The sequence below is a fragment of the Schistocerca americana genome, chromosome 1, assembly GCF_021461395.2.
Source record: "Schistocerca americana isolate TAMUIC-IGC-003095 chromosome 1, iqSchAmer2.1, whole genome shotgun sequence".
In the NCBI taxonomy this organism is placed as follows: domain Eukaryota; kingdom Metazoa; phylum Arthropoda; class Insecta; order Orthoptera; family Acrididae; genus Schistocerca; species Schistocerca americana.
Window position 1 is genome coordinate 765306208 of NC_060119.1, and position 288358 is coordinate 765594565.

The window sequence follows — 288358 nt, forward strand, 5'->3', positions numbered from 1 at the left end:
CTCATGAAAACCACACATTGCATGTTGTACCACCAAACAGCGAGAGCTTCAGAGGCAGTGGTCCAGACTTCTGTACACACCGGTACCTCTAACACCCAGTAGCAACAAGTTCATCAAGGCACTGTTGGTCCACATTGTTCCACTCCTCAATGGCGATTCGGCGTAGATCCCTCAGGTGGTTGGTGGGTCATGTCACCCATAGACAGCCTTTTTCTATCTATCCAAGGCATGTTTGATAGGGTTCATGTCTGGAGAACATGCTGGCCATTCTAGTGGAGTGATGTCATAATGAATTATTGTCCATGAAGACGAATGCCTTACAAATATTCTGCCGGTATGGTTGCATCATCAAGTGGAGTGTGGCATTCACGTATTGTACAGTCTTTACGGCACCTTTCATGACCACCAGCAGTGTATGTTTGCCCCACAAAACACAACCCAAAAAAAATCAGGGAACCTCCGCCTTGCTGCACTCGCTGGACAGTGTGTCTAAACCTGACCAGGTTGCCTCCAAACACGTCTCTGACAATTGTCTGGTTGAAGGCATATGAGACACTCACTGGTGAAGAGAATGTGATGCCAATCCTGAGCGGTCCCTTTGGCATGTTGTTGGACCCATCTGTACCATGCCGCACGATGTTGTGGTTGCAAAGATGGACCTCACCTTTGACGTCAGGAGTGAAGTTGCGCATCATGCAGCCTATTGCGCACAGTGTGAGTCGTAACACGATGTCCCGTGGCTGCACGAAAAGCATTATTCAACAAGGTGGCGTTGCTGTCAGGGTTCCTCCGAGCCATAATCCGTAGGTAGCAGTCATCCACTGCAATGGTAGCCATTGGGCGGCCTGAGTGAGGCACGTCAGTGACAGTTCCTGTCTCTCTGTATCTCCTCCATGTCCGAACAACATCACTTTGCTTCACTCTGAGACGCCTGGACACTTCCCTTGTTGAGAGCCCTTCTTGGCACAAAGCAACAATGCGGACATCATCAAACCACGGTAATGACCATCTAGGCATGATTGAACTATAGACAACATGAGCCATGTCTCTCCTTCCTGGTGGAATGTCTGGATCTGGTCAGCTGTGGGACCTCCTCCATCTAATAGGCACTGCTCATGCATGGTTGTACACACCTTTCAGTGGGTTTAGTGACATCTCTGAACAGTCAAAGGGACTATGTATGTGATGCAATATCCACAGTCATTGTCTGTCTTCAGAAGTTCTGTGAACTGGGGTGATGCCTATACTGTGACTGTGTACACTAGAGGGAGGGCAGTGATGAAAGCACGATGACCTCGGTCTACCCAAGGCCTCCACACACATGTGCATGGTCGCCTCGTGTTTACAACAATACACATCATGTGGCAGGGTGGGTATGGACAAGATACCGCTTGGTGCAAACATGATGATGAGGAAGTGTTGGATGGCTGGACAATAGGATAGGTATGCATGCACTTCAAGTGCATGCGTACAGATGGATGTACTGTCATTCGGTAATCACTGCTCCCATAAACAGGCAGCTGGAATTTGCAGAAGACTGAACATCTGACTGAAATCGAATAGTGTATATAGAGTGTAACAGATTGAGTGCATACACGTTTATTCTGAATACAGTGTGATGAATCCAAATTCCCTATTACACAAAAGCTTAAATTATCTGCAATAAGATATCAATTCTATCATTACCGATGAAGAAACATGGTTTGCATTACATTTAGTGAATTTGATTAAAGAGTCCACCAACGCCGGCATATTTGTAGACAGTTATAGTGCTTTGACCTATGACGATGCAAGTGTGTTTACTGAGGCTGTCACAGTGAAAGAGATGCTTGAAGAGGATTATAAGGACGTTGTGGAAGACAGTAGCTAGAGTAAAATGGCAACGGATTTGGCATATAAAAAAAGGCAGTTATGTTTTGGTATGGAAAGATAGGGAATAAGAGTTTCGAAACAGTCCAATATAATTTCAGGAAGGTTAAACATACAAAATCACTATATAGATAAGAAAACTCAAGTCACTGAAGGTGGGACATGAAGTGACAAATTATTACACATTTCCAAATATGCATTGGAACCATTCTACAAGGAATGTGATAAATCACTACCTCTTCATGACTTGGACCTGAAACAATGGGCTTTGAGGGTGAGAGATGAAATTAATTTTGCATGCCACCTATTCATGGCATCTATGAAATGGATTCGCCACTTTAAAGTAAGGCATTTCCAAAAAGATTAATTAATTGTTACTAAAAACAGTTAGCAAATAAAGAAAAATTACAGAACAAGCATAAAATCAAACACTGCATCATTAGGAGAGGACAATATTTACTACAACTAGGACCAATCTGGATTTAATTTGGAGACACACACAGGTTGTACCCTATTCTTTAAAGAAACACTAAAAGTTGAACATCTCGCTCAATTGTTGAATTTCTTAACTCATAGCTATACGATACAGCCAATCCTAACTGCAAGTGATGCTTTACAGTCTCCTTTGCTCATAGTCCTGCAGGAGACAGGTGGCCAGTTTAGACACCTTCTTCAACAAACCATGCACAAAGCCAATAATACTGTTGCATAATGATCTGTTCTGTGTTTGGATTCCTTGACAGGACAAATGGAAAAGAAATTTAACAACATAGGCAAAGGTAATAAGGACGTAAAAATTATGTCAATTCCTGCTTGAATAACTGGGTAATCCAGCCACTTGATGTTTACACATTCAGACCATGAAAGAATTTTCTAAAACAGTTCTCTGATGTAATCCTACTATATAGCTGTGATGTAAATCTGCCCCTGAGAAATAATATCCTGAAAATTCAATCTTTGATTCATAATCAGTTTTCATTCCATCGATTTATGAACTTGCTTAGGTGTGCGTGGTCAAAGAGTGGATATATGACAGAAAAACGTGATAAATGTGAACCTTCTTTTAATTACTGCTTTAAAAATTGTGATACATGCTGTAAATTGTGTGATAATATTGCAATTATCAGATGTGCATGCTGCACAATGTGTGTGTGTATGCAGCACTTCTTTGCAATGGATAATACAATATCCCCTCATTATTGCACTATCAAATATAATGCAACACAACTTAAATACTATAAAATAACAAAGTAGATGTCAAACAAATATCCAAAATCAAAGAAACAAAACAAACAACACGCAAATAATATGAAAAAAACAAAATGGGTATAGCCTCTCGCCACCTCCACGTAGGTTATTCCCAGACTCGATAGAGAGCGAGACCTTATTTCAATTAAATCCCGTCTTTCATGGTTGCCCTTTAAATTGCAAACAGCACTATCACCAACTTATATCTCACAACTGCAACTCTAGGATGTAACTTTATCATATATGGTTGAATTTGTTGTTAAATATACTATTAGATTTACTACATACTAACTTTTTACCATCTCAAACATTATGAGGTGAGGGGAAAATTCTGAAATATATCAAAGTGTGTAAAGATGCAATTACACAGTTTTACAGTACAGTAGCAACCACGTTTGTTATACCTCCTACTGTTTCGATGATGTGTGCTCTTAAAGATAACTGTGTTTTCTTTGGGAGTGTTTTCACCACTTCAACGGCCATACAGGCACGTATAAAACAATGTGTGTCTCATATTTTGACCGAGACTACAAATTATTCTAAGTATCAGAATCAGCAAGTGGTATTTGGGTAATGTTACTTGTTAGTATCTATAAAGAAGTAATTTCTGAAAAACCAGAAACTATAAAGGTTACGTATATAACGTGGAGGTGTACCCATGGGAAACATATTGCCACACTACATATTCTGTCCCTCGGACGAAGAAGGAAGTGGTAACAAAGGAAATTAGGAAGACGATTGAATGGGATATAATAGAACTTTCCTATTCCCCATATAGTGGTCCACTATTGGCAATAGCAAAGGCAGACGGTAGTGTGAAACTGGTTCTGGATGTTAGAGATATAAATATGATAATCATACTAAGTATTTAAAACTATTCCACAAGAACCACTACTGCAGCTCCTGTCCTTAGGAAATTAATGAGTGATTATTTGTAAATAAAATTGACTTCTTCTTCTAATATTTTGGCTGAATACCGTCCAGCCATCTTAAGAGTGAGCCCGAGGTGACTGATGCTCCAGCACTTGCTCCGTCCTTTTAAGGCCGTGGACTGCACCACTGCGCATGCGGCCACAGATACACAAGGTGACAGAGACTTTAATCGGTGGCAAAGACGTATGGCATATGCAGGGAAGTAGACCTATGGCTGTGCAGTCGAACCACACGGTGATATCGATGTATCACTGCGAGCTGCACCGTCGCGAGGACTTTGTGATATTATTACAGAAATTGTCGAATTCCAAGATTTGTCCAAGCTGAAGCCACTATCTCTATTAATTAAATTCATCGCCAAGCACATTTCAATTTCTTCCTCATTCCTGAGTCCCAGAAGGATGAAGACAAAGCTAAAATTTTGACATTATCGTACACCATAGAGTGCCCAGTATCAATACAGTGCTCGGCCACTGCAGATTTAATAGGTTGTAAGAGCTGGGTGTACCTGTAGTGCTCTGTGCATCTCTCCTGGATAGTACGTGTTGTCCGTCTGATGTATGGATGGCTACACTCACAGGGGATCTTGTAAACCCCAGGCTTCTGAAGCACCAAAACATCTTTAACGGAACCCAGGAGTGCAGCTGTCTGGTGAAGGGCGAAAAATCACTTTCACTTCATGCTTACTGAGGATCCGTCCTATTTTTGATGATAGGCTCCCCACATATGGCAGAAAACTTTCCTTGTCTTCTTCTGATTTTCTTACACCTGTAGTTGGTTTCATTTGTAGTGCCTTATGTATCTGCTGTTGTGAGTCCCTGTTGGCTTCAAAAACTCTTCTCAGATGTAAAAGCTCGTTCTCCAGACTGCTCTCGTCAGCAATGACATGTGCTATGTGTACTGGAGTTCTGAGTACACTCATCGTTTGTGAAGGATGGTGGCAGCTATTTGAGCATAAATATAAATCCGTATGAGTCAGTTTTCGATAAACCGGGTGTCCCAAGGTGCCATCATCTTTACGCCATACCAGCACATGCAAAAATGTAAGGCATCCATCTTTTACAATTTCCATCATGAACTGAACTTGTCTTTGGATGGAGTTCAGATCTAGAAATCCTTTTAACTTGTCTTCACCATGGCGCCACACAACAAACGTGTTATCAACATACCTCCAAAACACTGTGGGCTTCAAGCTTGCAGATTCCAGTGCCTTCTCCTCCAAGTCCTCCATAAAAAAGTTGGCCATCAAAGGCGACAAAGGACTACCCATGGCGACACTGTCAGTCTGTTCATAAAATTCGTTTTTGAATAAAAAAAAAAATATGTCGAGGTCAAAACATGTTCAAACAAAGCTGAACTCTCTTTATCGAAACTTTTTCCAATGAGAAACAAAGATTCTGAAAGAGGAACCTTTGTGAACAACGACACTACATCGAAACTAACATATCAGAATTTCTCACTTTGAGTGATTTCAGTTTGCCAATGAAGTCCACAGAGTTATGCATATGATGAGCACATTTTCCCACCAGAGGCCTTAATAACGATGCTAAGTGTTCGGCACAATCATAGGTTGGACAGCCAATATTACTATCGGACGCAGGGGAACAACATTCTTGTGAATCTTTGGAAGTCCATAAAGCCTTGGAGGTACTGCACCACTTGGTTTCAATCTCCACACAACTTCTGGTGGAAGGAGTGAGGCATTCAGAAGCACAGCAGACTTCCTAACCACCTGGTTGGTGGGGTCTTTACTGATCTTCCGATATGTGCTGTCTCTCAGTAAACTGTTCATTTTACGATGATGATCTTCATGAGACATTAAAACAGTGGCATTACACTTATCAGCTGGAATAACCACCATCCCGGTATCCTGGCGAAGTTTACGCAGTGCAACTCTCTTGGCCACAGATATCTTACTCCTTTGTGGGCAAGCCTTCGTAACTGCTCGACAAGTTTCGCATCTCATTTCTTCTGCTGATTACATAGAAAGAGGCTAAACAGCTTCTTCAATGGCACTGACAAAAGCTGGTATTGGCAAAACCTTCAGCGTGGGTGCAAAGTTCAGCCCTTTAGCTAAAACCATCATCGTAGCGTTGTCCAAATCTTTATCCGTCATATTAATGATGGAGCGTCGAATAACAGTTTCTTGCTGCGAAGACATCTCAAGCCGGCTAAACTTTGCCATCTGTCTCGATGTGGTTTCGAGTGTTTACCAATAATCCAGATGGTCATAACCCATTGAGTTGAGAGGTGCATGTATGAGCTGATGTAGGCAAAATATGTATCTGTGAAAGAACTATGTACACATCTGTATTATTAATTCATCAAACAGTAATGTACAGATGAAGAATGTACACACAAAGTGTAAATGTTAATTGACTATTAAAGTGTGTCAAGTGACACGAGAAACTGTATGTTCAATAAACAATGAATCAACAATGCTACGTCAGTGACATTAAGCAAGTGTTAAAGTGATACTGAAACTACCTGCCAAATACAATGCATTTAGTACTACATCACAACAAATGTGTCAAGACTTGTGGGAAGGATTGTTACACAGAAAGCACAGCGGTGCTCCGTAAACTGTACTATTAATAAATATGTAAACTTTTTAAACTGAAATAAACATTTCTGCAGCAAATAGGACAATGTAAATACTTGCAGCCACTATAAGGTGTTAATATGTTTAATTTACCTAAAGACACTGCAAACAGTGAAATTTAGATTACGTGCATTCAGATCAGCGAGCTAAGGTGATTATGTAAGCAACTTCCATGAACCGGATAAACTGGCAATCTTTCAACAAAGACTTCACATACAACATGATAAACGTCACAGACATACACTCCTGGAAATTGAAATAAGAACACTGTGAATTCATTGTCCCAGGAAGGGGAAACTTTATTGACACATTCCTGGGGTCAGATACATCACATGATCACACTGACAGAACCACAGGCAACCGAGCATGCACAATGTCGGCACTAGTACAATGTATATCCACCTTTCGCAGCAATGCAGGCTGCTATTCTCCCATGGAGACGATCGTAGAGATGCTGGATGTAGTCCTGTGGAACGGCTTGCCATGCCATTTCCACCTGGCGCCTCAGTTGGACCGGCGTTCGTGCTGGACGTGCAGACCGCGTGAGACGACGCTTCATCCAGTCCCAAACATGCTCAATGGGGGACAGATCCGGAGATCTTGCTGGCCAGGGTAGTTGACTTACACCTTCTAGAGCACGTTGGGTGGCACGGGATACATGCGGACGTGCATTGTCCTGTTGGAACAGCAAGTTCCCTTGCCGGTCTAGGAATGGTAGAACGATGGGTTCGATGACGGTTTGGATGTACCGTGCACTATTCAGTGTCCCCTCGACGATCACCAGTGGTGTACGGCCAGTGTAGGAGATCACTCCCCACACCATGATGCCGGGTGTTGGCCCTGTGTGCCTCGGTCGTATGCAGTCCTGATTGTGGCGCTCACCTGCACGGCACCAAACACGCATACGACCATCATTGGCACCAAGGCAGAAGCGACTCTCATCGCTGAAGACGACACGTCTCCATTCGTCCCTCCATTCACGCCTGTCGCGACACCACTGGAGGCGGGCTGCACGATGTTGGGGTGTGAGCGGAAGACGGCCTAACGGTGTGCGGGACCGTAGCCCAGCTTCATGGAGACGGTTGCGAATGGTCCTCGCCGATACCCCAGGAGCAACAGTGTCCCTAATTTGCTGGGAAGTGGCGGTGTGGTCCCCTACGGCACTGCGTAGGATCCTACGGTCTTGGCGTGCATCCGTGCGTCGCTGCGGTCCGGTCGCAGGTCGACGGGCACATGCACCTTCCGCCGACCACTGGCGACAACATCGATGTACTGTGGAGACCTCACGCCCCACGTGTTGAGCAATTCGGCGGTACGTCCACCCGGCCTCCCGCATGCCCACTATACGCCCTCGCTCAAAGTCCGTCAACTGCACATACGGTTCACGTCCACGCTGTCGCGGCATGCTACCAGTGTTAAAGACTGCGATGGAGCTCCGTATGCCTCGGCAAACTGGCTGACACTGACGGCGGCGGTGCACAAATGCTGCGCAGCTAGCGCCATTCGACGGCCAACACCGCGGTTCCTGGTGTGTCCGCTGCGCCGTGCGTGTGATCATTGCTTGTACAGCCCTCTCGCAGTGTCCGGAGCAAGTATGGTGGGTCTGACACACCGGTGTCAATGTGTTCTTTTTTCCATTTCCAGGAGTGTATGTGCTAGGTATCTTATGTGTGACTGTATTAATTTGTGAGAGCTTTCCAGCAGACATTAAGTTATGAATGAATTCTGATGCCACTTCGGAAAATTTTCATGTTCGCGATCACGTTCAAATTGCTGCCCAGGTCTCCATGACCACACACAGATCATCTACGCTTCCTACTGTCAGCCACGTCACACACCGATGACTGCATTCCAGTTATCAAAGCCACTCACGCCGCCTGTTGTCAACTTCAATATTTCAATCGTTAACAGTATATAAATGTGTATATGACAAACTTACAAAATAACTGATGTGCATAACCTTTGAACATTAATGTTTTAAGAAACAAACCATGTAACTCAAACTATGAATAACAATTGACAGTGCCAGTGAGTACTGGACATTTTTCTTGCTAGGAAGTGAATTATTAGAAAACTTGCACAGTACCTCATATACATTAACTTGTGTCTTGTATCAGTGTGCACCAAACATTTTTGTATACAAAGCGATCCATGAACTTGGAAGCTTGAACTTTAAATGTGCATCCATGTACAATAAAACTATTTTTATATTAATAGACAATGAACTAATGATTAATGTCATTAATAATTCACACTTGAAAGACTTATTTCTTGTACTAAAGAGCACTGAACTTTTAAGAAATGAAAAAGAATAATATCATTCGATTTGCATATCCATGTAGAAATGTGCCATGAGGCACCCAATAACTTGAACATTTATTGCACTATTAATGAAATGATTTTATATTTGACATAAACTTGTAAAGCGATAATTTATTTATTTTCTTTCTTGTGTGACTGAATGTTAACTGTCATACTGCAAAATTCATACACAGCTAGTCCGAAGGCTTCCACCCGGGTTTTCAGCTGGGGTTTCCCTTGAGATGCACCAAATGGGGAAGTGAGATAATTATCCCTGGCAAATTGTTATTTAAATCTGGATTAACAGCGTTGGTCACAGGACTTACGTGACAAATGTGCTGACATGATATTCACTCAATAATTCTAAATTATTTATTAGTATAGGATTAGTGTGACTATGACAATAGTAATTTACTGTACCTGCAAAATAGTGTGTAACACAAATGTCTTGTGGAAAGTTTCAAGCAGGTCTTGCAAACAACCATACTTTAAACTTTCCAGGGGCATTATGACATCTCATGGAAATCCCTATAAAAATTAAACTAAACCTATACTAGATGTGTAATGTTAAGTGTAAAGAAAGTACAAAAATGAGTATTTCTGTCGATAAAAACCGTAGCTAATACAACAGATAATAAACATTTTTTGTGTTAAATTATCAATAAAATATGTATTTTAGTATGAAAGAATAAATATACAATGTAAACACATCCTCTGTAACCAGGGAACTAGCTCAGATGTTGTGATGCACTAACAAGGGAACCTCCCCATCGCACCTCCCTCACATTTAGTTATAAGTTGGCACAGTGGATAGGCCTTGAAAAACTGAACACAGATCAATCGAGAAAACAGGAAGAAGTTGTGTGGAACTATGAAAAAATAAGCAAAATATACAAACTGAGTAGTCCATGTGCAAGATAGGCAACATCAAGGACAGCGTAAACCAAGGAGCACCGTGGTCCCGTGGTTAGCGTGAGCAGCTGCGGAACGAGGGGTCCTTGGTTCAAGTCTTCCCCGAGTGAAAAGTTTAATTTTTCATTTTCAGTTTATGTGACAAACTCTTATGTTTTCATCACTTTTTGGGAGTGATTATCACATCCACAAGAAAACCTAAATCGGGCAAGGTGGAAGAATCTTTTTACCCATTCGCCAAGTGTACAAGTTAGGTGGGACAACAACATATTCCTGTCATGTGACGCACATGCCGTCGTATAGAATGTATCAGACGTGCTTTCCTGTGGAGGAATCGATTGACATATGACCTTGCAATCAAATGTTTTCGATTCCCATTGGAGAGGCACGTCCTTTCGTCTACTAATCACATGGTCGCACGCTTTTGCGGTGCGGTCGCAAAGCACAGACACTAAACTTATTACAGTGAACAGAGACGTCAATGAACGAGCGGACAGATCATAACTTTGCAAAAATAATAAATAAAGTAAAATTTTCACTCGAGGGAAGACTTGAACCAAGGACCTCTCGTTCCGCAGCTGCTCACGCTAACCACGGGACCACGGCACTCCTTGGTTTACGCTGTCCTTGATGTTGCCTATCTTGCACATGGACTACTCAGTTTGTATATTTTGCTTATTTTTTCATAGTTCCACACAACTTCTTCCCGTTTTCTCGATTGATCTGTGTTCAGTTTATCAAGGCCTATCCACTATGCCAACTTATAACTAAATCTGAAGGGAGTGCGATGGGGAGGTTCCCTTGTAAGTATTTTATATACGTATAAGGGATGTTCAAAAACAAATGAGATGATGTCTGGAATATGCAAACTGGTGACAGGAGGGTAATATCATGACGTGTGTAATAATGTGTGGTTCCGACCAGAGTGTGGAAGTTCGCAACCCATCGCTAAAGGGCACATGTGCACGTCATGTGACTATACACAGTTAGCAGCAGCATGCACCAATCGTCCAATGCTGCCAGGCTGACATCGAGGTGTTATTCGTTTTCTGACAGTGGAATGAGGAGGAGGAATGGAAATTCATCGACAAATGTCACAAGTGAACGTTGAACACTTCGTGTCCCTTGCAAGGGTCAGGGCATGGCACAAGCGCTTCACAGAAGGACGGGTGTCATTATCTGATGATACACGGTCTGGAGCACCACACTGGATTACTGATGACATCGTCCAGCTGGTGGATGCACTCATTACACAGCACCGCCAAGTGACAGTGAAAGCCATAGCCGCCGTGGTCAGATTGAGTGTCAGAAGTGTTCATATGAAGGAATGACTGTACATGCGCAAAGTGTGTGTCCAGTACGTGCCCCAGTCTTCAACCACATCAGGCAGCATGTCGAATGACCCACTGTCTTGTTCATCTGCAGCGCTATGCTTGGGAAGAGAATGTGTTCCTAGCACAAGTGGTGGCTGGAGATGAGTCATGGTGTCATTACTTCAAATCACAATCAAAACGACAAAGTCTCCAGTGGAAGCATCCAGAGTCACCACTACCACAAAAAAAGCCAAGACCATCCACATGAGTGCAGGAAAGGTTATGCTGATGTTGTTCTTTGACCACGATGGCCCCCTTCTGATTCGCTTCCTGCAGTATGGGACAACAGTGAATGCCCAGCGTTACTCGAAAACCTTGACCACCCTTTGCCAAGAGCAAGCCACGTGTGGCGGAGGGTACCCTGAGTACCTCTATCAGTTCTCCCTTCTATTCCAGTCTCGTATTGTTCGTGGAAAGGAGGATTGTCGGTATGCTTCCGTGTGGTCTCTAATCTCTCTGATTTTATCCTCATGGTCTCTTCGCGAGATATAAGCAGGAGCGAGCAATATACTGCTCGACTCTTTGGTCACGGCATGTTCTCGAAACTTTAACAAAAGCCTATATCGAGCTACTGAGCGTCTCTCCTGCAGAGTCTTCCACTGGAGTTTATCTATCATTACTAAATGATCCTGTAACGAAGCGTGCTGCTCTCCGTTGGATCTTCTCTATCTCTTCTATCAACCCTATCTGGTACGGATCCCACACTGTTGAGCAGTATTCAAGCAGTGGGTGAACAAGCGTACTGTAACCCACTTCCTTTGTTTTCGGATTGCATTTCCTTAGGATTCTTCCAATGAATCTCAGTCTGGCATCTGCTTTACCGACGATCAACTTTATATGATCATTCCATTTTAAATCACTCCTAATGCGTACTCCTAGATAATTTAGGGAATTAACTTGCTGCCAGTTGCTGACCTGCTATTTTGTAGCTAAATGATAAATGAACTATCTTTCTATGTATTCGCAGCACATTACACTTGTCTACATTGAGATTCAACTGCCATTCCCTGCACCATGCGTCAATTCGCTGCAGATCCTCCTGCATTTCAGTACAATTTTCCATTGTTACATCCTCTCGATACACCACAGCATCATCTGCAAAAAGCCTCAGTGAACTTCCGATGTCATCCACAAGGTCATTTATGTATATTGTGAATAGCAACGGTCCTATGACACTCCCCTGCGGCACACCTGAAATCACTCTTACTTCGGAAGACTTCTCTCCATTGAGAATGACATGCTGCGTTCTGTTATCTAGGAACTCTTCAATCCAATCACACAATTGGTCTGATAGTCCATATGCTCTTACTTTGTTCATTAAACGACTGTGGGGAACTGTATCTAACGCCTTGCAGAAGTCAAGAAACACAGCATCTACCTGTGAACCCGTATCTATGGCACTCTGAGTCTCATGGATGAATAGCGCGAGCTGGGTTTCACATGACCGTCTTTTTCGCAACCCATGTTGATTCCTACAGAGTAGATTTCTAGTCTCCAGAAAAGTCATTATACTCGAACATAATACGTGTTCCAAAATTCTACAACTGATCGACGTTAGAGATATAAGTCTATAGTTCTGCACATCTGTTCGACGTCCCTTCTTGAAAACGGGGATGACCTGTGCCCTTTTCCAATCCTTTGGAAGGCTACGCTCTTCTAGAAACCTACGGTAAACCGCTGCAAGTAGAGGGGCAAGTTCCTTCGCGTACTCTGTGTAAAATCGAACTGGTATCCCATCAGGTCCAGCGGCCTTTCCTCTTTTGAGCGATTTTAATTGTTTCTCTATCCCTCTGTCGTCCATTTCGATATCTACCATTTTGTCATCTGTGCGACAATCTAGAGAAGGAACTACAGTGCAGTCTTTCTCTGTGAAACAGCTTTGGAGAAAGACATTTAGTATTTCGGCCTTTGGTCTGTCATCCTCTGTTTCAGTACCATTTTGGTCACTGAAGGTCTGGACATTTTGTTTTGATCCACCTACCACTTTGACATAAGACCACAATTTCTTAGGATTTTCTGCCAAGTCAGTACATAGAACTTTACTTTCGAATTCATTGAACGCCTCTCGCATAGCCCTCCTTACACTACATTTCGCTTCGTGTAATTTTTGTTTGTCTGCAAGGCTTTGGCTATGTTTATGTTTGCTGTGAAGTTCCCTTCGCTTCCGCAGCAGTTTCCTAACTCGGTTGTTGTACCACGGTGGCTCTTTTCCATCTCTTACGATCTTGCTTGGCACATACTCATCTAACGCATATTGTACGATGGTTTTGAACTTTGTCCACTGATCCTCAACACTATCTGTACTTGAGACAAAACTTTTGTGTTGAGCCGTCAGGTACTCTAATCTGCTTTTTGTCACTTTTGCTAAACAGAAAAATCTTCCTACCTTTTTTAATATTTCTATTTACGGCTGAAATCATCAATGCAGTAACCGCTTTATGATCGCTGATTCCCTGTTCTGCGTTAACTGTTTCAAATAGTTCGGGTCTGTTTGTCACCATTCAAATCAGAATGACCAGGCAACCTCACACATTGGGGTCATTCTGCTCCATGACACTGCAAAGCCTCATACAGCCATCACAGTCGCAGCACTCTGGCAGAAATTCAAACGGGAGGTTCTTGGCCACCCTCCATGCACTCCAGACCTATGATTATACCATTTTTTGTCCCCATAAAAAAACACTGAGGGGCAAACGATTCCTCTTGGATGACGACGTCCAGCTGCATGGGTGGAATTGGTTATCGCAGCCCCGGGAATTTTATGAGACAGCCATTCACCAGCTCGTGTCACAGTGGGACAAGTGTCTCAATAGCCAGGGTCAGTACTTTAACACACAGGTAGTGGTTTCTGTAATTAAGCCTCTGGCTTGTTTCTTTTTGAACACCCCTTATATTTTCTGTGACAATATACAGTAAAAGAAAAATTTCTCCTTTTCTTAATCAAAACCTCTCCCTCCCGGTGGAAATATTTAAGTGAAAATAATAATTTAAAGTGAGTTTTGTAGATTGCCCATCTGGCTTTCTTTTGTCGTAATGGAGCACAGACAGCTTTTGCATGCAATTTAATTAAAATATTTATATTGGGCTTCACCCTTAAGTTACCATAATAAATATTTTGAATGCTGATAATAATGTTCAAACTTTGAAAGTATTAAAGTTCATTTTATTAGAATTTTTACAGAATTGCACTGATAAAATTACCTGCAGTAAGCAACAAGCCTTAGATTTGCTTCACGATATATTTGAGCATGCCGTTAAATTTATTTCTGTCAAACATCACAATCGCTGTGTACACAGTCACAGGTGGTGTAGTATGCCACAGAGTTGATACCTACCAGACTCTCTGCAGTGAACGGACCTAGAAAGAATGGAAGCAGGACAGTCACAAACTGATGTGGCCTGATGGCTTAATGTGAATCGTCCTGTTGTTTCTCAGACGTGGTGACAGTTTACAGAGAGTGAAACTGTATCCCAACGACCAGGGCAGGGCTGACCACATATGACATCAGAAAGTGAAGACCGTTATTTGGTTATAAGGGCACACTGGTACCGCCTTAGTACTGTGCAGCAACTGGCATCAGACCTTGTAGCATCCACTGGACATGTTGTATCGAGGCAAATGGTGTGCAGAAAGCTTCGACAGAGTGGCCTCTATTGTCAGAGACCTGCTGTATGTCTACCTCTGACATTTTTTCACAGAAGGGAACTTCTTGAGTGGAGTCATCAATATGTCACCTGGGCAGTCCAACAGTGGGCCAATGTTGTTTTCACAAATAAGTCCCCACTTAGTCTGTAGAGTGACTCTTGATGGATTTGCATCTGGAGAGAAAGTGGAACACGATTTTGGGACCCAAACATCGTGGAAAGGGACTGAATTGAGGAGGATCCCTAATGGTGTGGCGAGGTGTTATGTTTACCAATTGAAACCCGTATTCATGAAATTATATGAGTGAACTGTCAAGGTTTAACTGCTGTCAGGTACCATGACGAATACTTGGGACCTAATTTGCAGTTGTGAGCTGCTATGGGCCCAGACTTCATACTGATGGACAATAATGCTCAACCTTATAGAGCATGGGTGGTTGATGTTTTCTTGGAAACTAAAGATATTGCACGTGTGGCATGGCCTGCTCGCTCGCCCAATTTGAATCCCACAGAGCATGTCTGGATGCACTAGGGAGATAGCTTGCATCACATCAGCATCCACCAACACTCTCCTAGACCGCAAGCACCTCTGCAGGAAGAATGGGCATTATTAACTCAACATGAGACTCATGACATTTACAGCATGCACCAACACTGTCAGGCCAGAAGGGGGTCACACCCCATACTGAGCACATTAACCAGTTGTTGGGATGTGTTTGTGCAAATCAGTTCAGTTGGAAAACACTAAGAACATTTTTGTCTATCGGTAAGCATGTTGCATTCATTTACGTTCTGAATTCTTTGCATTGTTTCTACTTTACTACCACCTGATTATACCGTTTTGTGGCAAAATAAAAGAAACCTGGCAAAATTTCCGTTTGTTGCTTTAATTTTGGATACCAGTGTATGCAAGTCGCATTTACGAGTGTGCAGAATATACGTGACACCTTTTTCCAAACAATCCTGACCACATCATACATTAAAATCAAAACATTTTAATACCAAACAAGACACAGAGACAATACACTATCCCTTCAAAGGCAGTGGCATCTGTGAAAGCAGCCATGTAGTTTACCACCTTATTTACAACCACTGTGTGGCATTCTATGTGCACATGACCATTAAAAAGCTCACCATCTGCATGAAAGGCCACTGCCAAACGATGGTCAAGAGTCATCTGGACCACCAAGTTACAGAACATGCCACACGGCATTTGCTGGTTCAGTGCCCATGCCACCTGAATCCTTGCCATCAACAACAGGTTTTCAGGAATGTGCAGGTGAGAACTCCCCCTGCAACACACCCTTCATTCCTGTAGCTCCCTGGCCTCACCCTTCGCTAGTCTCCATCCTCCCACTGCTACTATCAGTTTCCCTCCTCCCACTATCCCCCCTCCATAGTCATTCACATTCTCTGCTTCTCTTCTCCCACCACCTACACTACAGGTCTCCCAGCCCACAATCTTGGTCTTGTGCCCTGACCTTCCATGCTCCCACAGGCAGCACCTTCTGCATCTTCCCCTTACCTTTTATCTATCCCCACTACTTGTCTGGCTAACATCAGAACTTGGTGCTGTGGTGCTACAGCAGTGGCGACGATTGGTAATGTGTTGTCCATGTTTATTGGTCTGATGAAGGACTTTGTCTAATTGCTCATAAAATCTAGCAGTCTACTTTTAAGTACCTGTCTCCTGTTCCATTCCTTCTCTTTGTGGTAAGAAGCAATCTATCCTAATTCAAATTGTTATTCCACAACAGATTTGTCATTGTTTAATGCTAAAAAATGTGTTCTTATGTAACTTCTAAAACAAAGATCCTAATAAAGCTTTGAATATTGGGGCCAGATTTGCTAGTCATCTTAACCCCACCATTAGCTGGGGGTGCTAAGGTTGAGTTCACACCCTGGTGATGGACGAGTACCACCATCTCAAATTCCCTAATGGGATTTGTGGTTGACAAAAAGAATGAATTAAGGATGAAATGTGAAATTCACAGTATCAACACTAAAAGCAAAAACAATTTTTACACAAATTGTTTGACCCAGTTTAGGACTATAGTGAAGTTTCATATTCCGGAACATACAAAATTAACAAGTTGTCAGCACAAACTGTGCAGGAAATTACCTAGATATTCAGCACTAAGGTATAAGAGGGGTATATTAGCCACTCCAATGATTTATTACAATATTTGGATTTAAAATCCAGTTAACACTGACATTCATATGAACAGGCTTTAATTATCTCAGTATATTTACACTTGCTAATACTTAGAATGAAGTAGTAGATACAAAGGGCTTCTAGGTAGTGTAAAGAGAAGAGCTTTTCTTTCATCACTTTATATACGTAAAATGATTGTCCAATAATTATCAATATGGTCTGCAGTGGCTGCCTCAGATAACTTCTAATTCGTTCCACAGCCCTGCTTCAAGATGTTATCTATGGGACAGGATGTGTGAACGAATGGATGATGCATTCAATACATGAAGACCTATTTCTCTGAAGGTCTGTTACACGTACTGAATAACCACTGAAGCAAGAGCGGTCTGTCAATAAAACTAGTGACTGGACAAGCAACTGGTTTTAACAACTGAATAGTCAGCTGATTGTTTTTTGTAAGGTCAACTGAAACAACCCAATGAAACTAGTATCTAAGGTCACAACAGCTTTTTGAATGTTTTCACTCACTCTCCGGTTTTCAGTGATTTCACTTAATATGAGACAACCAACTGCCCAAAGTCTCTTATGGTTATGTCAGTTACATGTTTTTATTCTTCTGGGTAGGGGCATTTTCACTTACATACTTGCTCTACCTTCTCATTTCAATGAGAGAGAGAGAGAGAGAGAGAGAGAGAGAGAGAGAGAGAGAGAGAGAGAGAGAGAGAGAGAGGGGGGGGGGGGGGGGGGGGGGGGGGGGGGGAATGTTTCTAAACATGGACCATCTATAAAACAAAATTGTTCACACAGAAAATGGCCAAGTCCCACATCGGGCATTCTCTGCACGTACAGTCATGTCACAAATTGTGGCAACAATATTGCCCTACTAAATCCCAAGTAGGGTTATAGCAGCAACATATCATCATAACAGCAAGATGTACTATACCCAACAATGGAAATTAATACCAATTAAAAATTATACGTCTAAGTGTAGGATGTCAAGAGCAATCACAAATTACATAGCGATTTGTTCAGCAGCTCTAGATGTGGTGCAAAAGAAGTGTTATCTTTGCTGTGCAACTAGCTCGTAGTGAACATGTCTGGTCATACTTAAGGCAATCACTTTTCTCAAAACATATTTATTAGCTTAATGACCAAACAGATGTCATGAGAGGCTCCAATGTTTGATCACAGACCTTGTGGTAGGTGGTTTATGGTCTCGATTCCACCAAACATGGTATGTAATAACAGCTTTAAATAAAAAAGGGCAAAATGCCTGGTTGTCAATCAATGAATGGAGTTTGGTTCCGCCATCTGGCTAATATTTCTTATACACCACCATCGTGATAGGTGCTAATGTCCTTTCTGTGGTAAGTTATCTTGTTTTGATGACCACAGTAAAGGTGTACAAGGGGCGTTTGAGAAGTCCGTGCAAAATTTGAGAGATGGCACCACCAGCGTGTATCGTGGTTATGTTTAGTTAGTAGCCTCTTTGGAAAGAACGCACACAAAGTTTCAGCCATATTGGTCTATTTCTATGGTTTGGCATGCATGTGAATCAAGGAAGTCGAGCGATTGTCAAAAAATGGATGAAAAAGTATTTAGTGTGGTGATTAAACATTACTTTATGAAAGGCAAAATGCCTTAGGAGACTAAAGAGAAGCTTGATAAAAATTAAGGAGACTCTGCTCCTTCGATTAGAACAGTTTATAAGTGGTTTCAAAATTTTCAGAGTGTTCATATGAGCACAAGTGATACTGAACATTCTGGACGCCCTGTGGAGGTTTCAACTGCAGAAATCATTGATAAAATCCATGATATGGTGATGGATGACAGAACAGTTAAGGTGCATGAGACTGCTAGTGCTGTGGGCATCTCGACTGAGTGGGTACATAACATTTTGCACAAACATTTGGACATGAGAAAACTATCCGCAAGATGGGTTCTGAGATTGCTCATGCTTGACCAAAAACGGAATCGTGTGAAGTGTTGCAAGGATGGTTTGCAGCTGTTCAGGAAGAATCTGCAGGACTTTAAATATCGTTTCGTCACTGTGGATGAAACCTGGATACATTACTATACTAGTGAGACCAAACAGCAATCTAAACAATGGGTTACCACGGGAGAATCTGCACCAAAGAAGGTGAAGGCTGTTCCTTCGGCCGGAAAGGTTATGGCAACTGTCTTTTGGGATTTGCAAGGGATAATCCTCATCAACTATCTGGAAAAGGGTAAAACTATTACAGTTGCATGTTATTCATCGTTACTGGATCGTCTGAAAACCGAGCTGAAAAAAAAAAAAAAAAAAAAAAACGCTGGCGATTGGACCGCAAAATGTCCTTTTCCTTCACGACAATGCACTAGCACACACCTTAACAGTTGTGGTCGCAAAATTATTGGATATAGGATTCCAACTCGTTTCACATCTTCCCTATTCTCCAGACTTGGCTCTCTTTGACTACTATTTGTTCCCCAATTTGAAAAAATGGCTGGTAGGACAAAGATTTTATTCAAATGATGAGGTGGTTGCAGAAACTAATAGCTATTTTGCAGACTTGGACAATTCCAATTATTTGGAAGGGATCAACAAATTAGAACAGTGTTGGACGAAGTCTAAAAGGAGGCTATGTCAAAAAATAAAAAAAGGTTAACCCCAAACACATAAGTAGTTTTTATTTTTGCAGGGACTTTTCAAATGCCCCTCATATATTATTTGTAGTCTTTAAGAGAACTACTGTAGTACAAGCTACCAAAAACTGTATCACAGTCTTACAAAATTTTAAGCTCAATTCATGTGAGTCATTTTAAGGGCATTCACTGTATAGGTGTGAGAGAATAATATTATGTTGTTGAGTAAGTCATTATAAATAAATCTGACTTCTAGAAATTTTTTTTTATCTTTGATGAAGCTTGTATTTCAAATGTAGGAGAGAGTAATTAATCGAATAAATATTCAGTTCTTTGACACGAATGAATCTGGTAATGATATATCTTTCAAATTAACGCACTCCAATGCAAGCATCATGATCAACAGCAATTCTTTTTCCCTTTCATTCCAGACTCTCAATTTTAACAACAATCAAGTCCAAGTTAAGATGGTGAAGATAAAGTTTCATCTGTACCCATAAAACTATTCACAGAAGCAGCAGACAGAAAAGGAAAGCAGACGCGGCAGGAAAAATCATTAAGATGAAACTGAGTAAGAGAGAATAAGTGTTTAACAAAGAGCTCAAAGTTTGATCTCTATGGAAGATTACCAAAGTGTTGAGAAAAACAAGTTAACTATTCAGCATAGAGAGTCTGAATAAGACACTGAAATTCTATCAGGCAATATTTATGGAAATCTGGTTGGACATTTATAATAATTCAAAAGCAGGTACAAAATTATATGACCTTCCAACTGGCAGGACAAGCATAGAATATGGTTTTCCAATGGAAATTATGGTTCATTTCCCCCTAATTTTCAATGAAAATAGAACTCAATAATTTCTGTGGTCTGCAGTTATGAAACTACAGACACAAGGTGGCAGAATGTACTACACTTTTGAGTTACTGCAGATGAAATAATTTAAGAAAATGACTATGTTCGAATTGGACACTGATTTTAACTTATACAAATAATACAACATTAATGAAAATAATTTTGAATGCGTGGGAGAAGTGCCTATAATGAAAGAGTACGCTATATGAGACAGCTAGAGCCTGACTGAAGTAAATGCTCAGCTGTGTTGGGAAGTATCAGACTTTAGTTCTCACAGTGCAGAGCAGTGACATTAAAATAATTATGGGGGCTTGATATTGATGAGAATCTATGACAGAGTGTTGAACTTCAAGTTTTTTGAGAGAGTGTGCTTGTAGACTAATATCTTAAAGTAGCTGTTGTAACATATTCATATGATTACATTCTTCACAAAGTACTTTTTCAATTGTTACAATGAACTGCGCTTCAAACCAAGCAGCTTAACCATGAGGCTAGGTTTCTAGCACAAGGTGACTTCTTGCTAATGTGACACCATGGGTCCCCTAATAAGACAACACATCGCATATTAGGACACACTATCTCATATTAGGATAACTACAGCTTGCCACCACAGTAGCTGAATTCTGGCTCATATTTATACTAAGTGGTTTGACAATTTTGTGACACTGTCTGGTAATGATCCTGTTGTGCTAATAATCCATGGGCATTATATTACATTTGGGAGATGGACAAACAAGAGAAAACTGTGTCCATACCATCTATTTATTACCCCATTCCATGTTTAAAACACTGCTTCTTTTGTAGCACCAGATGCATTCTGTATCGTGGTACCCACACAAGATACAGCAACTGAAACCTCATGAACCGCAGCAACATTCTGGATTTGCTCTTCGATTTCTGGCATTCAGGGATAGATCGAAGTTTCTATGGAGCGATGAGGCACATTTTACACCACAGGGTGCTGAGAATACAAAGAACTGCCAAACTGGGGTACTGTTTAACTGTGTCTTGTGTACAAAGAACCACTGGAGTCACCGTATGTGACTATATGGTGTGGATTCACAAGCACCTTTATTCTTGGTCCATTCTTCTTTGAAGAGAATACACCCTGGGGGCCTGTCAGGTGTACAGTAACGACTGCACATTATTGGCACCACCTTGTACAGAATGTGATTTCTGCTTCCTAAGAGCGAAGCTGTGTGGAGACCACTATTTTCATGCAAGATGAAGCAACATTTCATGTCGCTTGCCCAGTGAAAGATCTGCTTAATGCATCATACCATGAACATATTATCTCCAGAGATTTTCCAGGTGCATGTCCTGAAAGTCATACTGATTTGAATCCATGTGAATTTTGGCTCTGGGGAGATCTAAAAGAACATGTTTACCAAGGACATGGTTGGTCTCTGCATGATCTGAAAGCCCATATACAGGAACATGTTGCTCATATTCCACCTGATATGCAGCAAGCCAACTGTTGATCTTATCATTTCGTGGACGCTGCATCTCCTTGACGTCCCCAGAACTCATACTGAACAATCTGTATACGTGCTGGTTACCTATAAAATCAACATTACGCCCATCACACTTGTTTGACCATTTCTGTCCACGTCTCGTTCCTAATCCATTACATATGGAAACATTTCTATATGCCTTTCTTGCATCTGCAGTTCCAGATTTGCACCCAGTGGCCAAAATTGGAACTAACTTTTTTTCCATTGTGAACTGGTTTCACATTAACATATCTACCATGTTTCACTGCCATACAATAATTACAGCCCACACTGGATCTCAATGAGTAGCTGAATTTTAATTATAACCAACTGGTATCAAACATAATTTCTATACAGATACCACCTCAAACACTTCAAAGAGAAGAAAGCTGTAATGGAATGAGAGGAGACGGAAGTGAATGTTTTGTTCTTAAAAGAGTAAAACATGGGAGACACACTCTTCCAATCAGATACAAATTAGAGAACAATGCTTCCGATGTGCAATCTGAAGACACTGAACGCATATTCTGCAGTGGTCTTCTATGAAGGCTAACATAGAGAAATAGGCACAGTGCGGGAATGCTATCCTTGGGCTCAAAAAGAATGCTAACTTAAAGAGTTTTTGTAGACTGACTCCACTTCTTTTGCACAATAACAGGCAGAAAATATTAAAGAAGCAATACGGAAGAGATGATTATTATAGCGTTTACCTGTTTTTACATTGGTCAGTATTGTTTTCTATACTTTCTTGTAAAAGCACACCATGTTGTTATTGTGGTCTTCAGTCCAGAGACTGGTTTGATGCAGCTCTCCATGCTACTCTATCCTGTGCAAGCTTCTTCATCTCCCAGTACTTACTGCAACCTACATACTGAATCCGCTTAGTGTATTCATCTCTTTGTGCCCCTCTACGATTTTACCCTCCAATGCTAAATTTGTGATCCCTTGATGCCTCAGAACATGTCCTACCAACCCGTCCCTTCTTCTTGTCAATTGTGCCACAAACTCCTCTTCTCCCCAATTCTATTCAATACCTCCTCATTAGTTATGTGATCTACCCATCTTATCTTCAGCATTCTTCTGTAGCACCACATTTCAAAAGCTTCAATTCTCTTCTTGTCCAAACTATTTATTGTCCATGTTTCACTTTCATACATGGTTACACTCCATACAAATACTTTCAGAAACGACTTCCTGACACTTAAATCTACATTCGATATTAACAAATTTATCTTCTTCAGAAACGCTTTCCTTGCCATTGCCAGTCTACATTTTATATCTTCTCTACTTCGACCATCATCAGTTATTTTGCACCCCAAACAGCAAAACTCATTTACTACTTTAAGTGTCTCATTTCCTAATCTGATTCCTCAGCATCACCAGACTTAATTAGACTACATTCCATTATCCTCGTTTTGCTTTTGTTGATGTTCACCTTATATCCTCCTTTCACGACACTATCCATTCCATTCAACTGCTCTTCCAAGTTCTTTGCTGTCTCTGACAGAATTACAATGTCATCGGCGAACCTCAAAGTTTTTATTTCTTCTCCATGGATTTTAATTCCTAATCTGAATTTTTCCATTTGTTTCCTTTACTGCTTGCTCAGTATACAGATTGAATAACATCAGGGAGAGGCTACAACCCTGTCTCACTCCCTTGCCAACCACTGCTTCCCTTTCATGCCCCTCGACTCTTATAACTGCCACCTGGTTTCTGTACAAACTGTATATAGCCTTTCGCTCCCTGTATTTTACCCCTGCCACCTTCAGAATTTGAAAGAGAGTACTCAAGTCAACATTGTCAAAAGCTTCCTTAGTCTACAAATGCTAGAAACATAGTTTCGCCTTTCCTTACTCTATTTTCTAAGATAAGTTGTAGGTCAGTATTGCCTCACGTGTTCTAACATTTCTACGGAATCCAAACTGATCTTCCCTGAGGTCAGCTTCTACCAGTTTTTCCATTCGTCTCTAAAGAATTTGTGATAGTATTTTGCAGCCATGGTTTATTAATCTGATAGTTTGGTAATTTTCACATGTGTCAGCACCTGCTTTCTTTGAGATTTGAATTATTATGTTCTTCTTCAAGTCTGAGGGTATTTCGCCTGTCCCATACATCTTGCTCACTAGATGGTAGAGTTTTGTCAGAACTGGCTCTCCCACGGCCGTCAGTAATTCTAATGGAATGTTGTCTACTCCCGGGGCCTAGTTTTGACTCAGGTCTTTCAGTGCTCTGTCACACTCTTCACACAGTATCATATCTCCCATTTCATCTTCATGTACCTCCTCTTCTATTTCGATAATATTGTCCTCCAGAGCATCGCCCTTGTATAGACCCTCTATATACTCCTTCCACCTTTCTACTTTCCCTTCTTTCCTTAGAACTGGGTTCCATCTGAGCTCTTGATATTCATGCAAGTGCTTCTTTTTTCTCCAAAGGTCTCTCTAATTTTCCTGTAGGCAGTATCTATTTCACCCCTAGTGATACATGCTTCTACATCCTTACATTTGTCTTCTAGCCAACCTTGCTTAGCCATTTATCACTTCCTGTTGACCTTAAAAATGAGACGTTTGTATTCCTTTTTGCCTGCTTCATTTACTGCATTTTCTCCTTTCATCAATTAAATTCAATATTTCTTCTGTTACCCAAGGATTTCTATTAGCCCTCATCTTTTTACCTACTCAATGCTCTGCTGCTTTCACTATTTCATTTCTCACAGCTACCCATTCTTCTTCTACTGTATTTCTTTCCCCCATTCTTGTCAATCGTTCCCTAATGCTCTCTACAACCTCTGGTTCTTTCAATTTATCCAGATCCCATCTCCTTAAATTCCCACCTTTTTACAGTTTCTTGAGTTTCAATCTACAGTTCATAACCAATAGAGTAGAGTCCACATCTGCCCCTGGAAATGTCTTACAATTTAAAACCTGGTTCGTAAATCTCTGTCTTGCCATCATATAATCTATCTGAAACCATCCAGTATCTCCAGGCTTGTTCCATGTATACAACCTATACACCCTTCTTTCAGGATTCTTGAACCAAGTGTTCACTATGATTAAGTTATGCTCTGTGCAAAATTCTACCAGGCGGCTTCCTCTTTCATTCCTTAACCCCATTCCATATTCACCTACTATGTTTCCTTCTCTTCCTTTTCCTACTATCGAATTCCAGTCACCAATGACTATTAAATTTTCATCTCCCTTCACTACCTGACTAGTTTGTTTTATCTCATCATACATTTCGTCAATCTCTTCGCCATCTTTGGAGCTAATTGGCATATAAACTTGTACTACTGTGGTAGGCATGGGTTTCATATCTATCTTGGGCACAATAATGTGTTCACTATGCAGTTTGTAGTAGCTTACCCGCATTCCTACATTTTTATTCATTATTAAACCCACTCCTGCATTACCCCTATTTGATTTTGTATTTATAACCCTATATTCACCTGACCAGAAGTCTTGTTCCTCCTGCTGCCGAACTTCACTAATTCCCACTATATCTAACTTTAACCTATCCATTTCCCTTTTTAGATTTTCTAACCTACCTGCCCGATTAAGGGATCTGACATTCCACTCCAACCCGTAGAATGCCAGTTTTGTTTCTCCTGATAACAACATCCTCCTGAGTAGTCCCCGCCCGGAGATCCGAATGGGTGACTGTTTTACCTCTGGAATATTTTACCCAAGAGGATGCCATCATCATTTAACCATACAATAAAGCTGCATGCCCTTGGGAAAAATTACGGCTGTAGTTTCCCCTTGCTTTCAGCCATTCGCAGCACCAGCACAGCAAGGGCATTTTGGTTGGTGTTACAAAGCCAGATCAGTCAATCATCCAGACTGTTGCCCCTGCAACTACGGAATAGGCCGCTGCCCCTCTTCAGGAACCACACGTTTGTCTGGCCTCTCAACAGATACCCCTCGGTTGTGGTTGCACCTCCAGTCAGAATGAGCACCTCCAGTCAGAATGAGCACCTCCAGTCAGAATGAGCACCTCCAGTCAGAATGAGCACCTCCAGTCAGAATGAGCACCTCCAGTCAGAATGAGCACCTCCAGTCAGAATGTAACATCACATGGGATGCAAGCAGCAACTGGAAGGGGAAGGGATAGTAGTGTATGGGTGGGGAGAGAGACCAACACTGTCTGGTGGAGAGTGCAGGGACTTAACTGACAAGATGTGCAGCATCAGGATATGGGGAACAAAGGAGACAAGCAGGAAAGGTGGGCAGAGATGCATTGGCAGAGGGCTAGAAATAAACAGGGTGGGAGATGAGAATGGAGAGGAGATGAAGGACAGAAGGGATGGAAATTAATTGGAGGGTGTGGGGACAGTATGTTACCGTAGGTTGAGGCCAGAATAATTGCAGGGGCAGAGAATGTGTTGTGCAGTTCAGAAAAGCTGATGGTGCAGGGAAGGAATGGCTTGCAGCCATTGAAATCAAGTGTGTTATGTACAGCTGCATGGTGTGACACAGGGTGGTCTACTTTGCTCTTGGCCACAGCTTAGCCATTTATCTGGTGGACAGTTGTGTGGTAATCATACCAATATAAAAGGCTGTGCCATGATTGCAGCAGAGCCTGGCCCCTGATGGGGTAAGATAAATCTGTGACAGGACTGGAACAGGATGTGCCGGGCGGCTGGATTGGGCAGGTTTTGAACCTGAGCCTTCCACAGAGAGATGATCCTTATGGCAAGAGGTTGCGACTGGGGTTTGCATAGGGATGGACTAGGATGTTGTGTGGGCAATGGAATACCGCTTTAGGACGGGGTAGTATCTGAGGTTGAACATCCCTCATTTCGGGGCATGATGATAGGTGATCAAATTTGCAATATTAGACCATTCAGTATGATTTGTGGCTCTGATTTCAAAAAGGTAGCACAAGCACTAACATCTGTAGGAGCTGAAATGGGTTGTGACAATGTGGAGACTATACTAACTCATCTGATTATATTTAGGACTAGAGTAATTGCAATTAAGCCCACCCAGGTAGCCATGCGGTCTTACTCACTGCTTCCTGAGCAGGAAGGCGTGCCGGACCCTGGCATGAATCCGCCTGGCGGATTAGTGTAGAGGTCTGGTGTGCCAGCCAACCTATGGATGGTTTTTAAGGTGGTTTTCCATCTACCTCAGCAAATGCGGGCTGGTTCACCTTATTCCGCCTCAGTTACACTCTGTCGGCGATTGCTGCGCAAACACTGTAATTACTCTACCACACCAACATCTGGGGTTACACTCATCTGGTATGAGGCAGTGTCCACTGGGGGCCAAACCACACAATAACCCTGGGTTTGCTGTGGGGCAGCGGTGGGGTGGGGGTGGACTGCTGTGGGGTTCTGAACCACTGAGGGCTACAGTGGGATGAAGCCTTTCTGTCATTTCTGGGTCCCCGGTTTAATACACAATTGCAATTATGTACATTATTACAGAAAGTGTTGGTTCCACGGGTTACTGCTGCTATTGCCAAACTGATATGTGGATGGAGGATACATGGCTACAGTGACTGTATCTACTATTAGTAAAATGTAACATGTGGAGAACAGAGTGCTTCCCGATGGTGGGAGGGAAACAGAAGTTAATGTTTTATAGGAGCTTGTTTTGTCATTTTGAGTTCTTAATTAAATAAGCACCTTTAGTAACAGATCAAGTTTCTAATATTACAGCAGCTCTGAAAGACATCACAAGACTTCCTTGCACTAGTCACAGTCTTAGCATTTTGCTCAAATATGCAAAGGAACGTCAAAGTTTTTAACATCGTAATCAAAACTAACTCGTGTAGAAGAGAAAATACACTCATATAAAGAACTAGTGGCATATTGTAAAATAGTTGGTTTTTCAAAGAAACTCGAGAAATCATGGAAACTAAAGATCAAAGTCTGCGGGAACAGTTTGCTAGAGATGCTAGTTTCAGTAGGTGATACTTTAATCGAGGTTAAGGAATTGCTACCAGGAAAAGGTAAAGCAGACTTCAGAATATGGATGAGCATACTCTACTTACTTGTTATGTTTCTCAAGCCATTCAAAGAAGCTAGTGATTTAGAACACGACAACTATACAACTCTCCATGCAGTACTTATTTGATGGTGGAAACTTCTGGATGAATACTTGACCCCTAATGAATTAGACAGTGATGCCATCGCAATACTTAAAATAAGATGCAGAAGTTACATTTTTTTGGTGCTGCAAAGTTGGCACTTAAACTATAGTCTGTAGGCTTTACAACTTTTAAGAACTGAAAACAATAAGGACATAGTTTAAGAATTGTGTTAAAAGTTTCCACACGGACTCACTGGAATTGCTAATTCACAACAAGCCTTCCGAAGGGGTTTCTTGGGTCTCCGCGTGAAATACTCTCACTCATTCAACGTGTTCTTCAGTTACTCTTGGTTATTCCATACTCTCCCCTTTGCACAAAGATATACAAACAAAACTGTTCGAGTTGCTCTTTTACTTGATGTACAATTTATAGTTGTAAGTTGAGTATAATAAATGTACAAAGCAATAAAACCTGTGTATTCATTCTGAAACAACCTGTAATTACCACAACTATAAATCTTAAGATGTATGACATGTTAGCAACATCACATGAACAGGGGGAAGAGGAAGGGAAAGAAAACCATTTCCTAAGTGTAGTATGACATGCTAGCAATAGTTTGAGGAGTCAACTGTTTTGAAGCCATAGGCATAAGGTAACGATAAGACTGTTGTTATCCCTGGTGAGAGCACACATGTGAATGAGCTTAATAGTTACCTATTTTAAAATGGGAATATTGAGAAAACAATGAGTTTTTAACCAAGACAGGAAAGTTTTGGAGGTATCACATTTGTGGTTATTATACTTAGGCATTATGGAAATACTTAATGAGAAGCTATTTAACAGAAATATATTCTATAAGATCTTTTGGGAAATGATAAATTATGTCACAGGTCGATAATCCAAGGGAGTTTGAGATTAGATGAAGCAATTCCCTCGTATTCGACAATTCGTTAATGGATTTAAGAGGAGCAATATGTACACATTAGGAACATATAAACACAATATTTGGCTAGGAAGCATTCAAGATTAGTGTAATATATATTTATCTTAAATTATGAAAGTAACGAGTAAACTGCAGAGATAACTGCAGAAAAAAACGTTGAAAAATTTACCACACAGTACCATGAGAAGGAGATCATAGGTACCTTAATGGAACGGTTATAAGTTTGCAAAAATACAAAAGAAAGTATAGATGAAAGTGTGTTTATAGAGGGGCTTGGAAATGCCAGTTTATAGGCATCAAGGAGGTTTTTTTTTTTTCCTCAAATAAATTAATATGGGAAAGGGTAACAGCTTTGATTATTATTGGTTTTTAGGATGCAGTATATCTCATACAATTTGTGTGTTGGGGAGGAAAGGGTAGCTGAACCCATGAAAGGGATGGCCTATGCTTAGGTGAGATGAATCCATGGAAGGGAGGACCCCCATATTTACTCGAATCTAAGCCGCACTTTTTTTTCCGGTTTTTGTAATCCAAAAAACCGCCTGCGGCTTAGAATCGAGTGCAAAGTAAGTGGAAGTTCTGAAAAATGTTGGTAGGTGCCGCCACAACTAACTTCTGGTGTCGAATATATGTAGCGCTATACAGGACTGGGATGTTTGCCAATATGGCCAGCTCTACGTTCTGAATTTTTTCCTACCTGTAACAAGAGATGGTTGCTAAAAGGAACTTTTCTTAATTGTGAATCAAATGCAGTATTCTCTTCACCATAAGAATAATATGAATGTAAACATTTTGCCATGTATTCCTTTGTGTTTCGTGCTATCTCATTTAAATCCTGTCTGCCTAATAAACTATGAAACTACAGTGAGACAACAGCAAACGCAGAAGAATATACATATCATGTCATGTTTATATTCGTATTATTCTTATGCTGAACAGTGATACAGTCTGAAATGAAGCACGGCAACTGACTAGATTTTTAAATCTACGATGACTAATTTCTGTGCAGAATGTAATGTATTAAAGAGGCGTCTGCAAAGATTTTCAAACAGAGAAAATTTTTCACTAAACTTTCGTTCAGAACATTTATCATACACAGTCTATTATTTGGATCTTCTTGATCATTATCAAAGAAAGCAGCAGTGTAAGTAACAACAAATAGCAGTCTCTTGTCATTGTTTCGCTAATGAGACGATTCCTCTCTTTTTTTGTTTTTAATTGTAAGCGGCGGTAGCGTGCACAAAAGCAAGCCATGCCGCGAACGGCGACAGGTCGTAAACACTCATTATCAGAATGCGACAAACAATGCACGACACAGCACAATAATGCATTTTGAGCTTAGAGTGACGGAAACACCTATAACAAAGAGAACGGCACTCATCAGATCAAAGAAAAATAAGCAATCAATTCAAACCAGACGAAGCACGTGAAAAAGGAAGCGTACCCGTATAAATACGGACAGAGCGCCTGACGCATAGCAATGACTACCTGGTAAAGCTTAAATGCTAAGCTTACCACACAAACCACACTACTGTAGCTGTATCGTCATTCATTCGACCTAAATTGTGTCTCATATTACAATCGACCAACTTTGTTTCAGTATGGAGGTGCGGTCTACAATGTCTTTCTCCCCTTGAATTTCGAATCAAATTTCAGGTGCGGCTTAGATTCGGGAAAATTTTTTTTCCATGATTTCGAGAGTCATTTTTCATGTGCGGCTTAGATTCGAGTAAATACGGCACCCTGTATTAGTTGAGTAGGAATTGAAGGACAATAGAATCAGAAGAATGACAGGTGACTGAGAAGTATCTTCCCCATAGAAAGAGGCATAGCAATTCTTGTGGATATAAGAAATTTTTTGGAAATTTGTGGTGAGGTCCTATGGGACCAAACAGCTGGGGTCATCTGTCCCTTGGCTACACCATACGGCATGGATATAAGAATTTGACGTAATTGCAGTGCTCACTCTTAATGAATTCTCCGGACTGACATAGTATTAAGAGATTTACCTGGTTAGCACTGTTTTATGACAGATTCTTGACATACTACATGTCTGGAACGTGCAGTTAGCAATATTGGGTTATGAATACCTTGCATCATGTAGCGCCTTGGGTGTGATAAAATGAAGTATATGGGTGCAAAAACTTATGAAATGCAACTGATTACATCATTTACAAGAAATTGTACACATACGTGGTGAATGTAAAGTGGAAAAGTACAATGAACTGCTTAATTTCCCTTCCTATCTGTACCCTTTAACAGATTAAGATAGAACGAAAGTAAAGTAAGCTAAGTGGAGGCTCCCCACAAACTTTGTGTATTAAGTATGGTATGAAATGGAACCAACTCAAGGAAATGCGAGTTTAAAACTAATGTAGGCTACATAGAAAGATACCTACATAATTAAGGTGTATAAGCTACAGGAATAAGATAATAAAAGTATGTATTGTTAAAGGAATTGCACTTTTTTGAAAGAGCAGTGGATGTTTACTACACAACATCTAAGCTAAAGGAAATCATATTTATGAAGAAATTAACTCAAAGGAAGAGACTATGGTATACACAGTAAAAAAAATTTTAATGAAAAATTCTTAAACAAGTGTTCTGTAGAGAAGGCACCCAGAAACAACAGTGGCGAAAGAATATTCTGTTAGTAAGAGTGAAAGCCACGCTCTTGTCCAAGTTTATGGATGCGAATGGAAGTTATATGCATGTCATTACAGAGAATTATATGGATAAGCATTAGTGTTACGTTAATTTGTATTCAATGAACTGAAAGTTGTTTTAATAAGTTGTTGTTGTTGTGGTCTTCAGTCCTGAGACTGGTTTGATGCAGCTCTCCATGCTACCCTATCCTGTGCAAGCTTCTTCATCTCCCAGTACTTACTGCAACCTACATCCTTCTGAATCTGCTTAGTGTATTGATCTCTTTGTGCCCCTCTATGATTTTTACCCTCCACGCTGCCCTCCAATGCTAAATTTGTGATCCCTTGATGCCTCAGAACATGTCCTACCAACCGATCCCTTCTTTTTGTCGGTTGTGCCACAAACTCCTCTTCTCCCAAATTCTATTCAATACCTCCTCATTAGTTATGTGATCTACCTATCTAATCTTCAGCATTCTTCTGTAGCACCACATTTCGAAAGCCTCTATTCTCTTCTTGTCCAAACTATTGTGTAACCACTCAGTGAAATTTCAATGTAATTACCTAGACATGGATGACTTTGTGCCAGAAGCATGTCCTACAAGGACATTCATGATCTATCATTACATGGACAAATATGAACAATTGTGGCCCTGTGACATGTTTGGGAACATGAATGGCTGCAAATGGTCTCCTCGTAGTGAATGTAACCATTTCCAGTCAATGATCAGTTCAGTGGACCCACTCTATTCCATGTAAACATGGACCCCACCGTTGTGGAGCCACCACCATCTTTTACAGTGCCTTCTTTACAACTAAGGCCCATGACTTTGTGGGGTCTGCCCCTAACACTACCACTAGCTCTTCTCAACCTAAATTCGGACTCATCTGACTAGGATATGGTTTTCCAGCCACCTAGAGTCCAACTGATTCGGTCACGAGCCGAAGCAAGTTGTTGCAAGAAATGTCGTGCTGTTAGAAAGGCACTTGCGTCTGTTGTCTGCTGCCGTAGTCCATTAACACCAAATTTCACTGCAGTGTCCTAAAGGATATGTCCATCATACATCCCACAGTGATTTCTGTGGTTATTTCACACTGTGTGAATCAATTGGACTGCTATGGCTAGGTATAGCTGCATCACAAAAAATGTGATGGACTACTTTCCAGACAACCAGCACAGCACAAATGCTCAGCTATATCCTGGACAAAGTCCTCTACTTTGTCATATGTTATTGAGAAGGTGGTTCTGTCTAAAAACACAGCTACCAAGTATTTAAGTGGTCCCTAATAGTAACTCACTTCCTGCCCGAGACTGTCACTGGAACTTTTAAGATCTGTAGTGTCACATACGACAGCTTACAACAGAACGCGTACATCTTACTGGACCCATTTTTGAACTTCTTGACATCACCTGGTTGGAAAGCAGTTTTATTCCCATCCTTTAAGCTGACACCTGCCGAACGAAAAATTTTCCATTCTCATTCAGCATAACCTATCTCAGTAAGCTGTGCCGATGAAATCTGACAGAATGACTGCATACACATGAAAAAAATAACAACAATCCATAAAACACTTCAGGGGCATATGAATGCAAGCAGAACCCATCCTGATTTTTTAAAATCAAATTGCAAAATGTTTTTCCATAATACTTTAGTAACTTCCCACTACACTAATCAAAATGATAAATTCATAACAATTACACACAATCCATAATAGTTGGCATTTCTGTGAATGGTCTGCTTTATGAGTTAATCACAAATACAAGATGGTCAGCTTGAAAAGCCTTTCAAGTTGTTGCATGGAAGATTGTGTTGAGTAAAAAAATTGTTAAAAAATCAATAATCTGTACTGTTTGTGAGTCATTTAACATTGAAGTAAGCCAATTATGTTGTGCACAAAAAATTCAAGTAGTTGCATGCACTAAAGCACCGACATCTGTGGATCTATCAATTACCACTTGTTCCAATGCTCCTTACCAATTAAAATGTGCCTTCTTTAAGATAGGTAAGAAAAACCAACAAGAAACAAGTTTGACGACAGTGTCTGTGGCAAGTCGTTTGAATTTGTGCATCCAACAATCTAACCGCACCATTTCAGAGTTATTTAGCATTTAAAATTGCCAATGTATCCATCGTTTCTTAAAAAAAAATATTTCTCAGAACAACCTCCCCTGCAACACCCTTGCCAGCTATTCAGTGTGTGTCTGTATATTTTGAATATACATTGTTAGTTTTAATCAATTCTCTAATACTAAGCACATTTCCGTGTAAGCTGCACGACAGTACAAACTCTGTTGCACAGTGAAAGATCAAGCCCAGTTAATTATTCTTTCCCTCTTCTACATTACATTTATCACATCAATCTGTATGTCACCCTTCCCTATGGCATGTCTTCAATACAGGAGACATATCACAAGCCTACACCAAACTTAAGTCGTCTAACAATATTATGAAAAAGAAAGTTGCTACTCACCATATAGCAGAGATGCCGAGTTGCAGATAGGCACAACAAAAAGACTTTCACAAATAAATAAAGCTTTCAGCAATTAAGGTCTTCGTCAACAATATCCCCCCTCCCCCACACAGACAGACAGACAGAGAGAGAAGTCTCTTCATTAGTTTGCTTTTCTGACACTGGCCTCTCAAAAAATATCATTTCTTGTTAAGTCATCTAACAGATTCTTGCGAAATTTTCAACTCAAACACATGAGATGCAACAAGAAACAAAGAAATGCTTTATCTTTCAATAGAAAATGAAACAGGCAAGACTCTGCAAAATGTAATTTCATTTACATATACACAAGTACTTCACATGGCACCATATGGTGCGGTGTGTACTTAATGTGTGTATCATTTTTTCTCCTTCTTACTGCAGGCAGTGCATAGTGTAAAAGAGATAGATAGAGAGAGAGAGAGAGAGAGAGAGAGAGAGAGAGAGAGAGAGAGAGATAGAGAGAAGAGAGAGAGGTAAAATCTAGACCCATTTTTATGCCCTCATTGTTTGCATAACTTATTGAAATGGCTGTGTATATAAGGACAACAAACCGAGTGGTTCAACAACTGGAAATGCTACATACTCTCTTCTCTGTGAAGCACTGGATGGATTAAACAGGCTCATCTTTTTTTATTTAACTAAGGCATTTTATTTTGTTGATCACAAAATATTGCTCCAGAAGTTTGACTATGAGGAGTAGCTCAGAACTGGTTCACCTCTTACTTTAAAAACAGACAGCACAAGGTCATTCTCCACAGTTCTGAGAATTGCTATAATGTGGGGTCTGAGTGGCGCACAGTAAAGTATGGGGTGCCCCAGGGAGAAATGATGGGGCCACTCCTGTTTCTTATTTGCATAAGATATACCTCCTAGTATTACAGTGGATTCTAAAATATTTCTGTTTGTTGGTGACACTAGCTTGTGTACAATGTTGGCACTGTTTCAAATACTGCCGTTCAAGACATAAGTTCACGGCTTGTAGAAAACAAACTAATGCTAAAACACAAAGAGACCTCAATTTTTAGTGTCTAACAAGCAATTCAACAAAATCTAAAGTTTTAATTACAGAGAATGGGCATAAGCTTAGTGAGACTAAACAGTTCGAATTTCTAGGTGTTCAGGTAGACAGTAAAATGTAGGCTAGTGGACAGTCCATGGTCGGTTGGTTTAAAGGCGGGAGAAGGGACCAAACTACGAGGTAATCGGTCCCCTGTTCCTAATAAAACAATGCCACAAGTGTGAGAATAAAATGGACGAAACATATAACAAAAAACGGAAAGAAAGGAAAAGTCACAAGAACGAAGGAGAGGCAAAGAACACTAAAAGGATCAAAAGAGGACAAGAAAACAACAGAGAAACACTAGAAACAGAAGAGAGTAAAACATGAAAGCAGATTACAGTGGCCCGCCAACCATGAGAATAAAAATGGAAAGCCAGCCATTCTGCAACACATTAAAACCTCCACCCTAAAAGCACTAGGGTGGAGAACACAGAGGGACAAAGGACACGCTCTAAAACCTACATAGAAGTATAAAACCCACTCTCACAGATAAAATGTAAAACTAAAGCTGCTGTGGAGGCATTGTTGCCCAACACCGAAGGCAGGGTGCTGTGAAAGTTAAAAGTCTGCCGCAGATCGGCTAAAAGTGGGCAAGTCCAGCAAGAGGTAGACAACTGCCATTTGAGAGCCACAGCGACACTGAGGTGGGTCCTCACGATGGAGTAGGTAACCATGTGTTAGCCATGTACGGCCAATACAGAGCTGGCAGAAGACAACTGATTCCCTGCGAGAGGACTGCATGGAAGACTTCCACGCATTCACAGTCTCCTTAATGACATGCAGTTTGTTGTGCATGTTGTTATGCCATTCCGTCTCCCAAAGCCGGAAAACCCTGTGGTGTAAGACAGAATGCAGGTCAGCTTCAGAGTTGCCTATCTCCAGAAGCGGTTTCTGCATTGCCTGTTTGGCCAACCAGTCAGCAAGTTCATAGCCGGGGATTCCTACGTGTCCTGGGGTCCACACAAACACCACGGTATGGCGAGACTGTTCCAGGGCATAGATGGACACCTGAATGGATGCTACCAGAGGGTGGCGAGGGTACTACTGGTTGACAGCTTGTAGGCTGCCCAATGGGTCAGCACACAGGAGAAATGACTCGCCAGGGCATGAGTGAATGTACTCAGAGCATGAGATATGCCGCCAGCTCTGCAGTGAAAACACTGCAGCCAACTGGCAAGGACTGCTGCTCAGTATGTCCTCCATGAACATATGCGAAGCCTACGTGACCATCTGCCATTGAGCCGTCGGTGTAAACCACTTCATAGGCCCGGAACACGTCAAGAATCGAGAGGAAGTGACAACGGAGAGTGGCGGGGTTAACGGAGTCCTTAGGGCCAAGCAAAAGGTCCAGACGAAGCTGCGGCCAAGGCATATACCATGGAAGCGTATGTGAACGGACCGCAAGTAGAGGTGGTAAAGGGAAGGACTCCAGTTCTGAGAGAAGGGACCGCATGCAAACCGGAATCGTTAGCACCGATCTAGGCCGCTGATGCAGGAGATGGACTGCCGCAGGTGGGAAAAGGAGATGGTAATTCAGATGCTCAGGGGAACTATAAATGTGTACTGCATAACTGGAGAGCAGTTGCGCACGTCTGCTCTGCAGTGGAGGGAAACCAGCCTCCACCAGTAAGCTGGTCACCGGACTCATCATAGAAGCTCCTGTTGCTAATTGAACACCACAGTGGTGCACAGCATCAAGTAAATGCAATGCTGAAGGCGCTGCTGAACCATAAACCACACTCCCACAGTCAATTCGGGATTGGACAAGGGCTCTGTAGAGCTGCAGCAGCGTAGAGTGATCTGCACCTCAATTGGTGGTGTTCAGGCAACAGAGGGCATTGAGGTGCTGCCAGCACTTCTGCTTAAGCTGCTGATGAGGGAGCCAAGCCAATCGAGCGTCGAAAACCAGTCCTAGGAATTGATATGTCTAGACTACAGTGAGTGGATCATTATTAAGGTAAAGTGCGGGTTCCGAATGAACGGTACAACACCGACAGAAGTGCACAACACATGACTTTGCGGCTGATACTGAAACCGTGGGCTAGAAACCATGACTGCACCTTGTGGATGGCTCCCTGGAGGCGCTGCTCAGCAACAAGTCCTGGAGCAGCAGTACGAAATTCTTAAGTCGTCTGCTTACATAGAAGGTAAGACAGATGGTCAGACAGCTGCTGCTAGACCGTTAATGCCCACTAAAAATAGAGACACACTCAATAAATAGCCCTGCGGGACTACATTCTCCTGGATATGGATGGAACTATCAGAGTCACCAACTTGGACATGAAAGTACGGAGCGACAGGAAGTTTTGGATAAAAATCTGGAGTGGTTCTCCGAGACCTCACTCGTACAGTGTGGCAAGGATATAATGTCGCCAAATCGTGTCATATGCTTTACATAAGCCAAAAACAGACAGCAATCGGGTGTTGCCGACTGGAAAAGACTGTTCGGATGGCAGACTCAATGGACACAAGATTACCAGGGGTAGAGGGACACTGGCGGAAGCCGCCCTGACATTGCGCCAGCAAGCCACGTGACTCCAGGACCCAACTCAACGGCCCACATACAATACGTTCCAGCAGCTTACAAAGCATGTTCGTGAGGCTGATGGGCCGATAGCTATCCACACGAAGCGGGTTTTTACCAGGATTGAGCACCGGAATGATGGTGCTTCCGCCACTGCGATGGAAAGACGCCATCGCACCAGAGCCGGTTGAAGGTGACAAGATGTTGCTTGTAGTCAGATGAGAGATGTTTAATCATCTGGCTGTGGATGCGATCAGGCCCAGGAGGTGTGTCGGGGCAATGTGCAAGGGCACTGAGGGGCTCCCACCCTGTAAATGGGGCATTATAGGATTCACTACAGCGTGTAGTGAATGTGAGGACGTTCCCTTCCAGATGCCATTTGAGTGTGCGAAAGGCTGGGAGATAATTCTCTGACACAGAGGTTCGAGCAAAGTGCTGGGCAATCTTGTTTGCACTGGTATGTAACTCGCCATTTATGGTAACACCGACGACAGCTGTTGGGGGCTGGTACCCGAAAAGACGTTTGATATTTGCCCAGACTTGGGAAGGTGCCGTGTGGCACCCAATGGTGGAGACGTACCTCTCCCAACACTCCTTCCGTTGTTTGATAAGGTAGCGAACACGGGCACAGAGCCGTTTGAAGCCTATGAAGTGCTCCAGGGAAGGGTGCTGCTGCAGAGCTTGCCGACACTCCTCAATTGCTTCAGCGACCACCAAGAGACTGCCTTAAGCCTCGGGCACCCTAAAGAGCGAGGGATCGCATTTTCTGCCACAGAAACAATTGTGCTAGTCACCTGCTCAACTATCACATCAATGTTACTGTGTGGGAGTGATTCAGCGGTGACAGCAGAGGTGAAAGTTCCCCAGTCCGCCCTGTTCAAAGCCCATCTGGGCAGGCGTCCATGTGCCCGATGGTGGGGCAGTGACAAGATGATGGGGAAGTGGTCACTACCATACAGGTTGTCATGTGCTCTCCAGTGGAAAGATGTGAGAACTCCTGGGCTGCAAATCTATGGCCAAGTAACTACCATGAGCCACACTAAAATGTATGGAGGCCCAAGTATTTAAAAGGCAGAGGTCGAATTGTAAAGTTTCGACATCTCTGCCTCACCCAGTAAGCATGGTACCACCCCACAAGGAGTTATGGGCATTAAAATCTTCCAGAAGTAGGAAAGGTTTAGGGAGTTGGTCTATCAGAGCAGCTAAAACATTCAGGAGTACTGCACCATCTAGAGGAAGATACATATTGCAGACAGTCATTTCCTGCGTCGTCCCTATTCTGACAGCCACAGCTTCAAGAAGGGTTTGAAGGGACATGTTCACTACAGACCAAGTTTAGGACATTAACACAAACTCCACCTGACACTCAATTATAGTCTCTACAGTTCCTGTAAAATCCCTCATAGGAGCGGAGGGCAGGGGTCCGCATTGCTGGAAACCAGGTTTCCTAGAGGGCAAAGCAGATAGCAGGTGTAAAGCTTAACAGTTGCCGTAGCTCAGCCAGACGGTGGAAAAAACTGCCGCAATTCCACTGGAGGATGACATTGTGAGACTGGGAAGGCATGGAACGTTCAATGAGGCAGTTTACGTCTCAGAGTCACCAGCTGCCACCGATTTATTGCCTGAGCAGTCTATATCCACTGTGTCCGAGGGTCTGGCGAGATCTAGGTCCTCAGCGGACGCCAAAATCTCCACTCCATCCTCAGCCGCCGAGCTTGTAGGTAGCGGTGGTGTGGGTGCCACTACAATTTCCTTGTTCTTAGGTGTTCTTTTTGTATTTCTCTCGCTCCTCCTTGGGTTTCCCTGGCTGGGAGGACTTCACTTCCTCAGTCTCCAAGACTGAGGATGAGCGTGAAGCCCTACAACCAGCTGCTTTTGGGCTCTTCAGCCACTGGCGAGTGTCTTCTTTCCCACTACAGGAAACCTGGGAAGGGAGCAACCCAAGGACCCATTCCTAGCAAGAGAAACCGAAGACGACTTACGCTTCTCCGGCTTAGAAAGGGGCGGAGGGGTTGTTGCTCCCGAAGTAGGTAGTGCAGGAGCAACAGGAAGGGAAATGTCCCCCACCATCAAGGGGACAGGTGTAGTCTTCCGGCTCAGAGGTGACCTGCATTGGCAGAGTTGATGGAGCCAAAACTGTTGTAGCAGCAGCATAAGACCATGTCACATGCACAGGATGCAGGTGTTCAAATTTTCTCTTAGCCTTAGTGTAGGTCAGTCTGTTCAGGGTCTTTTACTCCATAATTTTCCTTTCTTTCTGGAGAATTCTGCACTCAGGCTAGCAGAGTGAACAGTGCTCTCCACAGTTGACACAGATGGGAGGCAGGGCACATTGAGTATTGGGATGTGATGGGCGTCCGCAATCTTGGCATGTGATGCTGGAAGTACAGCGGGAAGACATATGGCTGAACTTCCAGCACTTAAAGCACCGCATTGGGGGAGGGATATAGGGCTTTACATCACAACGGTAGACCATCACCTTGACCTTCTCGGGCAATGTATCACCCTCAAAGGCCAAGATGAAGGCACCGGTGGCAACCTGATCATCCCTCGGACCCCAATGAATGCACCAGATGAAAAACTGCCACACCGCTCCTAATTGGCACACAGCTTGTCATCAGACTGAAAAAGAAGGTCTCCGTGGAATATAATACCCTGGACCGTATTTGAACTCTTGAGGGGCGTGATGGTAACAGAAACATCCCATAACTTGTCACAGGTTAGTAATGCCCGTGACTGGGCAGAGGATGCTGTTTTGCTCAAGACTGACCCAGATCTCATTTTGGACAAGCCCTCTTCTTCCCCGAACTTTTCCTCTAAATGATAAGGCTTCATCATCATGAGAGATTCCCAATAAGCTCTTTAACATACAAGGTACCGGGGCGAATAAGATCTGCTGCCATCATTAGCCTGACATTTCTCCCATGGTGTGGCCAGGGAAGGGAACAATTTGGGTGCTTCTGTGCATTGGATTGAGCTTGTGATCGCTTAGAAACTGCTGGTGTTTCACCACCAGCAAGAGATGATGGACTACACTTCATTGCGTGTCATCTGCCATGATGCCACCCACTCCGACCAGGGGCCCTCCCCATGGGCACCACCCAGCCGCAACAAAGGCCACCTGGCAGGATGACATTTGCCGGGGGTCCTGATGCCAGAGTCGGACGGACATCTACCCCTAGGCATACGTGGGGAGTTAACGGCGCAGGCATCAGTAGAGTGATCCCTGTGTGGTCAGGGGGCTACAGCCAACAGAGTACATGGCGGCCCCACCGCAACGGACTGGCTATTACTGTGCTGGATATCAGGTGCAAAGAAGTCCATGGTCATCGTCAACGAAGGAATAGACACTGCATAGTGTATGGTGGAAAATGCACCCAGGAAGGTGTCCTCGCCCAAGAGATGGAGAATGGGCAGGACAGCAATGCGACAACGAGATCTTGGGCTAAAGATCTCAATGCACAATGCACCTCGTAAGGCACCCTTCCCCAACTGGCTCGCTCTTCGGGAAAATTTTGAATAATGGAGGTCAAACCCTACAGGGGACCTTCACATAAAGGCTGAAATGTGTGAAACTCTGACAGTCCATGTTAAAGATCTTGCTCAAAGACTTAATGCTTCCATTTTTGCTATTACAACAGTATCTGAAATAATTGTTTGACAAAAAAGTAATCTACTTTGCGTATTTTCATTTACTTACGACATTTGGTATTTTTTGGGTAACTCTTCCCTTTCTCAATGGAAATTTTTGGTCCAGAAACAGGCTGTTCAGGCAATAAATGGTGGTAGTTCATTAAGCTCTTGCCAACCCCTATTCATTGGTTTGGTGTTCTGACACTGGCCTCTCACAAAATGTCATTTCTTGTTAACATTATCAGCTTATTTCCAAGAGATAGCACCTTTCACTTAGTCAATACTAGGCATAAATTAAATCAGCACTTGGATGCAGAAAGATGTGCATAATCTGCTGCATCCACCTTACAATAAGCTACCACAAGAATTCAAAATATTAGTAGTAACCCATGTGCTTTCAGGAAGGATCACCTTAGTCTGTTGAGGAATCCTTGAAAAATTAAGCCGAGTCCTGTGTTATATAGTCGATGCATTTATATATCCTTATAGTTTGTCCCCTTTTTTGGACTGTTGTAATTTCATGTACTGACAAATTCCTTGACCTTTGGGATTTGTTCCTACAGAAAGCACGCACACGCACACACACACAAATCAGAAGGGGCATATCTTGACACTGCTGGTGACACTGTCATATTTGCTTTGGCCAGCAGTATACAATTCAGCCATCACATTCAGTAACTGTTCTTTTGCCATGGGTAAATCCTATTCAATAAACTGATATGAGTACTGAACTACATATCTGCAGAATGAGAACTTTGTCTAAGGGGACTAGAGGGATTCCACAAGACCCTAATACTGCAAGGACTATAACAATTTTTCCTGTCATTACTCACTGGTGGACCTGACAACTATTTACACCACATTAGAACTAACACACATTGTTACTTCACAATGCAAGCATGGAAAATAACAGGTAAGTCTTCATATGAACAGGTTGCTGCTAACATCATTACATTTATTGATGATAATTAGAAATGAGTGAGTACTCAGGAAAACATAATGGAACACAGTAAGTTGACAGGAGGGGACCCTGGGGAGAAGAATTCAGTTATCTACAAAAAAGAAGTATTGCAAATATGCATGATTATGCCTTATATTCCATGACACTACTAAGAAAATGAATACTAACTCTGAAAACTTACTTTATATGACTGCATTTGATAGCTAAGGAAGCAGCTTGGCCAAAAATTATCTACATAAAGAACCTAAGCTAAAAACATCGTTAATGACACACATTACAACAAATTAGGTAAGGAGAGGGTTAAAATGTGGGAAAAGATCACAATTCATACAACCAGTGGAAATTTAATGGAGATATTCACACACATCACACTATGAATACAGAGTGTGTTGATTAATGACTGATGCTACTGTTGCTCGATTTTCAGTTTCATGGCACTCCACTGTTGGATATAAATGAGACTTTGCTACACTCATCAGGACTGAGATCTCCCTTTTGGTTGACAAACTGTTACATTAAAACATACATTTTGCTGTGAAGCTCTTTATTAACATCACATGGAGACAAAACTCTCTTCCAAGAGAATAATATTTAAACAATTTGTATTATTTCTTTCCTATTCACTGAGTAATGATTTAGACAAGCTTTAAGACTGTCACACAAGTAACATGGAAAATAAAAGCAATAGACAATAATTTCTGTTTTTCCAATTGTTTGCCACTCACTCTCCTTAGAAGGCATCACCAGACAGGTTTGTTAACATCCAAATACAAAACTAGCCTCTGCCACTAACTCAAAGCATTTTGCCTGCCTTTTTGTCTATATAATGTAGAAATAGGAGTAAAAGTAAAATTTTGATGAAAGAGTGCCGACTTTTTAGCAGCTATTTCTAGCTGCAGACAACTGACAATATACTTATTTCACATCAATGACATCAGTGCACCAAATAGGCTTTAACTTTTAGCTTTAAAATCTTTAACTTGGTTCACCTGCTTATGTAGATTTTCTACAACATCAAAACTAACTTGCAATGGAGAAAACTGACTGCACCCCAAGGCACTTACTCCACTACAAGAACATAAAATGCTTCATTCAAAAATGGGCCAGTCTTGACAAATTCTACCCTACTAAGCCGATGGCTGGACCATATGACAAATCGTTTATTATTACCTCTGAAAAATTCAACTGCTGTAAATCTGAGTGCAAAGAAAATTCAGAATAATGCAAATTAGAGGTAGCTCTAGTTTGTATCTTGGTCACAGTCACGGCTTATGTGACCTGTTTTCCCACACTTATAACAAGCCTTACTGCCACCAGTAGGACAGTCACGGGCAATATGCCCAGTTTTACTGCAGTTGTAACAAGAGGGGCCAGATGAAGCAGAATCTGGGCACTCACGTGCAATATGCCCAGTTTTATTGCAGTTGTAGCAAGATGGTTCACTGGGACTCTGCTGGCAATCACGGGCAATGTGACCAACACCATTGCACCGGTAGCAGCGGTCCTGCTCCTCCTTGCACTCACGAGCAAAATGGCCAAACCGGTTGCATTTGTAGCATTTCTGTTGATTGCTGGATCCACGGCGCTCATATCCTCCACCACCGGATCCACCTTCTGGGCAATCACGAGCAAAATGTCCTGCCCGATTGCAGCGGTAGCACACGCTTGAACTCATACCTCACGATCTCCTAAAACAGCAACCATGAAAGTAAATTTACCTATACAGTAAAATCACAGTACTAAACAGTATTAATAAGCAAAGCATTTAGTAATTCTTTGCTGTCAGCACACACTCTCCCCACAATTATTTTTCAGAAATATGACCCAAAAGGTAAAATAATAATAATAATTTATTATTATTATTATTATTGTTTCAGTTCTAAATAAAAGGGGAAGTCAAAGTTAAATCAACATCCAAAAAAACTGCGACCATGGAACTCCAGAATTGCTATACCTCTACGTATGCAGCTTTCAGTGTGACATCCTACCCTGACTGCACTTTCTTGTACAATTCTATATTTTGGTTGTTCACGAAACATTTCACCTAAAAAATCACCATATCTTCATTCTGGGAATTCCTGCATGCAATGTTTAGTGCATCTGGGATGGATGAAGATGATATTTGGTGTTATACTGGAAAATATTGGGGAGGTGGACAGAAAAATTTGATAGCCAGCAGCAGCAGCAAGTGTGACTGTGACCCATACAGAATGCGCAGGGGCATTGTCTTTAAGGAAACACATTTGGGGCAGTTACCCATGACAGCTTTCACTTTGCAATCTATTAGCACCATGCCACAGCAGGCCTAAAAACCACACTTCATTACCTTGGCTGATGATGGTTGGGTCTTTATCTTTTTTGTGTCTTGGTGATACACCCAAATCTCATACATAAGAGATCAGGTGGTTGAAGACGTCATTTGGACTTGCCTGACAGCTGTGACATTTCCACTGCTGCCTTTGTTTGGTAGGGCCTACACTTCTCTAATGATTACCATTCTCCAGAGATGGAGTCTGCCACTTTGTTCTTCACCATTTAGACTATTATGACCATGCCATAAGCATATGCCATATTATGATGTGTTCTTGTTGCTGTACACTTTCACCAACTCAACATAAGATTGTTGAAGCATTTTCCCCTTCAAATGCAGGAAACTAATAACACCATAATACTTAACTTTATTAATAGGCTATACCCTTTTGATTTAGCTCATGTAGTGTTTTGTTGTGGTACTTTAGCACAGAGATTTCAGTGCATACCAAGACTGCAAAAATGTACCTGGGAAAGAAAATTTATTATGTGATTTTTTTTTTTACAAGATGATAATTAAAACTTATCATTACCTCTTGCATTTAATGACTGCTGGTTTTATGTACCTGACGACCTTCTGCAATTATGGTATCAGCCTTAGTAGTAACTGCAGTTAACAGAATACAAATTTCATGCCTACCATTACATCTAAAAATACCTGAAATTTCTATTTACATTTTTCACACAAGGACTGGCATTAATCAATCATTTTATTACAATTTTTGTATGTCTGCTACATGTAAATTCATTTCAATATTTCAGTACCCAAGGCTCAGATGAATGGAATTCCACTCTTTAAGTACTACTGACCTGTCACAGTTCTTCAATACCTGCACAATTTCTAGCACTAGATGCAAATTCTTCCTTAAAACGCAAAATTATCTAATAAATGCTATTTCAAAACTCTACCCAGATGATTTACTGTATCAGAAATAGTTTTATTTTCTGCGTATGAATATCAAAAACGAGAATGTTCCAGTTTTGACTACCGTTACTGTAAATCATCAAGTGAAGCACAATTTCTCAAGACTGTGTGTAAGAATGAGTTTGCAACTTAAAAAGTGCATGAATGCAACAATGTGTCAGTGGGCTTTGCTTTGGTGTCACACCGATTCTGAGTGAATGGTTGTACAACAGACACACCACAGAATGCGACATAGTACTCAGCAGGGGGACCTAGCCTGTTAGAACAAAGAACCATGTGTCTGCTAGCGAAAGTTCAAAAGTTGATAAAAAAACGGGCACTTAAACATAGCAGTGTTAGGTGGCAGGTGTTCTGAACTGTGGTTGTATCACGTACTGGTAGAGGTCTGGCCTGAACTACATCGTTGGACACTGACAATATTAACAAGCAATTACATGGTATTCGTTACCAAATGCTCTGTGCTGTTCACTGTTCTCTTTTTTTTGTTTTCAAATTAGTTAAGAAACTAATCTTGGTCCATCACACAGTTCGATTCGTCAAATTCCACCTCTGTAGAAACTTGAAACACGGGCAGCTGCCCTTTAAGAGGGCTTGTTTCCCCACAGCAGTCCCCTTCTCTCTTCCAGAAAAAATTCTATTATGTTTATGCTCGGAGCCAGTTGTCACTTTACGTTATAGTATCTGCACCATAATGCAACCGTAAAACAAAGTCAGTGCATGTACAACCTCTGACAAAGTTCGGTGAATAGTCCTGTAACATTAATGTAGATGAACTATGAACTAGTTACATTACTGTCCTTCGAAATAGTCACCTCCCATAACTATGCACCGCTAAGCTATGTATACATGTCATGGGAACTTTGCAAGAAGTCTTCCTCTGTGATATGTTCAAAAGCAGCATCATGTTTCGTTGGATGTCAGGAATCCTGTCAAATCTCTTTCCTTTCAAAACGAGTTTGAGTCAAGGGAATAGAAAGAAGCCTGGAGGATCGATATCTGGAGAGTACGATGGATGCTCAAGTTGCACATAAAGAGACAACGCCTTGGTACAAGAATTTCCAGCCAATGCAATGCTCGAGTTGAACATTCAAAAGAAGGACACACTGTTTCTAATTGTTGTATGAAACTTACCTGTGCTGTACCGTGGTGGTGAGGAAAGGGATGACTACCAATAAGTAGAACACCTAAAGCATTAAAAACCATGACCTTAAAATTTCTCTTTACTCTATTAATCCAGGGTATATTTTGATAGAGGACAGATGATACTGTACGAAGCACAAGAAGACAGCAAGCACGGATGACTGTTATTACAAGCGAGACCTTCAGAAGTGGTTGTCCAGATTTCTGTACACACCGATACCTCTAATACCCAGTAGCAGGTCCACTTGCATTGATGCATGGATGCAAGCCTGTATTTGTCGTGGCATAATATCCACAAATTCATCAAGGCACTGTTGGTCCAGATTGTCCCTCTCCTCAGCAGCAATTTGGCGTAGACCCCTCAGAGTGGTTGGTGGGTCACATCGTCCATAAACAGCCTTTTCCATCTATCCCAGGCACGTTTGATAGGGTTCATGTCTGGAGAACATGCTGGCCACTAGTTGAGCGATGTTATCCTGAAGGAAGTCATTGACAAGATGTGCACGATGAGGGCGTGATTTGTCCATGAAGACAAATGCCTCGCCAATACGCTGCCGATATGGTTGCACTATTGGTCGGAGGATGGCATTCATGTATCATACAGCCGTTATGGTGCCTTCCATGAGCACCAGCAGCATACGTCGGCCCCACATAATGCCACGCCAAAACAGCAGGGAACCTCCAACTTGCTGCACTCGCTGGATAGTAGGTCCGAGGGGTTCAGCCTGACCGGATTGCCTCCAAACACGTCTCCGACGATTTTCTGGTTGAAGGCATATGCGACATTCATCGGTGAAGAGAACATGATGCCAATCCAGAGTGGTCCATTCGGCATGTTGTTGGGTCCATCTGTACCACACTGCATGGTGTCGTCGTTGCAAAGATGGGACCTCGCCATGGAGGTCAGGAGTCAAGTTGCGCATCATGCAGCCTATTGCGCACAGTTTGAGTCTTAACACGAAGTCGTGTGGCTGCATGAAAAGCATTATTTAACATGGTGGCGTTGCTGTCAGGTTTCCTCCGAGCCATAATCTGCAGGTAGCGGTCATCCATTGCAGTAGTAGCCCATGGGCAGCCTGAGCGAGGCATGTCATCGACAGTTCCTGTCTCCCTCTCTGTATCTCCTCCATGTCCGAACAACATCACTTTGCTTCACTCAGACGCCTCGCCACTTCCCATGTTGAGAGCCCATCCTGGCACAAAGTAACAATGCGGACATGATCAAACCGCGGTATTGACCATCTAGACATGGTTGAACTACAGACAACATGAGCCATGTACCTCCTTCCTGGTGTAATGACGAACTGATCGGCTGTTGGACCCCCTCCGTCTTAGGCACTGTTCATGTATGGTTGTTTGCATCGTTGGGCGAGTTTAGTGACATCTCTGAACAGTCAAAGGGACTGTCTGTAGTACAATATCCACACTATCTTCAGGAGTTCTGGGAACCGGGGTGATCAAAACTTTTGATCTGTGTAAATATTTTTTGTGGAGGTCCACAGCAGCAACATGTTTTAATGCTGAAAACGTGATCCAGGCAGGCTGTATGTATTTGATTGGTCAATTTCAACCTTTGGTCATTTTCAAGTACCACTCTACAATGAAGTACCACAAGGTGATATCAATTAGTAGTAGCTGATTTTGTATTTGACATGACAGTGCGGAAGCATTTTTCAATGAATTTGTAACCCAATTAAATCTATCAAAACCATCACTGAAATACTAGTGTTGCAAGATAATAAAGAAGGCAGGCTTTTATCTACCTTGGAAATATTGATTTATCTATGTCCTCCAACAGTGACACTAGAGCCAGGGGGCTCTACCGAGCACACCACTTTCCATTCGGTTTTACCGCAGCTAAAATTTCTTTATGAACTATTAAAACCCTCACTTTTCATTTCAAAACAGAACAGTTGCCTGATCACCTTGAATGAAGTGTTAAGAATATTCAGTTTCTCAAAAATGTTAGCCATTTTCAATATAAAATCTCCATTACTAAGGCAGTCTGCCGAAGAGCAACTTTTCCCCTTTATGAAACAGACTATCTCACTTTCCCATTCAAACATTCTTTTTAGTACTTTGCACCTTAAAGCCATCGAGCATTACTAAAAAAAGAGCAACTGAGTGTGTTCAGCACCCATCCCTCTCACTTAGCACTTAAAGCCTTGAATTTATAGATTCTATCTTAATATTATTAACTTTTCTGTAACATCTGCAGGACTTCATGAAGGGATGCACAAGTTCTTTAGTGATCGGAGCCTTTTGAAGCAGTGAGTCCATAGTGAATCTGGAGCTAAAGCTTTAACTTTCAAATAAATCACCATTAACTCCAGACTGACATTCGCTCCTCAGTTTAGTCCTACAGAACTAGACAAGTAAATAAGTTTAAAAGAATCAATAACCTCCATCTATGCATACTCTGAAGCACTTACTCCGTGATACACAATTTTGATTTTAAAAATGTTATAAGTTTTCAGTATAAGTCCATAGAACAGCAATTCTTCTCCAACTTGTCAATGGAACTCTCAGAAGCAATCAAATGAGCATCTTTGTGATTATCAGTAGCTTTGTCCATATGAAGTGAAAAAATAGTTGTTACGCAATTTACTGATAACTGCTTGAGAATATAATCATAAATGTCAAATTCTTCCATGCATTGTGTCATTAATGACAGGAATACTTTTCATCTGTTGGGTAAATGAGTCACCAAACATTGTTGATGCTATATCCACTGCTGTTGGTAAAAACTGAGTTTCTGCAACTCTGTGTTATTTCTTGCATTGACCAATCCTACCAGAAATCTGTACGAAGTTAAAATGGACTTAAAAGTCACATTCTTCATTTTAGCAAGGTTCTAGGCAGACAATGAAGCACCGTTTCCTAAAACAAATACTTTGGTTTCCCATTCATTCAGGATGTTTGGTTTCAACGTGAGTAAACTGTCACGCTTCATGCTATCAGCAGCTAAAACGGTTAATTACACACTGCAGACATTCACCACCAGTGACTGTTTTTCATGAAGCCTAGCAACAAATAGCACTCATCACACCTTCTCATTTTCGTGTTTGGAATACCTCTTTCTCCTCTTTCAGTTGATGGACTACTGGTGTCTTCATGTATGTCACTAATCAAGAAACACTTACAGGGTGTATACGTGGACAAGGGAAAAAATTCCCGGATTTCCCGGTTAAAAATACACTTTCTCCTGGATGAAAACACACTTTTTCCGTGTTATTAAGTGACAGTATATTTTCCGTCGGAACTGTAAAACTTATCAATTCTTCGAATGGTTATGTTTTTATACATGGGTGTAGAATTTCCCGGCACTTTAAAAAACAAAACTCAGGGAAGAAAACCCCTTTTGGAAAGGTTTTTTTTCCAGCAATATGTGCAATGTATATTTTCATATCACGAAAGTATAAATTCGAATCCCACCAAACACGGCATGTTACTTTCCGAACCATGTAATAGAGATTGCGATACGCTTTTGTAAGCGAGTCATTGCTCATGTCACGTGATCCCGCCAGCCGATGACAGCGGATATTCAGAGCGTAGGAGACGTGATGTAGTCCGCTAATAGCAACATCACTGTTAAGTAGCACGGATACACAAACAGGAAAAGTTAATGTTTTAAATTAATATACATAGTGTTGCTACAAGAAAAGCAAAGCTTTCACGTACAACATTGGTCTCTAAGGTTAATAAGCTGCAACAGAAGCTAAGTTTTCATATATAATGTCGATTTTTCTTGCCCGTGTTACACTTTAAGATACATCACACAAATGCGCCAGTAAAACTTTTAGCCGAGTCCCGTGACTTGTTCTCAAAGTTTTCCACAAATAAATTAGCTACCGCAGAGGAGCGAGAGCTTCCCGTAGCACTAGATCAATTTGCTCATAATAACGACACGATTGTCTGATCTGGGCTCGAAATACTTCTAATGGCTCGTCATCAAACGCTCTGTGATTTAAGGAATTCATCGCACATTCTCACACATATTTTCCCGCGACCTGTTAGAAATAGGTTCGTTTCAGCAGTCGTCAGAGCGCCAGGTAACAGGCGCTACCGCACTTTGGCAGCTACGATGATGCAGGAAGCCCGTATGTTCATATGCGTAAAACATTAAAAGATCTTACGTTATGTCGTAAAAGAAAATAGGGCGAAATATTGTTGTCTAATACTGCGTAAGCTGTTAATACAAATACTACCCATGACTGGTATGGTTTCTCGATCCGATTACGTTTATTTTGTCACTGTCTGCTAGATAAAACAAAATAGGTCTTTCTAACACTGCAGAAATTGTAACACACACCAAATAAACGAGACTGTTTTTGCACAAATGGTCATTTTTATAACACGACAGAATATAATTCACTAAGACCAACATAAAATGCCTATTAGGCCTACTACAAGCAAATAGTTTGATGTTAGAAAATAGTTTCATATTTCATTCATACGCCCCAGTTTCTCGAGCATGAGATCGAAAAGTAGTAGTACAAGATTTTTACTTAAATTTGGAATCGTCATATTCTTCCCTAATTGGTGTGATGTCCCAGTTTCTTCTCCTTCCTCGTTCTAACAAACAATCTTGTCATGAGTAATTCTGGAACTATTCCTGCCTTTGTCAAAATTTAGTCGCTGGTTAACTTCACTAACCCTGCCAGAATCACCGGTTTAGTTATCCCTGATTATTCTCCGGTTAGGTGTCGTTACGTTCGTACAAACCACTTTCCGCAGGCATCCACGTAGTCTCCAATAATGAAGTTGACGAAGGATGTTGTACATCCAAGTAGTGTTTTATGTTTTTTTGAAGTCACAAAACACAAACCAAATGGTTTCAGCGTAAGAAGGGCTCTTGTATCGCTGACTCCAGTAGAATCAAGTTGCCAAGAGTGGAACGACAATGCCTGAAACCACACTGGGAGCAGCTCAGGTGACCTCGGGACGCTAGCAGCCAGATGACGTGGTGGTTAAATGAGCATCCAAGAGTCTTAACCATACAAACGGTAAGAGCTACACTCCGGTAACTGTTAGGAGCAGTACGGTCCTTGCCTGGTTTCCAGAATGAAATTAATATTGCCTCCTTCCAAATCATGGGTACTCTCCATCAAACAAAATCTGACACACAAGAAAGGAGCTGTCCTTTTGCTTCAGGGCACAGACGACAAAGCATGGCATAATGGATCTCACCAGGTCCTGGAGCAATGTCACTGGCTACAGACAAAGCTGATTCCACTTTCCACAGGGAGGTTGTAGACTTCCACATTATGCAAGAAGAAATTGAGCTTCCTCATCTCCGCAGTCCTACAGAACACCTGACAGGAGCTTATCTGAATGATGTGGTGACAATAAAAAAAGTGTTCAGTTAAAACCTCAGCCATGTCTTCTGGCATGTCCACCAAGACCCCCCAACTTGACAAGGCTGTAAGGGGACATGTACTACCCTTGCCTGAAATCCGGCATTAAATAAGACGCAGTTGCGACGTCTGTCAGTCCAGTGTATTCTGTTGAGGAAACTGTAGGGAATGGATTAGTTATGAGACGGAGCAGTGATTACGTTAACAACAAACTCTAAGAGCAAGAAACAGGAAGTTTTGCAGTTATTTAACAAATTAAGAACAGGGAATGCTGAAATCAATCTCATGTGTATGTATCTCTCGAATGAAAAGCATAAGATGGCTTAGTCAAATGTCTTAGACCACTGTAAACTCACGGTCAGTAACAAACAGAAATTGTACTTGCCACTATGTTAAGGAAATACCAATTGAAAAACAACAAAGGAATGTGGCATGATAATGAGTTTCTTCTCAAGAGCATGCTCTTAAAAATTAAGTAGCCCAATGGACAGAAACGTTGTCTGAAGTACAGATTGTTGCAACAGCATTCTGAAACAAGTCCCTGAAATTTAGCAAATGATCTCAAATGCTCATGTAGAATTAACACACATGCTGTGGAAGCAATTAAGGATTATTTTCGGGAAGAACATGAAGAAAACAAAGGTGTGCTGATTCTAGGTAAAGTTAAGCTCCAAGAAAAGTTACACTTCAGGAACACTTCACAGGAAGTTGGTGGTTTCTTCGATTTAGGGGAATATATTCTGGAGGACTGTAATAATAACCTTGCAAATCACTTGCTAGTGTTCACGTTTAAGCTCTGTTGCATAATAAGATTCAACCTGTTGCTGTACATACAAGTCTCAAGGCCACTCCTAGTGACTTCTTACATATACTGAATCAAGTAATTAACCAGTCAAAGCAAGCTGGAATGAAACATACTGCATTCTCTTCTTGCAGTAGTGAACTGAATAAAAATGTCTGGCAATGGCTACAAATTACTGACATAAAAAATAGATACCTGCTTTCTATCAAATGTAGTAGATGAAACCAGAATATGGGCATTTTCAGGTGATATTCATGCCATAAAGTGCATAAAAAACAGTTGATGTAATAACACTGATTTACTTTTTGATGATGACAACTACAATTTTTACTGACAAGATACTTTTGCAGAATTGAAAGTTTGCCCCAAGTTAACTTCCACTCACTCTGATCCAAAGTCATTTCAACAAACAGACGAAAGACCATTCCTGCAGTAACTCAGTAGCCAATGGAATAAAATTCTTCAAGAAAATTAAAGCAAAATGATTCAAAAGTAGCAAATCAATGGGATTGTTCATTAGATGTATGAACAACTTGGCAGATGCACTTATTTTTGCAGTGATGCTTCGTATACAAAAATACAGTCTCACAAACCATTAATGAAATGGAGAAGCATTCTCGCCGATAAAAACTAACAGCTTTGCTTCTGAATGAACTCCCCAACTTCGAAGATTAACTACTGGCAATGCCTTTGGAATATCTCAATAATTATCCAATGGGGTCTCAGCTATTTTCTGTACAGCAACACTGTTTTGGTATCATGGAGTACACGAGTTGCAGTGATGATCTGTCAGTAATAGACTTTCTCATCTTGCACAAGTACAATTCTGTAAAACTTTCATTATCTTCCTGTAGAAACTTAACATAAATGTCAACTTTCATTGACATCATATGTAAGCCAAATGCGGATGTTTGCTCGACATTAGCAACAGAAGAACCGAGACAGAGGTTTGAAACACATGCTGTGTGTTCCGTGTAACTTTACAGAGGCTCAATCCAATCCACACTGTAAATTTCATGAACAGATGAGCACTTGTGCTATTTTTGCAGTAGTAACACATACATCCATGGGTCACAAGCGGAGCAACTGATATCTTGTGGCGGAACCCCTGAACAAAGGGAGTCAGTACACTTTCTTTTCTACTCACTATACCGAGACTGAAGAACTCTGTTTCATGTTAATCTGTCCATTTTCAAGGGCTACAAGCTCAGATACTTTCTATTTCAATAGTTAACTATGAACAAATTCTCGCAAGTTTGTTGTAGCTGCCGTTTTTAATCTTTTGAAGCCAATGGGGCACTGTACTTCATTGATACACACTTCATAAAATACTTCCAAGATGAGGAGTTGTGCCATTCTTTAATACAATGGGCGTCCGATGACAGTGAGAAACCACCATATTGACCACATGGGGGCAAGCTTGGCACACTACATGTACATGCGTACCATAGGCCATGCTACATGGCAACAGATACATTAATGTCTCAGCCTTGCTGTACCAATTCTTATCCCATCTGCCTGCTGCTCATTTCTGTTAGCTTTCTCATTCAATTAGGATGACTGCTTTTCCCCATTTTCTATTACAAAGCAATCTAAATTTGTCTAATAAAAATTACTCACTTTCTACAGAAGGTTTCTTGAGAACCACAAATTTTAGCACTGCTATGGCCAATTAATATTTTGTTCTTTTTACATCAGTTTTAACCCTTTGGTTTCTCCCATCCCTAGTAGGCTACGTTTTGGCACCGGTTTACAACTGCTCCTTTCCCTTAATAACACAAACCCAAAAATACACTGTACAAATACTCACCAGGCATCCACAAAACAGACACATATTTCGCACTTTATAACAGGATGGAGGAAAGCAAACCACCACCTTTAGTATCTTACCTAGAATAGCAATGCAAGATTTCTGCATATACTTGCCTAATTTCAATCTGCCAGTATGAGGCTACTTTGACTATTGAGTTTCTTTAAAATCATTTGAGAAATACTGTAGAACAACAGTGCTAGTACTTTTGGAACTTAACTGACGGGTTAACCAGTTTTCTTTATTTGCTGCTACAGCTGCCTATAATTGCAGTTGGGACTGTGCAGCGAGTCCCTGTGCAAACTACTGGCTCACATTTGCTCTATGCCATTCCAGACAACAAAAATCAACATTTTTGTCTAACAACTATCTCAGAATCTAGTGCAATTCTCAAAACTCTGAGGTGAAAGTAGCACACAACAATTAACATAGTTGGGCCATATAACTTAATTTGCCAAGGAAATCTGGCCATTTTGATAGGAAATAAAACTAACAGGGCAATACAAACTGTCAGTTTGTTTTTTCCACTTCCCAGTTCAACTTATATTTGGTAGTTTTGTCCAAAAGTAGTAGAAATTTTTGTTCATGAACTGCACTACTCCTCTACAAACTTGCTCTTTTAACATGCAATGTTTGCTAAATGAAGTGATTTGTATGTTTTATCACTGCCATCCTCTAGATTAAAATTTCTCAGTGGTCACATTTCTTTAGCATGTGTAAGTGTATTACACTTCTACAATGATTTTAAATAACATGCCAGTGGTTTGCTTCACTTCCATATTAGCTATTTGGTAAAATTGAAGTCTTGTGATTAAACGACAAATTTTGGTTCTCATGGTAAATCAGAAATGCTATTTTCCTATTATGTCAGGCAGTTTGCTATCACCACGCCCACATATTTAGCAAGGTGATTCTTTTAAAGAATTCTACAGTTTCAGAAAAATGAAGTACCCAATAGTTTACAAGCTCTATTTGCAGCTATTTGTACCCCAACTTCAATTATGAGCATGTTTTTTTCTTACTTATTGTAACTGGATGTCCTGCAGTGCCTCACTGGTAACTCCAACTGGAAATAGTGTGTGTTGATGTTTCACCTCCACTCAGTCTGTCATTTGCTTTTTATGACCAAATAAAATAATACACAGCAACTCCCAGTACAGCCTGCTCTCTGAAATAAATGAACAACAGATATGCGTTAAACAATACACAACCAACATAACATCTTCATACAAAACTATGTGATATGTAAAAATTATATTTCAACATAGATCATAAAAACTAATGAACATTATATACATGATGCATAGACCTCTCCAATTGGAGTCAGTTAACTTAGCTGTTTCGCGAGTGCCGAGCCATGTCACATAACTGTCATTAAATGAACTAAACTATTTCACCACGGTTGCTAAGGCCTTTCTCTGGGAAAAATAATAGAGAAACTGGAGTACAGAATTGGTGAGGCTCCACTTATATTTATTACAAGCTCAAGACTAGCCAGGGTATGTTGCCTCCTGCACCATTCAATATGAGCAATGATGGACAAATGGGACACAGATTAATGTGTGCTGGTTTCCTTGTGAGAGACATTGGACAAACAGTGGTGGTTTCTCACCATTAACACTCACACCCCCAAGTTAAAGTACAGCTAAGGTGACAAGCCTTCTCTATTCACTCTCTCTTTGCAGTCATTCATGCAGTCTGACCATGATTTGCTGTGCTGCCTGAGTCATAGTGCTCATACTCCAGATGAGTGTTTCTACTTGCCTGTCAGTTTTGTGAGTACATAGTGCCACTTCACAAACTTACCAACACACTTACTTGGGGATAGTGAAACATAAGATCAGGAAGAGCAGTAAAATATTCAAACTCCAAACAATAATACTTAGAGAGCACCTCAACTTCTTGCCACTAATAAGGTGGGTACACAATTTGTTTGTTACTTATTTTTATGAGCTACAAACAGGAGTAACTTCAGTACTGGATAGGAACTGTGATTGGTGCATACAGATGACAGGTGAATTGGAGACCCTCCATTCAGAGCTCCAGGTGGTGTTGGCTTCAGTCACATAGCTTGAGGCTGCTGGCAGGGGTGGGAAGGCGGGGGGGGGGGGGGGGGGGGGGGGGGAGAGAGAGAGAGAGAGAGAGAGAGAGAGAGAGAGAGAGAGAGAGAGAGAGAGAGAGAGATGGGAGGGAGGGACGTCTAGCACGTCCCACGTGTCCCCCAATCGGTCCACTGCTGTGGCCGCCCCAGGTACTGCCTGCACTGAGGTTGACCCCTCACCCATAGTCATGTGGGAACTCATTCCAAAGTATGGCAGGCAGTGAAAGACTTTCCGAGGGTACGATCGTACGGCCTCCCTGGTTTGTTTGACAAACATGTTTCAGGTGTTATCTGTGGTTGATGAAGTCTCTAAGCCAGATGAAGTCATCCATCTTGTTCCAGAGGAAGGTTCTCGGCATGCAAGGTCTGGGCATTCAGAAGGTAGGTTTGCTGGTAATTGGGAGCTCCAACGTTAGGCATGTAATAGGGCCCCTTAGGAATAAGACTGCCAAGGAGGGGGGGAATCATTCCGGATGTGGAAAGGGTGCTTCCGGATGCCATGAAGAGTACAGAGTGCAGCCAACTGCAGGTGGTGGCCCTTGTCAGTACCATTGATGTGTGTTGCTTTGGATCGGAGGATATTCTCTCTGGTTTCGGGCGGTTAGCAGAAACAGTAAAGACTGCCAGTCTCGCTTGCAAGATTAAGGCAGAGCTTGCAATCTGCCGCTTCGTTGACAGAACCGACTGCAGTCCTTTGGTGCAGAGCCAAGTGGAGGGTCTGAATCAGAGTCTCAGGGGGTTCTGTGACTGTGTACACTGCAGATTTCTTGACTTGCACCATCAGGTGGTGGGTTTCCGGGTTCCACTTAATAGGTCAAGAGTACACTACATACAGGAAACTACTACATGGCTATTGAGGGGGCTGTGTGGAAGGGACTGGGCGAGTTTTTGGGTTAAAGGGTCTCAGGAAACCACAGGAAGGGCATCAATCTAAAAGGGGGCAGGAAAAACACACTACGGTAGTTGTACCAACAATCTGTATTGTAGTTTTAAATTGTCATAGTTGTGGTGGGAAATAGCCAGAGCTCCAAGCCCTAATAGAAAGCACTGAAACTCAAATGGTTATGGGTACAGAAAGCTGGCTAAAACCAGAAATAAGTTCAACCAAATTTTTTTCAAATGACCTAACGATGTCGAGAAAGGATAGATTAAATACAGTGGGTGGTGGCGTATTTATTGCTGTCAGAAGTAGTTTACCTTGTGGTAAAATTTAAGTAGATAGTTTCTGCGAATTAGTACGGGCAAAGGTTATACTTGACAATCTGACTAAACTATTAACTGAATTGTTTTACCAACCACCGACTCACAAGACATAGTACTCATGTTCATTTTTGGAACACAACCTACGACCAGCTTAGAGACAAAAGTGATGACACTTCCTGCAGGACCTGACCATTTTACAGAGCAAAGCTCAAGCATACACAGTGCAAGCTGTTACTTATTTGTTTGACTGATGGGGCTGCTACGTGCTATACCACTACTGCCCTCCCCTGACCTAAGCCCTCACAAGTTCAACTGTTTCTACACTGAAGGAAACACTTCACGGCATTTGCTTCAGAAACACTACAAATTCATCAGGCAATAGACTGTGCCGCTCGAACTGTCAACACAACTGGCACTGCTAAGAATATCCCACGACTTCCAGATCGCTGGCAATGGGTTATACCCAATGCTGGTGACTACTTTGAAGGTCAGTAAAACTGTGAAACACGTATCTATTTTGTACGAGCTGTAAATAAATAGTTGCCACTATTAAAGTTCCAACCCTAGTAATATCCGGCACTCCCCAAGGAAGTGTTATAGGCCTTCTATTGTTACCAATCGATATTAACGACATTGGAGACAATCTGAGTAGTCCTCTTAGATCGTCTGCATATGATGCTGTCATTTACCGTCTTGTAAAATCATCAGGCGACCAAAACGAATTGCAAAATGATTTAGATACAATATCTGTATGGTGCAAAAAGTGGCAATTGACCCTGAATAAAGAAAAGTGTTAAGTTATTCACATGAGCACTAAAAGAAATCCGCCAAATTTTGATTACACAATAAGTCACACAAACCTGAAGGCTGTAAATTCAGTTAAATACTTGGGGATTACAATTACAAATAACTTAAATTGGAACGATAACAATGTAACATTGTGGGTGGAACAAATCAAATACTGCAATTCATTGGCGGAACACTTAGGATGTGCAACAGGTCTACTAAGTAGACTACTACACTACACTTGTACACCGTATGCTGGAATATTGCTGTGCAGTGTGGAATCTGCATCAGGTGGTACTGATGGATAACATCGAAAAAGTTGAAAGAAGGGCAGTTAATTTTTTATTACCGTGAAGTAGGGGAGATAGTGCCACTGACAAACGTGTGTTAGAATGGCAATCATTAAAACAAAGGTGTTTTTCATTGCGACGGGATATTCTCATGGAAATTCAATCACTAGTTTTCTGCTCAGATTGCTAAAACATTCTGTTGGTCCCACCTACATAGGGAGAAATGAAGATCACAATAAAATAATAGAAGTCAGGGCTCGCACAGAAAAATTAAAGTGCTAGTTTTTCCCGTGCACTATTCAAGAGTGGAACGGTACAGAGACTGCTTGAATGTGGTTCACTAAACCCTCTGCCAGGCACTTTACTGTGAACAGCAGAGTAATCAAGTTGATGTGTAGATTTAGATGTGCACCATGATGGCTGCCAATGAAGAGCCTAACAGTCCTCAAACAACTTGAGATGCAAATGCTACAAGTTGTTAACTGCCACTAAACCTCTGGATACTGCTTTTTACCAGCAACTTTTTTTTAAATTCATGTCTGTCACTATGGACAGCAAATATTATAAATTGACAAAATGCCTTATGATCTTACAATTTTTGTATTAAATGAATAAGTTTTGTCAGAGGAAGTAAATAAAGCATGTGGATGCACACATTTGTTTTGCACCATTATACCTGAACTGCATCATGATTTATAGATGTTCTCTTTACATCCTCAAAGTGCGGAGACTTTCCTTTTCACATAACAATGAAATTTGAATGCTGACAACTGAATCTAATATTTTTTCATGCATTCAGATACAAACTGATTTTTCATTGCACTTACATCCATCAAAATCTTTCCATTGTACTTAATTATGAATTGTTTCATCACTGAAGATAACTTTGTGCAGCGTTAAGAGACCCACACACTAGTGACAATTCACAGCCATCTGTCACATGGGCAACAGATTGCTTTGTAGATCAAATGTGTGGGCAAATCACAGTGGTTACTGATCACTGGTCATATGAAATTCCAGGCATTCTGCTGGATCACATGCAATATGTGCTTGCAACATGGCTATAACCTGTATATTTGTTAAGCATGTGTGTGCAGTTCTGTTTTGCTTCACTTTGCCCACATTGAGTAAGAAATTGACGTTCGAATTTATAGTTATCCAGAGCCCATAAACAACAAAGAGAAAAGGGGCTGAAGACCGCACAGTATAGTTTCTTTAATCTCCAAACCAACCAACCTGCTCCAAGAAGGAAGTGGAAGCCAAAAATGGCATTTACATCACGAAATAATATACCCTCTGATTTTGCAGTGGTAAACATTTTGAAACTTCCACTAAAAATGTAGAATTGACAGGAAATTCATAGCAACATTCATAATACAATGGGATCTTTCTTACAATTCAGAGTTATTTATGAATAATTGTATCCATTACTAAATTTTTTAAAGTCCCTAGTCATTTTGTATAATTAGCTCTCCTTGATACAATTTATAACAAGAGACAGTAACCAGTAGCGCTGCCATTGACACCATCTCTCTAGCAACACCAGGTAATTAAATTATAAGACTAAAATAAAAAAAATACTGAAAGCTAATAATCATTAACTTTAAATGCGAACATTTTTAGGTTAGGCTTTACCGTGACTGTTACTGACATTAAATGAAACAACAATTTCACTGTTACCAGTGTTACGGTGACTGGTAACAGTGAAATTGTTGTTTCATTTAAAGCTAATAATCATAAAACATATCGTATTAGCACATTCGATATAGACCTGTGTATACAACTCATCTATTGTCAGTGAAAAATGTAATATATTCTGTAAAGTAATCTACAGTTCCCAAGAAAATAATTTCACAACAAATTTAGTAAATTATAATTCTCATTTATTTTAAATTTACGATTTTGCAGGTATTCATGTAGAGAAGGGAAATTATCTACAACTACTGCTAAACTTAGCAATTCATTTTCCATTGCAGAAATTATCTAGACAGTGACTTTCACAATACTCAATCAAATTGCTCGTGAGTGGTATGTTGAGGTGAGCGACCAATTACTGGTGATATTGCAAGCGACGGATAGCTGAGATCTGCTGCTCATGTGGGGACCTTTACAGTTTCATCTTTCACACCTTTCTGACATGGACTCAACATTTTTCTAGCTCACATACACAAGGATCTATTAATTCTTGTATCCTCATACTTTTATTTCCATACTTTCCACCAAAACTGCGTATTAGCGTGGTATGCCCACGCACATGTGCGCACCCACAAACACAAACACGCATGCGTTTGTGCCAAGGTCCCCCCCCCCCCCCCCTCCTACACCACTGTGCACACGTTTTACATAGCATAAGGGTATCACGAAATACAAATGATGGTCAAAGCACAAAAAACTGATTATTTTATTCACAGTCAGCATAGTCCTTCACTAACTCTTCATACGCTTGAGTACGAGTCTTCATCTGCCTTTCTGCACTGATTCTTTCTTCCTAGTTCGGGCATTCTTTATGGTAACACTATATTTTTTGCCTATTCTGTCCTGCTTATGTAATCAGGAAGAGAAGTCTACCACATTAGCTTTTGTTTCTTCATGCAGATTTTTATCTACCTTTTTGAATTTACGAGCTAGATTCAGCTTTCTCGGAAATTCTAGTAGCTCAACAATTTTGTTGCCTCTGCTTTAAATTTCCTTGGGCTGTTTGGCAAACCTCAATTCCCCTCAGTAACTGCTTTCCCTAATGATCTGCTACTGTAATAAGAACTCTTGTGGAGGTGCTTTGTCTTGCCCAATGGTTTAAGATTTTCTCTGTACTACTATTGTCTTTTCCTATCTTGCTCATCCTTCAGTTTTAACTTCCATCACTTTGAAGTTCTTTTTTTCTTCCAACCTTCGTAATTTAAAACTTTGGTGCTCTTAATAGATATCCATCATAGTTCACTGGTTTCTGTTTAAGTTTATCTCTAAAGACATGTGATGTCTCAGCAGATGACAATCTTGAAATAAAGGTAGGTAACGCAACTAAATAAAATATAATGATCCTTTGACACACACACACACACACACACACACACACACACACACACACACACACACACCATGGATTTTCAATATTGTAAAACAATATACTTTCTCTTCACATTGTTTCTCTAGATCTAACCGATTGGTTTCTCCTTTAACTTCAACAGATTCCTTCAACATGAAATATAAGAGGAACAGTTATAAGATTTTATCGTTGTTTGTCTGCCACAGGACAGCTGTGGTATCAAATCGCTATACAGAAAAAAAGATCTTTGCAGTAGAACCTTGCTTCTCAAAAAACTATGTGCAGAATTATCATTAGTATTTTTCTCAATATAGACATGTTTGCTAAACAACTTCATCTCATCATACAGATGATAATATGAAAATAGAAAATATAGGAAAGTTTTCAGCATACATAACAAATTAGTCCCTGCCCTATACATAGGTGTATTTGTAAACTTAAGTCATCTAGCAGGCCATGGAGCCAAATTGCACACAAATGACACTACATGCTTCCAGTTTAAGTGTCTTCCATATATTGCGTGGCATCGCATTTTCATCTTGCCATGAAGACTTGACTTCCACGATCAATTTTACCTCACTCTCAATCATCCTACAATCGCTGTGGAAGGTCCTGATGCAAGACGAGCCCAATTCACCCACCCAGTGCACCCCACTCCCACCTTGTCACAGGGTTATCCTGCACCATCAGAATCTCTGCCATCTATGAAAGCAGTCAGTCGTACCAGCTCTGCTGCAATTTCTGCTCAGCACTTAATGTGGGTGTGACCATCAACCAGCTGTCCATCAGAATGAATTGCCACCACCAAACTGCAGCAAAGGACATAGAGCTAACTCTGCCCCCCCCCCCCCCTCACCCCCAGTGGTCCAACACACTGCTGGGCACAACATGGTCAATCTCGATGGCTACTCTGCAATCTGTGTCCATCACCAGCTACTCTGTACTACATGCAAAGGGATTATCATTGCAAAACATATTTGGCTCTCATAACTCCCTGGCTGTAAGCTCCACTAACTCACTGTCCCCATACCTTCAACCTAACTGTTTCTCCTTCCTCCAGCCTGTCAGCCCTGCTGATCCATACCTCCATGTCATCATCATGTTATGCGGTTGAGAGCGATGAGGCATGTGCACACCAAGAGGACAAAGGATTTAGGGTCGACAGAAGTGTCTGAACCCACGCGTCGGCTTTGACCCGTTGCGTAAGGATGTTGTGTGTGACGTCATGACAGTGCGGAGTTTGGTTTGTGAGTGTGGCGTGTTTGTAGACGTAGTCGTGTTGTGGTTTGTTGTGCTCTCTGGTGGTATGTTCAGGGTTTTCGTTTGTGTGGTGTAATGGGCTCAGTTTGCTTTTGCTCATTATCCAGAAGTGTTCGAGTGTTGGCTGTGTTTGTAGTGGAATTCGTTTCAGTGAGTTAACGATTTTGTGTGAAGGTTAATTTAGTGTTGTTCACTGTACATCGTGTGGTAATTTTAGTAAAATTAATCGGTTGTTGTTCTTTTTCAGGAATGGATATGACAGATAAAATTAACAGTGCACAGGTCAAGGGAAGTGTGACCCCAATGTGTGGCTGTGTATGTTGATATTGGTATCGGGAGATGTTTTTGAGCTATATAGGCCAAGGGAAGTGAGTGATCCTAATTTATGGGATCGGGAGCTGCTGTTGAGCTACATAGGTCAAGGGAAGTGTCCGATTCCAGACGATATTGTGTTTAGTCGTATTTGGGGAGTTTTGTGATGTCTGTTTTCGTTGTTTTGTATGGGGTGGGTGTTTAAATTTGTTTATATTTAGTTTGCCACCACCCAAAAACACCCCATTTCCCGCACTTGTCCCGTTAGTGTCATTAGGCTTTTTGTGGAAAGTGTGTGTGTGTGTGTGTGTGTGTGTGTGTGTGTGTGTGTGTGTGTGTTTCGTTTTTGAAGTATTTTCGTCCTCATAATGTGTACGTACCGACTTTATATGCGCCATATTGGCATTGTAGTTTATGGTCGTTTCCGCCATATTTGTGACATCATGGGTCAAAGCAGACAGGCGGGATCCGAACCTTCCATATTTCCAGGATTTATTCTCAAAACTAGCACAGCTCCCATTTTTTTTTAGTTTGCCTATCAATGACCCCACGTATCTGCTACTCTAAAGTCCTTACTTCCATATTAGTTACCTGTTATCCCAAATACTTATTTCCATCCCCCTCAACCAGTGTATTTTAGCTTGTCATTTCCAACTGTCACACAACTGGTACAATCTTTTCCAAAGTAACTAATTAGTTAGTTAGTTGCGTGTTCCATTGATCAATCACATGGTACTATAGCTGTTATGGTGTGGAACATGTCAAGTGCATAAGAAATGCACATATGAAACAAGGCAGAGTTAAAGGTTAATATTTCTATTATTTACCCCATTACCTCAAATGGCACAAAATGCATATACTATATTAATAGATTTATTTATTCCTATTCAAGAATTTAGCTACAGTATATAAGGAGATGCGATTTCAATTTATTTTTTAAGCTATTACTGCTGTGTGTCAGACATTTTATTTCATCTGGTAATGTGACGAAAACTTTCATAGCAGCATATTTTACCTCTGTCTGTGCCAAAGATGAGTAAAGAATACTGTTAGGTCTTTCTTTTTTCTGGTATTATAATCATGAACGTCACTGTTTTTAAACTGATACATGTAGTTGAGAACAAATTTCATTAACCCCTAGTTCTGTATCCATCCAGCCCCCCCCCCCCCCAAACATACATGCACGTGCCCACACACAAAACCCACAATGACAGGCCTAAAAACTGGAATCATAAATAAATAGGTCTACTGCAAGCAATTCAAACCGCACAGAAGCCTATACACAGATACTGTAAGCTGTTGCAAGCATAATCCCAGTCCACAAAGCAGTTGGTCAAAAACTTTTGATTTCCATTCAAAATACGAGATCGCTGACCTACACCATTTGTTTAATAAATGTTCAAAACTAAATCGTGACCTCAGTTTGCAGTGTGTAATGCTAGGTCTACACAATATTATTACTGTTACAGCAGCACTGACCATGGAACTACTGCTACACCACAACTATTAAAGCTTACAAAGACATTCCTTAGATTAAGGTTCCAGACAGTTATCTAGGCAAGTTTCAAAGAATGAAGTAGTAGTTTCAAAATAGCACAACAAACGTGAAATGTCCACTGCTTCCCCATCCCCTCTCAACTCTCTTCATTTAAATACTCAGAAACATTATCACAGTGTTCTGCAAGCTTAAACATCCCATTTTAATTTCATAATCATTATGTCGATTCCATTTTAATCATATTTGGGAGAGAATGACCGTACACTGGTTGCAACAAAGTACTGTATTACAATAACACAGTGCTCTATAACTCTCACCACTTGTTCCTTCTATGCTGTCTGGACAAGGGGATTCAATAGTTTAGGACACTGAGTTCATTAATGAGGGGGGCAAGGATCAAATCACAAATTCCCAAAACAACTCAAGGCAGAAGCACAGTTGACTTGCAAACAGCTATTACCAATTGTTTGCTATAGATTTTATTAAACGCATATAGTTATACGTCATTAATGAACACCCCCTCCCCCCCCCCCCCAGAACCCGTAAGAATTTTTTCCTCCACATTACACAAACAGGAGGAAACACTGAAATTTTCACACAAATTGTTAATATTCCAATAGTTTCCCTGGTACAAGTAATTCCTTTGGTCAGGCTACCACTTTAGAAATGCAATATACATTGTTACAGTACTTAGGCTAATATTTCGGCATCATATATGGGACACGAGAAATTAATGCTTTCCCATGCAATTCTTATATCACCGAGTCCTCGTGTGCAATACCATTAGTTTCCAATCAGCATTTCATGTCAGCTAGGATTGAGAACACCCATTCTCATGAACATACGCTTTCTCGTTATGACAATGCCATTGCAAGAAAACTATACTACGTTGAGAAACACACATCGTTTACAGCAATTCTGGCCGGTTCGCATGCTTCCAAACGCGATATCGGTCTGGCCGATAAGTAGAAATAAAATGCACTACCGCTTATCTGCTGAGGTGTGCATACAACTTCGAAAAATTAACTACCTTTTATAACTACCATTCCGATTTGCACGGCTGTGAAGGCTTTAGGTAGCACTACGAGAAAACTTAACTAATCTGTAACATGTGTGAAGATCTCCGTTTCATGCAATAAGTAGCGACTAAATTGACAATTACACATGAGAGATCTGAAAATAAAATGTAACGATGAAATAATTGAACGAATATGAACCAGTTTATAAAGCCCTGTAGGTAAATGTTCTCTGTTTAACAGTACTACAGGATACCACTTACTGCAGTTTCCATTATTGACATTACACAATAAAACCGCCTTTTCGAAGGCGGCAAAATTATATATACGTAACTCAAGCCATTCATAATATATACGAATACAGTTAATTACAAACTAATCTACTGTGATACTACCTAATAATTACCACTTCACCCATACTACAGTACTACACGATCACTCAAATCCACCTTCAAACCGGCTCTGTCCAAGCTGTCCATAAAACTTGTGCCGCCAACAAGCATTTGTATCTCTGGAACTAGTTCGGTTATTAAACTAAATACGAATTTGTGCAGTTGCACGAGAAAGGGTTACAGAGAAATCCTAGAACCATTATACTTTCTTAAATTCCACTTATAGTTTTCAAAATTACACATTACTAAAACACGCGACGTATTAAAAAAAAAAAGTCCAAAATAACATAGGGCTCAGTTATGATTGAGAAACCCTAAAACATATCATTGTTCAAAAATTTAGATATGACTCATTTATTTTTTTAATTCCTCAAATTTACCTCGGTTCTCTCTGATTACATGAAACGCATTTTCAAAGATTTGAAATTTTGAACATTGATACATCTTTGATCTTTGGATTGCAGGGTAAATCGTAGCGGCAAGTTTGAAAAATTCGAAGGAAACATGCCGAAAGCTGGTTTTAAAAAAGCGTCATTCCCACAAAAGAAGTCAGCAGTTTCAGATACGATCAGTGATCTCTCGGACGATGATTTATTGGAATCAAAGCCAGTCAAGATGCCCATAAAACCGATGGAAAATGTTAGGCCTGTGAGAAAAAGAGCAGCGGAGGACACGTATCCCATACAAGCTGACGAAGATACTTTAAATTTAAACTTGGATGATGAAGTTAGTAAAATGTTAGAATCATTCGAATCGGGTATGCAGCGTGCATTAAACGCGAAGAGAAAACGCCTACAAGAATTTGCATCAGGTAAATGATTTTCATGTTTTTTAATCTATACGAGTCGTAGGCTTAATAATTTTGCCGTTAAACAGGATTAAAGACCTACTGTAAGCTAAACACGTCTAAAAGAACATTACCAGCTATAACGATCAGTCTGAGTAATAGCTTACTTTTATGAATAAGAAAGGCTCTCGGTAACATCTACAATTATGGTGGTCTGTGACTCACTGTAAAGTACACAACGGTGACACATTTTATTGCGTCACATATTCCAATCACAGATGCAAATGGAAAAAAATGATTAACTATACCCAACATGCATATTGTTATTAAGCCGAAATTATGTTTCCTGTTCTTTGTGGGGCGTGGGGGTTGATTCGATCCTAAAGCCAGTGCTTACAATTTTATAAGCAGTTTCTTGCCTTTTTCCTGTGAGAGAGACTTTGACTCCAGAATGAATTTTCATTCTGCAGCGAAGTGTACACTGATTTGAAACTTCTCGTTAGATTAAAACTGTGCTAAACCAGGACTCATACCTGGGGCGCATTTGGCTGGAAGATTCATATCAGCACACATATTGCTGCAGAGTGAAAAATTCGTTCTGGAGCTGTGGCTGAGCCGTGTCTCCACAGTATCCTTTTTCCCAGGAGTGCTAGGCCTACAAGGTATGCAGAAGAACTTCTGTGAAGTTTGAATGGTAGGAGATGAGATACTGGCAGACGTAAAACTGTGAGAGTGGATCATGAGTCGTGCTTCAATAGCACTTTCTCATGAAGGGCAAATGTTCCAAGTTCAAGGCCCAGTCTGGGACACAGTTTTAATCTGCCACAAACTTTCAGAGAGATTTGATGTCTCCTATTAGTCCAGTCCATAACCTGATATTGAACTTACATTTGAAAGTTGGTGTATATAATGTAGAGAGCATAACATGTTATCCGTCAGTATGTATTGCATCCCTGGTTACCACATAAGCTCTGTATTCATGGATACATTTGAAACATTGTTACATAAAATAAAAACTGAAAATCTAAGAAACTACTTATATATCTGCTGACTTCAATATAGATATAAGAAGTGATGACAAATCTGCTCCATATTTAAAGCCAGAAATTGACTAAATCTAAATTTTCATCAGTGCACAGGAGTTACACCTACTGCTACAACATGAATTGATGCTATTGTAAGTAGTTACAAGTGCAGTATAAAATAAAACTTTGTTCTAGATCTAGGAGTATTAGACCATGCAGCTTTATTTGTATCACTACCAAAATTATATTCCTGCTGCACAACAAAAGATGTAGGAACTTCAATCAAGGAAGTGTGGGGGTATTTATTAAAAACCTAAGCCTCACCATGTGGCCAGTCGGTAAACACATTTCAACAGATAGGTCAATCCATGTGAAATCAATGAATAAAAAAAGTAAATTTCAACCTGGATGATTTAGAATTTTGTAATTTTTTTGTCATTTTATTCTACTTATCAAAATTAGGTAAAATCCAAAATTGTAGGTGCTTTGGAATTTTGTTTTTGGGTTTGAAATTCTTAAAGTTCCCAATTTTTTGTGACTTTTGCCATATTTGAACACTAACTTCACTTAACAAAGGTTTATTCAGCACTTGCACATACAAGAGCGAACTGCCTCTGGCCAAAACACATACTGTATATATACAGTTACAAAACATTCCAGTACAATGATTCTTGACATTTGTTGATACTTCTAGAATGTACACGAACCGAATATAGAAATTAATATTTTACAGTTCAGGTGAGTTTTGAACTCGCAACCCTCCATGCAACAGTGTAGTATATAACCACTACACTATGGCGACTGTGCTACTCAGCTTCCTCTGCGACATTGCTCTCTCCTTAAGAGAACAGCGTCTTGGTGTTACGTCCTCCTAGTCCAGGAACGAGTCATCAGTCCTGCATACTCCGACTCCCGGTGACTGATGTTTGCCCTGGCGGTGATCTTCTTAGAACTTCCCTCGCCACTACATTCTTCGTCACCTATCTGCTTGTTGCCTGTCGCTGGAGCTTCGAATTTACCCTGGGTTGCAGGATCCTTATAGGTCTTCATTCAAAGGACATTGACCATATCTCTAATCTTTTGTCGTCTTGTGTGGGGGGTCGAAATCTTCAACTTCATAAGTAACACCATACAACTGTCTTACAACCTTGTAAGGTCCAAAGTAGTGCCGGAGGAGCTTCTCAGAGAGACCAACCTTCCGAACAGGAGTGAAGATCCAGACGAGGTCACCAGGCTGGTAAACAACAGGGTTGTGGCTCACACATACCTTTGGCGATCATTTTCTTGAGCCTGCAGCATGCAGAATCAAACTAACTGCTGAGCTCTGGTTAACACCTGGCCAATGTAGGCATCATCCATGTCATCAGGATGTAATGGAAAAACAGTGTCCATCGTCGTCGTCGCCTCACACCCATGTACCAGGAAAAATGGCATAAATCCTGTGGTGTCTTGTTTGGTGGTGTTGTAGCCAAACGTCATGAAAGGTAGCACCTGATCCCAGTTGCTCTGCTCAACATTAACGAACATTGATAGCATGTCGGCCAAGATCTTATTAAGGCTTTCAGTAAGCCCGTTACTTTGTGGATAGTAGGCAGTCATCATGTGATGAGTTATGTTGCACCGACAGTTTATCTCTGTCACAAGATTCGATTGAAAAACTTTCCCTTGATCCGTAATTAACGACCTTGGGGCACTGTGTTTTAATACAATGTCTTCTATTATGAATTTGGCTACCTCGAATGCTTCGGCTGTTTTAATGGCTTTTGTAATGGCATAGTGTGTCAGATAATCAGTGCAAACAATAATCCATCTATTGCCACTAGCAAACGTTGGAAATCATCCGAAGATGCCAATCCCAACATGCTGGAGAGGCATTTCGGCTGATGGAATTTGTATGATTCGGCCAGGTGGTTACTGAGGAACTGCCTTTCTCCTCTGGCATTCTCAACAGTGGGACACATAGTGACAGACACTCCTAAATAAACCTGGCCAGAAAAATCTCTTGTGGACACTGTCGTATGTCTTAATAAATCCTAAACGTCCGGCCTCAGGTGTGTCATGGAATTTCTGTAGAACATCTAAGCTCATGTGTTTAGGAATCACTGGTAGCCACATCTTTCCAAACGGATCAAAGTTTTTCTTGCAAAGCTGTCCATTAACTTCCTTAAATTGTCCTTTCACATCTCCGGACTGATTTAAGGCAAACATAATTTGAGATATCTTGCCGTCCTTCTTCTGCTCAACATAGAGATCCTGGAGTGCAGCAAGACGGTCACTATCTTCATCAAAGTCTTGATGGTCTTGCGCAGGGTTTCTTGAGAGACAGTAGGCATCTTTGTGTTTTTTCCACTTTTGTACACTGTGGTAATGTCATACTCTTGAAGATGTAGTGGCCACCTGGCAAGTCGTCCTGTTAGACACTCAAGACCTGTCAACCAACAAAGTGAATGATGGTCTGTAACAACTGTGAATGGCCTTCCATAGAGATACTCGAGATGGCTGGGTGTTGTGTTGTCCTCATCATTTCATTCTCATTCATGAAAGTGGCAAGATTGGGATGAGCAAAGGTAGGGAATTTCTACGGGCACTGGTAGCCGCACAGTAGAGCCCTCCACAATCAAATCGTCATAATCATCATCATCATAGAGATACTGTCGAAATTTGCACGTGGTCCAGATCACAGCAAGAAGCATTGGCTATAACCTTCTTTTTTCCATCCGAAATCTGCAACAGAACAGCACTGATCCCATACCCACTGGCATCTGTGTGTAGTTCTGTACGTGCTCTCTCATCATACAGACCAAGTACAGGGTCAGTTGTCAGAGCTTGTCACAGCACATCGAAAAAATCTTGTTGAGCACCACCCGAGATAAATTTAGCATCGGCTTTTGACAACTCGTGGAGTGGCCTGGCTTTGATACAAAAGTCTTTGATAAAACAACAGTAATAAGAACATAATCCTAGGAAGCTTCTCACATCTCTAATACTTTTAGGAATAGGAAATTCCGTTATAGAGCTCACCTTTTCTGGGTCTGGCTGCACACCTTCGTTTGACACAATGTGTCCATGTAATTTGATTTCTTTTGCTCCAAAGAGACACTTTCTTGGATTAAGTTTCAGTCTGCCTAGTAGGAGACACTTAAGAACAGGCCTCAGTCTTTTTATATGTTCATCAAATGTCTCTGAGAACACTATAATGTCATCTAAATAACAAAGACACATCAACCACTTCAGGTGAAGATTATTCGTCATCTGTTCAAAAGTTGCTGGTGCATTACACAAACCAAATGGCATTACCTTAAACTCATACAGGCAATCAGAGGTGATGAATGCAGTTTTCTCATGATCAGTCTCATCTACTTCGATTTGCCAGTATCCCGAGTACATGTCCATGGTTGAGAAAAACTTAGCCCCCTTCAGACAATCTAGTGTATCGTCAATTCATGGACGAGGGTAAACGTCCTTTTTAGTTATCTTATTAAGCTTCCTGTAATCAACACAAAAGCACCAAATGCCATCCTTCCTGACGAGAACCACTGGTGATGACCATGGGCTCTGTGAAGGCTGAATGATGTCATTCTTCATCATTTTCTCTACCTCGTCACAAATTATTTGACGTTCTGTTGCTGACACACGGTATGCTCTCTGACTTATTGGTTGATGGTCTCCAGTGCTAATCCAGTGTTTCACTGTCGATTTGTCTAATTTGCTCTTCATTTGTGGATTGAAGCATTCAGAGAACTCTTGAAAATGGCAAGTAACTTCTTCTGTTGTTTCTTAGTGAGATCTGGTGATAGTCAAGCTAGATCTTGTGTTGTAGTGGTAGTGCTAATTTTGTCCATAGACTTGGCATGGGAGGTTTTTATGATGCTCAGCTGTTCTGCAATTAATGGTTCAGCGTTTGCTATGCACATGCGTCTTGGAAGGATCTGTGGTTCTTGGCGACAGTTAGCTATCCACAATTCACCGAATCCATTCTTAAACGAGACGACAGAGGCTGTGGTGACCAAGTTATTCTTCAGTGGTATGCTTCTCTTACATTCCACTACAAGTTCCATGGGTTGATGCATGGCATGACACATGACAGTGACTTTCTAGCGCTGACTGCAGGAGTGATCACTTCATCCAGCACACATAGTCTCCACACATCTGGATGCGCATCTTCCTGTCCACAGTATCTCATCTCTTCTAGCATAATCTTCGAGTGACCACAATCTGTAATTGCCTGAGAAGCTTTCAAAAAGTCACATCCGAGAATGACGTCATGACTACACTCTTGTAAGATGATGAATTCTAAGGGCTGTGTATGGCCACTTATACCCACATGAATGACACATTTTCCTGTAGGTTTTACATATTTCCCATTAGCCACCTTCAGCAGAGATGTTTTGTTGTCGACGAATACGGTTTTCTGCAACTGGCAACAGTACTTCTCCGAAATGACTGAGTATGATGCTCCATTCTCCACAAGAGCTTGGGCTGGTTGGCCATCCATGAGGATATTGACAGTTTCCTATCATTTCCATAGTGATCAATGGCGGAGGATTTTTCTCTTCGGCGGCCTCACCTCCAAGGAAGGTCGCACCTTTTAGTTTTCCAGGTTGTGGCGGCTAGATTATTGGCTGGAGCTTCTAAACGGCGATGGAGACCTTGATTGGCATGTTGTGGAGCGTCCTCTCTAGCGGCTAGCTTGTAGCGATGGTGACCTACGTTGTCTTGCCCCCACATCTTCTTGATCATCTTCGTCGTCCCGGAGTTGGCGTCGGCTAAGATTGGTCTGCTGTCGTCTGGTGTGGGCTTCATCAAATATCCGCCACATTTCTCGACAATAGCACACTACATTCCTCAATTTAAAATTAAATTCTTGTGTACTAACTAAACAGACTTGAGTTTATGATTTTTACAATGCGGTAAACAATACAATACAAGCACCTTAATAATGTAAGTCATATTACGTCTTTTCCTTTTTATATAACTTTTAATTTTGTTTCCTATTTTTTACTTGATTCATAGTAAGTCAGCATTTGTGGTTCACAATTACTGCCAAAGAATAGTTCACCCCTGAATTTTGTTGTATATCAACACAAATAAAAAGGCATTTTTTGGGTTTTTTCGGAAGCTATCATTGTCTTCTGCAGAATCTACTTTTTAGTAAATCAGCATTTGTGGTTTAGTTACTGTAGCAGTTATTCTAACATATTGTGTTACATCTAGTTTTCTCTTGAAGAGAATAGCCCTATATATTACCTACATTTATTGTAAATTAACTCTGTTTTTCAGTTTACTAACAACAATAATTAACCTCAAAATATTTTAGGATACTAGTAATTTTTACCATAGTTTTTTGTTGCCTTAATAGTAATCTCATTTTGTGTATTTGTTTCAATTCTTATAGGGACTTTGGAACTTTTTAGATCAACAGATTAATTTAAAGTAGAATGAAATTTTCACTCTGCAGCGGAGTGTGCGCTGATATGAAACTCCCTGGCAGATTAAAACTGTGTGCCGGACCAAGACTCGAACTTGGGACCTTTGCCTTTTGTGGGCAAGTGCTCTACCAACTGAGCCACCCACGCACGACTCACGTCCCATCCTCACAGCTTTACTTCTACCAGTATCTCGTCTCCTACCTTCCAAACCTTCTCCTGCAGGAGAGCTTCTGTAAAGTTTGGAAGGTAGGAGACGAGATACTGGTAGAAGTAAAGCTGTGAGAAGCTCTCCTGCATTGAGAGCTTCTGTACAGTTTGGAAGGTAGGAGATGAGATACTGGTAGAAGTAAAGCTGTGAGGATGGGGCATGAGTCGTGCTTGGGTAGCTCAGTTGGTAGAGCACTTGCCCATGAAAGGCAAAGGTTGTGAGTTCAAGTCTTGGTATGGCACACAGTTTTAATCTGCCAGGAAGTTTAATTTAAAGTAATTTGTTCATTGCTCTGTAACACATGGCACCAGTTAAAATGCAGACCAACCATGAATGCTGTTCTCAAACACGGAATGAGTTGGTTGACAGGACTCGTGAGAGTTATGTGCCTGTGTTGCTGGTACCAAAGGTGGCTCAAGTGCTGTCCACTCCTGTACATCCTGTCCCCTCAGCAGAAAGTATGGGATCTGTCATTAGTGTCATTAGTCATCCATTTGCCTGCAAGTGGTGTTTCAGTGGCAGAGTTAGGTGTCCTGTTCAAGGTGGATGCAGACCAGGGAGGGAATTTTACCAGTCCTCCTAACCAACAAGTTTGAGGTGCTGTCTTTCACTGAAACTGAAACTGAGCCTGTGGGATTCACTTCACTGTTTTGGTGAAACCTGGGGCGGGATTAGCCAAGCAGTCTAAGGCGCTGCAGTCACGGACTGTGAGGCTGGTCCTGGCGGAGGTTTGAGTCCTCCCTCGGGCATGGGTGTGTGTGTGTTTGTCTGTACGATAATTTAGGTTAAGTAGTGTGTAAGCTTAGAGACTGATGACCTTAGCAGTTAAGTCCCATAAGATTTCACACAATTTTTTTGGTGAAACCTGATTTGTCTGGTGTCAAGAGGAGCCAAACACAAAAGGGTAGGGCCTATTAATCATCAACAGTTCAAACATACAGAAAATGATGACACCCCCAAGGGAAATGGCAGCAAGAGAGTGCAGAGGACACCAGGTGTACTCAGTGCATATTCCTGAGGGTCTCATTCAACATGTTGCAGAGGCTATTCCAACAGCCATTGAGGGAACAGGGTGCAACCAACTGCAGATTGTGGTGCACTTTGGAACAAATGATGCTTGTCATCGGGGCACCAATTTCATACTTGGGTGTTCTGAGTCAAGTGGAAGGACTTCGGAGGTTCTGTGACAAGCTAGGTTGCGACTTCCTGGACTTGGGCCACGAGGTTGAGAACTGTAGGCTTCTCTTATACAGGTCAGGTGTGCATTACATATCAAATGCTGCAACTCAGGGAGCTGAATGTGTGGGGATTCACACAAATGTGATTTTGGATTAGGCGACTCTCCATCCAGTCCAGATTACAATAGCTGTAGGAAATCCAGAAGTATCAGCATATGATTGAAAGAAATGCCTCCCATGGGTGAGAGTATTAAAATCCTAATTGTAAACTGCTGAGGGATTCACAACAAAGTGCCAGAGTTTGAAGGGCTCATGAAAAGCAGCGAAGCTCACATAATACCAGGTACAGAAAGCTGGTCGAAACCTGTAATTGATAACAGTGAGAATACTAGGGAAAATTTATGTATATATTGGAACGGTAGGCAACTGGGAAATGGAGGTGGTGTATTTGTTGCTGTAGAGAAGAAACTCAGATCCACTGAGGCAGGAGTTGAAGCTGCGTGTGAGATTGTTCGGGCAAGACTCAGTATCAGGGGTGGACATATAATGATGACTGGATCCTTCTGTTGTCCATCAGACTCATCTCTTGATGTAACCGAGAACTTCAGAGAAAACCTCAGATCACTTTTATGTAAGATCCCCAATCATATTGTAATTATTGATGGAGGCTTTAATCATCCAATAATCAATTGGGAAAATTACAGTTATTGGTGGGCGTGGTAAGACAACATATGAAACATTATTAAATGCCCTCTCTGAAAACTACCTAGAACAGTTAGTTTGGAAGCTCACTTATGATGGAAATGTAATGGATCTAATGGCAACAAATAGATCTGACCTCTTTGAGGACATCCACATTGAAACTGGTATCAGTGACCATGGCATAGTTGTGGTCACAATGATTGCCAAAGTATAAAGGACAACTAAATCAAGCAGAAAGATATGTATGTTCAGTAATCTAGATAAAAAATCAGTAGTGTCATATCTCAGTGAGGAACTTGAAACTTTCAGCATAGAGCAGTAGCATGTAGAGGAACTATGGCTCAAGTTTAAAAGAATATTTAAGGTAATAATTGATCATGCAGTGGATAGATATGTACCCAGCAGAACAGTTCTTAATGGGAGGGACCCTCCATGGTAAACAGCCACTGTGAAGAAACATTTAAAGAAACAGGGAGTACTGAGTGAATAATAGGTAGAAACAAAGCAAAGGCCTATAGACAGAGAGATGCATTTGGCTGTCAGGAGAGTGATATGTGAAGTTTTTTTGTACCTACCATAACAGAATATTGTCAAATGATCTTGTACAAAACCCAAAGAAATTCTGGTCATTAATAAAGCACCAGTGCTAGTGTCCAGTCTCTTCCAAATGAGACAGGAGCTGAAATTGACAGTAGCAAAGAGAAATCTGAAATGCTTAACTCCATTTTCAAAGCTTCATTTGCAAAGGAAAACCAGGAGAACTACCCCAATTTAATCTTTGTACCACTGAAAAGTTGTGTGAAATACAACTTAGTGTCAGTGGTGTTGAGAAACAGTTGAAATCATTAAAATTGAACAAATCTCCAGGGCCTGAAGGAATCCCTATCACATTCTATAATGAATTTGTGGCTGAATTAGCCCCTCTTCTAACTTTGATCTATTGGAGATCCCTCAAACAAAAAACCATGGCCAGTTATTGGGAACAAGTACAGGTCACACTCGCCTACAATATGGGTAGTAGAAGTGATCCTCAAACCCATTGCCAACTATCCTTGACATCAATTTGTTGTAGATTCTTAGAACATTTTCTGAGCTTAAACATAAGGAGGTATCTTGAATACCTCAAACAGAATGATTTATTCTATGCCAATCAGGATGCTGATCATGTGAAACCCAACACGCACTTTTCTGACATGACTTGCTGAAAGCTTTGGATCGAGGCAGTCAGTTGGATGCAGTATTTCTTGATTTCAGAAAAGCATTTGACTCAGTACCACACCTACACTTACTGTGAAAAGTACAATCACATGGGGTCTCAAGTGAAATTTATAACTGAATTGAGGACATTATGGTAGGGAGGGTACAGCATGTTATCTTGGATGGAAAGTCATCATCAGTTGTAGAAATAACTTCGGATGTGCCCCAGGGAAGAGTGTTGGGATCCTTGTTGTTCATATTGTGTATTAATGACGTTGCAGGCAATATTAATACTAACCTCAGTCCTTTTGCAGAGATGCGGTTACCTGTAATGAAGTACTGTCTGAAAGATACTGCATGATATTGAGTAAGATCTTGATAAGATTTCAAAGTGGTGCAAAGATTGGCAACCTGCTTTAAATGTTCAAAAATGTAAAATTGCACTTGTCACAGAAAAAGAAAAAAACCATAGCAACCTATGACTACAATATCAATGAGTCACTGTTGGAATCGGCCAGGCCATACAAGTAGCTAGGTGTAACACTTTGTAGGTATATGAAATGGAACGATCACATAGGTCCAGTTGTGGGTAAAGCAGCTGGTAGACTTTGTTTTATTGTTAGAATACTGGAGAAGCACAATCTTTCCTAAAGGAGATTGCTTAGAAATCACTCATGTGACTGATTGTAGAATATTGTTCAAGTGTGTGGGACCCATTCCAAGTAGGACTAACATAGGGTTATTGAACGTAACAGAGAATGGCAGCATGAGTGCTCATAGTTTTGTTTGATCTATGGGAGAGTGTCACAAAGATACTGAAGAAATTGAACTGGCAGACTGATGAAGATAGATGTAAACTATCCCAACAAAAACTAGTAACAAAGTAAGTTTAAAGAACCTTCTTCAAATGATGGCTCTAGGAATACACTATAGCCCTCCACACCATCAGTCACAAAGGGACCATGAGTATAAGATTAGAATTATTACAGCACACACACACACACACACACACACACACACACACACACACACACACACACAGAGGCATTCAAACAATCATACCTCCTGCACTACATATGTGAATGGAGTGCAAAGAAATCCTAAAACTGGTACAGTTGGACATATCCTCTGTCATGCACTTCATGGTGGTTTGTAGAGTATGAATACAGATATAGATGTAGATGTAACACAATAGAAAATAAATACTACCAATATATAACAGTGAAACAAAAACAGTCACTTCTACTGACACAATAATGTACTTCAATAAAAATCAGCTGCTGTAACAAATTTAGCAGTGCGCTGGAGGGGGAAAGAGGAGGAAGTTGCTGGAATGCAGTACATGTGATGCATGAGTCAGACACACACAAGCGGCCTCTCTGAAATAGTAGTAGTGGCATTTTACACAGAATGCAATAAGTTTTGCTACAATCTGAGGACACCAGCACTAATCATCACTGTACTACATTCCTAAGTTTGTAAAATGTTATTAAAAAAAAAGTGCTATCGTTTTTTTGCTCTTCGCAATTAATGTTTTAATATAATTTTAAACTAATCAATTTTACATTTTCATGTATCTTGTAGGTTTCATCTTTTTTTATGCCTGTGATTTATCCTTCGTTTGTTTCTTAAGAAGAAAACTAATTTTGGGTAAAAAGTGGTCAAAATTTTATTGTAATACTTTAAAGAGAAACTCACACTGGTTGAATAAGGAGCTTAGAAATGGAACTTCTTGGATGTATGAAACTTGGGTACTGAAGAAGAAATGAACATCTACATTTGATGTAGGCTGAAATTATCTAAAGAAAGAAAAGCTGAACTGGTTTTAACGCAAAGCAAAGAACCTTATGGAAAGGTACAACCAAATTGTAGCATATGCCAAGCCTATGCACTCTCAAAAAACATTAATTTTAGGAAACCTAATCAAAGTGTATAAATTTTACAAAGCAAATTACACACAGGTCTAAATTAGATTCCCAAAATTAATTTAATTAAGACCAAAAAATTGCAATATATTTGGAGGAAATGGGAGACACTCCGCATTTGTGCAACTATCTAAATGTGAAACTAATAATAGCTGGCACAAACTTTGAGCAAGGTCACCATATCAGAATATGAAAGCACACTTCCCTCATACAAACACTGCATGTTCAAAATTATGTGCAACCCACCAAATACTCAGTGGTTCAGAAATGAATGTGAGTAATGCATTGATGCAAGCACCTTTATAAAGACGCCTTGATTTCTGCACTTGAAGAGGAAATGATAGAAAACAAATTTTACAAATAGTGGATTACTGTTGACTGCTGCTTATTTCAGACTGTCATGAGAGCAGCTCATATAAGATTTTTGTACACAGCTAACAAAACTGTTGCAAAACAGTAATATGCTTTTTTTATGTAAAGAAATCCTCATTTATGCAGAGTGAAGCTGTTGTTGCATGTGATTTTGCTGAAAATTATTCTATAGTCCTTCAAGATGAAACGCAAGGGTTACATTGGAACAGTTCCATGGCCACAGCGCATTTTGTTTGTTATGAGACAAAAAATTGAAATAAAGAAAAAAATATTTTCATCAACAAAAGTTTTGTTTTTAAATGAGACAGTTTGACACAAGACATAGTACTGATACCTGTGTTACAAAAAAAAGTGTATAGAGTTTATAAAACTTGATTTTCTTCCTAATTTGAGAAAAAATATTATGACAGTGGTGGTTCAGCAGCTCAATATAAGAATTTAAAAAAAATCTTCCAACATGCGTGAGCATTCTGAAGATTTTGAAGGATTTGAGGCAGAACAGCATTTTTACACTACTTCACATGGAAAGGAAGCATGTAAAGGTGTTGGCGAGCATGCAGCAGAAGAAAGAATATGGGCATAAAGATTTTATGAAGCCATAGCAGCCACAGGGACTGAGAAATACCATGCATTCATTTCTTTGAACAAAGACAAGGTTAAAGCGAAAGTTGTTTCTGCTTTTGAAGACATTGATGTTCATAAAATTCAGGTGTATCCAGAAGCAGATGACAAGCGTTTTGAACAGATTACAGGATTTGTTACTTGTGCTTAGGACGACAAATGATGAATGGGTTGTGTGCTGTCGAGAGATGAACAAGAAGCAGAAGTAAACCTATTATTTATGCATCCTTGTGGAACAGCTTGTTCTTTTTCATATCTAAGAAGACCAGATGAGTTGTCTGTCCGAGAGAACTTCATACTTTGTAAATTACGTCTTTCAACTGCTACTGGAAGAACATACAGACTATTAAACAAAGAGTTGCGAAAAGCCTCGCAGATTATGTTGCAAAAGAATATGTTGTTGTGTCAATAATCTGTCACTTTTGCTTTAGTGGACTAGGTTATGTACTGTAAAAGAATAATACAATAATTATATTATAGTATAATGACTGTAACTAGACCTTTATAATGTTTTTATAATTGAAGATGAGTATAAAATTTCTTACTGAAAGGCCTTTGAACAACTCATTGTTAAACAGTAACAGCTACACGAGTGTTTAATTACTAATATTAGTTACTATATATGTATTTGTAAAAGACAGGTACAGTCAAGTAAATTATTTGTAGTCTTTCTTGAGCACATTGTGTTATGTTGTATGTTCAAATATTTTCACTGTTAACCTGGGAAGGTCAGTACAGACTTTAAATTCTAATAACACAATAAACTGTCATTAAATGAAACATAACAGTGAGTTGACAAACTTATATTGTGTTAGTGAGTTGAAGTTTCCATTATAACTTCTAAATAAGTATGCAGCCCTACTGACTATTCCTGGAAGCTGCACTTACTAGTAAGAGACAATTTATTTTAATATTTTCCCATTGGAACACCATCATGAAATTTGGCATACACATTTACAAATAGTGTATAAGTAATATATACTGTTTTAAAACAAGCAAAATTTGGATTCTGAAATTTTAAGAATTTAAAAAAATATGTTTTGGAAAATTTACATTTTTTTATGAACATAGTAAAGTAGCACATATTTTTAATCTTATAAGAAACTGAATAAATTTGTACAAATCTCAGGTCTGTAAAGCAAGTAGCTTTTGTGATACAGCCATTTTAAGGAATCAGAAGGTGACAAAAATTGCACAACTTTGGAATCTTCAAAAATTATTAACTCAAAAACGAATGGTAAAAAAAAAAAAAAAATTGAATTTGAGATTCTTCATACAAACAACTCCTACTACTGACACAAAAAATATCAAAATCTTAGATGGGAAGAACCAGACCATTGGTAGATTTCACTGATCCAAATGACAATTACAATAACTTTCCATCCAAATTCATAGGTGTGTTCAGCAAATGCTTCTCATTTGTCACACTATGGACTGAGTCTCATGAAAGTAAATCATGGGAAGCAAAAATTATTAGAATGTTTTGCATTAAGAAAAGAAACTGCATATATCATTGAAAGTTAACTTAAACTCTAAATTTCTTAAATATATATACACTTACAAAGAAATATTTGCCTAGGTAGTTAAACTAGCAAAGCATATTGCAAACAACAGATTAATTTCGAACGGTAAAAAGAAATCAAAAGCTGCTTCGTCTGTTATAAGAAGTGAAGTTGACAATGAAATGGAGAGAAAATGCCCCTCCAAAATAATAATAATAATAATAATAAATGGTAGAGCTGTTACAGATCCCAGTGCTATATGTGAATTAGTTGTAATAAGTGACTGCTTACCACCAAGTACAAATTGTAGTATGACAGAGAGAAAATGTTCATATTTCAAGTTTCCTGTGTTTCAGGCTCTGATGTAATCAATATCATAATGTCCCTTAAAAATTTAAACTCAGTGGGTTGGTATGAGTTTCCCACTAGAATAGTAAAAATCGTCTGTCATAACATTGCACATCCATGCTTCATCATAATCAGTCAGTCTTCTGAACAGGAATGTTTTCCAGATCAATTGAAATATGCTGAAGTTCAGCCAACTCATAAAAAAGTCAAACAAGATGAAATGGGAAACTATAGTTCTTTCATTGTTACCAATTTTTTCAAAAATATTTGAAAGAGCAGCATGTTGTTGGATATAAAATTATAATTCATCCCACAACATTATTTTATGCAGCCAGCGTAGTTTAAGAAAAGGCTGCTGCACAACCTGTACAATACATAAATTGGTCTAAAAGTTAGCAGTTGTTTCGATAACAGAATCTGTGTATCAGACAGCTTTTGTGACCTTACCCGAGCCTTTGAGTCTGTTAATACTGCTTCTCTAAATACTGACAAATATATATATATATATAGACACACACACACACACACACACACACACACACACTCACACACACACACACACGCGCGCTCGTGTGTGTGTGCGGAGAGTGAGCGAGAGAGAGAGAGAGAGAGAGAGAGAGAGAGAGAGAGAGAGAATTATGTGCCCCAAAAGGTTCTGTATTACTTTTTCTAAAATGCAGAGGAAGTAATTTAAAAATTTGTAGGTATGTCAATAACACAATGAAGCTTTGAGCACCTAGAAATAAATATGAGATTGTTCAAAAAGTAAGGTGACTTATATATTTATGAGAAAATATTTATTCATTCATCAATATTTATTTTGTCCCCTTCAAAGTAATCCCCCTCAGATACAATACACTTGTGTCAATGCTTCTTCCAATCCTTGAAGCACTTTTTGGTACAGCCTGCAGCTAGCGATGCAGTTTTTATTTCCTCAATTGGTGAAAATTTTCGTCCTTTTATAGGCCTCTTCAGTTTTGGGAACAGGAAAAATTGCAGGGGGCCAAATCTGGTGAATATAGCGACTGAGGCATGATTGTCGTGTTGTTTTTGCACAAGAAACCTTTCACAAGCAACGACGAATGCGCAGGTGCATTGTCATGATGCAAAAGCCATGATTTGTTTTTTCACAATTCCGGACGTTTTTCGTGTTCTGCTTCTCGTAAACAGTGCATAACATCAAGGTAATACTCCTTATTGACCATATGACCTTGAGGCAAAAATTCATGATGCACTACACCCCAGTAATTGAAAAAAAAAAAAAACAGTGAGCAAAACTTTGACATTTGAACGAACTTGATGTACATTTTTTTCAGTCTTGGCTCTCTGGGTGCTTCCATTGGGACGATTGGGCTTTGGTTTTGATGTCTTAACTTTAAAATCATGTTTTGTCAACAGTTATGACACTTTTCAGCAAATCAGAATCATCACTGATGTCATTCAGGAGCTCCTGAGCGATGCTCATGCGACAGTTCTTGAGAAGTTTTGGAACAAACTTCACTGACACACATCATGTCATTAAAGTTTACTGTACACTGTTCAACTCTTTTGTTTCTCAGAACAATTGTCATAATTTGTGGAAGTTAATTGGTCTTACAGATGCGGGACAGCAGCTGCTGACTTAAATAAAGAAAATGAATCACCACAGCCGTATCGTCAAAGACATTTATTTCAAATGACTAGTTTCTGTGGAACACTTACACCATCTTAAAATCCGCTATAAAGCAGAAGAGACTTTCATTCCTTGTTCTATGTATCATAGAACCCACATGGTGACAACATGTTGTAGAGTATATACTCCTGATGTTTGTAATTCACGACAAGAAGTGTTATATGGGTTCTATTATTACAAGTATTACTACGTATAAATAAGGCAACTGCATAGTCTTGCCAGAATAGCTCTACTATTAAATGCTTCAGTGAATTCATACACTACTAGCTTGCACAGTAATGGAGACAAAACCCTCATCGCAAACAGCCTGTGGTGGTGCTGATCACCATTTTTTCATTCTGTATGGTGGCTGCTACCTTTCTTCTACGTAACATGGTCTTAACCCATCTGTATATGGTGGTTTCAGTGTCATGTTCTTCTGCAGTTCAAATCATGGATTTGGTCGTATTACTAGAAGCCCCCTTGGTATCCAGAAAGATGCAGAGCAAAGTCCTGAAAGTGTAGAGCTTTTCCACCTTTCCAACAAGTTAGTGAAGTGCTGTTTCTCATGATTTGCCTGGTTACAGGCACGTTGGCATTCATGTAGAGGAACCTCAGTTAACCTCCTTTTCCTAACTTGTACATTAACCAGTTTCTCTAATGTCTTTAGGAGAAAGGAGAACAGAATGATTGGTCTCGCACCCTTAGCTTTGGTGTGATCAGTTTGCCCTAGCTTTGGAATGAAAACAATTTTCGCTGTGCTCGAAGTATTAGTCATGACTCCTGCTACTACACTGATGTAAAGAGCCTGCATAGGAATCTAACTGATCTGTCTCCTAGAACCAGAAAGATTCCATATGGGTCTGGTGACTTGAACAGTTGAGAAGTTCCTACTGCCCACTGGATTCTTTCTTTCTTTTTTTTTTTCTATTTTTTGGAATCGACACATTCGCTTGCAGATTCTCAGTTTTCTATTTGGTTACCTGTAACCGAGCACCTCCCCCCAGGACTGAATCTTGGTCTGTATTATCTACCAGAGTTCACTGAGGGAAGTGAATCTTGAGCAACACATCCAGAATCTTACGCTCTGTCATTGCATTGTATCCCCACCATCCTCTTTCCTTATAGTGAATCCTGGATTAGCTGGTATTCTAATGATGATTTTTATAAAGTATGGCCAACAATAATAGCTGTATGTTTCACTCCCTCACAGAATATCTCCCAGGATCATAGTTTTATTTGCTTAGTCGCAAGGTTGTATTTTGCAAGAGCCTCTTGATATTTTGCATACTATCCTTTCCATCTTCCAATATTGAACAGTCTTCTTAACTGATTCCTTTGCAGTTCCAGATTCTTGTTTCATCGAGGTACATTCTTAATGGCAGACGTCACATTGTCTGCCATTTCCTCAAGATCTACTGGGTTTCTTATCGAAGTTAAGCATGAGTTTAGGTCTGTCCTGTATGAATTCCAGTTTGTTTTCCTATGATTTCTATAGGCCATGGCCTCTTCAACACCCATCTCAACCTAAAACGTAATCTACAATTACTCAGATAAGGATGACCCCAATGCCTTAAGCATTGTTTGACATAACTGACCATTGAGATGGAACCAAATGTTATGCCAGTTACTTCTTCCCTCCTCCTATTCCTGAAGTAGCGAACCAACCAACATAGTACATTTCGCTGTGAGCAGCTGTGCACCAGCCTTCCTCATAAGGAAGGTAATCTGAGACCGATACAATTTCCCTTGCATGTCCTTCCTTACGTTGTTTCATCTTGATGGTCACCATGTCTGCCATCGGGATGAATAAAATTGCGTTATTGACATAAATGCATCCTTTTTTTTCTATTTCTAGCATGAAGCAACTTACCTCTGGTTCCTGTGAGGACTGATACTTCCCATTTACATAAACAGAGTTCCTGGATCAGGGTCAAGTCCATCTCCTATCTTCTCAGAAGATGAGTTAGTGTGGGAGTTGCCCTTACTGTGTTGCAGGTTTACCTGCATCACCTGCAGCCAACAACTTCCTGCCATGTTCACTTCATTGTAATCAGTTATTGTGACAGTAACCTGCAAGAACTCTAAATGTGTTTCCAATCCATGTTCTGACATTGCCCTAATTGATTCTGCAACAACTCCCATGATAACGGTTTGGCTGTCAGACAGAACCTGCAGGTTGATTACTTTCCAGTCCTCTATTCATACCTTCTAGTTCAGCAACTCTTGAACAAAGTCTTTGGAAGATCATCCTTACGAATTTTAAGTACCAAAAATGATATCTTTGCTGTCCTGAGAAGTTCGACTGCTGTCTTGACCAGCACCTTCGTGTCCTCCTACATAGCTATCGTGGGCATCATCTCCTTAAGCCAATGCACTGTTCTCACCCCCTCACACACAACATTTACAGCATATTTGATCAGATAGACTTATCTGAATTTGGACATGGTCTTGCATCTCCCCACCCCCATCCCCCCACCCCCATTCCCCCACCCCCCACCAACCGTAAATAGTTCATCACTGTGGAATCTGTTTGATCACTAGTGTGTTTACCACCACTCCTGTTATAAGTCTCTATGTGGAAGCTACCAAACTATTTAGTGTGAATAAAAGTAAAGCTTCAACCTCAAAAACTCTTCAAAACAAAAAATGTTATCCCAAAATTTGACACTGCTAAAATAGCCCCAACTCTAAAAAGTGAACTTGACAAAAAACAATTCAGCAGTTGTCAAAGTCTAAAAGAAAAGTTCACCAAAAAAGCACAAGATTTAATTCCACTTTGAAAGAAATGAAAACACCCTTGGTGGAATGCAGATCATGAAACGCAGTTAAGTCTAGGCATGAGGCAGTCAAAAATTGGAATAGTAAGAAAACTGAAAATACATTCATCATCTTTCTAACTGTAAGAAAAGAAACTTTAAAATTAATCTGCAGACCAAAAAAAAAAAAAAAAAAAAAAAACTTCAAAAATGCCCAACTTTTAGAAATAAAAAATGACTTCCAAAAGAACAATACAAGAAACTTTTATAAAACATTCAAAACCAAACTGACTGGTTACCAACCTCAAAGACTTTGCTTCAAAAGTGAAAATGACAGTTTGGCTCTTAACAACCAGGAAAATTGTGAGGTACTTCCTAATTATTTTGAAAAACTGTTAAACTGTTCAGAACCAGCAAATAAATTCCAAACACAGCAAACTAATAACGCCAAACCTAACTCTAAAGAAACTGATGAAATCGAAATGACTAAACAAATTAAGAGACTTAAAAACAATAAAGCATCCGGAGAAGATAGTATAACTGCAGAACTACTAAAATCAGCTGGCCCTAACACTGTAAAAGAGATCACTCAACTAACAGGACATATCTGGCAAACTGAGAAAATACGTGAGGACTGGAAAACTGCCCTAATTCATTCATTGCATAAAAAGGGGGATAGAAGAAATGTTAATATTCTCTCTTCTCCTGGTCACATACAAAATTCTAGCGAAATGTGTACTTGATCAAGCCCAAGAACAGTTAGAACCTAAAATTCGTGAATAACAAGTAGGCTTTAGACCAAACAGATCCTGTCCAGGACAAATTATTAATTTAAAACTAATGCTCAGACATCAAAGGAGTTCTAGTAACAATACTGTATGTACATTTGTGGATTTTATAAAGGCCTACGACTCAGTTGATCATGAACTTCTTTTCCAAATCTTAAAGGAACAAGGGCTAGATAATAAAACTCTAACACTGATGAAGGAAATGTTAAACTACACTAGCTCTAAATTTAAATTCTTGGGAGAAATTTCTGAACCATTTGGCATAAAGACTGGTGTTAGACAGGGAGAAGGACTCTCCCCATTACTGTTGAACAGTTTTGAGAAGGGTAAAGACAGAATGGCAAGAGCAAAAATCGAGGCAAAATATAGATCAATCAATCAAGTTAGGTAGAAGTAGTAATAGAGTAGATTTCCTTGCCTTTGCAGATGATCTGGTAGTTTTAACTAGGGATATTACCACATCTCAAAAACAAATTGAAATTCTTAAAGAAGTTGCAGAAAAAGTAGGACTACAAATATCAATTTGGTGTGGGGGGTGGGGGCAGAATATATGACATGTAACAAACAAGCACCACAGTTTTTGAAAACAAAGTATGGAAGTATAAAAAGGGTTTCTCAAATTATATAGTTGGGGGAAATCATACAAGAAAACAGTCTGTAAAAAGCTGCAAACGAAGTTCACTGTCAAAAAATGGTAACTGCTTTTAGATTAACACAAAATATTTATAATAAAAAAATTGCTTTACAATTCAGTAAACTTAGGCCTTACAGCACTGTAATCAAACTTCAATGTGGAGTAGAAACTTCAATTTTAAATAGAAAGAGGGGTATTGAAGAAATATGAAAGAAAGAACATTTATTAGGACAATATTAGGCCCCAAAATTATTGATCTTAAACTTACAGGCTGAGAAGTAATAATGAAATAGAATAATACACATACACATAGTGACATGAGAAAATGAATTTTATGTTCACATTAAAAGAATGGCACCCACTGGGTTGACAATACAAATAGTACAATTCTATGAAAACGGAAGTAAGACCACAACTGAGCCATTTAAATGGATCACTGCAATTAAGGAGGAACTTAAAGTAGCCAGTATAACTCGGGCAGACATTACAGATAGAGAAACATCATCAGGCAAAAGATGTTTGATTGGAAAGTTGGTCAGAGCGAAATTAGATAACGGAATGAAACACCATGGTCTGATGAAAGAAAGAGACTTCATTCTGAAAGGATGAAACAAATTTGGACACAAAGGAAGGCGAACCATCAAAAGTGACATTGATTGGTTGTAACTCGAGTAGTCCTATTAGGCCCATACTTGAATAATAATTATATGTTAACTTAGATTTAGACATTTTATCTTTAAGTAACATATATATGTGTTCATAAACGCCTGATGAGCAAAACGCACTTGAAACATATTGCAATAAGTTAAACACAAAATAAATATCTGTGACTGGAAACTGAATAATACAAATTAACAGTATAGTCAGTTTTTAAGTGTATTTTGTTCTTTAACTCTACCACTGATTTTTTTTTTTTACACTCAAAGACATCAAATCACTTCTAACTATGGACTGAAATCCTCTCTTAATGTAATTTCCTGAGCCTCCATCTCTTTCCAATGATCTACTACACTGAAGAGCCAAAGAAACTAGTACACCTGCGTAATATCATGTAGGTCCACACGAGCATGCAGAAGTGCTGCAACATGATGTAGCATGGACTTGACTAATGTCTGAAGCATTGCTGGAGGGAACTTACATCATGAATCCTGCAGGGCTGTCCATAAATCCGTAAGAGTACGAGGGGTTGGAGATCTCTTCTGAACAGCATGTTGCAAGACATCCCAGATATACTGAATAATGTTAATGTCTGGGGAATTTCGTGACCAGTGGAAGTGTTTAAACTCGGAAAAGTGTTCCTGGAGCCACTCTGTAGCAATTCTGGACATGAGGCTATTGCATTGTCCTGCTGGAATTGCCCAAGTCTGTTGGAATGCACAATGGCAATTGTACCAGTCTTAATCAAAATGCTTTTGTTGTATTATTAGGAGGGTCAAACGATGTATATAAAAATGAAACTGAAAAGGCCATATGAAGTCTGAAAAGATGCTTAAGCCACCTTACTCACACAAATGTGGTAGAATGCAATATTCCACATAGGTATGACTTACCAAAATGGTCCTGTGAGAACAAAGAAATTGCAGAGGCAAATAAACGTCTGTTAGGAGTGTGTAAGCATTTCACAAATGTGCTGACTATAGTCATTAGCAATATTGGTTGAAGATTTCATACTGTGCATGGCCTACATTTTAACTTTTTGGGGATAGCCAAACAAATAGCCAATATTGTGTCAGAAAGGCAGAAAAATCCCTGTGATAAAAAGCTGATTCTTCGTTAGCATTACCCTCTCAATTCAAGTGCACAGAAAAAAATCAACAGACTCCAAATCAAAACTACAAAGTCATTCTTCATTGGAGCAAACAAAATAAACAGAAAACAATTCAAATAATATAAACCAATCCAATGCCACTCAAGAAGTGAATCTGACATCAAAAACATCAAATAATCCTCTGCAGGAGAAAAATAAGACAGCAAATTCACCATCTAATGATGGGCAACAGAAGAGGAATAAGACAACAGTTCCAATAGAAGAGAAGTGCTCAGCATCAAAAGACACAACAATGATTCAGCTACAGAAAAGGAATGCAGTAACTCTAGCTCACTTAAGTGATTTTTTTTCTGATGGGTGCCTCAAAAAGGACAAAAATTTAAGTACAGGAGGAGTAAATATCTCAGTCAATACATTAATAATTACACATCAAAACATTCAATCAATCAAAAACAAACTCTTAAACTTACAAGTAGCTTTAGAAAGCAGTGATATAAGACCCACTGTTCTCTGTGTAACTGAACATTGGCTAAAAAACAATGAAATAACTTGTATAAACTTGTTGTTGTTGTGGTCTTCAGTCCTGAGACTGGTTTGATGCAACTCTCCATGCTACCCTATACTGTGCAAGCTTCTTCATCTCCCAATGCTTACTGCATCTTACATCCTTCTGAATCTGCTTAGTGTATTCATCTCTTGGTCTCCCTCTACGATTTTTACCCTCCACGCTGCCCTCCAATACTAAAGTGGTCCAACCAACTGATACCTTCTTCTAGTCAAGCTGTGCAACAAATTCCTCTTCTCCCCAATTCTATTCAATACCTCCTCATTAGTTATGTGATCTACCCATCTAATCTTCAGCATTCTTCTGTAGCACCACATTTCAAAAGCTTCCATTCTCTTCTTGTCCAAACTATTTATCGCCCATGTTTCACTTCCATACATGGCTACACTCCATACAAATACTTTCAGAAACGACTTCCTGACACTTAAATCTATACTCGATATTAACAAATTTCTCTTCTTCAGAAACGCTTTCCTTGCCATTGCCAGTCTACATTTTATATCTTCTCTACTTCGACCATCATCAGTTATTTTGCTCCCCAAATAACAAAACTCCTTTACTACTTTAAGTGTCTCATTTCCTAATCTAATTCCCTCAGCATCACCCGACTTAATTCGACTACACTCCATTATCCTCGTTTTGCTTTTGTTGATGTTCATCCTATATCCTCCTTTCAAGACACTGTCCATTCCATTCAGCTGCTCTTCCAAGTCCTTTGCTGTTTCTGAGGTTCGCCGATGACATTGTAATTCTGTCAAAGTTTTTATTTCTTTTCCATGGATTTTAATACCTACTCCAAATTTTTCTTTTGTTTCCTTTACTGCTTGCTCAATATACAGATTGAATAACATCTGGGAGAGGCTACAACCCTGTCTCACTCCCTTCCCAACCACTGCTTCCCTTTCATGTCCATCGACTCTTATAACTGCCATCTGGTTTCTGTACAAACTGTAAATAGCCTTTCACTCCCTGTATTTTACCCCTGCCTCCTTTAGAATTTGAAAGAGAGTATTCCAGTCAACATTGTCAAAATCTTTTTGTAAGTCTACAAATGCTGGAAACGTAGGTTTGCCTTTCATTAATATTTCTTCTAAGATAAGTCGTAACGTCAGCATTGCCTCACTTGTTCAAATATTTCTACGGAATCCAAAGTGATCTTTCCCAAGGTCGGCTTCTATCAGCTCTTCCATTCATCTGTAAAGAATTTGTGTTAGTATTTTGCAGCTGTGACTTATTAAAATGATAGTTCGGTAATTAACACATGTGGCAGCGCCTGCTTTCTTTGGGATTGGAATTATTAATTCTTCTTGAAGTCTGAGGGTATTTCGCCTGTCTCATACATCTTGCTCACCAGATGGTAGAGTTTTGTCAGGATTGGCTCTCCCAAGGCTGTCAGTAGTTCTAATGGAATGTTGTCTACTCCCGGGGCCTTGTTTCGACTTAGGTCTTTCAGTGTTCTGTCAAACACTTCATGCAGTATCATATCTCCCATTTCATCTTCATCTACATCCTCTTCCATTTCCATAATATTGTCCTGAAGGACATCGCCCTTGTATAGACCCTCTATGTACTCCTTCCACCTTTCTGCTTTCCCTTCTTTGCTTAGAACTGGGTTTCCATCTGAGCTCTTGATATTGATACAAGTGGTTCCCTTCTCTCCAAAGGTCTCTTTAATTTTCCTGTAGGTAGTATCTATCTTACCCCTAGTGAGATAAGCCCTCTCCATCCTTACATTTGTTCTCTAGCCATCCCTGCTTAGCCGTTTTGCACTTCCTGTCGATCTCATTTTGAGACCTTTGTATTCCTTTTTGCCTGCTTCATTTACTGCATTTTTATATTTTCTCCTTTCATCAATTAAATTCAATACCTCTTCTGTTACCCAAGGATTTCTACTAGCCTTCATCTTTTTAATTACTTGATCCTCTGCTGCCTTCGCTACTTAAACCCTCAGAGCTACCCATTCTCCTTCTATTGTACTTCTTTCCCCCATTCCAGACAATTGTTCCCTTACGCTCTTCCTGAAACTCTGTACAACCTCTGGTTTAGTCAGTTTATCCAGGTCCCATCTCCTTAAATTCCCACCTTTTTGCAGTTTCTCCAGTTTTAATCTACAGTTCATAACCATTGTAGTGTGGTCAGAGTCCACATCTGCCCCTGGAAATGCCTTACATTTTAAAACCTGGTTCCTAAATCTCTGTCTTACGATTATATAATCTATATGATACCTTCTAGTATCTCCAGGATTCTTCAATGTATACAACCTTCTTTTATGATTCTTGAACCAAGTGTTAGCTATGATTAAGTTATGCTCTGTGCAAAATTCTGCCAGACGGCTTCCTCTTTCATTTCTTAGCCCCAATCCATATTTACCTACTATGTTTCCTTCTCTCCCTTTTCGTACTCTCGAATTCCAGTCACCCATGACTATTAAATTTTCGTCTCCCTTCACTATCTGAATAATTTCTTTTATTTAATCATACATTTCATCAATTTCTTCATCATCTGCAGAGCTAGTTGGCATATAAACTTGTACTACTGTAGTAGGCGTGGGCTTCATGTCTATCTTGGCCACAATAATGCGTTCACTATGCTGTTTGTATTGGCTTACCCGCACTCCTATTTTTTTCATTCATTATAAAACGTACTCCTGCAATACCCCTATTTGATTTTGTATTTATAACCCTGTATTCACTTGACCAAAAGTCTTGTTCCTCCTGCCACCGAACTTCACTAACTCCGACTATATCTAACTTTAACCTATCCATTTTCCTTTTTAAATTTTCTAATCTACCTGCCCGATTAAGGGATCTGACATTCCACGTTCTGATCTGTAGAACGCCAGTTTTCTTTCTCCTGATAATGACATCCTCTTGAGTAGTCTCCGCCCGGAGATCTGAATGGGGGACTATTTTACCTCCGGAATATTTTACCCAAGAGGACGCAATCATCATTTAACCATACAGTAAAGCTGCAAGCCCTCGGGAAAAATTACGGCTGTAGTTTCCCCTTGCTTTCAGCTGTTCGCAGTACCAGCACAGCAAGGCCATTTAGGTTAGTGTTACAAGGCCAGATCAGTCAATCATCCAGACTGTTGCCCCTGCAACTACTGAAAAGGTTGCTGCCCCTCTTCAGGAACTACACGTTTGTCTGGCCTCTCAACAGATACCTCTCCGTTGTGGTTGCACCTATGGTACGGCCATCTGTATCACTTAACACGCAAGCCTCCCCACCAATGGCAAGGTCCATGGTTCATGGGGAAGTGTATAAACTTAGACAATTATAAGTTAGTATCATGCTTTTGCAGAGAGAATTTAAAAAATGGTGGTAGCTGCATATTTGTTAGAGATTGCATCTCCTGCCCTGTAACTGCAATTCCATTGGAAATGTATGTAACTGAAAAACATTTTGAGTGTATTGGTATAAGTACTGATCTGCAAAATGTAACCTATGTAATAATGTCTTTATACAGAGCTCCCAGTGGTGATTTCAGTGTGTTCATAAAAAACCTTGCAAGGCTGCTATCACAATTTTGTAAGAACAAGTTAATTTTATGTGGAGACTTGAATATTGACTCCCAATCAAAATATAAAACCAAACAAGAGAGCTTACTTATAATGTATGGTTTACAAAACACAGTTCCAAACTATACGAGAATAGGTATGAATGCTCAAACTGCCATTGATTACATAATTACAAATATTCAGTCTGGCAGATATAATTGCCTTATAGAAGAGATGAATTTATCAGATCACAACTCACAGATAGTAATAATAAAAGAAGTAGGGAAATAAGATTCACTCAGCTTTATACCTTACAGAGGTATGAGAAGTTCTAACATAACAGACCTAAAGATAAAACTACAAAATGAATAGTGGCCAGAAATGTACTTATCTAATAGTGCTAACGATAAATGTAACAGTTTCCAAATATCTATTTAAAAATCATTGAAGAGTGTTTTCCAACCAAAACTAAGCCAATAAAGAAAAAGTGAGGAAATCTACCGTGGCTAACAAAAGGTCTATATTTTACCAGTATCTGCCAACAACTTACACAGGGTAACAATAGTGATTCTCTGCAAGCCCAAAAACTAGTTGAGAATAAACAAAAGTCACCCAGTAACTCATGTTACCTGTATCCGGCAACTGAACAAGAGATAAGAAAAATAATAGAGAATCTAAAAAATAAAGCATCCACAGACCTAAATGATCTGTCAAATAAAATTTTGAAGCTAACTTCTAGGGAAATTGCTAACCCCTCTGTCACTTAGTAAACTTATGTCTCGAAAAAGGAATCTTCCCAGAAAGAATGAAGATTGCCAGAGTACTACCACTATTCAAAAAAGGTGATCACATGTGCCCAGATAATTACAGACCAGTTAACCTCCTTCCCATTTTGTCAGAGATCCTAGAAAGAATGAAATTTGTTAGGTTAATGGCATTTTTTGATAAAAACTCTATCATAAATGGTAGACAGTTTGGGTTCCAGAAGGAAAAATCTACAGTGTCAGCTGCATTTGAACTTATTAATATAGTATCTGCAGGCCTAGATCAAGGCCAAATCCCAGTTGGCATTTTTTGTGACTTATGTAAAGCTTTTGATCTTGTCAGTCACCACATATTAATAATGAAGCTACACCACTATGGAATTAAAGGAACTGCTCTTGATACAGGGTGTCTACGACCCGGGAATTCCGGGAAAAACCCGGGAATTTTTTAATCTGGTTGAAAACCGGGAAAAACCCGGGAATTTTTTTGAAATCCGGGAAATTTTTCATTGTTTTTGTTCTCAGTTAAATTTTTGTTACTTTGACTGGTAAGAACCAATACTCTAACAAAGGATATAACTGTATCCTGCTACTGCAGAATAATACTGCAGCTATAAAACATGAACGAGAGAAAAAACTAAAATAAAACTTAAATTGCAAAGGAAATGCGCCGTATACAGCAACGAAACACAGTGCTCTTACAAGTGTGTGCTAACAGCAAAACGTGTCAAAGGCTTTAGGAAGACTATTCAATGCTTCGTAACAACAAATTGCCTCCGATGAGCATTACGTCACAACTGTTAACATTAGATTTGTTTTAGCAGGTCTACAGTCTCCGGCTAGCAGCCACTTTAAGGTCTATTCTGGAAGTAGCGCAGAAAACGCGCTGTACGAACACGTAACAATGCCTAACCAGAGAATAATCGCGGGATAACTAAAACTGGTGATTCTGGCAGAGTTAGTGAAGTTAAGCGGCGAATAAGCTTTGACATTGGCAGGAATAGATACGGAATTAGTGATGACAACATTGTTTCTTAGAACGAGGAAGGAGAAGAAACAGGGACATCACACCAATTATGGAAGAATAAGACGATTCCAAATTTCTATAAAAATTTCGCATGACTAATTTTCGATCTCATGCTTGAGAAACTGGAGCGTATGAATGAAGTGTAAAACTATTTCCTAATGTAAAGCTTTTTGCTTGTAGTAGGCCTAATAGGCATTTGATATTGGTACTTTGTGAATTATAATCCGCTGTGTTATAAAAACGACCATTTCTGCCAAAACGGTCTTATTTATTTGGCGTGTGTTACAATTGCTGCAGTATTATAAAGCCCTATTCTGTTTTATCTCACAGACAGTGACAAAATATAGGTAATAAGGTCGAGAAGCCACACCAGCCTTGGGCCTATTTGTAATTACAGCTTTTTTAGTATTAGACAACAACATTTCGATTTTTCATGTAGCAAAACGTTTTACGAACTTTGATGAGGTAACAGATCCTTTCGCAGAAAGGAAAGCATGCCATGTAAAGCTGTAGCAAGATAAGGCAGAAAAAATTTCTAGGAGCTAAGGATTGAAGAAATGTGTACTGTCTTGCTTGTCACTTCTCTTTACTGGCTTTATGTATCCTATACTTAATTTTATGTCACACAGAGCAAATAGGGAATAAAGATTGCAAATTTTCTGAAGAGTTTTTTTTTTCTTAAAAAAAAAAAAAGAAAAAAAAGAGGGGCAGGATGTCAAACCGGCAGACTGGAAGCAGGAGAGGTACCACAGGACATTTTAATTTCCGGTGTCCTGAATATAGTTTGATGGCACCCAGTACAAAATATACACGTTTCAATTCCACAGACCGAAATACAGTGACGTGCGATAGAAGAATGCTGTGTGAAGAGGTGTGGCGCTGCACTTTGGCACACTTAAGGTCAGATAACATGTCTTACAATTCCTCGGACACATACGTTTTATGTATCAATCTTCAGAAAGATGTGCGCTACAAAATGAACGTATTTTTCAAAATTTGATTTTTTAAAATTTTTGACGTCCTATCTCAAACGCTCGAGGGACGCCACTATCTTCTATTGCCCCGGTTCAGAAATATCGTAGATATGGGTCTGATGCGCAGAGCAGTCTAAGTTATAATAGGGAAGCGGGTAGTCTCCATGTGACCCGTGTTTACATTTAGTGATTTTGCTGTTTCCTCTTTGTCTACTGCACTCACGTCAAATGAAAACAAAATTGGTTTCTTTGGCTGGGAGCTGTCATGTGAATTAAAATACATTCACATAATTACGGATGGCTAAATACGTTATTAGTTTCAGATTTTATTTTATTTCCACCTTTCTGACAGTCAAGCATTAATTACCATGCAGAACAATGAAGTTATTTTTATCGGTTTGCTGAAGAAATTTTCTTTTATTAATCTTTTCCACTGAGGCAGTCAATATATTTGAAACAAAGGGTTCAATTTCAGACTATTGGCTGGTTTCAACTGTTCTGAGCATTTCAAGTGTACGTTTTCATCTCCTAGAACATATGGCGTTATGCCATAACAAAGAACCAGACATGAGATAACAAAGTACTGGTACCCAAGGAAATTTACATCCTGAAACAACATTGAAAAGCTTAATATAAGGTCGATGCCTGCTTCACTGGGAATCTGGGACTCATTTAAAAATCAGCTCTTTGATGACGAGCTACTTAGAAGAATTTGTAGCCCAAAAAATCACACTTTTATGTCGTTATTAAAAAATTTACTGGTCCATTTGTGTGATATATCGTAAAATGTAATATAAATAATATAAAAGCCCAACATTATATGTGAAAGCTTAGCTTCTCTTGCAGCGTATTGGCCTTAGAGATCAATATTATATGTGAAAGCTTTGTTTTTCTTGTAGCAACATTATATATATTAATTTAAACCATTAACTTTTCCTGTTCGTGTGTTCGCGCTACTTAACAGTGATGTTGCTATTGGCTGACTACACCACGTGTCCGAAGCTCTGAATATACGCTGCCATCGGCTGGTGAGATCACGTGACATGAACTATGACTAGCTTACAAATACGCATCGCAATTTCGATTTCAATGCTTTGGAAAGTAACATGTGTTGCTTGGTGGAATTCGAATTTATACTTTCGTAATACGAAAATATGCAGCGTACATGTTACTGCACATGAAACCTCTTTCCAAAAGATGTTTCGTTTTCTAAAGCGCCGGGAAATTCTACTCGCATGTATAAAACCATAACCATTCAAAGGATTGAAAAGTTATACAGTTCCGAGAGAAAACATACTGTCAATTAACAGGGAAAAACTATGTTTCCACCCGGGAGAAACTGTATTTTTAACCGGGAAATCCGGCAGAAATCCGGGAATTTTTTTTCCTTGTCCACGTATACACCCTGTGATATCATTAAGTCATTTCTGCAGAGCAGAAAACAAACAGTGGAAGTGTCACACAATCAAGGGAAACAGCTATCAGAACTACAAGATATAAAACATGGGGTGCCACAGGGTAGTATTCTAGGACCCCTCCTTTTCCTTATATGCGTAAATGATTTACTTTTTAACGTAGACAGTGGGTTGATACTCTTTGCAGATGACACAACAAGCATAACTGTGAGACTGAGCTTACAGGAGGCCATAAGTAAAAGTAATCAAACAGTTGAAATGATCACTCACTGGCTTGAAGTGAATAAGTTAATTCTCAATTATGAGAAAACTAATGCAAGCCTATGTAGGAACAACAAAAGAAAAACAAATGAAATAACAAATTTGTAAGAGTAGTTGAAAGTGCTAAATTTCTAAGGATCATCGTGGACAGTTGTTTAGGATGGAAAGATCATATTTCCAATATAAGCAATAAACTTAGCAGTGATGTTTTTGCTCTGAGACAAATTAAGCCACTAGTAACTGAAGATGATGTGCGCATGATGTATTTTTCATATTTCAATGCTATAATGAGCTATGGTATAGAAATCTGTGGCCATTCAACTGAGGCAATTAAAATATTCAGATTACAAAAGAGAGCAATTAGAATAATAGGAAACAAAAGATCAAGAGATAGTTGCAAGCCTCTTTTCAAAAAATATAAGATTCTAACCTTTTACAGCTTTTATATATATATATATATATATATATATGTGTGTGTGTGTGTGTGTGTGTGTGTGTGTGTGTGTGTGTGTGTGTGTGTGTGTATATAGGGAAACATTCCACGTGGGAAAAATATATCTAAAAACAAAGATGATGTGACTTACCAAACGAAAGCACTGGCAGGTCGATAGACACACAAACAAACACAAATGTACACACAAAATTCAAGCTTTCGCAACCCACGGTTGCTTCGTCAGGAAAGAGGGAAGGAGAGGGAAAGATGAAAGGATGTGGGTTTTAAGGGAGAGGGTAAGGAGTCATTCCAATCCCAGGAGCGGAAAGACTTACCTTAGGGGGAAAAAAGGACAGGTATACACTCGTACACACACCCATATCCAACCGCACATACACAGACACAAGCAGACATTTGTAAAGGCAAAGAGTTTCGGCAGAGATTACAGTCGAGGCAGAAGTACAGTGGCAAAGATGTTGTTGAAAGACAGGCGAGGTATGAGCGGCGGCAACTTGAAATTAGCGGAGGTTGAGGCCTGGCGGATAATGAGAAGAAAGGATATACTGAAGGGCAAGTTCCCATCTCCGAAGTTCTGACAGGTTGGTATTAGTGGGAAGTATCCAGATAACCCGGATGGTGTAACACTGTGCCAAGATGTGCTGGCCGTGCACCAAGGCATGTTTAGCCACAGGGTGATCCTCATTACCAACAAACACTGTCTGCCTGTGTCCATTCATGCGAATGGACAGTTTGTTGCTGGTCATTCCCACATAGAACGCTTCACAGTGTAGGCAGGTCAGTTGGTAAATCACGTGGGTGCTTTCACACGTGGCTCTGCCTTTGATCGTATACACCTTCCGGGTTACTGGACTGGAGTAGGTGGTGGTGGTGGGAGGGTGCATGGGACAAGTTTTACACCGGGGGTGGTTACAAGGTTAGGAGCCAGAGGGTAGGGAAGGTGGTTTGGGGATTTCATAGGGATGAACTAAGAGGTTACGAAGGTTAGGTGGATGGCGGAAAGACACTCTTGGTGGAGTGGGGAGGATTTCATGAAGGAAATGAAATGAGATCCATCCAGAAATGTCTGCTTGTGTCTGTGTATGTGCGGTTGGATATGGGTGTGTGTATGAGTGTATACCTGTCCTTTTTTCCCCCTAAGGTAAGTCTTTCCGCTCCCGGGACTGGAATGACTCCTTTCCCTCTCCCTTAAAATCCACATCCTTTCGTCTTTCCCTCTCCTTCCCTCTTTCCTGATGAAGCAACCGTTGGTTGCGAAAGCTTGAATTTTGTGTGTATGTTTGTGTTTGTGTGTCTATCGACCTGCCAGCGCTTTCGTTTGGTAAGTCACTTCACATCACATCCGATTCTAGTATTCACTTATGGGTGAAGGCTAGTGGTCCTGCTTCTTTGGAAGATTGTCGTATTGTGGGTGATTGTACTTTATATAATCATTGAAAGCCGTTCTCAAATCGGTCCTTTTGAGGGCCACAAATACTACACATTGATCTTGCCAAAAGCCGAGAAGCGATTCTTCTTGGTGTTTTAGCTCCCTGGGGCACTCTGGGATGCTCTCTGGGCTGCTCAATAGATGTCGAGCACAGTCTCTGATTGGTTGTCTTGGATTTGGCGCGCGATTTGAATTATGTTTGAGCAAGTAGGTCCATTAAGAAGAACAAATTGAGAAGTTTTACCTACTCCTCTTACTTCATTCTTTTTACCCTTCGCAGAAGATGTTGCTCAAACATAATTCAAATCGCACGCCAAATCCAAGACAACCAATCAGAGACTGTGCTCGACATCTATTGAGCAGCCCAGAGAGCATCCCAGGGTGCCACAGAGAGCATCCCAGAGTGCCCCAGGGAGCTAAAACACCAAGAAGAATCGCTTCTCGGCTTTTGGCAAGATCAATGTGTAGTATTTGTGGCCCTCAAAAGGACCGATTTGAGAACTGCTTTCAATGATTATATAAAGTACAATCACCCACAATACGACAATCTTCCAAAGAAGCAGGACCACTAGCCTTCACCCATAAATGAATACTAGAATCGGAATTTATCTTAAAACGTCTACAACAAGACAAAGACAAACTCCCGTGCGGTAAAAGGTAGGAACCCTCACTAGAAATAATAACCTCAGAAACAGGATGGATAACTGTAGCTTTCGTTGCTTGTAACTATGCTGGAAGACCAGGTTTGGAATCCTTTGAAACTAGGGAAATTCTTGCTTACCGTACTATATATATATTTCACTTTGTATTGACCTTCTCCTTCTTACCGTAATCTACTATACAATTTTATCCCGCCTATTTGTACTCAATAATACGTCACCCACTTCCAAACCATAACCAAAAAAAATTTTTTTTTTCAGCTTTCAACACTACCGCTGCTATAAAATCCACCGTTTCTAGTCCACAAACAGTTTCTTTCACCTATTAAACAACCATTTCGTCTAGTTCTGATAACTTTCGCTTTATTTCCATTTCCGTTTTTCCTACATCACTGATAATTTTTAGCCGCTTCCCACAGGTTTTAACGTCATTATTTCTTCGCCAAACAATTGTTAGCCTCATTTTCATAATCTGCCACCACAAAACCACTCTTTTTAATACATTTACACGCCGTTTTTCGAAATTTTCCCGAATCTCTCCATCCTTTAACGTGTTTTGGCGGCAACACAACCACCTAATTTTTGTGCACTTCGTTGTCTACCAACCCAAGTTCACCACAGGATCAACATAGCCCAGCTTTATCCAACACTTTTTCGCCTTTTTTCACAACAGATCTCCAGTTACTTTCTCCAGTTATTTTCATTTCCATTTCAACCTCATGTTACACTTTCCACCTTCTAATACCACGTCACCCTCACAACACCGCCACAATGACTCCATTAAGTTTTATTTACATTCCCTCCGCAAACATGCCTTCACCCTAGCCAGATTACGCTCGCATATTTTATTTTCTCAGGCTTGTCTGACATTTAGCATTACCCCCAAAGGCCTCACACTTAAAGTTCCCATCTCTGGCTGCAACCCTTCCTTCCATCAGTCCCTATACCAGTTCCAAACTGAACAATCCATTGCCCTCACCCACCTAATCCTTCACCTACACATTAACTCAGCCAATGAACACACCCGTCAACTCCTATCCTTAATAAAAGTCCTCAATCTTTCCTCTCCCACATCCACACCGGCTGTTCAGAGCATCCTCCTACAGGCCAACCGCAAATTAGAACAGCATGCCACCCTTCACCTCAAAAAACTATCCAATCTCCTGGTTTCCCACCTCCGGAAAGGCAACTCACTCACCCTTCACAACCTTTCCAGCAAACCTCAACCTCCTCTCATTGTACACAAACCCAGTCTCTCCCATCTACTCAACCTCCCACTTCCAGCTCCACTCCCTCCAAAACCTCAAAATTCCAATCAACACAATCTGGAACCACAACACCCTAATTCAGTAGTTAACCTTTCCTCCAAACCTCTCTCCCAATCCGAAACCTCTGTCCTCTCCAAAGGCCTCACCTTCAGCCCCACTCCCAGATTCAACCAAACAGCCCTTGTCAAAGATTCACTGTCCTACACTCGTACTCTCTGCTGGAAGTATCACTTTGCCACGAAGAAAAATGATCCTAATCCTACTCCTAATGATCCAACTCCCCAAGACACGATCCAAATTGAACCCTGCCTAGAACAGTTCCGTCCTCCGTCACAGCGGGACCCACCTCCTCTTCCTCAAAATCACCCTCTCCAAACCTTCCAGGAATTTCTGACTTCCAGCCCTGCCTCTCAATCCTTCTTAAAAAACCTTAATCCTACTCCCAACATCACCACTGCTGAAGCCCAGGCTCTCCGTGATCTGAAGGCTGACCGGTCCATCGTCATCCTTCCGACGGACAAGGGTTCCACGACTGTGGTACTTGATCGTCGGGAGTATGTGGCTGAGGGACTGCGTCAGCTTTCAGACAACACCACATATAAAGTTTGCCAAGGTAATCCCATTCCTGATGTCCAGGCGGAGCTTCAAGGAATCCTCAGAACCTTAGGCCCCCTACAAAACCTTTCACCTGACTCCATCAACCTCCTGACCCCACCGACACCCCGCACCCCTACCTTCTACCTTCTTCCTAAAATTCACAAACCCAATCATCTCGGCCGCCCCATTGTAGCTGGTTACCAAGCCCCCACAGAACGTATCTCTGCCTACATAGATCAACACCTTCAACCCATTACATGCAGTCTCCCATCCTTCATCAAAGACACCAACCACATTCTCGAACGCCTGGAATCCTTACCCAATCCGTTACCCCCGGAAACCATCCTTGTAACCATTGATGCCACTTTCTTATACACAAATACCCCGCACGTCCAGGGCCTTGCTGCGATGGAACACTTCCTTTCACGCCGATCACCTGCCACCCTACCTAAAACCTCTTTCCTCATTACCTTAGCCAGCTTCATCCTGACCCACAACTTCTTCACTTTTGAAGGCCAGACATACCAACAATTAAAGGGAACAGCCTGGGTACCAGGATGGCCCCTCTCGTACGCCAACCTATTCATGGGTCGCTTAGAGGATGCCTTCTTGGTTACCCAAGCCTGCCAACCCAAAGTTTGGTACAGATTTATTGATGACATCTTCATGATCTGGACTCACAGTGAAGAAGAACTCCAGATTTTCCTCTCCAACCTCAACTCCTTTGGTTCCATCAGATTCACGTGGTCCTACTCCAAATCCCATGCCGCTTTCCTTGATGTTGACCTCCACCTGTCCAATGGCCAGCTTCACACATCCGTCCACATCAAACCCACCAACAAGCAACAGTACCTCCATTATGACAGCTGCCACCCATTCCACATCAAACGGTCCCTTCCCTACAGCCTAGGTCTTCGTGGCAAACGAATCTGCTCCAGTCTGGAATCCCTGAACCATTACACCAACAACCTGAAAACAGCTTTCACATCCCGCAACTACCCTCCCGACCTAGTACAGAAGCAAATAACCAGAGCCACTTCCTCATCCCCTCAAATCCGGAACCTCCCACAGAAGAACCACAAAAGTGCCCCGCTTGTGACAGGATACTTTCCGGGACTGGATCAGATTCTGAATGTGGCTCTCCAGCAGGGATACGACTTCCTCAAATCCTGCCCTGAAATGAGATCCATCCTTCATGAAATCCTCCCCACTCCACCAAGAGTGTCTTTCCACCGTCCACCTAACCTTTGTAACCTCTTAGTTCATCCCTATGAAATCCCCAAACCACCTTCCCTACTGTCTGGCTCCTACCCTTGTAACCGCCCCCAGTGTAAAACCTGTCCCATGCACCCTCCCACCACCACCTACTCCAGTCCTGTAACCCGGAAGGTGTACACGATCAAAGGCAGAGCCACGTGTGAAAGCACCCACATGATTTACCAACTGACCTGCCTACACTGTGACGCATTCTATGTGGGAATGACCAGCAACAAACTGTCCATTCGCATGAATGGACACAGGCAGACAGTGTTTGTTGGTAATGAGGATCACCCTGTGGCTAAACATGCCTTGGTGCACGGCCAGCACATCTTGCACAGTGTTACACCGTCCGGGTTATCTGGATACTTCCCACTAACACCAACCTATCCGAACTCCGGAGATGGGAACTTGCTCTTCAATATATCCTCTCTTCCCGTTATCCACCAGGCCTCAATCTCCGCTAATTTCAAGTTGCCGCCACTCATACCTCACCTGTCATTCAACAACACCTTTGCCTCTGCACTTCCACCTCGACTGACATCTCTACCCAAACTCTTTGCCTTTACAAATGTCTGCTTGTGTCTGTGTATATGTGGATGGATATGAGTGTGTGTGCGAGTGTATACCTGTCCTTTTTTCCCCCTAAGGTAAGTCTTTCCACTCCTGGGATTGGAATGACTCCTTACCCTCTCCCTTAAAACCCACATCCTTTCGTCTTTCCCTCTCCTTCCCTCTTTCCTGATGAGGCAACAGTTTGTTGCGAAAGCTTGAATTTTGTGTGTATGTTTGTGTTTGTGTGTCTATCGACGTGCCAGCACTTTCGTTTGGTAAGTCACATCATCTTTGTTTTTAGGTGTGTGTGTGTGTGTGTGTGTGTGTGTGTGTGTGTCTATATATATATATATATATATATATATATATATATATATATATATATATATATATATATCTGCTCCTTGCTTGGGATCATAAAGATAAATTCAACAAAAATGAAGATTTGCACCACCACCACCACACCAGAAACACCAAGAAATTAAGAATTCCGCAGCATAACACAACTCAATATGAGAGAAGCAGTGGATACATGGCAGTAAAGTTGTACAACTCTTTATTGCCACACATCACTAATGCCAAATCAAAGGATAAGTTTAAACAGTCCATCAAACAACTGCTATTAGAAACCCCTTTATATTCAATCAGAGAATTTCTTTCATATGAGAATAACTGAAGCAAACGGGCATAGTACACTAAAAGAAAAATGTATACAGGTATATAGAAAAAGTAAAATGTGTTAACTTCTTAACAGCGTTGTTTTATCTAAATATTTTGTTTTTGTACAGTGTTATTGCTGTTAAACTTTTTTATGAATGTAAACAAAACAGGATCTAGAATATGTATGTGCTATGTGACTGTATTATACCGTTTATATAAAATGATGGACATAGATTATGTATGCCTCATAAAATCTGTTCAGTTTACAGTATCTAAAATTTTGTAACTATGATGTTAATTTCCAGAAATGTTGTGGCTAAAATTTATTAGTTATCTTAACAAAACTATAGTTAGAATCAGTAAAAGTAATGTATTTTATTGGAAAACTGACAAAGCAAATATGGACTTGGACTTACTCCATAGATGTACATCATAAGCTGCTAAATAAATAAATGGGTGCAGGTGATCAGACAGGATGTTTACATACATGTCACCTAACTACATACATGGCCTAACTTTGACATATTGATAATCACAATATTACCCCAAGTGGTGAATCCAGCACCAGTATTACTGGCGCAACTGGTCTTTTGGATTCTGGGGTGGCCAGGTTAAAATGCAGTCTGGTTCAATGGAGGAAGTCAAGAGCCGTCTGCAAACTTAAAACCAAAACAAATACATTTTTTGTAACATTAACATACAAACACCTTTGCTATTTCTCTTAAATGCACAAATAAAGCATACTCTTTAAGTAATGTCCATATACAAGTCAATGAGGATAACCGTAAAAAACCTGAACAAATTAAGAAGTTAATGAAGTTGGGGAAACATTAGAAAGCATCATCTCAAAAATTCCCTCAAACCGTGTTAAAATTTTAATGGGTAATTTTAATGTTCAATTAGGTAAAGAGAAGAAATATAAGAAAACAGTGGGTAGATATCCTGCGCATAAATGGACAAACCAAAATGCCCAAAGACTTGGTGCAATGTGCAGAAATTTTAACCTTAACATCATGTCAACACATTTTAAAAAGAACCCTTCTAAACAAAAAAATTTGGCGTGCACTCAATATATTCATAGGGGACTCAAATTGATCATGTAGCAGTTTCATACCTTAATTACAAAGTGATCATTGCACCATAACAGCTGATACAAAACTCTCTGCATCCACTCAGGCTGTGGTGTCAATCACAACTGAGAATGAGGCATAGTTCCATACTCCTGCAATTATCACACCATAACAGCTGATGCAATATTATATGCATTCCACAATGGCAATGGTGCCAATGGCAATAAACAATGAGGCACAGCTCCATGCCAGAAGAAGACACCATTGGAATTGCTTTCTGCCCACCCACTGCCCCTCTCCTCCCAAGTACCCCAATAGCTATTCCAGCAGCAGAACAGTGACAAAACAGTATTTAGCACTATTTAGATTAACACATTTTATCTTTGAGCAGCATATATCTGTATGCATAAATGCTTGGTGAAGAGCAAAATGTTACGGAAGCACAATCCAATACATTAAATGAAACATAAAATAAATTAATGTGATGTTTAGAGAAATATACAAACAATTATTCCACACAATCATGGTTCTTAAACTTATTCAACATAGCCACAATCAATTATGATTTACTGTGCTGATATGGGTCTCGTATTGGTGATGTCAATATCTTTTTCACAAAACTAATGTAAGTGTTGGACAAGGAAGGTACTCCGAAAGGACATTTTGCTATGTTTGGAAATTTAAATATCAACATGATGAAAATGAAGGAAATCAGTAACAGGTTTTTGAATTTCATGCACAGTTAATGTATCTTGGAATGGCAAACTGTTATAACCTTTAATCACCGATGATTGCATGGATATTCAAACACACTCACTTAAAAACAATAGCTGGTTACATGATAACAACTCAGTATCTCTTATTCGACTGCCATGCCGTGACATGCGGTCAGCGCGGTTCGTAGCTAGGTGGCGCTCCCGTGCTCAGCCGAGTTGCGGAGCGCCTCTATCGCTGTTTGCGCGTACTGTCGTGGCGGCACTGTTAAATGTCGTGGCACTGTCACAACACTTTTCCCCCCTTGAAAGAAAAAAAAAAAAAAAAAACCTCACTTCCTTGGAGACAAGGACAGTGCGGAGACATCCATGGCCTCTTGTGAGGCCCCGAGAAGATCCCACGGAGAGACACGAGAGTATGGTCGAAAATGTCCAGGACGGAAGCTCGTGCGTGGAATGTGCCTCCTGGACGAGATGATGGGTGAAAACTCCAGAGGAGCATCCATAGGTGTCGTGGACCTGGGGTGTTGCTCCAGCGAGATGGGTCCCGGAGAAGGCGGCGTCGCGACTGGGGCCGGTTCCGGCGTTCTCGGAAGCGGTAGCGACGTCGGCTGCATCAACACGTACGGTAGATCGGCAGCAGTGTCAGGACTGGCTTCTCGGGCTGGTGGAGGCATGGTCGTAATGGCGAAGAACCATGCTGTCGTCCGTACGTATTTCACAAAGCCGGCAGCCGCGAAGAGCCTTGACCACCCCTGGAATCCATTTAGGGCGAGATTCATACCCTCGTGCCCACACGTCGGCGCTCACCGAGTATTTTCCCGCACTAGGGGACACAGCACAAGGCCTGACAGGGTGAAGCAGGTGCAGTAGAGTGCGCGGTTGGCGGCCATGCAAAGGTTCAGCAGGGCTGCGATCACCCAGAGGCGTGAAGCGATAAGAACCCAGAAATTGCAGCTGAGCGTCATCTGTGGAAAAATCACTAAGAAATTTTTTCATCTGGCTTTTGAAAGTGCGGACAAGGCACTCGACCTCCCCATTTGATTGCGGATGGAAGGGCGGTGCTGTAACATGATGAATCCCTTGTCCAGTACAAAAATCACGGAAGGTCTGCGAGGAGAACTGAGGGCCATTGTCCGTGACGATCGTGGATGGAAGACCTTCTAGCGCAAAGATTTTGGACAAAGCCAGCGTCGTCGCCGCAGTGGTGGGCGACGGACATCGAACAACAAATGGAAACTTTGAGAAGGCGTCAATCAACAGTAGCAAATAAGTACCGAGGATGGGGCCGGCAAAGTCAGCGTGCACCCGTTCCCATGGATGCTCCGGATCAGGCCACGGAGAGGGCATTGTACGAGGTGCAGCCAGAGTTGTTGAGCACACTGACCACATGCAGCAACCATGTGGGCGATGTCCGAATCAATACCAGGCCAATAAATGTCCCTGCGAGCCAGGGACTTAGTCCAAGAAATACCCCAATGGCCTTCATGCAACAGTTTGAGAACATCTTTGCGAAGAGAGGCTGGCACCACGACCCGTGGAGATGCACCATCCATGGCCAGAAGAACAACACCATCACGAACAGACAGACGAAGGCGCAAGGCATAGTAGTTGCGAAGAGGATCCGATGCCCGGCCCTTGGTCCTGTCCGGCCAACGCCGTTGAACAAAACCGATCACCTGACGCAGGACCGGGTCCCGCGCAGTAGCCGACGCGACCTGCGAACCTGTAAGTGGAAAACCCTCGACCGCATGACGTTCTTCCTCATCAATGTGGAAACAGAGTAGTTCATCACGATCGAAAACCGGGTCGGGGCCCATCGGCAATCGCGAAAATGCATCAGCGTTGGCGTGCTGGGCCGTGGGGTGATAGTGAATCTCATAGTGAAAACGAGACAAGTATAAGGCCCAATGTTGCAGGCGGTGAGCTGCCTTATCCAGAAGCGATGCCGATGGGCAGAACAGAGAGACCAGCGGCTTGTGGTTGGTGATGAGGTGAAACTTAGAACCATACAAAAAAACGCTGAACTTTTTTAGAGCATAAATGATAGCGAGCGCCTCCTTTTCGATTTGAGAGTAATGCTGTTGCGCATCGTTGAGGGTCTTGGAAGCATAGGCGGTGACGCGTCAGTCGCCAGAACCAAGTGCTGACCCGGACGGAATGTGGCAAGACAAGGCGCTGACTGCAAATGAGCCTTCAGGCGGACAAAAGCCTGCTCACACTTGTCAGACCAACAGAAAGGGACGTTTTTGCGTAACAGCTGATGCAGAGGATGAGCTACCGCTGTCGCGGATGGAATGAATTTGTGATAATAAGCAATCTTGCCTAGAAACGCCTGAAGTTCTTTGACCGTAGACGGCCGGGGTAGAGCGTTAATGGCCGCAATGTGCTGACGTAGAGGACGTATACCCTCACGGGACAAGTGGAAACCAAGATACACAATGGAGGGTTGGAAGAACTGTGACTTGTCCAGATTGCACCTCAACCCAGCCGAATGCAAAACCCGAAACAGTGAACGCAAATTGCGACGGTGCTCCTCATTGAGGCCCCTGTGACAACAATGTCATCCAGATAGTTTATGCAGCCGGGAACGGAAGCCATGAGCTGTTCCAAAAACCGCTGAAAAATGGCCGGCGTGCTAGCGACGCCAAATGGTAACTGCTGGTACTGATACAACCCACAATAAGTGCTGATGACGAGAAATTCCTTGGAAGAAGCATCCAACGGCAACTGATGGTACGCCTCCGATAAGTCAAGTTTGGAAAAGAGCTGGACCCCAGCGAGCTTGGTAAATAACTCCTCAGGACGGCGAAGAGGATAAGTGTCAATGCGGCTCTGATAGTTGACAGTGGCTTTAAAATCACCACACAATCGCAGACTCCCGTTTGGTTTAGAAACCACCACGATTGGCAATGCCCATTCGCTGGAGGTAACAGGAAGGAGAACCCCTGAAGCTGTTAACCGGTCTATCTCAGCCTTGACAGATGCACGCAATGCCACTGGAATAGGGCGTGCCTGGAAAAACTTAGAGGGAGCTGTAGATTAAGAGTAATGTGGGCTTCAACATCCTTGGCACAACCCAGACCAGCAGAGAACACAGACGAAAATTCAGAACACAATCCATCCAGCTGTTGATACAGAATGTCCTCAGATATGAGGTGCACATCATCATCAATGGAGAACCTGAACAACTGGAAAGCATCATAACCGAACAGGTTTCCAGTGCCCGCATGATCCACCACATAAAACGTGAGGGGCCTAACAACAGACTTGTAGGCAGTGGAAGCATCAAACTAGCCAATGATAGGAATTTTCTGTTTATTATAAGTTCTCAGATTTCGCATAACTGGAGACAAGGGAGGGGAGCCCAACTCCAAATACTTGCGAGAATTAATGAGAGTTACTGCAGAGCCAGTGTCCACTTGCATGCGAATCTCTTTATCCAGAACACGAACGGTAACAAACAGCTTCTTTGTTTGAGAAAGCACACAGTTAACATCCATGTCCGATGCCTCGTCCTCGTCGACAGGAACTTTAGGGGACTGACACACAGAAGCAATGTGGCCTTTTTTCCTACATGAATTACACATGGCCGAACATTTTGGACACGCAGTCCTGTCATGCTGTACGAAACAATGTGGACAAGAAGGAAGAGCGGAACGAACCTGCTTCTGTGGTTGCTGTTTTCGCTGCGAGCGTTGTGGCCCAACGTGACGTTGTTTATGCGAGTGAACCGCCGCCACATCTTCGTTCTCCTGTGAAACAGGCAAATTGTCCATGTCGAAAGTTGACTGTACAGCGCCTACATCACACCACGCATCTATTTGCGCACCAGCAGCGTGAGATACTTCAAAGGATTGAGCGATGCTTAGAACTTCCGACAACGACGGGTTTGGCAGTTGTAGGGCACGTTGCCGAACTTCTTTATCAGGAGCAAGCCGTAGAATAGCATCCCTAACCATTGAATCAGCATAAGACTCATGATGAGTGTCTGTGACAAACTGACATTTCCTACTCAGACCGTGTAGTTTCGCCACCCAAGCCCAGTAAGATTGTTGGGGCTGTTTACGACACCAGTAGAACGCCACACGGGCGGCAACGACGTGGGTGTTTTTTCGGTAATAGTTAGACAATAAGTCACACATTTCTTGGAAGGACAGAGAGGCAGGTTGCCGCAGAGGGGCTAACTGAGATAGCAGCTGATAGATCCGTGGGGAAATCCAAGATAGAAATAACGACTTACACATAGGAGCATCGACAACGCCGAAAGCCAAGAAGTGTTGCCGCAAATGCTTCTCATAATCCTCCCAGTCTTCAGCGGCCTCGTCATAAGGAGGGAATGGAGGCGGAGAAGAGGAAGACAGACAATGAGTAAGCGATGTCGACAACGCCTGAATAGCAGCCGTCAGCTGTGTTTGTTGTTCAATGAGCACTTGCATAAGCTGTTCCATGTCTGCCCCGTCACGAACACACAAATCCACAATGCAGTGAAAATATCCCATCCTCGTCGCGAAAAAGTGTTATAACCTGTAATCACCAATAATTGCGTGGATATTCAAACACACTCGCTTAGAAACAATAGCTGGTTACATGATAACAACTTAGTATCTCGTATTCGACTGCTGTGCCGTGACATGGGGCCGGTGCCGTTCGTAGCTAGGTGGCGCTCCCGCGCTCAGCCGAGTTGCGGATCGCCTCTATCACCGTTTGCGTGTACTGTCGTGGCGGCACTGTTAAATGTCGTGGCACTGTCACAACACAAACACTCAGCTTCAGTTGTTGACCTCATACTACCAGATATCAATTATGAATATTGTCAAACAGCTGTTAAAAATCTTGGAGCATCAGTCGTTTCAGTCAAATTGCAAAACTCATTATATCTACAAAGAAACAAACCAAAGTTTTTAGTTACAGAAGGGTGTATTCTATACTAAAAAGGTGCAAATTTTCAAAGTACAAGCACTCCGTCTTTAGGCCGTGAGTGGCTTACTGGGACCATCCGACCACTGTGTCATCCTCCGAGGAGGATGCAGATAGGAGGGGCGTGGGGTCAGTACACCGTTCTCCCGGTTGTTATGATGGTATTCTTGACCGAAGCCGCTACTATTCGGTCGAGTAGCTCCTCAGTTGGCATCATGAGGCTGAGTGCACCCCGAAAAATGGCAACAGCACATGGCGGCTGGATGGTCAGCCATCCAAGTGCCGGCCACGCCCAACAGTGCTTAACTTCGGGTGATCTCACGGGAACCAGTGTATCCACTGCAGCAAGGCCGCTGCCCTTTCAAAGTACAGCACATCCTTATTTAACTGCTTTTAAAGGAACCTTAAAATAGCCAATTCAGTTTAACAAAGTTTGAATTAACAAGATATTTGTAAAAATATATGCCTGTTGAGTTGAATTTTTCTCTTGTTATGGGTGCTTATGAATGAGGGTGCTATATTTTTATGATCTATAAGAAAAAATAAAAATAATTACACTGTATGTGAACCAATTGTATTTCTGACATTTGTTTAATTGAGAAAGTGTAGGTATGTATTGTCAAATGCGTTTCATCATTTCTTTTTCATACAATACAGTTACATACATATTATGTAGAAATATTATAAGCTGTTGAATAAGTGTGCATCTAAGACAACAAATGATGATCTTAAGAAACACTTTAATGTACTTTACTTTAACACACTAAGTTTTAATCAGAACACATTATAGTTCACAACAGTTCTTATCCATTACATATTTTACTTCTATATATTAACTTGTAAAAACTCATTAATTGTTTTTTGTTGGACTATTGGGTGTCTGAAGATAACAAATCCGTCAGAACAAACATAACCTGAAGTTCCCTTTCTCTGGGTGATTTCACGAGCCTTTTCTTGAAGCATGGATTCAGACAGAAGAATTTGCTGTGAGCACATGTGTTGAAACCATTCAAACAGTGAATCCTCCACTTCTTCATGATTGGCTGGCCTCATGTGCTTGCTATTGCCACTGAATGAACAGCTTGCCAGATGTGCCTCTATTTTCCGTCATGAACTTATTATCGATGAGAGAGTAGACTTCGTGATCTGCAAGTGTTCTCCAACCAGTCTTCCCTCCACTGTTGACCATATGTGGAATTTTGTGCTTTTGTTTTAAAGGCAGAGAATTATGAGCTTGTTTCTGCTCTGGTGACATACTGCGAGTGAAGGAGCAAAAGAAAAAAAAAGAAAAATTACTGTTCATGACATACAGAGACAGAGAGATCTCTGAATTGTTGTGTGTCATGCACTGTGTGTGGTCTATTGATGAACCTCTCTCTTCCCCGGCTCTTCTTGGGTCTTATGCTGTGGAAGTGACAAGTGAGAAGCAAATAATCAGGCCATTGTTCCAAAATTACACTACGATGCATTATTGTGAAAAATTATGTGGAATGCGTAATAGAAAATACTGCAGTATGTAGCACTATATATGCGCATACTTATTGAGTCTAGATAAAGAATAATTTGTAAACTTACTATACACAACACATCAAGCAAGAGCATATAACACCCAAGTGAAATCGTGTAGAGTCTAGCATGATGTAACATCTTGAGCAGCACTGTGTGATGTAATAAATTATGCACCTGAAACAGGTGTATAATATATTGTTTGGCTAGGTTAATTTGGAGGAGGAGACCAAACTGTGAGGTCATCGGTCTCATTGGATTAGGGAAGGATGGGGAAGGAAGTTGGCCGTGCCCTTTCAAAGGAACCATCAAGGCATTTGCCTGAAGCTATTTAGGGAATTCGCAAAAAACCTAAATCAGGATGGCCGGACGTGGGATTGAACTGTCATCCTCCCAAATGCGAGTCCAGTGTGCTAACCACTGTGCCACCTCACTCGGATGATCAGATTGTATTTAGTTTATAGTGCAAATTATCCAAAATGTGGTTTATGTGGTAGATTTGTTTTATATAATTGGCAAGGACTTGCAGTGTAACCACCCCGCTGGGGATAAATGTTGTCAAAAGAACATAATTCAAAGCAAATATGTATATGAAATATTAATTTTGTCAGTAGTGGCTGAAATAAATGTACTTAAAGTTGGGTGAGAGTAACTCAGTTTGTTAAAAATAATAAAAATTGACCAGATCTTCGTTTTGATGCCCTGCTGCAGATGATTCCTCCTGTAACTTTCTTAAGTGAAGGCAAGCCAGAGAATACCATGGTTCTCAAAAGATGTGAAACGTCAGTTATTGTTTCAGGTGTAGCATGTCACACAGTGCTGCTCAAGATATTACATCGTGCTGGACTCTCCACATGATTTCACCTAGGTGTTATATGCTCTTGCTTGATGTGTTGTGTATAGTAAATTTACAAATTACAATTACAGAAGTTGTTGGTAATTACAAGAAATGTTATCAGCTGGTTGCTATAGTTGAAATGCGTGAAATAAGATATAAAAACAATTGCAGATTTCTTGTTTTCTCAGAAAAATAAGTGAAATGATATCAATAAACGATGCTGATTACATTTTTGTTAATTACACTGAAACTACATTATCCTAAATATTCCTGTCATGTTTCCTGTTTCAAATATGAGTACATTATTTTTTAGTGTGAACAGAATTTCGACATATAATACAGCAGCTCAAATAAACACTTTGTTTACATACTTAACCTGGTTTCATTTTATGAATTACAATAAATATGAGGTAATTGCATGTTATGGTAGCCAATAGCATAGTAAGCCAACAGTATGATAAACAGGGTTCTTACAGGTTTCAAACATTATAAATACATTATGTTTGGTATTTCTTTTGTTACTCAGTTGTTTGTACATGAAAAGCTCTATTCGCATTTAAATAAACTGACAATATATATACTTGTGGATGGATTGAAGTAATATTAGTGAGTACTTCGACATGTAGTTGTTGAAAATTACATTACAGGTCTCAATGACATAACCTTTATTCAAGGAATCCAAATTAGCTTTGAAATCTTAATAAAAATGAGCTGCTTCATTTCAGTACCACCTTCCCCTCCCCCCCCCCCCTCCTCCCCTCCCCAAAAAAAGTACGGAAAAAACTTTTGCAGGCAGTCCACAAAACAGCAATCAATGTACAATAACTTGAGCATTCATATGTATGACAGTAAATGCAATACAAATAATACATTTTTCCCTCTCTCTGCTTTAATGATATAACTCATTTTTCAATAGTCTCAGATTGAGGCAAATGAAACTATTATATCTACTGACTTCCATTTTGAGGTAGGCAAGCACAACTTGTGTGTCAATTTTTCGCTTTAAACATAACACATAGTGATAGTTCCATTAGTCTCCCTAAACAAATAGTTAATTTACAGTATATAATTTCTCCATGTTTTCTCTAATTTCAGCGGAATAACCATCAGTCTCTTCTCACTGCTACAAGTACGCACAATCAGCTATCAATATTTACTCGATTTAGATCATTTATATTAAAATTCATATTTTCTTTCTAAGTTTTCTTTTTTCCTATGATAGGGCATTTTAAGTAAAATATCCTCTCTCTCTTTCTCTCTCCACAATTCGTAACACATTATCAGTAGAGTGTGTTTCAACCTGAATGATTCCAGTATGTGTTAAGTAAACATAAGTCTCCTCAGCTTGTATGGTAATGCAGGATGTCTACTATCAATTTCATGTATGCGGTAAGTAATGCAGGTCAGTAGTGCTCATACCAGTTGTGCTAGTACTGACTGCACATGTAAATGATAATTCTGAATTCAACAAAACTTCTGTGTATTGACATATCCATGCTGATGCATACCAAATCTGATAAGAAGGGAAAAAAAATCGTTTCATAAACCTCTAATTTAAGCGTATACTTATACATATAACTAACTAATACCTCTTAAATTTAAATCTTTTAGTAATGTTGTCTATTGCTAGAAGTGGTGGTGTGAACCATATAAATCTTTGGATGTTGCTGCATTGTTACATAATCAATAAGAGCTCAAGTTTCAAACACAAAACCAAAAGTAAGCCTCTTCTTCTCTCCATTCCTCAAAACATAATTCAGATAGTATGGATGGTGAAATAACAGAGCCTACACTTCCTTTCTCAGTGATCCTGCATCATCAAAGTGCAATGATGAGTACAGAGTAGTGCAATTACACAAGTGATAAACTTTGTATCAAAGGATGTGTGAATACTACTGTATTATACATCTGGTTGTGTATCATAGGGTCTTTCTCCCAACGTAAAAAATTTTTCACCATGGCATAATCAGTATCTCTTCTCATCTATACTGTACATAGACAATAATACTGTTCATAAAAGCAAACACATGTTTCTGTTAATAAGTAAATTAATTCATTGAAGTTACTAGCAAATATGGACTATGTAATCATAAGAATAGTGTAAGATGACCATACCTATTTCATTCTTCCATTTTCTTATGGTGAAACGAACCATGAATGTAACATAACTACAATGTGTCATCTATGTTTAAGATATACATTGCAGCTCACAAAATAGAAGCATATCCTTCACTCTAATTGTGCAAAAATTAGGAACCATTGTATAGGCATGCAGTAACACAAAACCTACACTCTCTATCTACATAAATGAAATGTGAAACAATGCATAGTCTTGTACAGTTTAGATTAGGCCAAACATTAACATGTGCACTGTTGTATCATAATCCACTAGGAAGTCAGGTACAGTTTTGACTTGCTAAGAGATTAGTACTGTTGTTAAATTCTAATTTCTCTTCCACATAACAGTATGTATCTCAGATTGTAGCAGAGTAATTCACAACTTCATTATCAGTGTCTTCCCTGTATGTTAATACTATAAACCATAATTCAAAACCTCTGAAACAAAATGTAAAGTGTTTTCAATTCTCATCATCCATGACAGTATGAGAGCTGCATGCAATAGTGATATGAACAAATGAACATAGCATCATTTCCTGAAAGTACTCTAGTGCAGTGCAATAAACAGTATCCATAACCATCAGTCTAACTTTGTGCTGAACATAGCTAAATAAAATTTCCACTTGTGTGCAAATTATGTATGTAGAATTTACTCCATACAAGCTGAACTTTAAGTTGTTACAATTGTGGTTTTGAAACACATTACTTAACAAGGTGAATGCATTAAGGCTGTGTTTGTGGTTGCTGGTCCAATACTGTGCATCATTATGGTAAAAGGTGTTTAGGTCTCAAATGGATGAACCAAATAGTTTGCCAGACACATGGCAGAGTATAGTAAGTCCACAAATAAAAAAAACTTTAGGTAAACAGATGATATATATGTATATAATATAGTGTAAGCGAAATCATCTCATCATGACAAAGCAGAATTATTCCTAGTGCAAATATTATAAGAGCATTACATGTGTGTAGTGAAAAACCAAGTGCATTTTCAAAATCAAAGTTTCATCTTCTATCAAGTGAGTGCCTATCCAAAGATCAAATTGTATAAATCAAATAGTCAAGCATGTATACATATGTGTGTAAGTCGAAAGTAAAGGACAGTCTAAGAAAATATGCGACATCAGAAATGTGTTGTTGTAGAAGCAAATGTCACATGGCTAGGGTCCTTGCATTTGCAACGCACATGACACACAAATGAGTGTGCCTCCCCATGAGGGAATTTACTAATTCTTCATTTCTTCATAAAATGTAACCTCCTTTTCACAACTTTTCTTTTACAAACTGATACTTCATGTGGCTTGTACTGACTACAACTTCTTCCCACTGTCCTTCACTTTTGTATTTTCTGTAACTCCCTTTCAACTGCTTTTCTTTTAGAGATGGATACACCATAAGGCTTAATGAAAAATGGATCATGAGGTTTCAACTTTAGTTTACATTGATAATGCTTCACTCTACCTGGTCTCTCATCAAAAGTATCACTATATTCCCATAAAAATTATCTAGTTCCTCTTTATTCTCTGTACTCAAAGCTTCAGCTTCCCCTGTCTTTTTTGTTACAAGTTCACTGTAAGAATAACTAGTTATTTCCCCATGACAGTATCCTTCATCTTCTTCATAGTATTCTCTATCAGCAAATTCCTCTAACCTCCTAATTTGATTTATGATCACAATATCTGTCTCCCCAGAAATTCCCATCTTAGGATCAGTAAATGACAATACTAACTTTATTGAAATAATCACAAGTATCCTTCAAACCTTCATCAATAATCAGCTCACTTTGCTTACTGACAGCATAACAAGTGAACACTATTTTACTGATATTAACTGGCATAAACAAATCATCATGTACTTCCCTACTCTTCACTAAATCATTATCAAGACCTACAATTGTACTTTTAGCATCATCATTCAACAATCTTTCTTCTTTAATCTCAACATAAATCATCTCATCTAATTCTCCACAAAGCATATATTACTTTTGACATTAAAAACATCATTGATAGCATCATTACCTAAATCATTATCAATAGCATCATCATCATCATCATCATCATCATTACTATCTATCCTATTTTCTTTCCCCTCTAGTTCCCCCTCTGGATCTGGGGGTGAGAATAGGCCTGAGGTATACCTGCCTGTTGTAAGAGGCGACTAAAAGGAGTCACACTCTTTGGCCCTATAAGTTCAGGTCCCATTTTATGGTTTGACCTGCCACTTTCCAAATTCTACAGATGTGTGGGCCATATAGGGAAGGACATCTTACGTAGTGCATGAGTTATCCGTAGTGTCCTTTGATTCGATCTCCTGAACCTCTTGTCATGGCTTTGCATCTCCACCTGCAATTGAACTATTTGGGTGAGGACACTTTCTGGGATATGTCATCTTCTTCCATTGTCTCTTGTCCTCTTTCGGCCCCATCACAGTATTGAATTTCTCTGCACCTAATATCCAGCATGGTAGGCAGTCTGCTGGGTTGGGGCTGTCATGTACCCATTTGGTGGTAGCCTCCTGACAACACAGGGATGCCTGAGCTGTAAACTTCCCATGTATGCCAAGGAGGAGATGTCTGTCTTCCTGGGGCATCAGGACTCCTGGCGAAGGGCCATCATGCCAGGTGACCTTTGCTGTGGCTGGATGGCACCTGTGGGGAGAGCCCCTGATTGGAGTGGGTGGCATCAGGGCGGATGATCCGCAATGAAGTGGACTAAGTCATCTCTTGCTGGTAACTGTACAGCACCAGCAGTCTCTAAGAAGGGCAAGATTGAGTACAATGCTGTAGATATGACCCTAAATTGTTTCCCTCCCTCACTACACCATGGGAGGAATGTAGGGCTGCAGAAAGAAGAGAGCCATATTCGCCTCGGTATTTAGTCTGTAGCAGGATGAATGCGGATTCCTTTCTACCTGTGAAGCCTCAGTTTTTTGTTGAACATTTTGAGGATAAGTTTGGAGAAGTGACAGCACTGTCCAATATGAGAAATGGTGCGGTCTTGATTCAGACAGCATCCCCAGGCCAATCTCGGGTGTTACTAGCTTGTGACCAGCTGGGTGATATTCCTGTTTCCGTCATTCACCATAAAAGCCTCAACAAGGTCCAGGAGATTATTTTCCATCATGACCTCCTCTTGCAGCCTGATGACCAGCTCCACACCAATCTAAAACTGTGGGTCGTTCATTTCATCTGGCGCGTTTACAGGGGACCCAAAGACAACAGGGCTGCTACTGGTGTCTTCATCTTGGCCTTTGAGGATGATTCATTGCCTGAAAAGGTCAAGGTGATGGTTTACCATTGTGACATTAAACCATACGCCCCTCCCCCTATACGGTGCTTTAAGTGCTGGAAAATGGGGCACATGTCTTCCTGCTGCACTTCCAATGCCACATGTTGAGATGTCGAGACTTTGGGTGTCCACTGCATCCAGATACTCCCTGTGCGCCCCTTCCCACTTGTATCAACTGCGGAGAGGAGTACTCTCCCTGCTCGCCAGACTGCACAGTACTCCAAAAGGAGTGGAAAATCATGGAGTACAAGACACTGGACCAGTTGAATTACCAAGAGGCTAAATATAAAGTTGAATGATTACACCCTGTTCGGTTGATATCCACATATGCTGCTGCTGCTGCATTACCGTCGCCATCACAAGTATCAGTCATAACACAACCTGTGTGATGAACAGTGGGCCCTCCGGGCCTCCAGAATACATCTGCCTCCTCCAGCTCCTCTTGTGCGGAAGGTCTCCACTAATGCCACAGCAGACACTCACCGGTGGCTAAAGGAGCCAAAAGCTGCTGCATGAAGAGCTTCATGGTTGCAGAATGAGATTTTCATTCTGCAGCGGAGTGTGTGCTGATATGAAACTTCCTGGCAGATTAAAACTGTGTGCCGGACCGAGACTCGAACTCGGGACCTTTGCCTTTCGCGGGCAAGTGCTCTACCAACTGAGCTACCCAATCACAACTCACGCCCTGTCCTCACAGCTTTATTTCCGCCAGAGCTTCATGGTCTTTCTCCGTGCCTGAAGCTACTTCAGAGAAGTCATCCCATCAAGCCCCTAAAGAGAAGCGAGAGGGCAAGCAAACAAAGAAATCTGCAAAGAAAAAGGACCCTCCAGTGGCCCCAACACCACCGCTCCCTACCAATTATGCACCTGAAGATAAGGTGGAGATCTCAGTGTCCCCTGAGGACCCGGATATCATTGATGCCTCATCCACAATAGGAATGGATACAAATACACAATCGGTGGCAGCAGGTGACCCTGAGGCGTAACCTCCCTCCTCGCACGCTTCATGCCTTCCCACGATAATGTCATCCTCCAGTGGAATTTCTTTCTGGCTGAGCTATGGCAACTGTTAAGCTTTACACCTGCTTTCTGCATTGCCCTCCAGGAAACCTGGTTCCCGTCAATGCGGACCCCTGCCCTTAGTGGCTATAGAGGATATTACAAGAACTGTAGTGACTATAATAAAGTGTCATGTGAATTTTGTGTATGTCCTGAACTCAGTATGCAGTGAACCTGTGCCCCTTGAAACCCCTCTTGAATCTGTGACTGTCAGGATAAGAATGACACAGGAAATAACTGTCTGCAACGTGTATCTTTCTCCAGACAGTGCAGTACCCCTGAAAACAATGGGTGCAGTGGTTGATCAACTCCCTAAACCTTTCCTACTTTTGAGAGATTTTAACGCCCATAACCCCTTGTGGGGTGGCTCTGTGCTTACTGGCCAAGGTAGAGCCTTTAAGTGGCCCTCATTCGCCAGCTTATAAAACAATGGAAACAGGAGTTTTGGGAGAGGTACATGTCGACCATTGGGTGCCATACATCACCTTCCCAAGTCTGGATGAAGATCAGATGTGTTTGTGGGTACCAGACTCCGACAGGTGTTAATGGCATTAACATCAATGACGTGTTATCTACTGAGGCAAACGCTATTGCCGAGCACTTTGCTGAGTACTATGCTCGAGTCACCATGTCAGAGAATTATCCCCCAGCATTTCGCACCCTCAAGCGGTGGATGGAAAGGAAAGCCCTCTCATTCAATGAACGTCACAGTGAAACCTATAATGCTCCGTTTTCAGAGTGGGAGCTCCTCAGCGTTCTTGCACATCGCCCCAACACAGCTCCTGGGCCAGATCGGATCCACAGTCAGATGATCAAACATCTCTAGTCTGACTACAAGCGACATCTCCTTGTCATCTTCAACCGGACCTGGTGCAATGACGTCTTTCCATCGCAATGGCAGGAGAGCACCATCATTCCAGTGCTCAAACCCGACAAAAACCCGCTTGATGTAGATAGCTATCAGCCTCACCAACATTCTTTTCAAGCTGTTAGAACGTAAGTTGGCAATTGTGTTGGCTCCTGTAGTCACATGGCCTACTGGCTCCATGCCAGGGCGGTTTCCGCCAGGGTCACTCTACCATTGATGATCTAGTTTCCCTCGAGTCTGTCATCTGAACTGCCTGGTTGCCATTTTCTTTTTTATTTACGAAAAGCTTAAGACATGATGTGGTGCCATCATATCCTTGCCACATTGTATGAATGGGGTTTCCAGGGCCCGCTCCTGATTTTTATTCAAAATTTCTTATCGCTCCGTACTTTCCATGTCCAAGTTGGTGCCTCCCATAGTTCCCCCCATATCCAGGAGAATGGGGTCCTGCAGGGCTCTGTATTAAGTGTGTCCATAGTTTTAGTGGCCATTAATGGTCTAGCAGCAGCTGTTGGACTGTTGATCTCACCTCTGTGTGCAGAGGACTTTTGAATTTTTGTACTGCTCCTCCAGTACTGGTGTTGCCGAGCGGTACCTACAGGAAGCCATCCACAAGGTTCAGTCATGGGCTTTAGCCCAACGGCTTCCAGTTTTCAGCTGCGAAGTCGTATGTCATGCACTTCTGTTGGCATCATACCATTCATCCAGAACCGGAACTTTACCTTAATGATGATCCATTCACTGTAGTGGAGACATATCGATGCTTAGGACTGCTTTTTGATGCCCAATTAATGTGTCTTCCTCATATTCGTCAGCTGAAGCGGAAGTGCTGGCAGCACCTCAATGCCCTCTGCTGCCTGAGCAACACCAACTGGGGTGCTGATTGCTCTACTGTGCTACAGCTCTACAGAGCCCTTGTTCAATCCTGCCTTGAGTATGGGAGTCTGGTTTATGGTTCGTTGGCGCCCTCAGCATTGCATTTACTCAACCCATTGCACCACTGTGGCGTTAGACTGGCAACAGGAGCTTTTAGGTCAAGTCCGGTAACCAGTGTCCTGGTGGAGGCCGGAGTCCCTCCATTGGAGGCTGGCATGCACAACTGCTCACCAGTTACATTGCACACATTCATAGTTCTCCTGAGCATCCAAATTACCATCTCCTTTTCCCATCCATGGCAGTTCATCTCCCACATTGGAGGCCCAGGTCAGGGCTTACGACTACGGTTCACATCCGATCTCTTCTGTCCAAAGTGGAATCCTTTCTTTACCACCTATACTTGAGGTCCATTCATGTACAACTACATGGTGTACACCAAGGCTGAAGCTTCGCTTGGACTTTTCACATTGTCCTAAGGACTCAGTTAAACCTGCAGCTCTCTGCTGCCACTTCCTCTTGATTCTTGACATGTACCGGGACCATGAAGTGGTTTACACTGACGGCTCGATGGCTGATGGTCACATTGGCTTCACACATGTTCATGGAGGACATATGGCTGCAGTGTTTTCACTACAGAGCTGGCGGCCATTTCTCATGGTCTTGAGCGCATCCACTCATGCCCTGGCAAGTCGTTTCATCTCTGTACTGACTCCTTGAGTAGCCTACAAGCTATTGACCAGTGCTACCCCTGCCATCCTTTGGTAGTGACCATCCAGGAGTCCATCTAAGCCCTGGAACAGTCCAGTCATTCAGTGTTGTTTGTGTGGGCCCCAGGCCATGTCGGAATCCCAGAAAATGAGCTTGCCGATAGGTTACACAGAAACCGCTTCTGGAGATTGGCATCCCTGTAACTGACCTGCGATCATTATTACGCCACAAGGTTTTCAGCTTTGGGCGACAGAATGACATAATCTCAGTACACATAACAAACTGCTTGCCCTTAAGGAGACTACGAATGTGTGGAAAATCTCCATGTGGGCCTCCCACAGGGACTCTGTGGTTCTCTGCTGGCTTCGCATTGGCCATACATGGCTAACACATGGTTACCTCCTCAGTCGTGAGGACCCACGTTGGTGTCATTGTGGCTCACATGTGGCTGTCATCCACATCTTGCTGGACTGCCCACTTTTAGCCGCTGTGCGGCAGACTTTTAACCTACCCAGCACCCTACCTTTGGTAGTTTTATTCATGAGGGTTTTTTTTTATCATGCCCTCTAAGGGTGGGCACTTAGCCTTCTCTCTGAGGTCGCCACCCTCCCTTCATTTTAACCCTGTCGCACTTTCTTTGCATTTATTTGTCTTGGTGGTCATCTTTTCCCTACATGTGTTCATCTCGCCTTGTTTTTTTTGGGTGGACATTGTAATGTGTTGCAGAGTGACTGGCTCTCCCTCTTTTATTATTGTGATCAGCCAGGCCAGACCATATTCTCTGTGGTTTCAATACCTTCTTCTACTTTTCCTTGTGGTGTATGTTTTCCCCATTTTTTGTTTGTTCCATTCATTTTCTGTTTAGGTGTGGTGTTGGGTTTTTGTACCTTGAGCCTTGCTTGCATCTGGGAAAAGGGACTGATGACCCTGTAGTTTAGTCCCTTTATACCTCAAACCAACCAACCCCCCCCCCCTCTAGTACAGGATTCTCAGTCTCAGTACATTTAACCTTAGTACAAATACGTTTATCACTCTTCTCTATATTTTTCATTATTTGTTAACCTCACAAAACCAAACTAATTGCAATCATCATCATCAATATCTTTAATCAAAGCTCTGTAAAAGCTGTAAGATTCACCAAGTAAGTTTGTCAAGACATCATCATCAGCTTTCTGTTTTCTTCCTCTTACATTTCCCTCAATATATATTCCCAAAAATTCCCTGCTGAACTCTACGCTATTTACCTAGTGTGAACTACGTTGATCTCTACGGTGGAACCCCCTCTGACAATTGCCTCTCCATTTCCTAAAATTATTAGCCTGTTTTTGGTATCTGGTTTGTCCCACCCAAACTGACAAACTCCCCATGAGGTCCATTTTTCATTCCATTTCTTCTGTTTTCAAAATTCCTTTCATCAGACCTTCTATCATTACTTTCACATCACCTACTTCTTTGCTCGTGTCCCCTCCGATTGTCCCTATATCTGTCATTCCAGTTATTATTTTTCCTGTTCCATCTCTGTGTCAGTCATTCCAATGATTATCTCTTGTGTTATTATCATCATGATAGCTGCTCCTATTATCTGTTCCCCTCTCTCTGTCTCCATGATGATTATTAGGCCACCATCATTCTGATAAAATCCATGTCCTCATTTCCTATCCCTCTGTCTCTCATTTATTTCATATCCTATATCTAGTTTATCAACATATTTTAAAAACTGTGCAATGGAATCATCTGGTCCATATACTAACTCTCACTGTCCTTTATGTGGTAGTCTCCTCTTCAATGCATCTATTTGTATTGTCTCATCAAATGATTTTTCTAAGTATACAAGTGTTTTAAGTTGCTGTTCTCAAAATTCATTCAGGTGAATTCCACCTTTTCTGAAACATGGTCCATTCAAAAATTTTGATTTGGTCCTGGCTTGTTTGGTTTCAGACCAAAATGTATTCAAAAGACATTTCTCAGATTCTACAAAAGTCATATCTGTACGTGTTTTCAGACTATCCCATGACAGTGCCACCTCTACAAAAATTTCTTTACAGATTTATTCTTCGAGTAATCTGACATACTATTAGTAAAATTATCCTTACACTGGAAAATGAAGTCCACTGGGTGCATTTTGTTTCCTCCTGGAAAATTCTTTATGTTTATATATCATTTGTACTACAATCATTTTATATGCAACATTTTCCTCAATTTCATTTACTTTTGTCATAACATTTGCAATATTACTAAGATATGCACCATCATCATGTTTTACATCTTACCCTTCTTTGATAAACGTTCTTTTTGTTTCTCTCAATTTCAGACTAATACTGTCGCTTTCATTTTTAACCATAAAATTTAAGATTTTTAGGCTTCTGTCATTGCTCTCTATCTCATTGATTTGTTTGTTTTCAACCTTCTCTGTTTTCTGCAGGAGTAATACGTGTTTCAGATTTGCTGTGCTCTGTGTTTATGTGTGTTTTAAAATCATTTAAATCTACTTCTAATCCCTTAGTTGTCTCTGCAGTTTTCTCTGCCTGAACTTTGACATTAGTGCTTGACTTTGACAAGTTTTTATCTAAATGATTTAATTTTTCAAGTTTTTTTTCCTAATGCAGCTGTCTAGCTTCCAACTTTGTTCACCTAATTTCTCACCAATGAGTTTTGTAAGAATATTAAAAAGATTGCCACTATCACCAATTATTTCCCCTTGGCCAGAACATAGAATCTGTGAACAAGTACTGTCTGAATATCCACCTACTTCTTCGTCTTTTCACTATATGTCACAGACATTATTTTCAGCTGCCCCCTCTTTACCTTGTATCAAATTTTCTACCTCTTCCATTTCTCGATTTCCAACCCTGCTATTATCACGTAGCATGAAAATATTTTAAGCTCTCTCTCTCTCAAAGTTTTTCACATGGCCTACCGAGCTGACAATGTCTTAGATAAAACAAAGTAATTGTATATGGTGTAATTTGGTTGTTGCAATGTCCAAGTTGATTGGAGTTGTTGGTACTCACAGTTCTACAGTCTGATTTCCTCATCAACATATTTTTTTGGTTGCAGAATATCTCTGTGTCCAGTCCAAAATTTTGCTTTCCAAAAGAAATTGTCTTTCAGTCTTGAAGTTAAAAATGATACATCTGAAACTCAAACATTGATTTCAGATCTTTGACATGAGTTAAAGCACCATTCCAGCTCATTCAATGATATTACTATGTAATCGCCTTGCTGGGGATAAATGTTGTCAAAAGAAAAAAAATTAAAGTAAATGTGTTTATGAAATGTTAATTTTGTCAGTAGTAGCTGAAATAAAGGTTCTTAAAGTTGAGTGGCTTTAACTCAGTTTGTTGAAAATAATAAACATTGACCAGTGCATAAAATAAGCTATAAAGACAATTGCAAATTTCTTGTTTACACAGAAAAATAAGTGAAATGATGTCAATAAACAATGCTGATAACATTTTTGCTAATTACACTGACATTACATTATCCAAAATACTCCTATCATGATTTGTGTTTCAAATATGACTACATTATTTTTTAGTGTGAACAGAATTTCAACATATAATACAGCAGCCCAAATAAACACTTTGTTTACATTGTTAATCTGGTTTCATTTTATGAATTACAATAAATACGAGGTAATTGGATGTTGTTATGTTAGCCAACAGCATAGTATGCCAACAGTATGATGAATAAAGTTGTTACAGGTTTCAGACATTATAAAGATATTATAGTTGGTATCCCTTTTGTTACTCAATTGTTTGTAAATGAAAAGCCCTAATTGCATTTAAATGAATTGACAATATATGTACCTATCACTGGATTGAAGTAATATTAGTGAGTACTTTGACACGTAGTTGTTGAAAACTACATTACAGGGTTCAATAGGAGAAATCACTTATTTGGGTCCTACCTAATGACATAACCTTTAATCAAGCAATCCAAATTAGCTCTGAAATCTTAATAAAAATAAGCTGTTACATTTCAGAGCAATCAGGTAGCATGGATTAATCAAGTTTCCAGTTTATCTGATTTTGAAATAACAAGGGTCTACTGTAAATGATCTTTTATTATTATTATTATTTTATTATTTTTGTCTACTCAGCAACATGTAATTTGACATGCATGTCATTTTTAACACTATAAATTTTTTACAGTTGCACATTACAAATAATTTATAATACGCAACAATTACTATACTTTTTTCTGGTACAGGTTCTGTCTTACATTATTATTCATGTTAAATCTGAGTTACATGGGTATTTTTGGATAAGCCACTGCTTGAGCTGCTTATTAAGAGTTACATCTAGTGGAGAGTGGTACTACCGGGAAGGGCATCCGCTCACCATCTGTCATTGACAATGTCAAAATCCACATAACAATACCAATTCTGCAGATCTCAGTTCTATGAAAGATAACAAGAGTGACCCAGGTTTCTTATAACTTTTCTCAAGTACAAAAGGATGTACAGTAAACTGCTACAGGATGCGAGCAGAGGCAAAATGATAAGACCACACAGTACTCAAAATAATAAAAGTGAAGCAATTTGGAATGTATCAAGCAAGAAATTGGTAGCCTAGAGCCAACACAGATAAACATACTAATCAGAAATAAATTTGGTTTAATAGATAGCCCTAAGGACTTGACCAACTTCATATACAATTACTTTTGTAATACAGCAATCAAAACTGCAAGAAAATCTTCCAAAAACACACCATACATCTACAAATAACAACGTACCTTACAAAATGCTGCTGCTACCCACCACTGAGAAAGAGATGAGTGGGATTGTACACAAATTTAAGAGTAAAATGTCCACAGATGTAGACAAGTTTCCAATATTTCTACCAAAAGACTGCATCAGCAGCATAAAAGCACCATTAAAAGACATTATAAATGAGTCATTCACATCTAGTTGCTTATCTGATTACCAACAACATGAAAAAGTTCTTCCTGTCCATCAAAAAAGGTGATACAAAATATAAAGATTTACAAACTTGTTTCATTACTGTCTTCTTTTTCAGAAATAATGGAAACTATTATGAAAAACAGACTTATGGATTATTTAAATAAAGGCCAACTTCTGTGCAATGAACAGTTTAGTGTCAGGTCTGGAAATGGAACAAGTTCCTGTAGCAAAATTCACAAAAATACTTTTTGAAGCCCTGGATCAAGGGGAACATGTAATAGAAATTTGCCTACACTCAGTAGAGCATTCAGCACAGCTAATCATCAAATACTTCCACATAAACCTGAAGTGCTGGGAATAAGGAGGTGTGACATAAATGATTTACATCTTACCTAGCAAACGGAAGAAGAGATCTTCAAAATTTCAAGTGACACAAAATGTGAAGTCATGTATGTTTCACATCAAGAATATTGGAACATTGGAGTCCTCCAAGGCAGTGTGTTAGCCCCAGCACTGTTTCTTATTTACATGAATAACTTCAGACTATATGTCAAAGAATGTTAAACAGTGTTGTTTGCTGATGACAGCAACATAATAATTACAGGTACGACATCAGAGCTGACATGGCACTTATGGTGGTGTGCTATTGGTCAACAAAAAGGAGGTAACTCTTAACAGAGTGTATAGCTAGCACAAAATTTTTTGGTATATATGTTGATCAGCAATGAAAACTGGATGAAAGAATCAGACTAATTGGAAAAAATTAGAACTGCATTCTATGCCCTAATATTAACTGCAGTGTGTAACAGCACACGCTTAAGAAGAATGTATTTTGCACACGTACATTCTATCTTCGGTTATGCCATAATGTTCTGGGGTGTTATTGTTCAGAATATGGGAAATATGCTCAAACTGCAAAAATAGGCCCTCAGAATAATCCCAAAGAGTCACAAAAGAGCCCACTGCATCAAGTTGTTAAAAAAAAGGTATTTTGACAGTTCAAAGTGATTACCTCTATCAAACTACAGTTTTTAAATAGAAAAAACTTGAGCAGTATGTAGCAAACACCAGACAAGATACAGTGGTTACTTATACCTACATAGAAAGAATAAAGTTAAGATCAAAATCACTTGTTTGCAAAGGAGTTAAAATATATAATAAACTAACAAAAGATTTTAAATATGTAAATTTAAATCATACCTTGTAGTATATTTACTTAAAATAGTGTTTACTCACAGTTAGAGGAATCAATCCACAGGAGCTAAAGGTACTAGTGTAGGTAAAACCTTCCTGTATATGTCTACAGTGGTGAAAGAGTAAAAGGTGGTGTTAGTATTTTTGTCAGTGACTTTTACCAGTAATCACCCATCATCCTTAGCACTATCTAGAAACTATAACGAACTGGTTCACATTCCACGTGTAATAACAGTTTGCTGTGTCTACTTACCTCTCACTAAAACATCAACAGTAACATAGTCATAAACCTCACTACTCAAGACCTCCCCCTCTCCCCAGTTGCCGGAAACTACAGTCGTGTGTGTGAGTTGCGTTTGCCTGAGTCGTCTATAGAATATATTATGATTTTGTGTACCACTAATGCTCCTGGGAATCACTATGTGAAACTACTAGTGTTTGGGGTGGGGGGGCAAGAATTCAAGGTTATCGGAGCTAAGAATCTCCCTGTGCATTATTCCAACCAAAAAGAGCATGCATGAATAGTGAAATTTTCAAAAACTGGTTCCACATGCATTTTATACTGCAAGTCTGGTGACTTCTAGAAGAAAAAGGATTGCCACGGAAGGTCTGTTTTATTGCTTGATAATACTCCTTCACATCCGAATGAGAAGATTCTTGTATCTGATGGTGGTCTCATTGTAATTAAGTTTTTTCTTCATAATGTGGCTGCAATTATATACCCAATGAACCAAGGTGTAATTGCTTCAGTTAAAAGGCACTAAATGCTGGTCTGCTCTAAATGCTAGTTGATGAGATTGATTTGGTGGTTTTCTGGAAGAAACTGACTATTATAGATGCCATACTCAGGATTACTGATGCCTTGCAGAAGTCAAGCCACATGCTCTAGTTTGATCGTGGAGGAAAATTCTTCCAGAAATAGAGGAAAGTGATTTTCAAGGTTTCACTGATGAAGAAATAGCAGCTGCACACATAATGAATCTGGCAGTGGGTTTAAATAGTTTTGAAGATGTCAAAGAAAATCTGAATGAGAGGCTGAAGATCGGTGCATGTCAACCTGACCTCCAGTGTATGAGTACTGCCAAAATTATGGCTGGTGCTGTACAACAAAACAAAGAAGATGACAGTGAATGTGAAAGTGCAGATGAAGACAGTGACTTTGTCTGTCACTGTACCACATTCAAATGTGTTGATGCTCTTGTAGATTATGTGGGCCAGAGGGGGTTTCAGCACAGTAACGTTATTGTTGCAAGAAAGATTTTAAATGCTGTAAGCAAAAAGAAAAAAAAGCAGACCAACATCACAGTCCATTTTAGGAAATAAACAGGCCTACAGCACCTATGCACAGAATTTGGAAAAATGTTCAAATAAAAAATACGTGTTTGAAAATACCTTTATTATTCATGTTTTTCAATTATTTGTGCATCTTCTCCCTCACATTACCCCAAATAATTGGAAATATAGTGTAAGTGGTGAACATCTTGAGCTCATCAAATCATATAAGTATTTAGGGGTGATACTAAGAAGCTATATGAAATGGGAGGATCATGTAAATTCAGTATTAGGGAAGCAAGTGGAAGACTTAGGTTTGTTGAAATGATGCAATGGAATGCACATGTAAAGGATTTGCCTGCAAGTCTCTGGGATTACCAATTCTAGAGTATTGTGCCATTGTTAGAAGTCCTTAAGATGCTTGTAACAACAGACATTAACTAGATTCAGAGGCACACTGTGAAGATTGCAACAGATTGGTTTAGCCAACATGAAAGTGTAACAGAAATTCCAGGTAACTTTAATAGGAATCCTTGGAAGAAATTCAGTGCAGTTCTCATGAAACCCTATTAAGAAAATTTAGATAATGTGTATTTGAAGAAGTCTGTGTGACCATTATGCTGACACCATTGTATATCATGCATAGTGGTCATGAGGATAAGTTAAAAGAGATTAGGGCACGTACAAACACATACAAACAGTCGTTTTTCCCTCCCTCATTATGGGAGAGTGATAGGAAAAATATCAATAATATAGGTCTGATGTACCCTCTGACATGTATGGTACAGTGGCTTGCAGAGTATGAATACAGATGTAGATATCGTGTGATCACGGATAGCTATCCTTGACTGTGTACACCAGCTTCTCGGAACTATTGTTCATGTCTTGTTGAGCACCATGTCATCTTCCTTCCTATTAAAATTTTTGTGATGTTTATGAATATTTACAGCTGATCTGTACAGATGTAGGTAATAGTTGCTTGTGGTTGTTGAAAAATCTAAAAAAGTGATTTTATTTCCCCTAAATCAGTAAGAGTATGTGTAAGCACCAATTTAATGTCACTATATATACTGCTGCCAGAATGTATCCTTTTATGATCCAGCACCTGATAATGGATTGCATGCATCTTTAAAGACATTAAATGTTTACATATTTTTTGTATAGTGTTAACATAACCCTTACACCTCTCGTAACAGAGATTCAGTAATATCACAAAAGCTCAACTTGAAGAAAGTAAAAATAATACCAAATAAGATATGGATGCAGACAAATAATGGGAACTCCAGATAGGAATGATATGATGTCATTATTAAGAAGAAGACATCCACAGGACATTGTTAATAATGATCAATGAGGGCCACTGCTCAAAAGTCTTGAGTTCCAACTAGTTTCCGGTGTACACCCAAATAGGATATGCTACAGAATGCCAAATGATTAACAGAGAGAGCTGACTCAGTGTTTAATACAATGGACTCACATCTTTTGTAATGACCCCAATGAGTGTTTCTGTTGTATTTAATTCATACATCTATTCCTGTAGTTAACTTCTAAGTGAAAATACAGGAATTATTCTTTCCTGCCAATTGAATTTCTAAAGCTTATGGACAGAGTGTTTTGGAAAGGACAGTTCTTAAAACAGTGAAAGTTTTAGTTGATTTTTTTTTTCTCCGCAATGACCTTATGAACAGGTAAAATAGTACCCTTTCTGACACCCACATTACACATGTATAGGTCAAGAGTATGGGTATTGTGAAGTCAACAGGTTTCTGCCTTTTGATTTTAGTTGGTGTAAAGTGATCAGAAGTGGTTCACATGGTTTCACATATTCAAGTGACACTGATCGTGCCTCACATATTAAGGTCTGTCTTTAATTACATTTCTAGTTATAGTTAGTCCAGCAAACCTTTAACTTGTTGAAAATTGAGGGGCATCCTGTCATGAACCCTCTCTACTGTGCTGGAAAAATTATCTCCATAAGGTCACCATTATGGTGTGGCTAATGGCTGTATAGTGCTTTAGTAGAGCTGGCCATGATGTCTCCTTTGTTGATGCTGCTGAGTCTGCGTTGTCTATGTGGTTTCTCGTTGTCTAGGCGATGATTCCTCTGCTGCTCTGGGTCCAAGAAAAGGTGTGGGTTTTTTAATTATCACTGGACTATCAAAATCATGATGCAGTATTTCATAGTTAATTCTAGAATGGAACATTAATGAACTGAATTTAGATGGCTGTATTCCCAGTTTTCAAAACTGTTTAGTGCCTACAGAAACATGATTAACCCTTTGTTTTCTAAGTTGAAGGACTTATTTTTCTTACTTATACGTCACAGTGAGAAGAAAATTAAAAAAAATTATCCAAAATTTTGGAAATTCAATGATTATAGGTGTTTATTGGGCAATACATATTATTTAGTTCCAGCAATTTAATTTCATTGTTCATTTATTTCCTATTATGTATAAGTAACATTATAATTTCTTATTAATAGGACCAATAAAAGTCATCCAAAACAAAATTACACAGCTTTGGACAGCACAGCGTGAGAAACGGAAGATCGACTTAAATGATTTTCAGGAAAACGTCAAAAAAGTTCGCCAGAAGTGGGAATCAAATCTAGACAATTTTAAAGAAGAAGTAAGGAAATTAAAGACTTCTGTTCATTAATGCCAATATTGTACAGAATTTTGAAAACTATTTCATTTTTTAATTTATGTATACAATTTTTACCATCAGGAAAAGAAATTATTTACATTACTTCACAGACACATGAAGGCAGCTAAAGAAAAATATGATACTATGAAAGAAAATATTGAAATGTTGAAACAGTTGCATGAAGACTTTTTCAAGGTATGTTTAAAATTATTCTGTAAATTATCTCACTGTGGTGACCTTATTGCTCCTTTGCTGATAAAAATCAGAACATTTTTTTTTCTTTTTTCTTGAAAGTGGTCCTCTCATTCCAGTATTGCTACATTGTTCAAATAAACATACATTGTAATTCAAAGCTCTGTTACTTAGTACAAGAGATTAATTGTTTTAGCAAAAAAAGTTAGTATGGTTATAAAATTTATCTGTTTCAACTGCACCTAATGTAGCTCACCTCACTGGGTTCAAGAACAGAGAAACTAGGTATCTGAGCTGACATATTCTTAATACCACCATTCATCTTTGAAATATCGTGAAGAAAATGGAATATTGATTTCACAGTCTGCCTGACAAAGTACCTACAAACCATTTAAGAAAGGGAAAAATACAACGATATATGATTTGAGACAGACCTTGTATTAATGTTTGCTCAGTAACGCTCAAGCTAAAAAGAGAGAAAGGGAACCAAGCACTTTCGGTCAGTCCTTCAAACATAACTTAGAAAACATGAAGACTGTCAGCCACTCAGCTACAAATGAATGGTGGGTGGTGCACTGGCAGATTTAAAGAACACATACCAAGAAAGGCACTTGGTAAAGTGGATTCATTTTTAGAAGCAACTTTCAAATCCCTGTCTGGCCTCCAGATTTATTTGTTTTTTTTTTTTTTTTTTTTTTTTTTTTTTTTTTTTTTTTTCTTCATAGATTTCCTAACTCACAAATGTTAGGATGGTTCCTTTGAATAGCTCATATATGAGCAAATATGAGTTTATGCACTGTCACACAATTTTTTTTATGGGTGTATGTCCATTCAAGAGAAGGCAAAATAAGAATTTTTCTGAGAGGATGTTTGTGCAGCTAGTTTGATATAATCTGACAGTGGATGGAAATGCAGCATGGTTGTTTCAAATGTCTAAGCTATTGAAACTAATACAGCTTTTTAGGCATCTTCTATCACAGCACCAATGTACAACATCAGTGTGCAGCATAAAGTACAGTGTTGCCAATCAACAACTTTTCAAACCCGCCATATCCACCACTATTAAAGCTCCACACTGAGCAGCTGCGCACTCCATTACATGCATCAGTTGCTATTCTTTGTGTGTGGCATGCTGCTAACATTGTAGGCTGCCTTGCATGCACAAGCTTCAAACCACAGCGTTTGGCCACCCATAAAACTCAGCAATTGGCTGCCCAGAATATACAGCGACCCCAGCTGCCGGCTCCATTATCTGTGGAGCCTTATTTAACACTGCTACTGACATCTATAAGCCAGTTCTTATCGTGCTATGTTCTACTCCACAACTTGGAAGTGCTGCTTTGCAGTGTTATTGCTGCTCAATGTTGATGTGGCTGTGCTCTGAACTTAGAATCTGAATGCTGTATTGGAACTTGGACTTCAGTATTCTCTAGGTTAGTATGTCAATGGACTTGTGATTCTGCCAGAATTCTGAATTTCACTTGCACTTCCTGGACATTGGTATAACTGCCATCAGTTTGTATAATTTTTCGTAAAGTGTCCATCTACAACTTGGTGCTTGGTAACAGAATTATTTGTATCAGTATTATGTCAATAAACCATAGAATGCAGATATATTTATTGTATTACTCCTGGTTTAACACAACTGTTATCAGTTGAGTTGCCTATGCCTTTAAGCTCATTTGTATTATTCGTGAAGTTCAGTTTTTGACACCAGTCTGCAATGTTGTTACATAATCCCATCATAGAACAGTATTATCATATACAGTGATGGAAAATGGGTAGGAACATATCTTTCCTGTCACCACAGATAAAATTTCTTTATTTCAATGACCAGTTTTGGAACACGAATTCCATTTTTAAATGCAATTACATAAAACCTATGCAGTTTGCAAATTATAACCCCCACCCAAGCCCACATGACTTAATAGCCTGAAGGGCAGTTCCCATTCAGACTTCCCATGGAGCACAAATCTGTATATACTTTTTGTTTCATTGTCAGGTACTTCTGTGCTTTTCAATTGTTCCACCTTATTAGGTTCTGAGCTATGTCTCATGGGCACATTTGCAACCATACCTTTTCCCAAGTCAATTTTCAGAGCCCAGGGATCCCAAATTTGTCAATTAAATGTTGTTGCACTGGCTTTTTGTCTCACCACATTTTGTTCAGGTTCACTTATTAAAATTGCAATCCCAAAAATATAATACTCTTTTATTTTATTACTAGAATCTTGCGTTGGTTCTTGGTAGAGCAACATTATAATATATGAAAAGCACCAGTTGGCTTTTGTTCTACAATATTACTTTTATTGTTAACCGGTTTTCGGCTTACAAGGCCATCTTCAGATATTTACTGAGTATTATCACCAAAGAAGTTAAATGTTAGCAGACAACATTGGATGAGAAGTAACACATGTAGACGGAAGTAGAAACATACAGTAAATGACATCTTTGCAATGGAATAGTAAAAACTGAATAGTTGGAGTTGACAGGAAAACCTTTAGCACAAAATAGGAATAGCATGCCAACATAACAGTTTCTATTAATAAACAAAACTAATAAAATAAATTAAAATTAGTACTAGACAAGGCTGCATCAGGAGGTATGAAACATGGAGAGTGATACACAACCAATTAAAAGAAGAGACAGTTGGGGACCCATAGCTAAGCCATCTAATTGTTTATAAAGAGTCCCTTGGAACTGGAAATAGTTCTGTGTGAGGCATGTCTGTGTGGCCAGTCTCAAGTCATTCAATTCCACAGGACTGACATTAGGCTTGTGCATCAGCTCTGTCAGAATATAGATACAATAAAATTTATTGCCACAGCCAATGGCTACAATTCAGTCCTTATTGGCCACATCTTGCACAGGAAACAAAAACGGAAAATTATACCCCTCCTCTATACCCCACCTGCTTCCCCATCCACTGTCTGCAAGAAATGGTGTACACTTCCATTTCTAGGTCAGCTATCACAGATTGTAGCCAAAGCACTGAAATCCTGCAAGTATAGGCTTTCCTACTATGTCAGGAACAAGACTGCCCAGTGTATTTTTAATAGAAAAGACAAGATCCAGTTTTTAGCCAACAGCGGGGTATACAAAATCACCTGTTCTGATTGAGAAAAATTTTACATTGATCAGTCAGGCAGAGACATATCAACTAGGCTGGCTGAACATGAATGCAGCTGGAGGTTGCAGAATTCAGACTCTGTATTTGCTGAGCATGTACTGAGTGAGGGTCACAACTACCAGCCAGTGTCCCATGTACTTCACTTAGCAAACAAAGGCCATAAACTCAACCTGCTGGAAGCCCTGGAAATTAACAAACATCTTGCTCACAGTCCAGATCTCATCCTAAATGACCAGACACAACTCAACCCTTCCCCTCTCCTAAACTTCATACAATCATCTTTGTTGTTCATTACTTCCCACTCTCTCTTGCTACATACTCCCATTTTCCTGTACTCATTAAGTTGTTTTATTTGTTGAAGTTGTCTTTGTATTCCACATAGACTGTAGTTTCAATAGTTAAGGCTTTATTTTAACTGGCACTTGTATTACTGTCAATGTTTAACACCCCTTGTAGTTGTCTCATCAAATACTGTTCATATTTTACTTTGCTCTTTTATTTAATGAAAACTGGTACACAGCCACTGCTTTGATTATAATGTTAATGTTGAAATGCAGTACCACCACACTCTCAAACTGTAGGTTCCCTCAAACACCTCCATTTTCCTGCATTTATTAATTCCTGTTTATATTGTTGATATTGCTTAAGTTCCTTATGTATTCTGTATTTACATTGACAACAGTCTCTCCTTTTAATTGGTTGTGTATCACTCTCCATGTTTCATACCTCCTGATGCAGCCTTGTCTAGTACTAATTTTATTTTATTTTATTAGTTTCATTTATTAATAGAAACTGTTATGTAGGCATGCTATTCCTATTTTGTGCTAAAGGTTTTCCTGTCAACTCCATTGTTGTTTATGTACTGTTCAGTTTTTACTATTTCATTGCAAAGATGTTATTTACTGTATGTTTCTACTTCAGTCTACATGTGTTACTTCTCTTCCAATGTTGTCTGCTAACATTTAACTTCTTTGGTGATAATACTTGGTAAATGTCTGAAGATGGCCTTGTAAGCCGAAAACTGGTTAACAATAAAAATAATATTGTAGAACAAACGCAAACTGGTCCTCTTTTATTTCATCAAAAATATCATATCTGGAGCTACTATCAAGGGGATCACTCTGTACTGAGCCTAAGTCACTCACACTGTGATTCCCCTTGTGGCAGTCGTGCCCTCCCCAGGATTATTCCATCAGATTTCGTTTGCTGCGACTGCACACCTGCCTGACAGATTGCCCTCCACGACCCACTTCGTGGCGCCTGTAGTTGACAATCCTCATGCTCTGTTTATATTATACAAGAATTTTATAATGGGGATTAATTGGCAACACTTCACGCAGTAACTCTTGGGTTGATTCCCTTTGAGGTATTCTATTTTATTTAATCTTCCCTTATCCAGACACATGTCCTTCAGTAAGGACCCTCACTTTTTCTATCCCATCACACACCTTTCCCCTTCACAACACAAGGATTATTACTAGAATATTACATCTACTAATCTACTAATATCTTTACACTAACTACTGATAAGGCTACTGAGCTGTGATGATCTTTCTGGATTTAATCACGGCACTTATCCTTAATCCTTCAATTTGGGTCACTTGAAACTTTCACACAGTTACTCTGCTCACTCATTTTCACCAATAACGTAGCATCCGGAACTTGCAAGTACAGTACCTTGTAGTGTCTTCTGATCCCTCCAGCTCATTGACATCCACAGTTGTCAATTCTGAGCAACTATCACCAGCAAAATTCTCTGCCTTAGTGCAACTGCCAGTGCTCCTGTCGACCTTTTGTGTACTCCATGACTTGTACCCAAACCATGTACCAGGTGGTGAAGGACTCAGGTTAACACTCAAACAACATTCACTGGGACCACTCTTTGGGGTAAGCACTGATTTAATACTCTTTCACTTGTAGCACATAGATATATATACATATACTTCTTTTACACTGGAAAAACAAATACTTTTTTGTTTGTTTTTGGTCTTTGTTCTAAGGCACGGTTTCGCACTTACAATTGCTCACGGTGCTGGGAACATCTTATGTTCACGAGCTTGGCCCAAAACAGCGCACTTAACAAATTTTCTTCTTTACCGTTGCCTCTGTATATACCGTAGCGGAGTCCAAAGCTGTGGCAATACCTGGTTGCCATCATCATTGCCGTATTGCACAATGACGCCCTTATCAGTGTAATATACTTCTCGTTGTTCTGCGACCCTTTTTAACATGTATATGCCACTGCTCCAACCCACATGACGTCATCTCAGCGCTGTCTTTTATAATAATTAACCAAAGTTAATGCACTGGATACTAAGGCCTCGCCAGTTCACGTGCGAAACTTCTGCTGCCATGAGCCACTTCGACTTGACTCTGACCATTGTTCTTTTTCCTGCCTGCTGGCTATGCTGTTCCATCCGTGTAACCTTGGGGTGGGGTGGGGGGAACTCCCTTTGTAGTTATTGTAAAATTACTGGTTCATTACGTATAGTCTATTTACGTTTATCTATTCTTCTTCCATCAGTAAAGCTTAATTGTTATTTTTACTCATTTATTTATTATATATTTTTCTTACACACTATTTATATTTTCAAAGGGGGAGTACTGTCCCCCAGGTAAGACTAGCAGTACCGTTTCTTTTTTAAGGCACTAGATGCCTCTCGCTGGCTGTCTCCATTCCCTGCTGCCCTCTCTCGACTTTATTTTATGTTAATACTACAACTTAGCATCACCTTTTTGCCACTAGATGGCTCATGCTGACTGCCTTCAGCTATCGTATTGTAGTGTCACACCTTGCCTCCACACATCAAGGTTAATATCCTGTTGCTGATGTCAGGGTTGGTGGAACTATCAACAAGGTGGTCTCTCTTTGCAGGGTCCAGGCCGGTGGATCCCTGTGTACTCATCTCCACACTCAAAAATCACTCAAAAGCACTCAAAGTGCTTCGCACTTACTTTAAATTTGTTTTAAAACCTTTTTCCTCACCTTTAAAGTTGACATTAGCCTTCAGACTTCAAAAATCATTATCTCTAGTCAATTCCATACCAAGACATTATCCACTTTCACTGCTCTGATAGCATACAACAACTCACAATGGCTCCAATTGTAGTGTGTGCTACTGGGATTTGGATGCCTGCCTCGACCATGCATCAACTGCAAAGGCTTATCACAAGCTTGCCTTTGGTATGCGCTGTTATTGTTGATTATTTCCATCATGTACATGCAGACATTCTACCCGTCTGAAAAACCTTACATAATTTTCTTAAGTATCCTGAGGTGCAAAATTAAGTCTTGCTGGATTTAGAAATAATCATTTTCTCCATACCAGTGGAAATCACCTTAGCGTCCATTCCTGCATCAGTGTATTTAATGCACTTCCACCAATACTCACAAAAATTTTCCAAGTGACGTCATTCTCCATCCCAAAAATCAACTATCAATTCCTGCTGAATTTCTGTGGAACAACATCAATGCAGAAATTAGTTCCTAAATTATTTAAAAACTTTACATGTATGCAAAATTTCATTTGTCCAGCAATAAAAGAAATCTGTTCCTGCACTGACAGGCATAAACTCCTGTATGAACTTCAGGTACACATTCCCTTGTATATCAAAATAAGTGAACTTCCAACAGTTCATAAATACAGCTTATACTGAAGTTACTAGCAAATGCTGTACCACAAGTTGCGACAATGGTTCAATTTTGCAGTAGTTTCAAGCTGTACACTTTGAGATGACTTTCCTATTTTTTGCACAGTGTCAAACATAAGATTTTTCTAATCTATGTGGTTCCTAAAACTAGTACACCATTTTTGCATAATATTAGCACTTACAGTATATAACTCTTTATGCATGGCTGCCCATGGGTGCCTTGTATTACATCTTTCCGTTCAGTGAAAGTGTGATTGGCATCTTCATCTACATCCAACTTTTTCGAGAGTTAGTTTGAATCTCATTGTTAGTTCATCAGTAACAACAGCAAGAACTCTCCATTCTATTCTACAGGGGCAGCTTAGATGGATGTTATTGCCACCTGAAAATACTGGGACAAAGCAGGGACTCTGCATGTGTCCCCCTAAGTAAATGACTACTCCCTTGTTTCATCTGTGAAATAGATTTAATGTCACGGGAGCTGACTAAATTCTGTAGAGCTTTACATATATATTTTGCAACAGACTCATCAAAAACATATAACTTGATCATGTGGTTTATGCAGTAATCCAACAGAATTCCCTCCTCATGGTTAACATTAAGAGCTTGCATCACCACAGATTTATAGATTTATGGAGAACTTGCAATTTATCTCAGAAAATTTCATTTCTCAGCTCACCATAAAGTGTATTCTGGTAAATATGGAGTTCAATTACAGTTCCTTAATCTTAAATGCCTTCCCCATGAACCATGGACCTTGCCGTTGGTGGGAAGGCTTGCGTGCCTCAGCGATAAAGATAGCCACACCGTAGGTGCAACCACAACGGAGGGGTATCTGTTGAGAGGCCAGACAAACTTGTGGTTCCTGAAGAGGGACAGCAGACTTTTCAGTAGCTGCAGGAGCAACAGTCTGGATGATTGACTGATCTGGCGTTGTAACACAAACCAAAACGGCCTTGCTGTGCTGGTACTGTGAACGGCTGAAAGTAAAGGGAAACTACAGCCGTAATTTTTCCCGAGGGTATGCAGCTTTACTGATGGTTAAATGATGATGGCGTCCTCTTGGGTAAAATATTACGGAGGTAAGATAGTCCCACATTCGGATCTCTAGGCGGGGACTACTCAAGAGCACTTTGTTATCAGGAGAAAGAAAAGTGAAGTTCTACGGATCAGAGCGTGGAATGTTAGATCCCTTAATCGGACAGGTAGGTTAGAAAATTTAGGGAAATGGATAGGTTAAAGTTAGATATAGTGGGAATTAGTGAAGTTTGGTGGCAGGAGGAACAAGACTTTTGGTCAGGTGACTACAGGGTTATAAACACAAAATAAAATAGGGGTAATGCAGGAGTAGGTTTAATAATGAATAGGAAAATAGGAATGCGGGTAAGCTACTACAAACAGCAGAGTGAATGCATTATTGTGGCCTAGATAGATACGAAGCCCACACCTACCACAGTAGTACAAGTTTATATGCCAACTAGCTCCACAGATGACGAAGAGAATGATGAAATGTATGATGAGATAAAAGAAATTATTCAGATAGTGAAGGGAGATGAAAATTTAATTGTCATGGATGACTGGAAATCGATAGTAGGAAAAGAAAGAGAAGGAAACATAGTAGGTGAATATGGAATGGGATTAAGGAATGAAAGAGGAAGTCTCCTGGTAGAATTTTGCACAGAGCATAACTTAATCATAGCTAACACTTGGTTCAAGAATCATAAAAGAAGGTTGTATACATGGAGGAAGCCTGGAGATACTGGAAGGTGTCAGATAGATTATATAATGGTAAGCAAGAGATTCAGGAACCAGGTTTTAAACTGTAAGACATTTCCAGGGGCAAATGTGGACTCTAGCCACAATCTATTGATTATTAACTGTAGATTAAAACTGAAGAAACTGCAAAAAGGTGGGAATTTGAGGAGATGGGACCTGGATGGACTGGAAGAACCAGAAGTTGTAGAGAGCTTCAGGGAGAGCATTAGGGAACAATTGACAAGAATGGGGGAAGGAAATACAGTAGGAGAAGAATGGGTAGCTTTGAGAGATGAAATAGTGAAGGTAGCAGAGGATCAAGTAAGAAAAAGATGAGGGCTAGTAGAAATCCTTGGGTAACAGAAGAGATATTGAATTTAATTGATGAAAGGAGAAAATATAAAAATGCAGTAAATGAAGCAGGCAAAGAGGAATACAAACCTCTCAAAAATGAGATTGACAGGAAGTGCAAAATGGCTAAGCAGGAATAGCTAGAGGACAAATGTAATGATGTAGAGGTGCATATCACTAGGGATAAGATAGATACTGCCTACAGGAAAATTAAAGGGACCTTTGGAGAAAAGAGAACCACTTGCATGAATATGAAGAGCTCAGATGGAAACCCAGTTCTAAGCAAAGAAGAGAAAGCCGAAAGGTGGAAGGAGTATATAGAGGGTCTATAAAAGGGTGATGTTATTGAGGACAATATTATGGAAATGGAAGAGAATGTAGATGAAGATGAAATAAGAGATATGATACTGTGTGAAGAGTTTGACAGAGCACTGAAAGACCAAAGTTGAAACAAGGCCCCGGGAGTAGACAACATTCCATTAGAACTACTGACAGCCTTGGGAGAGCCTGGCTTAACAAAACTCTACCATCTGTTGAGCGAGATGTATGAGACAGGCAAAATAGCCTCAGACTTCAAGAAGAATATAATAATTCCAATCCCAAAGAAAGCAGGTGTTGACAGATGTGAAAATTACCGAAGTGTCAGTTTAATAAGCTATGGCTGCAAAATACTAACACAAATTCTTTACAGATGAATGGAAAAACTAGTAGAAGCCGACTTTGAGAAAGATCAGTTTTGATTCCGTAGAAATGTTGGAACACGTGAGGCAATACTGACCCTACGACTTATCTTGGAAAATAGATTAAGAAAAGGCAAGCCTACATTTCTAGCATTTGTAGACTTAGAGAGAGCTTTTGTCAATGTTGACTGGAATACTCTCTTTTAAATTCTGAAGGTGGCAGGGAAAAAATACAGGGAGCGAAAGGCTATTTACAATTTGTACAGAAACCACATGGCAGTTATAAGAGTTGCGGGACATGAAAGGGAAGCAGTGGCTGGGAATGGAGTGAGACAGGGTTGTAGCCTATCCCTGATGTTATTCAATCTGTATATTGAGCAAGCAGTAAAGGGAACTAAAGAAAAATTCGGAGTAGGAATTAAAATCCATGGAGAAGAAATAAAAACTTTGAGGTTTGCTGATGACATTGTAATTCTGTCAGAGACAGCAAAGGACTTGGAAGAGCAGCTGAACGGAATGGACAGTGTCTTGAAAGGAGGATATAAGATGAACATAAACAGAAGCAAAATGAGGGTAATGGAATGTAGTCAAGATTTATCGGGTGATGCTGCGGGAATTAGATTACAAAATGAGAGGCTTAAAGTAGTAAATAAGGTTTGCTGTTTGGGGAGCAAAATAACTGATGGTGGTCGAAGTAGAGAGGATATAAAATGTAGACTGTCAATGGCAAGGAAAGTGTTTCTGAAGAAGGGAAATTTGTTTACATCGAGTATAGATTTAAGTGTCATGAAGTCGTGTCTGAAAGTATTTGTATGGAGTGTAGCCATGTATGGAAATGAAATGAAATGTGGACAACAAATAGTTTAGACAAGAAGATAATAGAAGCTTTGGAAATCTGGTGCTACAGAAGAATGCTGAAGATTAGATGGGTAGATCACATAACTAATGAGGAGGCATTGAATAGAATTGGAGAGAAGAGAAATTTGTGGCACAACTTGACTAGAAGAAAGGATCGGTTGGTAGGGCATATTCTGAAGCATCAAGGGATCACCAATTTAGTATTGAAGGGCAGTGCGGAGGGTAAAAATCGTAGAGGGAGACCAAGAGCTGAATACACTAAACAGATTCAGAAGGATGTAGGTTGCAGTAGGTACTGGGAGATGAAGAAGCTTGCTCAGGATAGAGTAGCATGGAGTGCTGCATCAAACCAGTCCCAGGAATGAACACCATAACAACAACAACAATCTTAAATGAATCCACTTGTCACATGGTAATATACATTGACATTATGCAAGAAACAGTTTATAAGATTTACTGTGCTCCAACTACTTGACAAAACTGTGGAGTCAGAAATCTAGCCTGTTTAGAAATTTTCTATGTTCACATGGTTTCTGAAGCAGAGCGCAGACTAGCACTTGTATCACCATCACTCACTCCTGACTGGCAAGGGGTCCAGCTTTCATTTGGCAGAATGAATGGCAAACAGGACATCTGCTCTTAACTCGATAGTGGCTGCTTTCAACCTGAACAAAATGCGGTGCATCTGACCAGCTAAATCACTTTTAGTCCCTGCTATGGTATAATAACTTTTTAATATTTGGGGATCCGTTAACGAGTTATGCCCAGAGAAAACTATCACCCTACTCTGTGAAATATAGGAACAGGTATTTAGTAAAGACACAGCTTGGACTTCTGCAAGCTCTGAAAGAACTCATAAAACTTCATTTCTGCTGGACTAATAACCTGCCATGAATCATGGCCCTTGTTGTGATGGGGTGGCTAGCATGCCTCAACAGTAAAGATATTAGTACCACCGGTGCACTCACAACAAAGAGGTATCTGTTGAGAGGCCAAACAAACATGTGGTTCTTGAAGAGAGGCAACGGTCTTTTTTGTAGGTGCAGGGACATCTGTCTGGGAGACAGATGGCCTTCTAACAGCAGCTAACATGACCTTGCCATGTTGGTACTGTGAATGGCTTTTCAGCTAGGTGAAACAACAGCTGTAATTTTTTCTGAGGGCAAGCAGCTCTCCTTATGGCTACATCTACATCTACATGGTTACTCTGCAATTCACACTTAAGTGCCTGGCAGAGGGTACATTGAACCATTTTCATACTACTTCTCTACCATTCCACTCTCGAATGGCACGTGGGAAAAGGGAACACCTAAATCTTTCTGTTTGAGCTCTGATTTCTCTTATTTTATTGTGATGATCATTTCTGCCTACTTAGGTGGGTGTCAACAGAATATTTTTGCATTCGGAAGAGAAAGTTGGTGACTGAAATTTAGTAAATAGATCTTGCCGCAAAGAAAACTTCCTTTGTTTCAGTGACTGCCACCCCAACTTGCGTATCATATCAGTGACACACTCACCCCTATTGTGCGATAACACAAAACAAACTGCCCTTCTTTGCACCTTTTCTATGTCCTCCATCAATCCTACCTGGTAAGGATCCCACACCACACAGCAATACTCCAACAGGGGATGGACAAGTCTAATGTAGGCTATCTCTTTAGTGGGTTTGTCGTATCTTCTAAGTGTTCTGCCAACAAAGCGCAGGCTAAATGATGATGGGATCCTCTTGTGCAAAATATTCCAGAAGTAATATAGTTCCCCATCTGAATCTCTAGCTATGGATTCCTCAGGAGGATGCCATCATCGGGAGAAACCAAACTGATATTTCTGCAGTTTGGAATGTGGAATGTTGGATCCCATAGTTGGGCAGCAGAAGAGAGATGGATAGGTTGAAGTTAGGTATAGAGGGATTAGGACTTCTGTTCAGGTGAGTACAAGGTTGTTGTTGTTGTTGTTGTGGTCTTCAGCCCAGAGACTGGTTTGATGCCGGTCTTCATGCTACTCTATCCTGTGCAAGCTTCTTCATCTCCCAGTACCTACTGCAACCTACATCCTTCTGAATCTGTTTAGTGTATTCATCTCTTGGTCTCCCTCTACGATTTTTACCCTCTATGCTGCCCTTCAATACTAAATTGGTGATCCCTTGATGCCTCAGAGTATGCCCTACCAACCGATCCCTTCTTCCAGTCAAGTTGTGCCACAAATTTCTCTTCTCTCCAATTCTATTCAGTATCTCCTCATTAGTTATGTGATCTAATCTTCAGCATTCTTCTGTAGCACCGCATTTCCAAAGCTTCTATTATCTTCTTGTCTAAACTATTTGTCGTCCACGTTTCATTTCCATACATGGTTACACTCCATACAAATGCTTTCAGACACGACTTCATGACACTTAAATCTATACTCGATGTAAACAAATTTCTCTTCTTCAGAAATGCTTTCCTTGTCATTGACGGTCTACATTTTATATACTCTCTACTTCGACCATCATCAGTTATTTTGCTCCCCAAATAGCAAAACTCATTTACTACTTTAAGCCTCTCATTTCGTAATCTAATTCCCGCAGCATCACCCCATTTAATTTGACTACATTCCAATATCCTCCTTTTGCTTTTGTTGATGTTCATCTTATATCCTCCTTTCAAGACACTGTCCATTCCGTTCAACTGCTCTTCCAGGTCCTTTGCTGTCTCTAACAGAATTACAATGTTATCGGTGAACCTGAAAAGTTTTTATTTCTTCTCCATGGATTTTAATTCCTACTCTGATTTTTCTTTTGTTTCCTTTACTGCTTGCTCAATATACAGATTGAATAACATCAAGGATAGGCTACAACCCTGTCTCACTCCCTTCCCAACCACTACTTCCCTTTCATGCCCCTCGACTCCTATAACTGCCATGTGGTTTCTGTACAAATTGTAAATAGCCTTTCTCTCCCTGTATTTTACCCCTGCCACCTTCAGAATTTCAAAGAGGGTATTCCAGTCAACATTGTGAAATGCTAGAAACGTAGGTTTGCCTTCCCTTAATCCATTTTCTAAGATAAGTCGTAGGGTCAGTATTGCCTCACTTGTTCTAACATTTCTATGAAATCCATACTGATGTACCCCGAGGTCAGCTTCTACCAGTTTTTCCATTTGTCTCTAAAGAATTCGTGTTAGTATTTTGCAGCCGTAGCTTATTAAACTGACAGTTCAGTAATTTTCACATCTGTCAACACCTGCTTTCATTGGCAATGGAATTATTATATTCTTCTTGAAGTCTGAGGGTATTTCGCCTGTCTCGTACATCTTCCTCACTAGATGGTAGAGTTTTGTTAGTCCTGGCTCCTCCATGGTTGTCAGTCATTCTAAAGGAATGTTGTCTACTCTCGGGGCCTTGTTTCGACCTCGGTCTTTCAGTGCTCTGTCAAACTCTTCACACAGTATCATATATCTTATTTCATCCTCATATAGATTCTCTTCCATTTCCATAATATTGTCCTCAAGAACATCACCCTTGTATTGACCCTCTATATACTCCTTCCACCTTTCTGCTTTCCCTTCTTTGCTTAGAACTGGGTTTCCATCTGAGCTCTTGATATTGATGCAAGTGGTTCTCTTTTCTCCAAAGGTCTCTTAATTTTCCTGTAGTCAGTATCTATCTTACCCCTAGTGATATATGCCTCTACATCCTTACATTTGTCCTCTACCCATGCCTGCTTAGCAATTTTGCACTTCCTGTTGATCTCATTTTTGAGATGTTTGTATTCCTTTTTGCCTGCTTCATTTACTGCATTTTTGTATTTTCTCCTTTCATCAATTAAATTCAATATCTCTTCTGTTACCCAAGGATTTTTATTAGCCCTTATCTTTTTACCTACTTGATCCTCTGCTGCTTTCACTACTTCATCCCTCAAAGCTACCCATTCTTCTTCTACTGTATTTGTTTCCCCCATTCTTGTCAATTGTTCCCTAATGCTCTCCCTGAAGCTCTCTACAACCTCTGGTTCTTTCAGCTTATCCAGGTCCAATCTCTTCAAATTCGCACCTTTTTTACAGTTTCTTCAGTTTTAATCTACAGTTCATAATCAATAGATTGTGGTCAGAGTCCACATCTGCCCCTGGAAATGTCTTACAATTTAAAACCTGGTTCCTAAATCTCTGTCTTACCATTATATAATCTATCTGATGCCTTCCAGTATCTCCAGGCTTCTTCCATGTATACAACCTTTGTCTTTCACGGGCAAGTGCTCTATTATCTGAGCTACCCAACCACGACTCACAACCCTTCCTCACAGGTCTAATTCTGCCAGTACCTCGTCTCCCACATTCCAAACTCCACAGAATCTCTCCTGCAGACCTTGCAGTAACAGCACTCCTGGAAGAAAGGATATTGTAGAAACATGGCTTACCCATGCAAAGTGACAATTTTGTTCTGAAACAATGAATTGGTCGAGGAGATCCAGAAGTATGGCCTGCCTATTCACCACGCCCACATTATAGGAGCCAGTGTCCCAAGAATGTGACCAAATTTGAGGGTAGTCAGTTGTGTTTTCAAAAAATAACAGGAATATTTGTTTCTTGGAAAAAAATTATTTATTTGTTTACATAAATGGTGTACTGTTAAAAATAGTTGAATACATGACATGGCAGCAGATTGAGGAGTCTGGTCAGAATTAGCTGGTTTTGTTTCTGATATACCAAGTGTTCCTTAACAGGGGCCTAGTATAAGCCACCGTCCTTTGTGCTTTAATGGCCATTTGATCCATGTGTTAAGTGTTGTGTCATTTGGAATGTTATCTTAGCTTAACCAACTGGATAGTAAAGACGGAACGAAACTGTATAAAAATCCCTCATCCACAGTGTAAGGTATGTGCCATTAGTGTGGATAACTGTTGGAACAAAATAGTCATTAGCTGACAACCTCTGTACCATCAGTTGTACTGTATTTATGTGAGAATTACTTGAACAAATGGCACTTCTATTTCCCCACATTATCATGGAATGTAAATGGAGACCAATATTTGTAACGATGTGCTTCTATCAGCCACTCAGCCCCCCCCCCCCTCCCCGCCTTTTCCCACAGCTCTCAAATGAAGGAAAAAGTTTACTGAAGTCAGGTGTTTTTCTTTCAAGAAAAGGATTTAAAAGTTGGTATTACAAAGGTTTTTAAGATGGCGGGAACTGGACCTCCCGCCGCCACACACCGATGGGTTGCTTGCGGAGTATAAATGTAGATGTAGATGTAGAATAGAACCTTCTTTTATGATTCTTGAACCAAGTGTTAGCTTTGGTTAAGTTATGCTCTGTGCAAAATTCTGCCAGGCGGCTTCCTCTTTCATTCCTTAATCCCACTTTTCCTTCTCTTCCTTTTCCTACATTAGAATTCCAGTCACCCATGACAATTAAATTTTCGTCTCCCTTCACTACCTGAATAATTTCTTTTATCTAATCATACATTTCATCAATTTCTTCATTATCTGCAGAGGTAGTTGGCATATAAACTTGTACTACTGTGGTAGGTGTGGGCTTTGTATCTATCTAGGCCACAATAATGCGTTCACTATGCTGTTTGTAGTAGCTTACCCGCATTCCTATTTTCCTATTCATTGTTAGACCTACTCCTACATTACCCCTATTTGATTTTGTATTTATAACCCTGTATTCACCTGACCAGAAGTCTTGTTCCTCCTGCCACCAAACTTCACTAATCACCACTATATCTAACTTTAACCTATCCATTTCCCTTTTTAAATTTTCTAACCTACCTGCCCAATTAAGGGATCTGACATTCCACGCTCTGATCTGTAGAACACCAGTTTTCTTTCTCCTGATAACAAGGTTAAAAATACAAAATCAAGTACTAGTAATGCAGGAGCAGGTCTAATAATGAATACATTTGCTGATTCCGAAATGTCTGTAGCCCCTATGGATAAGCCATATTAAATCTTCTTCCACACTGTGAGGTCTTCATAACTTGCATCTGTATGTGATGTTGTCTAATTGCCAGAGTGAAATACTATCAATATTCGTCCACAGTTCCTGCTTGTCTGGTAGCCTTCCTGCATTAATGTTGTTCTGAAATTTGACCCAAAAGTATTTATATGTCTTTATTCCTTGTTTTATTCTTGTGGCTGGTGTTCTTACCTTATTATTGGCATAACTTGAAGTTAAGAAATTATGTTATCACAAAAATCACACTAAGTTCCTCATTACATTTCATTACATTCATACCAAATGGTAATCTCGACAGTGCATCAAATAGATAATTATCTTTGATCCCCAAATTAATATCATGAATTGTTATAAACTCCAAATGATAACTAGGAGCTTCTTCTCTAATGCAGTGTAGTTTAATTTGTGCTTGTTACGGCTCCTACTTGTGAAAGGGGCAGTCTTATATTCACCAATTGCTGGATTTCATTCTCCTTGGAATAATTGTGCCATGGGTCTTTATTCTGATGCTTCTGTTGCTAATGTAAATCGTTCAAAGATGACAGGGTGATTCAGTATAGCCACTTTGACTACTGCTTCTTTAATACTCTGAAAAGCTTCTGCTGTCCCTTCATCTCATACCATTTACCAATTTTTTTTAATAATAATAACTCTGGAGGATTGTTAATTACCCCTCCTTGGTTGCCAAAGGAAGTTCTTTATAAGGGGGATTTGTTTATAGGTTGTAACTAAATCAACTACTTCACTCAAGATATGTCACCTTGAAGCTGTTCATAAGCACTTTTACCTTATTGAATGTTTATGGCCACCTTCTCATGTTTTCTTGATGCAGTAGACCTGCTATGCAACTGTGCTATGGGACTTTGTTTCCATCTACAGATGGTCAAGGGCTGTAAGAAAGTTCACATTTACACCAATTCACTACAAAATGACATAAATGCCTTTTTAGATAACCCTTCTGTATTTGGTTGTTCCCATATTTGATATAACAACATTTGGTGACAAACCCCTTATTACTCATGAGGAGAGGTCTCCAGCAGTGTGATCATTGTTTTGAAAATATCTACATGGTGATTTAGGTTAAGACACCAGGTATCACACATTGCAGCCATTCACCCGGGTGGGCCCTCGTTTGCGAGTAATTGACAAAAAACAATTCGGAATTTGGTGGGATACTCAGTAGTGCTAAAAAAGTTGCATTGTATAGTTTGGGTATGTGGTATAATGGATGGGATATCAGCTTGACAAGCAGGAGGTTGTGGCTTTGAATTTTGTCAGGTGCACAATTTTTTTTTTGCACGATAATCCTTATAAAAACATTTAAAACGTAACATAAATATCTATTGCACTATGGACAAAATAATGTAGATGAAAATGTAAGAAAGACAGGTTTATAAGTAAAATAAAATTCAGGTAAAATGAGAAAAAGATATAATGAATGCAATAATGTGGATGAAGAAACAGGATAATAAAACAAAAGAAATCAAATCGAAATAAATATGTAAAATTAATTAAAACACATGAACAAAGATTTCAACTGGAGGAAGAATGATTGAAGAAAAGAATGAACAAATGAAGCAGTTGATATTATAATTATGTGATAAAAGAATGAAATTAAACAGATACATGTAAATCAATTAATTGAATGAGAATGATGATGAAGGTAATGTCAATAAAGATTTAAATATTAAAACAAAAATCCTTACTGCACCTGACAAGATATGACCACACAATCTCCTGCATGCAAAGCTGTTTTCCTATCCAGCACACCACACAACGTGACTACATAATGCAACTTTTTAACGCTACTGAGTGCATAAAGTATGCTGATTTTTTCCCCCATCATTTAGGGTGAATGGCTGCAGTGTTTGATACATGGTATCTTAACCTTATAGTAGGTCACACTCCTGTAACATTACCTTTTTTTAAATAGAGATAACTGATACCATGTATACTATCGATTCTTGAATAAGTGAACATTATATCAACTGTCTAACTGAATGAACTTCATACGATTTTGTATACATGTGTTATGTTTTCAGCTAAAATATGTAAAAATAAATTAATTTGTTAGTACTCTGTACACAGAGTTAAAATTACTCTTCTTTTAAAAATATTTGAAATTACAAAATTTCTGGCATACTTAAAATTAATGTTATTTCACAATCTAACACTAATTATCAAGTTTGTTTCTGGATTGATTTACAAAGTAATGATATATTTTAGCGAAGATTCTTCTTTGGCAAGGAAAGTTTGTAAACTATCCTTTCTTTGTAAACTATTTGGAATAATGTGAGTACTGCAGAAAGTTAGGAGTAGTGGTCACACCTGTGATGGAATCAGAGTGTAGTGATTCGAGGATTTACACATAAATTCTGGAACCACTCGACCTTCTGCCACCTTTAACATGCGGTATTTTAAAGATAAGTGTGACAGAGAGCCTGTTTATTGTGCAACGCATGTCTATGTGTGCAGGATGGACGTTGGTCATGGAAGGACAGGGGCTGCATCAGATGAGCGACGTTGACAAGTGTTTGGCACTCATACCATAGAACCTGTATGGAAAGTACAAGGAGTAATTATGTGTTATTTCTTGGTGATGGAATAATTGTAATTGTTATAGACAGTTGAAACATGTTTTGTCTAGAGACTCTTACTTAATCTTGGTGTTAGACTTGCTAGAAGCAAGACTTGTCTTTGAATCTCAGGTGGTTATTAAATCCACGACATTGTAATTATATTTAATAGTATCTAATGGTTAATGACGCAGTTGACCTACAAGAGTTTGTATGCTTATGTGAAACTTGTGGAAATGAAAATATAGCTGAACTGAACTGAAAGTATGAGGGTACCAAGTTATTTAAAGAGAGAGAGAGTGTCGTTTTTTGGTTCCTCTAACTAACATTATTTCTTCGGAGAAGAAGTTGTGGAGATTGACGCATCTGCATATCCAGAGAAGAGGATCGCCTAAATGTTTCAAGTAAGTCAACTGTAGTAAGAGAAGTGTGAAGTTTGCAATCCAGTCTTGCACCACTTCTCTTGTTGCTGAAAACATTAGAATGTGGTGACTGATGTGATCAGGACTCGTAGGAAGAGGAATTTTGAAACAAAATCAAGATAAGAAGATATTGTGAGTTGCCATAACAACCAATAGTAACAAGACAGGGAAATTGTTTCACAGAGTTGGATTCTGCATAAACAGTAAAAAGGGGTGAAAATTAATAAATACCGTACAAGAGAAGACATAAGGAAAATCTCAACAGTTTAGACTAAGAAAGTTACGACAAGATCTATTCGATGATGAAGATCCAGTGTGGAGAGTAAGCAGCCCTCACACACATCGCAGGGGCATGGATGCCGTAACCAGCAACCGACACCAATGGCACCAGCTGCTGCTCACTGGTGCTGACTACAAACTCATTCACTGGCACCAACATTGAAACCAAACTTTGACATTGCCGACACCCGTGCCGTTCACTGGCACTGACTCCATACCGGCTCACCGACACAGCATAAAACTCTGCGCTGGGTGAATGAAAGACAATAATTATTTGAGTGTGAAGTTAAGGACACTGTTCACTAATAAACTGTTAGTATAGTTATTATACTCAGAGGTTAATTTTTTTTAGTGATCACTAGATCTAAAAGTAAGAAGGATATGGATAATACTCAAAAAATTGGGGAAATATCAGAACCAGCCATGGTCATGACAGTGAGTAGGGAAATGCCAGACATGTCTGAAGTACTGAATTTAATCAAATCTCAAAACGCCCTGATTCAGCAACTCTGAGTGAAAAGCTGGAAGCACAGAGTGAGGTTTTAAGTTCTAAATTGGAGGCCTTAAATGATAGAGTGGAGAGTTTGCAGTTAGATTTAAAAAATGAATTAAGTAATTCCTTGACTATTCAGATGAATCAAATGGTTACTGAACTTAGCCAAAAGCAGAATGACCAATTTCAGAAGTTGACCCAGAAGTTAGAATTTGATATTGAAGACAAATGTAACAATGTAGAAGCTGAACTTGGTGAAAATTAGGATCATTTCAAAGTGTATACAATGTTACATTTGATGTTCTAAAACAAAGCTTTCCCACTTTAAAGGAAAGTGTTGAGAAACAGGACAAACTAATTCCTATAGTCCAGTCACAAATTGCAGGCGTTAACACGTGAGTGGATGACGTGGAACGTGACTTTAAGGAGAAAATAGTCACATCAGACTTAATAAATAGTAATCTGGAGGAACAGGTAGAGGAAATAATCGATAGAAAAGTTGCCGCGAGGATAATCTCCTGAAACATTTCAACTGTTGCTGTTTCCAAACTTAAGGATAATAGCAATGTTATAGACTACTTGTGCGAAGAATTCAAACCTGTCCATGACAGAGTAAAAAGTAGAATAACTTTACTTAATGTTGTGTTCTCTGGTAAAGTGGTAATTGTTTTGTTGTGGGGAGGCTTGCACACAAAATTTAACAAGAAGTATTGGTCCGTAAGTAATCGAGTGAGGTTAATGTCAGATCCATGGGATCGGGTGGAGTCACATCTGTCTCCCAGGGATGTTAAAGTTCTGTGGGTGGAGTGACAACCGTCTGATCCCTAGTTGTTTCTGGTGTTTCTTCTGCAATAAAATTTTCCTGCACAGAATTCCCCCAACTTCTTTCATTATCCCCCTACTTCTTACAGTAGCCACCTACTACTTATACTATATTATTATCCATCATTAGAGAAACATATCAGTTTGGAATTGTGATAACGTCACCCAAAGTTGCTCCTGGTATGTGATTAAGTTGTCCTCGGTTGTTGGAGGATTGTGCACACTAAGAAATGTGATGAAGTTGTCATCGGTTGTTGGAGGATTGTGCCTGCTAAGTATTTGGAAGAAGTTGTCCTCGGTTGTTGGAGGATTGTGCCCGCGAAGTAGGTTAGGGAGTAGGGAGATGTGTCCGCTAGGAAATTTTATGGCGTTGTCCTCGGTTATTCCAGGGGTGCCCCTGCCTGTCTTCATAACTCGTCCCATGTTGTCTCAACTTATTTTGACTTGCTAGGTGGCAACATGTGATAAAGATTAAGTATGCCTAGCCAGCCATTCTCTCCCATGGTCTTGACTGTAATGTTGACAGCAGCTGACATGGTCTCCTTGTATAGTTAGGTCTTATTTTTGCCTAGCCAGTCAGTCTCTCCCACCATCCATCTATAGTTAGGTCGTATTTTTGCCTAAGCTATTCTTTGAAAGTAATCTCTTATCCAGTTTGTCTATGGGTGCAGAAGTCATAATAAACTGCGAAGGATATTAGATTAATAGAAGATATGATATTGTATGAATAATTACATAATTGTGATAATATGATACATAAGTTAATGCTTAATGGAGAATGTTTTTTACCTTTTATAAAAAGTGATGTAAATGGGACGGTTTGTATCAATTTTGAAAGGGGTGGGTAGTGTAAGTAATAGCATGATTTACACCAACAGATAAATCATGACTGATACTAAACACACATCACACCTTCCAGACAACCCTCGCACATAAGTGTGACTGATTCTTCACCATTTGTCATTCCATAGGGGTTGCTAAGATTTTTCTTTGGGGACCTCAAGGGCGAAGATGAGAATGTCCGTTCTGTAGCAGACAATTAACACCACACCTCCTCCGGCTTCTCACTCAAGTACTGGTGAGGTAGGGATCCTGGGGAAGGGGGCTGGGAAGGGTTTCCTGTCTTTGGAGCTGTCTTATTTCTCTTCTTCAACCTTAGCAACCATGTCTACTTTTTCCTTTCTTACTTCTCATTTGAGTACTTTTCTATCTTTCCCTTTTTACATATTTGTATACTTCTATTGCTGAAGTCCTCCTTATTTTCTATGGTTTCCAATAAGCTTCAACTTATTTCATATAAGTAGGCCGAAGAATCACACAACAAAACATGAAGATGCAAACAGTGAAGGGACAGATTGAAATGATATAAGAACCGTGAAGTATTGTGGGGGAAGAGGTATGTGTACATCGTGAAGTATGCGCACATTGTTGTTTATTGTGATGGTTCTATGTCGTGTGGACGTGCCCACCCACCCACCCACCCACCCACCCACACACACACACACACACACACACACACACGGTCATTCCGTATTGCCTATGTGCATAAGTATAGAAGAACTGTGCTTATTTTGCATCGAGTATACCTAAGTAGGAAGCATGAGTAATTTAGGAGAGATAAGCTGGAGAGGAAGGGTTTGTGATAATTGTTAAGGAAGGTAAGTCTGACAAATATTCTGATGACTGGTAGGATAGTGGGACTCTTATAACACAAGTAAACACATTTTGTATAAATATTATAGAGTATAGAGGTAGAATATATACCAAGAGTATAAAAGATGAAAAGTAGAGGAGGACTCTAGGGTACTAAATGAAGTATTAAAAACCGAGTGTGCAGTGTGCAATAGGTTATGTATTTTTACCAGAGGATATTTAATTATAGTATACATAAAGATGTATACTTGGGTAATGAACCTAGAGGCCTACTCATAAAGGATAAGGAGGGCGCACCCAGCATTTATTGGATGTAAAGGGCAGCTAGGCAGACCTCATAAAGGCTGACCTATACTGTGCGGACAGGGGCACCAAGAAGGGGATTGACCTGTACCACAGGAGAACAGGAATTTAAAGGGACCTACCAACCGAAACAGAAGGAGGAAGGGCACTCATAGGGTCAACCCATGTGTAAGGTATAGATGTTGATCTGACGGAAAAGGACAGTATCGTGACAGTAGTCACACGTTCTGTAGGAATTATTCGGGTAAGTTTGAATTCTATATTTCACTAGCATTATTATGTTTTATGAGTGTTAATAGGAACGCATTTATTTTGCCCAGAGTTCCTCCAGACTACAGAATACTATAAGTAAGGAGGCCATTATGTACTAAAGAGGTAATACAGAGAATTAGAATAAAGAATGAAATCTTCAAGGGTCCACGACACCTGGAGTTTACGACTGGAGCTGTAGAGAGAGTCCTCACCGTTCATAAGTAAGGGTAATGCAAAATTAAATCATAAATAGAGGCTTATGTTCTAAGAACAAAGTAGAGTAAAGAATTAATGGAAAGACAAAAATCAGAAGCCTGCTGTATGAAGTACAAGGATTTATGAAAAAAAATTGTGTATATAACCTTATGTAGTAAATTATTACTTTTGAAATGTGGATTGTTACTAGGTACGTTCTTAATGTACATGATGGTTATGTATAAAATACCACGTGTTCGATCTGAGGAGGGGGGGTGTATGTAGTGATACGTGAATTTACATGTAAATTCTGGAACCACTTGACCGTCTGCCACCTCGAACACACAGTATTTTAAAGATAAGCGTGAGAGAGAGCCTATTTACTGTGCAGCACATGTCTGTGTGTGCAGGATGGACGTTGGTCATGGGAGGACAGGAGCTGCGTCAGACTAGCGATGCTGACAAGTGTTTGTTGCTCGCACCATAGAACCTGTATGCAAAGTACAAGGAGTAATTATGTGTTATTCCTTGGCGGTCGAATAATTGTAATTGTTATAGACAATTGAAACATGTTTCGGTTAGAGTCTCCCATTCAGATCTCTGGGAGAGTCTCCCATTTCAGATCTCTGGGAGGTGACTACCACAGGGGAGGTGGCCACAAGGAAAAGATTGAATAACCAAAAAAAGGATAACATTCTATGAGTTGGTGCATGGAACCTTAGAATCTTGAACGTGGTAGAAGAGCTAGAAAATCCAAAAAGGGAAATGCAAAGGTCAATCTAGATTTAGTAGGTGTCAGTGAAGTGAAATGGAAAAAAGACAGAGATTTGTGGTCAGATGAGTATTGAGTAATATTAAAAGCAGCAGAAAATGATATAACAGGTATAGGATTCATTATGAATTGGAAGGTATGGCAGAGAGTGTGTTACTATGAACAGTTCAGGTTGTTGTTAACAGAATTGACAGCAAACCAACACCAATGATAATAGTTCAGGTACATATGCTAACATCGAAGCTGAAGATGAAGAGATAGAGTAAGTATATGAGGATATTGAAAGGGTAATACAGTAGGTAAAGGGAGTTGAAAGTCTAATACTGATGGGGGACTGGAATGCAGTTGTAGGGGAAGGATTAGAAGAAAAGGTTATAGGAGAATATGGGCTTGCGACAAGGAATGAGAGAAGAGAGGAGAAAGACGAACTGAGTTATATAATAAATTTCAGCTAGTAATAGCAAATATTGTGTTCTAGAATCATAAGAGGAGGAGGTATACTTGGGAAAGCCTGGGTGATATAGAAAGATTTCAGTTAGGTTACATCATGGTCAGACAGAGATTCCAAAATCAGATACTGGGTTGTAAGGTGTACCTAGGAGCAAATAAAGACTCAGATCACAATGTAGTAGTGATGAAGAGGAGGCAGAAGTTTAAGAGATTAGTTAGGAAGAATCAGTATGCAAAGAAGTGGGATTGGAATTACTAAGAAATGATGAGATATGCTTGAAGCTCTCTAAGGCTATAGGCACAGCAATAATGAATAATTCAGTATGCAATACTGTTGAAGAGGAATGGACATTTCCAAAAATGACAATCACAGAAGTTAGAAAGGAAAACATAGGTACAGAGAAGGTAACTGTGAAGAAACTGTGGTTAACATAAGTAATTCTTAAGATGATCAATGAAAGGAGGAAGTATAAAAATGTTCAGGGAAATTTAGGAATACAAATCACTGAGGAATGAAATAAATAGGAAGTGCAGGAAGCTAAGATGAAATGGCTGCATGAAAAATGTGAAGAAATCGAAAAAGAAATGATTGTTGGAAGAACTGACTCAGCATATAGAAAATTGAAAATAACGTGGTGAAATTGAAGTTAAGGGTGGTCACATTAAGAGTGCAACAGGAATTCCACTGTTAAATGTAGGGGAGAGAGCAGATAGGTGGAAAGAGTACATTGAAGGCCTCTATGAGTATGAAAATTTGTCTGATGTGATAGAAGAAGAAACAAGATTCAATTTAGAAGAGATATGGGATCCAGTATTAGAATAAGAATTTATGGGAGCTTTGGAGGACTTAAGATCAAGTAAGGCAGAAGGGATAGATAACATTCCATCTGAATTTCTAAAATCATTGCGGGAAGTGGCAACAAAACAACTATTCATGTTAGTGTGTAGAATGTATGAGTCTGGCACCATACCATCTGTCTTTCAAAAAAATATCAGCCACACAATTTCGAAGACTGCAAGAGCTGAGAAGTGTGAGAATTATCACACAATCAGCTTAACAGCTCATGCAGCCAGGTTGCCAGCAAGGATATATACAGAAAAATGGACAAGAAAATTGAGGAAAAGTAAAGGCACCAGAGAGACGATTTTGATGTTGCAGTTGAAAGTGGAAGTAAAAAAAATGGCTCTGAGCACTATGGGACTCAACTTCTGAGGTCATTAGTCCCCTAGAACTTAGAACTAGTTAAACCTAACTAACCTAAAGACATTACAAACATCCATGCCCGAGGCAGGATTCGAACCTGCGACCGTAGTGGTCTTGCGGTTCCAGACTGCAGCGCCTTTAACCGCACGGCCACTTCAGCCGGCGAAAGTGGAAGTAAGACTAAAGAAAAATAAAGACATATTCATAGGGTTTGTTGACCTGGAAAAAGCGTTCGACAATGTAAAATGGTGCAAGATGTTCAAAATTTTGACGAAAAAAGTGGTAAGCTAGGGTGAGAGACAGATAATATACAATATGTACAAGAGCTGAGAGGTTATAATAAAATGGACAACCAAGAATGAAGTGCTTGAATTAAAAAAGGTGTAAGACAGGGATGTAGTCTTCTGCCCCTATTGTTCAATTAGATTAGATTTACTTTCATTCCAATTGATCCGTAGTGAGGAGGTCCTCCAGGATATGGAACATGTCAGAAAAACAACAATACACGACAAATATTTACAACTAAAACAAGTAAGCTAATGTACCATTCCACATGTCTCAAGTGGAATGATCGTCATTTTTTAATGAACACTAAGAGTCATTTTACAAATACTAATGCACTGAATTTAAAATAAAAAAGTTTTTTATTTATTTGTAAGGTAATAAACATGTAATACAACTACTGTAATCCTTATTTACAATGAACACATTACTGCACTGAAATGGTGCAGAAGTTAGATTATACTTACACACACACACAAATTTTCAATGAACACATTACTGCACTGAAATTGTGCAGAAGTTATGTTGTACTTATATACAAATCAGTTGGTTTTACTAAGAAATTCATCAATGGAGTGGAAGGAGTTGGCCACCAATAAATCCTTTAGGCTTCTCTGAAACTGAATTTCATTGGTTGTTAAGCTTTTTATGGCTGCTGGCAAGTTATTGAAAATGTGTGTTCCTGAATAATGCGCACCTTTTTGTACAAGACTAAGTGACTTTAAATCCTTGTGAAGATTGTTCTTATTTCTAGTATTGATTCCATGAATTGAGCTGTTGGTTTGAAAAAGTGATATATTTTTAATGACAAATTTCATTAAGGAATAAATATATTGGGAAGCAGTAGTTAGTATCCCTAGTTCCCTAAATAGGTTTCTGCAGGATGTTCTTGAGTTCACACCACATATAACTCTTACTGCACGTTTTTGTGCCCAGAAAACTTTAGCTTGGCTTGATGAATTACCCTAAAAAATAATCCCATATGACATTATGGAATGAAAGTAAGCATAGTATGCCAGCTTTTTCATTTTTATATCCCCTATGTCTGACAAAATTCGCATTGCAAACAGAGATTTGTTAAGATGCTTCAGCAGTTCTGTGGTGTGCTCCTCCCAGTTGAATTTATTATCAAGCTGTAATCCCAAGAATTTAACACTGTCCACTTCTTCTATCTTCTTGTCATCATATGTTAGACATATACTCTTGGGACACCCCTTACAAGTTCTGAACTGCATGTAGTGTGTTTTTTCAAAGTTTAGTGACAAAGAATTGGCTAGGAACCAGTGATTAATGTCCACAAATATTTTATTGGCTGATCTTTCTAAGACTGCACTTGATTTGCTATTTATTGAAATGTTTGTATCATCGGCAAACAAAACAAACTTGGCATCTGGTAATGTTACTGATGAAAGGTCATTGATATACACAAGATAAAGTAAGGGCCCCAAAATGGAACCTTGTGGGACCCCACATGTAATTAGTTCCCAGTTGGATGATGCCTGATAGCTTGATGCATGTCTCTTTCCTAATAACACCCTTTGTTTCCTGCCAGAGATATAAGATTTGAACCATTTTGCAGCATTTTATGTGAAAGAAGCAATGACGGAAATAAAGGTTCAGGATTGGAATTAAAATTTAAAGTGGAAGGATATCAATGATTTGCTGATGAGATTGCTATCCTGAGTGAAAGTGAAGAAGAATTACATGATTTACTTAATGGAATGAACAGTCTAATAAATATAGAATATGGATTGAAGAAAGACAAATGTAATAAGAAGTAGCAGAAATGAGAACAGCGGGAAACTTAACGTTAGGATTGATGGTCATGCCGTGGATGAAGTTAAGGAATTCTGCTACCTAGGCAGCAAAATAACCAATGACAGATGGAGCAAGGAGGACATCAAAAGCAGACTAGCACTGGTGAGTTTTGAAGAATTTGAGAAGTGGTGCTGCAGATGGATGTTGAAAATTAGGTAGGCTGATAAGGTAAGGAATATTGAGGTTCTGTGTAGAATTAGAGTGGATAGGAATATGTGGAAAGGACAGGATGATAGGGTATCTGTTAAGACTTCAGGGAATGATTTCTGTGGTACCAGAGGGAGTTGTAAGAGGGCAAAAACTATAGAGGAAGACAGAGACTGCAAGTAAGTCAAGATGGCGTCAGTTGTGGAAGTTTTGAATATAGAAGTTCGCAAAAATAATGTTATACAGTGTCAATCTTGCAAAAAGTGCACGAAACCTGTTAAAAGTGGCTTTTTCTGTGTCCAGTGTAACCATAAATTTCATTTTTGTTGTGGAAAGGTTGATCCTTCCCTGAGAATCGACAATAACTGTGCGGCTATGTGGAACTGTGCTGATTTTAAACAAAAGGCTGCATCCCTTAATGATCAAGAAATGTGTACTTGTGATGCAGCAAGGAAGACCGACAGTATCAAAAAGGAAAACCTATCATATATTACAGTTACTGGACTCTTGCAGGACAAATTAAAAAAAACTGTACGAGAAATATGAATTAAATCCACACAAGTCGGAGCAATGGCGTGGTAAAACAATGACCAAAGATGTGAAAATCAGTGCTTCATCCTCCGAAAAGATCTGTTGTTAATTATTGCTGAGCTACGAGAGGACACAAAAAATCTGAGTGATGAAAACAGAAGACTCAAGCTTAAATTGGAAGAGAGTGATCATCGGGTATGTCTTAATATTTCCAAACCCATCGAAGGATTGCCAGAAAGTGAAGCTATGACTAAAACGGCTCACAACAGGCCTAACTGTAGATGGGTAACTGTAAAATGGAAGGGGAGCTCTTACAAACATATTAACAATAAACATAGGCAGGACTTCGTGTTACCATTAAATAACAAATATAATTCGCTTCAAAACACAGATGACATAGAAACTGTATCAGCATACTCACCTGATAAAGTGGTGCAGGACACTCAAAACTTAGCAAAGAGCCAAGTAAGATATAAGAAAAAAAGTAAAATCAAGATTTATTCAGACAGTTACACCAGAGGATTAGCAGCTATGTTAGGCTAATGGAAAGCGGACCTCGTGTGATTAACGAGTTTGAAATAAAAGGTACCGTTAAATCAGGAGCTGGTTTACAAGACATTTCAACGTAAATCAAGAAAGAAAGCACAGACCTCATGGACAGAGAGTTTGTAGTGGTAATGGCCAGGGCAAATGACGTCAGCAGAAACGAAAGCAAGATAGCTACTTTGACACTGAAGAAGACTCTCGGAGTGTTAACCTGCACCAATATGATTGTCGTTAATGTGCCTCATCGACTTGATTTGCCCCAGTGGTCATGTGTGCATAAGGAAATGGAGTAGAAGAACGAGGAGTACAAAACTATCTGTAAGCACTTTAAGAATGTTTCCTTAATTAACACCAGTAGTTGCAGCAGAGAATGGCATACCAAGCATGGTCAGCATTTCAATACTCTAGGTAAACGTGTTTTAAGTGATACAATTCTCGGAATAGTATTGGATAAGCTAGAGAAGGAAAAAGACTAGTAATGTGTTTGGATTATGTTTCAACTGAGATGACAAAAAATTTGTATGCATAGACCAGGCTGGTTGTTCTAGTAACATAAGGACACAACCTGGTCAACTTTCATGTGGTAACATTAGGTTGTGTCAACTAAGAGAATGTGCAAAAAAAGAAATGCCCAAAGTAGAGTTTAAAATATGCCACCTCAATATTCAGGGTATGGCAGTTAAAAATTAATAGTAAACGAATTTTCAAATGAAAACTTGGTAGATATTCTATGTTTAAGTGAACATCGGTGGAAAGAGGATGAGCTTGTGTACAAAGTAGTGGATGATTACACACTAGTTAGTTGCTATTGCAAAAAACAGCACTTACGTGGTGGGGTAGCAATATGCGAAAACACCTCTTGCACCAAACTGTGGCAGGATAGATCTCAATGCCCTTTGTGATGAAATGCATTTTGAAATATCAGGTCTAGTAATTGAGACTCTTAAGTTAATGATAGTACTAGTGTACAGGCCACCTAGTGGTGACCCCCATATCTTTCTCGAGAAACTTGAGAAACTCTTAATGTACATAAATCTAAAAACAAAGATGATGTGACTTACCAAACGAAAGTGCTGGCAGGTCGATAGTCACACAAACAAACACAAACACAAACACACACACACCCATATCCAACCGCACATACACAGACACAAGCAGACATTTGTAAAGGAAATGGCCTTTACAAATGTCTGCTTGTGTCTGTGTATTTGCGGTTGGATATGGGTGTGTGTGCGAGTGTATACCTGTCCTTTTTTCCCCCTAAGGTAAGTCTTTGCGCTCCCGGGATTCGAATGACTCCTTACCCTCTCCCTTAAAACCCACACCCTTTCGTCTTTCCCTCTCCTTCCCTCCTTCCTGATGAAGCAACCGTTGGTTGTGAAAGCTTGAATTTTGTGTGTTTGTTTGTGTTTGTTCGTGTGTCTATCAACCTGCCAGCGCTTTCGTTTGGTAAGTCACATCATCTTTGTTTTTAGATATATTTTTCCCACGTGGAATGTTTCCCTCTATTATATCCATATCTTAATGTACATATGTATACTGAAATGGAAAAAATACAATATTGTCATTGGAGGGGACATCAATTCAAGTTCTGATGTCCTACAGGACAGAAAAACTGTGACAGAGCTCAAAAATGTGCTTCGACAATTTAACCTGTACTATGTTAACTGCAAACCTACCAGAGGCTCATCCTGTCTAGGCAATATATTTACAAATATTTACTGATGTACAAATATTTACTGATGTAATTAGTTTCCCTTACTCAGATCACGATGCAGTATATCTTAGTCTTAATAATGTAACTTCAGACTGCACCAAACCAGAATCTAAAATTGTGATTACTAGACCAGCGAGCAGAGAGAGGATGGATAGGTTTAGACATGCCCTCTCCTATTTCAGTTGGGACACATATTTCATTAGGCTTCAACACTGTTCAGCTTATATTGTTTTCACCAAGTTTTTCTCCGTATTTTCAAATATATTTAAAAATATCATCCCTTGGAAAAAATGTACAGTGAATATTAGTAGTAATTATAAGAAAAGGAAAGTGAAGGAATGGTATACTCCACAGTTAGGGCAACTGAAAAATATTCTAGTCTGTATAAAACCAGTAAGTCAGAACTGTATAAAGAACTGTATGCTAAAGCTAAATACAAGTTAGGAAGGCAATAAATGAAGCAAAGAAACGGCATAATATAGTAAACATTGAAAAATCTAACAATAAATGCAAAAAGGCCTGGAGTGTAATAAACTTCATTACCCCAGAAGAATTTAGTAAATATTGTACTCAGTCTCCACTGAAGAAATTAGTAGTTCAATAAACAAACCCCCTGAAAATGCGCTTAGTATTATGGACAGTCGCTTTGAAAAGCTTCCCCCAAGCACCTTCACCTTCACGGAAGTGAGCCCAAATAATATCCTAAAAATAGTGAAAAATTTCAAACGTTCAGTTAGTGTTGATTACTATGATATGTCATGTAATTTGTTGAAAGATGTTATTGATTGTGTGATTTATCCTTTAACTTTTTGAGTTAACAAATGCCTAGTTGAGAGTAAGTTCCCCGACATACTAAAAATTTCTAGTATTGTGCCTGTATATAAAAAAGGGGAAAAGAACTGTCCCACTAGTTACAGACCTATATCCATAACCCCAGTTTTTTCAAAAATTTTAGAAACAATTATGTATGAGCAAGTTAGTGTCTACTTGGGTAAACTAAATATAATTAGTGATAAACAGTCTGGATTTAGGAAAAATAAATCCACAACAGATGCAATGGACTCCCTCGTAAAATTAGTCCTAGATGTGTTCGGGGCTAGGGACTATGCCCAGGCTACATTTTGTGACCTGAACAGAGCCTTTGACTGTGTAGAGCATGACACTGTGCTGGATAAGCTAGTTCACTATGGTTTTGATGACAACAGTATAAATATGTTCAGGTCTTTTCTAGAGAACCGTCAACAAGTTGTGTGAGTTGGTAGGAAGAAATCAAATTTGGTTAATGTTAGTGTTGTGACTCACCGAACATTCAAAGATGTTAGTGTTGTGACTCGCCGAACATTCAAAGCGCTGCCGCGCAATTATGCACGTCCTCTACGTGCGGCACTGTCTACCAGCCATGCAGCATCTGCGCCACCTAAGCGGCCAGCCGAGCAGCGGCCGCTAGACTGGGACTCAGTGCTCATTCGAATGCTAACGTGTACACATGTCTTGCTTGTCAACTTACTCTGTGACTTATATGTGTTGTGTTGTTCTGAAATATATGTGTTAAACTTGACGTTGTAACAATTGGTGGCGAGGTAGTGGATTTTTCCTTTTCACCGTTGACCCACAGGGTTCCATGGCTACTATTGAGCAACTATTGCAAAATCTCCTTGAACAGCAAATGCTTCTAACAGTGGTGATTCGCGGTTTCGTCACGGCGTCAAATGCGGGGCGTTTCTCGTCATTGGCTATACCTCCTTTTCCTCCTTACGACGAGACGGCGGAAGACTGGTCTGATTATGCAAATCGTGTTCGACAGCACTTCTTGGCAATTCATGTCATGGATGAACAACCATGTAAGTCTCTGTTCCTTTCCTGGATTTCATCTCAAATGTATTGGTTGTTGTTGCAATTCGCTCCTTTGAAGGAACCTGCGTCTTTGCCCTTTGCTGAAATGTGCTCACTTCTGTCTGTCTGTTTTCAAAAGCAAACGCATGTGGTAGCCTCTTGTGTTGCCTTTTATCGTTGTCAAAAACAGCCACATCAATCCTATTGCGCTTGGGCTGCTGAACTTCACGGCCACAGTCGAAAGTGTCAATTTGTTACTGACGTTCACAAAGAATCCTATGCCGATTCCATGGTATGGGATGCTATTACCCGTCGGCGCCCGACAAAGAAGTTCGGCAACGTGCCCTTCAGTTGGCGAATCCGACTCTAGATGAAGTTCCCTCCATTGCGCAGTCTTTTGAAATTTCTCGCGCCGCTGAGGTGCAAATAGAGGCGTGGTGTGGTGTCGGGGAAATACAACCTCTGTGCGCTGTTGACGACGCGTGCGGCGCGTCCCCGCCGGCCAATGTGGCCGCAGTGTGCTCCCACACGCAGCCTCGGCCTAACCGTAAACAACCCGCTAAGAAACTGCAGCAAAACCCCCGGCAACTTCCTTCATGTCCGCAGTGTTTTATGAAACATTCATGCGAGGATTGTCCCCAACGTTGGGCTGTGTGTCACAATTGCAAAAAGAAAGGTCATGTGTCTTCCGTTTGCAAATCCAACTTCATACATGATGTTCATGAACATGACGCTGATTCTGATTCTGTGTTGTCTGTCAATTGCACTTCTTCCCTTTCAGGGAAGTTATTCCTCACTGTCCAAATCCATGGTCGAGATGTTTGCATGCAAGTTGATACCGGTTCTGCTGCCACTATAATTAATTCTCAGACGTATCTTCAGTTGGGTTCTCCACTCCTGTCACCTGTCACTCGGCAATTACGGACGTACAATAAACAGAAGATTTCTCTCTTGGGACAGTTTAATGCTGAGGTATCTTACAAATCCATCATTCGCACTGTTCCCATATTTGTGGTCAACCAGAGCAACGCAGAAAATCTTTTTGGTTTCGATGTCTTTCACGTTTTTGGGTTCTCCATAGATGACTCTGTCAATATTGTCTCTGATGCTATTCCTTATGCTCAACTGGATTCCTTGTCGACGACATTTTCGTCCCTTTTTTATCCTGGATTAGGCCGTGCAAACGACTTTGAAGCTCATATCATGCTCAAGCCCACTGCTCGGCTTAAGTTTTTTCAGGCTCGGCCCATTCCTGTGGCCCTTCGTGATTGGGTAAAACGGGAGTTGGATCGTCTCACTACTTCAGGGGTCTTGCTTCCTGTCACTTCCAGTGAGTGGTCCTCTCCTGTCGTTGTCGTTGCTAAGCCAAATGGTGATATTCGTCTGTGTGGCAATTTCAAAGCCACTGTAAATGCTCAATGCCTCATCGACACTTACCCTATGCCCCGTCCTGAAGAACTGTTCACTAAACTTGCTGGAGGCCAGTATTTTTCTAAAATTGACCTGTCAGAAGCTTATCATCAAATTCCACTCGACGCTGCTTCCCGGCAGTTTCTGGTCCTTAACACGCCTTTCGGCCTCTATCAATACCGACGCTTGCCATTTGGGGTTGCTAGCACCCCTGCTCTCTTTCAGTGATTCTTGGAACAATTATTGCTCCCTGTCCCTGGGTGTATCAATTACATGGACGGCATTGTTGTCACTGGCTCCACCACTGATGAACATCTTCAAAATCTCCGCACACTTTTTCATGTCTTACAGACTGTCGGTCTTAAGTGTAATCTTCAGAAATCACAATTTTTTCGGGCATCTATAACGTACTTGCGGTTTCAACTCTCTCGGGATGGTATTCGTCCGCTTCAGCAAACTGTTGCTGCGATCGATGCCCTTCCTCGCCCTACATCTATTAAGGAACTGCAGGCCTTCTTGGGGAAAATAGCATACCATCACAAGTTTTTACCGTCTGCGGCTTCGGTGGCTCAGCCGTTGCATCGCCTGTTGCATAAAAACGTGCCTTTTCACTGGTCCGCGTCATGCGAAGCGGCTTTCCAGAAATTGAAGACTATGCTGAAACGGGCCCCGTGCCTGGCTACTTATCGACCTGGCCAACATCTTGTTCTTGCCACAGATGCCTCTCAATACGGGGTCGGTGCAGTCCTTGCGCACCGTTTTTCTGACGGTTCGGAACAACCCATTGCTGATGCCTCCAAAACGCTCACGGATGCCCAACAAGAGTATTCTCAAATTGAGAAAGAAGCTTTGGCCATTATTTATGCTCTTCATAAGTTTGGTGTTTTTCTCTATGGCTCAAAATTTCATCTTGTTACGGATCACAAACCACTTGTTTCATCCATGAATGTCACTTCCCGACAAGGCTGCACACCGCCTCCAGCGTTGGGCTCTTTACTTGTCTCGTTTCAATTATGAGATTCATTTCCGGCCAACGGCTCAACATGCAAATGCTGATGCTCTGTCTCGCCTTCCCATGGGTCCTGATCAGGCATTCAATAGGGACGAACTTTTGTGTTTCCACCTGAATGTTGCCGAGCAACGGGTTGTGGACGGGTTCCCCATCACTGGGGACAGGCTGGCAGCTGCTACGGGTTTTGACCCTACCCTCTCCCAAGTTTTACGCTGTATTCAGAAGGGTTGGCCAGATCGCCTGTCCGCTAAGACTTCTGATAGTATTGCGAAAGTACTACTCTTTGCGCTACCGCCTCACGGCTAGGGATGGTGTTATCCTCCTCTCCACTGACAATGCTTTGCCGCGTGTTGTGGTACCTGCATCTTTGCATGTTTTGGTCTTGCGCCTCCTTCACCAAGGGCACTGGGCTGTGTCTCGCACAAAATCTCTGGCGCGCCGTCATGTGTCATGCCTGGCATCGACTCTGAAATAGCACACATGGTCGCTGCCTGCGGCCCTTGTGCGTCACAGGCCGCTGCCCCGGAGTCATCTTTGTCACTGTGGCCTTCGCCTGAGAAGCCTTGGGAGCGCATTCATGCCGACTTTGAGGGACCCTTTTTAGGTACTTATTGGCTCCTCATAATTGACGCCTACTCTAACTTTCCTTTTATTGTCCATTGCACATCGCCTACCACCGTGGCAACCACCAGTGCTCTCGCCCGCATTTTTTCTTTGGAAGGCCTCCCATATACTCTTGTTACTGATAATGGTCCACAATTTGCCTCTTCCGAATTTGTGGAATTTTGCGCTCGTCACAGCGTTATGCATGTCACGGCCCCGCCGTTCCATCCACAATCCAACGGTGAGGCTGAACGACTGGTCCTCACATTTAAGGCTCAGATGCGTTAACTTCTGACTTCTTCTGCTGCTAATGATGCGGTTCTCCAGTTTCTGGCGTCTTACCGTTTCACCCCCATGGACGACCACAGCCCGGCTGAGCTCTTACATGGCCGACAGCCCCGCACGCTACTTCATCTTCTGCGGCCTTCCACCTCACGGCCGCAGGTGCCTTCACTTGGCCGGTTCACCGCCGACGACCTTGTCTGGGTACGGGGATATGGCAGGCGGCCAAAATGGAGCCTGGGCCGCATCTTAAGACACTGTGGCAGACGCCTGTATGAAATCCAGATGGACACGGGTGTTGCAGTGCGTCATTTGGACCAGCTTCGGCCTCGTGTGCCAGCAACACATGTTCTGAATGCTGCTACACCACCTTTGGCTCTACCTGATGCTCGGGATCTTGGCATCTCTCAATACTCACAACGCGGCCCTCTCACCGTCATCGCGATGCCAGCACAAGAATGGACACCACCGGGAGACATGCCCATGCAGGAACCGGATGACCATCCCCTGTCAGAGCAAATCTACTTGCCTCCTCCTCCAACGGATGCCAACACATCGCCCATGTCTCCTGTCATATCAACTGGACTTGCCGCAACGGGCAGATTGGTGCATGGGGCCCCAGCAGATTCAACCCCTATGTCTCCTGTCATCTCGACCCCTTATCATCAGGGACACTTCCGTCTGTACGGGAAGCGTCCTCCTCGAGACTTTACGGCGAGTCAAACAACGCCTATGGACGTTAGCCATCTCCAGGACACCTCCATCAAGACCAGTGCAACAATTTCAAAGGGGGGAAAAGTGTTGTGACTCGCCGATCGTTCATAGCGCCGCCGCGCAATTACACGCATCCTCTACATGCGGCGTTGTCTGCCAGCCATGCAGCAGCTGCGCCACCTAAGTGGCCAGCCGAGCAGCGGCCGCTAGACTGGGACTCAGTGCTCATTCGAATGCTAACGTGTACACATGTCTTGCTTGTCAACTTACTCTGTGACTTATATGTGTTGTGTTGTTCTGAAATATATGTGTTAAACTTGACGTTATAACAGTTAGGTACGGAGTGCTTCAAGGGTCGGTGCTTGGACCTTTACGTTTATACTAATGATTAATGACCTGCCCTCATTCGTAAATTCTCACGCAAGATTGTATGCTGATGACACAGCTTCTTCTACATAAAAGCTCTGATCTAGGTACACTGAAAACACTGGCTGAAAATACCCTTGCTCAGTGGTCATTATGATTCAAATTTAATGGCTTCTTACTAAATGAAATGAAATTATACAAGCTATTAGTGAACAATCCATTTTACACCATTGACGAATTTTTTGAAGATGAAAATAATGTATTCTAACATGTACCTATTTTATGTAAACCAATTTACATCATTATAGTAGTTTATGTAGAAATATATGCTCTTGACTTTGTCTACTGCTGTAATCAGCCGAATGACAATAAATTATTTTTTTAAAATTATTAATAAAACTACTGGAACACACCAACAAATAATTGAGGATGTAGGTTGCAAGTGCTATGCTGAGATGAAGAGCTTGGCATAGGAGAGGAATTCATGGCAGGCCGCATCAAACCAGTCAGAAGACTGATGACAAAAACGAGGATACAAGATGACTTGGATAGAGTTTCTGTTTGGTATTATGAATGGCACCTTACTTTAAATGTGGGAAAATATAAGTTAAGTGTGCAAATACAGTATTAATGGCGAGATCTTGACACAGTTATATGTATTAAATATCTGGGTGTAACATTTCAAAGCAACATGAAATGGAATGAGCATGTAAAGACTGGTTAGGGAAGATGAATGATGGACTTCAGTTTATGGGGAGAACTTTGGGAAAGTGTAGATCATCTATAAAGGAGACTATGGACAAGAAGAAGAAGAAGAAGAAGAAGAAGAAGAAGAAGAAGAAAAGAAAAAATAGAAAGAAAGAAAGTCGGAATGCCACCTTCAAAAGCAGCCATATCATACGCCAACTTTGATACAATTTGTGCATAGCTTTTTATGTGGATATGATGACCATCAAGTGTGTCGCCAGAATGAATGGCTAGTGCTGAACTTTAGCCAAGAGCAGAGTTGATGAGCACAACATGCTCAAGTACAATGGCTGCTTCACTACCTGTGCCATGTGGATCCTTACTCCACACCAGTTTTTCTGAACTACAGATGGGAGTTATCCTTGCAACACATGCTTCATTTCTGTAATCCTCCTAGCCTCAGTCTGTACTAAGTCACTGCACCCACACCCTCTACCCAACATTCTTCCATTCCTCTGTCCTGTCACCCCCTCCCAATCCATGCCTTCTCATCATTATCAACATCATTTTGTGCCGCATGAATTCACTGGCCCTGGTGCCTGCGCAACCACTTACTCTCCCTCTCACATCCCTGTTCTGCATACCTGCTGCCTCCCTCCAAGTCACACCTTTCCTCCTGCTTCTCACCTCTTTTTCCCTGTACCAATACCACCTGAAACAACCCTTCTGCCCAGTCAACCTGCCAAATTACAATCTTACTATTGTGTGTTCAGCCAGCAAACGTTTTTACACAAAAACCTAAATTAAATAATTGTGTGTATATATGTAATTTCTTTATTGTTTAGCAGGATTTAGTCAGATTCAATAGGTCCTTGCAAAGTTCCATTTTCTGGTTTTTCCTCCTGGTAGACTACATTAAGAACAAATATATTTTTTGTGGCGAATTCTTCTAAGATGTTACCCTACCATTTCTAGTATCATATCCAAACTACCACCTGAAGAATTATTATTTAGTTACTGGACTGTTTTGCATTGAAATCCTCCCTTATCCTCTTGTAATGGAATATGTTGTAATTTTATCAATTTTTATAGCTTTTCATCTGAGTGTGAGCACTTTTATGATTCTCATCAAATACCTTTGTTTATTTCTTACCTTTCAGTGTGAGATTTCCATAACATCTGCAATATTGTTTTCCATTTTCTTGTTTGCAATAAAGCCTAAATCTTAATTTCCTCCCTGTTTTGTTCCTCTATAGTCTATAGTAAAAATTATGCACTGATTTTAATTATATTTGGTCTTCATTTTGTTGCCTCACTTCTGATAACTATCCTATATCTCACTTGATTTTATTTATTTTCTCTTCTGATGTCTCTAACCTACCTTTAGATCCAAAAGTTATGGTATTTATTGCCCGTAAATAAAAAGTAGTTGAAGAATTTTGGATTCTGAGGTTCATATTACTATTTTGTGAGGTAAATAAACTAACAAACTCTACTGATGTATCTCACTTAAGTAATTGTGATTTTGTCATGCTTCTAGGTGGTTCAAACAGTATATATAGGAATGAAACAAAAGGGTTTGCAAAAGAAATGAAGGAATGCTTAAACACCCTATTACATACAAATGTACTCGTTGTTAACATTCCTCATCGTTATGATTTGCCTGCCTGGTCCTGTGTCAACCAAGAAATTTACATTGCAAACAAACTGATATCAGAAATATGTTCTACATTTCATAACGTAGAGATAATTGATACATACAATTTAGGAAGAAGATTTCATACAGCTCATGGACTACATTTAAATATGTTAGGAAAAGACCAAATAGTAGAAAAACTCCAAAATCATATCCTGAAGAAATCAGCCCCAAGTATCAAGATCGCCAAACAACCACAAATTACAAAATGGTTTGGGCCAAAAACAGAAGTTTTGATGGAAGCAGAACTGTGTCAACCACTCAAAACCATCTCTGCTACTGAAAATTGCGTGCAAGAAGCCACACACAAAAATAAAATCTCGGCCAATTTTTTAGGGTAAGTGCTGTGTCAGAAATACCTTTAGAAAAGAAATTAATTAAACCCTTAACTGAAAAGTCACAAAGTTCATCATTTCTTGTATTACACCATAATGTCCAGTCATTCGGAAATAGGATTCAAACGCTGGAAGTGTTACTTCAGTCTCAAATAAATCCAGATGTAATATGTATTACCGAACACTGGCTGTCTAAAGAAGAAATTCAGTCAACCTCTATTCCAAGGTACTCATTAACAAGCTTTTATTGTAGGAATTTCTCCACACATGGCGGTACTTCTATATTTGTAAAGGACCAGATAAAATTCAGTGAGGTAGGCCTAAATGAACAGATTGCATTATCTGAAGATAAGGAATTTGAGTTTTCTATGGTTAAGCTGCCTGAACTAAACTATATAATTATAAATGTATACAGAGCACCAAGTAGTAATATTCCAAATTTTATGACCAAATTAGAAGTTCTGCTGAATAGTGTCAGCTCATTAAATATGAGAATAATGCTTTGTGGCGATTTTAACATTGATTTATCAAAAAACAGTAATGCTAAACTTGATTTGTTAAACATGACCAAATCCTTTAATATGATCCCCACAATACACTCTCCAACAAGATCAACAGAGCATACTGATTCAATAATTGATCAAATCTTCATAACTGATACTGGTTACAAATTCACTGGCGAAGTACTGAGCATGGGATACAGTGACCATGATGCTCAGCTACTGAGCATTGACATGGAAAATAGTAAAATCAGCCCCAAAAAAGTATTTCAAAGAAGAAACTTTTCAGATGACAATATTAGGATTTTCAACTTCCTATTAGCTAAGGAAAATTGGGACAGTGTTTACATGCAAACAACTGTTGATAATATGTTCTTAAGCTTCCATAACACCTTCCTTTATTACTTTAATACAGCATTTCCTTTTGAAACAAAAACTTCAAGCATCAAAATAGAAAGTCGTGGGTAACAAAAGGAATCAAAATTTCTAGTGAGAGAAATAGATTTCTCCAATATTGCTCCAAAAAATACATAGTCACTGAAGAATTTTCTGACTATTGTAAAGCCTACAAAAAAACTTATCTTAGAGTGATTAGACAGGCAAAACTTTTATGAAATGACAATTTCATAAGAAACTCTTCAAACAAAATGAAAGCTATGTGGAAAGTTATTAAAAAAGAAACTTGTAGTTCAACACCTAAAAAGGAAAACATTTCTCTAACACTTAATGACTCTAAGGTCACAGATCCATACACAGTTGTAAACAAGTTCAATGAATACTTCACTTCACTAACAGAAGATCTCATTCAGGCAAACTGCAAGGTATCGTTCTTCAATTCCACCAATACGTCAAACAGCACTAATGCTACAATGTTTGTTTATGAAACAAACCCTGATGAAATTAGGAACATAATAAAATTGTTACCCAATAAAATCTCTAGTGGCTATGATGAAGTACCTGACCTCATATTAAAGGTGTGTGCTCCCCATATAGTAAAGCCATTATCAACCATCTACAACCAATCATTAAAAACTGGCATTTTTCCAGATGCTCTCAAAATAGCTAAAGTCTCACCATTACTAAAGAAAGGTTCCCCTGATTTAGTATCCAATTATAGACCATTATCCATATTAAGCATCTTTTCAAAAATCCTGGAAAAACTTTTTTATGACAGGCTTATGAATTTCATAAAAAACCACGCGCCAATCAGCATTCAACAACATGGTTTTAGTAAATCTTTATCCACCCAGACAGCAATTTTTGAACTGTTGGACCACATACTGAAATCAATTGACCAGCATAATATAGCTGCAGGTATCTTCTTAGATCTCTCTAAAGCCTTTGACGTACTAGATCATAAAATTCTGCTTGCTAAATTGGAAAGAAGAGGAATAAGAGGTGTGGCTTACAACTGGCTATGCTCTTACCTACAATGCCGCAGACAGAAGGTATCACTTCAATATGATATTAATGTACAGAATAAAATAAATAACACAGTTTTCCTCTCGGAGGAAAGAACAATAAGGTATGGTGTTCCCCAGGGTTCTGTTCTAGGGCCATTACTTTTCCTCATTTACATAGATGATCTTGTTGAACGTATGAGCCCACAAAAAACTATCCTGTTTGCTGATGATACAAGCATAGTGTTGACTGGATCTAGCCCTGAATCCCTTCAGACAATATCTGATAACTCTATGAAAAAACTTTCTGAGTGGTTTAACAAAAATGGCCTAATTGTTATTAGTGGGAAAACTGTATGTATCAACTTCCATCTAATTCCCACATCCAATCAAAAAACTATCCAAGTAAAGTTAAATAATGATAAAATTGAAAATATAAATGCAACAAAATTTTTGGGTCTATGCGTCCAACAAAATTTAAAATGGGACAGACATATAAACAACTTACTAAAGAAACTCTCATCATTGTGCTATGGACTAAGAATACTAAAATCTACTACAAGTAAATCCACACTAATGCAAGCATACCATGTGCAGTTCCACTCATTGCTCCGCTATGGAATCATCTTTTGGGGAAATTCAACTCACAGCACAAATATATTTAAACTACAAAAAAGAGCACTGAGGATAATCTGTGGCCTCAAAAAGCTGGAATCCTGTAAATGTCAATTTATAAAACTTAATGTTCTAAGCATCCCATCCCTATTCATTCAAGAAACAATCCTATTCTCCGGGGAATACCTCTCAAGAACAGGCAAATTAATCCAAAACAATGATATACATGCTCATTATACCAGAGGGCAATCTAATATCCATCAAATTTTTTCAAGGACATCATCATACCAAAAATATATCACTCATCTGGGTGTCGTATTACACAATAAAATTCCAGAACAAATAAAAACTGCTCCAGATCCAATATTTAAAAATAAACTAAAGGCATTTCTGACAAAGCACTGTTTCTATTCAGTACAAGAATTCCTGGAAATGAAAAATTATAAAGTTCCTTTGTAAAATACTGTGATTAGAGTGAAACATTCTGTAGGCAAAATAATAACCTAATTTCTACTATACACAACTATGTTTCAGTTTCACTTCCCCAAATTTTTTAACTCGCTTTTTGAATGTACAAGTACACATTCTATTAGTATTAAAACTTAATTGTCTGTGAAATCTCAATGTTAATTTCATGTTTAATGTAGTTTTTAAATGACATTGTCCTTCTGTTGTGTTTCCAGTTGACATTTTCACTATTCTGTAATCTCAGTGATTATTTGTGTAAATTTAAAGTAGCACTACATTGCCTACATGTTTCTGTTGTGTTTCCAGTTGACATTTTCACTATTCTGTAATCTCAGTGATTATTTGTGTAAATTTAAAGTAGCACTACATTGCCTACATGTTTCTTAGTTCCCCATGTAAATTGTTTATATTCTCTGTATGTGAAGTTACTATATTCATCAATGAACAATTTTGTGTACATTTTTTTAAATGGCAGTCCATTGCCTATTTTTTTTTCTCCAAACTACATATTTGTTAAGAAAAATGACTTGTCCTATATCATGTGTACTTTGTACAATATGTGATCCACAGGATAAATAAATAAATACAAATACAAATACAAACATTATGGAACAAGCTTTGGGTGGAGAAGTAACTAGGCATGTCCTGTGGTCTGAAGTCATTAGCTGAGTTTCTTCCACTTACAACTCCTAATATTACTTCATTTGGGCTAAAATACTGACGTCCCAGGAACTCACACATATCATTCAGATATTTGACAAATGTTCCCATGGAATACTAGCCCACCAGAGCCTAAATACTTAGACAATATATGTGAACAATACTAAACCTTGATAGAGTTGTTTTTGCAGCATTCTCAGTCAAGACAACAGTGCTTCTGAATCTCTGTGCCTAAGATCAACATGATTAGTATGTATCCTGACCATGTGCCAACAGAGCCCTGAAATCGTCATTCACTATCATTATTTCACAATCAGTCAGACTTTATGTCATTCACAATACTTTAAATTTAAAGGATAGCATGCTTTAACTCACCATATTGTATGCAATATCAGGTGGTGAGCATATCATCTATATTTGTTCCCCATAAAGTGATCTATAGTGATTGTAACCTTATGGGTGTGAACAGCTGCTTGTGTTATTACAATTATTATTATTATTATATATTATTATTATTATTGTTGTTGTTGTTGTTATTTTTAGTGTTAAGTTAGTAGTAAATGTTCAAGTTGCTGCTGACTTCATGTGAGACTCCCATCAGTGAGTTATTTGCTGCCATTGGGAGAGGGATATTAACTATATATGGCCCATGCATTAACAAGAGGTGGAAAAATAGATTAACAAAAATATAGGGATGGCACTGTCATCAGTGGTAGATTACCTGTGATTACATGTGTGTGAGGTTAGCCTTTGCTAAATACTCTATTCAGACAGACTGCTTTAAGAAACTCAGATAAATGAGCTGTTGCACACTACAAGAAACTTGTTTGAATAAGCTTACTGTGATTTAGCAGAACATTAGAACCTAAAATTCAAAGTCAGTAACTGTTTTTGCTTCCATAATCTATAATGTCAAAAGGAAGTTGATGTGTTAGATTATAAATTAGCAGACTATTTCTATTGGGAAAATAATGAGAAGTTGTCACATATGTTAACAATATCAAGTTCAAATCTGTTGAAACCAGAAGTTTCTTTTGGGGTTAACAAATTCTAAATTTGTGCTTGTGAATTCTGTTACCAGACAACTCATTTATAATTATTACATTATATAGACCCACCCGTGGAAAATTTTCAAATATTTCTAGCCACTTCGAGTCATTATTATGCTAGGGACAAAAGGGAAGAAAATTATGGTCTGTTTGGATTTTAGTATTAATTTTCTGGAAGATTCAGATAAAAGAAATTATTTGAAATAGCTACTTAACTCTTAGAACTCGAGTTCTGTTGCTGATTTTCCCAACATAATTGCAGAAGGAAAGCAGTATATCAATAGATATATTTCTAGATGAGCACTTAACCAAATGTGTAAATTAATGAAATGCCACTCTAGTTGCTGATGTATCCTTTATTTAAGTAAGCCTTCACATCCAGGCAATTTTCAAGTGGATCTGAAACTGCCTTTGTTAATGCATAATATAATGGACATATAAATATATTACATAATGAACCATGAACCATGGACCTTGCCGTTGGTGGGGAGGCTTGCGTGCCTCAGCGATACATATAGCCGTACCGTAGGTGCAACCACAACGGAGGGGTATCTGTTGAGAGGTCAGACAAATGTGTGGTTCCTGAAGAGGGGCAGCAGCCTTTTCAGTAGTTGCAAGGGCAACAGCCTGAATGATTGACTGATCTGGTCTTGTAACACTAACCAAAACGGCCTTGCTGTGCTGGTACTGCGAACGGCTGAAAGCAAGAGGAAACTATGGCCGTAATTTTTCCCGAGGGCGTGCAGCTTTACTGTATGATTAAATGATGATAGCGTCCTCTTGGATAAAATATTCCGGAGGTAAAATAGTCCCCCATTTGGATCTCCGAGCGGGGACTACTCAAGAGGATGTCGTCATCAGGAGAAAGAAAACTGGCGTTCTACGGATCGGAGCGTGGAATGTCATATCCTTTAATAGGGCAGGTAGGTCAGAAAATTTAAAAAGGGAAATGGATAGGTTAAAGTTAGATATAGTGGGAATTAGTGAAGTTTGGTGGCAGGAGGAACAAGACTTCTGGTCAGGTGACTACAGGGTTATAAACATAAAATCAAATAGGGGTAATGCAGGAGTAGGTTTAATAGTGAATAGGAAAATAGGAATGCGGGTAAGCTACTACAAACAGCATAGTGAACACATTATTGTGGCAGAGATAGATACGAAGCCCACGCCTACTACAGTAGTACATGTTTATATGCCAACTAGCTCTGCAGATGATGAAGAAATTGAAGAAATGTATGATGAAATAAAAGAAATTATTCAGATAGTGAAGGGTGACGAAAATTTAATAGTCATGGGTGACTGGAATTCGGTAGTAGGAAAAGGGAGAGAAGGAAATGTAGTAGGTGAATATGGATTGGGGCTAAGAAATGAAAGAGGAAGCCGCCTGGTAGAATTTTGCACAGAGCTAACTTAATCATAGGTAACACTTGGTTCAAGAATCATAAAAGAAGGTTGTATACATGGAAGAATCCTGGAGATACTAAAAGGTATCAGATAGATTATATAATGGTAAGACAGAGATTTAGGAAGCAGGTTTTAAATTGTAAGACATTTCCAGGAGCAGATGTGGGCTCTGACCACAATCTATTGGTTATGATCTGTAGATTAAAACTGAAGAAACTGCAAAAAGGTGGGAATTTAAGGACATGGGACCTGGCTAAACTGACTAAACCAGAGGTTGTACAGAGTTTCAGGGAGAGCATAAGAGAAAAATTGACAGGAATGGGGGAAAGAAATACAGTAGAAGAAGAATGGGTAGCTCTGAGGGATGAAGTAGTGAAGGCAGCAGAGGATCAAGTAGGTAAAAAGATGAGGGCTAGTAGAAATCCTTGGGTAACAGAAGATATATTGAATTTAATTGATGAAAGGAGAAAATACAAAAATGCAGTAAATGAAGCAGGCAAAAAGGAATACAAACGTCTCAAAAATGAGATCAACAGGAAATGCAAAATTGCTAAGCGGGGATAGCTAGAGGACAAATGTAAGAATGTAGAAGCGAGTATCACTAGGGGTAAGATAGATACTGTCTACAGGAAAATTAGAGAGACCTTTGGAGATAAGAGAACCACTTGCATGAATATCAAGAGCTCAGATGGAAACCCAGTTCTAAGCAGAAAGGTGGAAGGACTATATAGAGGGTCTATACAAGGGCGATGTACTTGAGGACAATATTATGGAAATGGAAGAGGATGTAGATGAAGATGAAATGGGATATACGATACTGCGTGAAGAGTTTGACAGAGCACTGAAAGACCTGAGTCGAAACAAGGTCCCCGGAGTAGACAACATTCCATTAGAACTACTGATGGCCTTGGAAGAGCCAGTCCTGACAAAACTCTACCATCTAGTGAGCAAGATGTATGAAATGGGCGACATACACTCATACTTCAATAAGAATATAATAATTCCAATCCCAAAGAAAGCAGGTGTTGACAGATGTGAAAATTACCGAAGTGTCAGTTTAATAAGCTACGGCTGCAAAATACTAACACGAATTCTTTACAGATGAATGGAAAAACTAGTAGAAGCCGACTTCGAGGAAGATCAGTTTTGATTCCGTAGAAATGTTGGAACACGTGAGGCAATACTGACCCTATGACTTATCTTGGAAAATAGATTAAGAAAAGGCAAGCCTACATTTCTAGCATTTGTAGACTTAGAGAAAACTTTTGACAATGTTGACTGGAATACTCTCTTTCAAATTCTGAAGGTTGCAGGGGTAAAATACAGGGAGCGAAAGACTATTTACAATTTGTACAGAAACCATATGGCAGTTATAAGGGTTGAGGGGTATGAAAAGGAAGCAGTGGTTGGGAAGGGAGTGAGACAGGGTTGTAGTCTCTCCCCGATGTTATTCAATCTGTATATTGAGCAAGCAATGAAGGAAACAAAAGAAAAATTCGGAGTAGGTATTAAAATCAATGGAGAAAAATAAAAACTTTGAGGTTCGCCAATGACATTGTAATTCTGTCAGAGACAGCAAAGGACTTGGAAGAGCAGTTGAACAGAATGGATACTGTCTTGAAAGGAGGATATAAGATGAACATCAACAAAAGCAAAACGAGTATAATGGAATGTAGTCGATTAAAGTTGGGTGATGCTGAGGGAATTAGATTAGGAAATGAGACACTTAAAGTAATAAAGGAGTTTTGCTATTTGGGGAGCAAAATAACTGATGATGGTTGAAGTAGAGAGGATATAAAATGTAGACTGGATGTGGCAAGGAAAGCGTTTCTGAAGAAGAGAAATTTGTTAACATTGAGTATAGATTTAGGTGTCAGGAAGTCATTTTTGAAAGTATTTGTATGGAGTGTAGCCATGCATGGAAGTGAAACATGGACGATAACTAGTTTGGACAAGAAGAGAATAGAAGCTTTTGAAATGTGGTGCTACAGAAGAATGCTGAAGATTAGATGGGTAGATCACATAACTAATGAGGAAGTATTGAACAGGATTGGGGAGAAGAGAAGTTTGTGGCACAAGTTGACTAGAAGAAGGGATCGGTTGCTAGGACATGTTCTGAGGCATGAAGGGATCACCAATTTAGTATTGGAGGGCAGCGTGGAGGGTAAAAATCGTAGAGGGAGACCAAGAGATGAATACACCAAGCAGATTCAGAAGGATGTAGGTTGCAGTACGTACTGGGAGATGAAGCAGCTTGCACAGGATAGAGTAGCATGGAGAGCTGCATCAAACCAGTCTCTGGACTGAAGACCACCACAACAACAACAACAACAATGTAAATGTAATGTTGACGAGTCTCCAGTACATCAGATCTGTGACTTGACTTTGTATGTTATGGGATAATAAAAATTCTGATTCTGATTCATTCCAACATTTCAACTATAATTTACTTTTTTGTTTATCATGTAGTATGACTTAATAACCACAGATATTAAATTTGAAAGTAATGTAGTATGTCAGGTTATATTAGTATGCACTTTGTGTCAACAATGTAGTCATAATGACTACTGTAATCATAAATTAATTATGTTCACCCTTGTCCTATATCATGTGTACAAACAATATAATAAGTCACTTCTATTCTCTTCTTGTCTAAATTATGTATTGTCCATGTTTCACTTCCATACATGGCTACACTCCATACAAATACTTTCAGAAACGACTTCCTGACACTTAAATCTATAATCGATGCTAACAAATTTTTCTTCTTCAGAAACGCTTTTCTTGCCATTGCCACTCTACATTTTATATCGTCACTACTTTGACCATCATCAGTTATTTTGGTCCCCAAATAGCAATTTACTACTTTAAGTGTCTCACTTACTAATCTAATTCCCTTAGCGTCACCCGATTTAATTGGACTACATTCCATTATCCTCGTTTTGCTTTTATTGATGTTAATCTTATATCTTCCTTTCAAGACACTGTCCATTCCATTCAACTGTTCTTCCAGATCCTTTGCTGTCTCTAACAGAATTACAATGTCATCAGTGAACCTGAAAAGTTTTTATTTCTTTTCCATGGATTTTAATTCCTACTCCAATTTTTCTTTTGTTTCCTTTACTACTTGTTCAATATACAGATTGAATAACATCGGGGAGAGACTAAAACCCTGTCTCACTCCCTTCCCAACCACTGCTTCCCTTTCATGCCCCTCGACTCTTATAACTGCCATCTGGTTTCTGTACAAATTGTAAATAGCCTTTCACTCCATGTATTTTACCACTGCCACCTTCAGAATTTGAAAGAGAGTATTCCAGTCAACATTGTCAAAAGCTTTCTCTAAGACTACAAATGCTTGAAACGTTGGTTTGCCCTTCCTTAATCCATCTTCTAAGATAAGTCATAGGGTCAGTATTGCCTCACGTATTCCAACATTTCTAAGGAATCTAAACTGATTTTTCCTGAGGTTGGCTTCTACCAGTTTTTCCATTCATCTGTAAAGAATTCGTGTTAGTATTTTGCAGCCGTGTATTTATAACCCCGTATTCACCTGACCAGAAGTCTTGTGCCTCCTGCCACCGAACTTCACTGATTCCCACTATATCTAACTTTAACCTATCCATTACCCTTTTTAAATTTTCTAACCTACCTGCCCAATTCAGGGATCTGACATTCCACGCTCTGATCCGTAGAACGCCAGTTTTTTCTCCTGATAATGACAGCCTGAATAGTCTCCGTCTGGAGATCCGAATGGGGGACTATTTTACGTCCAAAATATTTTACCCAAGAGGACACCATCATCATTTAACCATACAGTAAAGCTGCATGCCCTCGGGGAAAATTACGGCTGTAGTTTCCCCCTTCCCCCGTTCGCAGTACCAGCATAGCAAGAACGTTTTGTTGGTGTTACAAGGCCAGATTAGTCAATCATCCAGACTGCTGCCCCTGCAACTACTGAGAAGGTTGCTGCCCCTCTTCAGGAACCACATGTTTGTCTGGCCTCTCAACAGATACCTTTCCGTTGTGGTTGCACCTACGGTACAGCTATCTGTATCGCTGAGACACGCAAGCCTCCCCACCAACAGTAAAGTCCATGGTTCATGGGGGGACATTTACATTACAATTACAATTTGTGTATACAGTATTACAAAAACAATATATCAACACTCCAGTTTACATGTATTACAAAGTAATATATAACAACAGCATTTATGTAGTGAACATATTTTTACAATCATTTATATGCCACAAAACTGCTAAGCTTAATTTACAGGTGATGTTTCCTTGCTCAGACTTCCACATCATCATTCATAAATTCTTCTGCAGAGTAATAACATTTCTCCACTAATAACTTGTGTAGCTTTGGTTTCAGCTGCCCTAGCTCTATGCTGTTTATTTGTTTCTTTTTTAGCATGTTGTAGATTTTCATGCCCATATATTCTGGGTGTTGTGTATATAACATTAACCTGTGAAGTTTGTCTTATTCCTAGAACTGTATTGATGCTTAAAATTTTTCTCTATGAATAACATAGGATTACTGTATACAAAAATAATCAGTTCATAGATTTACAAAAAAGAGGCACTTAATATTTTTTTATTTCTTAACAGTGGGCGACAAGATTCTTTTGGTCTTGCGTTACATATATTTCTAAAAGTTGAGTTTTGTAATTTGAATATTCTAATGATTTTTCTTGTATTACTCCAAAAGGTAATGCCATACCTTATAACAGCTTCAAAATAGCTGTGATAAACTACTTTTCTTATCTCCATGGTAGTTAAATATGACAAAATGGAAGGGCAAATGCAGGCTGAGTACATCATTTTTCTTTAAGAGATTACAAATTTATTTCAAAATATGCCAACAATTGGAATGATAATTAAAACCACAATCTTATCTAGAACTTGATATATAATAATGGACAGGACATTTCTCTTACATAAGTAGTCCTTAAGACAAGAGAAATACCAATTTAAATAACAAGCTTCACTTATACAAGCAAATTTAAAATGGAGAAACAATAACTGAAATGACTACTATTCATCACAATAAATAGACTGAAGCCACTCTTACCCCTGCAAGGGCCACTCTTAAAACTCAGTAGACAACAAGTTAAAGTAACCCAAAATTTTAATCAGCCATAAAGCCCTTAAATAAAACCCACACAAGTATAACAGTGAAATTAAGTAAAGGTTCCTAATCTAAATTTTGCAACAACCAAGAACAAGAATCAGTTCATTGGGAAAGAGGGCAAATTTACAGCTTTAAGCCTGGTAATCATCCAATGAGTTACAAGAAGTGTGCAAGCAAGTTAGGCCAAGCTGGCTATCAAAAACAGTGAACTACAGATGGAGTTTAAACATTCAAAAACTAAAGTACAGTAAATGTTCATAAACTCAAGTACAGAAAATAGATTCTTAGGTTCATTATGTTAAATCATAATACAGGGCAAGCTCAAAAAGGCAGTTACTTAAAACCACCCTTCAAATAGAATATCCTGAAAGCTTAAATTGCTTAACAGCTGCAGCTGGAACCAAAATTCCAGCAGGAGCTAACAGCCACCAGAGACATCGTCTGGGTAAGGGCATAGGCTGACATACAGGAGTATGTGCATACGGATAAGCGCTGCATCAATTACAATGTCATGGCTCAGAAGTTGAGGCCACCAACAAATAGCATACATATTTTGACACAAAAGTCAAGATCTCTGGCAGTAAGGTCTTCAGCTCTTTCAAGACTTAATAAAGTCCTTAAAGTAACTTAATGTTTGCTAAGCAATTACTTAACTCTAAGTTAAGTGAGTAAGGCATAAACCTTTTCATTATAAACAGAAATTTCAATTGCTGTGCTAAAATTACTAATATAAAGGGTAAGACACTTGTGATTACCAATAGCAGGTTTACCAACAGGCACTGAATGCTCTTTTGAAACTACAGAATAACAGAAACAGTCTCACTTGCCCGGCATCAACTTTAGGCTCAAAATTTACAGATATGACTGAGGTTGCAGACCCTCAACATTTAAACCCATCTAAAACAAATTTAAAAGAACTTTAGTTTAAAACATCAAAACCTGATTCCTTTACTACTCAAAACTTACAAGATGTAAGGAATGACTAAGAGCGAAGGAACAACAAGCGAGTAGAATTGGAGCAGAACATTTCAAAGACAAATTCATCCCTTCACTCAGTGACCCATCTAAGTAAACATTCATGTAACCAGAGACTAACTCAGAGATTCTAACAGACCAGCTGCCTGTACAACACTTCTTATACACACGTAAATAGAAATTACCAAGCAAATCAGCAAAGTTACACTCTTGGCTTCAAATAGTAATTGCAAGAAAACCTCATCTTTCAAACCCCACAGATGAAGGTCAGTGAAGGAATAAACACACTATACACTATAACATTTATAATATTCCATATGGCATCATCCAAAGCACTATTCCGGCCACCAACATCCAAACCGAACATGGCAAGAACATTCCAGAAGGCAAACTCTCTCACCAAAACCCAGAAATCAGTCACAATGGATGCTATTGTGCATAAGGCTCTGAATACACCAAGAGGCCCCAACAGCCACCATGTCAACAGACTGGACCCTTAGTCCACTATTCCAGAAACCAACATCCAAACTGAACATGGCTAGAACATTCCAGAAGGAAAATTCTCTCACCAAAACCCAGAAATCAGTCACAATGGATGCTATTGTGCATATGATTCTGAATATACTAAGAGGCCCCAACAGCCACCATGTCAACGGACTGGACCCTTAGTCCATACCTGCTGCCGCCTCATACCAACAACAACTCACCAACTGCAGCAGGGGCCCCACCTTTTCCTCACTCGCAAACAGTGATAAACTTAGCAAATCAGTGTGGCACTCGCACCTCCTACTGGGACATCAGTCAATTAGAGGACCCAATGATAGCACAACGCTGCTGCGATTCAATAGTGTGGAGTGATATAATAAATAATTAACAATATTTAGTAAATGAGGTTTACATACCATGATGTTCCATAAATCTGTAGACAGATTAGAAGCAGTGGTCAAGGAAGAACTATTTCAGCTTTATCTTAAATGTATTTAGTGTTGGTAAGCATTTTAGGTAAGAAGGGATGTGGCTATATAACGTAACTCCAGTATGGTACATTTCTCTTTTGCATAAGTTTGTACTTGCTGTGTTTATGTATAGGTTTAGCTGCTGTCTAGTTTCATATGTGTGTATATTATAGTTATGTCTGACTAGGATTTCTTTATTTTTTTAATGATGCTCTCTTTTGTAAGCATAAATATTTCATATACATATGATCAAGGCAGAGGCAGTATTTTCAAACTTTTAAAAATGTGTCTACAAGAATCCTGGCAATTAGGTTTCATTATAATCCTGATAAACTTTTTCTGTGTTTTAATTTTTTTCTTTTTAATTGCAGAGTTCGCCTAAAAATTATTCTATACATCAGTAGTGACTGTATACTACCTTGATACATTGTCATCATGATAAGCAACTTATATTTTGAGTGAAGATCTTAAGAGCATTTGTTAATGTGCATCTCTCACTTGAAATCCTCCTGAATATGTATGCCTAAATATTTTGTGTGACTAAAATTTAAGAAATTTTTTCTTCTATGGTGAAAAGAGGGTTTGCACGATAGAAGTTCTGTGTGATGTGAGAATTAACTGTTACAGTTATTTCAGAATTTAAGATGAGCCTATTGATTCTGAACTACTATTCTAAGCTATGCATAGCCGATGTTACAATTTCCTACAGATTTTCCTCAAATTTGATGTAATGAGAATATTAGTGTCATCTGTAAAGGGTACTGTGGTTTCATCATGTATTTGATCAGCCAAGTCATTTACATGCAGCAGAAATAGGGCAGATCCCAGAGCTGACCATTCTGGGACTCCATACTTGATCTTTTGCTGATTACTGCAAAAACTAGAATTTTTTTTGTTTTATTTCTGTAATTTGTGGTTGATTATTGACGTATGATTGGATTCACTTTTCCACCTTTCAGACTAGCCTCTAATTCCATAATTAGTTAACTTATTCAAGAGAATATCATAATCAGTAACATCAAAGGCTTTACTAAGATCAAGAGATATTCCAGATACATGTTGCTTTTCATACAATGCTTTTAATATTACTTTTAAAAAGGCAAAGATTGCTGACTTTCTGGCTCTGGACCCATCTTGTGAGCTATTTATCAGCCTTTCTTTATTTAAGAAGCCTGTCAATCTTCTAAGGAACTTTTTCTGCATAATTTTGCTGAACCCTGAAAAATCTGATACTGGCATATAATCAGAATTTTCACTTTTTCCACCATTCTTATGCAAGGTGTTACTTTTGCAGTTTTAAGAGTATCTGGAAATACACTACTCTCAGATGATGAATTGACTATGTCTGCTAGTGGTTCGACAATAAATGTTGCATCTGGTATTTCATCAGCACCCACAGAATATTTGTTAGGCAATCCTTTAATGATTTTTGATAATTCCTCAGGTGTCATTAGGTACGTGAATAATGTGTGGCAACCACCAACATTGAACATGTAAAGATTGGGTATAACAAGAACTACTGTTGTGGTACTTCGTGATAATCTTTAACTCAGTTGGGTTACAACTGCCATGGCTTGTGCTACACCAATTATTGTATGGTGCTAACATTACTAAAGTGCTTTCACCATGCATTCAGTTGTATGCTGCTGATCACCTTTCTCCATCAATTCGTTATGGAACTAGGAATTGCCACACTGGGTGAACCCTGATGTGTTTCGTTTGACCATGTTTTTGCGTGACACATTTACATCTTTGTGTCCATATCTACACAACGGACTGGCAGCAGTTTTGTGATATGGTATCTGCTGTTGGTGCACAGTGTTTTTTTAATAGTGACACTCCCACTGTTCAGGGTATCCAAATTCTGTACTCATGTGTGCCTACCAGGCTGCATCTGACCACAAACATGAACCCTAACCTCTCTAGGTTGCAGCAAATTTGGCAGGAACCGCACACAGGACAATATGTGCACCTTCACAACGCGTCATAATACCCCAACTTCATTCCACACCAGATCAAATAAGAAGTGTCTTTGCCTTCCCCAGTGCCACTGCACCAGATGTACATACGTAATATGGTCTTTCTCCCACCTTCCACTACAGATGGACGTGTACTTTCATGTGATTTTTGTATCAACAACATTATGGTTCACTCATTAGTGACCACCACTGCAGCATCTGTGTCAACCAAACGTTTATCTGTACCAACTCACTGTGTGCCTTGTGTGGACAGTGTATTCCTATGGCCTCTTTGCAAATCTTCAGTGATGCACTACTTGCTGTGTCTGTGTTGCCATGACCTCTTGCTTCTTACTGTCGGGCTGCAAGAGGTGCTTATTGGATGTTTTCCTAAGCTACATTGCTTACAGAAACAGAACCCCAAAATGTGGTTCATCTTGGTTGATAACCTGGTGGACATTCGTGGAATTCTGAGTAACAATGCATACTTTGTATGCTTGGTTAGCCAATTACATGACAAGCCAGACCTCATCAGAGACCTGCTGCTGAGTCCACCATCATTAGAAAAATATGCAACACCTTGGGCCTGCATTACTGAGCACCTATCGTGCCCTCCTGCTAAAGCTGGTTAAATTACAGCCTGATCTACAACTACATCTCCTGGCTCACAACTCTGCTGTTTTGGAAGAGAAACTCTGTCTCACCGACGAGTCCTTCAGTATTATTTGACATTGCCAACTGCTTTCCTTTGGGAGCTCTCACATCAATTCAAAGCTTGATAACACTCCTTCTGCTCCAGTACAGGTGCTTCCTCACCCAGTAGGTAGAGGTCACGCGCACAACGCAAAGTTCCAGTAGCTACCTCCCATGCCACCTTGTGGCCAACCTCTGGCACTACCTTTGCAGCCACCAACCACTTCCCACTCTTCTCCTTTAGTTGAGCAGCAATGCAGTGCACCAAGCAGCCCAGGTAATGTACAGCAGATGCCATATCCCACATAGCTATTGTTATTTTTGGCAAAACTGCATGGTCTTGCTGTCACCCGTGCACATACCTGAGCTCCGGTTGCGAGTCTGTCTAGGTGCCTTTCCTCTATTCAATTACCTGACCTCATCCCATAGGTAAGTTCTATGTTTTTGACGCTACCAGGATACTGTTTTCTCATTGACACCCGTGCTGATGCAGCATCGTCACACCATTGTGTGCTCCTTTACACCTTCTTCCTGCCTGACTGTTTCTTTGTGCAGTCAAAGATTCTGATGTATCTGTCCACAGATTAGCTGCTCTTCATCTCTGGCTTTTGCCAGACCTACTCTTCTCTTGGTCGTTCCAGGTCATTGACGTCAACTGCCCTGTTCTCGGGATTGATTTTCTCAAACATTTTGGTCTCTCTCTGAACCTCCAACATCATGCATCAGGCCCCTGCCTTCTAGGTCCCTTCCCCCCCCCCCCCTCCCCCATTCACATCCTCCTCAGCTCAGCGTGATGTGCTTGTCCACGCTACCTCCAAGCATTCGTGTGTAATGGCAGATCTCATCAACCTGCTGGCTCAGCTTATGACTATATGTCGAGAATCATCAACCTCGACTCTAACAAGAATGGGTTGCATCAGCTGGTCACTGATGCTTTAGTCAAACTGGCACATGCTCTCTGCACAGTCTCTGACCTCAGCGTGTTGCTGCAATGCGATGTCTCCGATGCTTCCCCTACTCCTGACCCACCACCGTCTTCACCCTCACTGCAAACTCCAGAGGTCTTTGACAATCCAACTGAAAACGTATTGTGTGTCCCAACTCCATTGTCCAGTATTGTTCCAAGTGTACTTTCCTCCATTATAGGCACTATTATGAATGGCACGTGCCAAAGACTAGTTACTAGCCTCCCACCCCTCCTGTGCAGATAAGACTAGCTGCCTCAGCGCCACAAAACTCTGCCACACTAAAGCTGCTACCCAGAAACTGTTAGGTTCCTGAATTGTACACTCTTCAGATGGTAACTGGTTGTCCCCTATACACCTTGTACCTAAAAAAGACAGCCCTTTCCATTGTGCGGTGACTATCTTAAACTCAATGCTCAGACAATCCTTGACAATTATCTGATTGCTCATCCAGGAGTTTGTGCAACAACTGCATGGTGCATAAATTTTCAGTGTTATTGACTGTCAAAAGGCTTATCACTAAATCTCCATGCACAGTGACATTATACTTGAAACAGCCATTATCATGCCGTTCAGCTTATTTGAATACTGCTACAAGCCATACAGTCTCAAAAATCCATGCAGATGTGGCAACAAGTTACTGACTCTATTCTATTCCCATTCCTTTTTTGTTGCGCAACCTTGATGATGCTCTCACCCAGTCCCCTTCTGCTAAAGAGCACGAGCTCAATTTATCTTGCTTTCTCAAAGCACTCACTAAGAATGACATAGAAATAAACCACAAAATATGTCAGTTATGTGTTACCAGTGTTACTTTCCTGGCCCATACTGTCTCTGCTGATGGTATTCGCCTTGTGTCTGACAGCAATGTGTTCATCCGTGATTTGCCTTTTTCCGAGATGATTCGCACCTCCATTGCTTCCTAAAAATGACTAATTTTTTCTGGCATCATATTCTTCACACTGCATTCCAAGAAGCACTTCTGACAGATGCCTTGGCAGGCAATAACACTTCCAGTGCCTGCAAAATACTATCATCTGACAAAATGCGGCACATTTTCAATGTGCTTAAAACTGCACTGGCCAATGCTGTTGCTGATGTGCACATTTCTACCACTACCAACATAAGTGAGTCTTCAATTGGTGGCATCCTACAACAGCATGTGGGTGACTTGATGCAGCCCCTTCATTTCTTCTCCAAGAACTCTGCCTCACAACGTAAGTGGTCCACATTTTACAGCAAATTGTTTCTGGCATATGAGGCAATTAGTCACTTTTGTAAAGACTAGCAGGTTGGTCTGCAACTATCAATATAGATCACAGACAGCTCACAAATGCCATCCATTATCCCGCTATCAACTTGCCACCTTGGCACTTTCAACACATGGACTTTATTTTCCAGTACACTACTGATGTCCATTATATCAAAGGAGTTGATAATATCATCACCAACTACATGTTCTGCACCCACACCATGTCATCACTTTTAGACTTGGACATATGGGCACGCCTGCAACAAGATAATCCAGATACATGCCATTTAAACAAGATGATACTACTGCATTAACTGTTGAGTCATACAGCCTACCTGGCTCTTTGCACACTATGCTGTGTGACACCTCCCTAGGTACCCTCCGTCCCCTTGTTCCTACCTGTCTGTGCCGCAAAGTCTTCTCGGCGATTCACGACCTCACTCATCCCAGCATTAAGGCCACTACTTGCCTTGTCACCGAATGTTTCATTTGGGCGGATGTTAAGTCGGACTGTCGTGCCTGGACATAGACATACCTCCCATGTCAATGTAGTAAGTTGTATGCCACACTCACCCTCCATTGAGTCAATTTGGCATCCCCAAGGGACAGTTTGACATGTTCATCTGGACTTCATTGGTCCTCTTCCCCTCTCAGATGATTGCAAATACATACTGTCTATTACCACCCATATCAGCAGGTGTATTGTGGCTGTACCTCTCCCAGACATGACAGCAGATATTGTCGCTCATGCAATTAGCACATCTTGGATTGCCCACTTCATGTGTAGCTCTTCGATTACTACGAATCAGAAGCGTACAGTTCACATCCATCCTTTCCAGGAAGCTGTGCGTATTATGCGCAAGTCTTCATCACCTCCAAAGTAGCAAGTTATTTGAATGCTGGCACCATACCCTTCAAGCAATGCTAAAGTGTCATTCCACCTTTTTTTTCCAAGGCCCTCCCCTGGGTTCTGCTTGGGATTCATATGACATTTGAGGAGAACTTGCAGGCATCACTGGATGACATAATTCACAGCAAATCTCTGTTCTTGCATGCTGAATTCGTTAAAGATTCTGAACAGCCTCCACCTTCTGAGCTCTCAACTTTGGTTGAGTGTGTCCGTGCTCACCATTGCTCATATTCGTGCTCCACCTCCACCTGCCCACATTGCCCCACGTGTCTTTGCTCATAAGACCTGAAAGCACTGTGACTACATGATGCTCCATCACGGCACTGTGTAGTCTGCTCTCCAACAGTCTTCTTCTGGCATCCACAAAGTGCTTAGTTGATCTGCTCACACTTACAATATCCTTTTATGGCATAAGCCACAAACTGTCTTCATCAACAGGCTCAAACCAACTTGGATGCTTGATAATGACCTCCCTCCCACTGATAATTTGGCATCTTATCCAGCTAAAAAGTTTTGTCCTCACACCACTGAACTCTCGCTGTCTGACTTCCCCAGCATTGGCAGTGCATATTATCCATGTGCTCCGGGTACTGCATGTGACATTCCTCCTCTCTGGCACGCATACCACCAGCATTTGTCTCGAGCTTCCCACATCACTTTCTCCCCTGTGAATCGCACTTTTTAATCTTAATGCTTCCACTTTCTCGGTCAAGGGCCTCACCTTACAGCTAAGCAATGGCTCTCTCTTCCTGCTCCATGCATCCTCCGCACACTCACTGACTCTACGCATCATGTCACACTCCTGGACACCTTCACCCTTCCTCCCAATGTGCAGGAAAATGGAATCACTGTCCCAATTGCAGCCACAGCCACTGTTTCATCTTCATGCCCCTTGTTGCACACAACACTGCCATGACACAGAACCAATCAGTCCCATCTCTTGTGCTGGTCATTCACTCCACCCTTGGCGTGGCTTGAAGACTATGTCATTTTGGACCTACACAGCTCCACACTCTTCCTGTGTTTGAGAAATGGTCCAGCTGCACTCCCTTTTGAGCAGGCCGTGATGTGTCTTGTCATGCAACCTTGCCACACATCGCCTGATGCCGACCAACTGACATGTCGCCTCATAGGAGGCTTTGTGGCAACCACCAACATCAAAAACATAAAGAGAAATTGTAACAAGAATTGCTGTGGTATACTTTGTGAGATGATCTTCGTCTTAATTGGTTACAACTGCCAAGGCTTGTGTTACTCCAATTATTGTATGGTGCTAATGTTAATAAAGTAATTTCTCCATGCATTCAGTTGTATGTTGATCTCCTCTCTCCATCAATTCATTGTGAGACTAGGAATTATCACAAATGTATTTGCATGCAGTTTTTGATATGACTGTAATCTCTTACTGTCTGGCTGTTTGTCATGATGTGTGTTTATCAACTGCTGAGCTATTTTTGAGAAATAATGGTTGGAAGCATTAGCCACTTATCTGGAGTCTGTTAGTTTACCATTATTTATAATAAGCTCTACATTGTTGTGTTTAACTTATCATGCATCTGTCTCTCTTCTTATAATTTGCAGGTTGCTTTAGTTTTATTATTGAAATTACACTTTTTTTAACATAAAATGTGTTAGCATTTGTTTGTGTCTTTTTGAAATAGATAGTAAAATCAGGACTACTATTTTGCTCAAAGTACTCATACAATCTCCTCTTATTTTGACATGATATCCTTACCCATTTTGTGATTCACTTGTTTGTTTCTTTGTACACAGTTAAGTATTGTTCTTTTTTGGGAAAAGTTGATTTGTAAAAATGGTTAAATGTGACCATAACTGCATCATATTTTTCGTTGGTATCATTACAGTTGTATACATCATTCAAGTTTTACCCTTCAGGAGAAAACAAATATAGCCCACATTTTTTGTACTGAAATTCCTTACAGTGCATCTTATTTCTTGGAATTTTGAGTTTCCTGCAACTTTCATTGTAAGAATTTGAGCATATCTTATATTGTATTGTGGTGAACCAACAACAAATGATTAAGAAATTAAAAGTGGGTTGGATTTAAGAGTGATATAGCCAATAATAGTGTAGGAAAAATGGGAATGTCATGATTGTAATGATCGGGCAATTCAATGCTTTAAAAGGAATTATATGCTGACATGTTCCAACTTTGTAACTTCAGCCAATCAAAGGCAAAAGGTAATTTCTTAGAGTTAATACCAGTCTAAAATATTTTAGTTCAAGTGTAAAGCTACACATCCTCTACTGTGTGCAGGCAAAAGCTATAGCACAGGGAACTGCAGATAGCTCTAGCATGTCTTGGACACACCATGAATTGCTTACAAGAACATGTGTGCTATCATCTAGATGGAGGTACAAAATTACAGTGTCTTTAAAGGATGTTGCCAACAAATGGGCAGCATATGACCCAGAAACTTGTTTTTCTTGGTGTGGACTGCTGGTTCAGTGTCTTTTGCTTGGATTTTTTTCAGATGGGCATACATTTCTATTTCTTTCTATATGTCCATAAAAATCTGTTCTCCATTGTATGAAAAATTACGAGGTTGTTTGTGATACTGTACACCATGTGATTTTGTATGAGGTGAGCTGCAAATGTGGATTTATTTCCCATTTTTTTTTTCTTCTTAATTCTGTGTGTTAGTCATAACACATTTTAAAATTTCCTGTCAGTTGTCCGATGTACCCAGCTTTCAGTAAGAGCATGATATACTTACACTCCCACATTTACTTAACTTTGAGGGTGTAAGTTAACCTGGTTGGTGGGTGTATAATAATTATTCTGATATCGTTTTGACGTTTAATAAAACTTGTTGCTTGCAGTTTTTCACCCCAGCAACTTGAAATCTTTTTCTTTGTAGGTGGACTAACTACATAATAAACAGCTTGACAGATTTGACTGAGATTATCCAGTATATTCATGAATTATATTGGTACAGAATGGGAACAAGATTGCCCACAAAAACTGTAACAAGACTGATTCAATGTGGTTTCATCAGCAACTTGAAATCTTTTTCTTTGTAGGCGGACTAACTACATAGTAAACAGCTTGACAGATTTGACTGAGATTATCCAGTATATTCATGAATTATATTGGTACAGAATGGGAACAAGATTGCCCACAAAAACTGTAACAAGACTGCTTCAATGTGGTTTCATCTACATCTGCATCTATATATTGCATATACTTGAGTAATCCATGTATGTTTATTCCGCATTCAAGGATGAAAAACTGGGATGAACAGATTATTCGAAACAAGATTGGCACTGCTCTGCCTCCAACAATAGATCCCTTTATACTATTGAATTGTTGTGGCCTCAGTCTGTGATGTGTCAGCAGCACGTTAGAGGTGAAGTATTAACAGTGTCCTCAAACTTGTTAATTATGGCAAGAAGTCATCATTATCTCTTGTACACTGCTAAAGAAAAACTGAAAATTATTGAAGAAGCCGAGAACATTGGAAACCATGCAGTGGGAAGAAAGTATGATGTGAGTTGTACTCATGACTCACAGTAGGGGGGGGGGGGGGGGGGGAGGGGGGGAAGAAAAGAAGTAGAAGAAGAAGAAAAAAAATTGCGGCTTCAAGAAACTAACAGTAATCGATGGGCATTTCATGGCCAAAAAGCAAAGCATCCAAATCTTGAAAAAAGGCGCTGTGTTTATGTAGATGAGAAGCAACAATACAGATGCACAGTGATGAGTATACTTTGCCAACTTAAACCATTGGCTTTATCCAAAGAACTAGGCATTACCAGTTTCAAAGCTAGCCAGGGCTGGCAATCAAGATTTTTCAACCATAATGGATTAGGATTCAAAAGGAAAACTACCATCACTCAACAGCTTCCAGGTGATTAGGAGGAAAAAAATAGTGCATTTTCATCATTACGTGATAAATCTGCAACATGAACAGTCCTATATATTATCTTGGACTGGATGCCCGTCTATATTGAGATGCCGCTCAACAACACCATGAACAGGAAAGGAGAATCCAGCATCGTGATATGAACTGGCAGCAGTGAGAAGCAAAGGTGTGCAGTGATGTTGTGTGTAACTGGAGATGGATGAAAGCTACCACGTTACGTGATATTTAAAAGGAAAACTATTGTGTAACTATCAGAAAGGTATATTAGTGAGAGCAAATCTGAAGGGGTCGATGGACAATGACATTGTGATTGGCTGGATGACGCATGTTTGTCAACATTGTCCTGGCGCGTTACTGAATTTATATAACATGTTGGTCCTGGACAGCTCCCGCAGAAGTGCGAGACAAATTACAAAAAGGGAAAACTGAGTTGGTCATTGTCCCTATAGGCCTAACATACATCCTACAACCATCATACATATGTATAAATCACCCTTCAAAGCTGCACTTAAACAGTGATACATGCAATGGATGGCTGAAAGAAACCACAAGTTCACACTGAGTAGAAAAATCAAACGGCCAGATTTGATCCAGATTTGTGAGTGGGTGAAAAGTGCATGGGACTCCACTCTGCAACCACTGGTGGAAAAATCCTTCAAAAAATGTGGTATCACAAATTCACTGGATTGAACAGAGGACTACACTCTGTGGGGAGATGATGATGACAAGAATTATTCTCCTGTTAGAGGTGATGATGAAAGTGATGATGAATAGAGAGGTAAGGGAGCATTCTTAAACATGGTACTTTGCATTTATCCTCCCTTTTATTGTAGGTAGGCCTAGAGTCGCGGATGGTGGGGGTAATGTTCCCTGGCCAGCTGGCATGCCTGCTGGCCGGTCAGCTACACAACACTGAATCAGTTAGGTTTTGATGATTTATCAACCTGTACAACAGCATGTGAAGATTATGACACATTTCTTCAAACCAATTGATATTATATATAATTTTGAACACATCATTATGTTAGAATAATTTTTTTTAAATAAAACAAATTAAAGCAAAAAAAAAACAACATTTTTTTCCTGTCCCTCAAAATTAGGGTGGACTTACTCCACAAGCCACCATACAGTGTGAACTTGAGGGTACCTTGCACTGCTAGTAGTGATTTTGTTTTCTGTTCCACTCACAAATAGAGTGGGGGAAAATTACTGTCTATATGCCTCAGTAGGAGACCTCATTTCTCTTCGTGGTCCTTACACGAAATGTATGTTGGCAGCAGTAGGATCATTCTGAAAGTCATCTTCAAATGTTGGTTCTCTAAATTTTCTTCATAGCATTTCTCAAAAAAAATATTGCCTTCCATCTAGGGATTCCTATTTGAGTTGCCAAAGCATCTGTGTAGTACTTGCACATTGATTGAAACTACCATTGGCAAAAATAGCAGTCAACGTCTGAATTGTTTTGATGTCTTCCTTTAATCTGACCTTGTGGGGATCCCAATCACTCAAGCAGTACTCAAGAATGTGTCAGACTAGTATTACATATGCTGCCTCCTTTACAGATGAGCCATACTTTCATAAAATTCTCCCTCTAAACTGAAGTTGACCATTTGTCTATCATACTACAATCCTTACATGCTCGTTCCATTTCATATCACTTTGCAGCATTATGCTGTGGTATTTAATCAGTGTGACTTTGCTAATGCTGTATTCTAACATTATAGGATTGTTTCTCCTTCTCAGCTGCATTAACTGACATTTTTCTACATTTAGAGCTAGTACTATTCATCAAACCAACCAGAAAATTTGTCTGTCATCCTGTATTTCCAAAAGTCACTTAACGATGACACCTTCCTGAACACCACAGCATCATTGGCAAACAGCCACAGACTGCTGCTCGTCCTGTCCATCAGACCATTCACGTACTAAATGGTTCTGAGCATTGTAGTGCAGACTACATACATCCCAGAACACCAAAACATCATACATTTGTTCATTAATCAGTGCACTTGTGGATTATGCTGGAAAAATGTTAGTTGCACTTTCTGTCACTAGGCAAAAATATGATACTCTAAGCAGTTAGAATGTGGTGTGGATGTAGGAAAAGGAGAGGAATTATCAAACACATGATAATGGTGGTTGTGGCCTGTTTATATCATTATGGTCTCCCAACTCAGCACTATGTTGCATCCATAACACAGCATGGTAAACTGTTGTTCGCAGCATATCCGGTGTAATCAGAGAAATATTTCATTGTCTGCTATCCTTCAAACCAAGAGGAATCTTTTAGATATCTCCACAATCATAAGTCCAATTGCTAGTGCTGCAAATAGTACATCAGCTAGGTGTGGCACATAGTAAAAAGATGGATGCAATGAACATATCGGAAAAAACTACTGCTGCTGTCCAATTTGTAGATACATGACATTATATAAACAACAAAGTAACCAAGATAGTCTCGAGCCACCACATTATAGTCTGTCCACCATCAAGGAAGTAGTTGAAATATGTGCATTGAACAAGCTAAAGAGCCTGACTATGGGATAACAGCTCAGTAAAGTGTAAAGTGAGGGTGCCATTTTTGGTGACATGAAAATTTCACTGGTAAGAGAGGAATAAATTTGTCGAGAATACAGCAGTGGGAACTTGAAGCCTCTAACAGACTGCCTGGTTGCTTTCACGATGGTCTCTAGCATGTCTCAGTGTTTGTAGTTTATTTGTCTGTCAAGAGGCTCTGGACAGCAGTTTCCCCTGTAGCTATCCCCCTCCACACTCTCTCTCTCTCTCTCTCTCTCTCTCTCTCTCTCTCTCTCTCTACACACACACACACACACACACATGAGTATCAAGCCTCAATCCAGCCAGTTACCATATCATACCATAATATGGTATAGTATAGTGTCTGTCACTACATCCTAAGTCTATATAAATAGTTAATCTTCTCTTGAAATTAACATATTTATTAAAGAATTGATTGTTTCATTTTTTTGTCCTTTCCATTTTAAGGCTTTTATTAATTTATGGTCTGAAATTCTTTGAGTTCTGAATGTTCTTGCAAGGTGACATTATTTGTCTAGTTGTAGAAGGAAGATGGTTGCAGCAGACTGTGTAAATTTGACCACTGCTTGGCAGACAGTGATAGCCCTATGTCACAGCCTACACACAAAACTCTTTTAAATCACCAGACTTTGATGAATGTAAATATTGGGGACACTTGTGTAAATTCAGGCAATGTAGATTTGGGTTTAATGCCCCGAGAGTGGTGAGGTCCTTAGAGTCATACTGAAACTTTGGATGAGACAAGTGTGTGGAAGGAAAATGTCCTTTTCAAAGGAACGTGCACAACATTCATTTTAATTGATATGGGGATAACATGGAAAATGTAAATCTTGACAACTGGAAGGAAATTTGAAGAACCCTGTTCTTCTCAGATATGAGTCAGTTACTTTAATAACTATGTCTACATCTATATGTACATTTATACCTTGCAAACCATCTGACAGTGTGTGGTGGAGGGCATTGGTCCCCCTTTCCCTGTTCTATTTGCACATGGTACATGAGAACAATGACTGTCAGTCAACCTTTGTATTAGCTCTAATTTCTTGAATTTTCTCATTTCAGAAGATGTATATGGAAGGAGGCAACACATTGTCCAACTCTTCCTGAAACATACATTCTCAGAATTTTAATAGCAAACCTCTCTATTATACACAATACCTCTCTTGTAGCATCTGCTACTGACGTTTTGAGCATCTCTGTAACACTCTCATGCCAACTAAATGATCTCTTCACAAAACATGCTGTTCTTCATTGGATTTGTCCATCTCTTCAATCAATCCAACCTGATAAAGATTCCAGATTGATGAGCAGTGCTCAAGAATCTGTCAGACAAGCATTTTACAAGTCACTTCTTTCATGGATAAAATATATTTCCTTAAGGGTATTCCTATGAATCTCAGTCTGGCATCTTCTTTTTCTATAATTTGTTTATGCAGCCATTCCACTTAAGGTCACCCCAGATGGTTACTACTAGATACTTTATAGCAGATACTGTTTCCAGTAATTTGTCATCAATAGTGTAGGGTGTATTTGTACCTATGTACCTGAATTATGTTACATTTGTTTACATTTAGGGTCAGCTTCCAATCTCTGCACCAGTCGTCAATCCTCTGCAGGTCTTCCTGCAGATCATAACAATCTTCTGATGATGCTACCATCTTATGAACTACTACACCATCTGCTAACAGCCTTACGGAGCGGCTGACATTATCTTCTAGATCATTTACAAATATACTATAAACAGTAACAGCCTATCAAGCTTCCTTGGGGTACTCCTAAATTTACCTTCAGATCTGTTGATTTTCTTTATTTCTCTTGAGTTCTACCTGCAAGGAAGTCCAGTTGCAAACGTGGTATGATACTCAGCAAGCTCATTTTATTTTTACACTAATGGCAATGTAGGTCAGTTTCAGATGCTTCCCAGATGTCACCTGTAATGGGACATCATCTTATAACATTACTTTTCCTCAACAGTAGTTATCAATACCAGTCATATTTTTCGAATTTTGAACAGGTCAGTATTATCTCAGCTGCTTTACTGAATACTTTCATATAATTTTACACACAATATGTTACATTTTGAGCTAAAATTTATGAAAAGGAATTACTTTATTTTCAGTGTTACAATCGATAAATAAGTATTAGCTCTGAATGTACAGTTAAAATTATTTTTTTAGAAACATTTGAAATTACAAATTATTTGCTGCACTTAAAATTTCTGTTATTAATTATGCAATCTAGTACTTTTTACTATGTTATTTCTGGATTCATTTATGAAATGATAATCAAAATTAATAAAAATTCATTTGTCAAGAAAAACTGTAAACCCTTTGCAATACGGTTATTACGACTGCAGAGTGAAGGAGTAGTAAGCATGCCTCTGATGTGATCAGATGTATTTTTTTGTTTTGGGCAAAAAATGTAATTTTGGCTTTGTTAACGTGAAAATTCAAAAGAATCTATGATACACTAAAATGTGACAAAACATACTAATAGAAAAAAATTCTGCAACAACAATCTTCAAGATTATTTAGATCAATTCAACCATGAGGACCTAAAATGTGAGAATTTCAGCTTCAAGAATCAGATCCCTAAACTAGAACTGGAGCCAACGGTACAAGAAGAGCTAAGTAAACTAAAAAGTTTGAGGTGGATGCTCGGGTGAGATACACCAAACAACACCTTATAATCAGGAGTTCATATATTCACATCTTCACACAAGAAAGGCTTACACAGAACTGGATGGCAGAACCACACACAGATAATGTTTTGCTTAGTCCAAAGATGATACTAAGATCAATACTGGTGTCGATCTCATCAGCGCAACATAGACACCGCCACCCCCGCAGTGCTGAGTACTTCTGAGAGGCCAGGGGGGGGGGGGGGGAGGGGATGACTAAGGTGCCAGCAGGGGTGGTCCGCAGGAGCCGGACCACAGTCAGCTCAACAGCATCATCGGGGAGCTGTGTGGGTAGATGTCGTGAAGGAAGGTCCGGCCACCGAACCTGGAAGTCATTGAAGTGCGCCGGGCATCGTATGGGTCATGCTGGTCATGCAGTGTCAGGTAGGCCGGCGGTTTGCGGGAGGAACACAGCGATGATGATGATGTCTCCGGTGGGCATGGCGAACACACGAAGCATGTCCAGGTCGATGTCGGGCGAGAGGGGAACACATGTCACCAGCTGGCAGGGAATGGTGGAGGTTGTGTCATGAGCACCGGATGAAGGGAAACACACGACGAACAGTGTGTCATCGTGTAGTGTTATAGAGCTGTCACGGATTATGTCTGGGGGCACAGGCACAAACACCTTGAGTGAGGGCACGTTCAAGATGAGGGGGCGTGAGAAACCTCGACAGGGCTAGGCAGGCGATGGGGGAGAGGTCAAAAGGACCGGAGAGGGGCCCGGTGGCGAGGGCGTAATCATAGGGAAGCTCAACGTGGGGAGCATGTGATCACTCAATGGAGTGCGTGAGACCGGAGTAGAGGGCAAAGTCAGAGAAGAGCTTGATGATTGGAGCTGGAAGTCACTCGACTGAGTGAGTAAGTCCGACGTGGAGGGAGTGGTTGGGGCGTTGTGAGCCATGACAGTGAGTGGCGTTGTCGTGGCCTGAAGGGGGGTAGAAGCAGGCTCGACATGAGCAGGCTTAAGTCTGTTGAGAGAGACTGTAACAGTTGCATCTTTTATCTGGATGTCATAGGTGTTGGCTGAGCGCCGGAGAACTTGGTACGGGCTGGTATATGGGGGTTGGAGGGGATCACGGACAGTGTCATCTCAGAGCATGATGTACTCGCAATTGTCCAGAGATTTCGGGATGTGAACCTTAGTGAGTGGCTGGCGGGCGGAGGGATATGGAGGTTGACGAAGTGGCGTCTGACACGGTCCACGAAGGAAGGTAAGTCAGAATGAGGGAGAGAAGCGGAAGGGCTCTCAAGTTTGCCAGGGAGAACAATGTTCTGGCAGTATACGAACTCGGCTATTGTGCCTTTGAGGTCTTCCTTACAAATCACATGAATGCCGAGTAGCACAAGGGGAAGGGCCTCCGTCCAAAGAGAGTCGTGGCATTGAAGAGCCACCTTTAAAGTGCAGTGCCAGCGCTCAACTAGCCCGTTACTTTGTAGGTGATATGCTGTGGTATGGATGCGCCAAATACCGCAGATGTTACAAATATTTTTGAACAGGGCCAACTCATATTGTCTGCCCTGCTCAGTCATGATGATAGCTGGACATCCAAAATGCGATACCTACGAGTCAACATGGGACGAGGAGCCTGAACCTGAGACTTGCCAGGTAGGCAGTGGCTGGCAAAATAGAGCAGTGAAGCATTATTTAGTTTGTCAGCAATTGTCATTCGTTGCTCGACAGGTTCGGGAGACCTCTGAGACAGAGTAAAGCGGATGTGAGGAGGTAGTTTATCTGACCAGATGGCGAGGAGAGGTGTGTCAGAGAGTAGATCGTCACCGACCAGGGCCCGTAGCTGTCTCCAGAGTTGTGAAGGTTTGTCATTGCCTAGTTGCTCAACGTGGAGCGCTTGCCGTATTGCTGTCTCAGTTGAGCGCACAAGTCGACATAGAATTGTCTTTTTGGCTAGAGTGTACTGGGTAGCAGAGTCCAGGGCATCGACCAGGTCCCAGGTCAGCAATCAAGTCCTCCTGGTCATGCAGGTGGGTGATAAGGCACAGAAACCAGGTTGATTCATCGAGTTTGAAATGGTCGATCACTTCGTCCACAATTTTGAACCAGGTTGTTGCCCTGTCGGGATTGAACGGCGGCAGCATTGGTAAGCATTGTAGAACGTTCGGAAGAACAGGTTGAGTGGAATTCATCGGGGCACTGCCTGAAACGAGCTGTTGTTGCTGTAGTATTCCAGGAGACTGTGTCTCCAGGCTATGTGGTGACGACGGCTGGTCGGGTGGCAGCTTGAAGGTGACGCATTGTGGTTGAGCGCGATCCATCGCGGCGCGGAAGGCCGATGCGGGTGAGACACCGTAATGTGTCAGTTGTGGTTGTGGAAGTTTGACTGGAGCTGGCGTGGGGGTGACAGGTGAGAAAAGGTTCAAAGTTTGAAAACGCGTGCCGGTCCGCAGAAAACTCGACGTGCGATCAGAGTCGGAGCCACATGTGTTGCAGGGAGGCTGCGGGCTGTCCAGAAGCACAGTGAGGAAAATGATGTCGAACATTGGGCAGAATGTGTGAATGTTCACTGTTCATAGTCGCTTCACGCAAAACGGTGTGCGGATAAGGTGAATATCGTGGCACAAAACAGTGAGGTGTAGCAATAGGACGGAGATGGAGGTCAGGCACAGATAACAAGCCATTGTTCCTGTTGCAGGCTGAGGTATTGAAGCAGGAAGGTATGTGCTGATGCTGAACTGGGGCAGGCGTGGGCATGCTCGGTTGCTGAGGAGATGGACCCGTGAACAAAGCAGTGCCGGCCATGTGGCAGGAATCCGTGTTGTACTGCATGGATTGCGGCGTGGCAAACCCTTGTCCTGGTGGTGGTAGGTTATCCAACGAAGCATTTGCAGAAATCGGCATTGATCCTGCACTGCATGGAGATCTGTAAGAGGTAACTGCACCGTCGATGATGGAGGGCACATGTGGAGGGAACAAAGGCATCTGATAGCCAGAGTCATGCACATTCCTAACCTCACTTATTGTTGCAGGCATGAAAACATCTGGAAAAATCGACGTAATCGACAAGTGAGAGGCATCATATTGCAGTCCTGGCACATGTACATCGCCCGCACATGATGCATGTCAATCACAAAAGCCGGCATTAGGCGTTGGGCTGAAGCCATTGTTCGAATGTTGTGTTGATGTAATACACGCGAAAATAACTGACGCAGAGGTCGCGGACACAGTAAAACGGCAAAAACGGAAGACGTTACAACTCGGTGTCACCAGTGAGGTGGATGCTCGGGTGAGATACACCAAATAACACCTTATAATCAGGAGTTCATTTATTCACATCTTCACACAAGAAAGGCTTGCACAGAACGGGATGGTGGAACTACACACAGATGATGTTTTGCTTAGTCCAAAGATGATACTAAAATCGATACTGGTGTCGATCTCATTGGCGCCACAAGTTCATTGTAATCTTACTCCTCTCAAATGTTCAGAAAAGACTTTGATTATTGTGGACAATAACTGGAATAATAGGAAGGAGGGGCAGATTACAAGTGGGGGCTCATCCAGGATTTATTGACTAATAATGAAGTTTGGTCTGTTGCAGAAAGTGCTTTATTTCATTAATTTTTGAAATTTATGCATGGATGAATTTTTGATCACATGGACCAGAAACTGAAGCTTGCCCAACAGTGACGATGTACTACCATTAGTGATGGATCAGATTGAATGAAAATGAAGAAAACTTTATAACTAAAACCAGGGACATCAAAAAGGAAAGATAAGCACAAACTATTTGTGAAGTTAATTTGTTTGTGGACTCATGTGCTTGTTAACAAAATGAATGATTAGATTTACTTTCATTCCAATTGATCCATAGTGAGGAGGTCCTCCAGGATGTAGAACATGTCAGAAAAACAACAACACATGACAAATATTTACAACTCCAACACATAAGCTAATGTACCAGTCCGCAGGTCCAAAGTGGCATGGTCGTCATTTTTTAAATGTAAAGAAACAGTAAATACTGATGTATTGCAGTTAATTTTGGCAAAAGTAGAGAAAATGAAGACAGATAACAATAGCAAATTTATTGCAGTTAATGATCAGTTAACTGAAATAAGAATTGAAAACAACAGCAAAATGGACAGAGTACATCAGATAGATCAACTGAGTAAACAAGTTTCAGAGTTAAAAATTGGTTGTCGGAGGGGTTAAAAAGTGTGAATCAAAAAGTAGATGTTTTAGAAAACTTAGGCGCTAATCACAAACCAGAACGAAAGAGCAGTGAGAATTTTGATGTGGTATGTACTAATGATTTTTCCTCTTGGGTGGAAAACAGTGTTATTGATGTATGTGAATCAGGTGATGACTGTACTGGATCTGAACTAGGTGGTATTTTTGCTGTAGATGTGAATAAGAGCTATGAAGTAACTGAGGCTGGTAAGTCTGAAACTGGTGGCTTATTGCAGATGAATGTAGGCAAGGTAAGTGACTTTGATGGAGATGAGACTTGTATTGTTAGTGATGTAGTTGATGAAGTAATTTTGGAGGAATACGATGATGATGAGAATTAGGTATTTGTGGAGTTTAAGAATAATGAAGTTTCAGAGTTATTTGTAAATGATTTTGACAATACAGGTAAGATAAGTGATGTTGTTGGTGAGGGTCATGGAATACCAGTCCAGTCAAAACAGTTTTTCATTAATTTCATGCAGAGTAATGGTCCAAACAATAAAGTTGAGGTATCTGTGGGCCTGGAGAATAAAGATGAAAACTTTTTTGAACTTCATTTGGGATCAGATTGGTGATAACACAGATAAAGGTGCATCCTGGAATAAGTTATCTGTGGTTAGTCAGAACTTTTATCCCAGTTGGTGGACTGAAGTGAAAGAGGATCTAAGCAGGAATTTTAATTTTGGCAGTAATGTATTTTGTGTTCCTTCTGTAACAAGTGATGATAGTTGTGCCATGAGATCTGTTCATTGTGTTCAAACTTTACCTGACAACATGAGTAATCAAAGTAATGTTATGATATCTGTAAATTTGATAAAACCTCGTGAAAACAGTGTGAATGCAGCATTTGATGAAATTGAAAGTGGTCTTTTGCATGAAGTGTCTAACAACAGAGAGGGTGATTCAGGTTTTGGCTGTGCTTATATTAAAGTTAAGATTGATCAATGGGAAGGCAACTGTTTGATTTATTTAGGTAGTCCAATTTGTGGTATATCTGAACAATTTAGTGACAAGATGAAATATAGTAATAATTTTGTGGAAATGCCCATTATACATGTAAAGCTAAGAGGAGCTACAGGCAATCAAAGCAAATTGGTAAAATCTTAGGTATTTTTAACTTTTAGTATAGAAGACAAGACCTTTGAACATGAATGCTTAGTGATTCCTAATCTACAGGAAGATATACATTATATTTGCAGGTCCATACAACTATTTAATTCTGTTTTGTAATAGATTTGTGCTTTAGAATTTGATACATATATGCCATGTGACATAATGGGTAGATCTTTTTACAATTTTGAAATGGGATAATCCCATTAAATATCTAGTAATAAATTTCTTATTTTAGAATGCTATTATTATTATTATTGTTGTTGTTGTTGTTGTTATTCCTATGTACTCCGCAGAGAATAATTAAATTTAATTGTCATGAACTCTTTTGGGTAAAGTCATGGGTGTTATGAGAAACTGAGTGAAGACTCACTTTATTCATGTGTACTGTAAATATCAGGAATAGTATCTTAAAGTTTCATATGTGCGAACTAAAGACATATATATGTTAAACACAGAATTCTTATGTCAGTATATTGTGGACTATGGTCCATACCTCATTTTGTTGGCATTTGTTGGATGCTGCATCAGTACATTCCAACTTGTCTTTCTTGTGTACATAATTTCTTCTAGTTTGATAATTGCAAAGTAAATGTTACTTTGAGATATCTTTAGTATATATGTGTATATTACCTTACTAGTTCATTTTTTTTTTCATTGCATTTAGCTCTGTTTATTAATGTACCATTTATGTGAACACTTTTTAATCCACTCTGATGTGAACCCTGTATGTTTTTATCATTGTTATTATAGATAGGCAAAACATATGCCATGTGATGTGAGGGAGGTATTGAGCAGCATACTTAGTGCACAAAACAATGTTTCAGAATTCATAGTGAAAGTTAGACAGGAAGTTACCTATCTGTTGGAGCGTGTGATGAGAAACCTAGGGAGGAAACTGAAAGATGTTGGTGGATCAACCCCCACACTCCTGTATGGTTGCACCCTTGTTCGTCCAGTTGACTTATGGGAGATAATGTACTCAAGCATCTGTCAACTACATCAGTCTTGTGACTGAAATTTTTAAATTGTTAACCAAGAAATTAACCTATATGAAGAATTTGTGAAACTATTTCAGGGTGTATATATACTGGGACAACTGGGAAATCCAGGAAAAACCCAGAAATTTTTTTATCTGGGAGAAAACTGGGGAAAATTTTCTACAATTGACACACAGCAAAATATGTCAAAGGCTGTAGGGTGAAGACTATGGAGTACTTCATAACAGCAAACTGCTTCCGATGAGCGTGACGTCACAACTGTTTACATTAAGTTTGTTTTGAGCAGTTGACAGCAGGCTCATGTGCATGCACAGTTGAGTTGCATATGAGCAGTGATTTGTCCCACTTCTGGCTACCTGAAGTGTGGCTGCAGTAGTAGCAAGAAGCAGTCATGCTACACAGAAAAAAAATGTTTCTCGTGTGCCAAAACTGCCAGATTTGCACAGGTGCAGAACAGTCTGGATTTTAGTGGGATGTTTATATTTAGTGATTTTATTTCCACATTTTTGGCCATCAAGCGTTAATCACCTTGCACAACAATGAAGTTATTTTTGTCAGTTTGCTAAATAAATGTGGCTTTTATTAATCATTTCTGCAGATGCAATCAATTTATAAGAAACCCAGTAATTTTCTAGAATTAATTAATAGAAATAAGTGTTTCATTCCATACTGTTGGCTAGTTTCAACTGTTCACTGAATTTCAAGTGCACCTTTACATTTTGTGGCATGCATGGATGGCATTATGCCATAATAAAGAATCAAACATGAAACAATATAGTACTGGTACTCCAAGAAAATCTGCATCCCGAAAGGAGCACTAAAAAGCTTAATATCAGATTGGGCCCTACGTCATTGCAAATCCAGACATATAAATGTGTTCTTTAAGCCAAATTATGCATTTTAGTATGGTTTGCAAAATTCCTATGCTCTTGGAGTATCCTCTGATGTCCTGTTTCTTTTATGACGTCATGTGAGATATCTTAATGCTGTATATGTCATCGTAACTGCCCATGCGCAGTAGCTCCTGTTTTCTGGTGCTCTATGGCAGCTGCTGAAATGAACCCATGTCTAAGAGGTGACAGGAAAATATTACGAATGGTTCTTGAAAAAGTGTTATTTTCAAAGGAAATTTTCTTTTACGCAAGATAAACTATGTTACATATGAGAATGTGCAATGAATTTCTTAAATCACAGAGCATTTGACTCTCATTTAAAACTTAAAACTTTCAGTATCGGCCACTTAGAATAATTTCAAGCCTAGAAGACCAGACATTCATGTCACTTTTAAAATTTGACTGGCACATTTGTGTGATGTATCTTAAAGTGTAACGCACACTGAAAAGACCAAGACTGAAAGCTTAACTTTTCTCATAGCTTATTACTCTTAAAGACCAGTATTATATGCAAAAGCTTAGCTTTACTTGTAGCTACACTATGTACATTAATTTAAACCATTAACTTTTCCTATTTGTGCATTCACACTACTTAACAGTGATGTTGCTATTGGCTGACTACATCACATGTTCTATGCACTGAATATCTGCTATGATTGGCTGATGAGATCATGTGACATGAGCTATGATTGGCTTACAATAGTGCATTGCAGTCTCTGTTTCAGTGCTTTGGAAACTAATGTGCTGTGTTTGGTGCACCCCCCCCCCCCCCCTCCCCCTTCCCCTCCGAGTCTCGTGCTGGGAAGTTCTTGCTGGTGTATAAAACCTTTACCATTCAAAGGATTGAAGTTTTTACAGCTCTGAGAAAAAGTTGTGTATTTTCATGTGGGAAAAACTGTGTTTTTAACAGACCCCCCTCCCCCCACATGTACACCATGTATTTGTTTAGAAAAGTAGTCACTGCTATATGGACAGTGTTATTCAACATAAATGGAATTTTTTTTAAGTTGGAGGATTAACTTCCCAATACATTATGTAACTTTAAATAATGCTGTGGAAGGTTGATGTTCTCTGACTGATGATTTGTTATGTTCAACACAGAAATATGAAACCTTAAAAAGTTCAAGAGCACATTCTATGAACCATGTTGCAAATAATTATCAGAATCTGATAAAATTAGGCACTATTACGTTAGTAGTCATACATTTTAATGAATTTCATTATCTCAAAGCTCAGTATGGTTTCTTCTTCTTCTTTTCTCTCTTCTTCTTCTTCTTCTTCTTTTTTTTTTTTTTTTTTTTTTTTTTAAATCAATTGTAAATGAGTTTTCTAGGCTTCTATGTACATAGGTTAGTTTGAATGACCATTTAGCAAATAGTGTGGAAGACATTTATGATTGTGATCACAAACTGAGTGTATACTGAATAACAAGATGCATACTTTTCTGATTTCACACACTGATTTTGGTTCTCTACCTACTCGATTATAAATGTCATCATTGAAAGCTATTTATGACTCTGATTACCTGTATTTATCCCAATTACTGCATTATTGTATCTCATTGGAACTTGAATTGTATGCAAACTCATGCTTAAAGCTGTTTCAGGTACTCGTGGTCATCGCGACTGTGTGTGTGCACTCAACGAGAGTGTGCAACTATTGATTGAGGCTAGATGCTTCCTCTAATTATTCTTTACATATGATTGAACTTATTGATGTATGATTATGAACTTTATTCATTCTGAAACTTCCAGGCAGGTTAAAATTGTGTGCTGGACCGAGACTCGAACTCAGGACCCTTGCCTTTCGCAGGCAAGTGCTCTACCGATTGAGCTACCCAAGCACGACTCATGACCTGTCCTCACAGCTTCACTTCCACCAGTACCTTGGCTCCCGCCTTTCAAACTTCATATCCATTTTGCTGTGTCAAAACATTTCTTCTGGTGTGTATCCAGTGTGGTTTGGATTCATGGATCGGTCCCCACATATTTTCTCCTTTCATTAGTCAACATATCTGTACATACTCTGGTTCATGTGGCTGATTGATTTTATGCTATGCTCCTACTAGTGATTGTATATATTTTTCTGGTCTGTAACTGTCATCGTAAGTTTTTCGAGTCAGCTCACTCACTGTACATTTAGGCTCTGCATTTTTTTCTTCTCTCTTGATGATTTTGAAGGTGTGACTTTATAGGTGTAAACTTGCAATTTTTAATTCTAGTAATTTACATTGCTTCTGCAGTTATTTCTGTAGTTTAGTGCTGCAAAATTATGGTTTTGACTTTGTATCATTTGTCTCGAGACAGAATGTTCCACAGATCTCAAAATCTGAATGTCATGCCTTCATAGGTGTACAGATTTTGAGTTGTATAGTAGATATGTTATGTATCAGATACTTCTGTACATCTGTATTCTATCTTTTGGTATCATTTTGTACACCATTTGGCAAACCTTATAGTAGGTCACAAAATATTGCAAACACATTGTTTCCCTATTATGTGAGGAGTTATTTTAATGGGACGTCTTCCTGTGGTATGACATTTCCTCAACAGAAGTTGTCGATACCAGTAATATTCTTAGAATTTTGAACAAGTCAGTATTATCACAGCTGCTTTTCTGAAATTTTTTGCATAATTTTATACACAATATGCTGTATTTCAAGCTAAAATTTAAGAAAAGGAATTACTTTATTTTTGATGTTACAATCAATAAGTACTAGCTCTGAATGTACAGTTAAAATTATTTTTCTTAGAAACATTTGAAATGACGTATTATTTGGCACACTTTAAATTTCTATTATTAATTACACAGTCTAGTACTGTTTACTATGTTTATTTCTGGATTCATTTATGGAGTAATAATCAAAATTAATAGAAATTCGCTTGTAAAGAAAATCTGTGAACCCTCTGGAATATGGTTATTACTGCAGAGTGAAGGAGTAGTAAGTATGTCTCTGATGTGCTTGGATGTATTTTTGTATTTTGGGCGAACAATGTAATTTTGGCTTTGTTAATGTGAAAATTCAAAAGACTTTATGTTATATTAAAATGTGCCAAAATATTCTAGCATAAAAAAATTCTGCAACAACAATCTTTAAGATTATTTAGGTCAGTTCAGCCATGAGGACCTAAAATGTGAGAATTTTAGCTTCAAGAATCAGACCCCTAAACAAGAACCGGAGCCACACTATAAGAAAAGCTAAGTAAACTAAAAAGTTAATTGTAATCTTACTCCTCTCAAATCTTCAGAAAAGACTTTACTTATTGCAGACAATAACTGGAATAATAGGAAGGAGGGGGGAGATAACATACCTGAGTGCCATTGTACAGTCTTCCATGGGGAAACAATTTTTGAATACAAAATTCAGAATTTCAGTCTTTTCTCTGTTATCTTCCATTTAAGTGTCATTACTGTCACTGAGAGACTGAAGAGATTATTTTGGTCTGATTATTGATTTTTATGTAAGACCAAAACTTCTTAGGGTTTTTAGTCAGATAAATTGGGCAAATTTTACTTTCAAAGCCACTGTCTACTACTCTCGTTGCTCTCCTTATGCTCATTTTCACTTTGTTTGGCTTTTGTTTGTCAACTTAGTTTTGACATGAAGCTGTTTTTGTTTATGTAACAGTTTTCTAAAACATTGTTTATGTAACAGTTTTCTATAACATTGTTTATGTAACAGTTTTCTAAAACATCTCTTAAACCATGATGGGTCTTTCCCATCACCCAACACTTTGCTTGTAACATACTTGTCTATGGCATATTGGATTATGTTCTTGGATTTTATCCATTTGTGCCCCATATCTTCATCCTCAGCACTGGATTTTTAATGCTGCCTACTCGTAGACTCAGCAAGAGAGAGAGAGAGAGAGAGAGAGAGAGAGAGGGGGGGGGAAACATTCCATAAAGAAGCTGTGACTTACCAAACGAGAAATCGCTGGTAGATAGACACAATAAAAAACACACACACAAATTTCAAGCTTTTGCAACCCAAGGTTGCTTCATCAGGAAAGAGGGAAGGAGAGGGAAAGACGAAAGGATGTGGGTTTTAAGGGAGAGGGTAAGGAGTCATGCCAATCTCGGGAGCGGAAGACTTACCTTAGGGGGAAAAAAAGGACAGGTACACACACACACATACACACACACACACACACACACACACACACACACACACACACACACACACACACATCCATCCGCACATATACAGACACAGGCAGACATATGTAAATGCAAAGAGGTTGGGCAGAGATGTCAGTTGAGGCAGAAGTACAGAGGCAAAGATGTTGTTGAATGACAGTTGATGTACGAGAGGCGGCAACTTGAAATTAGCGGAGGTTAAGGCCTGGTGGGTAATGGGAAGAGCGAATATATTGAAGGGCAAGTTCCCAACTCTGGAGTTCTGATAGGTTGGTGTCAGTGGGAAGTATCCAGATAACTCGACGGTGTAACACTGTGCCAAGATGTGCTGGCCGTGCACCAAGGCATGTTTAGCCACAGGGTGAGCCTCATTACCAACAAACACTGTCTGCCTGTGTCTGTTCATGCGAATGGACAGTTTGTTGCTGGTCATCCCCACATAGAAGGCTTCACAGTGTAGGCATGTCAGTTGGTAAATCACATGGGTGCTTTCACAAGTGGCTCTGCCTTTGATCGTGTACACCTTCCGGGTTACAGGACTGGAGTAGGTGGTGGAGGGAGGGTGCATGGGACAGGTTTTACACCGGGGGCAGTTACAAGGGTAGGAGCCAGAGGGTAGGGAAGGTGGTTTGGGGATTTCATAGGGATGAACCAAGAGGTTACGAAGGTTAAGTGGACGGCAGAAAGACACTCTTGGTGGAGAGGGGAGGATTTCATGAAGGATGGATCTCATTTCAGGGCAGGATTTGAGGAAGTCGTATCCCTGCTGGAGAGCCACATTCAGAGTCTGATCCAGTCCCGGAAAGTATCCTGTCACAAGTGGGCCACTTTTGGGGTTCTTCTGTGGGAGGTTCTGGGTTTGAGGGGATGAGGAAGTGGCTCTGGTTATTTGCTTCTGTACCAGGTCAGGAGGGTAGTTGCCTGCCAACCCTAAGTTTGGTACAGATTTATTGATGACATCTTCATGATCTGGACTCACAGTGAAGAAGAGCTCCAGAATTTCCTCTCCAACCTCAACTCCTTTGGTTCCATCAGGTTCACCTGGTCCTACTCCAAATCCCAGGCCACTTTCCTTGACATTGACCTCCATCTGTCCAACGACCAGCTTCACACATCCTTCCACATCAAACCGACCAACAAGCAACAGTACCTCCATTATGACAGCTGCCACCCATTCCATATCAAACGGTCCCTTCCCTACAGCTTAGGTCTTCGTGGATGAGAAAATAAAAAAGACCAATGTGAAGGATGTTGTTTATTGCATCACTGAGGCATGGCAGAATATTTCAAAAAATACTCTGAGAAAATTGTGGAGAAAACTGTGGACATCTCTTGAATTTCAAGACAACCTAGTTGAAAATGAAGAGGAAAATCTACTACAAATGACACAGAAAATCCATAGATGTGAAGAAGCTAGTGAAGGAGATGTAGATGAGTGGATGGCAGTGGATGGGGCATGTGTGGAGAACCTCACTGACGCTGATTTAGTTGCTGCTGTGACTCAAGACCAGGAAGAAGTGGACTGCTGTGACAGAAGTGACAATAAGTCTGAAAGCGACAAAGAGGAGCTGGTACGACACAGTGATGCAGCAGAAGCCCTTGACTGCACGCTACGTTATTTGGAGCAACAGCCCACAGCTACACCTGCTGATTTGATGTTTATGAGATGATGATGCAACTATGCGTCATATAACAGGCTGACTTCATTATGCAAAAAAACAATGACTGAGTTTTTGTCATCTAAAAAGTAGGGATAAAATGTGCGCTGTATTTTAATAAGTTTGACAGCTTTTCCTTCATTATTATGCATTGTTTAAACCTAATGTTTTCTTGCCAATTTTTCTAATACATGTTTACTGTACTGAGTAAATTAAAATAGTGTGTATGTACAGCAGTTTACCACACAGTTATCCATACTTAGATTAACATTTTCATGTTCCGGTTAACTGAAAGTCCAGATTACCAGTGTTTGGATTAGTGGGACTCTGCTATACTACCATTAATATTATACATTAATGACATAGTTGACGGTATTACTCACAGTCTCAGCATTTTTTGAGATGATGCTATTATCAACAAGGAAATTGCATCTTATAAAAAGTGTAGCAATATAAAATTAGATTGTGTTATAATATCAGCTTTGTGGGAAGTCTGGCAACTAGCTCTTAATGTACAGAACTGTAAAACTGTGCATTTCACAAAATAAAATATAGTACCCTCTGATTGAATGATTATTGTGTTGCAGCTAGAATCTGTCACATTATACAAATATCTGTGTGTTACAATGTGTAGAGATATGATGTTAAGCAGCCAAATAAGTTACAATGGAGGTGACATATATGGAAGGCTCTAATTTAGTGGTATGCTGCTGGGAAACTTTAGTCTGACTTTCAAAGTGATCACCGACAAAATACAGGCATGATCCTTATTGGAATATTGTCCCACTGTGTAGGTGGGATCCATATCAAGTCAGATTAACCCTTTTAGTGCCAAATACGATCTGATCGTGATCCAAATTTTCGGCGAAAAATGCCAGTAACGATCTGATCGTGATGCCTTTCTCATTCGCTAGGAAATACTAACAACTTTGCCTTCAAGCGGTGAAAAAATGAATGAGAAAGGCATCATGATCAGATTGTTACTGGCATTTTTCGCCGAAAATCTGGGTCACGATCAGATCGTATTTGGCACCAAAAGGGTTAACAGAGAACACTGAATGTAGGTGAAGAATGACAGTGTGAATGGTATGCCATTTGACTAACAGAACCTAGACAGAAGACATTGTATATCCTGTGAAAACTGCTTCAAAAATGCCAACAATTAGCTTTCAGCAGGGAAACTCAGTATCTGTAGGTCCCTACGTGACGAACCCACAGAGGTTATTAAGAAAAATTTGAACTGACATCAGCTTGTAGAGAGGTATGCAAGCAATTTCTCAGTCTTTCTTCCCAACACTCCATCTATAAGTAGAATAGAAATAAACCATATTTCATAGCATAATAAAAAGTACATTTCACCACACACTGTAATTCACAGAATATAAATGTAGTAAATGCAAATCAAGATGGTTGGACAGAGATTTGGACCCTACTCCTTGTGATATCTCTCCAGAATTTTAACTGCTGTCCGGCCTCACTAATGTTAGGTAAAGCCAAAGGGAATGTGTGTTACTAATTATTTATTTGAGATACACTGCTTTATGAGTAAATTATGCAAATGCTTAAATCATAACTTAGAGTAAAAACAATACAACTAGCTGTGTGTCCTTAAAATAGTCCAGAATCATGGACATTTGAAGCTTAGAAAATAATTCTGTCTGCTTGCGCTTAATGTAACTCCAAAGAAGGGTTTTCTTGCATCATTGATCAAACTGGTGACCATTTAATAATTTATAATTGATTTTCAGGGCACTCATGAACAAGACGAAAAGGATCAAGAGACTTGCAATGAAGTATATGTGCAAATTGAGAAAGAATTAATTGACTTGCAGAATAAAATGTTACTGAAAACTCAGCAAGATGAAATTGCAAACATGCAAAACTCACTAAAAAGTATGTTATTTCTTTAAATGTAACTTGTGTCACTGAATATATGTGCTAAATGAAACTGTGAAGTGAATCACATCATAAGCCTGTCATGCCATTAATGCATTTTCCTACAACTTTCTAGTTCCTATTGTTTAAGATTAATTTCTGTCCGAGTTAGTCACATTGACTGGTGTAAGTTAATAGAAGTGAAGTCCATAAATTGCAAACAGTACAGTAATGCATCAGTGAAATAATGTCACAGCAATCTCTCAACAATCCCAAAATAAATTCATGTAGATACCTACAGGAAAAAAATTATAAAAAATGTATATATTCTGTGTTACTATAATCTAAGGTAAAACAATGTATTATTGGTTTAATTTAGAATAGTGCTCAAAAGAGCAATTGTTTTTTCTGTGTATTTGAATATGATTATTAAATACAAACTTTGTGAAATTAATGTAAGACTTTTTTCTGTTCATTCTAAAAATATAGAGAATACTTGATTTTAATGTATCTATGCATCTAGTGTGTAAATGAATTAAATTTCAGATACTGTATAAATCTTAGCTTATACATCAAAACAGTATATGATTAGTACAGACAAAACATAAAAAGAAGTAACTGAATCTTCTTATGGTACTGCAAATATGACTATAAGGGGTTTTTAAAGCACTTTATTTAATGTGTGTTGGTTGACAGGACGATCTCTGAAGCATCAACAAATAGTCAGTTTGGCAATGGAAGGAAATGTGGGGGCTAAAACTATAGAGGGAGACCAAAGCTTGAGGACAGCAAACAGATTCAAATAGATGTAGGTTGCAGCAGTTATGCAGATATAGTGATGCTTGCACAGAATAAAGTAACATGAAGTTAGTTTTCTGACTGAAGACCCCAATTACAACATGTGATTTATGTGTCTTGTACTATTAGACATTTCATCATAAAACCTTAAAAAACATGATGTGTGTCCTTCTAGCACAGTCAGTTACTAGTCCATATTACTTTAACATTCCTGCGGGGTTAAGTTTATTTTCAAGTTATTTCATTATCAGAAATTAATAGCTTGCCATAGTGCTACCAGGTAAGCGGAAGTATGCAACCCATGAAGGCATTAATAGTGTGTCAGTTTTGTGTGTCTATAGAGTGACTACCACTGCAAGCTCCTGCAATGCTTATGGAGAACTAGTAGGTGAGATTGGTACCTTACATCAGGGCACATTATTCAGCACTGTACACAGACCACTGTGATGCCATGCCAGTGGCTGTTGAAGACTGAAACCCACAACTGTGTTAGATTAGCCTCACCTATAGTACCTCAAGTTCATTTATTTGTATTTTATATTTGCTTTAATCACTGTGTTGGATTAGCTTCACCCACAGTACCTCAAGTTCATTTATTTGTAATTGCAGTTTGATTTGATTGCTGTATTAGATTAGATACACTCATAGTACCTCCAAGTTAATTTATTTGTGTTTGCACATATCCTTGATCACTGTACTAGATTATCCCTGCATGTCATACCTCATGGACATTAACAATGTTTCTCACATTGTCTGTGTAAACTGATCCACCACAAATGGACAATGGGCACTCCTTGACTGTACTTGTAACACTTTCATGAGTGGTGAGGACTTCCAGACTGACTCAACTGAGAATTTTTGTTCATAGATATTTTTGTGGTGACTTTCTAAATGCATTTTTCAATTAACTGTTCCTGTTAACATTCCAATAAAGGAACTGGTATCCCCTCTCCATGCCACACTCCAAACCATGGCCAGCCACACTTATGTCTCATTTCCCTACCACCCAACAACTGCTCACAAGACCACGCCACCAAAGGCACAGAGCACAAAGGTGGTGACAGAGGCCTCAGTGTCAAACATGTAATGTTGGCACCTTGTGAATTGGACATGGCACCAGAGGACGGGTCCAGTGGAGGGGTGAGGTGGTGGGTGTCATGAGCGACTGCTGGAGCAGGTGGTGTTGTGGATGTTGGGGCAGCCTTTGCTGTCAGGTCATGAGTGCTGCCTGCTGGGTTGGCATCATCATTCAGGGCACCGATTTCATTGCTCACTGTCACCTTGACAGCTTTACTTCTGCCAGTACCTCGTCTCCTGCGAACTGCAGGAGAGCTTCTGTAAAGTTTGGAAGGTAGGAGATGAGGTACTGGCAGAAGTAAAGCTGTGAGGACGGGGTGTGAGTTGTGCTTGGGTAGCTCAGATTGCAGAGCACTTGCCCGCGAAAGGCAAAGGTTCCAAGTTTGAGTCTCGGTCCGGCACACAGTTTTAATCTACCAGGAAGTTTCATATCAGTGCACTCTCTGCTGCAGAGTGAAAATTTCATTCTGGAAACATTCTCTAAGCTGTGGCTAAGCCATGTCTCCACAATATCCTTTCTTTCAGAAATGCTAGTTCTGCAAGGTTTTGCAGGAGAGCTTCTTTAAAGTTTGGAAGGTAGGAGATGAGGTACTGGTAGAAGTAAAGCTGTGAGAATGGGGCGTGAGTCGTGCTTGGGTAGCTCAGATGGCAGAGCACTTGCCTGCAAAAGGCAAAGGTCCCGAGTTCGAGTCTCGGTCCAGCACACAGTTTTAACCTGCCAGGAAGTTTCATATCAGTGCACACTCCATGGCAGAGTGAAAATCTCATTCAAGGTTGAAACAGACCTCGAATTGGTGTGCCCAGCAAATGAAATGAACAACTCTATACTGAACTGTGAGCAGTCGGCAGTGGAACTGCAATGAGTGGCCATGCGAAGGAGGTCAAGTCCGGCCGAGCGAGACCAAGACAGATGGGAATGGGACCGAGGCTGGAATGAGACCGGCTGATGTACCGTTGCGGGAACAAGACCAACTGTTTCCCATTCCCGGGAACTATAAGTAGAAAGACACAACCAAGAGCGACGGGAGCGGGACCGAGGCTGAAACGAGACTGGCCAACGTGCCGTTGCGTGAATGAGACCGACCGTTTGCCGTTCCCAGAAGCTATAAGTAGAAAGCCGCGACCGAAGTGAACTATGAAAGACTGTACCTTAGAATTCATTCATCGCTCATTCCGTTCATCTTGGTGAACTGTTCCTTTGGACCCGTTAGTTTGCAAATGATCCATCTTTAATATATACTGGGTTCAACTGATCAATGGGTACTGTGGCAATGGGTACTGTGGTGGCAACTCTATGGAGCCATGCAGGAAAGGTCTTTCCCTGTGCTTGAGTATTAGGTGTGGTCTGAGTACTGCAGGCAGAGTGGTAGCTGGCTGGTGTCCACAACGCAGCCAGTGAAGTGCAGTCAAGGGCGGGTTCTGAGGGTGTAGGAGTGGCTGAGTCAATCAGTGATGATATTCTGAATGTGTGCCACATGGTATATGTCAACTGTGGATTTCTCTGTATTGCTGCTGCTGGAACTGTGTAGGGGATATCTGTGTGACTTTGTTTTGACAAAACCCTGTTGTAAGGGGGTGTCGGTCAGTGAAGGCCGCGAAGGTGTGGCCTTCCACCGAGGGGCAGCAGTACTTCACCACCTTGCAGGTGGCTAGAAGCTCATTGTCATACATGGCCCAATTCTGATGTGCCACAGAGAGCTTCACAGAAAAGAACACTAGTGGCTGCCAGGGACCTTCAGTCCATTATTTAAGAATGATACCTAGGGCAGACTGGTTGGCGTCAGTAATGATCATGAGTGGGATGGTCAGATAGGGTTGGGCCAGGATGGCAGCATGCAAGGGTTCACATTTCATTTGTTCAAAACTCTCTGTCCTTTGTGTTGCCCAGAGAATGGACTGCTACCTTTAGTATAGTCACGCTGGACTGCAGCAGTAAGCTGTACTTGCACATTTGCAATTGGTGCCAGAAAAAATTCACCATCCTGAGGAACCTGTGCACCTCTTTGAGAGTTGTGAGTTGTAGGAATTCAGCAACAACCTGGACCTTCTCATCCAGAGGGTGGGCGCCTGCAGATGATATCCTCTGTCCAAGGAAGTTGATCTCCAAAACACAGAAGATACACTTTTCAAGGTTGATGATAACCTCCACCTCTTGGACGCGAGAAAATACCTCCTGGAGGCACCAGTGGAGCTCCAAGACATCACACAAGTAGATGAGGATATCATCCAGGTAGGTGGAACAATACTAGGTGCAGCATAGGAAAGATGCTTTCAAAAAGACCAAATGGGTTGAATATTGCCGTCTTCTCCATGCCCTTTATGACCGGAATCTGCATAAATGCTTTTGCACAGTCTACATTCCTGAAGACAATTGCGCTGGACGGGTCATCACTGTAGCTGAATGAGAGGGACACTGGGTAGCAGTCGGGGACTATCCTGGTACTGAGGTCCTGAAAGTGCCATCTTTTTTGGGGATGAGCTGTAGGGTGGAATCCCATGGACTCGAGGCACTTCAAAGGGTGACACACACTGGTGGTGATTGCTGCCTCAATTTTGGTCTGCGCTGCTCTTTGCTTACCTGTTACCTGGGGAAGGTGGCGCAGAGGTGGCAGATAACGGGGGGGGGGGGGGGGGGGGGTGACATCATTGGGCTGTAATGTTATGTATCATGGTGTACCTCTCAGGTGAGAGGGTGAGATTGGATGTTTCTGGAAGGGTCAGTGAGGAGTGGAGATTTTGGAAGGTGATCAGCAAAGGAGCTAGAATGTGATGATTCCTGATGGCAAAATGGGTGGCAGTGTGGAATCTAACAAGGAATAGAATGGAGGGATGTGCCATCAATGATATGCCAATCTGTCAAGTCGAGGTGGAGGCCATAGTGGACAATGAAGTCGGTACCAAAGATAGAATATGTAATGTTAGCCATGGTAAAGGTCCATGCCAAATCTCTGCCAATGCCAAGGTCAATGGACCAGATGTGGAAGCAGTAGGTTCTGATTACAGAGCCATTTGCCACACTGAGGAGGAGGGGGGATGTGGGGAGTGCAGAGGAGGGTAACATTTAGTGGGGACAGATGGAAAGAGAGGAGCCATTGTCAAGCAGGTAGGCTGTTGGGGAGGAGGGATTCCAATGACAGTACACAAACAGGCATAGAGGAATAGCAGAGCAGACAGGCGCACCTACTACTGATAACAGCCTGTGTTTGGGGACCATACACATGGTTCCTGGCAGTTTGTGGTGTTGCTGCTGAAAGGTCCAAATGACATGTCTTCCAAGTCTGACCCAGGTTAACGAACTGGCATGGGAGCAGTAGATCCTGGTTACAAAGCCATTTGCCACCATGAGGATGGGGGGGGGGGGGGGGCAGAAAAGGGCAACAGGTCACAGGGGTAGATGGAGAGATCAGAGCCACTGTCAAGCAGGTAGGTTGTTGGGAAGGAGGGGTTCTGATGATCATACACAAACATTCACTGAGAAATAGTGCAGCAGCCAGGCGCAGCTACTGTCAGCAGCCATCTATGTTTGGAGATCATGAACACAGTGCCTGGCAGTTTGCAACATTGCTGCTGAAGCACTTGTGATACCAGTGAAGGTCACCTGTAACCCGAAAGTCCTGGCTGCCACTAGCTGGTTGGAGTGGTGTGTGCCTGTGTGGGCATGCACCCTGGCTATTGTAGGCATTACAGGGCTGTGGAGAGATTGGCTTGGCTTGGGGGAGAGGTTGTGCATGCTCCAGGTTGGAGGTGAGCCTGCACATCTTGCCAGTTATGCAGTTTATGAGCTGCACTATGTTCATGGAGGGTTTGTGGGGCATGGAAGGTGTGGGTGATGGGACGGGCTGTATGTGTGGGAGATAATGTGATAAGACAGCATGACACTGTGCGCCAGCAGTGATGGTTGCAGTGTGGAGTGAAGCTGCCACATCATTGTTTGTATAGTAGTTCATAGCTAATGCCATGTGGTGTGTGGTAAGCAGATGCGCAATCCAATAGGCGAGTAGCAGCATTCCAGAAATTATCATTGGTTTAGCAAGTGCACAGAGGTGCTGGAGGAGTTGCAAGGCCTGCACGTCAGTGCATTCCTCCAATGAAAATAGTGAACATGCGCACCGTATTTCTGATGCTCCAGCTATGCTATCAGCGAGTCTTTCAGGGCAAATGCCTAAGCTGCGATGTGTAACCCAGCCTACCAGCAAGAGGTGGCAGCGTTGAGTGCCACCTATGTTGCTGGCTCAGGACAGCACACGTTATGCAACATGTGTGGGGCACACTGTGTGTCGCACACTGTCCGTGACCTGCCTGAGCACTAGCACACTGTCATGCCCTCTGCCAGATCCCCCGCACCACAGCACACCCAGCTATGCCTGTTGACCACAGTGCATCACCACACCTCACCTCAGCTGGTGGTGTGGTAGGACATTACCCCTATGCTGAGATCATGATGTGATGCCCCAGAGGTCGCTGCATATCATGCCATCAATGCTGGCGTACTGTCCCCATCACCACTGATATCCTACCACTGCCTGTTGCAGTCTCCTGATCCATGCCCCTGTGTCCGTTCAACCTGCCCTCTCCTTCTCCCATGGAGGGAATAGTGTGGTGACACACTACTATATGTCTACATGTTTGTGCCCACCATATGTCTGCAGATGAGCAGCCCAGGAAAAAAAGAAGCTTCAGGGAGCATCCCCAACTCCTGGCAGTTCCCATGCCGATGCTGAGGTGATGCATGACTGGTTTCACCCGTTTTGTGTGTCTACAATATGAACAGTACTGCAGGCTCCTACAACACGTATGGGGAACTTGTAAGTGAGGCTGATGCCATACTTCAGTGCAACATTATTCAGCTCTCATGTCCTGAGCTTGCATGGAGCATCCACTTCACAGAGCCTGTTAAATTATAGTGAGGGTGTCAGCATCCAATTTCTTTTAGTGAAACTGCAGCACCGCACCTATGGCTGTTAAAGACTGAAATTCACAACTGAGTTAGAGTAACTTCACCTACAGTACCTTAAGGTTGTTAATTTGTATTTTATATTTGCTTTTAGTCACTCTGCTAGATTATCTTCACTTATGGTTCATCAAGTACATTTACTTGTGTATTTGTTTTGCTTTGATAACTTTGTTAGTTTACTTACACTCATGGTACCTCCAAGTTCACTTATTTGTATTTTCATATTTCCTTGATCACTCTGTTAGGTTACCCCTGTTGACCATACCTCAAAAACACTAACAATGTTTCTCATGTTGTCTAGAACTCTGTCTAAACTGATTGCTCACACACAGACGGTGGTTACCCCTCATATGTGCTAATAACACCTTCATGGAGTGGTGGGGATTACAGGACCAACTCAATTGAGAATTTGTGTTCATAGACATTTTTTGTGGCAACTTACTTTGTAAATGTGTTCTGCAATTAATTGTGCATATTAACATCCCAATAAAGGAACTGTTTAGTATCCCGACATCTTTTTGTTACATTGTTCCCATGCTTTTTCCATCCGTTTTACCCTCCATTCTTAGCAAAACCCATGGTATATGTGGTATCCACCCATCAGTGAGGAACACAACCAAACAGACAGTGCACATCACACCAGACTGAGCAATTGCCAATATCACATTCTTGCACCATCTAGCTAGTGCTTGCCACACTGGGCTTCACAAGTAGTATAGCACATTACACCACCATTCCAGTGCTAACACAAAGAGTGAAGCATCATGTCACAGGGCAACTCTGATCTTGGGTTACTGCTACTTTTGAATTCGAACCCGCCCCTGCCAGTAACAGAACCACCACTGTAACATTCGCTTCTACTGATTTTTTAACAGATTTTAATTCTTCAATATCCTTTCCCTGCCTTGAACTTTCTTTGACAAACTCATTTTCTAAAACTATGACTCTGCTCTCAACTATATCTATTCTGCAATTTATATGCTGGAAGCCAGCTTCTATTTTGTTTTTTAGCTCTGTGTTTTGAGTATTGATTTGCTCATTGTTCTTTAGCATTTCAGATTTTTAAAGTCCACTCTTGGTTTTCATGGCTGATTTCATGGTACCTATCAGTTACAATTTTAAAGCTTCATTGTCAGCTTTCACTACTGATTCTAAGCCCCTCTTCCACCCACATTCTAGATTCCATTTGGACATTGTTGGTCTTTGTTTCTCTTAATGGACTTAAAATTGCCCACAAGTTTTTTGTCAACTTGCAAATTGTCTAAACTCTGCCACCTCAAATCCCTACCCCCCACCCCAAATGCATGGTTCACATAGTCATCGTTAATTGTCATTTATGATAACTTAATTATGACCGCTTTAGCCAGAAATGTGATGATTTGATCTTTTTGCTGTACTTATCTTGATTTCTGCCCTGATTCATTGTTTCCAAGCAGCCTGTTAACTTTTTAATTTTTGTTCATCATCTTGATTATTCTTGAAACCAGCATTGTCCACAGTGTTCCAGAATCCAAACAAAGCATAATTAATGTCTTTCCAACAACAAAAGATCATGATTTGAGATTCCAAATCAAATACACCTGACCCCTCAGTTTTAACAATACAAAGATAATAAAACACTAAAATTTAAGTTTTATAGCAGCATTTCTTCATCCAGACTATCAGCCATGTAAATGTGCTCATTTAATCTACAGATGCACCTGAGGTGTTTGTTGCATGACATACAAGATGATGATGATGGTGATGATAGTTAATAGTTAATTCAGTGAAACTGGTGGCTCAGCTCATTGTCCAGTACACATTGAGAAATGATTGTTATGTGTTTCAGGAGAAATATTTTTGTGTTCCAACTGAACTGTTGATGAATAATTTTAGCTTCAACGTAAGTATGCACCCACTTCCCATAATTAACATACAATAGACTTGATGTAAAGGATCACTTTTGAAATAAACAGTGGTTACACAATTACAAATTTGTATTTCTTCTCACCACAGAAGTTAAAATTTTCATTTAAATGTCATTCTGACCACTTCTACTGCACGAGAAACAATGTTTCTGCTTCTACATAAAAACATGTCCTACTCCTTCCTTCTCCATGTCTGTTCACAACAATGACTCTACAAAGACTTCCATAATCATCAGTAAACAAAGGCATTATGCCTCATTGATGCAGTGTGTCAGTGATGTATTGTTTCAGTAAGTCTAAGTTCACATATACCTGGAAAATTATAATCAAGAGATAAACAAATTTTATAGTAACAATTAAATAAAATGATCTTTTACACACTTTTGTAGTGAAGTTTTGGTATGTAAATAACTTTAAATACGTAAATACCTGCCAGTTACTGACAAAAGAAGAAGATGCAATTTTATAGAATAGTTAATATTTTTAAAAGTTAAAATAATGGGTTTCTTAAAAGTTACAGATAAATAAAAAAGCAAAGAAATTTCAAATAAATGTTCCCAAACATCAAACCAATCCCAAAGGCACCGTCAATGAACATAAAATACACAAATTTGGAAGAAACATAGATAAAAAATGAATGGTATCGGTGGGTTCATTAAGCAGATGTATCTTCATCTACTATTGAGCGGGACTCCTAATGGCATGCATTTGCTATGATTTCTGAGACAAATCAAATGCTGTGTTGGTACCAAATGGTAAGTGAGACAACACGTCAGCATTCGAATGTTGTGAAGTGGGCCAATGATCCGTAATCAAATAGAACTTCCAGCCATACAAATATTGGTGGAGTGCCTCCTTTTTAAGTTTACTATAATTGCATTGTGCTTTGTTGAAAGTTTGTAAGACAAAATCAATTGGCCCATCAGGGGAATCAATTCTATAGGAGAGTACTTCTCCAGTCCCGTAAGAATGTGCATTTACAGCTAACATCATATGTTAAGCAGGTTCAAAATGAATTAAACAATGACACCTTAACAAAAGTGCTTAAACTGTGGAAATGCATGCTAACATTCTTGGGAGCACCCAAAGGGAACACCTCTCTGGCACAAATGGTTCAGTGGAGCAGCAATTTGCACGGCTTTTGCAATAAGCTTAATATAATTTCCCCATGACAGCCCTTAACTCCTTGATGTTATGGGCTGCTGCAATTCTTTAATCACAGACAAATGTGAAAGAGCATGATGTGTGCCTTGTGCATTTATGACATTTCCTAAATATTCAGGTCATTCATGGAAGAAGAAGCACTTCTCCCTTTTACTCTTTAAGTCAGCCTCAGTGAGAATTTGAAATAAACGCTCTTTATTTGCCAAATTCTCAACAGGTATATGATCCACAACATCTGTATCATTAAAATAGTTCATGCATGAAGGACTTTACCTGCTAATTGTTACAGGAAATGTTGGAAAGTAGCAGAAACTGAAGCACTCCTGAATGGCAGTGTTTTTGAAACTGGATCAATCCCAGGTGAGCATTGATCTCAAAATATTGCTTGGACTGCTTGTCCGGTGGTTAGTGTAAATATGTATCATGTAAATCAGTCTTCAAAAAGTATTTGCCCTATTCCATCCTGTCCATTAATTCCTCCAGGTTTCGGAGAGGAAAAGAATCCATGACAGTTTGTAGGTTTCTGTGACTTTGAAAACAGCACACAGACATATGACTCCTGACAGATTTTTAAGTATTACCAGGAGGGTCACCCATTACCTTCCAGAAGTAGGTTGTCCCATCCCACTGTCTTTCCACCAGTGCAATTCCTTTACAACCATATCAAGAACAGCAAGGCGTACAGGTCTAGCATGATAAAATCATGGTTGCATATTGACTTTAACAGTAATTTGTGCCTCAAATTCATTATCCTTCCTAATCCTGGTTGCAAAACTTCACTGTACTTACTACACAAGTCAGGAACATGAGTATGAGGCACTTCCCCACCGATTTGTAACATATTGTCTTTTTATTCAGACGTCAAACAAATCAAAACCAAAAATGTTTGCTCTGGAAAGAAACACATTTTGTAACATCACAAAAAGTTGCCGGCAAACTGCACATGCCAAATACTGGTATTTTATGTCCATTATAAGCAGACAAAATGGAAATAGGCTTTTGTAGCCATGGTTACCAATCATATAATAGGTATCTTTATTGATTATGGAAGCAGACATCCTGTTTTCAATTGACATTTCATTGTGTTATGAGTCACACTTACAAGGACAGAAAGTTTGTTTTTCTTTCTGTGGTCTACAGTGTAAGGTTTCTGTGAAGCTGAAAAGTGAGACTTTATTTGTGCTAGGTGTACTGGCCAGGCTGTGACATTTACATGCTGATAACTGCTCTGTGGCTTTGCCTGACTGGCACTGTGCCTGGGGGCATTGTAAACAGACAGTCTGACTTTGCTTACCACACTTGAAGCACTGTGTTTTGTGACAAGGATATACTTTCATATAATGAATAGAAAAACACTGAAGACAAGACTTCTGCACATTATATGGAAGCACACCTCATGTTCCCCATGACCAAAAGATTTTACCTTTAATGCAGCTCTGTTTTTATTCACTTTAGCATTAACTGCAGCCTAATTGCCTAATGTGCTTTGAACAAGAGAAATAGATGGAGCTTCCATATCAACTTATGTTGTGTCCACAACATTTTTGACACTCTACAATTCACAGAACTATTTCAGACCCAGATCTGACCTGTTTTGTATCACTGCATCATATAGCATAACATCACCATAATTTTGTCCACAAGAACACTTGAACATGCAATATCTTGTTAGACCTTTAAGTCCAGCAATCCATGGTTTTAATGACTGTTCAGGGTGATTTTTAAGATGAAAAAATTAAAATCTCGCCACAGTGGCATGAACCTGTGCCTCATAATGCTACTTGGTTTTCCTAACAAGCCTGTCATAATCAACATCTTACGGACAAGAGCCAGAAAACAATTTGGGACACAGACAATGGACAGTGGCTCTGACAGTGGACAGAAAGAATGCAATGCACTCTATACTTTTAATGCTGTAAGTGGTGAAATGAGATTTCAGTTGAGTGCAATATTCCAACCAATATTATTTCTCGTAATTAAACTGGTGAAACTTGTGCGCACATACTGGATGTGGAGCTGCTCATTGTGACAGTTAAGTTCATCATCCGTTGAACAATGAGTAGCAGGCATTAAATCTGTTACACCTGAAACTGAGCAGCTTTGTATAAGGGTAGTTCATGTTGGGGACTCAGACATGGTTAAAAACTCTACTTTGTATCAGATACAATAATACAAAACATTGCTGGTGTGGCAGTGGTATGCCAAGCACATCCTCATAGGCAGGTAAGGGCAGAAGTTTATGCCAAATTATTCATCATCATGTATGTATTTATGTAGGTATGATGGACGAGAGGACACACACTTGAACACACATAAGAATATGCTTGCCTTTTTATACATTGTAGCAAGCCTAGATGACAGTTCAATAGTTTTGTTTCTGGAGGAGGTCAACTAGTTGCTAGGATATATAAGAAACATTAACTTGGTTTCAGTAAAACATTTTAATATGGGATACTTAACTTTGGTAGACATCTGACGTTCATATGAGGGACTATATACATTTGATACACTTGCAGAGCACAATGATAACAGTTTAGTTCTTGCACTGAATGACAGTCAAATATCACTTTACATTTAACTATGAACTTTGGCACACAGCCTGACTAATGAGAGATGCTTGCTCCTGCATCTGAATTACAATGATGCTGATATCAGAGTGGCTATCAAAGTGGGCTGTTGAAGAGTGAGGTGAGCAGTGCTGCACTCTGACATAAGTAGACTTCCAGAATTGTGGCTATGGAACCTCTTCAGGGCAGGTCTTTGTTGACATCTCATGTGTGGTTTCGTCTCACAGTGACTGCCTTTAGCTTGTCGTTCCATCATGAGGTTCCAACTTTAACATGGGACCTCACTCTTCAGATGACACCCCACCCAATATAGGCTCAGAAAAATAAACCAGTGCAAAAGGGTATTTTAAGGACCGACAAAAATCCAAGTCTGCTGTAGTTTTGGGAATTGGTGAAATGTTAGCTGTGGTAGGTAACCTCTATGCCAGAGTCTTTCATACGTTGATGCTGCACTGCCAGCAATATGGTCATGTCAGAACTGCAGTCCACTAGATATGTACAAGGCAATTGTTTGTCATGTACATACAATTGTCTGGATCCTTAATAACACCAGCCTGGACAAGCAGCCACATTCAGACTGGTCATTGTTGTTTGATAGATGCTGCTTAAAAAAATTGCTAATTGGCTGCTACTTCATTTTGATGGACGATAGGATGGTGGTTTTGAAGTGGTTATCACTGGTGTCACTGGTAGCATTGTGTGCATTGACTGTCCGCCCCCGGTAGCTGAATGGTCAGCACGACAGAATATCAATCCTATGGGCCCGGGTTTGATTCCCGGCTGGGTCAGAGATTTTCTCCACTCAGGGACTAGGTGTTTTGTTGTCCTCATCATCATTATCATGATCATTGCATCCCCATTGATGCGCAAGTCACTGAAGTGGTGTCAAATCGAAAGTCTTGCACCCGGCAAATGGTCTACGCAATGGGAGGCCCTAGTCACACAACATTTACATTTTACCAGTAGGTGCTTGTAGGCTTTCTTGTGGCAGCCATACTTACGGGTTAATGCAAGGTGTGACACACTCACTAACCTGGGTGCCAAAGTGGCCTTGGCACTAGCACAAGGGCAAGCATTCCTTCACATAACTTTTCTTACCTTCATGGAACTTGGTACGGTTGAATTGTGAAATGTGGCTGTCTTCCTTTGTGGCACAGGCTCTTGCCTTGTCTTCATTTTCAGTAATTTGTTATTTGCATGCATCCAAACTGTGTTGCTGAGTCTGAAGTTGCCCGTAAACTATCAATTGATATTCCTGTTTGATGGTGACACAATCTTGGGATCGTGTCACCATCCACACTTTTTCATGCTGAAGAAAGCAGCAGATCTTCTCTGTAATTTCTACCAGTGAATGAATATTTTTTTTTGTTCCATGTTATAACTGCTGTTTCAGCAGATGTGATGTAACATTATATCTGTCATCTCTGACTTGTCAACAATAGCATGTATCTGGCACTGGTAATCAGATGGTGCTTTATCACCAACATGCTCACTATTTAACACACACTGAATGTGTTGTTCTAGCAATTTGCAGGCCCCTTTGAATAAGGTAGTGCTTTGAGTTTAGTATCTGTCTTGCGCTGGTGTATTTATAATAATGTCTGACACTAAAACCAATGTATGAGAGTCTAAGGTATTAATTGTCAGTATAAACTGCATTTCATCATGTACAACATCATGTTCAGCAAAAGTTAAGTTACAACACATTAACAATAATGGTGGTTGCTTGGTAAATATGGCGGATATATACTTTGCTTTGAAGGATGGTTGAGACATGGCACACCACATGCATAACTTTTGTCTTGGTAATGAAACTCTGGGACTTTGAAAAAATTTATCCATTATTATCTGCAATTGTGTCGGAGATAAAGTTACTATTTGCACCATTTTTTGCTGTATGGTACAGTCTGAACTGCTGTATGGGCATAATGTTGTTCATTGTTGTACTCATCTACATTTACTATTGCATACATATGTTGTAAGCCACCACACAAAGCATAGTGAAGGGCGCCTTGTATTACTGTTAGTCATTCCTCTCCTATTCCACCTGCAAATAGAGTGAGGAAAAAACTACTGTCTATATGCCTCCATAGAAGCCCTAATTTCTCTTCCCTTACTTTCATTGGTTGTTAAACAAAATGTATATTAGCAGCAGGATAATCGTTCAGCAACCAACTCCAATTGCCAGTTCTTTAAATCTACAGGTTATTGTTTCATGAAAAGAATGTTGTCTTCCCTGCAAAGACTCCCATTTGAGTTCATGGAGCGTCTGAGTAATACTTGCATGTTGATTGAATCTACCAATAACAAATCTAGATGGATGCTCGAATGGAACAGCTCAATGAGCCTATTTTCACCGCAAATTGGAACATGTGATTCACACAAGCAATTGAAGCACTCAGTAAACATAAATACGTACAGTACTTGAAACACTTGGAACACCAGACTACCCGATATACAAAAATACTTCAGAAATCACATAAATTTTAGTTTTAGCTGTGATTACATAAAATACAGAAAATTATTGCACTTAGATACGAATATACTGAGATGTATAATAAGGAAATGTTTCAAAATATGAAAAGTTGTGTTCAGTTCAATTTTGAAAGAAACTTTTGTAATCACATTATTATTATTACTATTATTTTTGTTGTTGTTGTTGTTGTTGTGGTCTTCAGTCCAGAGACTGGTTTGATGCAGCTCTCCATGCTACTCTATCCTGTGCAAGCTTCTTCATCTATCAGTACCTACTGCAACGTACATCCTTTTTGAGGAACACTACTGAGGAAATATAGAGAAACGGCATGTGAAACTGACTGCAGAACAATTCTACTGCCACCAATATACAAGGCATATTCCAAAACTATGGTCTGATGATCAGTATTTAACTGATTGTAGGCCTGAATGGAGAGTCACAAATGCAGCACTATCAACCAACTATTTAGGAAACTACTGCAGTGTTTATTTGATTCAGTAATCGTTTGCCAGTCGGTAAGAGCAGATCACAATGGTCAAGACAATCATAGATCCTGGCAGTTGTAAAGTGCACCGTATGATTAGATTTTTGCTAGCAAAATGATCTTCAGCTACTGAAAGCAATTGTGAATTATGCCTAGTGTATGGACATAAAATAATGGGTGACCAGCAAGTTCAAAAATGGTGTCAAGAATTTCAAAATGGGCACACAAATGTTCACAAACAACAGCAGAGTGGCAGGCCCAGTATTCAGGCCGAGTTTGTTGATCAAGTGAACCAAAAACTTCAAAGCAATTGATGACTGATGATTAGTGGTCTGACTAATGAATTCCAAAATGTTGCTTGGACCTCAATTTATAGGATTGTCACTGAACAGCTTGGATATCACAAACTGTGTGCTAGGTGGGTTCCAAACATGCTCTCTGATCAGTACAAAGAGAAAAGAATTCATAGTGCATGACAGTTTTTTGGAGTTCTATAGACAAGATGGAGATGATCTGTTTCTACATAATGTTATGGGTAACAAGACATGGATATCACACAACAATGAAGAATCGAAACAACGGTCAACGCAGTGGCACCATTCAGATTCACCCAAACCAAATAGTTTAGGCAATCTCTGTTCTCAAATCCAAAAAATGATGGCTATCATTTTTTGGGATAAAAAGTCAACCTTTTGATTGATTTCATGGACTGTGGCTCAACAATTAAAGTTGACTTATATTGTGAAATGCTAACAAAACTGAGATGTACAATCCAAAATCAATGCCACAGGAAACTGTTGTCCAGCATGCCAGGCATCCGCCCTCATCATACTTCACTGCAAGCCGTGAATTCAACTAAACTATAATGCTCAGCTTCAACTTCCCACGTCGTCTCACTCTCCGCAAACTGCAGACTCGAGTGGACTATTTTTGTGTGCGAAATTGACGAACCTATACGAGGCATTGACTTCTTGCGACACCACAAACTTTCACCAGACTTAGTGCGAAACACCGTGTTTCATCATCCGTGCAAGACTCACTTCCCTTGTGCTCCATCGAGCAACCCCCCCCTCCCATGACACATCAGTCCGGGCTCATTTCATCCATACATATTCATCTTTGTCACCGACGTTACAAGAAACCATGCACAAGTGCCTTGTCGAGCTTGAAGACGTCGCTCGCCTATCCAAGGAAAACTTTGAACTCTCCCTCTGGCTCCACAAAACACAGTTCCAGCACTCCGATGCATCAAAGGAATTACAGACACCACAAATAGGACAAAACAAGGTCAGTAAGTGCGCCGAATTGCTTGCAGTCCCAGCAATCCAGCCTCTGTGTGTTTACCTGCCACTACCCCTCGTAACTGTGCTATCAAGACTGCCATAACGTGTACTGACAGTTCTGCAGGGCCACACCCTCCTAACATGGCAGCGTTTGACACTCGGCCGGACACAAGTGTGCATGTGCGATGAGCGTCAAGTGTTCCCGAACAGACGGCTCCTACCCTGCACCTCGCGGACAGCACCTCAAACTATGCAATTTCAGCTCCTGCGCATCGTTGTGGAACCACCACTGTCAACACAAACAGTGCAGTCGCGCCAAGCGTTTCGCCCGCGACCGTGCTGCCACAGGCCGAGCCCTCGGACAATGGACTCACTAATGGCTCACAAGCTTTACTGAGCTCACCCGACCACGGTGCCACTGCTTTGGGTCGGTGGCCATCTTGTCACGTTGACTCCTGGGACATCTCGCTGCCTTGGCTCCCGTCGGATCCGCCGAGTGGCTCCGAACACCACGACCATGCCTCGCCTGCTCTGCCCACCACACATTGTAAACAAACCGCCTCCCGTGCCGCTGGCAACATTTCCGTCATCACCAACGGCACGGTTCACAAGCTTTTCCTCACCCCATGTCCCCCGATCTCCAGTAAACCACGTTGACTTTGTCCTGAGCGCCTCTATGACCTTAAAAAGCAGATTTCTGAACTACTAAGCTCTGGCGTCATTGAACCCTCTGCCAGTAGCTGGTCTATGCCCATACATATGACACCCAAGAAAGACGGGCCCTGGCACATGTGCGAGACTACCGTCGACTAAATGCACGAACAATTAAGACACCTACCCCATACCCAACACTGCCGACTTTACCAGTTCCCTTGCAGGTGCGACCACGGTCTCTGTTGTTGATTGCAAACAGGCCTACCACCAGATCCCCATGGCACCCAAAGACATCCAGAAGAGAACAATCACCACCCTGATCGGATTATTTCAATTTCGATTCATGCCCTTTGGTCTGAAAAACGCAACCCAGACCTGGCAACACTTCATCAACGAAGTGCTATTCGACCTAAAATTCTGCTTTGCATATCTTGATGACATTCTTGTGTTCAGCTCCTCCGTTGAGGACAACATTTGACATGTGCAAACTATTATGAACACTCTCTCGGCAGCAGACATTGGGACCAACCAGGACAAATAGCAGCTACATCAACTCGCTGTCACTTTTCTGGTTTTGGGTCTCTGCCGATAGCATTTCTCTGCCCCCTGAGAAAGTAATAACAATACTAAACCTACCCATACCTTCATCATTCAAAGAGCTCTGGCGCTTTCTGGGGATGGTTAATTATTATCGCCAACATCTACCTCGGGCTGCGGAGATTCAGGCTCCACTGACGCACGCCTTGGCAGGCACCAACACTTCTGGATCTCGGCCTGTTCCGTGGACCCCTGCTATGACTGACTCTTCCACTGCCCTCAAAAATCTTCTTGCCAAGGCCTGCACCATCGCGCATTCTCATCCCAATGCGCAGCTTTTCATCACCACAGACGCGAGCGATACTGCCATCGGCACTGTCCTTAGCCAGACAATCGACGGGCAAACTTCACCTCTGCAGTTCTTCTCGCGCAAGCTCACCAATGCACAACGGAAATATTCTGTGTTTGACAGGGAGTTGCTCGTGGTCTACAAAACAATCAAGCATTTTAAGACTGACATTGCGGGATGCCCTTTCTATGTTTTAACGGACCACAAACCCCTGGCTACGACCATTACAAACCCGCCAGCTGCCCCGTCTCCTCGCCGCTTCAGATACATGGACTTCATATCTCAGTTCACCAATGATGTCAGACACAGAAAGGGTGCTGACAATATATTTGCTGATTTCCTTTCACGAGTCACCTTTCACTGTGTCAGACACCACTTTGTCAACCTCCATATCCCTCCGCCCGCCAGCCACTCCTGCCCTAAGGTTCACATCCCGAAATCTCTGGACAATTGCGAGTATGTCATGCTCTGAGATGACACTGTCCGTGATCCCCTCCAACCCCCATATACTGGCCCGTACCTAGTTCTCCGGCACTCAGCCAACACCTATGACATCCAGATGAAGGATTCAGCTGTTACAGTCTCTCTCAACAGACTTAAGCCTGCTCATGTCGAGCCTTCTTCTACCCCCCTTCAGGCCACGACCACGCCATTCTGGGCATGGCTCACAACGCTCCGACCACTCCCTCCACGTCGGTCTCACACACTCCGTCGAGTAACTTGCAGCTCCAATCGTCAAGCTCTCCTCGGACCTCACCCTGTACTCCAGTCTCATGCAGTCCGTCGAGTGACCAAATGCTCCCCACGTCGAGCTTACCTACAATCACACTCTCGCTGCCGGGCCCTTTGCCGGTCCCTTCGATCTCTCCACCATTGCCTGCCCCACCCTGTCGAGGTTTCTTACACCCCCCGGTCTTGAATGTGCCCTCGCTCAATGTGTTTGTGGCTGTCCCCCTGGACATAATCCACGTCGTCTCAATAATACTGCACAATTATATACTGTTTGTCGTGTGTTTCTCTTCATCCAGTGCTCATGTCACAAACTCCGCCACTCCCTGCCACCTAGTGAAATGTGTTCCCCTCCTACTCGACATTGACTTGGACATGCTTCGTGTGTTTGCCATGCCCACAGGAGACATCATCGTTGTCACTCTGTTCCACCCACAAACCGCCGGCCTACATGTTGCCGCACGACCAGCATGCCCAGTACGATGCCCGGCCCGCTTCAACAACTTCCACTTTCAGTGGCTGAACCTTCCTTCATGACATCTACCCACACAGCTCCCCGACGATGCTGTCAAGCTGACCATGGTCCGGCTCCTGCAGACCACCCCTGCCAATGCCATAATCCCCCCCCCCCCCCGGCCTTTCAAGAGTACTCCATTCTCCGTGGCGCCAATGAAATCAACACCAACATCGTTATGCATTCATCTTTGGACTCTAAGGATTATCTTTGGCTGTTCCATCATGTTCAGTTCAGTTCTTTGTGATCCTTGTATGTGTTAAGGTTAATAAATGAACTATTGCGAAATGGGTGTGATTATTGGTGCAACCAACCCGGTAATCCTCCTCAAATCCATTAACAAGAAAGTAGAAGGAAATATTCGAACAATTTATGAAATCTGAAGACAAACCATACTTATACAATTGTGGTACAATTATTATGGCAACTTCAATTAAATTTATGTGTCCATTAAACAACATTGACATATGAATAAAAATATGTTGTAATTATGACAGAGTACTTTCTTGGTGGGTTTGCAGAAGAAGAATTTTTCAGTGGGTTCAGAAAAGATTTCAAATCCTGACATCAGCGGGGATGCAGTAGTAACTGAGCAACTCTGCAAGGATGCTGCTGTATGACACAGTGCAGTCCACCTATTGCTGTGTTTGAGACATCAGCTTTTCTGGGTAGTGCAAATCATTGTGGTAAATTGCCATGTACACATGGTTGCATCGGCTACTCAATGAGAGAGTGTAGTTCACTGGAAAGGGTGAGCTGTTCAGAAAATGCAGAAATCCACTTTGAAAACTTTTTTTCAACTAGACCATGATACATTATTTTAGAGTTGTCATGTTCAAGAAAACTGTGCAGTAACCATTTATTAGCATATTAGAGGGAATGTAATAGAGAATATTTGCAATGTATGTCTGTCATTTCTAGAAAAATGGCCACATAGGCTCTAGAATGGTTTAAAGTTTTATTACAACAAATGTCTGATGAAATAAATTCTAATTTTAAGAAATTATCTGACAAAACAGATTCAAGAAATAAGAAACTCTCTGACATTAGGAATGAATTATGTGACACTAGGAAGGAATTATCTGACAAAGTAGAGTCTAAAAGTAATGAACTATCTGTCAAGGTAGAAAATATGAAAGAAGAACTAAAATTAGAAATAACACAACACATCAAACAGGAAATAGAAGATAATTAAGTAACACTGCAAGTACTTTGGCGCAGCTGCCTCAGGAGTAGGCAGATGAAAGCAATAACCGATGTGATTTAGTTTGTGAGGAAGTAAACAGAAATTCAAAGAATTGTATGGTGACATTAACAAAGTAGGTCAACTTGCCATTAGAGAAATCAACCAAGCTAAAGAGCAAATCTCAGAGGCAAAAGAGTGTGTAAAGGTTTTAGAACAATGCATAGAATTTACAGAAGTAGTTAACACACGTGAAATGCTATGTAATTTGGAGAGACAGTTACATGAATTTGTAAATTCTACCATACAAGAGAGAAATTAGAATCATTTAATACTAATGCTCTTCCTAAGGGAGGTGCTGAAGAACATAAAAAAATTAACAAGACTATGGGAGGCTATTGAGAGTACTAAGCAGAAAATCCATAATAAGGCAGGCATAAAGAAAAAAAAACAGTTTATTAGAGATGTTGCAGTTGGGAGGTAGTATGAATTTATCAAAGTAATGTCTGAAATTCCTTGCAGTGAAAAAGGCTACAAAGTAGGGGGGGGGGGGGGGCATAATTTGGTGTTGAATGATTGTACATTAAATAAACATACAGAAACTGAGAGGGACAGACCTGTTAGTACAGAGGAATTATCAACCAAATTCAGACAGGCCAAATATTTCACCTCCATGGATCTCGTAGGGGTTATTGGCCGATCAAGATACACGATATCACATTTTTATTTGATAGAAAATCTTACGAGTTTAGAGTATTACCATTTGGTATGAATATTTCAGTGTCAGTTTTCATACAGACACTCAACGGAGTGTTGGGTAAAGAACTGTTACAAGAACTCAGTATTTATGTACACTCATGATCATAAATTAAGGATAATTGCAGAATGTGGTGCCACACAATATGGCACTACACAAAACTGGTGCTAGTAGCATAGACACATAGGGAACACACACAACACAGATCTGTAAGTCCACGTTATTGGTGGTAAGTTGAGAAAACTGTCTCAAAACACACGTGCTACAAATCGCCACTGTTTCCTGCTCATGTACCCCGACATCAATATGGGATATGATCACCATGCACATGTACACAGGCCGTACAATGGGCTGTCATACTCTGGATCAGGTGGTTGAGCAGCTGCTGGGGTATAGCCTCCCATTCTTGCACCAGTGCCTCTCGGAGCTCCTGAAGTGTCATAGGGATTTGAAGACGTGCAACAATACATCGACCGAGAGCATCCCAGATGTGCTCGATGGGGTTTAGGTCTGGAGAACAAGCAGGCCACTCCATTCAACTGATATCTTCTGTTTCAAGGTACTCCATCATGATCACAGCTCGGTGGGGCCGTGCGTAATCGTCCATCAGGAGGAAGGCAAGACCCACTGCACTCCTGAAAAGGCGGACATACTGGTGCAAAATGACATCCCAATACACCTGACCTGTTACAATGCCTCTGTCAAAGACACGCAGGGATGTACGTGCACCAATTACAATCCCACCCCACAGCATCAAACCACGACCTCCGTATAGGTCCGTTTCAAGGACATTAAGGGGCTGGTATCTGGTTCCTGGTTCACGCCAGATGAAAACCCGGAGAGAATCATTGTTCAGCATATACCTGGACCCCTTCATGAACATAACCTGGGACCACTGTTACAATGACCATGTACTGTGTTTTAGATACCAGGCTTTACGGGCTCTCCTGTGACGAGGGGCCGGTGGAATGCACCTCGCACGTCTCCGGTGAATAAACCATGTCTTTTCAGTCGTCTGTAGACTGTGAGTCTGGAGACAACTGTTTCAGTGGCTGTGGTAAGGTCCCAAGCAAGGTCACCTGCAGTACTCCGTGGCTGTCTGCGAGCACTCATGGTGAGATATTGGTCTTCTTGTGGTGCTGCACACTGTGGACGTCCCATACTGTAGCACCTGGACATGTTTCCTGTCTGCTGCAATTGTTGCCATAATCTTGAGATCACACTTTGTGGCACATGGAGGGCCCGTGCTATGACCTGCTGTGTTTGACCCGCCTCCAGTTGCCCTAGTATTCTACCCCTCATAATGTCACCAATATGTGTTCTTTGAGCCATTTTCAACACATAGTCACCATTAGCACGTCTGAAAACGTTTGCACACTTACTCGCTGCACTGTACTCTGACATGCACCAACATACCTCTGCATATGTGGACTGCTGCCAGCGCCACAATGCTATGACCACAGATCAAATGCACCGCATGGTCCTACCCCAAAGTGATTTAATCCCACAAACCACCCACCAGACCACTGTTTCACCATGTATCAGCATTATCCGTAATTTATGAGCGTGAGTGTAGATGAAATTTTGCTGGTATCAAAAGCTTGGGAAGACCATCGTCATTTACTCACAAAAACCTTGCAGAGTTGAATGAAAAGGGAATAATCATAAAATTGTCAAAATCACATCACATTATGCAAATGAGGTGGGACATTTAGTTTGGATTAAGGGCATAAAACCAGACCAAGACAGAATAAAAGCTATGAAGGAGTGTTCAGAACCTCTAAGAGTAATACAGTTGAAATCATTCATAGGATTACTGAGATTCTATCATCAAAATATTGAGGAACAAGAATTGAGTGATCAACGGTTATTACATATTTTAAAGCAACAGTCTGCATGGTCATGGGATGAGGGTACAGTGGAAGGATTTACAAATATTAAACAGGCACTGGTAGATGCCCCTGTTCTCAGTCTTCCTGTAATGAATGAGCTGTTTAAGCTGGCCACAGATGCATTGGACTATGGAACTGCAACTGAATTATTGCAGGGGAAGTGGAATCCCAAAGTGGGGGAACATAGAATGATAGCCTTTGCCAGCAGAAGTCTAATAAAGCATGAAATGAATCATACAGCCACAGAGATAGAACTATTAGTAATAGTATGGAGTATTAAAAAATTCCAGAGCCTAATATGGGGATGATAGATTATTATCTGTGCGGACCATCAAGCATTGTCATTTTGGATAGAAAGCAAGTTATTGCGTCAAAAACTTGTGCATTGGGCTGTGCTTTTACAAGAATATCATGTAAAAATTAACTATAGAAAAGAATCAATATAGTTCCTGATGCAGCATCATGATTACCATTAGGTATGAGCAATATTAAATGAAGTAAAGGACTGGGAATGATTTTTGCCATCAATTTTTTGGGATTAATCTACTACACCAACAATGACATAAGGGCTCTAGTCTTCAAGGATAAAACAAGATGTGAAAGAGGATCCTTAATTCAGTGATATAAAACTTGTAAAGATGAAAATAGACCAACAGTACTTTTTTAGGGTTAAGTAAATGATACATGTTAGTCACACCCCAAATTTTATGGGAGAAGAGTAAGAGATGGAAGGTGACACAAACCGATGGCATGCCAACGTTCATAACCAAATAAGAGGCAAGATCTTAAGAGTTAACATAAGAATGAGAAGGTCTGATAATTAGTATTCAACAAGGAGCAGGTCCATGAGAAATAAATTTTAATAACAGGAAACAAAGTGCTAACAGTATCCTTGTGTATTCACAATGCTGCGCTAGTATTATTCTTAGTCATAAGAATGGGAATTTACCCCTGCCATGGTTTCTGTCTCTCTCTGACACTATGTCAGAAGCGAGGGGAAAAGCATATATAAATAGTCAGGCACTTTCAGCTTGAGAGATGTGCCAGATCAGTTGAGAGTAGGGTGGACACATTGGATAATCTGGGACAATGTAAGTATTTTACAATGATGGATTTACGGAGTGGATAATCAGTTGGAAGTAGCACCAGAGGATATGGCAAAGACAGCTTTTACTGTTCCTGGGGGCACTATCAGTATAGAAGTATGCCGTTCGGGTTGAAGAATGCACTGGCAACTTTTCAGCAGTTGTTAGATGGGATTTTAAGGTGATGGAAAGCAAAGACATGTATGGTTTACCTAGATGACATTATAGTATTTTCAAAGAATATACCAGAACATGTACCGCATTTAAAAGAAGTTCTTAGAAGATTGTAGTTGGCACGCTTAACATTAAGTTTAGAAAAATGTAATTTTGTGCAGATGCAGGTCAAATATTTAGGACATGTAATCAGTGAACAAGGGGTTCAAACTGATCCTCGGTTAACAGAGGCAGTTCAAAATTTTCCGACACCAAATACAATGAAGCAATTACAATCGTATATTGGGTTATGCTCATATGATTGTAAATTTGTAGAGGATTTTGCTCAAATAGCTGAGCTGTTAACAAAGCTTTTAAAGAACGGGGTTAAATTTCAATGGACAGCAGAATGCCAGCAAGCTTTTGATGAATTAAAAATGAGATTAGTTTCTGGTCCGGTGTTGGTGTTTCCGAATTTTGAAGAAGACTTCGTCTTATCATGTGATGCTTCAAATGGCACAGTAGGACCTATTCTGGGGCAAATGGTATAGGGACAGGAGCATCTGGTGGCATATGTTTCCAGACAGTTAAATAGGGAAGAGCGGAATTATTCCACTATGGAAAAGGAGATGTTGGCTGTAATATATGGAGTAATGTATTTTCGTTGTTACCTTTATGGTAGGAAGTTTAAGGTCATGACAGATCATGCAGCGTTGAGATGGTTACTGGGACTCAAGGATCCTTCTAGTTGGTTAACACCGTGGGCTCTAAAATTAAGTGAGTTTGACTTTGAAGTAATTCATAAGCCAGGGAAGAAACACGGGAATGCATTAAAAGTAATGGGTAAGACTGTCACAGAATGGCAAAGGGCACAAGCAGAGGATGAGGAGTGCCAGGGTTTTAGAACTCAACCACATCTCATTGTGGAGGGAAATTTGTTGTGTAGAGTCACCAGGCGTGGACCACACGTAGTGGTACCAAAGAGTTTGAGAGAGGAAGTCTTAAAGCAGGCCCATGATCCTGTGCTTTTAGGGCATGGGGCTCATCAAGCAACGGAAAGACGAGTAGCAGAATGATTTTGGTGGTGCGCTCAGAGAAGGGATGTGGAACAATACGTAGCAAATTGTGTAACGTGTGCACAGCAAGCAGATGTGATGCACTCAAGAATTCCATTGCAACGGTTACCAGAGACTTTAGAATCTTTTGAATTTATCGGGCTAGATGTTTGCAGGCCATATAACAAAACACCTGCAGGGAATCGTTACATTTTAACTATAATTGATCACTTTTCGTGGTTTCTAGCTATGGTTGCAATACCAGACCAACAGCAAGTATGGTAGCACAAGCTTTAGTCAATAACTGGTTATTGAAGTTTGGGGTGCCTGGTACCGTAATTACAGATCAGGGAACGAACTTCATGTCTGAATTAATGTCACAGTTATCTCGGTTATTAAGAATTAAAAAATTATGGACCAGTCCATTTTATTTGCAGGCGAATGGGACAACGGAGCTATTACATAAGACAATTTTTAAAATGCTGAGTTATTATGTGAATGGAAACCATGATAATTGGAATGTTTATCTTCTGCATGTGGTATCAAGTTACAACACCAAAATACATTCGGGGGAGGGGAGTCGGAATGTCACCGTTCAAGGTGGTCTATGGAAGAAAGATGTGATCACCATTTGATGTTCTATGTCCGAAATCAGGAGCAAAAGGGGATGCAGTGAGGAAATTAGCACAGACAATACAGGAAGTCTGGAAGAGGGTACAGAAGGCCAATATGAAAGCATTGGAAAGGCATGATGAACAGAATAAGCAGTTGGGACCTTTACCACAGTACAGGGTAGGTCAATGGGTACTGATCACAAATCCATATACACCTAAGGGAAAGACGAAAAAATTCTTGATGAAATACCACAGACCATATCAGGTCATGGAGATGACTTCACCTGTAAATGTTAGAGTGCAGCTGCCAAAATAACATCTGTTATCCACATAAGTAGAGTAAAGCCTTTTAAAGGAATGGTGGATGGATTACCTCAATTACAAGGAAGTGACCCAATTGCAGAGGCTAGGCAAAGCAAACAGAAGAAGAAGGTTGTGGCAGAGGGGCAACAGTGGGCACATAATGTTCTGTGTGCATTACGGTCACAGAGAATTTGATGGGGCAGTATGAACTGTCGGGAATTTTTGAGGATGCCATAGGATGTTGTAGTGGCTTGTAGTGGGAAGAGGTTCTGTAGATATTACCAATTCAGAATCTGACATATTTAAACTCCACGTTAAACCCAGAGTTTTTGGAAATGTTGCATTCCTTTATTAATGCACAGGAAGGATCTATCACGGTTAATAAAGTATTGGAACACATTTGAATGTTACCACAGCATCACACCGACAGAATAATGACAGTGGGCATTTCAGCCACAGGGTGTGCCGTTTTTCTATTTTTCTTGAGTATAGCTTTGTGGAGAGTGTGGAAATGTGCACCAGTAGAGGAAGTCCGACACATCAGTTGCCTACAGAATGGGTAACCTGTGTGAACAGTTTATAGGGGTAGCATTAATGTTTTTATTTCCTCATTAGTTTTAGTCTGTAGCATATAAGTTTTGTGAACAAGGTATGTTTATGCAGCCACAGGCCATGTCTGTTATACATTCGGGACGAATCTTGTTGAAGGGAGGGAGGTGTGCTGTGCTAGTATTAGTCTTAGTTGTAGGAAAGGGGAATTTTGTTAAAAATTCAGTAAAGGCGCAGCTGGGCGATGAAGTCTGGGGCCACTGGCAGTGTGTAGTAATAGTTGGCAGCCAGTAGGCCAGGCAGAGTAAACATGGCGTGGAGCAACAGCGAGGCAAGGAACTGCAGCATTGGTTTAAGTTATTGCAATGTATGAGGCAAGACAGTAGGCCAGACCCAAGAGGGTGATGTGTAAGTGGCTGACGTATGGGAATTCACCCCTGCCATAGTTTCTGTCTCTCTCTGACACTCTGTCAGAAGCGAGGGGAAAAGCAGTATAACTAGTCAGGCACTTTTGGCTTGAGAGGTGTACCAGTTCAGTTGAAAGTCGGGTCAGAGCTGTGTTGGTCTACGCTTATAGGGGCCAGTCTGGCAGCGATGTTGTAAATATTCTATATAAACCTGTACTTTATTTCGATGTACTTGTTCGGGCTGTATTCCACCTCCGGGGATGCAACACCGGGATGGGATGGAACGGCAGCCGGATACTTGGAGATTGCACATCTGCCTGAAGGAGGGCAGTGAGAGCAGTCTGCAGCGGGTCCAGGAGGGGCCATGTTCACTTTCCACCTGGCATACCAGGGTCCAGGGGGAGGTGTACACTGCGGGGGATGTGGCAGCACTGCAGCAGCATCAGAAGCGGTGGCAGGTGATGCCATCTGGCAAGCACCACTAGCGGCAAGTTGCAGCACAGTGTCCACGAGGGCGCAGGTTCGAGTCCAGTCCTGTGCTGGATGCAGTGGTGGCCCAAGGTCCACGGGTGACCAGCCCATCCACATTCGCCCTATGGTCAGACAGAGCAAGCAAAAGGGGGAGGAGGGTGGCAGGGACCAGGAACTGTAGCCGTCTCTGGAATCACAGGCAGCTGCGCGGCGCAAGTGCGATACCTCGGCAAACGGTGACTGGACGAGCACAACCAACTTTCAGCTGAGAGGCCTTGATGATGGAGCAGCGGCATCAGCATACCAGGAGTTGCTGAGCCAGCTGGACTCACGGGACAATGCTGCGGGCAGCATGCTGACACTACGCTGCACCCATCAAAGTACTGTAAATTATGTGAATAAAGAAATGCTTCACAGAAGCTCTCCTGCATACCTTGCAGAACTAGCACTCCTTTCTTCCAGGAGTGCTAGTTCTGCAAGGTATGCAGGAGAGCTTCTGTGAAGTTTGGAAGGTAGGAGACGAGGTACTGGCAGAATTAAAACTGTGAGGACAGGTTGTGAGTTGTGATTGGGTAGCTCAGTTGGTAGAGCACTCGCCCGCAAAAGGCAAATGTCCCAAGTTCGAGTCTCGGTCCGGCACACAGTTTTAATCTGCCAGGAAGTTTAAAGAGTTTCAATTTTTGATACACTGTCTAAAGGGTACAGAAATTATTACGTTAGACACACTACCAACATTACCAGTAGGATTAAAGCCTACTGTAAACTTAAAAGAAAGAGGTAACTTTGTGATTTATTTACTAAAAGTGAACAGACATGAACAGATGTGAACAAGGTATTAGATTACTTTATGAAAGTTTAAAAACAGAATGATGAAAGGATCATGTGTTGTGTAACTATATTCATTACTGAGAACAAAATCCAAATGACAATAGTAACAACTGGAAGCTCCATAAAATGCTACTTTTACATAAAAATAAATTAATGATTAACAACTTTGTATTGGGACAAAATTATAGGAATACTTGGAGCAGAAGTCAGAGCCCAGAACTGGAATGGGGCCATAGCTAGGCAGCAGGTGCTGGTCATTGAACTACATTTTCAGCTCCCATGTCACTGAACCACAAGTGCCAAAATCCGGTCAAAAGCCACGGACATTGGCTATGGCTGGCCCACATCCCTGCATAATCAGCATCCCTCATTAGAAGCAAGACTTCCATGATACAATCCTTGGTGTCAATGTCCTAGTACAAGCCTTTGAGAAGCACTCCAGCTTGATTGACTTCCACATTGTTGATGATTATGCTGGAGCCTGATCATTGTCCTGCTCCGGACGGTTTGCAGTGGCTCACAAATGCAGCCCTTCTGGCAATTCAGCACCAAACATCAGCATTTAAATGCTGGCTTGGCTGAGTATGCCATGTTTGTCAAGGCACAGCCATGCACAGCACCTGCCATGTTTCATCCTCCTGGCTCCACTCCTCACCATTGCTCCAAACTTTGACTCCAGGCAAAGCCATGACTGCGCCACTGAAATGACACAAACTTCTGCATTAGAGAAGATCTAGTGGCTGTCCATGACTGTGCAGCTAGCCACATCCTGCCATCCCAGCTCGCCTTGTGTACTGGAGACAATAACACAGTGCACTGTCTCCTGAGCTGCTTGGGCATGCCACCTGCTGTACATATACACCTGCAGCTATGTTGCTGGAATATTACAAGGGAACTTCAGACCATGCCAGAGAATGGAACACAAACAGAAGAATGTCTGAACTGTGCCAGTTAATAAAGAAGTAATAAAGAGTTGTCGTATCTTCACCACAACCAGCTTCTGCTGCTGTCCACATCCCCTGTCTTTGACAGAGAACCCAGCCCACACCCAGACAACTTATCTGTCTCACTTTACAACTGGTTACCACATATACCTAACAGTAAAGCAGATCTATTAACATGGTATATAAATTTGGGGTTTATTTGCTTTGGGCGGAAGAACTGAATAATGCACATGAGAAATTATTATTATTGTATTGACATGTCCGGGCAAGTTAGAAAGTTCCTGAAGTCATGTAGTATGTGACAGAAAGTCAAAGTATAGACTTTGAAGATCCACACTAAGCTGTACCCCATAATACCAAAATCATTGCTGATTTAATGGCTGTGGAAATTTATTGTCCACTGCCTCAATGATGGGGACTAATGGTATATGTCTTTCATGTGGTTGAATATTGCTCAAAGTTAGTTAAGTTGTATCCACTGAGAAGATCCACAACCACCTGCATTGTGTCAAAGCTGAAGAGTGATTACGTTAAACTTGTGGGGAAACAGAACAATTTGCTATCAGCCAATGGTACCCAATTTGCAGCCAAGAATTTAAAGAATTTTTTGCACGGAAGATGAAAAATCATATATTTATTTCCAAATATCACCCTCCAGTAAATCCATATGTAAGAACTACATGTGAATTACACAGGTTATGTTGCATTTTGCGCAACCCAGCAGAGATTTGGTGGAGGACTTCAAAAACAATGTTGAATGAGATGTTCCACCTGGTTACTAAAACAGCAGAGAGAGAATCTACATCAAAATATATAGAATGGCCTGAGGTAAATGAATCCTCGCAGAGTGTGACGATGAACTATATGAAAGAATTATAAGTACAGAATGAGAAAAAAGGGAAAAGAAATGGAAAATTGAGACAGGGGATCTGGTTTTGATGAAGAAATGTAAACTTAGCTCTAAGAGCAAGAACATCATAAGTAAGTTCTATCCACTGTCTGAAGAACCTTTTATAATTACAAGAATTCTAAAACAATGAGTGATCCAGCTACATGAAAGAGGAAAGGTATGTATAAATGTATAATATTCTAGATTTATGACCTTTTATAACAAAGTATAACTGAATAATTATACATAATATTGGAATCCAAAGTAAAGGAGGGGTGGGGTCAGAGAGAATCTTCCATCCACCCCCTCCCCCAACTCCCCCCATCATCCCAACAAAGATTACAATATAAAATGTGTTTGACATTTCTTTAAAGAAAATTTTGATAATTTTTATATAGCTTTTATATAATTGTTAGTGATTGGATGGGAGATTTAGTACTTTGAACACATCCTTAATGAATATTATCATTAATTAGCTTGATAGTTTATAGTGGGTTTTATGGTTTGAGAACTTAAGTTATGGAGGTATAGTTAATTTATAAATTACTTAGATGCTGGTGTTCAGGTCTGAGAAGTCTGCAGTCCCCCAACTGATAGATAGTTGAATCGATCAGTGGAGAAAGGAATTAAGTCACTTTTTGGTGATTTACATTTTTTTACATAAATGTGTCAAACAGATCAAGATGCACCTTACTGTCATGAAATGAACTATGTTTGGCTTCATCGTGTGGGAATAACATGAGGTTGATTTGCTACATGCTGAAAGAAAGGAATTAAGTCAGTGACTTAGTTCTTTTCTCTGCCACACATTGTGTCCTGCTAACAGACTGTACTGTTGGTGAGATTTTACTACACCACCTTCAAACTAGGATGTTGGCTTGTAGCGTACAGGTGCAGAAAGCATAACAAAACCCTAACTTAGTGCCAATATTGTTGTTAGTGTTGATTGTTGTTGTATGTTATTGAATTCCATCTTTCAAAACATCTCCCAAATGAAAGTGAAATGAAAGTGAGCACAAGAGGAAGAGAATCAAGCAAGCTAGGTTTCATGGGTTGCCATACAATAACTACGGTGAAAAAGCAGTTCCTGGAAAATCTGTCAGTGCTGATTGCAAGTAAGGTATCAGTACTGACATTTACCTGTTCAACAATTTCAGTGTAATTTAAATTCCATAGCATGTGCTATGTGCTTTGTGATTACTTAATAAATACCAGATACTGACTGGAATGTTTCCAACATATCAGTGAGGATGATTGCATCAAGATACTTTCAAACTTTTTAAACATGGAAAAAACAATAGTCAGGATATTTATCTACATGGGTTAATTGCGACATGTGGCCTTGCAAAAAGAAGGCCAAGAAAAGTTGTCAGTGGCATCTATAGCATCAAGAAACAACATTCCTTTGTTTACCATGCCATTGTCTGTGGTAAAAGAGTTCGTGTCTGCAAACGTGCTTTTTTTCAGTCTTCATGCTGTATTAAAGAAACGTGATTTTTCATTTGCCACTTACCAGTTAAAGGTCAAATTCCAAAGGACATGCATGGAACAAATCACTGGACAACCAAAACTTTGGAAAATGTAATACTTTTGATAAATAGACACCCACATCACATCTTTCCCAATCAGAGAAAATCACTATGCTGGGAAGGAAATGAAATACCTAGACACACGCTTGGATCTGAAAACTATGCACAAAATGTCCCTTATGAAGTATCCAGGAGTAAATGTGAAGTACAACTTCTATGGGAAACATTTTTGTGAAAATTACAGTTTTCCTTTGGTCATCCCCAAATTGATGTATGTGGGTAATGTGAAGAACTTCATTAGTAAAAGAGCTGCATACTTGAGTTGGACTTTCACAAGTTGCACAGTAGGACATTTTATAAATTCATTAAAATAACTGAGCAAGAATCTATGAGTTGGGATGATATTGTTGGACTAGCTTTTAACTTCATGCAAAACTTGGCTCTGCCAAACATCCCAGTGCAGGTAGGCAAACTGTGGCTTAACTGTTTCTGCATTTATGATATAAAGTCCAGGCATTCCAAATGTGCTTGTGTCCTGAAGGTGAAGTGAAAAAGGGAGCAAATGAGGTCTGTTCATACCAGTACCACTACATCAAAAACTATGTATCGAAGAATGTTATAGAAGTACATCTGTTCTCAGGCAGAGCACCTGGTCAAAATAAAAATAATACCATAGTAAGGATGTGCCTTGCATTGACAGACACTGAAAAATTAAAAAAAATAACCCACAGGTTTCCTGAAAGAGGTCACTTGTTTCTCCATTGTGACCATGTGTTTACAACACTGAAGAGACAAATATGGAAATGTGACTGAGTTTGCAGCTCTAAAGAGTATGTGGAAATCATAGCATACAGTACTTCTGAATTACAGTCATTATGGTGGAAAGTGAAGACATAATGGACTTTACTAACAAAGAGATAGAGGGGCTGGCCAGTACTTACCTCAGCTCAGTACAGCCGATAGATACACATAAAACAGAACTGAAATTTTCAGTTCTGTTTTATGTGTATCTATCGGCTGTACTGAGCTGAGGTAAGTACTGGCCAGCCCCTCTATCTCTTTGTTAGTATATGTTTCACATCTTATATGAGATTTTCCATTAATCATTTACATAATGGACTTTGACACATGGTGGCTTTGTCATTACAAAGAAACCATACAACCTAGGAAAACAGCACGTCTCAAGAAGCCGGGTCAAGAAAAACAAAATTTTTTTGTGACAGTGTTCAAAGAATTTCATTATGAAGCAACAAAGCAAGGAGTCGTAACAGCATACCCTTTAATAAATAGCTGTCAGTCACTCCTTTAATCTGGCAAAAACTAAACTTGCCTTGTTTCAAATTGGGCTGCAAAGCCTATGTGATGGGAAAGGTTAGAATCAATAAAAAGAAAACTGAAAATATTCAGAAATTGTTTATGTAAATCCATGGAGAAGAGACAGATTTTTTATGATGAGATATTGAAATGGCCGACTACAAGTGATAACTCACTATGATAAATTATTAATTATCCAGAACTTTGAATTCTAGGAAGTAGTTGTTTTCATGTTCAGTTGAAGATAATTTTCCATAAGTTAATCAATAAATTTGAGATATAGTCCAGAAATGTGTAATTTTGAATGAGTTATACTCTCAAAAAGTACTGAATTCCATAGTTGACTGGAGAAAGGAACTATGTTATAAATCTTCAGTTTTTTTCCAGAGGATACTTTTTAGAATACATGAAAATTACTTTAATTCTCAGTACGTACGATTAGCATGCAACAAATGTTGAAAATTTCAATGCAATCTGTCAAATAATTTCACAATAAGACAGTTTCTTGTCTCTCCTGAAAAGTAAGAAAAACTGGCATAGTTCCTTTCTCCACTGACTGATTCAATTCTTCTTATGTCTGTAGAACTCAGATTCTACCAAAACCAGGACTCTTCCACTTAGCTTTATAGGAAGGCTTTTATTGTGCGTTTCATTACAAAACATGATCAGAAGTTACTCATCTAGGTACAACTTATTTTTAACAAACTTCAAACTTCTGAAGGAAAACAATAGTGTCAGTTCATCAGCATGTATTGTACATTATTGTTATAATCATCTGGTCATTGGTATTCCTTGAACCTATGGTTTTCACAGAAGATTTTTTGCCACCTCCAATTACTTTGTATGGCATGATGTCATGTACAGCTCTAATGCTCTTAGAATGGCAACGAGCCCCTTATGGAATACCCCAGACAAATAATAGAACTCACAAAAGAAGACATTGCTTCTTAAGGAAGCCTCTTACATAATAATTAAACTTTTAAGTTCTGGGCAATTTTTCTGAATGAACAAACAAATAGATCTTCTGCTAATAAAGCTTGTTCATTTATATTCAAAATTAATAGGAGACTTAACCCTCAATCAACGAAATGATTTATTTCCAAATCATTGACTACAACACTTCTGGAAAATCTTGTACCCTCACACCTGCAAACCCCTTATTAATTAATAAGAATTTGACTATTAAACATTTTCCACCTATAATAACCTAACATGGAAATAACTGTAATTAATTATATTACACTCTATAAATTTTATTCTGGCCAATGTCTCCTTTCTCCCTTTTAGACTAATCAAAAGTCTGTATCCAGCATACACAAAATCATTATAACCATCAGTGGATTTATTATTGTCTAGCATTGGTGAATGAACCCAGTAAATCACCAATGCAATGGTTAGTAATATGCAGTCCTTTTCCCCAATGTACTGTAGTTGTTCCATATTATATCAGAAGACATGTTACTTGCTTGACCATTAAAATTTCACCAATACTATTTGCATATGAAGCATATTCAAATTAAAATTACTTCCATTTATTTATTTATTTATTGGTCCAAGAATCAGTTTTGTACATTGTTTGTATGTGTGATATAGGACAGTGGTAAATATAGTTAGTTTACGATACAGTAGTCATTTTGACTACATTGTTGACATGATAAAAATGCATAATAATGTAGGTTGGTGTACTACATTGCTTCTATACGTGATAACATCAGTTATTAAGTGAGACATCATGATGAGCACAATGTAAACTATATTATGAATTGACAGTTAGTGAAATTTGGTAAATGAGGTTTACTTATTATGATGTTCCATAAACACAACCTTTAAATGACTCAAACCATTCCCCAGGATTCGATAAAGAGCCAAACAATCACCTATAACTCATAATTTTACAAACTTAAACGTTATACAAAAAAATTATTTTTTCTGATGACATATTAGTAGGTCTTGCTTAGCTAAGAGACCATAGAAAGGTTAAAGTTTTATTCATTTTCATTGCTCATGATTCTAATGACAGCCCTGTTATTCCTTGTTACCTGGATCCTTACAGTGTGCATTAACACTCCACATTACTATCTGCACCTTTAGCATTTTTGCTGTATGGATGAAAAATTCAATCATTTTCAACTCAACAGACAGCATCTCTCCCTAGTGTTGCTATCACCATGCATGCTTAAACTTACAACCAATTATTACTTTTTGGGCATACCAACCCTTTTAAACCAAATTTTAAAGTAAACTCAATTAGTTCACTCAACAACACAACATAACATTTGAAAGCTGCCTACTAACACCAACATTAGCACCTTAAATATTGTAAGCATAAACCACATGCTGCTCCTTTCCCAGGGTTTCCTCTCAAAATATATTCCTTCTTCATAGCCCTAAAACAGTGATGATATTATTGATTGTCTCTTTCCTATGGTTATCTTTCTCTTATAGTACTTCCATATAGCACAATGTGAGAATATTTATGATCTTACACAATCTTTTGACTTGGCTGAATAGTAAATGTATCCTCCCACAATTGATAAATACTATTGTTGTTGTTGTCTTCAGTCCTGAGACTGGTTTGATGCAGCTCTCCATGCTACTCTATCCTGTGCAAGATTCTTCATCTCCCAGTACTTCCTGCAACTTACATCCTTCTGAATCTGCTTAGTGTATTCATCTATTGGTCTCCCTCTACGATTTTTACCCTCCACGCTGCCCTCCAATGCTAAATTTGTGATCCCTTGATGCCTCAGAACATGTCCTACCAACCCGTCCCTTCTTCTTGTCAAGTTGTGCCAGAAACTCCTCTTCTCCCCAATTCTATTCAATACCTCCTCATTAGTTATGTGATCTACCCATCTAATCTTCAGCATTCTTCTGTAGCACCACATTTCGAAAGCCTCTATTCTCTTCTTGTCCAAACTATTTATTGTCCATGTTTCACTTTCATACATGGCTACACTCCATACAAATACTTTCAGAAACGACTTCCTCACACTTAAATCTGTACTCTATGTTAACAAATTTCTCTTCTTCAGAAACGCTTTATTGCCATTGCCAGTCTACATTTTATATCCTCTCTACTTCGACCATCATTCGTTATTTTGCTCCCCAAATATCAAAACTCCTTTACTACTTTAAGTGTCTCATTTCCTAATCTAATTCCCTCAGCATCACCCAACTTAATTCAACTACATTCCATTATCCTCGTTTTTCTTTTGTTGATGTTCATCTTATATCCTTCTTTCAAGACACTGTCCATTCCGTTCAACTGCTCTTCCAAGTCTTTTGCTGTCTCTGACAGAATTACAATGTCATCGGCGAACCTCAATGTTTTTATTTCTTCTCCATGGACTTTAATACCTACTCCGAATTTTTCTTTTGTTTCCTTTACTGCTTGCTCAATATACAGATTGAATAACATCGGGGACAGGCTACAACCCTGTCTCACTCGCTTCCCAACCGCTGCTTCCCTTTCATGCCCCTCGACTCTTATAACTGCCATCTGGTTTCTGTACAAATTGTAAATAGCCTTTCGTTCCCTGTATTTTACCCCTGCTACCTTTAGAATTTGAAAGAGAGTATTCCAGTCAACATTGTCAAAAGCTTTCTCTAAGTCTACAAATGCTAGAAATGTAGGTTTGCCTTTCCCTAATCTATTTTCTAAGATAAGTCGTAGGGTCAGTATTGTCTCACGTGTCCCAGCATTTCTACGGAATCCAAACTGATCTTCCCCGAGGTCGGCTTTTACCAGTTTTTCCGTTCGTCTGTAAAGAATTCACGTTAGTATTTTGCAGCTGTGACTTATTAAACTGATAGTTTAGTAATTTTTGTGGTGTCACCACCAGACACCACACTTGCTAGGTGGTAGCCTTTAAATCAGCCGCGGTCCGTTAGTATACGTCGGACCCTCGTGTCACCACCATCAGTGATTGCAGACCGAGTGCCGCCACACGGCAGGTCTAGAGAGACTTCCAAGCACTCACCCCAGTTGTACAACCGACTTTGCTAGCGATGGTTCACTGACAAAATACGCTCTCATTTGCCGAGATGATAGTTAGCATAGCCTTCAGCTACGTCATTTGCTATGACCTAGCAAGGCGCCATTACCAGTTACTATTGATACTGTGAATAATGTAACGTCAAGAGCGACATTCACCAATAATGGATCGGAGTTAAGTATACCACCAGCTACGTCCGTTTTTTCTAAATTCTAATTTCCTTGTCCTGTTCCAGACCTCATGCCAGCCTGCGTGAGCTAAAACGCGTGCCTTTCGGCTTCCTCTAGTAACACGGTGTTGGCTCTCCTGCCAACCACAACATTGGCAACGAGGATGGAATACCACGTTCTTAACTATACTGCCCTGATTTACTTGTGTAATGGCTTCGCCACCATCTCCAGATGTACTGTCCGAATTTAATTGCTTACAGAATCAGCAGACGCAGGCCTTACTGGATACCCTTGGACAGCTCGTCCAGGGTCAACGTGTGATGCAAAATGATGTGGCAGCCGCCACTCCACCGCTAACGCAGCCACAACACGCAGTTGCACCAACTTTTCGTCCCTTTGATGCTGCACTGGAGAGCTGGACGGAGTGGTCACGCCAATTTGGATTCCATCTCGCCACCTACAGAATTCAAGGTAATGAGCGGCAGCCGTTTTTGTTGTCTGCGGTCGGCGAACAAACATACCATGTGATAGTCATATTATTTCCCTGACGCGACGAAGCAACTCTGTCCTACGACGAAATTTTGTCTGCATTAGATGCATATTTCAAAGACTCAGTCAATGTAGTTGCCAAACGGTATACCTTCTTTTGTACAAAACGTACGGCAGGTCAGACTAATCGGGAGTGGGTTGCAACCTTGCAAGGCCTTACTAGGGGTTGTGCTTTTGAGTGTCAATGTGGACTCCCTTATTCAGATACTATGGTACGTGATGCAATTGCACAGAACGTTTCTGATGTTCGTATAAGGGAACAGATTTTGAAACTAGTCAATCCCTCCCTTCAACAAGTGATGGACATATTCTATCAGCAGGAAACACCTGACGTTGCTCAGGACTCATTTCAAACTTCGCCACCCATGTGTCAGGTTAACCGGCCCGCCAGGCGAGCTGCTGCCAGCCAGGCTCTCAGCCATGTGTACCGCGCCGGCAAGCAAATGCAGTGCTAAAACCATGCCCGTGGTGTGCTACTAGACATTCACGTGAGAATTGCCCATCACGCCAAGCTATTTGCTTTTACTGTAATAAAAAAGGACATGTTCAAAGTGTTTGCCAGAAAAAGCTCAGATCGGAAACTCAAAATCATTCCAGGCCCTTTTCTTTGCGCCGGAATTGGAATCAAACCAAGGATACTCAGGCTCGCGAAACTTCACCCATGGAAATTCATATAGTTCATTCCACTCTGCCCAGTGCCACTCTCTCTAACAGTGACTGTGTTCGTCCCACAAATAGTGTGCGTCGACATCGCCAGAACTCCTGTCAAGTCGCAAGTGATTTTGTACCAGTGTCAGTTCATGTTGCACGATACAGTCGCTCTTGTCGTCAGCAGGGCAATAAACTTTTTGTGGACTTGGACATTAACGGCAAAGTGATACCATTCCAGCTCGATACCGGGGCTGCAGTTTCCTGATCAATCAAGACACTTACAAACTACTGGGCACACCTCCGTTGCATGCCGCAAATGTTAAGTTAACTAGCTATTCAGGTCAGGCGATCCCTGTGTTAGGACAGTGCAGCCTTCTTGGAACATACAAAGGACAAACAAAACTTGTGTCATTTTACGTCCTTCATTCTTCTTCTGCAGTGAACTTGTTTGGTTTCGATTTATTTCAGTTGTTTACCTTGTCTATAGTAAATCAGGTCCTATCAGTGAACCAGACTGTGCCTTCCGACAGTGTTTCTCGTCTATGTGAAGAATTTGCAGACATTTTTGCACCAGGCCTAGGTTGCGTTAAGAACTATAAAGCACATTTGGAACTGAAAGTAAACGCGCAACCGAAATTTTTCAGAGCGCGCAATGTTCCCCACGCATTGCGTGATGAGGTCGCAAAAACATTACACGATTTGGAATCACAAGGTGTAATTGAACGTGTGCAGGCTTCTCTCTGGGCATCACCCTTAGTAATTTTGCCAAAACCTTCGGGACAATTGAGACTTTGTGTGGATTTCAAGGCAACAGTGAATCCACAACTAGTGATTGCAACTTTTCCTTTACCCCGCCCAGAAGATCTTTTTGACAAACTGTGCCCGGGTAAATATTTTTTTAAGTTGGACCTAGCAGATGCGTACTTGCAAATACCGGTGGACGAAGAATCCCAGCACGTTCTGGTGGTTAACACGCATCTTGGTTTGTATTGATTCAAACGACTGCCATTCGGGTGTGGATCCACCCCTGCATTGTTTCAGCAATATCTACAAACTGTTTGTGCGTCGGTCCCTACTGCAGCAAACTATCTGGACGATATTGTGATCTCCGGAAAGATGGAAGAAGAACATTTAGCCCATCTCAGAACATTATTTCAGGTCTTGCGACAAAATGGCCTTCGCTTGCAGAAGGACAAATGTGTGTTCTTTGCTGGTGACGTGTCCTACCTGAGACATGTACTCAATGCCCAAGGCATACATCCCAGTCCCGAGCACCTCCGTGCCATACAAGACTTGCCTTCATCGCAGAATTTGAAGCAGCTACAGAGTGTGCTGGGAAAAATTAACTATTATCACAGATATGTGCTGCATGCCTCTTCCATTTCAGCTCCACTTCATCGCTTACACCGTAAAGGTGTTCCATTCGTCTGGACGACAGCATGCGAACGCGCCTTTCACCAGTTGAAATCGGCGTTGCTTTCCAATACTTGCCTTACGCCATTTGATCCCCAGAAGCCCCTTTTGTTGATGGTGGATGCATCGTATTTTGGGATTGGTGCTGTGCTTGCGTACAAAGATGGATCGCACAATCGCCCTATTGCCTTTGCGTCCAAATTGCTCTCGTCTGCGCAAAGAAATTATTCGCAGATCGAGGAAGAAGCATTGGCTCTCGTATTTGGTGTTACAAAGTTTCATGATTTCTTGTATGGTCGTCACTTTACCATCATCACAGACCACAAACCTTTGACATCGCTTTTTCATCCGACCAAGCCTGTACCTCCATGTACAGCGCAGAAATTCATTCGCTGGTCTATTTTCCTCTCGCAGTACCACTACGATATCTTGTATCGGTCAACTGCTAAGCACAGAAACGCCGATGCGTTGTCCCTTTAGCCTGTTGCTGACGATAGAGCATTCGATTCCTCCGAACTTGCTTGCATGCTCATTGATTCGGAAACTGATGATGTGGTCGAATCATTTCCGATTGATTTTCGTCGTGTAGCTACAGCCACAGCTGCTGACCCTGTCCTTGCTGCCGTTCTGCGTTTTGTTGCTATGCAACGGCCCTTGTCAAAGTCACGGATTGGGGATCCGTTGGTTCACCGATTTTTTGCTCACCAGGAGAGACTTTTTGTATGACGTGGTGTCTTGCTGTTGCGTTCTAATAATGATCAGTCCAGGGTCGTGGTCCCATGTTTGTTACAGTCCTCTGTCTTACAGCTTCTCCACCAAGGACACTGGGGTATAGTGAGAACGAAACAACTTGCTCGTCAGCACTGTACTTGGTTCGGAATTGATGCTGCGATTACGAATATGTGCTCTTCTTGCATGGTGTGTGCCGAACAACAATCAGCACCACTGCGGAAATTCTTTGCATGGCCAAAAGCCACTTCCCCTTGGCAACGCTTACACATCGATTTTGCTGGTCCATTCTGGAATGCTCGATGGTTGGTTGTGGTAGATTCATTCAGTAATTTTCCTTTTGTTGTCCGGATATCTTCCACGACGTCATCTGCCGCCATCCAAGCATTATCTGCTATCTTTTGCATTGAAGGTCTTCCACAGACTATTGTTTCTGACAATGGCCCACAATTCATGTCCGCAGAATTTCAGTCATTCTGCAAGGCCAATGGTATTCAACATCTGACGATTGGTCAGGACTTTCAAGTCACAGATGTTGAAGTTGAAAGAGTCGCATTCTCAGGAGGACACGTTATTGCTCTTTTTGTCCTCGTATCGCTCTCAGCCCCAAGATGGTCGCTCGCCGGCTGAGTTGCTCCACGGTTGCGCTCATCGAACCTTGATGTCTTTGCTACATCCGCCGCATCAGGTTCCTGTGCAGCAGCAGACACCTGCTTTTGCCCCAGGCGATGTTGTCTACTACCGCCACTATCGAGGTTCACAACGTTGGCTCAAAAGGCGCATTCTTTGCTGCCTTGGCCGCGCTATGTATCTGGTTTTGGGGGCCTCTGGTGAGGTGCGTCGGCATCTCCATCAGCTGCGCCTCTGTCGTCGCACGGGATATCTGCCGCTCCCCGTCTGCTTTCAGCGATGGTGCTGTCCAGTCCATGCCCTGGGGACCCATCTACTGGCTCGCCTTGGCCCCAGGTGTTACCGACGCCACCTTCCATTTTGCCCCATGACGACGCGCCACCGCCACCACTGCCGCCTGTTCTTCTGCCGGCGACACCCGCAGTGGACGCGTTGCTGCAACCGCCAGCCACCTCCCTGGGTCACATGCCGCCGATCGCTTCCCGTGACCAGTTGTCCTCCGACATGGAACTCTTGCCCACTCCGGACCGTATGTCGTCTTCGCCCGTCGGGTGCCCCGGCCCGATGGAGGTCGACCCTTCGGCCCCTCCTGTCTCTCTGCGGGCGCATACACCGCATGTTGGCATGCACCCTGGAGCAGGTTTTCAGGCGTTTCCTAGCTTCCCGCGGTCCGAATGGCAGGGTGCGGGTGGCACAGCCTCGCCTGTTGTTAGACTCCCCACCTCGTCGCATACGTCAACATGGAGTCCTCCCCACGGTGGGCGGAAGCCTTATACCACAACCGTATGCCGATTTGCGGGGGAGGAACGTGGTGTCACCGCCAGACACCAAACTTGCTAGGTGGTAGCCTTTAAATCGGCCGCGGTCCGTTAGTATACGTCGGACCTGCGTGTCGCCACTATCAGTGATTGCAGACCAAGCGCCGCCACACGGCAGATCTAGAGAGACTTCCTAGCACTCGCCCCAGTTGTACAACTGACTTTGCTAGCGATGGTTCACTGACAAAATACGCTCTCATTTGCCAAGACGATAGTTAGCATAGCCTTCAGCTACATCATTTGCTATGACCTAGCAAGGCGCCATTACCAGTTACTATTGATACTGTGAATAATGTAACGTCAAGAGCGACATTCACCATTAATGGATCGGAGTTAAGTATTCCACCAGCTACATCCGTTTTTTCTAAATTCTAATTTCCTTGTCCTGTTCCAGACCTCACGCCAGCCTGCGTGAGCTAAAACGCATGCCTTTCGGCTTCCTCTAGTAACACGGTGTTGGCTCTCCTGCCAACCACAACAATTTTCACATCTGTCAACACCTGCTTTCTTTGGGATTGGAATAATTATATTCTTCTTGAAGTCTGAGGGTATTTCGCTTGTCTCATACATCTTGCTCACCAGATGGTAGAGTTTTGTCAGGACTGGCTCTCCCAAGGCCGTCAGTAGTTCCAATGGAATGTTGTCTACTCCCGGGGCCTTGTTTCGACTCAAATCGTTCAGTGCTCTGTCAAGCTCTTCACGCAGTATCGTATCTCCCATTTCATCTTCATCTACATCCTCTTCCATCTCCATAATATTGTCCTCAAGTACATCGCCCTTGTATAGACCCTCTATATACTCCTTCCACCTTTCTGCTTTCCCTTCTTTGCTTAGAACTGGGTTTCCATCTGAGCTCTTGATATTCATACAAGCGACTCTCTTTTCTCCAAAGGTCTCTTTAATTTTCCTGTAGGCAGTATCTATCTTACCCCTAGTGAGGTAAGCCTCTACATCCTTACATTTGTCCTCTAGCCATCCCTGCTTAGCCATTTAGCACTTCCTGTCGATCTCATTTTTGAGACATTTGTATTCCCTTTTGCCTGCTTCATTTACTGCATTTTTATATTTTCTTCTTTCATCAATTAAATTCAATATTTCTTCTGTTACCCAAGGATTTCTACTAGCTGTCGTCTTTTTACCTACTTGATCCTCTGCTACCTTCACTACTTCATCTCTCAGAGCTACCCATTCTTCCTCTACTGTATTTCTTTCCCCCATTCCTGTCAATTGTTCCCTTATGCTCTCCCTGAAACTCTGTACAACCTCTGGTTTAGTTAGTTTATCCAGGTCCCATCTCCTTAAATTCCCACCGTATTGCAGTTTCTTCAGTTTTAATCTACAGTTCATAACCAATAGATTGTGGTCAGAGTCCACATCTGCCCCTGGAAATGTCTTACAATTTAAAACCTGGTTCCTAAATCTCTGTCTTACTATTATATAATCTATCTGATACCTCCTACTATCTAATATTTATACTAATACTAATATAAATACTAACTATAGTAGAAAACTTTGAAACTATGTGGATTATCATCACTTTTCTCTTATTTACTAGTGAATGGTCTAAAGTCTTGAACACTGTATATACTTTTGTCCTTTCTTGTCTCTGGGTCAGTTAATATGGCTGGGTCAGTTAATATGGCTTTTGGGTGCAGCATCTTAGTTGTTAAGAATGGCCTCCCATATAAAGATTTAAATTTGCTTATAATTTTTTTCACTTGTTCCACTCTTTTTATGACTTAACTAAAACTATATCCTATGTTTGTACTTGCTGGGTGTATCCTTTCCCCATCTCTTTTTCCTTCTCTTAATCTCTCTTATTCACAGCACTAGTCAGTAATTTCTGTGCACCAGCATCCCCCTGTTGCCATTCCATCCACTTGGGGAGTGATTCTCCTTCTATTCACTCCCCCACTATTTCCATTGGGGAAACCAATGTACCTGAATGTGGCAACTTGTTTAACACCTTTTCATACTGTATCACCATGTGTGGCCATTTCAAACATTTATCTGCTCAATAAGTCTGGCAATGCCTGGATAATTATGCTTGACCCATACTGCTTGATTACTTTGAGAGTGAATTTAGAAATTAACATATGGTTCATGCTTTCCCATATCAAAAATTCTTTAACTTTTTAGTTAGAAACTGTGTTCCATTATCCAATAGCAAAGTTCTTGGTTTACCCACATTTGAAAAATGATCTCTTAATTTCATTATATCATTATGACATGTTACCTTTCTTAATGGGCATAGTTTTACTAGTGTGGCCCAGCATTTCAGTACCACAAATACATATATCACACCTCCCCAGCCCCCAGCCAGAGGACCATAAAGGCCCACAGCCAATAAATCCCACAAATTAAGTGGAATGGTAGGATGCAACATAGTGTGCATGCCAACAGCATGTACCTTAATTTTCTGACACATCTCACAGGATCTCAGGGTTTTTATAACTAGATGATTCATATTCCTGAAGTGTAAAATTTTTTCATGTGCATGATACACTTTTTTTAGGCCAAAATAGATATATCCTGAATGTATATACCAAGTTATTAAATTAACGTTATTTTGTATGATGCATAGTAACCATCTCTGTAAGCTGTGTTTCATTTATCTTCAGAAAAGAAACAGCAAATTTGCTCCTTTCCTTTACATTTTTGTTTGATTGAAGAACTACAGGAAGTCAAGGCAGTGCATCAGGTATTATATTTCCCCCTTCATACATTTTATAGTAAAGTGAAATTCCTGCAGAAAGGGAGTCCATTGTGTCAGCCTAATGTGTTGAAGTTTGCTCTTTAGTAGAAATACCAGTGTGTTATGGTCTATATGTACACTGAAGCATCAAAGGAACTGGTATAGGCATGCGTATTCAAATACAGAGATTTGTAAACAGGCAGCATACGGTGCCACATTTGGCAACGTCTGTATAAGACAACAAGTGTCTGGCACAGTTGTTAGATCAGTTATTGCTGCTACAATAGCAGGTTATAAAGATTTAAGTGAGTGGTGTTGTAGTTGACACATGAGTGATAGAACACAGCATCTCTGAAGTTGTGATGAAGTGGTGATTTTCCAGTACGACCATGCCACAAATGTATCATGAATATCAGGAATCTGGTAAAACATCAAATCTCCAACTTTGCTATGGCTGAAAAAGATCCTGCGAGAACAGGACCAGTGATGACTGTACAACAGTACAGTAGTGCAACCCTTCTGCTAACTGCTGCAGATTTCAATGCAGGGCCATCAACAAATATCAGCATATGAACCATTCAGTGAAACATCATTGACATGTGCTTTTGGAACCAAAGGCCCACTCGTGTACCCTTGATGACTGCACAACGCAAAGCTTTATACCTTGCCTGGGGAGACTGTTGATGTCTGGAAACATGATGCCTTGTCGGACGAGTCTCGTTTCAAATTATATTGGGTCAATGGATGTGTACAGGTATCGAGCAACCTCATGAATTTATGGATCCTGCATGTCAACAGGGGACTGTTAAAGCTGGTGGAAGCTCTGTAATGGTGTGACACATGTGCAGTTGGAGTGATATGGAACTCCTGATACATCTACATATGGCTCTGACAGGTGATCATTACGTCAGCTTCCTGTCTGATCACCTGCATCCACTCACGTCCGCTGTGCCTTCCAACAGACTTTGGAAATTCCAGCAGGACAATGTAACAACCCACACATTCAGAATTGCTACAGAGTGGCCCCAGGAACACTCCTCTGAGCTGGCCACTAAACTCCCAGACATGAAAATTATTCAGCATATCCGGGATACCTTGCAACATGCTGTTCAGAAGAGATCTCCATCCCCCCATACTCTTACGGAATAATGGACATCCCTGCAGGATTCATGTTGTCATTTCCTTCCAGCACTACTTTAGACTTTAATCAAGTCCAAGTGTTTTGGCACTTCTGTTTGCTTGCAGGGGACCTACACGATGTTAAGCAGGTGTACCAATTTCTTTGGTCCTTCAGTGTATTACTTTTTTGTGTCTCACTAGTAGGTATTTAAATTTCTTCTGCAGGTTTCATGGTGTCATTTCCCTCCAGCACTACTTCAAACATTAATTGAGTCTGTGCCACTCTATGTTGCGGCATTTTTGCATGCTCACGAGGGCCCTACATGATATTAGGCACATGTACCAGTGTCTTTGGCTCTTCAGTATATTACTGTTATGCGTCCTGCTAGTAGGTATTGAAATTTCTTGAATGCCCACACTTCTGATATTGTTTTCTTTTCTGTAATGCTATAATTTTGTTCATGTCGCAAGACCGTTCTTTTAGCAAAAGTTATTCGTTTTCTCTCTAATGTACGATTAGTCACATACTCTTGCAATATGTGACAGCCCAACCCATAATCCAAATCATCCACTTCCATATGAAAAGGAGTAGCAAAATTCAGGTGAATCTGCAGTTGGCATGCTACCAATGCTTCTTCTATTTTTGAAAATTCTTCATGGCAATTCATATCCCATCTCCATGCTGTGTTCCGTTTTAATAAACTTGTCACATTTGGTGGATTAAGCAAGGAATTTTCTGTAGTATCTCACCATCCCAACAAATTATCAGAGTTGTGTTTTATTAACAGGTTCTGGGCACATTGTGACTGGTAACCTAATCTCATGAAAAATTCATCCGATATCTGCTGGTGTTTTTCAAATGTTGGATTGCATTCTGCAAAGCAGAACAAAACATGTCCATAGGTATGCAGGCTACTTTTCTTGATATGCTGCGCTTCAGATCAGCACAAGTGTGAATGTTCCCCTCATAAACCCTGTCCTTCAGGCAGCCCCACAACTAGAAATCATGAGTGGGATCAGGTGACCATCCCGGCCAAGCATTTGGAAACAATCGGCTGATAATTCACTCTTTTCCAAATATGTTTGGAGAAGCAGATGAATTTCCCAACTGATGTGCAGTGGGGCCCTTCTTGCGTGAAAACTGTTGAGTTCAATGCATCTCTCTCCTGTAGGGCGAGTATGACTAACTGGTGAAGTGTATCACAGTAATGTTGGCCAGTCACACAAGAATGGACCAATGATGAACATAGACATGAAGCCACACCATATGGTGACATGTTCACCATACAGAGGAACATTATGCACAGTGAGAATCCCCACACTCAGCATTTCTGTGTGTTCACCTCACCCATCAGAGAAAAATGAGCTTCGTCTGTCTAGCCCTCATCAACTTCAATCCTTCATTGTGCATCTTATGGTACAAACTATTGTACAATATGGCTCTTGTATGGATACCATTTAAGAATGGGCCGAAGCACATTCTGTGCAGTGGACCATGGGATGTTCAACTGTCGTGGCACAGTACGCGCACTGCCTGACGATCAGGAATTGCGCGCAGCATTGTCTACCATACCAGTAGTGATTTCATCAACCATCTGTGGTGCAACTGGTCATCTGTCTCCTCCTGTAGCAATGCCCATTTCTCCAGTTGATTCGAACTTCTTCATCTTGCTCTGCACAGCAGGTGGAGAAAGAGGACCCTTCCACAGTTCATTCAGCCTGTGATATTCTCGAAGTGCAGCTGCAGCATTACTGTTGTTTTGGTAATAGAGCTTCATGAAAAATGCCCTGTCCTTTTGTCCAAGCTCATGTTGACATGTCAACAAGTGCACTGCGACTGGTCATGTGTGTGAGACTATGAATCACGTTGACTGATCATGGCACCTGGTGGCCATAGTTAAAAATCAACAGTGGAGTTGTGACGCCTGGAAAACATGCACTCCATACTCTGGACATTAATGCTACCAAGTTTGGTACTCATATGGAAATTAGTTTCCATCTTATAATGTGTTAAATAGGGAAAGTTTAATTATAACTATCTGGTACTTAAATCCTATGAACTTCAATAGCAGTTCCTTTATTATAGGGGACCTATCCCTCTCTGGCTCTGTTATTCTATTTACAGTTCATGCATGTAACAATATATGTACATTGTTATCCTGTTTTTTTTTTTTAATAGCAACTAAGGAATTGCTCTAAAAGCTATCAGACATTTCTATAATATTCAACTGTAATATTCTTTCCATTTCTTTTTGTTCTAATGATTTTGTCAGTACCAATATCGAGTAGAGTCCAATGTAAAATGGAAAAAAAATCTTCAACCTGCAAACAAAGTCTTCAATAATGTCTGGGCACGTTGAAAATACTTTTACATGTCTAGATAATAAAGAAATCATACTCTTCTTTTCATTAAAGCTTAGATTATTTGATTTGTTAATGTTATCAGTTATATCTGTTTCATTCATTTGTTCTATGTCTGGTCTGCACCTAATTGGAGCCTGCCATCCTGTTCTAGCACAGCTTCTGGAAGGTTCTGATTGTAAAAGTTCTAATCACATTGGCAGGTGAGCCCTAAGCTGGCTGTGTTGCTTTGTCAAAATGTATGACAGCCAAGTCCACTTGTCTGCTGCATGTGAATGTTGCTGTCCCATTTTGGAAGTTTAACAACACATTAATGTCAAACAACCAATCTATGACTGAAATCATAGGTACATTTAAACATCCCACTATAAACATTGCTTGATAGAATGTGTGTGTGTTTAATGTAAATTTAATGAACAATTCTGCATAATTACACTGGTTTTCCTGTCAGGCCTGTTACTCCAGTTATATTTATGCCTGTGGCTGGTAACCAAAGGATTGCATCCAACAAATTAATTCACTGTACAAAGTAGTAATCTACCACTGATATGTCATTACCAAAATCTAAAATAACTTCCACAGGTACATTACTGATAATGCATGTCAATTTCAGCTTCATATGTACTATTGTTTGGCTATCATCTTCTTCTAGTAAGACATCTGTCAAAATGTGGATATAAACATACCTAATTAAGCTAGAAAAGATTTGTTGTTTCAGAGTATCAAGTCCCTCCCAGAAACATAATAGTTTCCCTCTCCGTGGTAGTAGCACCGTTAAATGTGTTGTTTTAGTAATTTCTGTTACTGTCCCCATTTCTGTATCTATTACCTGAATGATCATAATCATGTCAGTTGTGTGCCCTGTTTCCTCTATTTATAGCACCTCTCTAGCAGTACAAGATCCTCTGTTATCATTAATGTGTTGGTTGTTATTGCTCATAGCACTGCCTGTGTGTCATATTTTGCTTCCTTTTCCACTGTGCCCACCTGTTGTAGATATTCCAGTAAGTTGTCCACTTTTCCCCAACTATTTCCTAATAATTTGTTCCTTATATGCCATAGTAATTGCCTAATGGTAACTTCCAATAAATGTTCCTCTCTCAAAGGATCATCTAGCTATTTTGGTTTGTTAAGATTCCACTCCCCAGAATCTCTATAAACATTCAATGAACTGTTATTGTAAGGGTTTTGATCCTAAAACTTCAAATTTTAGCTTCCTTTGAGCTCCTTCACTCCAATAGTTGGACTTAAATACTGTTTTGAAATCAATGTAAGATGTAAACTCTTCTAGTTGGAATATACCCCCATTGTGCAGCATTGCCAGTCAAGTGACTTATCACAAATTGTATCTCATTAGAATCTGACCAGGAATTGGGTAACATGCCCTTAAATTATTTTAGAAATAAAACTGGATGAATAAAACCTGAAGGCAAAAATATGGGGAATTTCTGATTTAATCCTTTGTTTAGTATTGTGATAAAATCATCACAGTTGTTAGGTACTATCTTGTTCTTTAGTAACAGGTCTTCTACCTCTTTTATTAATTCTTTCCTTGCCTCCTTTAAGCTCAGTGTGTTATTTGGTGTCATGTTTGTACTAAAACTATTGCTGCTGTGAACTGCTGGTGTTCCTGACAATGAACATGTCGTCATTGTAGATGTAGATTCCTTATCTACAAATTCTGTAGTTTTAGCGTGTACTCCAGTCCAATGTACATCCTTACTTAATTCAAGATTTTGTAATTCCAGTCATAATTCCTTAATTATTACTGAGAAAACATCAATATTTTTGTTAGTATAAATATGAAACACTGTTTTAGTATTTATCAGTTCTTTTACTAACATCTCAAAATCCTTCATCCTGATTTGTCATTTTGTACCTCGATAACACATATACACTCTAAGGTAACATCTTTTTTAATTTCCCTTATGTCTAACCACCTATCTATTTCAGAAATAAGATCAAAGCCCATGTTCAATCTTGTTTCCAATGTATCTGAATTCATTAAACTATGTTTCTTAATTCATGAGGCTGGTTTCAGCTTTGTCAGACTGATTTGAACTTGGGTGAACTCATCATCCATTTGCATAACTATGTCATTTAAGTGAGCCAACTGTTGTAAAACTGATGACATTAACTCTTCAGTTGTCATTCTGCAGTCTACATGGGTGATTATATTACTCCCAAACTAAAGCAAATTTATATCTATATGCGGTAATAATGTATCTGTAGTGAACTATATCCTATGTAAGTTGTCATAATAGTGGAATGGATGTAAGTATATTTGCTGTAATGACTTGGTTGTAATTTACTGTATGTAACAGCATTCAATGGAATTATAAAACTTATGAATGTCACAGTGACCTGATTGTGATCAACTTTATTCACAGAGGTCATCATAATAAAATACTTAATTTTAATCACTGTATTCATGTGGTCACATCTCCGCACTTTGAAAAGAAGAAGAAACAAATCTGAACCCACTGAGTTACAGTGTTTTGCACATCTTTGTGGATGGCTGTAAAGCTGCTTGCTGTCTAGCATCATGTTACTGTTGATACTGCATGCTGCTTCATGCAGTTCATCGGCCTGCAACCTCAATGACAACTGCCAACCTTCTATACTCTGAATGATATGTAGTGCCATTCATCATGGGTGCTTTGGTTGTCCATATCTCAGGAGATGTAGCCAAAATTTTTTATTGTTGCTGGATAACTTGGTTGAAATTGTCAATATAACCAGTTCAAATACATATTGCTCATTGTGGTTCCAATTCTGTCTTCACTTTTAATAAATGAGGCCTCAGTGTATGATGTATTCTTGTAATTACACTGCTGTTTAATTGCTTAGCAAATGAAGACCAATCATGTTGCTATAATGAAATTTATTCATGGGCAAAAATTCCAATAGATGAAAAAGTCAGCTTAAAAGCATATATTATTCAGATTTGTTGTATTTCACTTTTTATGCCTTTGGCTGTACTGTGTCTTGAGGTTTCAGATCACACAGTCGTTTGCCTTGGACACTGAATAGTAGTGTCAGTACTGCCAGTTACCTCTTTAAAATCATTACTTCTGTAAGAAAACATTACTTTGACTATTTCAGTCTTGCCTGGTAAATACTGGCTCATTGTAAGAGTACTGGTCCTTTCATGCCAAAATATTCCTTACTGAAACTGAATCTTGTTATTCAATTTTCAGTTTGATGTACCAGTATTGCTTAGTTGCCTTTCAGTTTTTTCACCACATACCATCGTTCACTTAATTTACAAATTACCTCATCTTCAGCTCTGATAACTCCACAAGTCTCAACTCATTGATAAAGTTTCTCATGTCTATAGAAGAACTCAGCTTCTACAAAAACCAGGACCTTTGCATTTGTCTTGATAGAAAGGCTTTTTTCATTGTGCATTTAATTACAAAATGTAGTAAGAGGAGAATCATCTAGGTACTGCACATTTTTATCAAAATCCAAACTTGTGAAGAAAAACAAGATTATCAAAAAATCAGTATATATTGTACATTATTGTTGTAATCTTCTGGTTGTTGATATTTCTTGACCCCATGATTTGCACAGAATATTCTTTGCCACCTCCGATTACTTTGTATGTCATGATGCGAAGTACAGCTCTAATGCTCTTGGGATCACACAGAGCCCATGTGGAATACATCAGACAAATAATATAATATATTTAACAAGACTGCTCTGTAATGAAGCCTCTTACATAATAATCAAACTTATAAGTTCTGCACAATTTTTCTGAATAAACAAACAAATAGGTATGAGATTTCACCTTCAGTTAATGAAATGATTTATTTCCAAAAACTTTGGCTATAAAACCTTTGGAAATTTTCATACACTCAAAAGTTGAAATAGTGCCCATATGGTAGTTGGTATGTGGATGTATCTTTAATATTTTGGAAGACGAATGGTGAATTTAAGTACCCATAAAACTGTCTCTGTTCCAACCCTGTTAAAAACATGCATAATACCAACTTTTAAATGATTTTGTTGAAAGAAAAACTTCTCACTATGCTATATGTTTTTCTTTCCCTGACAGCTTGGGGTGCAGGGGTGCCATGCCCCCCCCCCCCCCTCCCCCTGCCCCCTGCAGGTATGGGCATAGCTGAGGGGCAGCATGCAAGGTAAGTAGTAGTAAGGAGAGAGATGATGAGGGTAAAATGTAGAGGTTGATCTAGAAAGAGGTGTTCATAGGATGGTCTAGGAGAGAGTAACTGTTTGTGGTTAGTGGATGTACATGCAATGGCACACAATAAGTATTGCTTGTGCAATGATTTTGGTTTATGTGAAAGGTACAGCGTTGCTCAGTAAAGTGGAAATTTTCTCTTCCATAGTTAATATAGTGCTGAGGAAAGATTGGGCTTATTAATACTTTGGCTCCGTAAGATCCTAAGTTTGATTGCATTGTAAGAGATATCCGTGGTAAATGACGTTTGTCCTCCAGCTGCCAGTCACCTTTCAAAATTTCACCACAAATTAAAAAAAAAAATTTTTTAAAATTTAAAAAAACCTGTAATGATCACAAATAAATCAACAATTTATAACCACTATCTATTTAGTAATAAGTAATTGTTTCATGGGGTAAGGAGTATCTACATTTTTTGGAGCACTTGAATAGTTGGGTGTGAGTTTGTATGCTTTTCTAGGGGAAAGTAGCTGTATGTAGTGTAGTTAGACTTGGTTTCTGACTTCAATCAGTGAGTAAGAATAATTTATGTTTTTCCACAGAATGACAGATGGATTAGAGGATTTCAAGTCACTGTTAGAGTGTTCCCCATGTGGGCTGTAATTATTGTATAGCAGTGAAACTTGGTAGATATGCTAATATGTTAATACGGAACCAATTTATGGTGGAAAAAAAAGTAGTTCTAATTTTGGACACCAGGTGCAAATCTGGTGCTGCATACCATTTGTATGATGATTTGATATCCATGCTGTCATTTGACAAGCCACAATGCGAGTGAATAGTATGGCTATCAAGAAGAGTAAACCATATGCTGTTAGTGAAACTGTTTCACATGAAAGACAGCACAGTAATTAGAGAGTATCACTGACTGAGTGGTGGTCCAGTATCATGCGAATTGTGCATCCCGTGGTCAACCATATGGAAAGCCAGGTGGTGCAGCAAGATATCAGTGAATTTTGATGGTGATCAGCCTGGAAAATGTATCCAAGTTGTGAAACAAATATTCCTATATTTTACGGTTAAATGCATGGTTAATAAATGAAGCTGTTACCCAGTACAGAGAGTTGCTGTTAGTAGCTTGGGAAACTAGAAGCCAAAACTAGAACTATTTTTTTCCAGCGTAAACTGGTTCCACATTAACACATTAGCATAACTATCATGTTTTGCTGCCATATGATAATTACAGCCCACACTGAACTCTGTGAGGAGCTGCACTTTCATCATAACCACACAGTAGTTATTTGTGGAAACAACTTCCTCCCTCCTACAAATGGAAGAAAATATCCCCTTGTATTAACAGTTAAAGTAAAAGTATAGAGAACCAGGATGGGAACACACATATAAATACTTAGCTACAGTCAAATACCACAACAAAATGAATTAATTAAAGATATCTATAAACTGAGTGTTACTTGACCCACCAGAAATGTGGACACTGTGATAAGTTAATGTGTTGGTAACAGTCCTTAACAGATCTGTACAACTGTTTCTAGAATGATAAATGAGAGACTAGTTTACACACTGTGAAGTAGAATCATAAAGAGTGGAAAGTGATAATATTTAAGAATTGAACTATGATGTGTTGCTGCACGTCAAATGTTATAAAAACAACATTTAAGCAATTATGTTATAATGAGAACTATATACATGTTTCAATACATTGAGAGAAAGCTAGGTTCAGACACAATATAACTGTTGTTCAGTAGTTAAAATATTAAGTGATGCTGTTTGCATTAGGTTGTAATTTTATATTTGAGGTACTCCTGAGGCATCGTGCGGTGAAACAAACTCTTCTTATGATGTACTTATGTCATCGTACGGTGTTGTATTGGGGTCTGCAATGCCATGTACTGCACCATGGAGTCCCTCCTGGAGAAGTTCTTTGCCATGGACTTCTCAACAATCAAAACAGATATCAGGGAATTGGTGTCAAATATTTAATTAGTTTGGATTTGATGGTGATCAGCTTGGAGTGGTGGTTGTTGGGATGTTTAAGGGGGACTAAACAGCTAAGGTCATCAGTCCCCCGATCAGCTTGGAAAATGTATCCAAGTTGTCAAACAAATATCTCTACGTTTTATGGTTAAATGCACGGTTAATATATGAAGCTGTTGCCTAGTACAGAGGAGATTATTTAAAGTTTTACAGGATTTTTGTCCAAATAATGTGGGGGCCTAACTGCAAGCAGTTGGTGTTTGCTGTTAAAAAGTTTGAGAGCATTCCTTACAAGAAGAGCGTGAGCAGGATTACCAGGTTGGTTGCACCAATAATCATACCCATTTAGCAATAGTTCATTTATTAACCTTAACACGTACAAGGATCACAAAGAACTGAACTGAACATGGCGGAACAGCCAAAGATCACGCTTAGAGTCCAAAGATGAATGCATATCAACGTTGGTGTCGATTTCATTGGCGCCACTTAGCCCCTCCCCCCCCCCCCCCCCCCCCCATCCCCACCGTACAGAGTACTCTTGAGAGGCCAGGGAGGGGTGGTCCGCGAGAGCCGGACCACGGTCAGCTCAACAGCATCATCGGGGAGCTGTGTTGGTAGATGTCGAGAAGGAAGGTTCGGCCACCGAAGCTGGAAGTCGTTGAAGTGAGCCGAGCGTCGTACTGGGCGTGCTGGTCATGCGGCAACAGGTAGACCAGCGGTTTGTGGGTGGAACGGAGCGACGACGATGATGTCTCTGGTGAGTGTGGCAAACACACGAAGCATGTCCAGGTCGACGTTGGGTGGGAGGGGAACATATTTCACTAGGTGGCAGGGAATGGCGGAGGATGTGTCATGAGCACTGGATGAAGAGAAACACATGATGAACGGTGAATAATCGTGCAGTATTATTGAGATGTCATGGATTATGTCCAGGGGGACAGGCACAAACACCTCGAGTGAGAGCACGTTCAAGATGGGGGGGGGGGCATGAGAAACCTCGACAGGGTGAGGCAGGTGACGGTGGAGAGGTCGAAAAGACCAGCGAAGGGTCCGGCGGTGAGGCCGTGATCGTAGGTAAGCTCAACGTGGGGAGCATGTGGTCACTCGACAGATTGCGTGAGACTAGAATAGAGGGCGAGATCTGAAGAGAGCTCGACTATTGGAGCTGGAAGTCATTCGACAGAGTCCAATATGGAGCGAGTGGTTGGAGCGTTGTGAGCCACGACAGTGTGAGGCGTGGTCATGGCCTGAAGGGGGGGTAGAAGAAGGCTTGACATGAGCGGGCTTAACTGTTGAGAGAGCCTGTAACAGCTGAATCTTTCATTTGGATGTCATAGGTGTTGGCTGAGTGCTGGAGAACTCGGTACGTTCCGATATATGGAGGTTGGAGGGGAGCACGGACAGTGTCATCTCAGAGCATGGCATACTCGCAATTGTCTAGAGATTTCAGGACATGAACCTTAGGGTGGGAATGGCTGGCAGGGGAGGGATATGGAGGTTGATGAAGTGGCATCTGACATAGTCCATGAAGGAAGGTAAGCCAGACTAGGGGAGAGAAACGGAAGGGCTCACAAATTCGCCAGGGAGAACAATGTTCTAGCCGTATACAAACTCAGCTATTGTGCCTATGAGGTCTTCCTTATAGATCGCACGAATGCTGAGTAGCACAAGGGGGTGGGCCTCTGTCCATAGAGAGTCATGGCATTGAAGAGCCGCCTAGAAAGTGCGGTGCCAGCGCTTGACTAGCCCGTTACTTTGCGGGTGATATGCTGTGGTACGGATGCGCCGGATGCCGCAAATGTTACAAATCCCGTTGAACGGGGCTGACTCAAATTGTCTGCCCTGGTCAGTCGTGATGATAGCTGGACATCCAAAACACGATACCCATCACTCGACAAAAGCTCGAGCAACAGTTTCTGCCATAGTATTGGGGAGGGGGACAGCCTCGACCCAGCAAGTTGTTCGGTCGATAGATGAGAGAACATAATGAAAGCCATTAGAGGGGGAGAGAGGGCCAACATTGTCAATATGAATATGCTGGAAATGCCCAGGAGGGATCGAAAAGGCGCCGAACGGGGGGTGAAGTGTGCTTGTGTACTTTGCAGTATTGGCACGCGATGCAGGAGCGTGCCCATTGCTCGCAGTCCTTTTTGACATTTCTCCACATAAAGCGCGCCGCTACAAGAGGCAGGTGGATGCACGAACACCGGGGTGGGCTAAATTATGCAGTGCGTTGAAGACAGCTCGACGGAGCATGGTTGGGATGAGGGGGCGTAACATGCCCGTACTGTTGTCACACCAGATCTCACCAGAAATGGCAGAGAAGGTGGTGCAGACGAAGTGTAGTGAAGAGGTAGAGTCTCAAATCAGGCTTTGTGTTACCTTGTCGGTGGGTTGGAGGTTAGGCTGTTCAGAGAGGTCTAACAGCGAATGGACGGTGTCGACTCGTGAAAGGAAATCAGCAAATATATTGTCAGCACCTTTTCTGTGTCTGACATTGGTGGTGAACTGAGATATGAAGTCCACGTATCTGAAGCGGCGAGGAGGCGGGTCAGCTGACAGGTTTTGTTATGGCCGCAGGTAAGTGTTTGTGGTCTGTTAAAACATAGAAAGGGTGTCGCTCAATGTCAGTCTTAAAATGCTTGATCGCTTCATACACCATGAGCAAATCCCTGACAAACACAGAATATTTCCGTTGTGCATTGGTGAGCTTGCGCGAGAAGAACTGCAGAGGCGAAGTTTGGCTTTCGACTGTCTGGCTAAGGACAACACCGATGGCAGTATCGCTCACCTCTGTGGTGATGAAAAGCTGCGCATTGGGATGAGGATGCACAATGGTTCAGGCCTCGGTAAGAAGATTTTTGAGGGCAGTGAAAGAGGCAGTCACAGTAGGGGTCCATGGAACGGGCCGAGATCCAGAAGTCTTGGTGCCTGCCAAGGCGTCCGTCAGCGGAGCCTGAATCTCCGCAGCCCGAGGTAGATGTCGGCGATAATAGCTAACCGTCCCCAGAAAGTGACGGAGCTCTTTGAATGATGAAGGTATGGGTAGGTCTAGTATTGTTAGTACTTTCTCAGGGGGCAGTGAAATGCCGTCGGCAGTGACCCAAAACCAAGAAAAGTGACAGCGGGTTGATGTAGCTGCTATTTGTCCTGGTTGGTCTCAATGCCTGCTGCCGAGAGAGTGTTCATAACAGTTTGCACATGTCGAATGTTGTCCTCAACGGAGGAGCTGAACACAAGAATGTCATCAAGATATGCAAAGCAGAATTTTAGGTCGAATAGCACTTCGTTGATGAAGCGTTGCCAGGTCGGGGTTGCGTTTTTCAGACCGAAGGGCGTGAATCGAAAGTGAAATAACCGAACTAGGGTGGTGATTGCTGTCTTCTGGATGTCTTCAGGAGCCTTGGGGATCTGGTGGTAGGCCCGTTTGCAATCAATGACTGAGAACGTGGTCGCACCGGCGAGGAAACTGGTAAAGCCGGCAATGTTGGGTATGGGGTAGGTGTCCATAATTGTTCGTGCGTTTAGTCAATGGTAGTCTCCGCACATGCGCCAGGACCCATCTTTCTTGGGTGTCATATGAATGGGCGTAGACCAGCTGCTGGCAGAGGATTCAATGATGCCGGAGTTTAGAAGTTCAGAAATCTGCTTTTTAAGTTTGGACAGGCACTCGGGAAAAAGTCGACGTGGTTTACTGGAGATCGGAGAGCCTGACGTGAGGTGAAGCCTGTGAACCGTGCCATTGGTGACAATGGAAATGTTGCCGGCGGCATGGGAAGCTGTTTGTTTACAATGTGAGGTGGGTGGGGCAGGCGAGGCGTGGTCGTGGTGTTCGGAGCCACTCGGCAGATCTGACGGGAGTCCATTGTCCAAGAGCGCGGCCTGTGGCAGCACGGTCGCGGGCGAAACGCTTGGCGCGAGTGCAGTGTTTGTGTTGTCAGTGGCAGTCACACAGCGGCGCGCAGGAACCAAAGTTGCATTGTTTGAGGTGCTGTCCACAAGGGACAGGGTACGAGCTGTCAGTTCAGGAACACGTGACACTCGTCGCGCATGCACACTTGTGTCCGCACAGTTGCGAGGGGTAGCGGGAGGTAAACACACGGAAGCTCGATTGCTGGGATTGCAAGCAGATTTGGCGCACTTACTGACCTTGCTTTGTCCTTGCTGTGGTGTCTGTAACTCCTTTGCTGCATTGGAGAGCTGCAGCTGTGTTTTGTGGAGCCAGAGGGAGAGCTCGAAATTTTTCTTGCGTAGGCGAGCGACGTGTTCAATTTCAACAAGGCACTTAAGCGTGGTTTGTTGTAACAACGTCAACAGAGATAAGCATGCATGGATGAGATGAGCCCGGACCAATGTGTCACGTGGTGGGTTGCTCGATGGAGCATAGGGGAAGTGAGTCTTGGACGGATGGTGAAACACAGTGTTTCACACTAGGTTCGCTGAAAGTTTGTGGTGTTGCAAGAAGTCAATGACTAGTATAGGTTCGTCAATTTTGCACACTAAAAACATACACTCGAGTTTGCAGTTTGCGGAGAGTGAGACGGCATGTGAGGTTGAACCCGAGCATTGTAGTTTAGTTGGAATTCACGGATTGCAGTGAAGTAATATGAGGGCGGATGTTTGATGACGCTAAGGACGTGGGGAGCAGTGAAACATTGGCGCCTGTGTCCACTAGGAAAAGGTATCCCAAAGAAATGTCTTTAATGTAAAGTTGTCCACAATTATCCGGTCATTCCCGGACAGAATGGAGCACTGGGGGGTGCCTGTGATGTTGTACGCAGGAGGCGGCACCCGAACCTACCTGAGATTGGCGTTTGGGAAGTAGCAGGGTAGTCTGCAGTTCCGTGCCGCCTCACCAAACCGTGTAGCAGAACTGGTGGTGTGGCTGCATTTCCTGCAGAAAGTTCGTTGCCAGTGGCAGTGGCCGAGGTTCGATGGCCGCTGCCGGTTTGGTTGCAGGAGGGGGCATGACCGTAGGCAGAGCTAGTGGTGTCCTAGTTGCTTATTTACTGCTTCCCAGGGTGAGCGGAACAGTGGCACAGTATGGCCCCAGCCATGTCCGGCCGCAGAGCGATGAGCCTTAACCTGAGACTTGTCAGGTAGGCGGTGGCTGGCGAAATGGAGCAGTGATGCATCGTGTAGCTTGTCAGCAATCGTCATTCTTTGCTCAACAGGTTCAGGAGACCTTTGAGCCAGAGCAAAGCGGATGTGAGGGGAGAGTTATCTGACCAGATGGCGAGGAGAGCTGTGTCAGAGAATAGATCAGTGTTGACCAGGGCACATAGCTGTCTCCTGAGCTGGAAGGTTTGTCATTGCCTAGTTGCTCGACATGGAGCACTTGCTGTATTGCTGCCTCAGTAGAGCGTGCAAGCCAACGTAGAACTGCCTCTTTGGCTAGAGTGTATTGGGTAGATAAGTCCTGGGTGTCGACCAGGTCAGCAATCAAGTCCTCCTGGTCGTGCAGGTGGGTGATGAGGCACAGAAAGCTGGTTGACTCGTCGAGTTTGTAATGGTTGAAAACTTCGTCCACAGTTTTGAACCAGGTTGTTGCTCTGTCGCGATTAAACGGCAGTAGCGTCGGTAAGCATTGTAGAATGTTCAGAATAACAGGTTGAGATGAGTATGCTGGGGTACTGCCTGAATTGAGCTGTTGTTGCTGTAGTATTCCAGAAGAGTGTGCCTCCAGGAGATGTGGCAATGACAGTTGTTCGGGTGGCAGCATGAAGGTGACACATTGTGGTTGATTGTGATCCGTCGCGACGCAGAAGGCCGACGTGGGTGAGACACTGTAATGTGTTGATTGCGGTTTCGGAAGCTCAACATGTTGCGGGTGTGCTCGAATTGACACGTTGCGGAAGACCGACGGGGATGAAGGACCGAGATGTGCCGAGAACGGTAGCGGAAGCTCGACTGGAGCCGGCGCGTGGGCGACAGGTGAGAAAATGTTCAAAGTTTTAGTCCACGGAAAGCTCGACATTTGATCAGAGCCAGGGCCACCTGTGTTGCAGGGAGGCTGTGGAGGTGCGGGCTGTCCAGAAGCACAGTGTGGGAAATGATGTCGAACGTAGGATGGAATGTGCGAATGTTCACTGATCATAGTCACTCCACTCAAAATGGTGTGCTGATAAGGTGAATGTCGTGGCACAAAACACTGAGGCATAGCTGTGGAACGGAGGTGGAGGTCAGTAACAGATAACATGTTATTGCTCGTGTAGCAGTCCGAGGTATCAAAGTAGGAAGGCATGTGCTGATGCTGAACTGAGGCGGGCACGGGCGTGGTTGGATGCTGAGGAGGTTGACCTGTGAACGAAGCAGTTCCAGCCACGTGGCAGGTACCCACGTGGTACAGCATGGACTGCGGTGTAGCAAATCGTTGTCCTGGCGGTGGTAGGTTGTCCAACGAAGCATTTGCAGGAATCGGCATTGGTTCCACAGTGCACGGAGATCTGTAAGAGGTAACTGCACAGTCGATGAGGGAGGGCACATGTGGAGGGAACAAAGGCATTTGATAGCCGGAGTCATGCACACTCCTAACCTCACTTATTATTGCAGGCTCAAAAACGTCCGGCAAAATCAGAGTAATCGTCAATTGAGAGGCATCATGTTGCAGTCCTGGCGGGTGTACATTGCCCGCAACATGATGCATGTCGATCACAAAATCCGGCGTTAGGAGTTGGGCCGAAGTCATTGTTTGAATGACGTGTTGATGTAATACACGTAAAAATAACCGATGAGGAGGCCATGGACACAGTAAAACGGCAAAAACAGAAGACGTTACAACTCTGGTTCACCAGTGAGGAGGAAGTTCGGGTCGGTTTCACCAAACAACACTCCCATTTTACAGTAGTTCATTTATTCACCTCTTTACACAAGCAAGGCTTACACAGAACTAACATGATGGCGCTCTACAAAGATAATGTTTAGCTTAGTTCAAAGACGATACTCAGATCGATTCTGGTGTCAACCTCATCGGCGCCACATGTGTATCAAATTTGGTCGAATTCTGTCCAGTGGTTTAGGAGATGTCGGGAAAGGAACCATACACACACATATATACATACAAACATTTTTATAATATGTGGTCACTGACTGCTTTTATTAGTTTCATGATGGTACTACCAGCTTGTGAAGTTTGTGCCACCAATGCTAGTCATCCCCTTTTGCAAAGACACCTCTCCATGAGCCTCTGCTGATGTGCTTCGTTCATGGGCTGTTACAGTCTCCCATAACCTACTAGATCTTGTCACCACACCTTTCAAACCTCCTTTGGAAGTGCCAAAACTGTTGGTTCTGCCCACAAACTACTGTCACTATGCCCATACTTTGCCAGTGTGACAGTCTGACCACTGCCCGACTGGTGCCCCTTCTCGCTCTCCTCACTGGCTCTGTACACCATCGCCTCACCTGGTGCTGCCTTTGCTCCAGCTCCAAAGGCACTGCATCAGCACAGCAACTCAGAAGAGCCACTCTCTTCTCAATTTTGTAAAAAAAGTATATATCATTGTGGTCAACCCAAATACGATTTGTGTAAACACATTTTATTGAATACAACTAATAATACCAAAATCTGTACCTCTTGAGTCATTTTAAAGAGTTATGTTTTAAAACCACCTTCCATAGATTAAGACCCGGATTAAATATTGGTAATTCCTGTGCAAGGGAGCCCTTCAGCTCTTTGCATCAGTTGTCAATGTTAAGTCCATCTGGGGCATGTAAGCCACTCCTGTAGAAGGGGGAGGAGTGTGCATGGTGACTAGACTGACCGAGTGGGAAGTTTAATAGAATTATTTTTTTAATTTTATCTGTTTCTTTGGATTTCTGATATAGTCAACTGTGTCTTGCAATGGAGCTGTGACTGGACACGGATTGGAGCAATACCGAACATTTATAGGTACTGCACCTATCTACACTCAGTCCACATGATTACCATTCCCACACCACATACTGATGATGGGGGACATCACTGCAAAGCATCGCTGATGAGGGGATGCCTCCAAAGTACCCTGACAGCCAATCAAAGGACTGGGAATTGTGATGTGGGGGATGCAGAGTGAGCTGGCAAGAGTGCACCAGCACCAAGGGTTCACTCTCTTGTCCAGCTCTCGTCCCAACCAGACGCATTCTCCTGCTCCTATTTGTGGGTGATATGCACCTCAGTTTGGCTACAGCAGCCTTCTGCCATGCTGCAGTTTGTATCTTTCTGTACCCTTCATTAGTGGAGGATGGAGAAATAAACTCCAGTCAGTGAACCAAACATATCTGGTGTTTCTTTTCAACAAAATTCCTGACACTCCCAGACCCCGACATTCCACCTGAATCTTTATCTCAGGCCCTCCATGCACATATGCATATGCAAAACAAAATGATATATGTAAAATGCTTTGGCTTCTATTTGTGTAACAAACTAAAATAGAAGCAAAGATCAGGCTCATTACCTGTTACAAAAGGCATTCTACAGGGATCAGTACTGGGTCCTCTCCCTCCATCATATATATAAATGACTTACTATCATTCTTGTCATGTCAGGCATTACTGTACACAAATGACACAACTCTAGTCACACAGATTGGTGATCTAGGCGAGCTGCGACATGATGTAAGTATAGCAATAGATCGAAGCACTAACTGGTTACAGGCAAGTTATTTACAAATGAAGAACAATAAAACTGGTGGCATTAACTACAATTTAAGTGTCTCCAATGAAGATAAAAAGAAATCATACTGCTAGGTTTCCACATAGGTCAGAAATGCAGGTGGGCAAGGCACATATAAAAACAGTGCTCCAAACTGCCTTGAGTACAAACTGAGGAATAATGTACGTGAGGGAATATGGTATAGTTGTAGGTAAACAACTAGAATTCTCTCATATACAGATTTATTCACACTTAGCGTCTACACAGATACAAGTCTGGAGGCTAACTGCCGTTAACGTCCAACATGCTCTCCAAAGCCCTCTCCTCAAAGATAGCACACTTACGCACAGAACAAATATCGATTTTTATGGCGCTCTACGCCACATAGCCCCCCCCCCCCCCCCCCACCCGCGCAGTATGGAGTACGTCCCTGTGAATGGGGGGGGGGGGGGGGGGGTGAGAAGCTAGGAAGGTAACGCACAGTTCTGCGTCAGGCAGAAGCGGTCGACTGATAGGAGACCGGGGGTTGAAGCCCGGTATGTCGACGGTGAAGTCAGCAAGCGATGCCGGCGGCTGAAGACGATGTCCTGTCCTGGAGTGAAGGTGTAGCACTTCGTCAGCCAGCAGGCGGAGAATCACCTTGCCAGAAGGCCTAACAAAGGCACGCAAATTGCCACACGCAGCACTTCTGCTCAATTTAAAGCGGCGCACCACACGAGATTCTGCACTTCCTCCCTCAATATTGTCACACGCGAGTACCACACACACTGTATCGCCATCTACGACAACAAATAATTTATGTATGTCATCAGGGTGCACATGTGTTGTGAATTCTTGGATGGCACCTGTACAAGCAATGGTAGGGAGGCAGGGAGGTGTGGGAAAGCCATGGCAGGGGTTCAAATGGTTCACATGGCTCTGAGCACTATGGGACTCAACTGCTGAGGTCATAAGTCCCCTAGAACTTAGAACTACTTAAACCTAACTAACCTAAGGACAACACACACATCCATGCCCGAGGCAGGATTCGAACCTGCGACCGTAGCGGTCGCGCGGTTCCAGACTGTAGTGCCGGAACCGCTCGGCCACCAGCGGCCGGCGCCATGGCAGGGGGAAGCATCTGCTAAGAGGGGGGTGGCAGGTGCACTAGACTGTGCAGGAGACAACCTCGGGCGATCAGCTGACAGGCGAGGGAGCGTGACTGAAGGCAACTAGGAGCCAGCGTGGGTTGAACGGCGTGACAAAGAGCTGTCACACGAAGATGGTAACACAATGGTAGAATCCGAGTGGTTGGCAGTTCGACTGCGAGGGCTGTGAGGAGTGAAGCCCCGAAAAGATTGGCCACTCAAATTAGATGAACGCAGAGAAGGAGCAGTGCTCGGCAGAGAAACACGCTGTGGAAAATCAATACCCAAATGCATGGTGTGGGAAGATGGATGGCCGCACGAAGCAGGAGTGGGAGAAATAGGGGCAGAATCAGGGAGGTTCACCTGAGGCTCAATGAAAGCTGGTTTCACTCAGTTGAGTGAGACCGTGGTTACAGAGTCTTTTATGTTATTTTGTTATTTTATGTTATTCTCAGAGCGTTTGACGACCTTATAAGGACTTGTGTAGGGTGACTGAAGCGGGGCTTTGACTGAGTCATCTCTGAGAAACACGTACTCACAAGAGTCTAGCGTGCGCGGTACGTACACGTGCGGAGGTGTATGAGCAGCCGGAGGTGGCGGCTGAATTTTGCTGCAGTGCAAGCGCACCCGCTCGAGAAGTGAAGGGAGTTCAGAGGGCCGTGGAAGTGGGGTCGGAGTGACTAATTCTCCAGGCAAAACCAGAGGTTGGCCATATACAAACTCGGCTACGGACCCCTTGAGGTCTTCCTTGAAAGTCGCACGAAGGCCAAGAAGCACGAAGGGCAGTGCCTCTGTCCATAGTGAGTCATGGCAACGCAGGGCAGACTTCAGGGTGCGATGCCATCGCTCGACAAGCCCATTGCTTTGGGGGTGGTATGCAGAAGTATGAATTTTGACAATGCCACATATTTTACATAAGTCAGAGAAAACTGAAGACTCGAATTGTCGCCCCTGGTCAGTGGTGAGGTAAACAGGTGAGCCAAATCTAGAGATCCACAAATCTAAGAATGCTCGACTTACTGTCTCAGAGGTAATGTTCGGAATAGGCACAGCCTCAGCCCACCGAGTCATCCGGTCAATAGCTGTAAACAAGTAACGGAAACCCTCGGAGGGGGGCAAAGGGCCTACGAGGTCGACATGAACATGGTGAAACCGGCCTGGAGGTTCAGCAAAACAGCCAAGGGGTGGAGAAGTGTGCCTGGAAACTTTGTTCTGTTGACACACCATGCATGCCCTTGCCCAAGACTGACAGTCACGGCGCATGTTTCTCCAGACAAACCATTCATCTACCAGACGGGTGGAGGCTTTGACACCGGGGTGTGCTAATGTGTGTAGTTTGTCAAAGACCTGGCGTTGAAGGGGCTTAGGAATGAATGGCCGCAACGTACCAGTCGATTCATCACACCACACTAAGTCAGGGAAAGTAGAGCGTACCGGTTGGAGAGAGGAGCTGTGGTCTGAAATTAACTGCATAGTATCGGGGTCTGCCGATTGCAACCGAGGTAGGTCCGTTAAGTCAATTAAGGTTGTGACAGCACCAAACCGCGAGAGAAAATCAGTGACCACATTGTCCGCTCCTCGGATGTAGTGAATGTCATTTGTAAATTGCAAGATGTAATCGATGTGATGAAAGCGTCATGGGGGCGGATCAGCCGCAGGATTTTTTATGGCAGGAACCAACGGCTTGTGATCAGTGAGCACATAGAAATCTCGTCCCTCAACATCAGTTCTGAAGTGTCTTATGGCCTCGTAAACTGCAAGTAGTTCTCTGTCGAATGCTGAGTATTTCTTCTGCGCGTTGTTTAGCTTTTTTGAGAAAAACTGCAGGGGGGTCGTAACATTGTTGTATGTCTCACTCAGTACTGCGCCGATAGCATAGTCACTAGCGTCAGTAGTGATAAACATTGTGGCGTCCGCCCGTGGGTGAGCAATAGTGACAGCGGAGGCCAACAGCTGTTTGAGTTCATTAAATGCCTTGTCCATGTCTGGTGTCCATGGTACCTGGCGGGTGCCAGAAGTTTGTGGGCCAGCGAGAGCATCTGTGAGAGGAGCCTGCACCGCAGAAGCGGCTGGCAAATGTTTCCGGTAATAATTAACTGTTCCGATGAACCTGCATAATTCCCTGTAGGTCTGAGGGCATAGCATCTAGAGAACAGGCTTGATCTTGTCCTGTGGTGGTGTCAGACCGTCCGATGACACAACATAACTTAGGAATGTGACGGATGACTGGTGCAATTGAGTCTTTTTATTGTTCAGTTCAATACCAGCGGCTGCTAAAATATCTGTCACGACTTGAACACGCTCCTCACTCTGTTCTAAAGTAGAAGCAAAAACCAATATGTCATCCATATATACGAAACAAAAGTCTAGATGGGATAAAGTTTGATTGATGAAACGCTGCCACGTTTGGGGGGCATTTTTCAACCCGAACGGCATAAATTTGTATTGGAACAGCCCGAAGGGAGTGGTTATGGCAGTCTTTTCAATGTCCTCCGGAGCCATAGAAATCTGATGAAATGCATGCTTACAGTCCAAAATAGAGAAGTACTTTGCACCTGCGAGCGCATGATTGAAGTCTGCGATGTGTGGGACCGGATATTTATCAATGATGGTGCGGGCATTTAAACGCCTATAGTCTCCGACCATAAGCCAAGTACCGTCTTTCTTTTGGTCAAACAGGATAGGACTAGCCCAGCAACCAGAAGAAGGTTCAATTATTCCCTTTTGTAACAGATCGTCCAATTGTTCCTTTGCAATTTTCATAAATTCCGGCTTCAGGCGGCGTGGACGTTGCGATATGGGCGGCCCATCGGTTAGACATAACCGATGAACTGTGCCGTTAGTGGCTACTGCAATACGTGGTGCGGCACGATAGTCAGATGTCCGTGAAGCGGAGCAGGCAGTGGCGGAGGGCCAAGCTGTGGCGCTGAGGGCACGAAAGTACAGGTGTGCCACCCGCTCGTAGGCTGCGTAAAGGCCGCACACATGTTAACATGGGCAAGGTTGGTACACTGGTTCTTGGTAGCGGGCCATGCCGTTACGAGCGCTGTAGGCACGAGTGGGCGTGGCTGGACAGCAGATGGCCGTAGTTCATTGCCACGAGCTTGGCAAGTTAATTGTCCATTCGGAACGCAAGGAGCATGAGCACTCGGGCATACCCTATCATTACAAAAGGGGGTGCTGACACAGTTTACAGAGTTCACAACATTGTTGTTAACGTGCGCGGGCACGGGAACACCAGATTGGCACGGACTGACATTGTCTGTAGCCGACGAGTCGTCTGCTTGTAGTGCCGCGAGGCGTTGTTGTGTGGAGGCCAACTCGTGGTGTATGTCGCGGAGATGCAGCAGCATTTCCATACGTTCCATCCGCAACTTAGAAGACTTGGCGCACTCCACTAGCCACTTGTTTGTCCAAGATTGCAGCTCCAAGGATAGGTTTACACACTTCTTAGCACAGCACACATGTTTGGTGTTAGCCGAACTGTCACTCGGCGAAGTGAAAGGAATATGTTTGTTAAGGGAGGGGTAAAACACAGTATTTTGCACAAAATCTAGTGACAACTGATAGTGCTTGAGGAAATCAATTCCGAGAATAGGTTCTTTAATTGTTGACACTAGAAACGTCCACTCCAGCTTGCACTCGGGCGAAAGTTTCACTGTATACAAAGTGGAACCCGAACACTGTAGGGTAGACAAGTTCACTGCACGAAGTACTGTTTTGTGTGGTTGCACTTTATTGGTTGCTAGGCGAACCGGCAGCAAAGAGACGTCTGCGCCAGTGTCTACCAGAAAACATACACCTGATCATAAATTGCGAACATAGACTCGACCACACTTACTGTTATTGTCCGAAACAGAGTGCAATGTGGGATGGTGCCCGTTGTTTACATCGCAGGAGGTGGCACCGTAGCCTACCTGCAGTTGGAGTTTGGGTAAGAACACGGTGACTGGCATTTGCAAGCTTGCTCCCCGAATCTCATGTGGAAGAAACAGTAAGGTTGGGCGGGCCTGTGCTCCTGTGGGTAGTTGCTAGGTGACGGAGTATGTGCCCCAGAGTCTTCCACAGAGGCCGATGCACTGTCGTTGCAAGGAGTTGAAGGTGCAGGCAGGGCGGCTAGTTTAAAAAACTTGTTATCAGCAACACCAGACAAGGGCGTGGCGTCACAAAGCGTCTTAGTGTGGTCATGTCCAGAATGCAGTGCACGGAGCCCACGTTGCCTGGCGGAGTATGCTCTGTCGGTGGCGCGTAAACGTTCATTTACTGGCCTATCTTCATACGCAGAGATTGCAGTCTGGACAGGCAAAGGCAGCTTTTCAGTCCAGATTTCTGCGAGCGTGTCATCAGGCATAACTTGCTCATCGTCGAGAAGACGGATGCACCACCACAGCTGGGACGGAGACCTGTCGCCGAGACGCTCTTCGTAGATGAGCTGTCGCACATTTTCTCTCCTGGTTTTAGTGACGCGCTCCAGTATCCTTTGTTTCGCCACAGCATACTTCCCTGCTAGGGGGGGGGGGGTGCTTTGACCAAATCATAAATTAAATCAACGCGGTCGTGAAGATGGTTCATGAGGCAGGCGAAGCGTGCGTCATCATCCAAAGCACAGACATTGAATGTTTGCTCAACCAGATTAAACCAGAACTCCGGGTGAGCGGGTTTGAAGTCTGGTAATTTCGGCAGATTCGGCACTGCAGTCACTGCGGAGGTGCGCCTATTACTTTGGATGGAAGTAGAGCATGCAGAAGATTGCGAGTCCGAACTATTGGCGTCCCGTAATGCGGGAATCGCAAAATTCACTTGACGCCGGGGGGGCGGCTGAGAAGCAGCGGACGTTCGAACGGTGTGAGGATCGTAGTCGAAATGTGCATTCTCATTGACGTGGTAGCTCAGAGAGAAGCCACAAGTGCTTAAGTGTGCCGGTGAATGTCCGTTATGCACACAGTATTCACTCGACTGTGGGTGGTGGGGCTGGTTGTAGATGTCGGAGTAATTACTGTCCAGCACAGAATTGTTGACTTGATTAGAAGCAACACAAGGATCCCACACACGTCCACTAGGATGCACACTCGGTGTGATATTTGCTGTTTGGCGAGCATTGAACACCTGTTGACAAGCCGGCGCGGAAGGATACACACGTGGCGGGAACTGATTCGAGTTTGAGTTTACTACTGGATTTTCCAAAGTAGCAAAACCTCGCTCAACGCCACGAACTGTATTGAATTGTGTGTTCGACACAGGAGTAGAAATGTTCCGACCAACACTCTGTGGAGAACACATGGGAAGGTCCAGGCTAACAAAGCCAGAGTCCACGACTGTTGGCGGTTGGAAGAAACTGGCGGCACTCGATGAATTCCACTGCATGTTCTGGCTGAAGGATTCCAAAGATTCTTGTGGCATGTCCACTACGACGGCAGGAGTGCTGGAGAGATGTTGCTGGAATCCGGGCGGCGGTGAATGCTGAAAGGCCATTGTCTGGAGCTGAACAAAGGCCCTCGCGATCGCGGAGAAACCCGACGCGGTAGGCGCGTAAATAACCTTCAGGCGGTAACTCGGACGCATATTACACAAAAACGGGGTCACCAGTGAGGGAATATGGTATAGTTGTAGGTAAACAACTAGAATTCTCTCATATACAGATTTATTCACACTTAGCATCTACACAGATACAAGTCCGGAGGCTAACTGCCGTTAGCGTCCAACATGCTCTCCAAAGCCCTCTCCTCAAAGATAGCACACTTACGCACAGAACAAATATCGATTTTTATGGCGCTCTATGCCACATATGCAAAACCCTACTAGTATATGCATATTTTGGACTTTTCCACTCCTACCTTACCTACGGAACTCTTATATCGGGTAACTGCCCCAGCTCAAAAATTGTATTCAAGTGGCAGAAAAGGCTATCAGATGTATAGCAGCACTTATTCCAAGGTACTCTTGTAAAGATCACTTCAAAGAGCTTAACATCATGACAGTCCTTAGCCTCTATATGTACAGCTACCTCCTTGATATATCCTACAGTGGGCTAGCTAAGGTTCACAACAGTCATAAATATATAGATCCCAGATTTCTCAATAGACTTCAAAAAGTCGCCCATTCTGTTCCCTGTAGTGCACTTAAGATTGTTCTAGCAGAGTGGTTTAAGGAGGAAGCACATTATTCCATGAAAGAGTGTGAGGAATCGTATTTATATGACATAAATTTCTGACTACTGTCATATTAAGTTGTAATAAATCACTGGTTAAAGGGTTCTTGGATGTAAAATTTTCACATTATATGTAACAATGTGTCACATATGTAAATATCATGGAATTGTTATTTACCTCATATCTCTTAGCTTTATATGTAAATAATTACACCGATAACACCTACAACATTCAAAGGAGAACAAATTCTATTCTATTCTAGAGCTAACACATGACTAAACAAATCAAGCTCAGATTAATGTGTTTTGCATTTAGAAGTATCCTTAGAAACTGAAATGACGACTAGCATGTTCGCTTATTTTACACACTTTCACTACCTATTGTACTGTGGAATTACTTGTGAGGTCATGCAACTACAGAATATATAATATTTTTCAAACAAGAATAAGCAGAAAAAACTTTTATAAGCTACATAACCACAGATCTTACAGAGATCTCATGGTGGACCAGACTTTGGTATAATATTAACTGTCTGGCAACTTGCCAGGTCAATGGAACAATGTATGGGCAATGAGATTACCTCTAATCCACTAACTGTCAAGTGATAACATACATTGTTGCAACATGCTTCTGAAATTTGATGTCTGCATACATTGTTGCAACATACTTCTCAAATTTGATATATGCGGCTACCTAAACTGTAAGTAAATGACAGAAACGTAGAATTGTGGCTGAATTGACTTTAGGTGGCACATGGTGAATTAATCATCCTTATGGTGGTAAACTGCTGCTTGACTGCTTAACACATTGGAGCAACAGACGTACTAGATACTTTCACTATGTTTTAACCATAAAATCCAACGGATATATGTCACACGTTCTTCACTTTTGACTCATTTATTTGTGATTTAAATGCATGTTTTACATTTGTAAGTGGCAAGACTAATTGTTTTGCTTGTTGTAAGTGCACTGTTGATGGCTAGCGCATGCCAGTCCCTCATGAATGGTACCAGTGTTATGTGAACTGCGTGCGCACTCGGGATATTGTTGAAGATTGTTTTGTACTATGTTGGCTCTCGTGTTGTGCTATTGTGTGCATCCTTCCTGTGTTTAAAAACATATAAATAGTGAATATGGCTAACAGACATTGCTTGTCAAACTCAGAGATTGAAGAACTCTCGAACAATGGCTCAGAACTTGATGATCTTTCAGACTACATCGGCGATTTTTCAGAAGACAATGACGTGACTCATGTGAGCTGGAGAGTGAAACCTGTGCTGCTAATAGAAACAATGGTAGTGAGTATGAAGAAGCTAATGCACAAGTTTCTATTAGTCAGGTTTGTCATTCAGTTCAACAGCCTGCCCTTCATAATGAATGGTGTCATTTTGATGCACTCCCTGAATTACCTCTGTTTGAAGAAACAAGTGGAATTCAGGTTCCTGTCCATACATTACCTACAGCACTAGACTGTCTGTTCCAATTTTTTGATCACAACATGTTTCTAAAAGTAAAGTCAGAGAGAAATATATATGCTACGGGGATACCATTTCTGAACTTCACTGACAGAACAGAATCAATCCAAAAATTTTATGGAAGAAATGGACAGCAGTGAGGATGCATGAAACATATCAATTGTTCACTATAGTTTTGCATATGTGTGTTGTAAAGAAACTGAAACTTAGGGATTATTGGTCTGAAGACCCTGTGCTTGAATCATCATTTGCTTCTCAGCTAATGTCACGAGACAGATTTTTTTGCCATATTCAGGATGTTGCATGTGAACAATAATGTGCAATATATACCTCAACAAGAACCAGGCCATGGCCCTCTGCATAAAATAAGACCTGTTTGGGACATTTTCACAGAAAGATTCAAAAAAGTTTTTTATCCATCACAAAATCTGACTGTTGAAGCAATATGTCCTTTTGGAGGAATAATTGGATTCTGTGTTTATATGAAAGACAAACAAGGGAAGTATGGGATAAAATTGTATGTTGTAAGTGATGCTCAAACAGGTT

General features: G+C 40.8%; 2 protein-coding genes across 4 annotated transcripts; one reads left to right on the forward strand and one right to left on the reverse strand.

Moving 5' to 3' along the window:
* Positions 1–42631: 42631 nt before the first annotated feature.
* On the reverse strand, positions 42632–66761 carry LOC124545391 (CCHC-type zinc finger nucleic acid binding protein-like). Its single transcript, XM_047124307.1, has 3 exons — positions 66556–66761; positions 55674–55819; positions 42632–43995 (listed from the first exon to the last, which is right to left on the reverse strand). The coding sequence occupies exon 3, from the start codon at positions 43980–43982 to the stop codon at positions 43548–43550; it is 435 nt and encodes a 144-aa protein (XP_046980263.1). The 5' UTR covers positions 43983–43995; positions 55674–55819; positions 66556–66761; the 3' UTR covers positions 42632–43547.
* A 273-nt stretch (positions 66762–67034) lies between these two features.
* Positions 67035–215955, forward strand: LOC124545399 (synaptonemal complex protein 3-like). Of its 3 annotated transcripts, none has more exons than XM_047124319.1 (4): positions 67035–67363; positions 132646–132791; positions 132891–133004; positions 215562–215955. In XM_047124319.1, exons 1-4 carry the CDS (start codon positions 67057–67059, stop codon positions 215721–215723), a joined length of 729 nt encoding a protein of 242 aa, XP_046980275.1. In that variant the 5' UTR covers positions 67035–67056; the 3' UTR covers positions 215724–215955. The 3 variants fall into 3 exon arrangements, with proteins under 3 accessions (XP_046980275.1, XP_046980289.1, XP_046980282.1); XM_047124333.1 differs by lacking the exon at positions 215562–215955 and adding an exon at positions 151838–152108; XM_047124326.1 differs by lacking the exon at positions 215562–215955 and adding an exon at positions 137897–138001.
* The last annotated feature ends 72403 nt before the right edge of the window (positions 215956–288358 follow it).

Coding starts and splice junctions, on each gene's coding strand:
- LOC124545391 (XM_047124307.1), bottom strand. CDS start 43,982: ATGAGTTCAAGCGTGTGCTACCGCTGCAATCGGGCAGGACATTTTGCT.
- LOC124545399 (XM_047124319.1), top strand. CDS start 67,057: ATGCCGAAAGCTGGTTTTAAAAAAGCGTCATTCCCACAAAAGAAGTCA. Junction 67,364..132,645: donor CCTACAAGAATTTGCATCAG/GTAAATGATTTT, acceptor TCTTATTAATAG/GACCAATAAAAGTCATCCAA. Junction 132,792..132,890: donor TAGACAATTTTAAAGAAGAA/GTAAGGAAATTA, acceptor TTTTACCATCAG/GAAAAGAAATTATTTACATT.